The sequence below is a fragment of the Musca domestica genome, unplaced genomic scaffold (assembly GCF_030504385.1).
Source record: "Musca domestica strain aabys unplaced genomic scaffold, Musca_domestica.polishedcontigs.V.1.1 1, whole genome shotgun sequence".
Taxonomy (NCBI): Eukaryota; Metazoa; Arthropoda; class Insecta; order Diptera; family Muscidae; genus Musca; species Musca domestica.
This window is the reverse complement of record NW_026712114.1, coordinates 41,187,316-41,421,811: the sequence shown is the minus strand read 5'-3', so window position 1 is coordinate 41,421,811 and position 234,496 is coordinate 41,187,316. Positions and strand designations below refer to the sequence as shown.

General features: G+C 35.0%; 14 protein-coding genes across 35 annotated transcripts; 8 read left to right on the top strand and 6 right to left on the bottom strand.

The window, feature by feature from the left end:
• Window positions 1-805: 805 nt before the first annotated feature.
• Window positions 806-10,633, top strand: LOC101900071 (phosphatidylinositol 4,5-bisphosphate 3-kinase catalytic subunit delta isoform). The gene is made up of 9 exons (XM_005177963.4): window positions 806-1,103; window positions 4,234-4,443; window positions 4,512-5,165; window positions 5,234-6,351; window positions 6,417-7,004; window positions 7,073-7,379; window positions 7,447-7,617; window positions 8,194-8,313; window positions 8,384-10,633. Exons 2-9 carry the CDS (start codon window positions 4,300-4,302, stop codon window positions 8,510-8,512), a joined length of 3,231 nt encoding a protein of 1,076 aa, XP_005178020.1. The 5' UTR covers window positions 806-1,103; window positions 4,234-4,299; the 3' UTR covers window positions 8,513-10,633.
• An 8,814-nt stretch (window positions 10,634-19,447) lies between these two features.
• LOC101887327 (protein hairless) lies at window positions 19,448-30,887 on the bottom strand. Its single transcript, XM_011291954.3, is given in 6 exon segments — window positions 19,448-20,005; window positions 21,022-23,605; window positions 23,608-24,074; window positions 24,140-24,406; window positions 24,474-25,907; window positions 30,287-30,887. Coding segments are annotated over 5 exon segments (4,647 nt in total). The 5' UTR covers window positions 25,774-25,907; window positions 30,287-30,887; the 3' UTR covers window positions 19,448-19,976.
• Window positions 30,888-32,686: 1,799 nt separating this feature from the next.
• On the bottom strand, window positions 32,687-35,029 carry LOC101899905 (mitochondrial import inner membrane translocase subunit TIM44). Its single transcript, XM_005177962.4, has 3 exons — window positions 34,864-35,029; window positions 34,664-34,741; window positions 32,687-34,520 (listed from the first exon to the last, which is right to left on the bottom strand). The coding sequence occupies exons 1-3, from the start codon at window positions 34,864-34,866 to the stop codon at window positions 33,309-33,311; spliced, it is 1,293 nt and encodes a 430-aa protein (XP_005178019.1). The 5' UTR covers window positions 34,867-35,029; the 3' UTR covers window positions 32,687-33,308.
• Window positions 35,030-35,769: 740 nt separating this feature from the next.
• Window positions 35,770-39,569, top strand: LOC101901787 (protein nanos). 2 transcript variants are annotated; one of them, XM_059123041.1, is made up of 5 exons: window positions 35,770-36,012; window positions 36,093-36,255; window positions 36,356-36,839; window positions 37,000-37,484; window positions 38,432-39,569. In XM_059123041.1, the coding sequence occupies exons 2-5, from the start codon at window positions 36,226-36,228 to the stop codon at window positions 38,696-38,698; spliced, it is 1,266 nt and encodes a 421-aa protein (XP_058979024.1). In that variant the 5' UTR covers window positions 35,770-36,012; window positions 36,093-36,225; the 3' UTR covers window positions 38,699-39,569. The 2 variants fall into 2 exon arrangements, with proteins under 2 accessions (XP_058979024.1, XP_005178031.1); XM_005177974.4 differs by having other exon boundaries at window positions 35,770-36,255.
• A 997-nt stretch (window positions 39,570-40,566) lies between these two features.
• On the bottom strand, window positions 40,567-42,704 carry LOC101901617 (28S rRNA (cytosine-C(5))-methyltransferase). The gene is made up of 4 exons (XM_005177973.4): window positions 42,527-42,704; window positions 42,179-42,443; window positions 41,301-41,569; window positions 40,567-41,244 (listed from the first exon to the last, which is right to left on the bottom strand). Exons 1-4 carry the CDS (start codon window positions 42,650-42,652, stop codon window positions 40,585-40,587), a joined length of 1,320 nt encoding a protein of 439 aa, XP_005178030.1. The 5' UTR covers window positions 42,653-42,704; the 3' UTR covers window positions 40,567-40,584.
• On the bottom strand, window positions 41,597-42,259 carry LOC101899731 (uncharacterized). The gene has a single exon (XM_005177961.4). It carries the CDS (start codon window positions 42,117-42,119, stop codon window positions 41,715-41,717), a length of 405 nt encoding a protein of 134 aa, XP_005178018.1. The 5' UTR covers window positions 42,120-42,259; the 3' UTR covers window positions 41,597-41,714.
• A 465-nt stretch (window positions 42,705-43,169) lies between the features above and the next one.
• LOC101899572 (ecdysteroid-phosphate phosphatase) lies at window positions 43,170-52,018 on the bottom strand. Of its 5 annotated transcripts, XM_011291950.3 has the most exons (10): window positions 51,746-52,018; window positions 51,146-51,386; window positions 50,885-51,080; window positions 50,448-50,549; window positions 48,392-48,561; window positions 47,876-48,209; window positions 47,090-47,522; window positions 46,868-47,034; window positions 46,554-46,799; window positions 43,170-46,487 (listed from the first exon to the last, which is right to left on the bottom strand). In XM_011291950.3, the coding sequence occupies exons 1-10, from the start codon at window positions 51,850-51,852 to the stop codon at window positions 46,249-46,251; spliced, it is 2,235 nt and encodes a 744-aa protein (XP_011290252.1). In that variant the 5' UTR covers window positions 51,853-52,018; the 3' UTR covers window positions 43,170-46,248. The 5 variants fall into 5 exon arrangements, with proteins under 5 accessions (XP_011290252.1, XP_011290253.1, XP_011290254.1 ...); XM_011291951.3 differs by lacking the exon at window positions 50,448-50,549 and having other exon boundaries at window positions 51,746-52,017; XM_011291952.3 differs by lacking the exons at window positions 50,448-50,549; window positions 51,146-51,386; window positions 51,746-52,018 and having other exon boundaries at window positions 50,804-51,027.
• A 1,899-nt stretch (window positions 52,019-53,917) lies between these two features.
• LOC101899400 (alpha-2-macroglobulin receptor-associated protein) lies at window positions 53,918-56,122 on the top strand. The gene is made up of 4 exons (XM_005177959.4): window positions 53,918-54,290; window positions 54,353-54,782; window positions 54,924-55,285; window positions 55,354-56,122. Exons 1-4 carry the CDS (start codon window positions 54,072-54,074, stop codon window positions 55,480-55,482), a joined length of 1,140 nt encoding a protein of 379 aa, XP_005178016.1. The 5' UTR covers window positions 53,918-54,071; the 3' UTR covers window positions 55,483-56,122.
• A 547-nt stretch (window positions 56,123-56,669) lies between these two features.
• LOC101898987 (abl interactor 2) lies at window positions 56,670-60,430 on the top strand. Of its 7 annotated transcripts, none has more exons than XM_011291943.3 (7): window positions 56,670-56,827; window positions 57,119-57,500; window positions 57,596-58,236; window positions 58,301-58,388; window positions 58,486-58,500; window positions 59,390-59,580; window positions 59,646-60,430. In XM_011291943.3, exons 2-7 carry the CDS (start codon window positions 57,160-57,162, stop codon window positions 59,807-59,809), a joined length of 1,440 nt encoding a protein of 479 aa, XP_011290245.1. In that variant the 5' UTR covers window positions 56,670-56,827; window positions 57,119-57,159; the 3' UTR covers window positions 59,810-60,430. The 7 variants fall into 7 exon arrangements, with proteins under 7 accessions (XP_011290245.1, XP_011290251.1, XP_011290250.1 ...); XM_011291945.3 differs by having other exon boundaries at window positions 56,694-56,827; window positions 57,122-57,500; XM_059122986.1 differs by having other exon boundaries at window positions 56,697-56,827; window positions 57,093-57,500.
• A 2,416-nt stretch (window positions 60,431-62,846) lies between these two features.
• On the bottom strand, window positions 62,847-97,769 carry LOC101901453 (kinesin-like protein KIF19). 4 transcript variants are annotated; one of them, XM_005177972.4, is made up of 9 exons: window positions 97,628-97,769; window positions 70,950-71,155; window positions 70,615-70,761; window positions 67,012-67,257; window positions 65,936-66,950; window positions 65,713-65,861; window positions 63,541-63,721; window positions 63,321-63,480; window positions 62,847-63,255 (listed from the first exon to the last, which is right to left on the bottom strand). In XM_005177972.4, the coding sequence occupies exons 2-9, from the start codon at window positions 71,049-71,051 to the stop codon at window positions 63,039-63,041; spliced, it is 2,217 nt and encodes a 738-aa protein (XP_005178029.2). In that variant the 5' UTR covers window positions 71,052-71,155; window positions 97,628-97,769; the 3' UTR covers window positions 62,847-63,038. The 4 variants fall into 4 exon arrangements, with proteins under 4 accessions (XP_005178029.2, XP_058978941.1, XP_058978936.1 ...); XM_059122958.1 differs by lacking the exon at window positions 97,628-97,769 and adding an exon at window positions 97,418-97,615; XM_059122953.1 differs by lacking the exon at window positions 97,628-97,769 and adding an exon at window positions 82,550-82,772.
• Window positions 74,035-131,470, top strand: LOC101901295 (F-box/LRR-repeat protein 7). 4 transcript variants are annotated; one of them, XM_020034882.2, is made up of 3 exons: window positions 97,725-97,817; window positions 100,689-100,798; window positions 129,452-131,470. In XM_020034882.2, exon 3 carries the CDS (start codon window positions 129,461-129,463, stop codon window positions 131,207-131,209), a length of 1,749 nt encoding a protein of 582 aa, XP_019890441.1. In that variant the 5' UTR covers window positions 97,725-97,817; window positions 100,689-100,798; window positions 129,452-129,460; the 3' UTR covers window positions 131,210-131,470. The 4 variants fall into 4 exon arrangements, with proteins under 4 accessions (XP_058978962.1, XP_019890441.1, XP_019890440.1 ...); XM_059122979.1 differs by lacking the exons at window positions 97,725-97,817; window positions 100,689-100,798 and adding an exon at window positions 74,035-74,339; XM_020034881.2 differs by lacking the exon at window positions 100,689-100,798 and having other exon boundaries at window positions 97,734-97,817.
• Window positions 131,471-137,295: 5,825 nt separating this feature from the next.
• On the top strand, window positions 137,296-171,307 carry LOC101901130 (pyrokinin-1 receptor). 5 transcript variants are annotated; one of them, XM_020034880.2, is made up of 5 exons: window positions 137,296-137,453; window positions 141,190-142,306; window positions 170,395-170,765; window positions 170,926-171,072; window positions 171,193-171,307. In XM_020034880.2, the coding sequence occupies exons 2-5, from the start codon at window positions 141,244-141,246 to the stop codon at window positions 171,238-171,240; spliced, it is 1,629 nt and encodes a 542-aa protein (XP_019890439.1). In that variant the 5' UTR covers window positions 137,296-137,453; window positions 141,190-141,243; the 3' UTR covers window positions 171,241-171,307. The 5 variants fall into 5 exon arrangements, with proteins under 5 accessions (XP_019890439.1, XP_058978920.1, XP_058978915.1 ...); XM_059122937.1 differs by lacking the exon at window positions 137,296-137,453 and adding an exon at window positions 137,478-137,804; XM_059122932.1 differs by lacking the exon at window positions 137,296-137,453 and adding an exon at window positions 137,478-137,822.
• LOC131802598 (uncharacterized) lies at window positions 159,067-168,230 on the top strand. The gene is made up of 2 exons (XM_059122941.1): window positions 159,067-159,562; window positions 166,440-168,230. The coding sequence occupies exon 2, from the start codon at window positions 166,444-166,446 to the stop codon at window positions 167,341-167,343; it is 900 nt and encodes a 299-aa protein (XP_058978924.1). The 5' UTR covers window positions 159,067-159,562; window positions 166,440-166,443; the 3' UTR covers window positions 167,344-168,230.
• A 38,543-nt stretch (window positions 171,308-209,850) lies between the features above and the next one.
• On the top strand, window positions 209,851-233,923 carry LOC101898812 (neuropeptide CCHamide-1). The gene is made up of 4 exons (XM_005177955.4): window positions 209,851-210,143; window positions 232,689-232,724; window positions 232,791-232,885; window positions 232,996-233,923. The coding sequence occupies exons 1-4, from the start codon at window positions 210,080-210,082 to the stop codon at window positions 233,368-233,370; spliced, it is 570 nt and encodes a 189-aa protein (XP_005178012.1). The 5' UTR covers window positions 209,851-210,079; the 3' UTR covers window positions 233,371-233,923.
• Window positions 233,924-234,496: the final 573 nt, after the last annotated feature.

Here is a 234,496-nt window from a genome sequence, read left to right as displayed (position 1 = left end):
TGCATATTAGAACTATGCTTGCTACTAGCTCAAATACAAGTATAAGCCGATGGACATGCATAAACCGACTTAGAATGAAATTGTATCATTTTGCGTATTACAAACAAATGCACAAAGACATAATACCCTGTAACACAGAACCTGAAAGAATGTAAAATCAAGGTGTGAATACATAAGCAGCTTGAAGTCGTCGCATGACATATTAATTGACACATAATAACAAAGGAATTTCAGAGACACTCTCGTATTCTGCTATCATTTCCCCTTATAATTTGTCTTAAACATGTCATGTCATGATGAAAAACTGCTTATGTATCATAACCTTAACTATTTTTCCCAGAGGCTTAAATTGAGTATAGGCCCAGCTGACAGAAAATTCTGAAATTTTTAACAAAGATAGTTCTATATTTCTCTAAAGGTTTATTTCGCTACAAAAAGTGTAATTTCTGTCCATGTATACGTTGTAATACGCAACTGGATTTGAATATTTCCTCAACAACTCTCATATGATTAAAAAGAACACGCACATTCACAAATTAATTTGACTTGTTAAGCCAGGCATATAAAAAAAATAAAATCGATTGGTTGTACCATGGGTCCATCTATAATATGTTTATTTAAATTAATTTACTTTTTTAATTTTACCATAGTATATTCTTGAACAGAGCAATTAATAACATTCATACACCACCTGTTATGTTTGCATTTTTTATAACTAATCGCCCAGCGATCGTAGTAGTAAAAAAATCGATAAGTCATTTTGATAACAACAACATCGACTTTTCGGTTCTGGTCACAATTCAAGAATAATCGACTAGACTTAAGCATCCCTACACTGCATTAAAATAATATTGAACAAAAAATCTGTATATTTTACCATAAAAAAGAAATAAGAAATGAAAAAGTCAAAATGATTTCGTTAATCTTATCCATCAGTTAATGCTTTAAATAAAAAGTGTGAAAAGTGAAATAAAAAATCGCGTCGAGTATCCCTGAAGAAAAAGGAAAGGAATTTATTTCGTCTATCACTGTTTTGCTTCACAAACAAATACATAAAATATCGTTCGTACAGCAGCAAACAAATAAAAAAAGGAAAAAAGAAGGTACAGCCAAAAAGGATGAAAATACAAACATGTTTTTGCCATCGACTTGAATGTTTTTTCGTTTGTTTCTTTTTTTTTGTTATGGTCATCGTGTTTGTTTGTTGTAATGGTGTTTTGTATTTCCCCAGAATTATAGATGAGTGTTTTCAATTTTGGGTGCGACAACAAGACACAACGGCGTGAACAAGTGATACTTGCTAGATAGAGCTATCGCTGTGATGCCGCAGGGCAAAACATACTTTTCGACTTGCACGACTGTGATATTACAATTTTTGAGGTCTGTTGGAATTAAAAATATATAAAAGGACCTGCCATTATCTTTAATCAACTTGTTACAAAGTGCTAATATCACTGCTATGGGGAAAAATTATGATTAATTTTATCTGTAGTACAACTTAGAAAATAATAAACAAGTATTGTCAGACCCTCCAACAACTGGCTGAATATAAATTATTTTAAAGTTTCCCTATTTGTGATTTGTTCGGGTTTCGATTACACAACTTAATGAACAACCAACATTTGTACTCTCCATTTTTTTTTGAATTAAAGTGTATTGTTCGAAAATATGTTGAATCAGAAGGTAATATCCTGTAATCGATAATAAAGACTGAAACGTAAATAAAACCTAAAGACGTTCGAAAGAAAACATATCAAGTGTTCTTTAGCTGAGCTACTCGTAACAAATATACCTTAATATTGGGCACTATATCATAATCTGAATCGATTTCGGAGGTATTTTCGTGCTATATATGACGTCTCGTACCAAATATTATAGCTATAGAGTGCATATTATAACTTTGAGAAGGCTTTCATGTATCGTATATAAAGCTTTTGTCTGATCGGATTTTATACCAACTTGCCTAACTTAATTCTAGTCGGAACTACCGTAGGATCCATAATTCAATCTTATTGGACAAACTCAGTATTTGCTATTTGTTAAATTACGATAAATATTGACATAATTCATCGTACGAAAATACATTAAAGTAATTTGCTGAACCTACATAAAGACTAAATGGAGAACCAAAAATTCCAACAAATAGCCTGAAACATGTTCACGATGCTCCAATCTAGAAACAAAATGCAAAATTCCTTTGCCAGACTACCACAATGCAGTACTTACTACCGACAAAAATTTTGGCAGATAAATTTTATTGCCGTATAACATGCGTAATGTGGACATAAAACACAAAAAAGAGAGTACGCAACCCAAATACTAACTAATACGTTGTTCTGGTGGCTTTCAAAAACAAGGCTCAAGATTTTCCAACATTAAACCGATCTCATCAAACTTTCCATCAAAGGTATTTCTGGGCTGTATCTTAATATCATAGCGGATGAAAAAATATTTTGGGGTTAAAGGTTTATCTGAGACGATTTTCACCAAATTTGACCGACTTGCTAGATATCTTTACTTTATTCACAAAAATACATTGACAGACGGAGGGACAGATATGCATAAATCGATCTACTTTTACCACACTGTGGCGCCGGTCTCTATACCAAATGATGTATTACTAATGTGTGTTTATAGTTCCTATGCGTATAGTGCCAATTCATGACCATCTTCTATGGACAAAGTGCAGGTCGCTGTTATTGTCATTCGATTTTAGATTTAATTTGGAAATTTGATGAAAAATGAGGCAGCGTCAGCGATCATTTGGTAACTTGAGTATAATTTTGGTAACAGTTAACAGAATATGTTGGACTTACAAGCACTGGAAATATACCAGGCACCAAAGGGCATTTCAGATGTACATACATAGCTCGAGAAGTATGAACTTCACAAGAAATAAATTATATAGTTGTACTGATGAACCCAAAGGATACCTGTTGTAAAATTTTCAAATCGATCCGCGTGGTAACCTCTACCTTACTTAATCAAAAATGGTTTTTAGTTCTTGTGCATGTCACCGAATTCATTCTGGATGTAAGTTTGTCAGATATGGTTACATCGGTTCAGATTTAGACACAGCGCTATAATATACAGGGTGAGATGAAAAAATTGCAACCAACTTCAGACTGTTGTAATTTTTAAGCCACTCGTCCGACAGCTGTTAAAATTATTTCAGTGACAGATCATTATATAGTTTACAAGCGTACAAAAGCATTATAATAGGAATTTTCCAGAAAAAAGTTATTCGTGATGGAATTCAAGTGTGATAGTGTGATTTCTTTATATTTGGATGGAAAACCGCAAGTGGCTATTGTTAGAGAACTCGTTACCGTGATACTGGTAGCCAGCGTCAAGGAACATCAGCAGAGATGGTTTGAAAAGTAAAGAAGCGACTTGATCGAAGCCCGCGTAGCAATGGCCGAAAAATCGCTCGTGAGCTGAACATTTCGCAATATTCCATTCGGAAAATATTCAAAAATGAGCTCAGGTTAAAGCCATTGAAATTCCAAAAAGTTTCTAGAGCTTGCACCGCAAAAGAAAAAAATTAAATCAAAAGAGCTAAAGAGTTGCTTCCATAAATGATTAATTAAATTTAAGATGTAGAATCTCGATTCATGCTACCATAAAATGATTAATTAAATTTAAGATGTAGAATCTCGATTCATGCTAAAACGAAACGAAATTGTTTTCATCGCTAACCTGCATGAGTCTAAGTCTGAAAAAATAGTAACTTGTCGTTTATTCTATATGGGCAACCATTTTTATATTTTATATATGTTTAAATATATCTATAGTTTCAAGACTTTAAATGAACAATGCATTTTCGACCATAACAATTCGTAAAGGCTGTCAGTACTTCAATATTACACTCCATTCGAAAATAAGTGTCTCTGCATCTGTACGTCGAAAGAAAAATACCAATTATATCTATGTCCTTTAATTTTTGTGTAGTTTTATTTGAACATAAGCTGTTTTTGTAAAATAAAATGTTTACACTTTAGCGGTATCCATATGTGAACGTTTTTAAAGTTGGAAGGCTTGCGAGATGATCTGTTAAAAATTCAATTTATACAATTGAGATTCCTAAGTATATATAAAATTAATAGTAATGATATTTTCATGAAACTAATTGTTGTCATGTAGAAGCAAAAACATGTTAATAGAAAACTATCTCAAAACTAAATCATTTAAAATGTATCAATTTAATGATAACCTTATGATTTTTAATTTCAGTTAAAAAAAAAACAAAAGTCCACAATAATTGCCAACGCCTTGCCCATTGCGGATATTGACTGAAAAATGGCACCGTTGGCCGGTTCATCATTTTCAATTGACACTTGGAAAAATGATCCACCAGATGTTGAACTGAAATGTTTTCTCCCAAATGGCATTTTTCTATGTTTGAATGTACCTGCAACGACCACAATACGAGAAGTCAAGGCAGTAAGTGACATCTTTATAATATCATTAAAATACATTTCCTCATTTATTATTGTTCTTTTCTTTTTTAGGAAATGGTCAGACAAGCAAGGACATACCCCCTGAATAATCTTATCAAAGACGCGTGTGATTATGAAGTTAGTGGAATTTCAGCAATTGCATTGGTTGAACCGTTCACAGATGAGACCAAACGTTTATGTGAAGTACAGCCTTATTTTTGCCTTCTACGTTTGGGTGAACGTTCTGAAACTAGCACAATATCCAGTGATTATGAACTATCGAAATTAGTTAGTAATATGATTGGTAAATCATTCGAGGACTATAGTGCGCAACGTAGCCCCGAGGAGGATGATTTTCGGCGAAAAATGTCATTGCTGTGCGATGAAATCGAATTAGAACGTTCCAAATATAGTTGGTATGAGAAACTGTTATACGAACATCCATTGCGACTAGCCGATACACCAGAAATGCCAGAGATAATAAGGAAACGTTTTCGAAATTCTAACTTTTTAGTTGTGGTGAAATTGGAGAACGATGAAACATCATTCACAATTTCGGTAAACGATCAGCACACACCAAGAACTTTAATCGATTCGGCATTATTAAAAGTTCGAAAATCACAAATTAAAGTCAATGATCGGGCCACGGATTACATATTAAAAGTTCGTGGCCGAGACGAGTATTTATTTGGCGATTATCCTCTCATACAGTTTATTTATATACAGGTATTGTACTCCGAAATGATTTTTTTTTTTTGTGTTTTTTTAAGCTAGTGTTCCTTTTTGCTTTGCAGGAAAGCCTTTCCGGGTCCGATGTACCCAATGTAGTTTTAAAAGCCATCAACACCTTACAATCGTACATAAGTTATAAGCAAGAATTGAATGCAGTCCTTAAAAGACCACCCAAGCCCGAAAGCTTTCGTCATCCATCAAATGAAATGAAAAAACGCAACGTTAAATGCTCTTGGGATTTAAATCAACCATTTCGCCTGCGTCTACATCGCATTGATAATGTGAATTGTGATTTGGTGCGATGTTATAAAGTCGGTGTTCACATTGGCCTCTATCATGGCGAACATAAACTATGCGCTCAACATTCATTTGATATTGCCAGCAGTAACAATCGATCATTTATCTTTGAAAAGGACATTGTCTTCGATATACCCATACAGAACTTGCCACGCATGACCCGACTTTGTCTGGTCATCTATGAAGTTACGAGATCATCACGCTCCAAGAAATCATCAAACACCAACAATAGCAATACCCTGCTGAAAGATGCCAATGTTAACATTAATTCGCTGGCTTGGGTGAACACAACAGTTTTCGATTACAAGGAACAACTGAAAAATGGTTGTTTATCGCTATACACATGGACATATGCCGATGATATACAATCGGATGAAATATTCCATCCGTTGGGTACGATAGAACCAAATCCTCGTAAAGATGAATGTGCTGTTGTACAGCTAACATTCCATAATTATGAATACGATTGTATACAGTATCCCCTCGAGGATACGGTATTACAGTATGCCACACGTTTGGCGGCATGCAATGAACCATTGGGTCGCATTAAATCACAAGATTGTCCGGTGCCATCATCAACGGGTGCCGTCAGTAAAGTTCTATCCCAGTATTCTCGCACATTTAATAAAATCTACGAAATGCACGATCAAGATCGCAACGATATATGGGAGAAACGGTATATCATTAAAATTGAAGAACCCGAAGAGCTGTCGATACTTTTACATTGTGTCAACTGGAACAAACGTGATGAAGTAGCTGAAATGTGGTATTTATTGAAGGAATGGCCAACCATATCTGTGGAAAGATCATTGGAACTATTAGACTATGCTTATCCAGATCCGGCAGTTAGAAATTTCGCTATAAGATGTCTAAACAATTTGAGGTATGCGAACGCGTTTTAAATATTTAAACGTTTATTTTAAAATTAATTTTTGCTTTAATTGACAGAGACGAAGAACTGCTGCTGTATTTGTTGCAACTGGTTCAAGCCATGAAACACGAATCTTATTTAGACTGTGCCCTGACGACATTCATATTGGAACGGGCATTACGAAATCAACGAATAGGTCATTACTTCTTTTGGCATTTACGTTCCGAAATGCAAACGCCATCGATGCAGACCCGTTTCGGTTTATTATTGGAGGCATATCTAAAAGGTTGTAAGCCACATGTCCCGTTGTTACGCAAGCAATTACAAGTGTTGGAAAAGCTTAAACAAGGTTCGGTGTTGGCAAAGAAGGGTAGCAAGGAAAAAGTCCGTAACCTGCTACAAGAGTTTTTGCGCAATCAACGCAACAGCGGGATCTTCCAAGGCATACAAAATCCTTTGAATCCTAGTTTTCGTTGCAAAGGTGTTAAACCGGAGAAATGCAAAGTTATGGATTCGAAAATGCGTCCACTGTGGATTGTCTTTGAAAATGCCGATCAGAATTGTAATGATATTTATATTATATTCAAAAATGGTGATGATTTACGGCAGGATATGTTGACATTGCAAATGTTAAGAGTAATGGATCAGCTGTGGAAAAATGAAGGGTGAGTTATATTGTCAATTCGTGCTTTTGGAATTTCCTATAATGATGCCATCTGTTGTTTGATTTCAGCATGGACTTCCGCATGAACATTTACAATTGCATTAGTATGGAACGTCGTTTGGGTATGATCGAAGTGGTATTGAATGCCGAAACAATTGCCAATATCCAAAAGGAAAAGGGTATGTTCTCAGCGACATCACCATTCAAAAAGGGTTCCCTCTTCAGTTGGCTCAAGGAACACAATAAAACCGAAGAAGAAATGAATAAAGCCGTTACCGAATTTACACTAAGTTGTGCAGGTTATTGTGTGGCCACCTATGTTTTGGGTGTAGCAGATCGACATTCAGACAATATAATGGTTAAGAAAAATGGACAAGTGAGTTATTTTAAAATACGAACGAATATAGTTTTACGATGCAGACATTTTTATTTTTTATTTGCAGCTTTTCCATATAGACTTTGGTCACATTCTGGGCCATTTTAAAGAAAAATTCGGTGTTCGTCGTGAACGTGTTCCTTTTGTACTAACTCATGATTTTGTATATGTTATAAATAAGGGTCATGCTGATCGTATGGCCGAGGAGTTTAGATATTTTCAAGAAATGTGTGAAAAGGTAAGTAACATGCAACCAAAAAGAACTATGAGGGTTATCATTTAGGGTGTATGGTGTATTAAACATTTAATGTGTATTTTAACTGTGGCCAGCGAATGAAAACAAACGAAACGAATAATGTACTGCTCACACCAAGTCACAAATTTGTTTTCAATCGTTTTGTACTCCAAATAAAACAAAACCACTAACATTGCAATACCAGAAATACACAAACAATACGATTGTTTTAATGTACTACGACTGTGAGTTGCCGAGCTGTGTCGTTTGCGAACAGATCGGCGGGAAACGTTTCCAATGACTTTTGTACTGTTTCGTTTCCAATGCCATCCAGCCAAGTACATATTTCTTTCCTCTCATCCACGCAAATGGTACAAATTAAAAAACACGTCCCGTTATCTTAATATCGGTTTTGTTTCGTTTTGTACTTCGAGAAAATACAGAACGAAACGATTGCAAACGTTTGATAAAGTTTATTTTCGTACGCTGCTTGTGCCAAACTATATGCTTGCTTTGATTTGTTTCACCGCAGACCCTCATTTTTAAAACCTTTTCTTTTTTTGTTTTTCTACCAACCAGGCATTTTTGGTATTACGCAAACATGGCTGCCTTATACTCTCATTATTTAGTATGATGATATCAACAGGACTGCCAGAACTTTCATCAGAAAAGGATTTGAATTATCTAAAAGAGACTTTGGTAAGTGAAAAATGTGACGATATCAAGGAAAAAAATAAAGATTCGATTTTTCCGTTCTCTTGTTCCATAGGTTTTAGAATATAGTACAGAAAAAGCACTCGAACATTTCCGTTCGAAATTTAGCGAGGCTTTAGCCAATTCCTGGAAGACTTCACTCAATTGGGCTTCACACAATTTCTCTAAAAATAATAAACAATAAAAGCACGTTATTAAAATACTATGTAAATGTAACTACACAAACAGACACACACACACGTCCAATCCCCCTGCATGTTCATCTCGAAACAACAACAAAAACATCTCAAAAACATATTGTTTTGTTTATTTGTATCTATACACACAACAACACATATAGAAACATAAAAATTATTATCATTGTTTCGGTTAATGATCCTCCTACTCCTCTGCCTCCTCCTGTATATTTAAGATATATACATATTTCCTCCTTAACTATTTTTTGTGAAATAGTCCAAGGTGGATTTCGAAATAAGATAGAGGATAGACGATATTGAAACCATGGTACAATGATTGAAACTGTATTCAAATTTAATTAATATTGGTCGACAATAGGCAAAAACAGCTAGAACAACAATAAATTGCATAGAACGTCAATGTAGCCTTTGTTCGTTCTGTATCCTCAGAACAATAGATTAACTAATTATTGGAACAATTTTGGCAAAGTCTTTATTTTTGCTTTGTAATTGAACAGGAAAACCCCAAACACTAATGTTTACTTTCATTTTTTAAATTATCCTTTTTACTTGGCCCTCCGTTTCAAGTAGAATAGGGCGGTTAAATGAAAGTTAGAAACTTCTCATAAAGTAACTTTAAGTCGCTTAACGGACTAAATTTTACCGCATCTATTACTGCAGCAATCAAAAGTCCAATGATTTTTAAGTCAATTCCGTCAGATAATAACTTATTTTTTGTATATTTGCACATATTTAAAAAAGGAATATACATACAAATTAAACGGATGATAATAAAAATACTAGTATTTTGAGCCAATTTTTTTTTCAAATATTTAGTCGACTATTTTCCAACTTTTTTGTAGAATTTTATTGTGTTCAGAGAGTAAATCAAGTTTTGATTTCGCATGCCCATGGTTTTCAAAGTGTTGTTTCATAAATCAAGTCTATGGATGTCAAAAGTAAATGACTGCGAAAAAACACGCCTGTTTTTTTTTTTTCAAAATTTTGTTTGTTTGTATAAAAAATCAAAATTTTGAACATACCCAAAACATTGATGTTTTTCGTTTGCATTAATATTCTTTCGACACATCCTTAATTAAAAATGCAATAGAATCCCGTTATCCTCCTTTCTTAAAATACATTCAACGAATAGTATCGAACAAATCAACATATGCAATAATGCGGGAATTATGTGTTTGAATTTAATTTTTTTATTAAATAATTTTCGTTTAGATGTCTCCCTGCCTTCTATTCTTATTTCGAAAATCATCAATTTGTATCAATCAAGTGTTCAGGTTTTATTTTCTTACTTTATAATACTACTATAGAAAATAAACGTGATTTACATTTCATTTGTAAAATCTTTCATAGCGAAATTTTTTAAATAAGTGTAATTATTTTATGTTACTGCTATTATTTGCTATTTTGTAATATGAACTCTAATTAAAAAAGCATAAAAAGTTAAATTTAAATATATATTAAGAAAAGATACATAACAAAAGTGTTCAACACAAACTTTAGACTTAGAAGCGAAAAAACAGAAGGAACCCCAAGCAACGTCATTATGAATTAACTAAATAAAGGAATCATACATTAAACAAACAAAAAATTAATAAAACATGGAAATATTGCGTAATAACAATGAAATTATCTCTAGTTACATTTAAAATCTAAAACAAAGAAGAAGAAAAAACATAATCGCATTAAATCTTAAACTAAATAAATTGTTGTGTTGTAAACTACATACATATTTATATATTAGGAGGAACATTTTGAAATCGCTTGAATTGTATGTTTAATAAGATTGCACGCATAACAAAAATTAACAACTCGAACAAAATAATTATGAAAGCAAATATATAGATGCTTTTCCACCAAACTATCTCAAAATCCAATTTTCCACAAATCCATTCTCTTTCCCTCCCCTCCAAATCTCCTATTCAACCTCTTTAATATAAAACTTGCGATTTCTATACATAATTTTAGTTGTGAATTTTCCAAACACAAAGTCATTCAATTTCTAAATGTTCCTACCAAACGTCTACCCCCTCTACATAATCCCCCTAAATTATAAATGTTTATTTTTTATAAAATATTAAGTTTCTCATAAATATATTTAATTGTTCTTACATTTCATACTATTTTTTTAAGTGTAAGTTTATTTTTAATAGTTTTTTTTTGTGTTTAGTATAAATACTAAATACCTTCTTCAAAGTGTCCTATTATTTTAAATGGTTCTTGCTTTAAACAAAAATAATAAAAAAATATATAAAAAATACCAGAAAAAAAGTTATGTAATTTTAAAAAACAAACGTGTAAAATTATGTTCAGACTTGTTCTATAGGTTAAAGAGTTTTTATTAAACTGTATTTAAAAATAAACAAAAAAAGATGATAAACAATTTTTTTTTTAATTTCAAATTATTTCAAGAAATACAATAAAAATGATAAAAAGTAAATATTGCGTCCTTTTATTTATTAATAATACATCATTCATTCATTTTATTGCACAGATACTTTTCTTACCTTATTACATGGCACTGGTGCGATTAAACCGAAATGGGTTAATACGATTATAGTTAATACGCGAAGTATCGGAAGCGAAATTTAGGGAGTCAAGGATCAAATTATGTGTATATGTGCATTTAAGCTTGACTTATTCGTAAATATCGTTTAAAAATGTTGTTCTTTCCTTGCTTTTTCTATTTAGACAAAATTCATTCAGAGACATTTAGGAGCCCGCTCATGACCAATTCGAAGCCAACTGTAGCCAGTACCCATAATATTGAGGGGGTAGAGGGAAATTACATAGCAAAGACATTTTCTGCCTAGCGGCATTAACTAAAGTCTGCAATGTCAACGGGCCGAACACAGCAAAGCACACACTTTTAGCTGCCCTTATATGGAATGTTATGACGACATTTGTTCCCACGCTCTGACTTTCTTTTCTGTAATGAAACTAAATGGAAAAAAGAATACATACCCAAAGGCTGTGCACAAATTTTGCTTCTCCCAGGGTGATCTGCTAAGCGTTTGCAGGTCCATCCAATGTTCCAATAATGTGGGTAAATACGGCACGACTGCGAACATAAAACCCATCTGAACTTATGTATAGTGGGGTGCATGACCCAAGTAGAAGATGGGACTTAACCAAATTTATAAATATGAAGCGTACGATTCTTATCGCCCTGAACGCGATACAAATTATTCAATATAGAGCTTTCGGCAATACCTGATTTCTAAACTCGTAGAAGGCGTTCATTCATTGCGCTCCTAAATTAAATGTTTTTTGTTGTTTTTGGAAAACTGATTTTTTCTGGTTCTGGAAATTCACGATTATCAATGATTATCCAACATTTCAAACTCGACTGGGGGGGTAGTAGTCGATTCAATTTCGTGGGATAGCTTTGCAAAATAAAAATATAAATAAACCTGCCAGAATCTCCTCTCTTTTCAATATTCTTTTATTAAAAAAGATTTTACTCTTACGAAACGACCACCCTTTAATTAAAAAAAATACAAATCCCCATTTTAGAGCAAAATTTAAAAAACAAGAGTCTTATGTTGCCTGCGTTAAAGCAAATGTTAAAGCAATTACAGGGTGAGATGAAAAAACTGCAACCAACTTCACACTGTTGTCATTTCTAAGCCACTCGTCCGACAGCTGTTAAAATTATTCCAGTGACAGCTCATTATATTGTTTATAAGCGTACAAAAGCATTTTGGTAAGAATTTTCCAGAGAAAAAAGTTATTCATGAAGGAATTCAAGAGTGATAATGTGATTTCTTTATATTTGGCTGGAAAACCACAAGTGGCTATCGTTAGAGCACTCCAGCATTTAAATGTGAATAAATCTTTTGTGTCTCATACCATCACTCGTTACCATGATACTGGTAGCGTAGCCCGACGTCAAGGAAGTGGACGGAAGAAAACAGCAACATCAGCGGAAATGGTTCGAAAAGTAAAGAAGCTACTTGATCGAAACCCGCGTCGCAGTGGCCGAAAAAAGGCTCATGAGCTGAACATATCGCAATATTCCATTCGGCAAATATTGAAAAATGAGTTCGGGGTAAAGCCATTGAAATTCCAAAAAGTGCAAAAACTATACCGCAACTCAAAATAGCTAAAGAGTTGCTTCAATTGGCCGAAAGTGGTGAACTGTCGAATTTGGTTTTCTCCGATGATTTGTTTTCCAGCAGTTTGTAAACAAACAAAAGTGATCGTGTTTAATTGCCAAAGAGGTCAGCTAAAAATGTGCACCTTCGGTTAGCCACCAGAACTCAAGCGCCGGCCAGCCATGGTGATGGTGTGGGCCCACAAAACAGCCGATGGTCGCTCTCCACCCGTACTAATCAACCGGGGCATCAGAATAAATGCCGAATATTATCGCGAAAATATTCTGGAGGGTGTATTAAAGCCTTGGGCACGCAAATATTTTGCCCGCAGACATTGGACATTCCAACAGTATTCGGTACCATCGCACTCAGCACGCACCACCCAAGAATGATTACAAAATTAGGTTCCTCGCTTCATTTCCAGTGCACAATGGCCACCAAAATCTCCGGGTACCAATCCGTTGGACTATTGTGTCTAGAGTATTTTGGGAAGAAAGGTTGGCACAAAAAAATATCAAAGTGTCGATCACGCTTCGCCGGGAATGGGTCAAAATACCGCAGAGCAACATTCGGGTGGCGTGTGACGGTTTCATTGGTCGTGCCAAAGGTGACCAATTCGAACAAATCTAAACTTATTCTAAAATTTTATGCTTTTTCCGACATTTTTTGCTTTAATTCAATAACATTTTAAAAAATGTAAAAATTATGGCGTCTGACTTTGTTGCAGTTTTTTTTATCTCACCCTCTGTGTAGTATAATAGATTCCGGTCGAAAAATAAATGAAAACTACATCTTTGTATCAGATCACAGTTGTTTCCAAAAAAATCCTACAATGTCGCTCGAATTCGAATGCAAGAATTCGGCTCCATATTGTTTTACCCCAGAAACACGGACAATATTGCTCTGTGAGAAGTTTGGAATCACACATTTATTTTGAAACAAAAGAATCCCCACCATGAAATAAAACACATTGCTGTTATTTATTTTTGTCTTTAATATATATTTATATTTTTATATATCTTTTTAAAATACATAAACATACATATGCCTATAGTTTTCGACATTTATCCGAAATAATAATATAGATGGTTTTCATTTTAACTGTCTCGCTGTCTGTATATCTGTCTATGTGGCGATCTTCTTCTCTCTCTCTTTATAGTCATTATTATTACTATTATTACAACTATAAATAAAAATTTATATTTAAAAAAATTAGCTTTGTAGTAATTTTAATATAAAATAAATTTAATTTAAAACCTAGTTTTTATTGTTTTTTTTTAGTATTTTCAATTTTAATCGCCATAGAAAATTATTATATAATAATATATAGGGGGTAGTTAATTAACATAACATAGAGCTACGATAAATTTCAAATAAAAAACTATTTTACTTTAAAAATTAAAAAAAGTATAATATTAAATAGAACATCACCACATGAATATTAATAGTGTCCATGTGTGCTGTTATGTGTTTTAAAATATAAATATATGTTACAATTTTATTCTGTAAATAGTAATATAACTAATAATATTATATTACTCTTAGTTCAAATGTACATGGTTTGTATAAAAAAATGATTAAAAAATGGAATAGACATAATTTTTGTTTGTTTGTTTATTGAAAGAAAAACAAATATGCACTCATATTTAAATATTAAAAAATAGTACTATACAAATACCTAGTTTTTTTTCGATTTAGAAAATATTACACATTGTGCGTAATTTTTCTTTTATTTTTAAATGGAATCATTTAAATAATTATGTACGCAAGTATTAGTTACTACAAAATATATGTGTATATGTATCATCAGCATAGATGCAAAACAACAAGCCAAGACTCATTACTTCATCAAGTAGCATATTGTTGTTAATTTCAATTTTTTTTCTTTTTTCTGCAAACCAATCAGTACTTTCCGAAATAAGAGTTTGATTGTTTTGCATTTATCATGACGATTCAAATTTTCTTTTTTTTGGCAAACTAATTTTTTATTGATTGACATTCTTTAAATAGATAATTTAGCACATGGCACAATGAAATCAAGGTAGGGCAGAATTACCAACCGATTTTATTATACCCTACAACACTACGTGCTGAGAGTATTATAAGTTTGATTGGGTCAAAAATTATGTAACACCTCGAAATATTGGTTTCCCAAACAGGAAAGTATATATGGGGATTCCTATATCGCCGAGCTGAGTCGATCAAGCTATGTATGTCTGTCCATTTGTCCATGTTAATTTGTAATCAAGCTACAGGTCGCAATTATGGCCCGATCCTCACGAAACTGAAAATTGAGTTGGGGTTGGGGTCAGAATTGAACCGTATTGTTTTTGGAGATGATTGTAAAATATTTAGGGGTTGAAATGAACCAAAAACATAACATTTTCCTGATTTTGTAGTTGCTCTACAGGCCACAATTATAGACCAATCGACGCGGAAGTTAGCATGGAGCTAGAGCTAGGTAGAAGTCTTCCAATTTTTATGACCATCGGGTAATATTTAGTTAGCATTTGTGTTAAATTAAAGTCAAATTTTCCATCAAACCGCGAATATTTTTAATTAATGCCGGCGAAAACACAAATAGACGAACAGGCCAATTCTGACCGTTACGTAGCAAAATATATACAATGTGTATATACAAAGAAAGGGGATGTTAGCTAGAATGCTTATATCTCAACAATGGCTGGGCTGATTTTTACAAATTTTGTCAATTCAGAATGCCCTCTTGGCATAAAACAAAAAAAAAATCGCATAAAAAGGTGTCAATAATGATGTTAATATAGATTTTGGAGTATTTTGTGATCTTTTTTTTGTCATATATTTTTATCGCATGCGATTTTTTTTAATTTGACTTATAATATTGAAGTATACATTTTGTAATATTTTTTCACATTACAACACAGGTTGGGGTTATTATATACAGATTGCAATTATCGTCCGATCCTCACGAAAATTTTCACAAGGGTAGGGTTAGGCTCAGAAGTGCTAGGCTATTGTTTTCAAAGATGTCCCCAATATATTTAGGGGTTGATATGGACCAACAAGCCGTTATAAAGGTCACAAATAGAAACCAAAGGATACGAAATCTCCCATGAAGATAGAGTTTAGGACAGCAGGATGAATGAACCATTACTTTTGTGTGAAAAAATACCTACATTTCCATTCTACCGATACGCTGAAAATAACGCACAGACGATATCCAAAATACACAAAAAGGCGAACTTTTGGCTTTTATGCTGATTTCGTTGATGAATATAGCCAAATGTCGTAGACAAGCAAATCATATAGATGAGTCTAAATATAGAGATACAGAGGAGGGTTCAAAATATTCGCAAAATATTTAGGGGTTCAAATGAAACAAAACCAGAAACAATATTCTGATCACACAATTGAGGCCAATCGACGCGCCTGAGAAGAGAATTAAGGACAGGGAAGAGTTCTTGCATTTTGGATGACCATTGGATTATATTTAGCTGTAAAATGGACAACAAATAACAGCACGACAGAGTGAGGAAATATTGGACAAACGTCCCTGGTCAAAATGCAAAGGGTAATATCTGGGTGTGCTCCGGACATAATTTCAAAAGCGAAATCTACCAAAATGGATTTGGACATAAAGGGGCTTCTAACATATTGTAGTGTTTTAGGGTATCACATGGTCGGCCCCGCACGACTATAGTCTTTGCTTACTTGTTTCTTATAGACTTCGTCCGAAAGAAATTTATCTCTGAGAATTGATGACAGTGGTTTCAAGACTTCTTTATAGATATTCTTTGCCAATTTTTCTTTCGTAGTGTATTTTAATTAGCCGAGGAACCGGAAAAGGGCTGGCCGGAATCACTACAGTCACAATCATTGATAGTTTTCATCAAAAAGGAAAATTGCCTCCCCTCTGTACATATATCTCTCTTGTGTATCCAAATTTTTTCAATTATTTCGAAAATGTTAAATTTTCAAATATCCATATTTATATTCGTTGGTAGGCCAAAAACAGTCAGTCTGTTTATTTGAGACCGTGAAATTATTTTTGATAACTCGAGTAAAATGTATCTTATCATATATAACGATGTAATTAAGAAAATATATCCCAAAATTCGCAATTAGTTTCAATTTTTTTGTTTTGCACAAACATGGATGTACTTTAAGATATACTGTATACAATTTATTCTATTTTTGAATTGAATGAAACATGTGCTAAAGAACCTACATTCAAACCAATCAGTAAAAAATTTAGTCTTCTTTTTAATTTTTCATTTTTTAAAGAAATACTGTACAATAACTGTTGTTACATATATAAAGTTATATAAACGTTTTTAACGTTTCTATTTGTTTTTGTCTGTTTGTATAAATATATAGATTTATTTGTATGTATTTTTGCTTTTTATTAAATAATGTTTTTGTCTTTATAGGAATTTTCAGTTTATATTTTTCTGTATAATAAATTTTTAACACTGCATTTGTATTTGTTTTTGTCTTGAGTTTGTTTTGAAGGTGCCTATTTGTGTTAGTATCTTGTTTTGTAAAGTAGTTTTTTTTGTACATTTCAAAGTCCTTGATGTAGTTGTTGTTTAAATATTTATCATAAGATTTTTATTTGTGTTTGGTGAACTAATACAAAAGAATTATATCATATATAGAAATGTGTTAAGAGCGATTCTAGAGGAATGATGATGGGGATTTGTTTTAAAAAATTTAAATAGTTGAATTTATCAAAATTTTATAAAATAATTATTAATCGCAAATATATATACAATTTTGGAAAACGTCACACTAATTTCAGCTAACATACTACCCAAAATTGTATAAATATTTCAAATTGTAAAAAATTGAAAAAATAAAATAAAACATTTTTGTAAAACGAAAATTTTTCTGTTTTTTCCACTCTGCAAGAATGTTTTTGTTCTTTTAAGTTAAGTTTAAAATTTCATTTCATAGTTCATGTTATCGTTCATATAATAGTTCATGTTATTGCAAGAATATGAAATAATTAAGAATTATTTTTTTTTTAAATAAATTTATGATTTAATATACTGTTTATAATAACATTATAACATATTATCATAATAGAAAATATGTTTTCCTATTGCAAGAATATGTTATATCAGTGGAAATCTATAAGATGAAACACAAAAAAAATTGGTAGCTTCAAAAAATGCTTAAGCCTTATTTAGACCGGTCATGTTTTAATGGAACGCGTTTTTAAGATTCTTAATGGCATTTATTATACGTCATATAAATGAAATCCCTTTATAAAAGGCGTAAATTAGGTCACGGTTTAAATAAGGGTAGCTTTTTTATATTTCTATATCATTTTTTTTTTTTTGAATAAATTTATGGTTTAATATACTTTTTATATTAACATTGTAACATATTATCAAAATAGAAAAAATTTTTTCTTATTGCAAGAATTTGTTATATCAGTGGAAATCTATAAGATGAACACACAAAAAAATGGTAGTTTCAAAAGACCTTTAAGACTTATTTATACCGCCTATGTTTAAAAGGACGCGTTTTTAAGATTCTCAATGGTATTTACGTCATATAAATGAAATGGAATACGTCATATAAATTAAATCTCTTTGTAAAAGGCGTAAATTAGGTGACGGTTGCCTTTGTTTAAATAAAACGTTGTTTTATCATATGGACCTACAAACGTTTAAAACATAATATGTATTGTACATAATGCGAACATTCGGACCAATTACGGTTGTCGTTTCTATAGTCGTCGTCGACGTTATGTGCAAGTCGCCCTCGCCGTCGCTAAGCGACATCGACAATTTAAAATAAAAGTTGGCAACAATTAAACAACGTTGGCATTGCCCGACTCTTGATTGTGCCATTTACATTTAATTTTCTATCAATGGATTCCCAATCTGATTTAAAATTAACTGGAACATGACCTTTGGTAAGCCCTTTTGCCTGTTGTATCGACAATGATAATAGCAATCATTCGCCGCTATCGACAAAAACCGACAACCCTAATACCGTTATTGTCGCCTCGACTTCATTTTGCGACGACGACAACTGTAATAGGTCCGATTGTGTTCCAATCAAATACTGTGCAAAGTCCACGTCACTAATGACTTCTCAATCATCTGTTACAGAACCTGTCTTACAATAGAACATTTTTCCTTGATAAAAATTTTGAGATCTTAATGATTTCATAACAGAAAATAACTAACAGACTTCCTACTTTTTTTCGATAGGAAATTATAATGGGTTTTGTTACACATTTTCCATATAGAATATAATTTCTTCTATATTATTCAATTAGTTAAATTCAGGAAAATAAAAAGCAAAATTAGTAATAGTAATGCGCCTGCGCTTTCAGCAAATATTTTTTTCTCTTTAATTTTTGATTAAAAATGTTTTTTAGGGGGTTTTTCCTTTCCTTATTAATTTTGTTTTTGTACCTTAAGGAAAACAATTTTAGTGGTTTTGTATAAGTAACATTGTTTTTTCTTTCTCTTTTTTGTATTACTTGTATAAAATGCATTAATATATGTTTTTAGCTTTTCTTTTTTTGTTATTCTTGTTTTTGTCGGGTCAAAATAGTTTCTCGAGTTATTTTTGTTTCAATTACAGAAAGGCACAATTGATTTTATTTTATTACATAATAAAAACTGAATAATTTTGTTTGAAAACAAAAAAAATAGAAAAAATGCAGTGTATAGTAAAAACCTTTGTTTGCGTATAAAATTCAGTCTATTTGTTTTTTAAAAATATATTTAGGGTTTCTTTTCATTTTTTGAGATTCATTCTTTTTTGTGTTTGCAAAAATAATGTCAAGGAATCTTTTTTTACTAAAAATGGAAAGAAAAAAACAAATCCTCAACGCCAAAAATATAGTCTTTTTTATTATAATAACGTGTTCTCCAAAACAAAAAGCATTATTTGAATTATGTACTTTTTTGTAAACTCATTTACATAATACATAAATTAATTGTTTTTTTTTTTCTTTGTTATTTGATATATTTGTTAATATAAATTGTTATCATGATTTAATAATCAAAAATATAGATTTATTTTGTTTCTTTCAAGTAATCAATTTTAACATATACAAAAAATCATATATCTTAGTTATTTGCTTTCCATGTTGGGATAGTTTGATTATTTTTAGTCTGCAGCTTAATACATCATGATTCTTTTATGAAATTATGTATACAGTAATAGTATGTCCTTTATGAAATGTAAAATAAACTACTTAATCTCTCTTTCTCTTAACTCATTAGAGTGTGGATCTTTGAAATGAAATAAAATATGAATGTGTTGTAAAAACTTAAGCACTTACATACTCTTTCCTAATTCTTTTTATGCTGTTTGTTGTCAACGGGGAAAATTAGTCAGCTAGTCATTTTTAGTGCTTGGATAAATTTAAGGGTACATCTGTAAAGAGAAGAGCATACATTTAATTTAGATCAAGGTTTTTGTATATTAGTATTGTGTTAATACATATATTTAAATTGTAATTGCAAATTTGTAACATAAATTGAAGAGTTATTATAACCTACATCACATAACTTACATTTGTGTGTAGCACGCAAAAGAAGATAATATAGACACATTAACAAAAGTTAATTAAGAACTGTTCGCATTCGATTTGACATTTAAGATTCTCCACCCAAAATATTAAAATGTGTAAAAAAACAGTGTATCAATGTGTAACAGTGATAAAAAAAACTGCATTAAAGTCGAACGCCATAATTTTTTAATTTTTTTTTTTATTTTATTAAATGAATGCAAAAAATGTCGGAAATAGCATCAAATGTTAGAATGAATAAGTTTAGATTTGTTCGAATTGGTCACCTTTGCCACGAATTATGACCTTCAAACGGCCAATGGAACCGTCCCACACTGCCCGAATGTTGCTCTGCGGTATTTTAGCCCATTCACGGCGAAGCGCTTGCTTGAGGTGATCGACACTTTGGTATTTTTAAGTGTCAACCTTTCCTTTCCAAAATACTCCAGACACAATAGTCCAACGGATTGGTATCCGGAGATTTTGGTGGCCATTGTGCGCTGCAAATGAAGCGAGGAACCTCAATTTGTAACCAATCTAAGGTCTGCGGCCAAAATGTATGCCTGCCCAAGGTTTTAATACACCCTCTAGAATATTTTCGCGATAATATTCGGCATTTATTCTGATGCCACGGTCGAATAATACGAGCGGCGAGCGACCATCGACTGTTATGGCGGCCCACACCCCTATCAGCATGGCCGGCGCTTGAGTTCTAGTGGCAATCTGAAAGTTCACATTTTCAGCTGACCTCTTTGGCAAGTAAACACAATCATTTTTTACGGAATACACAAAAATGCAAATTTCAAAACCTAGTTCTATCTCATATCTAGAAATTCAATTTCAAGATTCTAGATTCAATCATATGTCATTCATTTTTGTTTACCTGTTAGTTGTGAAGAAGGTGCTAACGATGATGATGAGCTAGATGTGTAGTTGTTCTTTGATGCTTTGGAAAGATCTGTTGATGTATCAGTCATTGGTTGCGCTGGACCTAGCGTCGCAGCGGGTGGTGGTGCCGATGCTGCTGTTGCCATGCCTGTGGCAGGGACTAAACCTGCTGCATGCAAAGCGGCAGGATGTGACGGTGCCGCCAATCCATGAACCATTGGATTAAACATTGATCCTGGTGGTGGCGGTTGTAATACACTACCCGCGTGGTGTTGAGGAGTAGCCGCTGAGGTGCTACCGAAACCAGCGGCAGCAGCAGCGGCTGCCAATGCGGCTGCATTGCTTACACCATTATATTGGAAGCCATGATATGGTGGCGATAGACGTGAAGCTGCTGCCGCGGCCGCCGATAGCATGCCAGGATGCCGAGATGCTTGAAGTAATGAAGGATTCGCAGCTGCGGCTGCAGCAGCATTTTGATAGTGTTGCATCCACATTTGCGGATGGCGCATAGCAGCTAGTGTTGAAATATACGGATGATAATACGGAGATCCTACAACTGTTGGAATGTATGAAGCAGCAGCAGCCGCTGCGGCAGCAGCTGCTGCAATTGAAGTATTATTTGATGTAGGAGAAACGGCAGATGTTGAATGATGAGGACTACCTGTTCCTGGAGCATACATATATGAATACGGATGCATGGGAGATGCCTGCATACTTGATGCTGCACTTCCAGGTGAGGAACGATGCAGCAAATGTTGCTGTTGTTGATGGTGTGACACAGGGGTCCTGCGATCGTTGTCATCAGCGCGATTTTCCGAAGAAGGAGATGGACAACTACTATGATTATTACTCGTTGTTGCGGTTGGTGAAGCAAATTGTCGTCGTATTGATGCAGTCTTTTTTGGTACAGTACGAGGTGTAGTTTCACGTGGTGAAGCTGTCGTTGATCGCTGTGGAGATAAATCTCCTCTTGGAGTCGTTGGAATGTTATGATGATTTGCAATGCCACCACCTCCACCAACACCACTTGTGGTGGAAGATGTTGGTGTGGTGGCTCTAAAAGCAGAAGAATGATGACGTGGTGAACGGGAGCTGTTGGTAGTCGGCGTGGTGCTTGGTGAAGCATTGGCCGTTGAGGGTGAACTAAGAGAACTTCCTGCTGCTGCTAAAGTCGACGGTGGTGGAACATACTGAGGTGAAGTCATATAGGGCGAATAAAAACTTTGTGGAACATGATGTTGATAAAGTTGTTGATGTGCCTGATGGTGCGGTGATGAGCCAGAACCTTCATGTAGTCCTGAATACTTCATTTTATTATAGATGTCTGGCATAAGCCTTGGCGACCGTCTGCCATAATCATAACTATGTGTCGAACTGGCACTAGGACTTCTAGAATGAGTTTCACGCATAGGTGAACTGTACGGTGGAGACCTCTTTATTTTGGAGGAAGATGTAGAAGGTGATTTACCACCACACGTTGTTGTTTGATGTCCATCTGGAGATTTTGGCGACTGATGAGGCGGTAATGAAGAAACTGGAGACTGCTGATATGCTAATGAATATGCCAAAGAATTGCTAGTTATTGTTGCTGGTACATCATGTGACTTCTTGCAAGACGATGAAGACGGAGAAGGCGAAGATGACGAATTGGAATTTCCCCCCAGTAGGGAATGTATACTATATGAGCTATAAAGTTTAGTGGGGGCTACTGACGAGGTCGTTGTTACGGTGCTTGTTCCTATTGTCTTAGCGGTGCCTGTATTAGAATTATTAGTATTATAGCCAGCGGGAGATGGGGTTTTACTAGCGGCAGATGAAGCAAAATTTTGAACAGTACAAGACCCACTATTTGTACTACTACTGCCTTTAGCCCGACTTCTCTTTCCTCCTGCAGCTGTTGTGGAGTTGTCTTCCAACGAGACCTTTTCAAATTCTCTCAATATACGTTTTCTTGGGGATACATGTTGTTGATGATATTCGACTAGACGTGAAGCTGCTGTATTTGACGGTGGTGACACTTTGGAACACTGAAAATGTTTATGAACCCCATCGCCTCCACCACCAGTGCTGTAATTTGTATTTGATGATGACGACGACGTTGAAGAAGTAGTCGGCGGTGAGTTCTGATGTCGTGTAGAGTTTTTGAGAGAAAGAGGTGCATTTTCTGCTATACGAGATGCAGAAGCATCAATCAGCTTTTGTACGATAGAAATGAGCTTGGCTCTTGATTTATTACTTTCTGTCAGTTTAAGTCTTTTTTCCTCGTCTCCTGGTTTCTGACATTCTGGTTTGGGTGTTTCATTGTTTGTTTTTGTAGTTCCTTGAACTTTACTATCGACTGATTCTTCATTCGAGACACTACCATTTAAGGACGATAATTTCTTGGAAGATTCTATCAACACATCTGCCTCGCAGTCACTGGTATTCATTTTCTCCATATCCTTCTCCTCTTTGTTATCTGCCTCACAAGGGCTCATTCTTCCCTTGTGACAAGAAGAATCTTCTTTCTTCATGGGGGAAATAACTTTGGCCATTTCCACGTCATTACATTCGTCAGCTTCTTGGGGCATTTTTTCTACTGTTGCATTATCAGCCTTATCTCCAAATGTTTCCTTGGCGCCGTCTTTTGTCTTCTTGTCATTTGAATCGCAGCTGTCATTTTCCTGCTTTTCTTCTTTACTCTCTGATTCTTTTTTGGGCTTATCAATCCTTTCCTGCTGCTGCGGCTCAACTTTTGCCTCCAAATCATCAATAGTGGACTGTTGAGATTTATTATCGACATTCTCAGGGAGTCGGCGCGATCGTTCCTTGCTACATTCACTCTTTTCTTCAAACAATTGGGCACCATTCTCAAATATACCAGATTGTAGGGATTCCTACGCTTTCTCTGTGCCAGCAAAAGTGCCTTGGGTGTTAATTTTAGGTATGCGGGCTTGTGATAAAATAACGCCATTTCCTTTGAAATATTTTTGTGTGGCGCCGTCTGTTTCCAGCCATGATCTCTTTGCCAGGGTGAAGACTGTAGGGAACTATTGTCATCCGAAACTATAAAAAGAGAACAATTAAAAAATACATTATTATGGGTTGGAACACAATAATGGAATACATACAACTGAACGAGTTTGAACATTCATTCTTTGAATAAGATCCACCTCCCCCACTACTGACGCCACTGGCGCTACTGCCTATTACCGAAGCTGTAGAAGGATTTAACAAGGGTGAAGGTATTATTCCACCAGATGTTGCAGCAGTCGCTGTTGGTGTAACTGTCGAAGATGTTGCAGCTGATGGTGTCCTGAATATTTTTCTCGGAACCGAGACCCATCCACCCTTTTCACCATCCTTAGATCGCGCAAGCTCCAAAATGAATTTGCCATCTTTAAATTTACGAAAAATTATTGAAATCTAAATTATTAATTCTAAACATTTGACAAATTTACATACCTTTAAAAAATTGTAAACGTCCACCACCAAATCCAACAGCACCACCACCACTACCTGTAGCATTATGAAAATTATTATTTGTTGATGAAATTGATGAAGATATTGGATTCCTGCCAATATCTGAACGATTGTATTGATGCGCACTGTTGTTATTAAAATTTCTTTGATGACTATTACTGTGGGCATTTGCTGAAGAAGACAGATTTATAATTGCAGATGAGGATGCAGATTCATTGTTGTTGTGGTTACTCGAGAGATTAGACGATGAAGAATTCACAGTATAATCAATGACACCCATGTCCATGGAGGATATTGTTGACATTGTACTTGCTGTTGTATTAACACTTCCTTTGCTTGCTTTGAATGATGGTTTGGCGAATTGCGATGCTGTTGTGGCCGTAGATACGGGTGTTGCCGACGATGATGAAACTTGAGCGGATTTTGATGACGAATTGGAAGACCCCACCGATGAGCCATTGTTCAATTGTTGATTCTGTGAGGATTTGGAAGAAGATAAACTGCTGTTAAATGCAGATGCCGCTGAACTGTTCAAAGCAGCCAAAGTACTGGTCAAACGTTTATGATGATGGATATTGGAAGCATTTACAGCAGCCGCTGCCGTTGCTATGGCCACTAAGTGAGCAGCGTGTGCTGCAGCAGCAGCCGTTGTAGCATTTGCTACAGGCGTTGTTGATGATGATGTAGACGTGGGAGACGGTGTCGACAATGTTGTTGTGGTGGACTCTAGATTTTGCTGTTGATGCTGCTGCGGCAACTGAAAATTAGCCGCCGCAGTTAATAATGTAGCGGTAGCTGTTGCAACAGCAGCAGCTGCTGCAGCGTTAGTTCCATTTAATCCATTCTTCAGTAAAATTTTTGCTGCTTCAGCAATTATTAAATCACTGTTGCTACTATTTGTTGTTGCTGCAGTACTACTACTGTTCCTATTAGAGTTACAAGTGACATCGGAATCTTTATCGTTTGCGCGTGGACTTACGCTTTCTAAATCCTTAAAGGAATTACTACTGTCTGTGTTTGTAGTTGGTGGTGTTATATTTTTAGTCAGCTCATCTGTCATTGCTATTGCTGATGACGCGGTCGCAGCTGATGTGACACTTGACTGATGCTGCTGTAACCGCTGCAGCTGTTGTTGTTGTTCGGCAACATTTTGTAAAATTTTATTCTTTAGCGTCTTTGCTTTACGCTTTTCAACTACAATCGGATGTTGGAGCTTTTCCTTTTCCGTAACGTTGTCATTCGTTGCCGTTGCGCTTGCAGTTTCGTTTTGCAAAATTTTCATGACATCGTCGATACGGCAACAAAATACATGTGATAAAATCAAGACGACAACGGTGGCAACAATCCCAACAGCTAATAAAAAAATTTCTTTTGCGGTGGCTTTGCGAACTTTTTACAAATATACGGGAGCAATTCCTGTAAATAAAAAACGCAATGGCTATTAATGAGCACAGAAACAAAAATATTAAGTGCTAATATTATGTGCAATAATTTTTAATTTAACTTTCCATCCTATGGCTGTATCTTCATCGATGTGTGTTTGTATTTACATTGCAATTCGTTTATTTTTTTTTTTTTTTATATTTTTTCTCGTGCTCTTTGGCCACTTTTCATCTTCATTCCAACGGATTTACATTAAATTCATTAGTCAATCTTGTACTAGGATTGAAACAATTCGAACCACATTAAACTAAGTATTGTTTGTAATGCCAATAATGCTTTTGGAAATTATTATTCTTTAACGTTTTTAATTTTAAAATCGACATTTTATAGGTACCAGAAAAATATGTTTTAATCTTTATCTTTATTTTTGTCGTAGTTTTTCCCACTTGGTGTTCGTCGTTCGTTCACCACCACCACTCATCGCAACACAACTCTGTACAGAAGAGTTAACATTTTTAGCAACCGCCTTGAATGTTGTTGGCCTCAATGAATATGCTGCTGTCTGTAGAGAACAAATAAGAGAGCGTGAATATGTATTTGTCAATGGATGCAATGATGGGGCAATGAAGGCCTTCGGTTTTTTGTTCTCTCTCTTTCTCTCACCTTATATGCTACTCATAAGTCCTACACAAATGTTATTCATTTGAACTTTAACATTGTGTTGGGGTTCCTGTCAATGTTGCTAACCGTCCATATTGGACCGTTTTTGGATAATAATAATAAATACTGACAATAATATATCATTAATGTAGAGAAAATTATCGAAGTTTAAAAGTGAGAGTAATAAAAAAAGTGGGAAATTATAAAATGCTAATGCAAATTTTTTAATAATTACAGACAACGAAAGTGTATTTTTTAGATCCTGCATTTAATAAAGTTTGTCTCTTTATTAAATCAACTATAACAGCGTTACCTAAAATTCGACGTACAATGAAACAATTCCTTTTTTTGTGTTGGAAATAAAAACAAATATTAAAAAATGTGAATGTTTGTAATTGGAAAATGTTCCAAATATTTGAATTTAAAAAAAGAATCAATTTTTACAACGTTTTTATTTGTTGATTATAAGATATGAATCTGGCGTATTTGGGTAATACGGACGTACAAAACATTTTACCATGGTGGGGAAGTTGAATTTTTTTATACGCTACATCGAAATTTAGGTAACTCTGTAATAAGGGCTGTTTGCTGTCCTGGAAAAAGTTATATAAATAATATAAAATTTTAAAATCAATGTGCATTTTGAGTTCTATCTAGGTCTTCAAATTTAAAATGGCGTTTTTGAGTAACGAACATTTCGAAAATAGTATATTGTTACTTAAACGAATATATATCAACCTCATGCACAAAAATTCTTATGTCAAGAATTGCCAAAATCAACACTAAAGCCAGATATCCAGAGAGTTGTATAATCTATTGTATTTGGTGGAAACTAAGGGTATGAAACATCATACTTTTAGATGATAATTGGTTCTATTGAAGAAAATAAATTACCAAAAATGAAATTATTGTATCTCCGTATTGTAGCCATTTGTTTCGGTGTATGCAATAACGACTTTAAAAAAATACACAACACTTCAGAAGTAGATATCAGAAATTTGGTGTGTCATTTTATGCCCCTTAAATTGGATAAGTTATTTATGGACTAAATATAAAAGTTATAAAAAATGTACTATCATTTCAAATTTCCTTGTAGAAATAATAGTAATATAGCTCTTACATATTCTATATAAATCCCACACGATTTACGAAACGTAGTTTAGGATCGTATAATTTTTGCACTAAGAAAGCTTTACATTACCAATTGAATATAAAAAATCGGTGGGAACTCATTAAAATTTTGGTACTTTGGGAAAATTGCAATTCTTTTTACAAAATTCCATGTTGCATCTCATTCATTTATTTTTGAATGACTTAATTCACGACTTTCTCACCCGTTCACTTTCAAATATTTTAAATACAGTTAAACAGTAGCCCTATTTAGAAAAACTGTTAGGCCCAAATGCTTTGAAATAAATGGTTTTTGTGTTCTGTTTTGACTATGGTTTCTACTCTAAATGAGAAAAGAGCCCAATCTCCCTCTTCGATTGTCAACTCTATTCTCTATTCGGTGATGAGAAAAGAGTTGACAATCGAAGAGGGAGATTGGACTCTTTTCTCATTTACATTGGTCATTCGAGCCGGATCGAGAATTGAATCAACAGTCAAACCATACGCTTATCTTTCTCTTCCCATTTACATTGGTCCTTCTAGCCGGATGGAGAATTGAATCTACACCCAAGCGAAGCAGTTGTACTCCTTTCTCACTAAACATTGCTCCAGACGAGCCGAATAGAGAATAGAGTTGACAATCGACGAGGATGATTGGACTCTATTCTCATTATTAAAAACATTGATAAATTGACAATCGAAGAGGGAGATTGGTTTCTATTATCAAACATTGGTCCATCGAGCCGGTTTGAGAATTGAATCAAAAGCCAAACCATTCGGTTGTCTTTCTCTTCCCATTTACACCTACATACATTTCATGCAATGTTGGCATCACTCTTACTGTAATTTGACAGAGGACAATCTCTTAGTATGTTCTGCTACTTTCAAAAAAATATATATATATCGCAATTTAATATTGTAGCATGTTTTCGGAAATCAAAATGTTAGAAAAATTGAGGTCTTTGATACCTCTATACATATGCTTTTGCATAAAAAATATCTAATTTTTACGAGGCAAAACTAACATTAAAACAAAATTTGGAGAAAAAAAAACAATAGCATAGAAAACAACAACAATTGACAAGAGCGTCAGAAGACTAAAAAACACTACATCTAATAACAAAAACAAATGCTTAAAAAGTTTGCCAGTTTTTTTATTAGGTGTGAATGAACTGACGAAGACTATATGCTTCTATTGACTGCATTGCATTTATTGAGCTCGTCATCATCGTTGAATGGAAAAACAAAAAAGAAGAACACAGCAAAGTTTAATTCAATTTTGCTTTTGCAGATTCTCTATAAAGAATGTAAACACGTTGTAGTAATAGGGCATGCAGTTTGTCGACAAGAATTTTTCATAAGAAACTGTAATACAAGAACAAAAATATTATTTATGTCGATTTTTCAATTTCAAATCTGTGTCGGAATATAAGAGTGTTAGTGATGTCAAACAAATTTTAATTTACCAAACAACATTCTACGCCTTTTTACTTAACAAGGAACGTCATGGCGGCAAGACTTTGCTAAGTGAGCTAAGTCTGAGAATCAAAAATGGTTTCAACGAAGGTACGCCGCCTTAATATTCTGATTATAATAATATACTTGCATTTTATTTGGAGGAAGTCTAAACATACTGAATCAATTGCTTTGAGTTTTAAAGTAGTTAGTTTTGGGTATGTTCCCAGAGGAAGGTTTTAAGCCCCTACCTATATACCCATCACTGAAAAATCAAAAAGAGAGAGGTTTTTACTAAACTAGATTTACTCCCCTGTATATATATATTTATTTTGTACTGAAAATGTGGTAAAATACCTAGTAATTGTGAATCACAATTAAATATACAACCATGAAAAATGTACCATTAAATAAACGATCATCACTGCTGAATTGAAATCCAAATGCAGTGGCGGCTGGTGGCAAAACGCATACAAAATTTTTAGTGGCAGTGAATTAAAAACACACAGGCTCCTAAACACACACACTCGTTCAAAAATCCAGAGAAACACCAGAGGGATCGAAAGAAGAGGTGCACTTAACAGTACTGAATTGAATGTTAACACATAAAAACAACAACAATAACGAGCACACCAACAAAATAAAGTAGTGTAAAGCCATAATGTAGAAAGGAAAAACACAATACAATGGGAGCACGAATGAGCGACAAATGCAATAAGCACCCCTTCTTCCTTCCGCCTTAACGGCTGACAAACACACAGAGCCAGCCAGCCAGCCACCGACCAACAAACCAGACAACAACAACAACCACATCGCTGAGGAAAAAGTTGTTGGTGTACAATTTAAGTATGTTTGCTGCTGGTAATACACTGCTCTGGCTTTGTTGTTGTTGTTGATTTCCTGTCTAATTACTTTAAAGAGGGAAAATGTGAACACGGCACACAAATAGACGACGACAAACGGACAAACTGACATATGAGACAACGGACAGAGGGAAGATTATGGAACATTTAGTAACGGTTTTGATAATAAGCGTTTTTGGCTTTTATTCAAAACATAACATTTTTGTTTCAATCAGTTTATTAAAAACAAAAAAATAATGTTAAATCCATAGATTTCTGACTTCTTCGTCTCAGAAGAGAGCACTGTATGATTTATTAAATGATTTAAAAGAAGAGAGAACTCACTGATTTTGTTGACTGTTGGTGTTCTCCTCTTTGGAGTTTTCTTTACCAACCAACCACATACACCACAGCAGGACAGAAACGTCAACGTTTTCCTTTCTTTCAGTTTGTTCCACCAGTAAATTTCTGGTTGCACTTTGAACGGATTCGTCGGTTATAGGTCTAAATATTGTGAACAAATTTTAAAGGTGGATCCAATTTTTTTGTAAATATTTTTTTTTCATTTCTGATATAGACACACATGTATAGAAACATCTCTTTCCACATACACACCAACACATTTAAACACGTACACGAAATACATCAACAAAATAAAAGCATGAAGTCTCGTACGGGTTTTAACATAGAAGAAGAAGCAGCAGAGAACATATAATTTTTTTCTTTTCTTTCTAATCACAAAATTATCGCAACATGTTTTCGGTATTTATTTCTCGTAATTTTCATAAAATTCATAAATCCTTACATGCACACACTTTTTTTATGGATATGCGATGATTTTTTTTAATAAATTTATTAAAAAAATAGAATAAAAACCAAAAATGCGGAGCACAACTTATAAATTTGTTAGCAGACACACACGAACGACGACAACGAAGAAAAAATCTCACATAGTGTTGCCATATGTCAGTGAGTGACGGCTGCGCTGCATTCGGCGTGCAGCCAAGGGAATTTTCTCACGCGGTTACAACAACAACTCGTGAGAAATTTCCCATGAGCGTGGGAAAATGGAAATATAAAATTGTTGTTGGTTATGTTATTAGGGATATGGAGTTGAGGTCGAAAATTCAATTGTTGTTTTGTCGAGTTTCTTAGAAAATTGATGTTGGTTATTAATTTTTCCAGTAATTAAATGAAAGAAATATTTGATTTTTTGACTTTTTGAACATGTTGAAGTGGAAATAATTATTTTTTTATCAATTTTTACAGACATGAGAGTTTTAGATCCCTATTTCTAGATCAGCTGTTAAACGTCATCAATTAACATGGGATATCAATTCAATAAATGATAGAATAACAAGGTAACCCTTTCTGGCTGGTATCAATTTGATATCTCAAGAAAATTGTTTTAAATTTAATTCATCTTAGATACACATAAAGAATATTCAAACTTCAAATAGAAACAATGGACTTCGATTTGTGAAATCAATTTGATTCCCAACTTTGTTCTCATCATTTTATACAAACTTAAGTTTAAAGCGGTTTCATGCTAAGAGAGTAAGTCTTGAAATTGAACTAAAATAATTTCACTCAAATGATGCTGTTCTCAGGCCAAATATTAATAGAATTTAAATTGCTAATTTATCATCTACACACTTATATAGACCGATTATCGAGGTTTTTACTAATGTTTGAAGAAATCTTGAAGAAGTCCAAATTTTTTAGAATTCCGCAGCTTGAGGTTTTGACAGAGTGTAAAAATTTTCTTCAGAAATTTCTCGATTTCAAATCTCTAAGATTTCAGTTTTTCACGAAAAAAATTCAATTTAGGGCCGAAGACTTTGAATAATATCCACAATATGAGTTCGGAAAAAGTGCATAACAATCCGCTTGGTTTCTTCGAATTCTTATGGAATCTGTAGATTTGTTTGCCTTTATAGAGTGCTTAAATATAAATATAAACTTTTTCAAACTTCAATAACAAAAAGAAAATAATTGTTCAGTGTTTCAAAATGAAATGATTCGATTGGTGCATGGATTGGCAAAAATTTGAGCAATTTGCCTCAAATTTTATATGCCTATTGAATTCGCCTTGCTTACACGTACGACACGTACATGTACAAAGTAAGATTAAATTTTGTAGCTCCATTCATGGTGTCGTTCTTATTTGATATATGGGTATATCTCTTCTTCTCTGGTGTTATTGGGAGTTTTTTCAAGATTAATAGAATATGGGATTTCTAAGCAGGGGAATTTTTAATATTAATCAAAACCAGCTGGTAGAATTTCTATTTTACCCGTGCGGCCATAAGCCCTAAAACATTTATTTTTTCTAGATATTGTTTTTTGGTTAATTTTTAATATATTTAAATCTTTATCAAAAAATGTTAATATTGCAAAGTCCCAATATTTTCCTTGTGTGATAAGCAAAAGACCACTTGAGTAAAAGTTTCAAAAATAATTGCGTCTGTCTACTCGAAATTTAACTTTTTACAATATTTTGATAAAATGAGTATAAAGTGCCTTAATATCTCGAAAGAATCTCAATTTTTTAAGTCAAATTTTCAAACTGACATAATTTTTAAAATACTTGAGCGATTCTTTTCTGCATGCAGTTTCGAATGTTTGCCGCTAATAAAAATTAGTTTGACGACTTGGAAACATCACATTCGATTTCATCATAGGGTTGAATTGATTCATGCAAAAGGTTAATTGATATAATAAAATAATCTTAAGATTTTTAAATTTAGTTTGGTTTCATTTTATATTTGCATACAAAAAATAAATCAACATTTAAACACATCTCTATACATATTCATCCTTTCAAGCTACACAGTAGAAATTGCTTATTAAAAAAGAGACTAAATATATAGGTGCGTGTTTTATAATCATAAAAAAATGTTGAAATTTACTGCAGTTATAATATTTACAAAATTCGCATGTAAAATTTAACATTGTTAAAAAAATCTAAAATGTACTTATAGGTATTTTATCGAAAGGAAAAAAATATTGAGCAATGAGTAGCAGTTAGCACTCATCACAACTTATAACTGGAAGAAACATAAAAAACGTTGAGATAAAACTTACATACATATTAAAAATTGATTTCGCATTCAAAGCAAGTATTTGCAGAAGATAAGTTAAAATTGCAAGATTCCGCAAGAACATCGAAAATAATTTTTATATTTATGTATGTGCGCTTATTACGTGTCAAACAAAATTTATTTAACTAAGACATTTCTTTGCTTGTTAAATTCTGGGAAATGTCATGTTATCTACATGTACATATATATAGTAACTTAAAATCTATGTTTAGGATTTTTATGTTTGAAAACATAACAACAATGGTAATAGTTATGGACTATTTCTATACAAATTGTTCTTGACTATTTGCCGACAACTCCATAAGTCTCCATGCAGCTTTGGGATTCAATTCATTTGGATCCCGACAGAGTACCCAAACATAATTCACACGCATAACTTTCTCTGGGTCACCTTCAACGACTTTATTAGAACTACGCTCTCGCACACACATAATTTGCTGGGCTTGGAAGGTAACAATGAGTACTGGACCTTGATCCATAACTTTGCCCATAGCCAAGTCAATGTTTTCGATATCCAAAATTTTCGAATCCAAATACAAACCAGCTTTTATTGCCTGACTTATTGGTGTTGATATGATGTTAAAGGTACTTTCAAAGCACCAATCTTTTAGTATCTCCAAATCACCGCGTACCATGGCCTCCAAGATATTTGGTATAATATCAGTTTCACAATCTCTCAAAAATTGTTTCTGATCGAAATTTGGATCTATTTTACATAGCTCAGTCAACGTCTCTGAGAGTTCAGTTTTCGAGAATAGGCCACCCATTACATCGGAAACTTTGTCTGTTAAAAGTCTTGAAGCTCGTATAACCGGATTCTCAGATTCTTCATATTTCATTTTCCAATCAAGTACCTTGTTCACATACGCATTGTTGTTTTTGAAATTCTCCCATGATTGATAGAATTTCGAGTCCTTGTGCAATTCCATGCCCATTGCTTCCAAATTTGGTTCAACAACGCGATCATCATTTGCTAAATCAATTTCCTTACGTTTACGTAGACGAACAGGCGATCTGTACACACGGGAATTAATGCTCTGAGCATCCATTTCTTGTTTGATCATTTTCGTTGTGTCCGATATGGCCTGGAATGCTGTGGTTTGGCCAATTTTTTCGCCTTTTTCCGATATGGTTTCCTTAGCTGTTTTTGCCTTGTTTGAGAGCTCTTCACCAAGCTTAGATGCTTTTTGACCAATTTCGGTTTTAACAGCCTCATCGAGTACATCGGAAACCTTCTCCTTAATATTTCCCAATTGATCTTTAAGTATGCTTGATGTTTTTTGAGTCTCCGATTCAACAATATTGAACTTTTGTCTGGCGGATTGTAAAGCTTCCGACTGTTCCAACTTCTGAGCCTCTTCACGGAATTTCTTAATGCTTTCCTTCATTTCCTTGTTTTTATCCATTTCGTTCTTGATGTTATCAATAAACTGTGATAGAAATCCAGGTCTTCGGCCGGGCTGAGAATACCAGCGCTAATTGTTCACATGAATAAATTATCAATAAAAGTCCAAAATATATCAATAACATAGTTTAAAGTTTAAAAATTCTCTCAAGCCCCTAGGATGGTCCTTTCAATTGCCAATGGACTTAAGTAGAATTGCAAAACGCTATTTACCTGATTCTGCAGCACTTGCATACATCTATTGCCCACCAGAACAACATTGCCACTTCTCGATATAGCCAGGAATTTGTACTACAAAAAAACAAAAAAGCACATTACTCCATTCTCGCTTACACAAAATAATTTATCAAAAATCAAATGAATTGTTTTATTTTCACAAACTTTTAAAGTAATTTCATATTTTACATACATACCATTTTCAAAGTTAGTATTATTTTTCGATTTTATTATAACTTTTCTGTTAGTTTTCCTATTTTATTAAATTTTAACAATATGTATTTATGTAATTTATCGGTTTTATTTCGCTAGGAGAGGGTATTTGGTAAATCATGCCTGTTTAGCTGTCATTTTACTGTCATACAACTGCAAACATCTGATTAGAAAAGTGACACATATATATGATAGGACAGTTGAACTAAATGAAAGCGCAAATAGTTGACGACGAATAGAGTTGCCATGTACTTGCAACATTATTGTATGGGGTTTGATAATTTCGTAAAAATATGAACGAGAGCTTTTAATTTCCACACATCAGTACATACACAGTACGAGTATATTCATATGAAATGAATGCATCAATTGCGCATATGTGTTTAGGGGAAAAAACCTAACAAGTTTATTTTTTTTTCAAAGTTTAAAAAATTGCAGCAACTTGTACGAGTCAACGAAATAGTTAAAATTTGGAACACAGTCAGTTTGGTAATCCGTGAGGATGTTGAGATGTCTCCATTTACTACCCCTCCGACTTACAACTGCCGCTATTAAAAATATATGTGTTTACACATAAATAATTAGTCGATAATGTCCATTTAAAGGTAGAGTAAAAAGGGTGTTACGGAATTCAAGAGGACTTCGTTCGAACAGGTCATGGTAAAATATTACAGCTAGACCCATTTAAAACAATGAACTGCCTGCATAAGGTCGGCCAGTAAGCCCAACCAAGGCAACAAAGTTTACCTTCAAAAGATTTAAATTTATTATTTAAAATTCATAAAGAGTCAAATCACAATAGTACAACAATATTAAGAATTTGAAGTTTTGAATGAACAATTATACAAGTTTGAAAATTTTGTTGAAAACTTATAATTTAATTACTACTAAGATCTAACGTAGACAAATGTAACTACCTGTATTCTTTTACCACAGAATATGGTGAGAAGTATTCTTCTACCATAGAATATGGTGAGAATCGAACGGAATTGCGAACTCAGTTACGAATATGGTAAGGAGACGGAATGAAGATCATCACTGGACACAATATGCAGTTATAATTTCCCATTTGAATAAACATTTTAATCGAGATCTTTGCAAGTGAGACGAGCGCATGGTGGTAGATAAACTCGGTAGAGTAAAAGATTAGAAAAGCGCTAATTCCAGGGAAGATAATTAAATTTCTAAAAAATATTATATTTATTATAATTAGAAAAAAAAGTTGTAAAAACCTTGTTATCTTGTTGCAAACCAAAAAAAATTGTTGCAAAATAGAAGGAGTGGCTAACATAACGGAGATTTTGTTCTTGGAATTGTTGAAATTCGGAGAATTGCAGAATAACGACATGTACCGTAGTAGTCCTGAGTCGAAAAAGGTAAGCATGATAGTCATTTTTGTTGGTGGCTAAGCCAACCAGCAATTAACAGTTATGTGGAGATTTTGATTGATTTTGCGAAAATTAAATGTTTCTGCAGCATCAAACTGAAATGCTGACCAATAATATACTGGGATTGGACTGCCTACACATGAAATGTTTCCAAGAAATGTACTTGGATGCGTGCAACAAATTGTGCATATCTCCAACACCATCCATGGCATCCATGAATGATGGTACGACCTCTTCAGGCGTATCATCATTATCTCCAACACCCAGCATGTCAAGTTCCTCATCATCCTCACCGGAATGCGATGGAGGCCTTGTAACTCCCGATTTGGCTGCATCCCTTTATGCTTTGCAGCAGCAACAACTAATAGCAGCTTATCAAAAGCAACAACAATTGGCAGCAGCAGCTGCCATTGCTAACCATGCAAATGAGTCTTCAACAGGACAACAACTACCAATAGGCACAGTCATTGGTAACAATGAAAATACATCACAACAACAACAGCAGCAACAGAATGAAATTTGTAAATCCTTGCAAATGTTTGCTATGTTAAGCACCTATTCCAATGAAAAAGGTATGATTACAACAATAAATTCTATTTAATTTTGTTGTAACAGGTTTTGAGGTTATGTTCCATTTATGACTAAAATATTTTATAAGTAAAAACGACATTATCTTAACTGTTGAATGTTATTATAAGTTATATTAATTATGTTTTGTCATATTAACTTTAGATCCATCAGGTGGGATTGATGTACCTCAATTACCAAAATCGCAAGTCGACGATGTGATGATTGACTTTGCCTGCAACGGTTATGTTTGTGACGAACTAAATCGTTGTCACTTGGGTTTACATATGTCCAATCCAACAATAAGTACAACGACAGGAACTAATATTGCTGGAGGACCCATTAACACTCCTAGCCTCTTGACAGCTGCTGTTAATCAGCAGCAAAATGGTACCAGTGCAACATCTCCCAATGGTTCTACCACAAATCCCACTGTGGCATTAACACCACAACAATTGCAACAACATAACATCAATATGAGTTTCAATCATAATTTTTGGAAGATTCTACCGGCCCATATGCAGCAACATTCTCATGCGGCCGTTACAGCAGCGGCAGCCGCTGCTGCTGCCGCCGTTAATATTGATTACAATTGCAATCAAAATAAGAAGATGCAAAAACGTTATAATGGACCAAAAAATGAGAAATATGTGAGTGTGATTTGCCTTATTTTACAACTATATATATGGTATAGTATTTATATGTAGAATAGTATGTTTATAGTACGTTTAAAGTATTTTATTTCGGGAGCAAAGTAACATGTATAAGTAAAAATATTCTTGTTTTTATTTTCTGTCGAACTGGGTGGCACTTAATGGGCCTTAATTCCAGTTTTGTAAAAACCCCAATCTTTCTAAAAAATCTAGAAGAAGTCAATTCAAAAAACAAGTTAAAAATATTGGGATAACACAATATATAACAATTAAACGACCTACAACCTTTGCGAAATAAGGCGTTATATATTAACATATTTTCCAAATTCAGTAATATATAAGTCGGGATCAAGTTGAGTTTAGGGGCTATGCTCGGATCATTTTGAAATTTTTATCGCAGGCGGGTATTTCCAACCTAAGGAAAAGTAATTTTTTCGTGTGGGAAAACCCGGGCTTGAGATTTTCTCCTCTAGGGTATGTCCAATACCTGCTATGCGATCCATAGTTTTTCTAAACATTATAATTTTTGTAAATAGCCGGAATTCGACTTGAAAGTCAATATCTTCGGAACTACAAAGCTGTAAAGGTTAGATTCAACACCAATTTCTTCGGAACTACAAGAGATATTAATACCTATGGCACCATTTTAGAAAGGACATAATTGCCCTACTCAGGGTAAAAAGATCAACACGTGGTAAAAATTTCAGGTCAACTCGAGCATAACCCCTAAACTCAAGCCGTCGCCATTAATAGAATATTTATGGAAAATCAAATGACAAAGCTTTCCGAATTTCCAAAGTATAACAAAGGTTTTAAAGAAAACATAAAAACTAACATTAATGTTTCATTTACTCCATTAACAATTTACATTACATAAAAATTATCTTTTAAAAAAATGTACAACCATTAAAGTATATTTCCCTTTATTCTTTTCCATTTTCTAGTCATCAGCAAAACATTGTGTTTTCTGTGAAAATAACAATGAACCTGACGCTGTTGTGAAATCTCACGCCGTGCGTGACTCAATGGGTCGAGTTCTTTGCCCAAAATTAAGAACGTACATATGTCCAATTTGCAAAGCATCCGGTGATAAGGCACATACTGTAAAGTATTGTCCACAGAAACCAATTATAACAATGGAAGATGCCGTTAATGCGGAATCGTTTCGCCTATCGAAAGGAACTTATTACAAACAACAAATGAAAGTATAAAATTTGCAAAAAATCAATTTCGAATTGATTTTATTGTGTTATTTAAACAAGAAAATTATCAAAAAAATTGATAAATTCTCGTTAAAAGATCCAGCAATGCTGAAAAATAATGTTTTAAAAACGTTTTTATATGATGAATTAATAAAGCGCTTGATGCGTATTCGTTAGATCTAATCTTTATTAGGTAATAAGTTTTTATGCGTCGAAAAAATGAAATTACATACTCTACATGTATATTCGCATTTTTCAATTAATCATACCTAAATAATTCAAATTTTATTAACAAATTTCATATCTCAAAATCAAATGAATTTTACCTTAAAATAATCCATATATTACAATTCAAATGCAGCATCTCCCATTTGTAGATCAAAGGAGAATTCGATTTCATTACAATATATATTTCTTTAATTTATCTAGATTTCCAAATGTATACGTGTATTTAAAATAATATAATTCTATAGTTATAATCTTCTATGATGTTTTGTTCATTACGCAATGTTTATCGTAATCTTTTAAAGTATTTGACATTCATTATCATTCAAAATGGTTTGATTTAATAACATTTATCGTATTACAAATTTGTTCTTCATAGAGAAAAAGGAGCCATTTTTAATTTTCTTTTAATTTGTATTGAAATTTCGTTTTCATCATTGTCTTAATTTATTGGTTGTATTCGAAGAATATAAATTTTAATTTTTTTATGAATACCTTCACTCATATTAACATATTGAAAAATGTATGTTATATCGACGTGTTACCCTATTACGGTTAAAAAAAAATAATCGAAATCTACAATACTCTTAACTCATTTTATTACAATTTTGTTTAATGGTATAAATAAATCTATTTAAAAAACAGCTGAACAGAAGCATTTTTTGCGTTTTTAATTGACCTTTCCTACTTGCAATACATGGTCTTCATGTCCAAAATTGAAATTCTAACTTTAAGAACCTATAAGTATATAAAATTCATGAAATTTTTGGGTTGGTTGCTACTTATATCTCGAATATCTGTCCTAATTACAATATATACGATATTATTTCAGGAGAAATTGCATGTCAATGACACAATATTTTAGATTTTTCAAAAAATTGATTGAAATAGGTAAATATGTTTATCGATTTTTTTTATTTCCTTTTCATACCCTCCACCATAGTATGGAGGGTATATTAAGTTAGTCATTCCGTTTGTAACACCTCAAAATTCACATTTTAAACCCCACAAAAATATATATTCTTGATCAGAGTAAAATTCTATGTCGATTTAGAGATGTCCGTCCGTCCGTTTGTGGGAATCACTCTAGCTTCCGAACGTTGTGTTGGTATGCAGGAGTTTGGTATTGAAAATGGGCTTTATAGGGCCACGTTTAGGTATAGCCCCATATAACTGTTCCTCCTTATAATCGGTATTTGGACAACTTTAGCGACATAAGCTCAAGACCTGACTAGGCAAAGAGACAAAGTGTTTTTGTTAGTCACATTTATGTTATTGTACTTAAAACACATTGTCTCGTTGAAGTACAGGGAAATTGTATCAGGTAATAGGTAAAACGATTTTTCGTCGTAGTCACCGTATTAATTCATCAAATCATTGTTACGAATGACGTTTACTCTAGGTCTTCCAGCAATTCAGGGCCTTGAATTTCCAACAACCTTGTCTTTGTTTAGGAACCCTCTTCACATAACTTCATGTTAAATTTAGAGATCCGGTTTTCTTAGGAAACGTTTCAGAATTAGTACCAGGAAAGTTCTGTGCCAATGGTTTGGTTAACCAACTTGCAACAAGTATTGATTCCTGAGAATATACTTAACGAATTACAAAATTCTAAATTTCCGCCTTTCTTTAAAATAAAACACTTTACGTACTTCAACTTATAAAAAATTTTATTCATCATCTATTATCTTAATGGATTCAAATATAGCTATAAAAATGCCATCAGCCAAATCAGACGATGGACGTGTATATAAGCAATTCTTTCCAATCTTTTTATAATCCTGATTGCCGACGTTACGCCATTTATTGCGTAAAGATTTTTTGCAACTTAACAGCTTAAATGATGAATTCATCTCAAGACACCTTTGCACCACCTGTTCATTTTCTTCTTCATATAGAGAACATGTCGAATAGGCTATACGTTTAACATCGGGAAAAGCTGACATTGCATGCGACAACATTTTAATTTGTAAACCAGCTAATTTTCTCAGACGTTCCGGATTCTTCTCTTCCGAGTGCATGGACATACGATTTTGCATACCCGACCCAGAGCAAGAAGGATCGACGAGAATATATTCAACGCCAGGACATTGTTCCGCAGTTATAGTTAAGGCATCGGCATTTATGGGCTGTACAATTTTGCAACCAGCGCTTTTTGTCATGTTACACAATGTATTGTAACGTTCTGGATTCTGTTCCACAGAATATATGGTACCTTGATTATTCATAACATTGCTAACGTGTATTGTCTTCATACCAGGAGCTGCACACATATCTAAAACCGTTGAACCGGCTGGCGGACTCAATAGCTCCGCAACCAAGCAGGTGCCCTAAAATTGAAAATATTTTCAGTATTCTTTTCACATATTTTCTCATTCATACACACCTTATCTTGTAGCATAAAATATTTTTCTCTAGTGTAGTTATGATTGGCCCAGTAGTGTTTATTTTTCGGATGAAATATTAACAAATCATCAACGTGCATATCAACCATATACTCATCTTCCTGCAGTTCTTGAACCGCCTTTAAGAAATCATCATAATTTTCAAATGGTGTATATTCTTTTTTGCGCCATTCTTCGCTGGCCAAAAATTCATGAGCTTCATCAACACTGAGCAAGTTTCGATTGATGCGTACATAGCGTGGTTTTTTATCTACAGCAAAAATAAAATAAAAACATATTTTAGTTATTAATGAAATGGTCTGAAACTTTATTTACAAATTTCAATGAATACAATAATAATCGCTCATATGCATGTATATATGGATGTAAAAAAGAAATACTTTCTATAAAAATGTTTAATTAGATTTCTTGTTGTCCACCGAGGCTGCAGAGGTAGAAGTACTGCTGCTGCTGATAGGACCAGTCTTTTCACTGAAAGCTTTAAACACATACAAACACAGTATGAAATTTACTACCAGCACAGAAGCCAGTACCGAAAAACAGTTCGTTTGGAATGTATCAAAGTCAAAGGATTCCTGCAACCAAGAACGCACACCATAGAAAGTGATGAAGGGAAAAGTGAACATCAACACCGAAAACGCGAACAACCACAAGAAAGCATTTGCGCCGCCGTTATTATCGCTGTCTTCTGATAGCGTCGGATCCTGTTCGGCTAATGCTTTAGCTTCAAGCGACAGGTTATCGTGTTCTTCATTTTCATGCTGTTGTTTTTTGGGAACGTTTAACTTGTTTTTACCCATTTTTTTCTTCTCGATACTTTAAATAAGCAAGCGAAAATGTATTATAATGTAGTCCTTGCCTTTTTTGTCTTCTGAGTTATTTTTTATTTTGTCTACTCCCAAAGCCTCGGCCAGACGATCTTTGTATGCACGCACGGTTTGTACCGGTTTCGATTCACCGTTTAATTTCTTCAGTCCCAAGATGAGTTCCGTTACAAGAACTTTACATAAAATCGGACACAGCCGTGGATTATCCTGAAGTATTTGAGATTTTTCAATGGCTTCGTCGATAGCTCCTTTATTGTCAAAGTACTTAGTTAAAACTGCTTGCATACCACGTAAACGCTTAAGTAAGAAATACAGAGAAAAAACACAACAATTATGGTGCATTCGTTATCGTTGTTGTTTTCTAATGATATTAAACTTACGGCATGTTTCTCATTGTACATTAAAGTTTTCAAAGACTTTTTACTTTCCAAGGCGGTTTTTAGTACTGCAGCTACCCGTTTATATTGGGTTGGGACTTTTATCGAGTGTATCTTTTCAGTCGACATTTTAGTTTGTTTCTTTCGTGCACGTGACAATCGGAGAAATTAGAGGAACGACGTGAACAGACCACGAAGCGCAACATTTTTTCGGCGGCGGCGTAATGTATATTTTGCCGACGGCGAGAAATTTCAACGTCGAAGGCAAACATATTATTATTTTTTAACAAAATGTTGACAAAAATGGTAATCTAACGCCAAAAAAATTTATATATGAGCTTTTTAAGCATTTTTGTTAGATTCTTGCAAGCTTTGGAACAGAGCATTTGTAAACAATTCTGATGTAAACAAAAGAATACGCCGAAGCACATAAAATTTGATATGACATAAAAAATGTAAAGTAGAGGGGTCTCTTTCAGGCCTGCTGACTACCCAATTTAATGTCAACATGTATTATTGTGAATGAAACCACAAAATATAATAAATAGCCAAACAATGTAAACAATTCTAGACTTTAAATCTGATTTTTAAAATTTGCGTTAATACCTTGTTACTGTGCCATCAAATACGAAAAATGCAACAAATGACAAATTTTCACAATTATTTTTATTATACAATGGTTGTGTCTGATTACCCTAAAATTTTTAACAATTGCAAATTGTTACTGAAAGTCGTCTGTTAACACAACAGTTCTGCAAAAACAAGCGGTTCTAGTGATACATTTTTATTGTTCTTTTACTGCGAGTTTGCAAATTCTTGTTGGACAAATTTCTTCTTGCAATCACTTGTAACTTCTTCTCCTTCCGGTGTTTTTAATTTTGGCAATTATTTTAAAAAACGTCTGTATTTGAAAAGTCGCATGCATAACTGTTTTGCTTTCAGGCTCATTTTTATTTTTTTTTTGTGCTTAATTTAATTTTATGGCGTATAAATTGTTTCATTTAGACAACACAGCCGATTGCTTAAGGTGGGAATACATATAACGCTTTTTTGACTGGCCAGCCGATGACTTAGGCTGGCTTCTTAGAAAGATGTTACTGGACCATTCCTGCAGGAGCAGTAAACAATGCATAAAAAATGCATGTGTACGTACATGGTAGAACAATACAGGTAAACGCATCGACACAGCTGCTGGGACAATGAACTGTCGAACCAATTTTTAAAGACATTGAATTGAAAATGTTGAATGAAAAATTATTTAACCTCCGAATGACGTCGTATAAGAAAACATATAAAAATCTACTTATATTTGAAGAGACATTTACAATTTTTTGACATATCAATTTTCCCAAGCGTTGATGCACCTACTTGTATTCTTCTACCATGTGTAAGGCTACCATCAAGGTCCATTAAATAGGTCTTGTGCATCAAAATAAAAACTACAGTTGATTGAAAGAAACTCATGCTGGTGCAATAACAAGGTGTTCCTGCCAATTTTGAAAAGCGGATGAAATGACAAAAAATTTTTTTACATGTTGTTGGGTATTTGTTTTTTTTTGCTCTGTGATTTCAATCAAAATAATGCATTTTGGCATTAAATTTGGAAGTCAGTTGGCATGGAAGAGAACCGTATACTTGGGCTATTAACCTCTAATGTTGTTGTAGTAGTTCATACTGCTGTGTTCGATCTGACACATCTCAATCGGGTTCTGCCTCTTAGTCCAGTCTCAAAAAGGATGCAACCTGTACGTGTTAGGTCTACAACGAGACTGGAGTTGAGTGAGTAGGTTTGGCTGGACAGCGAAAAAGGTGCAGCGTGTCAGGTGGTCCTGTGCCACAAGCTGGGCAGATGTTCCGCACATCGCTGTCGATGTCCAATAGGAATTGAGACGGCTGCACCATCCGGATCTTAATTGAGCCAAAACTACTCAGGAGGCCAAATCGGCCAAAACTGTGATGGGAGGGGAATGGTCTCCTAATACAGTATTCATGGTCTCCTATTCTATACCTCATAAAACCTGTCGACCTCATAATGTCAAAGTGTTTGGTTACGTTTAATTCACAATTGACATTCATTTTGACAATGCGGGTAAAATCTGCTGGTCTTATAGGATGACCTGATGGATAGGCCATGGCTTCCATATTAAGGATATTTCTATGCTGCACTTGAAAATTATTTTAACATATTCAATAGAACCGACCATTAAAGACATCTTCCGTCTTAAATTACTTTTACGTACGGAAGGACTTTTAACCTAGGCCACTTAGAAACAGTAGATTTTTAGGAGAATATGTCAAGAAATTATCTATCAAAGTATTTGGGTAGATTGGAAAAATGGAGTTTACATTTTAAAACTTCTAGAAACGCAACCGTGACTCAACTTACTTTTGTCAATGGCAAAGAACCATTTTTACAACCTACCTTTTCGATATTCTTTAGAATGATTTTGGTGGTGTGCAGTTGCATTTGTGTGATATATTATTATTTATTAACTTTGAAATAAACACATAATCTTATATTGGTTTGTATTTTTATTCATATTGCAATTGTATTTCGAAATGTAGAAAATATTACCAATATTTTTTTCATATTTTTCAACATAGTTTTTTAATTCGTCATATTGAATTTATATTGCGCAATGCTAACAAGAAGTTTTTAACTTCGCTAATAAGAAATACTTTTTATGTGTCTAATAATGTTAATAATTGAATAGTAATGTTTAAATATTAAATATAATTAATAATGCATGATATTTATTCCATGTTGAGAGGTGAAAAAGATTTAGATTTTAGAACAATGTTTTTGTGTGTGTATATAATGTTAGTTTAAGTTTTAAACAAGGTATATAGCCACGATTGTCTTGTTATTTAACGTATTTTTCTGTTTCCAATATTAATTGAACAGTATATAATAAATCAAAATTAGTTTAATACAACAACATGGAATAAATAATAAACTAATTGCAGTTGAAACTTCAGAGAATGAACATTATATAAGCAAATATAATAGGTTTAGCAATGGTAATTATATTGTTGTTTGCCCATAGAGTAAAACTTCTATCTACAGTTTTTTGTTTAAACAGTTTGGATTTGATAGTCCATTTTTATTATAGTTATAATGTGCAAGAGGTACTACTTTCATCTCTTGAATTTTCAAACATTGCCTTTATAAATTAAAGCACAAAGTTATTCAAATCTCCGTTAAGATACAACATGTTTACAATAGCATGGCAGTTTAAAGGATTGTTTGTTTTATTAGTCAAATATTGTTTATTTTATAGAATAGAATAGAATGTCATCACTTTTAGTACTGAGTTAAAGAATTCTTATTTTAAAAACCTGAACATCAATTTACGGGAAATTTCAAATTCTACTACAAAAATTTCAATAGAATTTCTGAGGATTTTTTTTTTTCAAATTAATTTGAATTTGTTTGGACTTTTCAGATGAATATTTCATAACGATATACATAATTTTAATTTAAAATAAATAGATAACAAAAAGTACAACCTCACTGTTTTATTTTTTTAGAATGACTGCAAAATAACCAAGTCGTTTTGTGCGAAAATCACCGAGAGTGCATTTATAAACTGAAAGCAAATTGAAACAACTAAACCTTCCAAAAATGTTGTGAGCAAATAGCAAAGTATTTTTTGTTTTTCTTGGAGCGTATTAATTTCTACTTAGGATGAAAGCTTACTAATAAACTCCTCAAAACACTTGCACTATGTAGCAGTTAAAGCATTCCATTCGAATCGCGGATTTTTTGAATGTGTCACTGGCAAAGTGTCGGGTTCCACCAATTTCCATTGGCCATCGATTTCCTCAACATTGGCCAAACTGCAATAGGGTATTTTGTGTATAACTTGTCGTAGTTCATTTGTGTTTCTTGGCGCTTCTCCAATCAATTGCCTTGTACATGTATCTAGCGTAGTGGCATGGGCTACAATTAAAACATTGCCAACTAAACATTTTAGAAAAATATTGATTAGTTTTTCAACTTTGCTCTGAAACTTAAATACAAAATTACCCGTTGAATCTATAATTTTTCTTAAGACATCGTAATTACGTGTGTAAAATCCTTCCGTGGTCTCCTTAATTGATTCGTTAAGATTATTTATTGCAACAAATGGCTGATATTCTGTATCTATATTATATTTGGCTGCCTGTAACTCTTCTTTTGTGAGCCAATCTGGTACACCATCAGGATACCATGCCATCCACTCGAATAAACCAGGTTCAAGTTTTATTTTGTGCTTTCCAGTAAGTTTGAGTCCTGGTAGAGATTGGTTAATTTAGTCAAGTATTGTTTGTTAGTTTCACTAATTTTTTAGATAAGCATACCTTCTAAAGCGCTTGTGCAGGTCTGTACGCAACGATATGCCGGTGAACAATAAACATGGTCAATTTGCACTCTTGCGTCGTACAAAGCCTCTCCTATCAGACTGGCTTGATACAAACCAATATTTGTTAATGGTGAATCATTTAACCAACCATCTGGAATGTTGCTCCTTAATAAAAAAGAAAAGTTTTGTAAATCCCATTGCATTTTTTTTTGTACACTACCTTTTCGGAAGAGTTTTTGGCATATTGAGATCCTTACGCATATAATTATTGAATTCGTCAAAACAATACGGTATCCATGTACCAAATGTAAAATCCACCCGTTCGCCATGACGCATTATATAAACGCGTCGATTCTTCGATGATAATGACATGGAATTTTCAGCAGAATGTTGACTGAGCGTATCGTCTGCCTTGGGGGGAGCAGCTGGTATGGGTTCGACTTTAATGTCACCACTAGCATTTGGCGTTGACATACTATTGGGTGTGATTTCGATTAGGGGTGTAGCCTGCTGCTGATTGGAAGAATGATTATTCGTTATAGTTGGAATGTCCAAACAAGGTTTCAAAGTTTTACGTAAATATTTTTCAACACTTTGTTCTGAATCTTCATTAAATGATGAACCTTCAATTAGCTCCGATGCATGTATGCCAACTAAAAGAGAGATACTTTTTTATTTATTTCAAAAACTCTAGATTTCATTTAAATTATATGTAGTATGTAGTTATGTGTCCTAAGTTTAAATCGATTTGATTTTTCATATGATGATTTGATTTTTCATACCGATTGAACGGTTTTAAATGTTCTTTTTTGTGATATGTGGTGTCATTTTTGTATATAAGTCCCACTTCTATTTAGATTATTTTATTTGTGCAAATTTTAGCTTTATTTGTCCGAATTTAATTAAGAAGTTAATATAGAAATCTATTTTTTATGACAAATCAAATCGATTTAGTTATTGTCACACAACTACTCATATTTATATGTACAAAAATAATGCAACCTACCTTGGTTCAAATCACGATGTCGCAAATGGTCTTCGGTCTCCGTTGATAAACTACGACCATCTACCAAATCACATTCTTCATTCGATGTTAATGACGGAGTTATTGATTTTGACAGTTGAACAACTCGATGTAAAGTCCAAGCATCCGATTCGGCTGTGCGTTCTGTGTAGTTAACAGGTAAATGACCTTGTGCTCCAGTTAACCAGGATATGCCTTCAGCCCAACCGTCTGATGAATTGTCAACAGCGTCACTATTCAAATAAATATAATCACCTATACGCAATTCAAGTTCATCTATTTCATGCGGACTGTGTGGATAAACGACTTTGTGAACCTGTGAAACAAAAACAGCATACATTCATTACATCATAACGATATGGCATATAAAGGTTCTTCTTTTGCTGCTCATCCTCATCACACATAACACAAAAACTATATATAAATTAAAAATTAAAAACAGCAGCAACGATAATATGAATATTATAAATAAGTATATATGGCCCAATTGATATGTACTTGTTTTGTAGCCAATCTGGGATCACGTGAATATAAACGTAGTTCCCAGTTGGAGGCACATGATGCATCTAGTGATTCCACTAAAGTTTTCAGTGCATTGAATTGGCTCTGCGGAAATTGGTACGCTAAAGTCAGGTGCAATGATTTCACGTGAGGCTCCAACGAAATTGCTATTTGTTTCGAAGTTTATCGAGAGTAGGACGATATTTTTTGTGACGCATTATATGTAAAAGAAGAACAAAGAAAAAAGAACGAACAATAATAATAAAAAATATTGTTGGATTGTAAACAAATAAATGCACTTAATATTTTTTTATGAATATTTTTTTTGTCTAATTTGTATGCCATACAATAAATTATATATATATGAATGTAGAAACGCACATATACACTGGCGTTGTACAAAAGGACAGGCAAGGCAGGCAATCAAGCGAACCGTAAGAATACCAAATGTGCTACTAAAATGAAAGGCAAGGGTAACGAAAAACACAACCCAAAGTGTATACTAGATACAACTAAAACCAAGGAACAAAAATGTATGTCAAGCAATGCAGAAATTGTTGGATAGTATACACGAAACTATAAAAACAACTGCTACAACAACAACATCCAAATACGGATAGGTGTTTTCGTCTATGCTTATTGATATATAATAAGTAGTTGTACTATTTGTAACAACTTGTAGTGAATGTCTACCACATTTGAAGTGGTATTGTTTTTGGGTGATATTGATGACACACTCTATACGGAAACGCCATAGAAGATATAACACTTAATAAATAACTGGTTTAATTGAATATTGTATTGTCATCATTTCGTTTTTAAAATTGCCCTTATTATTTTTAATTATTTTTATTAATATTTTTACTCGTTATATGTTTCTTTCACCAAAAATGTCCTAATCAAACTTCCACAAACTACACAAATCGTATATTTTGATAAAAATCATTTGAGATATGTCAAGCATATAAATATAAAATGCTTTGATTGTCATTTAATGAGCTACCGGCTTTTACGTATACTAATTCATTAGGATTGTCAAAGTTTGATTAGTTATAGCTCGGATCGGAAAAGCCATGTGGCAGAAACAACTTCAGTTCGCTAATTATTTTTAAAGACTCGCTTAGACTAAAAAAATTAAAAAAGTAAGGGTTATTTGGTCAACTGCGTAACAAGCAGGAAACATGCAATCATGGACGTAAGTTTGCTAAAATAAAAATAAGGTCGGTATAAATTTGGTAGCTAATGCAATTTTTCGACCGCACAAAGATTACATTTCTTCAGTCAAAAAAACTACACACTCATGTCAAAAAACAAATTTTTTAATAGACGTTATTTCCTAATGTAATGATTGAACAATGAATAATTATATTACGGAATTGAGAAGCATTCACACTGGTAAGAACGCCGAGTAGAGAACAGACAACAATTTCGATCCCCTGTATTAGTGGGTGGACTGGCGAAAATGTTCAACGAACACAACGTTTCACATTTGCAATTGCCCTGCCAAGCCTCAGTTTAATAAAACAAATTGTCAGAGCGGATACTAAACAGACTACTCTGCCAGTTTCATCATTAAATTGATGTGTCAATCACTTTTTCACCTTCCTTATAGGAGAAGACTTTGAATACTTACGTAAACAAAGTGACTCAGTCCCCAGGCTCCATATAACACATATACAGAAAAGACTAATTTGACTACCACACAAAATTATTCTTAAGAATGTAATCGACTTATTTTAATAAATTAGGCTGTTTCGTTTCCATGGAACCCGTGTACCTGATCAGATTGTGATGAAAAAAATTAACCATATATAAAGAGGTCAAATTCATTAACAATACCGCAGAAAACAAAAACGGGAGTTAGTAAATTTAATTGCTAAGAATATATACATCGGAAGGAATTTAATTATGAATATAAATTTTGCAATGTCATTCAAAGGTTTAGACTAATATTCACTAAGAAATTCTAAAAAGCAAATTAAAGCAGTATGAACGCCTTTTGAAGAAAAGATTTTTAAAATGCTAAAAATAGTAATAATTAGAATTAGCTTACAGCGACTGCTACGCGGAATACAACGATTTCCCGAAGAAACCGCACCACACCAGGGAAAACAAGCAACTATTGCATCAAGTTGCTCATATGTATCGCTAATAACTACATTCGGTTTGCATTTAAATGATTCAAATCACATTATTGTCGGTGGTTAATCATGGCGATGTTTACATTGCAAAGAAGCCAATAAATTAGGATGTATTTGTTACAATTAACAATAAATATAAATGTGGCAATAGAGAAGTCCATTTGTTTAGCATTATTATGAGAGATCAAACATACATACAAAAACATGGAAAGAGAATATGGGAAGAAACAGAACGAAAAAAATATAAAGAAACCGTTAATTAACGCACCCGTTAAAAGTAGTAGTAAAACCATCATCCCACAAAGTTTTTAACAACATTTCAGGGGAAAAGGCATGGAAGGGAACATACTTGAGTTGGAGACTTCCTTAACATATTGTAAAGCCAAGCGCTTCAAGTAATTAGCATCATCTTCGGCCACAAAGAAACCCATGAAGTTTTGACTCATGTATAATTCCAGTTTTATGGGTCGGTCTAAAAGAGCCCCGGTCATGTCGACAACTTGCTTCAAAGCTTTTGACAATTGTAGCGAACATTCATCGGGAGCCTGGAAGAAGAAAACAACAAAACCCGTTTGAAACTATTTTTTTTCGCATATGAAAACAAACATACCTTAAAGAAAGATACCAATGTTATGTGTGGAACATAGTTGTGAGCACCATTCCACCCACATAATTGTCTTGATTTTGTCCAAAAATCTTCTAATTGTTGCAAAAACGGTCCGGTTGGACAAGCATAGAGTATATATTCACGTGGTGTACATTCGTCCAGAGTGGTATCATTGACATGTGCTAATAGCCAATCGGATGCTATTTGTACACCCCTGTTTCCTGTAGAAGCTAAGGCCTTTTCACTGTAAGATAATATTAGTAATATTTTTATTTTCTAAAATAGTTTTTTGAACCCATATTACTGTTTAATAACAGTTTTTCTTTAAATTATTGTTTCAATTAAATTTAAATTGTAATTTAAAAACTTTAGAACGCCCTCTTCTTTTGTGTTATCCATCGAAGGTGAATGACTCTTATGAAAAAGAAGAAGGTCATTAAAACACACCCGCCCCCACACAAAACAAAAAAAAAACTTTTACTAAAATCAATATCGAGATGGCAATCTAGAATCAAGTATTCAACTCTTAACCTTATTCAAATCAATCTATAATAGATCTTTGAGTGGTATTTCTTTCTTATTAATAAATGAAATGAAACTCACGCCCTGTGTTTTTGGAAGCCCATTTGCAATAAGGTCTGGATTGGAGTCAAATGCTGTTTCGATATCCGTGTGGGTGTCGGATTTTTGCGTGGCGGCAAGTTGGCCATATTTGTTGTTGTAATATTAGCTCAGAGACACGTTGTTTATAGAAAGATTTCAATACCAAGTCTTATATGATGTAAAATATTAACAATTTTTACGAGTTGTTGTGGCACAGCTTACAGTGAAAATTTGTAAAAACAAACTACACATACACGGCTAGAGTATCAGGCCGAAACATTTTTTGCCGGCGTAGATTTAATTGACAAAATGCTAACTGCGGAGGAACTTGAGCCTGCAGCTTTGAATTTTATGCATGTACCCGTTTCGGCATGTTCACATGCGTGCCAACCATGGTAGAAGAATATAGGTAGACACATTGGCGCAGCTGCTGGGACAATGACCTGTCAAACCAATTTTGGAATTGAAAAACGTCGTATAAGAAAACATATAAAAATCTACTTATATTTGAAAAAAAAAAATTAAAAATTTTTGACATGAATGTTCCCAAGCGTTGATGCATCTACCTGTATTTTTCAACCATGGTGCCAACTCCGAATCCTGCTATTATTTTTTGGTCTGTTCCAGAACTGCAAGAATGTAAAACTTTTTACAACGATAACCAATTTTCTCTTTATGATATCGACAAAAGTTGTAAAAATAGTAGATTCTTGCCATTTCTGGAACAGAGCATTTGTCTCGATCAAATTTGTTAAGTAAGAAGTACTTACTTTTTTGTTTGTTTTCCCTTGTAAATAGTAAAAATATAGGCTGCGGGACAAAGCTTAAACATTGCATTTTTTTCTCTGCAATGTAAATTTTATATTATATAAAAAATTAGAAAAATAAAAAATATGACAGAATTTATTATTTTCTGCCAAAAGGTCATTCCTAATTGGAGCGAATTGTCATGATCAGTGCAGGTTTTCCATAGTTACAAGTAAGTAACCATGCGATAAAATGTACATTTTCGCGTTTTTATAGGAATTTTTCTAGTTTCCTGCTAAGAATTTTCTATTTTTCGCAAATATTAGCAAAAGCCAAAATTGACAGGAATCGGTCACACTCAGAAAAAAATTGTAATTAGCTGGTAGCTTTATCTTATGCTTATTTCACATGACACGTGTTCGGTCTCTATTAGTTTTTGACCATTAACTATGAAATATCTACTTGATTCCCCACAAATTGTTCTTTGTTCCATTCAAATCACTCTCAGAAATACGATGAACAAGTGAGAGCATTTATTGAAAAAAAAAAAAAAATAAATGTTGACATTTCAAAATAGAAACATTTATAAATGAAATTAAAGTGTTTAATGGCGTACTTGCTTTCAATCGAAAGTAAATTTTGTCTTCTCTCTCATCCGAGGTACGCTTTTTGTCCACGAGTTGGAATTTCAACAGAAAACTGCAAACAAAAAGGCAATATTTTTTTGACAATTTATTTAAAAATAATATATGTCAATGTCAACATTTATACAAAAAGTTCAAAACATGAATGAAAATTTTTAAATGAAAGATAAAAAAATCTTTAGAGGAAAAACAATAATTTCTATTATTATTATTATTATTATTATTATTATTATTCTTATTACTATTGTTATTATTATTATTATTATTATTATTATTGCTAATTTCATGTACGAAAGTACATTCCTTTAAAAAACAACAAACAATAAATTTGAAAAAAAAGGAATGAATTATGTTACTATAAATTACGAATCGTGCCGTATGAACGGCACGTTTAGTTCGTGATTGAAAGTGCAATGTGAACTTAGAATTACCTTTTTATTGCATCATGGGAATAAACCATGGTAGAAGAATATAGTTAGATACATCAATGCTTTGGAACATTGATACGTCAAATTTTTTACAGTGTTTTGTCAAAAATAAGTAGACTTGTATATGTTTTCTCATACGACACAAATCGTAGGTTGTAATGAAATGTATTTTACAACAATTTTTACAAATTTCAATAACTTTTTATTCTAGATTTTCAATTCCAATATCGGTTTGACAGTTCATTGACCCAGCAGCTGTGTCGATGCGACTACCTGTATTCTTTTACCATGGTATAAACGATATTCGGCACTTGTTCCTTCGTTCGCTCAGTGAACAAACTGCAGTTGCGGCGTACACAGAAAGCTCATCGCATCACCGCCGTCGAAAGAGTCGATCCGCTTCGTTGTCTAAACACAAGTGCACCTCAGATTTAGCGGACATCACTTTAATAATTATAGCAAGCGAATAATACAATAGGGGTTAAATATCCCGAGTTAATTCTAAAAATGTTCCAAAAACGAATTTATTTGTGGTTAACCTTAAGTATTTTACTGATTTTCTGCTCTACATCATTTGCCGACAAAAAAGCTAAGAAATATTCTCGGGAAGCAAACGAGCCTCATTTTGATCAAGTGAAAGCAGAAAGTTATGATCCAGACTTTAGAACGTTGCAGAGACCATTTCGTATGGCTAAGTTGAACTTAGTGTGGTCTAAGGCACAAAATGTAAGTTTGAATATGATCACAACACACTTCAAAGTTTAGTTTGATATATTATTTTTGTATAGAGATTGACCGAACCCAAATTGAAATCTCTCTACATGGAACTAAAAATTCAAGACAAAGAGGAAATTGCCTGGAAGCAATTAAACTCACAGCATAAAGATAAAGATGGCATTAAAGCTGACGAGTTGCGTCGGAAATTAATAGGAATTATGAGTACATATGATTTGTTGGAACATTTCGATGAGACAGAAGATAAGGAGAAAACTAAACCTTATAAAAAATTCCACGATCCAGAAGAACGCCATATCAACAAATCCCTGTTCAAAGATAAGAAATTGAATAAATTGTGGGAAAAGGCTGAAGTTTCGGGTTTCACAGCAGAGGAGTTGAGCTCTTTGAAACAGGAATTTGAGCATCATCAAGACAAAGTAGATGTCTATTATAGTCTCTTGGAAAATCTGGGGAGCAATGTAGATGTTAATAAACATGAAAGTAAGTAGTGTAAAATTCGGATTGTAACAAAGTAGAGCCATATTCTTTTTACGGTTTATTACCCACGCCCTATAAGATTAAATTAATTTAGTCTTAGCAATTAAAGAAAATCATGTTTACAAATTTAATGCCTCCTTTTAGATGCAGTTAATGAAGACGAATTGGATATTTTCAATACAATTTCGAATGACCCAAATGACAATGAAATACAAACACCCGAAATGATACGCAGTAAATATGAAAGTAGTATTAACGAAGTAAGAGATCATCATCGAGGCATAAAAGATCATTACGAACGCTTGGAACGTCTTGTTTCATCTGGCCCACATAGTCAAGATTTCATTGAACCGAAGGTGCAAGGTTTATGGAGAGTAGCACAAACTAGCAATTTCAGCGAAAAGGAATTGGCATCAATCAAGACTGAGTTGCATCACTTTGAATCAAGACTTCTAAAGCTACGACATTTACATGCTGAACATGCTTTACTAAGAGAGAAATATAAGGTAAGTGTTTTCTATAAACATGGAATGTATATGGAAAATGTCTAATATTAACATGTTTATTATTTAAGGACGAAAAACATAAGGATAAATCAAATCGCTTCGAAGACATGGAGGAAACGCTTAAGAAACAAACACGTAAAGTTGAAAAAATTCAAGAAAGTATTGAAAAAAGAATATTCAAACACACTGAACTTTAACTCGCTCTCAAATAATTATAACAATAATGATAAGCCGCTAAAATGTTCCAAATGTAAGCCAAAATGAAACAAAATCAAATTTGATTAGTTTGTAAGATAACGTTATCAACATGAATTTATTATTTTTGATAGAGTTGTCTTTGTATTTTGTATATAAGATTTGTCTTAAAAAGAAAATAATGAGCATTGTAAGCTCAATACATTGTAATAAATTGTATAATTCGGATCATAGGGGGTCAAGATTAGCTTTTCGGTTTATTGCTTTAAAGAAAACAAGCAATCCAATAATTCTTGAATTGGTCATATACAGTTTCATTGTTATTAGGCAGTTGTATTGTCTTCAAGAGTATTTGGTCGAAAAATGAGCCGTTCTACATTTCATCCCAATTTAGTTGCAAATGCATGTGCTTGTTATTGGTTAAAGAGGGATCAATACAGAAAACCATCCAATGATAATTGATCTATAATGATTTCTTTGAGGTACATTCTCGATGTTGTCAGGTTATGTTCTCATTAATTTCGAATTGTGCGGCATAATATTATTGATAGATACACACAATTAATCCACATGTTGTAACCATAATGTTAAAAGAACATTAAATATTTAGCAAATAAAAGGAAAACGCCCTTTTTTTAGAAATATTCTTCTGTTTTTTTTACTTAGTATTTTTCGGAAAAGGTCTTTTTACAATTTAAGGAAAAATATCATGTTTGATGTAAACGCAACATAACTTAACTACTTGTTAGATACATGGCTGGAGTATTATCTCAATAAAACTCCTATAATATTGATATCCAATTGCCAAAGAACGCTTGATGAAGAATAGAGGTAGTCGTATCGACACAGCTGCTGGGACAATGAACTGTCAAACCAATTTTGAAATTAAAATTTTTGAATGAAAAATTAGTCAAATTTGTAAAAATTGCTGGTTATTATAGACCTCCGATTGACGTCCTGTAAGAAAACATATAAAAATCTACTTATATTTGAAATGTCATTTTAAAATTTTGGATATATCAAGTTCCCAAGCTTTGATGCATCTACTGTATTCTTCTACCAGATAGATTCAATGAGAAAAAGGGTGTTGTTTGAAATCCTTTATGAACATGGCATAATGTGTAATACAACAATATTGACGTCAGGTGGCGCCCGCTATTTCAACTTCTTTTTGACTAAATGAATGTCGATCTGTGAAGCTCTATTAAGTCAAATGCAGATCTATGTATCTCTAATAAATTCTAGTTCATTGTTGAAGATGGAAAATAAGGTTTCCTAAGATTTAGCACAAATAAATACATATTGCTTTAAATTTGTAGGAAAATCATATAAAATATAAAACAAAAAGTGAGTGTTTAATGGAGAAGTCATAAAGGAACAGCGAAAGTCGGTATAAATTATTTTTAAATCGAATTAAAATTGTACGTGTGGCCTATATATTTTCTGATTGTGACAGTGTGTGTATGTTTTTTCTCTGCACGCTTAGTCACCGCCCTGATCACTTATTTGATTGAATATTGTTTGTATATTTTGGAAGGAATTGTTTATAAACACCGTTGTGTGTGTGTGCAGAGAGATATAAATAAAAATTAAGAAATTGACATAATTGTAGATTTTTTTTGCTCTTTTCCACCGTAGCAGCGCCTCAACGTGTGAGTCTCTATCCAGCCAAGGGTGTAATGGTCATGGGTGAGAACATAATGGACGAATTAGCATCACTGATACGCACGGAAATTCCCGATGGACGTCAAAGTCTACGCGATAGTTACACTAATCTGGAACGGGTGGCGGACTACTGCGAGGATACATATTACAGAGCTGACAATAAGAAGGCTGCATTAGAGGCGACCAAAAACTATACAACCCAATCATTGGCCAGTGTTGCCTATCAGATAAATACCCTGGCGTATAGCTATATGCAGTTGCTGGAACTGCAAGCACAACAATTAAGCGAAATGGAATCGCAAATGAATCATATCGCACAAACGGTGCAAATACACAAGGAAAAGGTTGCCAGAAGGTAGGTTGTAATCGAAATAAGAACTAGCCACTGAGTCAAGTCTCTAAAAAATCCCTGCAAACTTTTAACAATTAACATGTATTTGATATTTGCAGAGAAATTGGGGTACTTACTGCTAATAAAGTTAGTACTCGTCAATTTAAAATCGTAGCCCCCATAAATCCTGAAAAGCCAATTAAGTACGTGCGCAAAGGTATTGACTACTCCATACTTGACGACATTGGTCATAGTGTAAATACCAATCAAACAAATCGGAATCAAAAACATCGTGGTTCTTCACATGGCTCCGTACAATCTTTGGCTCAACCCACTGTGGGCCCGCCTCCGACCACAAAACCACCAACTCCTCCACAAATGTCACGCGGAAATACCGGTACATTGGGTAAATCGTCGGTTAGCAATACGGGTACATTGGGAAAAAGTTCGCGGGAATATCGTACGCCGCCTGTTGTGAATCCGCCACAAGTACCATCTCACTATGCTCCCAACTATCCTATAGGACATCCCAAGCGTTTGTCTACAGCCTCGTCGAGTACCACAGCAACAGGTGTAAGCAGTACCGGTATTGGTGGCGGTGGTTCGGTAACCAACAATGAACGTGCTGCCGGTTACAGTGCTCTTCCCATGCCACCCAGTCAACAAATTGCTACCCATGTTAATTTACCATCAGCTGGTATGATGCAATCGTTGCCTCCACCTCCACCAACAACATACGATGATCGTAACAGTATGCCACGTAAGTGCAATAAATAATTTTATTGTAATAAGTAGCTGCCACAACTAATATTTTTGTTCTACAGCACCACCATCTCCCCTGACGGTTTCGCAACATGAGATAACTGAACAAAGTCATATTGGTATGCATACCTTGGGTCGCAATCATAATAGGTAAGTCTGATTCATGAAAATCTTTTACTAAATGTTTTGTTAAAATCTAAAAATTGTTTAACTCGTTTACGTCATTCAATGCTGCCATTAAAAACAGAAACGGCAACAACAGGTAATTTGTTAATATATTTCTAACTAACAGAATTTTTTATTTTTTTTTTTTAAATTATAATGATTAATTACTACAGAATTAATTTCGTTATATTATATCAATTTTATCAAATTGATTCATTGACAAAGTGAGATCGTTACCTTCTCTAACCCCTTGGGGTTATTGCTTACAAATTCATCGCCCGTGCAACATCAAATTGTCACCTAGTTAAAGGAACCACTGTCGTCTTTACGTAATATCGACTCTAGTGGAAGTCCTATGTTTGCAGATTGATTCGGCGGAGCAAGTCAAAGGACGTAACATTTCACGTTTATTAAAAAAAGCTGAAGTCTTTACGTACTTTTGCCATACCTTTAAAAATCGTTATTGTTTTGTGGTGGTACTGACTGATAAATTTAATATACCTAAATTTACCATGTGCAATATGACCTTTTAAAGTTATCCATAATTGTGTTGATGTGACTCCAGAATGTTGTCAGTTGCATGATCCAGGAACATTTTTTTTTAAGTAAAATCTTCCCATATGGGAAGTCGATGGTGTGCCTGTCTTTGGGGTGTAGTTATTTTGACAATTAAGTCATCATTCCAGGCCAAAATGCCTTTAAACGATCAAAATGGTAATGTTGACTTATATACAGACGAACCATTTTTAGCATGGCTAGCAATTGCTTAGTGAATCTGTCATTGGTTGGCTACACGAAACTACAGGTTTCATAGGCATATATTTTAATTTAAAAAAATGACTTCACCATTTATCAATGAACTTTTAATACATATTTTTTAACTTTTTTTACTTTTCACAATACAAGTAGTATACTAAAACTATTAGCATAACTAACCCGTGTGTAGTCAACGTTTTAGTTTAATAGAAAAATTCTAACCGTTTTAGGAACCATTTCAGCTTGAATTTTGCTAGGCCTGGTTCGCAGTCGCCACCATTGCCACCGCCACCACCACCTGAGGAGGAGCATCAAGACTTTGGTCGGCCACGTACATCAGCGGGTCAGGGCCAACTGGCTCCCATTGTGCCAGAAGATCAAAATCTACCCGGATGGGTTCCAAAGAATTACATTGAAAAAGGTAACTTTAATTGATTTTCAGTCACCGTCAGTATAACACAACTTCTATTTGGTTTCAATTTCTAGTGGTTGCAATCTATGATTATTATGCCGATAAAGATGATGAACTTAGCTTCCAGGAGAGTTCAGTATTATATGTTCTGAAGAAGAACGATGACGGCTGGTGGGAAGGGGTTATGGACGGTGTTACCGGTTTATTTCCAGGCAATTATGTAGAACCATGTGTTTAAAGAGGTACACACATATAAATGGCCAATTTAGTTTTTTATACAAAATATTAAGAGAAATTTACAAGATAACAGTAACACAAATCAACAGCCTTTCAAGAATTCCATATAATAATAAATTACCACAACATGCCCACACAAAAAACCACAAATAATTTAGATACATTTATTATTAATGGTAATAGTATTGTTAACATAATAACACAACAACATACATACAAGTAATCAAGTCTGCCTCGAAAACAGTTGAACAAATTGAAGTCGAATGCTAAACAACAAATATCAAATTCGTGTTTAGCGTACATAATAATATTTATAAACATGATGACAAACACTAGTTGTGTTTAATCAGGAAAAAATAAATAAAACAATTTTTTACAATAACAAATACATTTTCTACGTAAAGAGAAAAACATACTCGAAAATATTTAGAAAAATGTTTATTCATTTTTTTCTTGAATATATAAAAGTGCATACACCTACACATACAGTATGTTGTAAAAAATTGAAAACAAAGACGACGATGACAACAACCTAATTCCTACTCTCTCCCATAGCTAATTACACTATTAAGCCCATTATAATATACTAAATACAATAAATTATATTGTCATACAAAACGAACGAATCATCTTTAAAACATCTCTAAAATACCAATACATATATAAAACATAATAGAATTTCACAATAATTGCAAGTGACACGAGAAACTGTAGCTTCTTATTACACAAAACGACAATTGTTTACCCAGATCGTATTTAATTTACATTTCTTTTGGTTGCTGCATAAACATTTTATATGTTGGTTTTTTAAATTGTTGAAACCAAACCAAACAAATCATGCCAATATTGCATTTGTTTCTTTAATAATACGAGTATTCTTTGAGTGTATATGTTTTTGTCAATTAGCGCCATTATTGCTTTTACATTATTTAATTAACTGACATTTATTTTGAATATAACAAATAACTTTCCAAATCAGTAGGCTATTCAATTTTCTTTATACAAAACGTGTTGCTTTTCGCTTAAAAGTGTCTATTATTATTTTTTTTATTTTGGAAAATTACATTAACAAAACTAATTCAATTTTAAAATAATATTAATTTCTATATTATTTTTAATTTAGTTAAACGATATTTTCACTATTTTTTGCCTATTAATAAATATGCCGGAATCTAATATAGAAATCATGATTATAAGGTGAAGAATGAATAGTTAATAAAAATTATATTCTATTATGATGCTACACAATAAATGTTTTCCTTTATTCCTATTTTGGAAAGTTTTATGGTTCAGTATACATTGAAGTATAGATGGCGCCCTGAAAATATTTGTTGTGTTTGTTCAATTGCCCGTTAGCAGTTACATCAAACTTCTGTTAAGAGTTTGCCCCGGGCCTAAGCTTTGTAGGGTAATTAAACTAGCAATATTTAGTAAGTAAGAGGCGAACGGGACGTTTTATACAATTTGTAAGTCCTATTTTATATTCATTGAAATTCCGTAGAAAATAATGCTATAGATGAAAAGTGACTTAAAACAAAAATACTTTTACACGAATTGTTCCTATTCAAACGCGTTCGTTTTGGATTTGGTTTTTATATATTTTATTTATATTTTTCGTCCATTTCCGAAAAGCTTTGATGTTTCATAACCATTATTATTTAATTGTCTCTTTTTTACAGCTCGTTATAAATTGTGCTTGCAACAAGCAGTCGCAAAATTGCAAATTGTAAAAAACCATTAAAAAATGTCATGAAAACATTTGAAGAATATGGTCCTGTAAGATTCTTCAATGAAAGCTTATGTCTTAAAATTTTTCATATGTAAATTTAAATAGCGCCTCAATTCGAACATATTCGGTAAAAGTCTTTCTTCTTGCATACCATCATTTGTCTTGGGCATTCTATTAAATCTATCTCATGTAAGGATTTTTGGTCAGTTAGGTGTATGGTATAATCGTATACAAGGAAGTCCCCTTCCCTACAAATGGCCAAGTGTGTATGTTTTATGGATAAGAGATAAGGACAAGGTAGGTAATCATTATCACAAACAAGTGGGTTCTTTTCGAAAGCAGAGCATTGGCTCAATTCTCCTCGATTAACTCAGGGAGTTTTGATCCTCAGGGTGATATAAAAAAACTACAACAAAGTCAAACGGCATAATTTGTACAATATTTTTTAAATTTTATTGAATGAAAGCAAAAAATGTCGGAAATAGCATCACATTTTAGAATAAGTTTAGATTTGTTCAAATTAGTCACCTTTGACACGAATTATGGCCTTCAAACGGCCAATGAAACCATCACACGCTGCCCGAATGTTGCTCTGCGGTATTTTGGCCCATTCCCGGCGAAGCTCTTGCTTGAGGTGATCGACAATTTGGTATTTTTTAGTGCCAACCTTGCTTTCTAAAATACTTCAGACACAATAGTCGAACGGATTGGTTCCGGAGTTTTTGGTGGTCAGTGTGCGCTGGAAATGAAGTGATGAACCTAATTTTGTAACCATTCTTGTGTGGCACGTGCTGAGTGCGAGAGTGCTGAGTCCTGTTGGAGTTGTCAAGGTCTGCGGCCAAAATGTTTACGTGCCCAAGGCTTGAATACACCCTCTATTTTCACGATAATATTGGGCATTTATTCTGATGTCATGGTCGATTAATACGAGCGGAGAGCGACCATCGGCTGTTATGGCGGCCCACCCATCACCATGGCTGGCCGGTGCTTGAGTTCTGGTGGCCAACCGAAGGTGCACATTTTCAGCTGACCTCTTTGGCAAGTAAACACGATCATATTGTTTGTTTATAAACTGCTGGACAACGAATGTTTTCTAATTAAATTCGGCAATTCATCTCTTTCGGCCAAGCGAAGCAACTCTAGCTCCTTTGTTACACTTTTTACTTTACGTCAATTTTCAGCGGAAATATTAAAATCCCTTCTGTGTTTACCCATGAGCCATAAACAATTTTAGAATTCCAGCTATTTTCTAGACTCTATATACCATTTAGTAGTGTTCGCAGTTGAATTTGCATAAATTAGACATGAGTTTTTGAGTTCAATTCGTTTATTATCAATTAATGCTTACTTCAAGACAAAAATATACAAACTGTTAATAACAAGCTTTCTTTTTGATAGAGACATCTCGGAATTTCCCTGAGCTGCTGAGCATTTAATGAGGCCAGCCTTGGTATTTTCAAAACAAATTATCGCGTATGGATGCACACAACACTGCGAAAACCTATTTCTTTATTTTCATAATACGTTTAGATGTTCCCACGGTTGTGGCAAGTTTGGGTAGACGAGAATGCACCGCAGGACCCATATGACGATCAGGATTATCTTGTGATAGGTTATCCACAGATGAGGCTGCCAATTGTCCACCACCACCATCAATGGGTGGTAGGGGTGATGAAGGTGACCATTCTGAGCCCGAACTTGAACAGGGTGAATCCGAACTGTAATATATGATAATTTTTTTTGTAAATAAAATGTTTTGATATTTTTTCATTCAAAACTATACCCTGCTGTGTAAATGGGCGGCAATTTCCGTTCATAGGCAGCCGTTGCGGTTACAGTGCCGGCATGTATTTCCTGTTGATAGAGACCGTATAGTTCTCGCAACTCATCAGGCAATTCAACATTTCCCTCTTCAATTAGACGTCTTTGCGAACTAATGATATCTATTGGGTGAAGTTTTAATAACAATTCTTATAAGGATTAATAATATTCAGACTCTATACCTTCACAAAGTCTTCGTTGTCTTTCGGCTCGTAACAGCTGCAAATCTCTTCTTCTCAATTCGGCTTGCCTAGCCAATCGTTCGGCTTGCAATGACACCTTGTCTGCCTCCAGTTCATGAACTCGACATAGTAGAGCCAGTAATTCACGTTCCTCATCGCTGCTAATGCGTTCGGGTAATTCCTGCAGGAAATTGGAGGGAACAATTTTTTAGCAATACGAGAAAAACATTTTGTTGTAAAATAAAAAAATAAAATATTGAATAGTCACAACTCCCATAAAATGTGAATTAAATTTGGCACATTTCTATATTTAGATCTGGTGTGAGGACCACTTTATCTGGTGCCGCCCCATAAGTGGTTAAAATTGTGAATACCAATAATGCTTTTTAAAAACGAATAAATCTGTGAGTTTGGTTCCCGCTTTATGGTACCTCCCCACAAAGGATCAAAGTTTCGTTTCATTTTCATCATTTTTTTTCACAATTTTAGGAAAACCCTTTAGATTATGAAAGTGAACCTAAAAATAGAAGTAACGTTTATCAACGTTTTGACAATTTTCATCCAATGTAACCTAAGTTTCCCTCTCTTCCATTTTTTTTAAATATTCGGATTAAGATTTCTTGTATTTCGAACATTTCATATACATAGTACTGATAACAATATGGGGAAAAGTATCGAAAAGTTGTCGAAAATTTTAAACCTCATGCGAGTCATCAAAATAATCCTTTTTTCAAAAAAGTTTAAACTCTCTTTATACCAGATGGTGGTAATTAAAAATCTTGTAGACAATTATTTATCATAAAATTCTACCATAGGTCTCAAGATACATCAAAAGTTTAAATCATACCTAAAAATTATAAATATTAAAAACACATTTTAGTTTAGTTTTAGTGTATGCAAGATTCTCCAAAGTGCATCGTATGGTGTCAAAGACAAGAATATTCTTTAGAAAACAGCAATATCAGCAGAAATGGTTGGAAAGTAAAGAAGCGACTTGATCGAAACCCGCGTCGCAGAGGCCGAAAAATGGCTCCTCTCCCCGATGAGAAAGCATTCGTTGTCCAGGAGTTTGTAAACAAACAAAATGATCGTGTTTACTTGCCAAAGAGGTCAGCTGAAAATGTGCACTTTCCGTTGGCCACCAGAACTCAAGCGCCGGGCAGCCACGGTGATGGTGTGGGCCGCCATAACAGCCGATGGTCGCTCTCCTCTCGTATTAATCGACCGTGGTGTCAGAATAAATGCCGAATATTATATCGAAACTATTCTAGAGGGAGTATTGAAGCCTTGGGTATGCAAACATTTGGCCGCAGACCTTGGACATTTCAACAGGACGCAGCACCATCGCACTCAGCACGCGCCACTCAATAATGGTTACAAAATGATGTTCCTCGCTTCATTTCCAGCACACAATGGCCACCAAATTTCCGGATACCCATCTGTTGGACTATTGTGTTTAGAGTATTTAGGAAAGCAAGGTTGGCACTAAAAAATACCAAAGTGTCGATCACATTAAGCAAGCGCTTCGCCGGGAATGGGTCAAAATATCGCAGAACAACATTCGGGCAGAGTGTGACGGTTTTATTGGCCGTTTGAAGGCCATAATTCGTGCCAAAGGTGACCAATTCGAAGAAATCTAAACGTATTTTAAAATTTGATGCTATTTCCGATATTTTTTGCTTTCATTCAATAACATTAAAAAAATTTAAAAATTATGGTGTTTGACGTTGTTACTTTAACGGCTTTAACCCTTAAATGTGCTTTAAATGTTTATGAATTCCAGGAGTTAAGATACGATTTAGACCTTTAATGTATTCTGGGACCTATGTTGGACCTTTACGCCGAGTTATCTTGTATGTTGGCTTCCAACGATTCCTTTAATAAAAGATTTTAACCATTTTGGAAAAGGGACCAAAAAGACCTATTTTTGAATCGCTTGATGGTTAAAGTTTTCGACCTTGTAACGTTATCAGAAATATTGCTAAAGAATTTAAATTGTAAGGTTTTAAAGAACTATTAATGGTCACTTCTATTTCGGTTATTTACGCGATATCAACTTTCAAAACGCCGATGCACGTGTATTCTATTTTCTGCTTCTGTTCTATTTTTAGACCTACTTCAGAGTTTTTCCTGTAATTATTTTTTGTGTTATCAATGAAGTCCCATACTTACATCCTCCAATTGTACACCTTTTTGGCGACACAACTCCAATTCTTGTTCGGTTCTTTCACGTATTTCTTTATAACGACGTGTTTCTTTTTCGATGGCCGCCAATTCGCCCCAAGCATTTTTTAAGGCAATTGAGCCTTCCGATTCAATATCTAAGAAGGAAAAAAAAAAAATAGAAAAATAAATACATAAAATTTAACAAAAAAATCCCCCCATTGCATCTTACCATCATCGGTGGGTGTGTCATAAAGTTTACCCATACGACCCTGCCAATGTGATATTATCATATGCTGACGTTCGGCATCCAGTTCCAAACCCAATAGATGTGATTCGGCCTCGAGCAACTTACGTCGCAGTTTCATTTGCTGCTTAAATGTCAAAACAATTTGCTCCCGCAAATATCGTAATTCACTTTTACGTTTCTCATCGTCTTCGTCACTGGTCGCCGTCGTCGTCCCTGCCTGATCTTGGGCCTGTTGGTCACTGGATGCCTTTGCAGCCTCATTTGCTGCAGCTGCTCCACTTCTGGGACGATCTGATAACATTTTATTGCGCAACCGTGACACCTCCTCGCGCAGCTCGAAAACCAAATGCTGATAATGTTTAGTGGGGAAGTTTTGCAGTTCATCGACATACACGGAATTCTGTAGACGTGTCGTTATGCTATTGGCTCGATCGGCATAGACGAGGGTATTTTTCGTCTCATCGCGATGTTTACTTTCGGGTGCAATGTGAGCAATCATAACGGTTTTACAGCGGCCACTCAGGGCTTCTTTGAGTAGCCGGGTCAATTTGGAGTCGCGATAATTAACGTAGCGTGCCCCACCCGACAGGGCATTGATGCAATTACCCAAAGCCAGGAGGGAACGATTTATGTGGGCTCCCTCCTGCAAACGTTTGCCACGATTTTTGGTTTTCTTCGCTCTCTCTGAGCCGGCCAAGTCTGTGAGAAAGAGGCGTCCTTGCTTCACGCCCAACGAGGTTTTCGATTGTACAGTTATGCTGAGCAAAGCATGACTGCGTGAGGAGGTTTGATTGGCTGCTGTCGGTTCCATGGTACGTGCCTTATTGCCCTTCAAGAGAAGTGAGACAACCTCTTTGCGACTGGATGTGGTAATTTCCGACAAACCGGCCACTGTTATTCGTTGACCCCGATTATCCTCACGTAATTCCAGTGGTCCACCCGGATTCAGAAGATCCCGTATTAATTCATTGTATATTTCCAAATATGAAATGGAAACCTGGAGGAAAGGCAATGCCAAGTTTTGAAAATTGTTTCATTCCCCACTGAGGTTGACTTACTTTACACGAAGCAGGATCTTCGGACATTTCAATGTACTGAAATATTTCCTCGATAGCCCGGACCATGAGACCGCTATCACTTGTCTGGCCATCTGCCTCGGTAGGTGTTGCTCCCTTTTTTCTACATGGCCCCAACATTGTGTGTGTTTTACCCGAACCTGTGGCACCATATGCAAAGACCGCTGCATTATAACCTTTAATCACATCTTGGACCAAAGGTGCAGTGGTTGCTTTGTAAACCATTTCCTGAAAAATTAAAGAATTTTAAAATTTAAATATGAAAATATAGAAAATTTTAAGGTTGGCACAACAAATTGTATTATGTCTAGGATGGTTGATATTGAAATTGAGATTTATCGGTCCACGTTTTGGTTAGTCGGTGTTTTGATAGTCGGTGTTTTGATGATTTTTGCCACATTTTTCCACAGATTTGTCCAAAATTTTGTATTTGTAGTTCGTAATGGGTTTTAGCTCATGTGGCGGAATATAGTGTGTGTAGGTTCAGGATCTATGCAGGATCTATACCTGCATAATGTTACCTTCCGATATTCAGTATTTTGATGATTTTTGCCACATTTCGCCACGGTTTTGTCTAAAAATTGGTATTTGTAGTTCATAATGGTTCTAGCTCCGGTGGTAAAACATTGAATATTTAGGTCCACGATTTGGAATAGCGCACATACAACGGTACCCAACGATATTCGGTATTTTGATAATCCTAGTCACATTTACCCATGAATTGTTTGATACGTCCAAAACGTGCCTCATCTTAATAACGTATCCGTATTAGGACATTTGGAGTCGTTCTAGTAATGTCCATCCAGTCGATCCGATTTGATCCAAACTTGGTACATCGTAATATTATTATCAAACTTAGATGGAGTTCGGAGATGGGTAATATCTTTCCACTCCTTCTTGTACCTCCACCACAAAATGTTAACATTTTCAAAGAAAATAATTTACGGCATAGAAAGAGAAAGGATAATCGATTTCGCTCCAACTTTATTAATTTTAATATTAGCATCAGCGCTAGGTTATGTGCGAAAATGGACAATATCGGCCCACTCCATCAAGTAACTCCCCCAAAAATGATCAAAATTTTGAATAATTATAACTCTTATAAAGAGTGATGTAAGTGTCCGATTGTCTTCAAATTACACACATCACAATATTTTCCTTAACTCAAAGTCTGGTGTGAAGATAGAATATATTTTCGACCACTCAAGAAGGTTCAAAATTTTGAATATTCATGAAGCTCATATAACACGAAATTAACATCCGATTCCATTCAGACTTGGCGAGTCTCAATATCTCCATCAGAACAATATCTGTTATAAAGATGGAAGAGATTCGACCATTCCTTCTGGTACCTCCCCCACTAAAGGTCAAAGTTTTGAATAACCAAATTACACACATTACAATATTTTTTATTAAACAATGGTCTGGTGTGAAGATGGAATATATCGGTCCACTCCTTCTGGTACCTTCCCACTAAAGGGTCAAAATTTTGAAGCTCATAAAACGATGAATTAACATCCGATTCCATCTTAATACAAAACAATCAGAGAATGCGAAGTATCCAAGTATCCAACTCTCTTCATCCAGATATTTTTGCTAACGCCAGACTATGCTATCATCTATGTGTAGGTGATATATATCTGCCAACGCCTTCTGGTACCTCACACACAAAGGTTTACAATTTTCAATACTTTTATCTGTCATATCTTGCGAAATAAAAAATTCTGATATGAATATTTAATTTATCGGAATTTCGCATAAAAGTGGACATAAATATTCGATTTCATTCAAATTTTGCACACACCAATATTTATACCCAACAACACTATGTGTTGGGGTTATTATAAGTTTGATTGGGCCAGAATTTATGTAACACCTCGAAATATTGGTTTCCCATATAGGAAAGTGTATATGGATCTTCCTAGCTCGCCGAGCTGAGTCGATCTAGCTATGTATGTCCGTCCGTCTGTCTGTCTGTCTGTCCATGTTAATTTGTAATCACTCTACAGGTCGCAATTATGGCTCGATCCTAACGAAATTTTGCACGAAGGTGGGGTTAGGGTCAGAATAGAAGCCTATTATCTTTTGGAGATGATAGCCAAATGTTTAGGGTCGCAATTATAGACCAATCGGCGCGGAATTTCGCATGTAGCTAGAGTTTAGGGTGGGGAAGAAGCCTACCAATTTGGGTGGTCATCGGATAATATTTAGCGGGTAAAATAGACCATATCTTTTGTGTTGAAAAAATTCAAAAATTTTCATTAAACCGTGAATATTTTAAATCCCGGCGAAATCACAAAGCCATGACAAGGTTACTTCTGACCTTTACATTGATGTTAACATCCAACAAATCGGAAATATAACAAATTATGTGCGATATATATGTCTATCAAAGTAGATATGCTTGAAAGATCTCTTATATGTCAGAATGGCCTCTTGGCAGGAAAGAAAAAACGTCTAAAAAAATAGCATAAAAATATCTCTCTAAAGATGAAAATATTGATTTTTTTAAATTTTCTCATATTTTTCATTTTGATTTAAACATTTGGTATTATTTCTACAGCTAACAAAACTAAGTAGTTAGGATATCAAGATATCATATACAGATCGCATTTATGGCCCGATCCTTACGAAATTTTGCATGGGGATAAGATGAGGGTCAGAATAGAAGCCTACTCTTTTTGGAGATGATCGCCATATATTTAGGGGTTGAAATGGACCAAAAACTACAAAATTGTCAGCAGGTCGTAATTATCGCCCGATCCTCACCCACACTTGAATGGGGGTTACCGGACATTGCAAAAACCAAGCAGTTTTGGATGGCCATCCAAAAATATTCAATGTGTGAAATAGTTTGCCAACTTTTGTAGACAAAATACGAAAATGTCCATTCCAGTGACTCTTTGGAGAATTCACAAATACAGGAAAGACGCACTTCTGACTATTTCGTTAACACCGATTTCGTTGAAGAATATAGTCAAATGTCTGTATCTCATATAGATGCGTTTCATTTAAAAACCAATAATAAATGTTAATCTTTTACCACTTCTGAGAGATTATAGGTTTTTGGGAAATATTGGTTTCAGATCTAGGAAGACCATTTAAGTGCAACATCTACCAATAATTTGGAAATGAGCAAATTAGTTTAAGTTGCTATTATTCGAAAATTAGAGAACGAAACCTGATGGTTTTCTTTTATTATTTGTCACAATATCTTGTGGAATTCTTTCGAGTATCTTGCCTATATAAACTGTATCGTTTATTATAGTGTTGTAGGGTATTCAACGGTCGGCCCCGCTCGACTGTAGCCTTTGCTTACTTGTTTTTATCTGTATTAGATGAAGTAGGAAAATGGAATACTTCGGTCCGCCATATTTGATAGCTCGCGCATATTTCCACATTTTTCAAAAATTTGCACATATTTCATATAAATTATAAGAAGTAGACGATATAGTCCAATACTCTTTTAATTGTTTATGTCTACGTTAATAATCTACCACGCTTTCTCTTTAGTTATGAAAAAAATTGATTTTTGTCTCGCAGTGTAATGATACCACATTTTTTAAAACGCTGACAACACCTTACCTGTGTATCGGATTCCTTGAAAACATAGTCATAAGAATATTTGCGCGCCTTACCCCTACCACCGTCATCGAAGAGCAGGGAAGTTGGGGATATAACTTCAATACAACGCTCACCATTTTCGAATGAAGGACGAACACGGACAGCAACCTGCCGATTGAAAGATATGAAGACAAAAATAACATAACAAGGAATAAGAAAACAAACGAGAATAAAAGGAAAAAAAGAAACACCAAAAATGATTACCAAAAATAAAACAAATGAGCTCGTTATTGATTAAAATCGTAATGTTGTTTAAACAAAGTGGATCGAAAGGGGTACTCCCTCGCCATACTTACCAATAAACGTTCCTCTTGGGGCGGTGCTGTCGTCAGACCTCTACTTTGAGATGTTGATGAACCACTTCCACTGCCACTAGACCAAGTTCCGCTGTGTGCCATTGTCTCGTATCGAACTCCGAATGCCTAATAAAGGCGTTTCAAATCTATATCTGCTGTGATGAATTCTTCCTTGTAACGTTTGTTCGCTTCGAAATACACGTGCTCTGTAAATTACATAGTGTAGATAGTTAATGTGTGTGTGTAGTGTATGTTCTTTGAGGAAATTCCTCTATGCTATATTTTAACACCTTCCACCTCAAGGGCAATGGAGTTTGATAAGGTTTTAAGGCCACTTAATATCCAAGGGAAAAAAGAACTACATTTACAATTAATGGTCTGCTCATTAAGGGGCGTCGATTTGTCAGCCAGTCGATTAGTATTTACACTACGTTTGTACGCTTGTATTGTAATTGATTAGTTGCAGGTAAGCTTTTGTCACACTTTTTATGCTAGTTACTTCATTTTAGTTCGGTTTTGTAAAAAAAAAAAACTAAACAGACGCAGAATAGACAATGTTGTTGACATTGAGTAAATATGTACATATTTATGTTACGGAAATCATAAGGAATGAGGGCGTATGATTAACATAAAGCTTATACGTTAAGGTTATGGCTTGAATAGAGATTGTCGCAGTCGCATCTTTTGATCCCACACTGATAACACACTCAAACAGGTTGTGTAGGAAAATCCAATTGGGGATGATAGTACTCGCTTACAAGATCAAAATCCCGATAAGAACTTCAGCAAAAGGTCCAATTATTATTAGTATTCTAATGTATAAATTTTCACTTAATTTTTGAGTTTCGAAGGAATGCTCTAGAAATACTTTTTCAAAACCTTCAAAGCTGAAAATAATGATTGACCATTACTGGCATATCTTTAGCAAATGTGAAACATTCTATGAAACTTCCAATGTCTGGGAAATTCGCATATACCGTTTTTACTAAGGTTAGTTTTTATTACAATTTGACTTTACCTCCCTTTTTTTGTAAACGACTCTGATTCCCGGGTGGACCTATCAATTTGACGGTATATGAACTTAGTCATTCTATGATAACCTATGCAAATTTTAGTAGAGTTACCCATAAAAAATGTGGGAATATGGGATTTATGTGAAGAAGATTGAATGCGTATTATGGCTTCAGGACATTTAAAATCGCATGGATCTAAAATATGGATGGTATATTCTACTCTGAATCGGTATCCACTAAATTGGAAGGATGCATTTGTGTTTGAACCGAAATCAAAATCCATCCTATTTAAGCTGATATTGCCCTTTTGATGCACAGTAAACCTAAAATCGGATAAAGATGTATATGGGACCTATATCCAAATGTGAACCGCTCTCTATAAAGTTTAGCAGAGGTATTTCCGTTGAAGTGGAAAACATTTTGCGGCTGTGGGGTACAAAAATAAACAAGTTAGATAAATAATATAGATGGAACCTATAGCTATATCTAACCCATTTTCATCAAATTTGACTCACTTTCCTTTAGGGTGAATTCGGCTATATGTACCAAGATTTAATTTGGTTATATTAAGCAATTGGTGCACAACAATCTTCCAAAAGGATAAATATATGTGGAAGCTATATCCACAAGTGAACCAATCTCTATAAAATTTGGCGAATGTATTTCTGATCTGTATTTGATACATTTTTCCCGAATATTGCTGTGTATAGTTGTGGGGGACAATAATAACAAATTGTATGAACAAAATATATTTGGGAGCTACAGTAATATATGAACAGATTTTCACTAAATTTGGCATACTTGCTTCTAGACTCAATGTGGAAGCTTGTGTCAAATTTCACCCTATCTGGACGATTTGGTGCACAATAAAATAGAAGTTGGAGCTTTATTTAAATGTTGACCGATTATATCCTTATTATATTAGTATTCTAATGCTTCTAGAAGTGATCAAAAAATCTTATCTGATGTTTTTAATTTTGGGATGTATAGCAAAGTTTATATGAAGGGCACTACAAACAAGTTTTATCTGTTGAGGCTTTCATCTATTAATTGAGTTACCCACTTCACAGACCATAACCCAAAAAGAGTTGCATATTGATTGCCTTTCCCTTTGTAACTCCTCGAAAGAAGAATTTTAGGTCAAACAAATTATATATATATTCTTTGTCTTCATAATATTACATGTCAATTAAGCCATGACCGACCTGCTGACAGTCCATCGGTGGGAATCATTGTAGTTCCCGAACGAATTGAAGTAGGTCGATACAATTTTGTTGAGATGCATATTAGGTCCATAGAATTTTTTTGTGTTGAAAATGAGCCATATAGGTCCAAATTTTGTACCCCCAGATTGAAGGTGTTTTGTCGGTTTTAGTCATATTTAAAAAAAAAATTGCCACAAATTGGATTCTGTGTTCCCATATATAGGAAACATCCATGTAAAGAATTTTCAATATACAGGGTGTGATGAAAAAACTGCAACCACTTACCGGAATGCTGTCATTTCTAAGCCACTCGTCCGACTAGTGACAGCTCATTATATTGTTTACAAGCGTATAAAAGCATTTTGGTGAGAATTTTCCCGGAAAAAAGTTATTCGTGATCGAATTCAAGCGTGATAGTGTGATTTCTTTATATTTGGCTGGAAATCACAAGTGGCTATCGTTAGAGCACTCCAGCATTCAAATGTGAATAAATCTTTGGTGTCTCATACCATCGCTCGTTAACGTGGTACTGATAGCGTAGCCCGACGTCAGGAAAGTGGACGGAAGAAAATAGGAACATTAGCAGAAATCGTTCGAAAAGTAAAGAAGCTACTTGCACGAAAACCACATCGCAGTGGCCGAAAAATGGCTCGTGAGTTGAACATATCGCAATATTCCATTCGGCAAATATTAAAAAATGAGTTCGGGGTAAAGCCATTGAAATTCCAAAAAGCGCAAGAACTTACACCGCAACAGAAAAAAATAGACTCAAAAGAGCTAAAGAGTTGCTTCGCTTGGCCGAAAGTGGCGAACTGCCTCACAAGACATGCAGCGGCAACTATTGTTAACCCTGTAAAATTGTATTGATTTTAAATAGTTCTGGAAATTATTGTCAAACTAAGTTTTGAAAATATTATCAATTAGAAATTCTACCACAAATTTTTTTTGAAATTATTTTCTATGAACGAATCTGAACAGAGTCGAAGCCAAACAGACAGCTATAATAAGCCGCGAATTTTAATAGATCTGGCGAATAAAAATTGGATTATGTCGAACATTGGAACATGAACAATCGTAACTGGTGAATATAGAAGAACGACGCAAATAATTTCACTAAGAAGAAAATCGGGAAAAACAATTGTATGAATTAAATTTGATGTTAAGCGATTCCGGTAGGTAAAATCCTGCGTTGTAGCATTCCAGCAAAAATATATCTATGCCTGGCAATGAAATGGAATAGTTTGATAATTTTGACTTTTTGATTTAATTTTTTTTCTGGAATAACCTAAAATCCAAGACGGGCCAAAACGATAGCAAACTGCCAAAATTTCTTAAAAATTATCAATTTTCACCTTTCTCATTATACCCTACACCATAGTGGGGTTTTTATGTCTTTGTGCATTTGTTTGTAACAGGCTTAACCCATACTTCCTTTTGATGATCTGCATAGAATCACAATTTGAGTCCATTTTTGCATGTCCGTTCGTCTATCCATGTATTTGTTTAAACAAAGTACAGGTCGCATTTATTGCCCGATTCAGATAAAATTTTGCACAAATCATTTGCTAGATCCAAGGAGGACCCATATTGAGATGGGAGATAATCAGTCAAAATTTAGATATAGCTCCCATATATAACTTCGTCCGATTTGCGTTTTATTGTGTACCAAACGTGTAATATCAGCCCAAATAGCATGGAATTTTGCACATACAACCAAATTAGGCCTGCAAATAAGTATGCCAAATTTGATCGGTTCAGATATAGCTATAGCTCCCATATATATTGTTTACCCGAGTTCTTATTTTTGTCCTCCGCAGCCGTAATATGCACTCTGTAACAACGATATTCGTGGGAATATATCAAATACAGCTCAGAAATACCTTTGCTAAATTTTATCGAGATCGGTTTAGATTTGGATATAGCTCCCATATATACCTTTATCCGATTTCAAATTAAGTGTGCTCCAAAAGGGCAATAAAAGCAAAATTGACAAATACCCCTCCTCCCTTTACTGTACCCCCAGATGGAAGGGTTATTTTTCGGTTTTAGTCATATTTTTTAAACAGAATTTTCCACAAAGTGGCTGCTGTATTCCCCATGCATAGGAAACATACTTGTAAAAAATTGGCAATCCATATATTAAATTTTAGGCGTGGTCCTCACCCTCAATATTCGATATTTTGATGATTTGGCTCACATTACTCACCGGGATTGTAAAAAATTGGTGTTTGGAGTTCCTAATGAAAAATACCAACTCCACAGACAGAAAATTGCTTATACAGATCCATGTCTTCATATAACCCCCATATAACGGTACATAGTTACATCCGGTATTTGGATGACTTCCATTTTCATCGGAATTATTTCAAATTGTTGTTTGGCTTCCAATATAGGCACGGCCCTTGCTAGCAGAAAATTGTTTAAAGAGATCCACGTTTTCTTATGGCTCCATATAACTGTAACACCCCATATTGGAAATTTTTAAGATGCTAGTGCATTTTCAGCGGATTTTTTTTTTAAATTTTACAAGTTCCTTTCAAAAGTGGAGGGTAATAAAGGTTCGGCACTGCGAAACTTAGCTGTCTATTTTACTTATTCGCAACTGCCTTTCGACAAAACTTTTTTTAACAGCTCACACACTTTTCGTGTTCTGTTTCACTGTCGAATATCTTCTGTTTGGCTTATAATTTAACCATGGACGGCTTACAAACGCTTACAAATCATTGAACATTATTATCAAGATGCGTGCTCTGTTAAGAAAATTCATCGCAACCTCCTTCCATTTTGCGACGAATCCCATTTTTTGCTCAATGGTTACGAAAATAAGCAGAATTGTGGATTTTGGAGTAATGCATCAGGAAATGGTCACAGTTTGGTGCGGTAAATGGGCAGATGGTATCATTGGATAGCATTTCTTCCAAGATTCTGTGAATGGTGAAATGGCTACCATGAGATGATATCCAACTTTTTTTGATTTGTATGACATGTGGTTTCAAAATGATGGTTCCACATACCACACAGCACGCGTACCAATGAAGTTATTGAAGGGCGAGGTAGGTGAAGATTTTAATTCACTTTCGCGACTATTTTTGTGGAGCTATGTTAAACCGCATGTCTACAGGGTGAAATGAAAAAACTGCAACCAATTTCAGACTGCTGTCATTTCTAAGCCACTCGTCCAACAGCTGTTAAAATTATTCCAATGACAGCTCATTATATTATTTACAAGCGTACAAATGCATTTTGATGTGATTTTTCCAGAAAAAAGTTATTCGTAATGAAATTCAAGTGTGATTTCTTTATATTTGGCTGGAAAATCACAAATCACGTTAGAGAACTTCAGCATTTAAATGAGAATAAATCTTTTGTGTCTCGTACCATCGCTCGTTACCATGATACTGGTAGCGTAGCAGCAAGAAATGTTTCGAAAAGTAAAGAAGCGACTTGATCGGAACCCCCTTCGCAGTGCCCGAAAAATGGCTCGTGAGCGGAACATATCGCAATATTCCATTCGGCAAATATTGAAAAATCAGCTCAGGTTAAAGCTCTTAAAATTCCAAAGAGTGCAATATCTATTGTGTCTGAAGTATTTTGGAAAGAAAGGTTGGCACTAAAAAATACCAAAGTGTCGATCACCTCAAGCAAGCGCTTCGCCGGGAATGGGTCAAAATACCGCAGAGCAACATTCGTGCAGCGTGTGGAGGGTATTCAAAGTTCGGTCCTTCCGAACATACTGTTTTTTACTTGTTTATGTTACAAACAAATGAAAAGTACAAGACATGGAGCGCAACCATTTGTTGTGTTCCAGAACTGCAAGAATGTTAAAGTTGTTACTACGAAAAACGATTTTACCCATTCTGATATCGAAAAAATTGCAAAATTTTATTTATTTTAAATAGTTCTGGAAATTATTGTCAAACAAAACAATCCAAGTTTTGAAAATATGACCACGCCTACTTTTACGCCCACTTTTTCGATTAATCTAAAATTTATTTGCCAAAATAATGAAGATATCGGTTTGAGAATTATTACACGAGATAACTGTCAAAATTTCTTTAAAATGTTAAATTTTCTTTCTCATTCTTTTGACTCTGAGGAAGTATTATACCCTCCACCATACATAGTATGGAGGGTACATTAAGTTCGTCATTCCGTTTGTAACTCATCGAAATAATAATTTTAGACCCAACAAAGTGTATATATTCTTGATCTGTGTAAAGTTCTAAGACGATATAGTCCTGTCCGTCTGTCCGAATTAAGATAGAAAGCTAAAATTTTGCAAAGATCTGTCTTTTGTCTGATGGGCTACATATATCGGTCCACGATATCGTATATCTCCCATATAACGGCACCTTCCGATATTCGGTATTTTTAAGATTTTAACAGATTTTTTTTAAGGATTTTAATTTTTTGAAAATTTCTTAATTCGTTCCAAATGGTGGAACGCGTTTTTACTTGGTTTTAAATTTACATTACGAGAGTGTGTGTGTCTGTCTATATGTAAAACCATTGTAATTATTTGCATATTAAAATTTCCAAACAATTTTCTCGCCTTCAAATTACTGGTATTGTTTTTGTTTTCGAAAACCAATAACTATGATTTATTATTAATCAAAGAAAGAAATTGCTATGAAGTTGCATGCCCATCCATTGTGGGCCCACATTCACACCTAGATGGGTGGTCCCTCAAAGTATAGGTCACAAACTTCAATTAAAAAGTTTAACTTGTTCACTTAGATATCTGTTTTATTATTTAAATTATAGACTTCGACTGTCAATATTTACACTTTGATATTGTCGATGACATCGTTGAAGCGCCCAAGTAGACGAATTTCTTTTATTATGTTTATTATGGCGGGAATGTGCTTCAGTAATTGTTATTGAAATAATTTCATGACATGGAAGAGAACAAAGTTACCATCGGCTTTGATATTAAATTTTGTAAGTGACAATATGATTTGTGAGTATATTGAACTCCGTAACATTCTTTGAACTAAGACACAGTTTTCACAATGACTTCGAGTTTGAGAATTTCCACCACACCATTAGATGAGAAGCATAAATATTGTATACTCCCTTTGGATTGGATTAAAGGTGTGGATATATCCACACCAAATAATTTATTGTCATTTACATTGGCGTATGCCATGGACGACGGCCTACTTTTTTTCAGTACAACTATAAACGCAAAACTAAGCTAATCGATTTGGATGACAATTTAAAGTGAAATACAATTCCATTACTCATTCAACAGCAATTGACTTGTTTCGTTGTATTCCGTTGTATTCCGCCTCCCCTTCAGTTGTCATTTTGTTTCGCTGTAGGTTTGTATTAAAAAGTGTCACAAAGGATAATTTTGTGTTTTACGTTTAGTGACTTTTTAACGGGTGTCTGTTTTACCGTTTGACCGCATTGAGTAAATTGCCCAATGACACGAATGAATTAAAAAAGGCTTTGCGAGAATTGTTGTTTATTTATTTATTTATTGTGAACATTCACATTTATCGACACACACACACATAATACATAGTTGCATTAGAGAGTGTTCTAGTTTTGTTTGGGTTTGATGAAGGATTCGTATTGAAGAAAATACATTTGAATATACATTCCAATTTTTTATAAAATTGAATTTTGAAATTCTTTGCGATAAGAATAAGGAAGCCAAAAACTTTAAAAAACTTCCTCTACTTCGATTAGTGAGTGACTGCTTCATCAAAGTTTTTATACCCCCCATCATACTCATGTCAGACCAAAAAAAAAATTAAACAATTAAAAAGCTGTAAGTTCGAACGATTTTGACAATTTTCAAAAAAAAAAAAAAAAAAAATAATAATAATAATAATAATAATAATAATAATAATAATAATAATAATAATAATAATAATAATAATAATAATAATAATAATAATAATAATAATAATAATTATAAAATAATAATAATAATAATAATAATAATAATAATAATAATAATAATAATAATAATAATAATAATATAATAATAATAATAATAATAATAATAATAATAATAATAATAATAATAATAATAATAATAATAATATAATAATAATAATAATAATAATAATAATAATAATAATAATAATAATAATAATAATAATAATAATAATAATAATAATAATAATAATAATAATAATAATAATAATAATAATAATAATAATAATAATAATAATAATAATAATAATAATAATAATAATAATAATAATAATAATAATATAATAATAATAATAATAATAATAATAATAATAATAATAATAATAATAATAATAATAATAATAATAATAATAATATAATAATAATAATAATAATAATAATAATAATAATAATAATAATAGTAATAATAATAAATAAATAATAAAATCCTTTTAAAATTTTGTTAAAATCTTAAAAATACCGAATTTATATTAGGGTCTATACGACGACGTGGACCTCCAAAGGCAACTTCTGTCATAAACCATTACAATATGCAAATGCGAAACTTGAATGAAAAAATTCGGTGAATAATGTAGCTAAAATCATCGACATTCCGAATATAGGGAGGTACCGTTACATTGGGCCTATACGAAGACGTCGACCTGCACAGACAATTTTCTGTCTTATACTGTAGTATCCATTACGAACTTCAAATACCAAATTTGAAACAATTCCAGCGAATGTCGCTAAAATCATCAAGGTACCGGACAGACATCGCTAAATCGATATAGAATTTTATGCTGATCAAGAATATATATACTTTGTGGGGTCTAAAATGTATATTTTGAGGTGTTACAAACGGAATGACAAACTTAATATACCTCCATACTATGGTGGAGGGTACAAAAAATAAATGAAAAATTGGAATGATTAATAAATTTAATTTCGGTTTTTTGGGAACATTGATCTAAATATTTTTATACATAGTATGGAGGGTATATTGAGCTCGTCATTCCGTTTGTAACTCATTAAAATAATAATTTAACACCTAACAAAGTATGCATATTCTTTATCGTAAAAGAATCTAAAGATGTATTGGCCTTGTCCGTCCGTCTGTTGCAAACACGCTAGAGTCAAAGCGAATAAAGATAGAAAGCTAAAATTTTGCACAGATCAGTCTTTTGTCTGCAGGCAGATCAAGTTCGAAGGTGGGCAATATCTATCCACGATATCATGTAGCCCCCATATAACGGTACCCCTGATATTCGGTATTTTGATGATTGCAGCCAAATTACTGAAAATTTACATAAGAAGATCTTCTATGCCCTTTCCCCTCCTGGAAGAGAATTGTCTATATAGGTCCACGATATCGTACACACAACAGTATCACCCGTTACTAGGTATTTTGATGATTATAGGTACATTACTCTATTGTATTTAGAATTCGTAATGGGTGCTACATCCTGCGACAGAAAATTGTTTACGCAGGACTAGGTCTTCGTATAGGCCCCATATATCGGTACCTCAATATACAGGTTGAGATGGGAAATCTGTAACTGCTGTCTGCAAGACTGCTCTCATTTCTAAGTCGATCGTCTGACAGCTGTTAAAATTATTCCAGTGAGAGCTCATTGTATTGTTTATAAGAAGAAAAATTATTCGTGATGGAATTCAAGCGTGATAGTGTGATTTATTTATATTAGCTGGAAAACCACAAGTAGCTATCGTTAGAGCACTCCAGCATTTAAATGTAAATAAATCTTTTGTGTCTCGTACCATCACTCGTTACCGCGACGTCAAGGAAGTGAACGGAAGAACACACCAACATCAGCAGAAATGGTGCGAAAAGTAAAGAAGCGACTTGATGGAAACCCGCGTTGCAGTGGCCGAAAAATGGCTCGTGAGCTTAACATAACGCAATATTTCATTCGGCAAATATTGAAAAATGAGAATACTGAATACTATTAAAATTCCAAAAAGTGAAAAAACTTACACCGCAACACAAAGAAAACAGACTAAAAAGAGTTGCTTCGCTTGGCCGAAAGTGGTGAACTGGCGAATTTGATTTTTTCCGATGAGAAAACATTCGTTGTCCAGCAGTTTTAAACAAACAAAGCTTGCAAAAGATGCCAGCTGAAAATGTGCATCATCGGTTGGCCACCAGAACTCAAGCGCCGACCATGGTGATGGTGTGGGCCGCCATAACAGCCGATGGTCGCTCTCCGCTCGTATTAATCGACCATGGCATCAGAATAAATGCCGAATATTATCGCGAAAATACTCTGGGGGGTGTATTAAAGGCTTGGGCACGCAAACAGACCTTGGACATTCCAATAGGACGCAAGGTATTCCAACAGGACTCAGCACCATCGCCACCCAATAAGGGTTACAAAATGAGGTTCCTCGCTTCATTTCCAGTGCACAATGGCCTCCAAAATCTCCGGATACCAATCCGTTGGACTATTGGTCTGGAGTATTTTGGAAAGCAAGGTTGGCACTAAAAAATACCGAAGTGTCGATCACCTCAAGCAAGCGCTTCGCGGGGAATGGGCTAAAATACCGCAGAGCAACATTCGGGCAGCGTGTGATGGTTTCATTGGACGAACAACGAACAAATATAAACTTATGCTAAAATTTGATGCTATTTCCGATATTTTTTGCTTTAATTCAATAAAATTTAAAAAAAAATGTCAAAATTATGGCGTTTGCCCTTGTTTCATTTTTTTATCTCACCCTGAATATCTAAAGGAAAACTGACTGATACTTCCCAGCTTGTTTTTAATATGACTGAATGTTGGCTCTTTTCGAAGTTCCTAACATTATACCTTTAGGAAAGATTTATCCATACATAGAATGTATGGTAAGTATGACATACCTTGTGATTCCGTTTGTAACTCCACGAAATTTTCACGTTAGAACCACAAATATATATACTTCATTACAAGCCTGGCCGAAGTTAAAGTGGTTTTACTTGCTATATTTATTAAACAAACAAAATGTGTGATGGAAAATTCTATTCAGGATTTGTTTCATTTTCTGGCTAACACTTGAGGGAGAACGGAAATGTAAATAACTCTTGACCGTTTGTTATGATAAATATAATCGATATGCTGCTATAAATACACCAAAATATCAATAATTATTTTAGTTCAGAAGTAATGGCGGCGATGTATAAATAACATCTATCAAAAATCATTACTTGCATTCAGCCAATTGGATGGAAGTTGATGACCTTCATGTATTTAAAGAAATTTCCAGCACTCGCAAAATCGTCCATTTTGGTGGGCTAATGACATGAACTTTATTTCGATTATTTTACTATAAATCTAGTTTTGTGGCTGTGGCAACTTCGCTGCACAATTAACCAGTCGATAATGTCTTTAGCATGTCATTGTAAAATACCTTTGGGTGTGATCTCCTCCCCAAGAAAAAAAATGAAAGGTAATTGATTTACCTTCTACACGATTAATTCAATTCAATGGCTTCATTTAACAATTACGCATCAAATTCCAAAAATTCCAAATTCCACTAAAATATTTATTTGATTCACTTCGCACTCAGAACCGCCGCCACCGACGCTTGTCACCATGTGAGAGCAATTAAAAACTAAACTAAGTGTAGAAATAAACGTTATTGTTTTGGGTGCCTGCTGCTCGAAGGTGTCTGGGGGATTATCCTGTCACTATTTTTCTCGAAAACAATAAATGTACGTGGGACTGATTACAATCTTGTGGACATTTCTCCACATTTCTCTGTCGCTCGGCAATGCCAAACTCACACTTTAATCCTTTTGAATTTGAGTGGCCACTATTCCATCAGCCGACGAAATAAAGAGAGGCAGAAACAAACTTTCATTTCCAAGAAAATCGAAATAAAAATACAAAATCAAACAAAAAACAACATTTATAAACAAATAAAGTTTTATTTTTCAAGTAGTTGGTAGTGTTTATCAAAATTGCCATTTTTCGATATTCTTGGACATTTTACATGAGAAATTGGAAAAATTGGTCGAAAGACTCAATGGCGCATTAAAAGCCACACCTGCAACATTGACTTTTTAGGAATACTTTTCTATGAACCAATAAAGTTTTAAGAATATTTTTAAGGACAACGGTGGATTTTTTAAAATATTTTTTCAAGGATCAACTGGGCATTAATGGTGAATTTTTAAAGAGCTCTCATTCAAGGCGTTTTAAAGCTATACGCTGGACCTTTTTATACCCTCCACCATACTATGGAGGGTATATTAATTTTGTCATTCTGTTTGTAACTCCTCGAAATACTCACGTCAGACCCAACAAAGTATATATATTCGTAAAATTCTAAGACGATTTAGCCATGTCCGTCTGTCTGTCTGTGTGTCTGTCTGTTGTAATCACGCTATCTTTCGAACAAATTGAGATAGAAGGCTAAAATTTTGCACACATGTATATTTTGCCAGTAGGCAGGTTAAGTTCGTAAATGGGTCATGTAGGTCCAAGTTATCATATAGCCCCCATATAACGGTACCTCCCGATATTCGGTATTTTGATGATTTTAGCGACATTATTCACCGGAATTGTTTCAAATTTGGCATTTGAAGTTCGTAATGGATACTACAGCCTAAGACAGAAAATTATCTGTGCAGGTCCACGTCTTCGTATAGCCCCCATATAACGGTACCCCCGATATTCGGTATTTTCATGATTTTAGCGACATTATTTAACGGAACCGTTCCAAATTTGGTATTTGAAGTTCGTAATAGATACTGCAGCAGAAAACAGAAAGTGGTCCATGTAGGCCCACGTCTTCGTATAGCCCCCATATACCGTACCCCCCGATATTCGGTATTTTGATTATTTAAGCGACATTATTTACCGGGATTGTTCCAAATTTCGCATTTGAAGTTCGTAATGGATACTACAGCCCATGCCAGAAAATTGTCTGTGCAGGTCCACGTCTTCGTATAGCCCCCATATAACGGTAACGGTAAAGATCAACAGAGCTATAACATAGGATTTATTAACTATATTTCAATTGAAATGAGTTTTCAAATTCAAGGCCTTTTTAAATACGTACGTTACTTTATCAACGAAAATTCCAACTTAAAATTTTAGAATAATTCCTCCGGTTAATTTTAGTACTCAAAATACAAAATTTGTTTACATTTCTTGGACAAAATTTCTAAACCAAACTTCATACATCGCACTTACGTTTCAGCTGCACAATCTCGATAACACTTTATTTGTATTAAAGTTTATCCTTTTTCGCAAAAGGAAAATCGAATGATTACTTTTTGCACCATGTGGTCTTCAAAACCTTTAGTTATAGAGTGTGTTAGTAAAGACCTTGCGCTATGGTTACACATCCAATTTTTCTGGTAAAAATTATTTCAACGCCTTTTCATTATAAAAATTGCTCTCCACCATATATAAACCCAAGAAATCAACTGTGGCCTCCCAGAGCAAATTTCAGAATTCCAAGTCTATCCATTTACTCAACGGAAAACTTCTTATTTTTCGAACAATCATTCCCAAATCCACATCATTCTTTCAAAACTAAATAGCAACAGTGGCCTCCATATCACATTTCTGAATTCTGAATGGCTGGAAAACCACAAGTGGCTATCATTACAGCACTCCAGCATTTAAATGTGAATAAATCTTTTGTGTCTCGTAAAATCGCTCGTTACCGTGATACTGGTAGCGTTGCCCGACGTCAAGGAAGTGGAGGGAAGAAGACAGCAACATCAGCAGAAATGGTTCGAAATGTAAAGAAGCGACTTGATCGAAACCCGTTTGTGAGCTGAACCTATCGCAAAATTCCATTCGGCATATATTGAAAAATGAGCTCGGACTAAAGCCATTGAAATTCCAAAAAGTGCAAGAACAAACACAGCAACAGAAAGAAAATAAACTTAAAAGAGCTACGAAGTTGGCCGAAAGTGGTGAACTGCCGAATTTAGTTTTCTCCGGAGAGAAAACATTCGTTGTCCAGCAGGTTGTAAACAAACAAAAGGATCGTGTTTTCTTGCCAAAGAGGTCAGCAGAAAATGTGAACCTTCATCCATCAGAACTCAAGCGCCGGCCATGGTGATAATCAAAAAAAATGCCTAATATTATCGCGAAAATATTCTGGAGGGTGTATTAAAGCCTTGGGCACGCGCAATCATTTTGGCCGCAGACCTTGGACATTCCAACAGGACTCAGCACCATCGCACTCCGCACGCGCCACCCAACCGACCATCGGCTGTTATAGCCTACACCATCAAAATAAATACCTAATATTATCGCGAAAATATTCTGGAGGGTGTATTAAAGCCTTGGGCACGCGCAATCATTTTGCCCGCAGACCTTGGACATTCCAACAGAACTCAGCACCATCGCACTTCGCACGTGCCACCCAAGAATGGTTACAAAATGAGGTTCCTCGCTTCATTTCCAGTGCATGATGACCACCAAAATCTCAGGACACCAATTCGTTTTACTATTGTGTCTGGAGTATTTTGGAAAGCAAGGTTGGCACTAAAAAATACCAAAGTGTCAATCACCTCAAGCAAGCGCTTCGCCGGGAACGGGCCAAAATACCGCGGAGAAAGATTCGGGCAACGTGTGACGGTTTCATTGGCCGTTTGAAGACCACAATTCGTGCCAAAGGTGACCAGTTCGAACAAATCTAAACTTATTCTAAAATTTGATGCTACTTCCGACATTTTTAGTATTCATTCAATAAAATTTTTAAAAAAAAATTAAAAATTATGGCATTTGACTTTGTTGCAGTTTTTTTTATCTCACCCTGTATATATAGATATTGTGGATTTTAGATTGCTTAATTTTTTTTTCAAACATCGTGTTTTTTAATGTAATATTAGGACTACGGATTTTGAATGTGGTTTTAAAATATTTTAATTTGTAAATATTTTTAAATATATTTTTCCTAGATCGTAGTTAAATATCGTAGATTTCGTTGAAATATTTGTTTAAACAATTGTAGATTTCTACAATCTTGTAAGATCCTGGTTTTTTTTAAATTTCCAGGATTTTTTTGAAAACATTTTTTGGATTAAAAATAATAATCTTAAATTTAAAAAAAACACGATTGTAGAACAGTGTTGGCATGTTTGTTCGGGATACCATAGTATTTGTTGTTGTTGTTGCAAAATAGTCAGGCTTAATTCCATTATTGTTGTTTATATAAAAACAACGTGGAGAAGTGGAGAAAGATTGTAATTTTTACTATGGGGTAAGGCAGGTAATACCTAGCCACCAATCCTCAGTTCCCTTGTTTGTTGTCTGGGATATTATCCCCAGGAGTTATTTTAAAAATAATTTCTATGACAATTTTTTTACCCACAAAAACAATAATGGAATTAAGCCTGACTATTTTGCAACAACATAACACGATTATTTTAAATATTTTTTAAGTTTCGTTTTGTGGATTGTTTGAAATTATTTTTCAAGTATGGTTGTGGATTTTTTTGATTGTGAATTTTTTAAATATTTTTTTAATTTAAATATATTTTTGGGATACTTTTAAGTTTTGTGAAAAAAAAATATTTTGTGTTTGTTTTCTCTTTCGAGACGAGCTTAATGATCTGAAATTTGCAGTGAAAAGGAAAGCCAGATAGACACTATCACACACTCACCACTATGCGACGCGTTTCGCCGTTGGTTAAGCGGCTCATCAGGCATATTTGGTGTGGATGATGGCTTACAAGGGCCGTTCTCTGGAAAGTAGTATATATTTCGAACTTATTGCAAATTAGCATATGCGAATTATACACTAGAAACTCTCCAGGTTCGACTCAAGTTCTATTGGCAGATCTTTTTCACAGCAAAGTTTTGTTTTTGTAGTGATGGATTTTTTGTCCACAACAACTACATTGCTTCCAATGCATACACTTGTTTTAGTGCTGCTTTAGGAAGACGGGTTAATGGCTCTGAACGTAGAGACGGCAACTTCTAGTTGGCTGCACACCGAGGTCCGCGGTTCAAATCCCACAGCCAGGCTCGGCTGAATTTTTGAGTTTTGCCTTGTTAAGGCGAAGATCATATGTTTTATGATTTATGTGTTTGTTTTCTCTTTCGAGACGAGCTTAATGATCTGAAATTTGCAGTGAAAAGGAAAGCCAGATAGACACTATCACACACTCACCACTATGCGACGCGTTTCGCCGTTGGTTAAGCGGCTCATCAGGCATATTTGGTGTGGATGATGGCTTACAAGGGCCGTTCTCTGGAAAGTAGTATATATTTCGAACTTATTGCAAATTAGCATATGCGAATTATACACTAGAAACTCTCCAGGTTCGACTCAAGTTCTATTGGCAGATCTTTTTCACAGCAAAGTTTTGTTTTTGTAGTGATGGATTTTTTGTCCACAACAACTACATTGCTTCCAATGCATACACTTGTTTTAGTGCTGCTTTAGGAAGACGGGTTAATGGCTCTGAACGTAGAGACGGCAACTTCTAGTTGGCTGCACACCGAGGTCCGCGGTTCAAATCCCACAGCCAGGCTCGGCTGAATTTTTGAGTTTTGCCTTGTTAAGGCGAAGATCATATGTTTTATGATTTATGTGTTTGTTTTCTCTTTCGAGACGAGCTTAATGATCTGAAATTTGCAGTGAAAAGGAAAGCCAGATAGACACTATCACACACTCACCACTATGCGACGCGTTTCGCCGTTGGTTAAGCGGCTCATCAGGCATATTTGGTGTGGATGATGGCTTACAAGGGCCGTTCTCTGGAAAGTAGTATATATTTCGAACTTATTGCAAATTAGCATATGCGAATTATACACTAGAAACTCTCCAGGTTCGACTCAAGTTCTATTGGCAGATCTTTTTCACAGCAAAGTTTTGTTTTTGTAGTGATGGATTTTTTGTCCACAACAACTACATTGCTTCCAATGCATACACTTGTTTTAGTGCTGCTTTAGGAAGACGGGTTAATGGCTCTGAATGCAATAAGTTCGAAATATATACTACTTTCCAGAGAACGGCCCTTGTAAGCCATCATCCACACCAAATATGCCTGATGAGCCGCTTAACCAACGGCGAAACGCGTCGCATAGTGGTGAGTGTGTGATAGTGTCTATCTGGCTTTCCTTTTCACTGCAAATTTCAGATCATTAAGCTCGTCTCGAAAGAGAAAACAAACACATAAATCATAAAACATATGATCTTCGCCTTAACAAGGCAAAACTCAAAAATTCAGCCGAGCCTGGCTGTGGGATTTGAACCGCGGACCTCGGTGTGCAGCCAACTAGAAGTTGCCGTCTCTACGTTCAGAGCCATTAACCCGTCTTCCTAAAGCAGCACTAAAACAAGTGTATGCATTGGAAGCAATGTAGTTGTTGTGGACAAAAAATCCATCACTACAAAAACAAAACTTTGCTGTGAAAAAGATCTGCCAATAGAACTTGAGTCGAACCTGGAGAGTTTCTAGTGTATAATTCGCATATGCTAATTTGCAATAAGTTCGAAATATATACTACTTTCCAGAGAACGGCCCTTGTAAGCCATCATCCACACCAAATATGCCTGATGAGCCGCTTAACCAACGGCGAAACGCGTCGCATAGTGGTGAGTGTGTGATAGTGTCTATCTGGCTTTCCTTTTCACTGCAAATTTCAGATCATTAAGCTCGTCTCGAAAGAGAAAACAAACACATAAATCATAAAACATATGATCTTCGCCTTAACAAGGCAAAACTCAAAAAAATATTTTGATTAATATTTGTAGACGAAAATATGAATCTTCGTTCAGTTTCTTATATTTTTTCTAACTGACCCTTATGGAATATCCCACAAGATTTTGGTAGAAACCAGAAAAAATACATTCAACGGCAACCCCATTTTCAAACCATCGAAGGACAATTTTCTTTAATTATCCTTCATTTGTGACATTAGTTCATTGTTCTTTATTTTATTTATACGATTTTCTTAGTATTGTTGTCGTCTTCGTTGCCTCGTTGTTTTACTTAAAAACGTGGCTGATTAATTAATCGAGGCAAGGCAAAGGAAAAAAAACTGCCGCCTTTCTATTGACAAAACTATCCAATGGTCCTTGCCAAGTTTTTTGTTGTTGTTGTTTTTTTTTTTTGAATGAGCACAATAAATATTTACATAGTCCAAACTAGTCATCAGCGACATATTGTGAGAACGCTCTTGTTTATGGCTGTATGTATTGGGGTGTGAGCGTGTAGTTTTATAGTCGAAGTCACGTCAAAGCTTTCATCGAGAAGTCAATTTCTTGACCTTGATGTCCTTTGAATTTAAAATTTGTTTAAATCACGAGATATTTAATGATCTTGAGGTGTTCGTGTTTTCCTATTCGTATGATTAGGCTCAAGTTTAGATTGAGGCGTTAAGAAAAAAGTCATTTATAACGGACAGGGTTAAAAAAAGGAAATCTTGAGAAACAATGTTGGGACTTAAAAAATTGTGGTGCTTAAAAGTTTGTTTTTGCTTTATTTTTATTTATTCCAATTTGTATGTTTTCATGGCGTTCCTTCAAAAGGTCATATAATTGCCCTTCCCTTCTGGTCCCACGGTAACAATAAAGAAAATTATAAAAATTATATATGTCACAAAACAGCGTAAGGAGTATTTGATTTTTTAACTTCTTTTGCCGGCTACACTTCAAAAACGGGTAGCAATAAAGAAAATTATAAAAAAGTGAAAATGCGGAATGTGAGTGAGTTTTTCGTGATGGAATTCAAGCGTGATTCCTTTATATTTGGCTGGAAAACCACAAGTGGCTATCGTTAGAGCACTCCAGCATTTAAATGTGAATAAATCTTTTTTGTCTCGTACCATGATACTGGTAGCGTAGTCCGACGTCAATGAAGTGGACGGAAGAAAACAGCAACACCAGAAGAAATGGTTCGAAAAGTACAGAAACGACTTGATCGAAGCCCGCGTCGCAGTGGCCGAAAAATGGCTCGTGAGCTGAACATATAGCATTATTTCATTCGGAAAATATTGAAAAACGTGCTCGGGGTAAAGCCATTGAAATTCCAAAAAGTGTAAGAACTTACACCTCAACAGAATGAAAATAGACTCAAAAGAGCTTAAGAGTTGCTTAGCTTGGCTGAAAGTGGTGAACTACCGAATTTGGTATTTTCCGATGAGAACACATTCGTTGTCCAGCAGTTTGTAAACACGCAAAATGATCGTGTTTACTTGCCAAAGAGGTCAGCTGAAAATGTGCATCTTCGGTTGGTCACCAGAACTCAATCGCTAGCCATGGTGATGGTGGGCCGCCATAACAGCCGATGGTCGACCGTGGCATCAGAATAAATTCCGAATATTATCGCAAAAATATTCTGGAGGGTGTATTAAAACCTTGGTCACTCAAACATTTTGACCGCAGACCTTGGACATTCCAGCAGGACTCAGCACCATTGAACTCAGCACGCGCCACCCTGGAATGGTTACAAAATGAGGTTCTTGCTTCATTTCCATCGCACAATGGCCACCAAAATCTCCGGATACCAATCCGTTGGACTGATGTTTCTGGAGTATTTTGGAAAGCAAGGTTGGCACTAAAAAATACCCGAGTGTCGCCTCAAGCAAGCGCTTCGCCGGGAATGGACCAAAATACCACAGAGCAACATTCGGGCAGCGTGTGACGGTTTCATTGTCCGTTTGAAGGCCATAATTCGTGCCAAAGGTGACCAATTCGAAGAAATCTAAACTTATTCCAAAATTTGATGCTATTTCCGACATTTTTAGCTTTCATTTGATAAAATTAAAAAAAATGTAAAAATTATGGCGTTTCACTTTGTTGCAGTTTTTCCATCTCATCCTGTATATCTTTGTCCGATTTTCCTTCCATTGTGCACCCAACGTGTAGTAACAGTCCAAATAGTATGGTATTTTGCAAGTACGACCAAATTAGGCCTAAAAATAATAAGAATGCCAAATTTGATCGAAATCGGTTCAGATATAGATATAGCTCCCATATATATATCGTTCATCCGATTTGTAATTTTTGTCCTTCACAGCCGAAATGAATCAAATACACCTCAGAAATACCTTTGCTAAACTTTATCCAGATCGGTTCTGATTTGGATATAGTTCCCATTTATATCTTTTTATACCCTCCACCATACATAGTATGGAGGGTATATTAAGTTCGTCATTCCGTTTGTAATTCTTCGAAATAGTCATTTTAGACCCAACCATGAATATATATTCTTGATCAGCGTAAAATTCTAAGACGATTTAGCCCTGTCCGTCCGTCCGTCTGTTGTAATCACGCTACAGTCAAAACGAATAAAGGCAGGAAGCGAAAATTTTGCACAGATCTGTATTTTGTCTGCATCAAGTTCGAAGATGGGCTTTATCGGTCCACGATATCGTATAGCACCCATATAACGGTATCCCCCGATATTCGGTATTTTGATGATTTTAGCCACATTTTTCAATGGAATTGTCTGAAATTCTACACAAGGAGTTCTTTGTGAGTACTTTACCCCCTGAAATAGAATTGTCTATATAGGTCCACAACATCGTATATCTCCCATATATCTGCATCTTCCGATATTCGGTATTTTTAAGATTTTAACAAAATTTTAATGGATTTTAAATTTTTGAAAATTTCCTAATGGTCGTTCCAAATGGTGGAGGGTATTCAAAGTTCGGCCCGGCAGAACTTACTGCTTTGTTTTCTTGTTCCGATTTCATTTGTGCACCAAATGAGTAATACCAACCCGAATTTGGTAGATATCGATTCAGAGGAGGATATTCCTCTCATATATTAGTACCTTTGGACTTTAAATGATTTGTATGATTTAATGCTCACAAATTCCCCATAAATACTTTTATTTCTTATGTGAGACTCTACCAAAAATGCAAAGTGGGGTAGGGTATCCTAAAGTCGGCGCCGCCCGACTTTAAGACATTCTTTACTGGTTTTCCATGTATTATATATATATAGCAAAATGTGATGTTAGTTTGCAACCCTTCGTCCATATCAAATGACAAATTAATTTTTTTGTCGCCGAGTACAAATAAATATGAGTGAAAAAATCCATTAATCATATCAGAGTGAAAGTATTTCTTGTAAATTCTAATTGTGCGGAAATGTCTTTCATACGCCAGCCATTAGCGTTGGAGGGACAGAGCAATTTGTCACGCTGATTGTTTTTTTTTCGTTTTGCGATTACTGTGCAATAATTTATGAGGAAAAACTTTACAATTGTTTCTGCAATCAATTTTAGAATGCAGAACGTGATTGGTAATTGTGATATGGTTAACACTTAGGTCGTTCTGGAAATATAATATGATGATATGTCAGAATGAAGGCTAAGTTCATAACTTACACTTAGGTTTTTCCTCCATAGCCTGTGGATAATATTCAATATTTTTGCGAGTCTTTTTAGTTCAATGGAACACCATTATATGGATCTATGTGTTCAACCCATTACGAGTACTGTTTCCATATGTCAAATTCAAGCAACGTCAAGTTAAAGATTTCTTCAGCCCTTCAGCCATTGCTGATGTAAGGGTTTTTTTGTCAAAGAGTGAGCAAAAATTGATAAACCCAAATTGTTAAACTACCGTCAAACTCATTAGAATTGTGTTAGAAATCCGTAAAGATTTTGAATTCTTGAAAAGCATAAAATTCTACGTCGAAGACTAAAATTTTCTGCACATATAGACAGGTAAAGTTCGTAAATGGGCCATGTCGCTCTACGTTTTCTTATCGTCCCCATACACTCCGTATTTTAACTATTTAGATCACATTTTCTATTAGAATTTTTTAAAATTCGCCACTTAGAGTTTGTAACGGTTTCCACCTCCTCTTGCATAACGTTGCCAATACAGGTTCACGTTTTCTGCATGCTTCCGGAAAAAATAACAGTATGGTGCAGTTTATGAACTAATGGCTTCATTGGACAGTATTTCTTTAATGATACTGCGAATCGTGACGTAAATCCATAAATCCCACCAGTTTTATCCTAAAAGGTAAGAACATGACATGTGATTTCAATATGTTGGTACCACAAGAGTCTAGAAAATGTTGATGTCGGTCCATGTTGGTGTAAGGGGGTGAGATAAGGCTGGGTTTTTGGAAACTCGAACTATAAATGTACTAACAGGTATTAAACGTTAAATCCCTTTTTGGGCTAAAATATAGGATGTGGATTGCTGATGGGGTGTAAGATCGAGGTGCCAGTGGTACCAATTCGAACAAAAAGTTTACTAAAAGTTCTAAATAAATTGCGTACCATGCAGTATATTGCGTACCATTTAGTATTATGTGAAGGAATTTTGTGTTAAAATCTGAACATTTGGTATGAGAACTAAGTTTAGGAAGTAGGATTAATATGAGGAGGTGGTATTGAAAATTTATACTAAGCTCAAGAATTGTACTAAATGGTGCAATTTGGTGTGGGTGAACGGATGGAGCTGGGAATTTAAAATTTTGGTTTTGAGGTGGGTGGGTGGTGTTAAAATAAAGATGTGGTTTTGGAAATATGTACTACCAGTGTACGAATAGTAATACTATATTTTGTTTTGGGAAGTCTTGCAAATTCGGCAGTTATGTCCCTGTTATCGTTCTGAGTTCAAATATGGAGCTGATTCTGTATATACATAGGTATAGAGTTGGCAATCTGGGAAAAATTAGTTAGTAGGACAGTTTTTTATACCCTCCATCATTCTATGGATGATATATTTACTTTGTTATTCCGTTTGTAACTCCTCGAATAACTGATGAGAGACTCCACAAAGTATATATACATGGTAAGATGAAAAAAACTGCAATCAACTTCAGACTGCTGTCATTTCCAAGCCACACGTTCGACAGCTGTTAAAATTATTCCAGTGACAGCTCATTATATTGTTTACAAGCGTACAAAAGCATTTTGGTGCGAATTTTCCACAAAAAAGGTATTCGTGATGGAATGGAAGCGTGATAGTGTGATTTATTTATATTTGGATGGAAAACCACAAGTGGCTAGTAAATAAAAGTAAATAAATCTTTTTTGTCTCGTACCATCGCTCGTTACCGTGATACTGGTCGTGTAGCCCGACGTCACGGAAGTGAACGGAAGTAATCAGCAACATCAGCAGATATGGTTCGAAAAGTAAAGAAACCCGAGTTACAGTGGCCGAAAAATGGCTCGTGAGCAGAACATATCACAAAATTCCATTCGGCATATATTGAAAAATGAGCTCGGGGTAAAGCCATTGAAATTCCAAAAAGTGCAAGAACTTACACTGCAACGGAAAGAAAATATGCAGACTCAAAAGAGCTAAAGAGTTGCTTCGCTTGGACGAAAGTGGTGGACTGCCGAATTCGGTTTTCAGCGATGAGAAAACATTCGTTGTCCAGCAGTTTGTAAACAAACAAAATTATGGTGTTTACTTGCCAAAGAAGTCAGCTGAACATGTGCACCTTCGGTTGGCCACCAGAACTCAAGCGCCGACCATGGTGATGGTCGCCTTAACAGCCGATGGTCGCTCCCCGCACGTGTTAATCGACCGTGGCAGTTTTTTTATCTCACCCTGTATTTATTCGACTTCAAGTTAATTGTGCTCCAAATGGGTAATATAAGCCCGAATTGCAATGCCTCGGCAAATTCACAGCGGGATATTACTCTCATACTTTAAGACTTTGTTGTATCTTATAGAAGAAATATTCATATTCTCGTAACTTACTTACGTCTATATCAAATATTTTGATCCCATCGAATCCCAACTTTTTTTTTGTAAGAAGAACTTTTGAACCTTTTTGGGGGACCCATCCAAAATTCTTATTACCAAATAATGAGATTTGTAACCATATCATACTAACAAGGCCATGTTACCCAAAATAGGCAATAATTTTTAGTGACTAAAAGTTGACAAATGAGTGTTATTCTTAGCCTCAACATTTTTGTTTTGTGCGTTGCTGGTATTGAATTCTCGACCCTATATTTAGGATTATATATATACAGTAAACAGGATATATATGCAACTTGGATATATTCCACAGTCCGTCTGTCTGTGGAAATCGCTCTAGCTTCCAAACGGAATGAAATAGGTTGATATTTACTGACGCCTTGTTATAAACTAACAACCGTTGGGTTTGTAGACGGAGACGCACACTCTATGTTAACGTTACTCATTACTTGGAAATTATGAAATTATTCTCCTCTCAATACGAAAGGTAGTTTGTTCATATTACCTTTCAATAGGTTATTCGGCTCACACAATTTAGATAGATCTATTTATTAGCATACCCTTCAAAATTGACTCGAACTGTTTTAAATCGAATTTCTTCGAAAAAGATATGTAATAAAAACAAGTTAAAAAGCAGTAAGTTCGGCCGGGCCGAACTTTGAATACCCTCCACCATTTGGAACGAATTAAAAAATGTTCAAAAAAATAAAATCCATTAAAAGTTCTTTTAAAATCTTTAAAATGTCTAATATAGGAAGGTGCCAATATTGGGGAATATACGATATTGTGGACCTATAAAGACAATCTGCGTGTAAAGCACTCACAAGGAACTCCTTGTGTGGATTTTCAAAATACCGAATACCGCGGGGTATCGTTATATGGGAGCTATACGTTATCGTTAACCTATATAGAGAACTCTCTGTCCGTTGAAAAATATGACTAAAAATATCAAAATACCGAATATCGGGAGTACCGTTATATGAGGGCTATACGATATCGTGGACCTATATAGATAATTCTCTGCCGAGGTATAAAGTATCCACAAGGAACTCCTTGTGTGGATTTTCAAACAATTCCGATGAAAAATGTGGGTAAAATCATAAAAATACCGAATATCGGGGGGTACCGTTATATGGGGGATGTACGATATCGTGGACCTGTATAGGCAATTCTCTCTCAGGGGGTGAAGTACTCACAAGGAACTACTTGTGGGGATTTTAAGACAATTCCATTGAAAAGTGTGGCTAACATCAGCAAAATACCGAATATCGGGGGGTACAGTTATATGGGGGATATACGATATCGTGGACCTATATAGACAATTCTCTTTGAGGGGGTAAAATGTCCACAAGGGACTCCTTTTGTGGAATTTCAGACAATTCCATTGAAAAATGTGGCTAAAATCATCAAAATACCGAATATCGGGGGTACCGTTATATGGGGGCTATACGATATCGTGGACCGATATAGCCCATCTTCGAACTTGACTGCAGACAAAAGAGAGATCTGTGCAAAATTTTAGCTTCCTATCTTAATTCGTTTAGACTGTAGCGTGATTACAACAGACGGACGGACAGGGCTAAATCGTCTTAGAATTTTACGCTGATCAAGAATATATATACTTTGTTGGGTCTAAAATGATTATTTCGATGAGTTACAAACGGAATGACGAACTTAATATACCCTCCATACTTTTTTTGGTGGAGGGTATAATTAATTAAAATGCACAGTATAATATACACTTTTGTTTTGAAGTTTACCTGGAAACCCTTTCTTCTTATTTTAAAATATTGGCCTGTCCTTCTTATGTTTTTTCTACAAATCTATAGAAATTATGTGTGTGTGTGTGCAAATACATATATTTAAAAAAGAGTGATAATTTATCTTTCTAAAAATATACATTAAAAAGACATGCCGTTTGACACAGATACCATGTCCGATTGTGTTATGCACAATGAAAATAAACATATTCTCCTAAAACATATGTACATACATTCAATATATTTTGCAATGTTGTTGTTCCGGTGGGTAGGGGCATAGCAACATGTATTGTATGTCTGTATATTGTATGCCTGTGTTCATTGCATGTCCTACCACATAGCCTACACTTCCGTATCCTGTTAAAGTTGCTGTGCTCTTAAAGTATGGCCAGTCCATTTTCAGGCATGGCATGGCATGGTTGCTAGTTTTAAAGTATGCTAACAATTCGACATAAATATGTACATATGTATGTATGTATTTAGTACAATACATAGACGTCTAGTGCCATTTTGCAAATGTTCGCGTTTCAACCGCAAAGGCAAACCGCAAAAAAACGAATAGCCTAACACCAATAATAAATAGAAAAAAAAAAATGCGATGAAACTATTATCGCGTTTTATATACCGATGAAACTATTATCGCGTTTTATATACCCCAATACATGCATGCATATACATACACACAAACAAACAAACAAACAGATGTCCATAGTTTGTAACACAGTGTTTTGTTTATTTGTATGGAAAAGAGGTAACAGCACAAGAAACCATGGGACAACTAGAAAGTTGTGGTTCGAATTCGCTCACTCTGCTGGCTGGAACGGCAAGTGGGTCAATCAAATGCGGATTTGGCCAAATGTAAATACAAACAACACGCAAACCAAGCCAAACCAAAAGGAGACTTACCCACTAACTAACCAACCAACCAACCCCTTATGCAAACTCCATTTGTTTAGTGGCCAGTCAATAATTATTTCAATATTTTAAGCAAATATTTATTTTCCATTTTCTGCGCAATATTCGACTCAATTTTATTTAATGGGAAATTCATTGCTGGGATTTTCCTGTGGATTTGTCAGTTTTTTTTTGTTTTGTCGCTTCACAACTTGAACTCACATTTATTGACAATTTTATTTTTATTTGATTTTAAATTTTACAGATTTTTTATGACACCACAGTTAACTGAATTTTGTTTTCGATTAGCGTTTGTATCGTTTTATTATCCTTCGTGCCGCCGATTGCGTTCGTTCTCACAAACAAACGTTTCACGTTCAATTCAAAAACTCAACTAAACTCCAGACCAATGGTAAGTCCTCATAAATGTGGTCAACATTCAAATGTTGTGTTTTTTTATTTCATTCCTCCGTATGCGTTTCTCCCTCCTCCTCCCCCTCGCCTAAGCTCCAGCGAGCAACAATAATTGTTTTTGCATTCAACTGTTTTCAACCGTACAATTCGTTAGGTGGTATCCTGATCGAGTTGCTAGACTTGTTAAACAGCGGCCAGTCTGCCGGGCGGTACAGGTATGTCGTTTGAGAATTTTTGGTGTAAAGGGATGATAAAGATTTTTAAAGAATATTTTTTCAAGGGCCAACAGACCAATAAGCGAGGATTTTTAAATAATATTTTTTCAAGGATCCACAGACCAATAAACGTGGATTTTTAAATAATATTTTTTCAAGGACCAACAGACCAATAAGCGAGGATTTTTAAAGAATATTTTTTCAAGGATCCACAGACCAATAAACGTGGATTTTTAAATAATATTTTTTCAAGGACCAACAGACCAATAACCGACGATTTTTAAAGAATATTTTTCATAGACCAATAAGCGAGGATTTTTAAATAATATTTTTTCAAGGATCCACAGACCAATAAGCGCGGATTTTTAAAGAATATTTTTTCAAGGACCAACAGACCAATAAGCGTGGATTTTTAAATAATATTTTTTCAAGGACCAACAGACCAATAAGCGGGGATTTTTAAAGAACATTTTTTCAAGGACAAACAGACTAATAAGCGTGGATTCTCAAAGAATATTTTTCAAGGACCAACAGGCCAATAAGCGTGGATTTTTTAAAGAATATTTTTTCAAAGGACCAACAAGCCAATAAGCGTGGATTTTTAAAGAATATTTATTCAAGGACCAACAGACCAATAAGCGTGGATTTTTTAAGAACATTTTTTCAAGGACAAACAGACTAATAAGCGTGGATTCTCAAAGAATATTTTTCAAGGACCAACAGACCAATAAGCGTGGATTTTTTAAGAACATTTTTTCAAGGACAAACAGACTAATAAGCGTGGATTCTCAAAGAATATTTTTCAAGGACAAACAGACTAATAAGCGTGGATTCTCAAAGAATATTTTTCAAGGACCAACAGACCAATAAGCGTGGATTTTTAAATATTTTTTTCAAGGGCCAACAGACTAATAAGCGTGGATTCTCAAAGAATATTTTTCAAGGACCAACAGACCAATAAGCGTGGATTTTTAAATATTTTTTTCAAGGGCCAACAGACTAATAAACCTAAATTTTTAAATATTTTTTTCAAGGGCCAACAGACTAATAAACCTGAATTTTTAAATAATATTTTTTCAAGGACTAACAGACCAATAAGGATAACTGTTTCAAGGACCAACAGACTAATAAACCTGAATTTTTAAATAATATTTTTTCAAGGACCAACAGACCAATAAGCGAGGATTTTTAAATAATATTTTTTCAAGGATCCACTGACCAATAAGTGTGGATTTACAAATAATATTTTTTTCAAGGACCAACAAACCAGTAAGCGAGTATTTTTAAATAATATTTTTTCAAGGATCCACAGACCAATAAGCGAGGATTTTTAAAGAATATTTTTCAAGGACAGATAGAGCGATAAGCGAGGATTTTTAAAAATTATTTTTTCAAGGACCAATAAGCGAGGATTTTTAAATAATATTTTTTCAAGGACAGATAGACCAATAAACGAGGATTTTAAAAGAATATTTTTTCAAGGACCAACAAACCAATAAGCGTGGATTTTTAAAGAATATTTTTTCAAGGGCCAACAGACCACTAAACGTGGATTTTTAAATAATATATTTTCAAGGACCAACAGACCAATAAGCGTGGATTTTTAATGAATATATTTTCAAGGACAAACAGACCAATAAGCGTGGATTTTTAATGAACATTTTTTCAAGGACCAACAGACTAATAAGCGTGGATTTTTAATGAATATTTTTTCAAGGACCAACAGATCAAAAAACCTGGATTTTCGAAGAATATTTTTTCAAGGACCAACAGACCAATAAACGTGGATTTTTAGAGAATATTTTTTCAAGGACCAACAGAACAGTAAGCGTAGATTTTCAAAGAATATTTTTTCAAGGACCAACAGACCAATAAACTTGTGTTTTTAAAGAATATTTTTTCAAGGACTATTAAGGGTGTTTTTATATTTTTCTGTATTGGATTCCCTAAACAGGACCTACAAATACAAATGAGAACATTTTTTTCTTCATACAAGTGTATTGCTTTATTTTTCTCTCACTCATTGCCATTGGAAGTATGAAACATTCAGTTTGGTTAAATTGTATTGTAACAATAACGGTAAGTAGAATGGAAATTAGCTGTTTACCACTGATATCATACTACACGCCTTTTTGTCCCAATGGAGTTCACGCAGAGTTCTGTGTTTTTTTCTGTAAATATTTATTTGTAATAACAACAACATGCCAATAGAGCAGCTAAGAGGTGGACGACAACTCCTACCACTTCAGCTCAATATTTTGTTGTAATTATTGTGGGGAAATTTGAAGTTTTTCTAACAGCACAACTAAAACGAGAAATGCATATTGAGTGTGTTGGAATTTTGTAGCTTACGAAGTTTTAGGTGGGCATTTTCACCGGTTTACTAAAAAAGGTGGAAATGGAATTTACATTTAATTATAATCTACAGAACTATGTGGGAAAAGGATATTTTAAGGGTGTTATGTGGCGAGGCAGGTAAAATTGTTTTAATTGTATTATACAGCCACATCAAAAACAAAAATATTTCTAGATAATACAAAAATAATAATAATTCGATTTAATGAGATAAATTTTGAACTTGATTTCATCAAAAAATTAAAAAAATGTATATATATGCATAGGAATAAAACTGACATTATGAATTTTGCTTTCAGTATCGCTATGAGTGTCGCAAGGATCATTTAGTAATACATAACACCATTCGAATGTTGAGTTTTCAAAAAAAAAAAAAAAAAAACGTTTATCCTAAAATGATGCACCAAAGGTAAGCAAATCTATTCATAGAGTATTTTCGTAAACGTATAACCCCAATGCCAGCTTCGGCCTATATATCAACAGTGCCCTAAACGAAGACCCGTGTGGTCCATTGTCGACTCTTACACAAGGAATTATAACCTTAGTTATATGGTTAAATAATAATTCATCAATGGATTTTTTATTTAGATCTTTGTGATAGAAGTACAACAGTACTGCATTTTGAAAAATAACATCAAAATTATGTTTCGAGGTATAAAATAGGACAAAACATAGAAAATATATTATTTAAAAATTAATAATAATTTAATTATATTTATTTAACATTTTTCAATTTTCCGCCACTATAATTGTTCGAAAAGTATTAAGTGGTACTAAATTGGATATTGGGTGAAGCAATAGAGCTGGAATCCCAAAATGTGATATTGAGATCTCTGTTGTTATCTGGGACAAGTAAATTTGGTATTGGAAGAAGCGATTGAGCTGGAATCCTGAAATTTAATATTAAAGTCTCTGTTATTGAAATCTGGAGGTGGTTCTACAAATGTGTACTATTTTTTGTACAAAAAGTACTATGTGATGCTAAATTGGTTATTGAGTAAAGAGATAAAGTCTCTGATGGTGTCTGTGGTTAAGATATGGAGGTTGTTTTCGAAATGCGTCCTATATTTGTACGAAAAGTAATAAACGGTACTAAATTTGGTATTGGGTGAAGGTATAGGTCTCTGTTGGTGTCTGCAATTGAGTTATCGAGGTGGTTTTGGAAATGTGAGAGATACTAAGTGATACTAAATTTGATATTGGGTGAAGGACGGAGCTGAAATCGTACAATTTGATGTCGTTGGTGTCTGTGGTACTAAATTGGGTATTGGATATTTTTTGGTTCTTAAAGGCGGCATCAGAAAAAATACAAACTTAAATATTTTAGTATTATATTCTAGTCTAGTCTTTTTTATTATAAAAATTCTGAAAAATTGTTAATTACTTAAATTGCCAATTAATTAACAAAATTACGATTTGCATACCCTATACCACACTGTGGTCAAGGTATTATGTCTCCGTGCAATAGAGGAGGAATGGAGGTACACCCATAGTTCCTTTTGATGATCTGCATAGAATCACATTTTGTGTCGATTTATGCATGTCCGTCCGGCCGTCCATCCATGTATTTTTGTAAAAACAAGTAAAAAGGGTGTAAGTTCGGCCGTGCCGAACTTTGAATGCCCTCCACCATTTGGTACAAATTTAACAATTTTCAAAAAATAAAATGCGTTAAAACGTCTTTTAAAATCTTAAAAATACCGAATGTAGGCGTATATTAGGGTCTATACGACGACCTGTTCCTGCATAGGCAACTTTTGTCACAAGCTATTCCAATATTCAAATGCGAAACTTGAAAAAAATCTGTTTATAATGTAAATATCAAAATACCGAATATAGGGAGGTACCATAGGGGTTATAAAACGTGGATCTGCACAGACAATTTTCTTTAATGTCGCTAAAATCATCAAAATACCAAATATCGGGGGGTACCATTATATGGTGGCTATACAAAGACGTGGACCTGCGCAGACAATTTTCTGTCATAGGCTGTAGTATTCATTATGAAATTCAAATACCAAATGTGAAATAGTTCCCGTAAATAATGTTGCTAAAATCATCAAAATACCAAATATCGGGGGGTACCATATAAGACGTGGACCTACATGGCCCATTTTCAATACCAAAAGTCCTGCAGACATAATACACATTTGAGTAAAATTTTATCAACCTACTTCATTTCGTTCGGAAGCAAGAGTGATTTCCACAGACCGACAGACGGACGGACATTGATAAATCAACATTGAATTTTATGCTGATCAAGAATATACTTTGTGGGGTCTAAAATGTATATTTCGAGGTGTTACAAACAGAATGACAAACTTAATATACCCTCCATACTATGGTGGAGGGTATAAAAATACAGGTCGCATCTTTTCCCACATCGAGATGAAATTTTGCAAAAATATTTTGCATTGTCTAAAGACAAATCCTATTGAAATCGGTCAAAATTTAGATATAGCTCCCATAGATATCTTCGTCCGATTTGCCTTTTATTTTGCACCAAGTGTGTAATATTAGTCCAAATTGGATGGAATTTGGCACACATACGATCAAATTGATCATAGAAATAAGTGTGCCAATATAGCTCCCATATAGATCTTGACCCAATTTCACGTTTACTCTGCCTTAAATGTGTGATGTCAGGACAAATAGGGTGGATTTTGATTGTTATTTGTATTTCTCGTAAATTCGTTATGGCTAGGTCTACTAAATATGCAACGTAGTGTAGGGTATCATAAAGTCGGCCCACCCGACTTTTAGCCTTTCTTTATTTATTTTATTTGATGTATGTACTAATTTCCTCTTAATATGATGTATTGTCTCGCTAAATATTCCCTGAGATTTAATGAAATAATCCAACTTCTTTTAACGAAATTTTACAAAGCTAGTACAGATTTATTTTTGTATTAAGTTGAAACATATCTTCTGTATTTAGCTTTAAGTACAAACAAATGTTGCCCACTGCGTTATGATGACCTTAGGTGCACTAACCCTATATAGAACTCGTCAAAAATGCCACTCATGGGCATCCTCCGTATACATAAAAAATTAGTTCAACCATTTTTGTTAAATTCATTTTCCATATTCCCTTTAGGTCATTAGTCATTTAAACTCTAACAATCAAATGATGACATCTTTTGCGTATTTCTTTTTTAATTTCCTTTCGCCATTTTTCTAACAAGGGAATTTCTTATGAGTAATTATTGCCTTCCATGGAATACGACGAATGGAGAATGTTACAGAATGCAAAACGTTTTGTGCACGAACAAATTCTTCAATGTCCACACTTCAAAACCTATTACATGTTGTAATAAAGGATTTTATAAAATTTTACATGGGAAGCAGAAATACCACTTCCACCATTTCGCCATGTGTTCCCACCTTACTCTTCTTGTTGACTCCCATTAGTTAGGCTCTTCATATTTCAGTGTGTTCAATTTGCTCTTTTTATTCTTGTTAATAAAGAAGAAATAACTTAGGCATATTTTTTATGGAAATTAGTAATCAAGTTTTCACTTAAACATGATTGAGATTGATTGAGAAATTGAAATAAATTGTTTTCACTTTTTATGAAAATTTAATGAGCAAAAAAGGTAGACAGACCTCCGCGGTGATGAAAACCATTACTAAAGCGTTAGCTAAGTTTTATGTTGATTTGTGTGCTGTATGTATGTATGGATGCATGTTTGTACATAAGTGTATAAATAGATGTGATTTCGTGTTCAAACTAGACCGACAATAAAAGTCATGGGTTAGTGTAGGGGCCATCAACTAAGTAAATGGGTAATTGTGTAACCAGCGAAGGAGGAAGACCAATTTTAATTTGCCACAGTGTGGTGAAAACCGACTTAATTTAGAAAGTATAAATACCGACTATATACAGGGTGAGATGAAAAAACTGCAATCAACTTCAGACTGCTGTCATTCTAAGCCACTCGTCCGACAGCTGTTAAAAATTATTCCAGTGACAGCTCATTATATTGTTTACAAGCGTAAAAAATCATTTTGGTGAGAATTTTCAGAGAAAAAGTTATTCGTATTTGGCTGGAAAACCCCAAGTTGCTATCGTTAGAGCACCCCAGCATTTAAATGTGAATAGATCTTTTGTGTCTCGTACCATCGCTCGTTACCGTGATACTGGACGTCAATGAAGTGGACGGAAGAAAATAGCAACATCAGCAGGAATGGTTCGAAATGTAAAGAAGCGACTTGACCGAAACTCGCGTCGCAGTAGCCGCTTGGCTCGTGGGCTGAACGTATCGCAATATTCCATTCGGCAAATATTGAAAAATGAGCTCGGGGTAAAGCCATTGAAATTCCAAAAAGAGCAAGAATTTACACCGCAACAGAAGGAACATATAATCAAAAGAACTAAAGAGTTGCTTCGCTTGGTCGAAAGAGGTGAACTGCCGAATTTGGTTTTGTCCGATGAGAAAACATTCGTTGTCCAGCCACCAAAATCTCCGGATACCAATCCGTTGGACTATTGTGTCTGGAGTATTTTGGAAAGCAATGTTGGCACTAAAAAATACCAGTGTGCCGATCACCTCAGGCAAGCGCTTCGCCGGGAATGGGCCAAAATACCGCAGAGCAACATTCGGGCAGCGTGTGACGGTTTCATTGGCCATAATTCGTCCCAAAGGTGACCAATTGGAACAAATCTAAGCTTATTCTAAAATTTGATGCTATTTCGGACATTTTTTTTGCTTTCAGAATAAAAAGAATAAAAAACAAGTTAAAAAACAGTAAGATCGGCCGGGCCGAACTTTGAATACCCTCCACCATTTAAAACAAATTTGGAAGTTTTCAAAAAGTAAAATCCGTAAAAAAATTCTGTTAAAATCTTAAAAAAAACCGAATATAGCCGATACATTGCAGTCTATACGACGTGGACCTGCATAGGCATTGTTTGTCACAAGCCATTATCATATTCAAATTCGAAACTTGAAATAAACGGTGAATAATATAGCTAAAATCATCAATATATCAAATATAAGGAGGTACCGTTATATCGGAGCTATACGAAGACCTAGAAAGATAAGAAAGATAGACCTGCAAATACAATCTTCTGTCATAGGTGTAATTTGAAACTACTCCGGTGAATAATGACGATAAAATCATTAAAATACCAAATATTGGGCGGTACTGTTATATGGGGGCTATACGAAAACGTGGACCTGCACAGACAATTTTTGTCTTAGGCTGAAGTATCTATTTCGAACTTCAAATACCAAACTTGAAACAATTCCGGTGAATAATGTCGCTAGAATCATCAAAATACCGAATATTGGGAGGTACCGTTATATGGGGGTTATATGAAAATGTGGACATACATGACCCATTTACGAACATAACCTGCCTACTGGCAAAATAAACATGTATGCAAAATTTTAGCCTTCTATTTCAATTCGTTCGACAGATACCTCGATTACAACTGACAGACGGACATCGCTACATCGACTTAGAATTTTACGCTGATCAAGAATATATATACTTTTTTGGGTCTGACATGAGTACTTCGAGGAGTTACAAACGTAATGACAAAGTTAATATACCATACTCCATAGTATGGTGGAGGGTATAAAAATGTAAAAATTATGGCGTTTGACTTTGTTGCAGTTTTTTTTTATCTCACCCTGTATATGGGAGCTATATAAATTTGCACCGGTTATCCCAAATTTCAATAGGGTTCGTCCTTGGAACAATCAAATTTTTTGATGTTAACAAAACGCAGGCGAAGTTGCCAACACTTCCGCATTTGATATGCAGCTTTTGTTCCCATTTCAAAGCACTGTGCTGAAAGTAAACGTTAGCATTTTTTGTATCCTTTATCAGTTCCGACCGACTGCCTTGACTTGATGTGAAAAATTACTTCAAATCAAATGATGTTGACTTACCTGACACGCATGTAAAACTTTGTGGAATAACGTCAAGGTGGATTTTCAAATCGTTAGTCTTTCAACAATTTGAGGAGCCTTCAATCACCATCACGTTAGTTTTCACTTTAGTTGGTTGGAAAAATTGAAATGGGTCAAGTTTGCCATTTTTATTGCAATTGTTACGGGTTAATGTCAAGAGAAATTGTTTCACAAAAACGGATCTAAGAATTTTCATTCGATGTGTGTTCAAGTGTGAGTGTGTGTGTGTGAAATAAATCATTAATCATAAGAGAATTAATTTGTGATGAAGTGAGTGAGTGAGAGAGCCGTACAAATTTGAAAAAAACACCCACAACCAGAAGGAGATGAAAAAAGCGGGTGTGTGTGTGTATCTGCGCTGCATTGAAGTAAATCATCTTGATTATAATCCAAATTGCTTTTATGAATGTCTTTTTGGTATTCTTAAAGCTTAAACTGCTGCATCATCGCCCATCAGTGAAGAGAGATGTTCGTATAAGTGAATGAATGGATGAATGAAGAATCAACGTTGTAGCGTAAATGGAATTTGATTGGATTCATTTGCTATTAAAGTAGTTCCGAATGTTTTGTTTCCTAAGTGTGCAGCAGTTTAGTAATGGAAACGACAAAGAAACACCCCTGGGTAATTGTGTGTAAACAGATATGGGTCACTACTTAACAATTTATAAAATTGAAACATAAGGGGTTGAAATTAAAGCACTTGACATGTGTAAAGTAATACCCGAAACGTTACTTAATAAAATCTAACAAGTTAAAAAGCAGTAAGTTCGGCCGGGCCGAACTTTAAATACCCTCCACCATTTGGAACGAATTTAGAAATTTTCAAATATAAAATCGGTGCTGTGCGAAGATCTGGACCAGCATAGACAATATTCTGTCATAGGCTGTAGCATCCATTACGAACTTCAAATACGACATCTCAAACAATTTCGGTGGGTATTGTACCTAAACTCGTCAAAATACCGAATATAGGGAGGTACTGGTATATGGGGCCTATACGAAGACCTGCATAGACAATTTTCCGTCACAGACTGTAATTCCCATTACGAACTCTAAATAAGTAATTTGTAACAATTCCGGTGAATAATGACGCTAAAATCATCAAAATACCGAATATTAGGAGGTACCGTTATATGGGGGCTATACGAAGACGTGGACCTGAACAGACAATTTTCTGTCATAGGCTGTAGTACCCATTACGAACTTCAAATGCCAAATTTAAAACAATTCCAGTGAATAATGTCGCTAAAATCATTAAAATACCGCATATAGTGAGGAACCGTTATATGGGGGCTATACAAAGACGTGGACCTGCACAGACAATTTTCTGTCATAGGCTGTAGTATCCATTACGAACTTCAAATGCCAAATTTTAAGCAATTCTGGTTAATAATGTCGCTAAAATCATCAAAATACCAAATATAGTGAGGTACCGTTATATGGGGGCTATATAAATACGTGGACTGCACAGACAATTTTCTGTCTTAAGCTGTAGTATCCATTTCCAACTTCAAATACCAAATTCCGGTGAATAATGTCGCTAAAATCATTAAAATACCGAATATCGGGAGGTACCTTTATATGGAGGCTATATGAAAACATGGGCCTACATGGCCCATTTACGAACTTAACTTGCCTACTGGACAACAGACAGACGGACATCGCTAAATTGATTTGGAATTTTACGCTGATCAAGAATTTATATTTATTTTGTTGGGTCTGAAATGAGTATTTCGAGGAGTTACAAACGGAATGACAAAGTTAATATACTCTCCATAGTATGGTGGAGGGTATAAAAACTACCGATATATTATGATTTTCTAGTGATGTTTATTTATTTAGTATATATATGGAATTACCCATATCTACACTGCATATGATGTGCGTAAAATCTATGAACATTCGCCGCAATACAGGGTGGAAATTTAGTCATTCCTGAGATATTAATTGGCGGTTGATTCCATTGTTGTGACAATTCATTGTGTTTTTGGTCCGTGTAGTAAATCAAATCCATACATAAATGTACACTTTTCAAAACATTTCGTATGGAACGAAAACTGAGGGTTGCTACTGCATAAATCATATATTGCTACTGTCAGGTTTTCTGCGTATTGTTGGTTTTGTTTGAAAAATATTTATTATGTCGTGATAATATTCGAAGAAACTTTTCGTTCATTTTATAGGATTATATTAAGATATGCATATATATTTTTGAAACATAGATTTATATTAAAATATTTATATAAAGATATATCTAATATTTAACGCTATTTTTTCTGTTTGTTTAAAATTGAATTCTTAAAAATTTTGGTCACATTTTCATATAGTCAGATATTTCGTATTTTTAAGGTTTTTATCGTATTTTTATGGTTTTTATCGTTTTTCTATGAGACACATTTTAGATGCTAGATCTATTTAGGAAATTTTTCGGTCATTTGAAGTCGATTTAGCCACATCTGCCTGTCTGTGTGGAGTGATCGAAGGGTCCAAAATTGATAATATTTATTATACCCTACAACATTATGTTTTGGGGGTATTATAAGTTTAATTGGGCCAAAAATTTGTAACATCTCGAAATATTGGTTTCCCACATAGGAAAGTATATATGGATCTTCCTATCTGAGCTGAGTCGATCTAGCTAATGTTAATTTGTAATCAACCGAAAGGTCGCAATTATGGCCCGGTCCTCGCCTAATGGAAAATGGAGGTGGGGTTAGGGTCAGAATAGAACCCTATTGTTTTTGGAGATGATTGCAAAATATTTAGGGGTTGAAATGGACGAAAAACAGAAAATTTTCCTAACTTTGCAGTTGTTCTATAGGCCACAATTATGAACCACTCGATGCGGAAATTTACCAATTTGGGCGGCCATCGGACATTATTTAGCAAATAAAATAGACCTCGTCTTTAATGTAAGAAAATACGAAAATTTCCACTAAACCGCGAATATTTTTAATCCCAGTCAAATACCAAAAGCATTGAAAGGTCACTTCTGACCATTAAAGTGATGTTGATTGCCAAGCAATATAACAAAATAGGTACAATATATATGTAAAGGAAATATATCTTATTTATTCTGCTTATAAGTCAAGCAGATTTTCACAATTCCCATCAATTCGGAATGGTCTCTTGCCAGAAAAGGAAAAAAATTAAGAAAGTCGCGGAAAAACATACCAATAAAAAATGAATATTTTTTGTTTAATTTTTTCCTATTTATACCCTACACCACAAGGTGGTCAGGGTATTATGTCTTTGTGCATTTGTTTGTAACAGGAAAAAGGAAACGAGATAGACCCATAGTTCCTTTTTATGATCTGCATAGAATCACATTCTGAGTCGATTTATGCATGTCCGTCCGTCCGTCTGTCCATATATTTTTGTAAACGAAGTACAGTTCGCATTTATTGCCCTATCCAGATGAAATTTTGCACAAATCATTTGTTTGGCCCAAGGACGAACCCTATTGAAATTGGAGATAATCGGTAAAAATTTAGATATAGCTCCCATATATATCTTCGTCCGATTTGCCTTTTATTGTGCACCAAACGTGTAATATCAGTCCGAATAGTATGGAATTTTGCACGTACGATCAGATAGGACCTGAAAATAAGTATGCCGAATTTGATCGAAATCGGTTCAGATATAGCTATAGCTCCCATATATATTGTTCATCCGATTTGTTATTTTTGTCCTCCGCAGCCGTAATATGCACTCTGTAACAACAATATTTGGGGAAATAAATCAAATGCAGCTCAGAAATACATTTGCTAAATTTTATCGAGATCGGTTCAGATTTGGATATAGCTCCTATATATAACTTCGTCCGATTTACTTTTTATTGTGCACCAAACATCTAATATTTTCCCAAATTGGATGAAATTTGGCACTTACGACCGAATTGAGTCTAGAAGCTAGTATGTCAAATTTTGTGAAGATCGGTTCAGATATAGCTATAGCTCCCATATATACTGTTCATCCGATTTGTCATATTTGTTACCCACAGTCGTAATATGCACTCCGTAACAACGATATTCAAGGAAATATATCAAATACAGCTCAGAAATATCTTTACCAAAATTTATCGAGATCGGTTCCGATTTGGATATAGCTCCGATATATACTTTAATCCGATTTCAAATTAATTGTGTACCAAATGGGCAACACAAGTCCGAATTTAAAAGATACAAATGCTTCCGCATATTTTGTCCTTTGAACTTTAAATAATAATTATAATCATAGCGTGTATACAAACTTTTAATTGTTAACTTTTAATTGTTATGTGGAGCTCTACAAAATTAGCAAAGTGGTCGGCCCCGCCCGACTTTAAGACTTTCTTTACTGGTTCACATGAGCCGTTGTCCATCGTGGTACGTCGGGCTTGATCTACGGTACCTTGGCACTAATTTCGTATCACTTCGAGGTGATTCCCGGTCTTCTGAGGCCTTCTTCTTCTAAATTGCATTGAAGCTACCAAATCAATAGGTACTATACCCGTCACAATTGCTAGTAATGAGACTGTGCGCTATTCGTGTTCCATCACCATACTTCCATAAATTTCTGTTGTATTTATACTCTACACCCCAAGTTGGCCAGGCTATCATGTCTTTGTGCATTTGTTTGTTATATAGAGAAGGAAACGAGATAGACCCATTCATTTTGTTAATCTGCATAGAATCACATTCTGAGTCGATTTATGCATGTCCGTCCGTTTGTCTGTCCATGTATTTTTGTAAACAAAGTACAGGTCGCATTTTTTGCCCGAACCAGATTAAATTTTGCACAATTCAAACAAATGACCCAAGGACGAACCTTATTGTAATTGGAGATAATCGGTTAAAATTTAGATATAGCTCCCATATATATCTTCGCCCAATTTTCCTTTTGCTGTGCACAAACCGTGTAATATCAGCCCAAATAGTATGAAATTTTGCACATACGACCAAATTAAGCCTGGAAATAGGTATGCCAAATTTGATGAAAATCGGTTCAGGTACATCTATAGCTCCCAAAATATATAAAATACAGATCGGAAATATATGTGCTAAAGATTATCGTGATCGATTCAGATTTGGATATAGCTCGCATATTTACTTTTACTCGATTTCAAGTTTATTGTGCTCCAAATGGTTAATATAAACCTGAATTGAATGGAGTCGAACGAATTTAGCATGGAAGAAAATTATATGAAATTTGGTGAAAATCGGTTCAGATATAGCTTAGTTCCCACGAATATTGTTCATCCGTCGGGCGGGCCTGAATTTCTGTCTTTATGTTCTCAATGCGATTAACAACTCTTTGAAGAAAATTGTCGTCATGTGTTCAGGTTTTGATATGAACATACTTGAAAGTTCAAAAGAGAGGTTCGTCATTTCAGGTATTTGGTTTATGTGCAATTTTTCAAACATTTCCGTTATCTCGATATTGTGTTTTAAGCAGTACCATGTGGGATATTACCTCTTTTAAAATTTAAGCTGCATCCCATTTCATCCACTCACATTCAGTGATCATCACACCGAATGTTATAATTCCAGCTCTACTATAACACTCTGTCAAGTACCCCTTCTACAGTTACCTTTATATAAACATTCACAATTCCCGTCATATTCCTATACTTTACACCCTACACTATATCTTACAAATTATTTCCAAATGCAAATCCTTATATAAATCCCGTATATACCCTACAACACTATGTGTTGAAGGAATTATACGTTTAAGTGGACCAAAAAGTCTAAAACATCGAAATATGGTCCTAGAGCCATGATGTTACATATATCGATCTTACCATTGCGTGTTTGTTTATATTAATTTGTATTCGTGATATAAAAATGGCAATTATTTCCCGATACCCGCAAAAATATACTCTAAGTTACGATATTTGACGTTTCAGATAGCAGTAGCATTTTTGAAAAAAAAAATGTTGGCTATCTGAAGGAAAAAGAAATATAAGAAAGGTATTTTTTTCTTTCTTTATTTAATCTCATTTTTATTTTAATTGAAAATCCATAAGTTACTGAAGGTAACCATACTATTCTTGATTTTCTACCTATATTTGGTTACGAATGATAATTGAATAAAACACTATTTAAAAACGAAATTAATTTCAAATTCTGGATCAAGCTGTGAATTAGTAATATGGCATTGTTTTATACTATTTGAAATAAAAAAATATACAAAAAATATTTTTTTTGCTGAAATACCATATGCCGACTACTGGCAAATAGACATGCCGAGCATTGGTAAATGGTACCGACTACTGGCAAAAAACTACTATTTTAATGAAATTGCAAATTTTGCCAATTTTATTAAAACAAATTCAATTTTTGTCTATTATTTCGAAAAGTAAACAAAATTTGGAATCTGAACAACTTTATTTTTTTGCATTTGAAAGATTTCACTCAGAATGTTGAAAGATTGAAAAATCGAAAATCCTAAAGTGCCGACTACTGGTACTCTTACCCTAATTAATGGGATAATTTTTTAAGAAGTAGTTATTGATCCATCTGTATCTTGAGGGTTTCGTTTATTCTTCACCACAAATATACCTTAACACCAAATACACATTTGTAAAAATTGTGGATATCAAATTCAATACTAAACAGTTTTGCTCCAAATAATTATTTTGATTTACAAAAATAAGATATTTTTAAACTAGAACGCTGGAAACGAAAGTAAAACCCCCCAACCAGATACAGATTGAAACCTTTTCACATTCATACATCAGTGGGTATGTAAATTTGTTGCCCCATATATTTTTTGTGCGTCGAAACCATAATTAAAACGTATTCACATTACGCTATCAAAAGAAAGTTAAAATGTTGTAAAACCATTTCGACGATACAGGTCGTCCGCACTAAATAACCTGTCCATTTCATTAATAAGCCGTTGTTGAGTGAGTGTGTAGGTTGCACTCGTTGGCTGATGATGTGAAAAGTGGTCTACAACGTGGTGTGTACGTAGATATCTTTGTATGCAGAAAGACACTTTGTTATGTGCTACAAAGTTATCGGTGATCCCTCAACCGAAGTCAAAACATTAGAGGGGGTAATGTGGAGACGAGAAATGCATGGCCATTAGTTCTAACACTTTGCAGTGTTAGTTATTAAGGTACCATTGGAAATTGTAATTGTATCTCATGATCAGATATATGTATATGAATGTATGTATGTACATTTAATAACCTATTCGTTTGTATTGACTTTAATTGATGTAAGAAAATATATAGTTGACCCATTCTATTGTTATCTCATGTTGCGCATTTAATATTCCCAACCAGACAACAATGACAATGTACCACCAACGATAAAAGGTTTCTAAACAATGTAACCGAGTAGGTAGTAAGATAACCATCCAACTAACGTGGGTTTTGTAGATCTTTTGTGTTTGTTGCTGAGAGTATACTGAACTTCTCTCCTGCTACTCAATTTTTTGCGTACACAAATTTATCTCTGTGTTTTTTTATTTTTGTTTGTTTTGAAAATATCATCTCTCTTCAAATATTTGTATAAGAGAAGTTGGCTCAAGGCCGTTTCTTTAATTTGTTAGCTACAATTTGATATTCAGTGAATATTTTACACGTTACAGGGTTGCCAACACTTAATCTCTTGTGATGACTTTTGGAATCAATCGAATGAAGTTAAGGATTTAAATAAACTTTTCCGCTGGTCGTAAATTCCAGCAACAAAGGAACAAAATTGACAAAAAGTGATCGAAACTTTGAAATCACTTTTTTATTTTAATTTTTAATGAGAGGGTATGGATGTCAGATGATATGGTGGAAGTTACATATTTTGCCAAAATTTAATATGAAAGTTTAAGTCGGTGTTCCAACAGAGATGAAAAACAGGATGAGATGAAAAAACTACAACCAACTTCACACTGCTGTGATTTCCACGCCACTCGTCCGACAGCTGTTAAAGTTATTCCAGTGACAGCTCATTACATTGTTTACAAGCGTACAAAAGCATTTTGGTGAGAATTTTGAAGAAAAAAAGTTATTCGTGATGGAATTCTAGCGTGATAGTGTGATTTCTTTATATTTCGCTGGAAAACCACAAGTGGTTATCGTTATAACGTGAATAAATCTTTTGTGTCTCGTACCATTGCTCGCTACCGTGATACTGGTAGCGTAGGCTGACGTCAAGGCAATGGACGGAAGAATACAGCAACATCAGCAGAAATGGTTTGAAAAGTAAAGAAGCGACTTGATCGAACCACGCGTCTCAGTGGCCGAAAAATGGCTCGTGAGCTAAACATATCACATTATTCCATTCGGCAGATATAGAAAAATGAGCTCGGGGTAAAGTCATTAAAATTCCAAAAAGTGCAAGAACTTACACCGCATCAGAAAATAAATGGACTCAAAAGAGCTAAAGAGTTGCTTCGCTTGGCCGAAAGTAGTGAACTACCGAATTTTGTTTTTTCCGATGAGAAAACATTCGTTGTCCAGCAGTTTGTAAACAAGCAAAATTATCGTGTTTACTTGCCAAAGAGGTTAGCTGAAAATATGCACCTTCGGTTGGCCACCAGAACTCAAGCGCCGGCCAGGGTGATGGAGTGGGCCGCCATAACATCAGAATAAATGTCGAATTTTATCGCGAAAATATTCTGGAAGGTATATTGAAGCCTTGCGCTCAGCACCATCGCACTCAGCACAAGCCATCCAAGAATAGTTACAAAATGAGGTTCCTCGCTTCATTTCCAGCGCACAATGTCCACCATAATCCCCGGATACCAATCCGTTGGACCATTGTGTCTGAAGTATTTTGGAAAGCAATGTTGGCTCTAAAAAACACCAAAGTGCCGATCACCTCAAGCAAGCGCTTCGCCGGGAATAGGCCCTTTGTACGCTTGTAAACATTGTAATGAGCTGTCACTGAAATAATTTTAAGAGCTGTCGGACGAGTGGCTTGGAAATAACAGTAGTGTGTGTTGGTTGCAGTATTTTTTATCTCACCCTGTATGTGCTTATCAAAGTATCGTTAGGATGTGGTTGTCATTATTTTTGTCAGTAGTTCTTTATACGAAATTTGTTGCTCAATTTCTTAGTGGTTTTAATTTTCCATCCCTGATACAGTGTGGTAACCCTTAACTCTTGTAATAGAAGAGAACCACGCATTCTGTTTATATGAGAGTCGAGAGCGTGAAAATTACACCACGAAGTAAAAGAGAATACAGAAACTGAGAGATGTAAACAAAACAACAAAACACATGAATGGGAAAATGTTTGTGGGTCAAGACGACGTCTAGGAGGGTGAGGGGTGACAGGCTGGGACTGCCGCTGCTGCTGCCAGCCATGTGTAGTAGTCTGGTTGATTTTATGCTTTAATGGGTTTCGGGGAACATTTTCAAAACATAAGCGAATAAACATAGTTGTGCGTTCGTACGAAACGAACGTATGTTTCGTAGCGCTGCTTTATTCGATAAAATTTTCGTACGTGAATTCGTTGTTGCGTGGTGGTGGTTGTTTGTGGTGTATTCCCGATAGAATCCATGTACAATAGTAGTTAAAAACATTGAGTGTATCTTTCGGTCCGAGTGTGTATGTAACATAGAACGTACTTTGTAAACAGTAGCAGAAACAACAACAATTAATAAAATCTTATATATTCTACGTGAAGTAGTCGTACCTACACGGTTTATTCTATTCGACTTCTTTTGTTGCTTTTGTTACAAAGAATATTATTGCGCAGGTTGTTGTTTTGCCATAGAGACGACACTAGGAGAACCCATAACAACGTTCCTTTTCTTCTTGTGAGGAGGAAAAAACTAAACAATACATACCTACTACGTTTCCCATGAAGGAGAAGAAAAGAAGAAGAAAAAGTAATGAAAACTGTGAAAAATTCTCATAGAGTTCCATAAAGTTTTGATCTTATTGACAACCAGACGGAAGAAGATACAGTGAAATATATGTTTTTTAAAAAAATATATTTGGAATTCAAAACAGAAAATTGAATAAAATTTCAATAAAACAACTCAGTTTTCCAATTAACCTGCATAACTAAAAAAATCGAAAAAAGTGATAACAAAAATTGAAACGGGTTAGATTACATTATCGAAAAAGTGAAGAAGAGAACCAAACAAAATATGGCCAGCTGGCTGGCTAGTAAGGAAATAAAATAGGAACAAGAATTTGTATCTTCGGGCGTTAATTCTTTGTAAATGCCTACCAAAAACCTGTAAGAGTTTTAAGATCTAATAAACCAGAAGATATTACCGACGACAGCATCAACAAACCAACAACTCCAACCCAACCAACATCTCAGCCCAGCAGGGTAATAACCGAACCAAACAGCCCGACCAAATCATGGATATTAGAAAACCAAAAACAAATCGTCTGTTTAAAGATCCAATCAAGCAGGTAAGCATTACAGCCTAGAAAATAACCAAAATACAACAACAACAAACATATTCTGACTGTCAAACACATTAGGCTGAAAACTGAAATCATCATTACCAAGATTCCCAAATTTCGTTTGTTTGTTCATTGCGCAAAGTGTAAATGGTTGTTAGTACTAAACACACATACTTACATATTACATACATACGTGGAAGAGGAAACAAACATGTGTTCGGAAACATCATTCCAAGAATGTTAATATTTTTTTATTGAAGATGAAACAAAATGTTTGTTCTTCTTTCGGTTTTATTTTTGAAAAGCTCTATCGGAACCATTCGAATTTGCTTCAAAACAATTTGTAACTTATCATCTTAATCCGTTTGGTCATTGATGGAATACAAGATTTTGTTGCCGGAATTGTCTAACAACCAGACATACAATTCTCTCATTATGAGTGTCTGTGTGTGTGTGTGTGTGTAAATTATGATTTCTATGTTTGCATTGACAATGAATTCTCTTTTGATTGTAAGTCTCTCGGCTAGAGCAATTAACGCAAAACAAGGCCAACATGTACATAAAGTTTGTAATAGCTTTTAGCATATTTGGGCCAGTGATGCTAACACGAGCTAAAAAAAACAAAGGAAACATTTAAGTGTGATAACATGTCGACTTGTAAATTTAGGAAGTTGGGGATTCTGAAAACGAGAAAGTCGTCGTCAAGGTGTTCGATGGTGCTGAGTCCTGTTGGAATGTCCAAGGTCTGCGGCCAAAATGTGCCCAAGGTTTTAATACACCCTCCCGAATATTTTCGCGAAAATATTCGGCATTTATTCTGATGCCACGGTCGATTAATACGAGCGGAGCGGCCTATCGGCTGTTATGGCTGCTCATACCATCACCATGGCCGGCGCTTGAGTTCTGGTGGCCTTTTAAGTACTTAAAAGGCACAATTTGTTCAGTTTGAAAAACTTTTTTGATCAAAATTTAATACAACGCCCTAAATTTTCAGAATTTTCCTTTTTCGGAAAGAATAATAGGGAAAAGTTTACCTTTTACACCAAAAAGTCTTTAAAATCTTTAATTTTGAAGGTCCCAAGGAAGATATTAGTAGAACAATTTTACAATGGACCCAACTGCTTTTTTTTCTGTCCAAACCTATTTTAACGTCTCCATGTGTATATCCTAGAAATCAAAAGCGACCTCAGTATAAAATTGCAGAATTTGAACTCTATCTCTTCACCCAATACCAACATTTTAGTAATATTTAGTACACATATCTAAAACAATCTATATCTCTTCATCCTAGACACCAACAGTGTCCAAAATTGGCCCTTTTCCAGAAACACCCCTGTATCTCAATCCCTGATGGCAACAAAGACCTCAATATCAAATTTGAGGATTCAAGGCCTATTCCTTCACCCGATACCAAATTTAGTACCATTTACTACTTTTCGTACATTTATAGTACACAATTCTAAAACCACCTCCATATCTCAATTCCGAATACCAACAGAGACCAAAGTAAAAAATTTGAGGGCCCGTGCGATTTAGTAACTGTCGTTCTCCTTTTCAAACCGCCTCCAAATCCCAAACGCAAATACTACAGTAATGTAAATATCAAATTTCACAATTTTACCTGTATAAGGGATACAACAAAGACCAAATTTTGTCCAAATGGTTTTATTTTTCGTAATGCTATAATATACACTTCCCAAATCACCACCATATGTCAAAGCTACACATGAACATCAACCTTAATACAAAATTTCAAGTTCGCCCTAAACCAAACTATTCCAAATTGAGTACGATGTAGTACAGTTCGCACACTTTGTACACATTTCCAAAACCCCTTCATATATCAAACTTAATACTTCTACAAAATTTGAAGTTTTATCTCTATTACCATTTTAGAACCTTTCATAACCTTAAAAATAGAATTTTCACAAAATCTTCGGTACATTTATCCTGTACCTGTTCACTGACCCTTATTCCAACTTTCTAGCTCGACCCGTTTGTCCAAAATGAAGTATTCAATTTTTAGTATGCTTTAATACTTTTCGTACCCTTTCAGTTCGAATTTTCAAAAACTAAAGGAAGGAACCGATATATTCCATTTTTACACTAGACCCATAATTACATTTAAGGATCTTCATAGAATCACTTTCTGAGTCGATTTATGCATGTCAGTCCGTCTATCCGTACGTCTGTCTGTCCATGTATTCTTGTAAACAAAATGCAGTTCGCATTTATTATCCGATTAACATGCAATTTTGCAAACAATATTTGTTTGGCCCAAGGAAGAACCCTATTGAAATAGGTGATAATCGGATTTAAATATAGCTCCCATATATCTTCAACCGATTTCGGGTTAATTGTGCACCAAATGGCTAATATAAGTCCAAATGTCATGTATTTTGGTACATCCCATCGAATTTGGGGAATATCGGTTGAGATATAGCTATAGCACCCATATATATGTTTTATTTGATTTGGTTTAAGTCCTATATATGCGTAATATGCACTCCAGAACAAAGATATTTAGTACCGGACATCAGATACTGCTCGAAAATGCCGCTGTCAAATTTTATCGAGATCGGTTCAGATTAGGGTATACCTCTCATATATATCTTTATTCGATATCAGGTTTATTGTACACCAAATGGCTAATATCAGCCTAAATAAACCAGTACCTTAAATTTGGTGTAAATCGGTTTAGATATAGCTATAGCTCCCATATATATATTTTATTCGATTTTAGTTTAAAGTCCCTCACATTCTTTGTTTCTTTCGTATAAGATGTCAGATACAGCTCAGAAATAAGTTTATCAAACTTTGTCAAAATGTTTCATCTGATCTGGTGTTTAAGTTCCTCACATTCATAATATACATTCGGCAACAATGATATTTGGTACCAGTTATCAGATGTAGCCCAGAGATACCTCTGCCAAATTTTATCATGATTGGTTCAGATTTGGATATAGGTCTCATATATATATCTACAACCGAGTTCGGGTTAATTGCGCACCAAATGGCAAATTCCGAATTCAGTCTAGAAGCAAGTACATTGAATTCGGAGAAAATCGGTTCAGATATAGCTATATCTCCCATATATATGTTTCATCCGATATGGTGTTTAAGTCCCTCAAATTCGTAAAATGCATTCGACAGCAATGATATTTGATACCAGATATCTTATAAATCTCGGAAATACCTTTGCCAAATTTTATCGAGAACGGCTAAGATTTGGATATAACTCCCACATACATCCTTAATCCGATTTCAGGTTTATTGTGCAAGTAATGCCTACCCAAATGAAGTGAATTTCGATACGTACATTTTCATTTTGTGCAGCTTGGCTCCGATATGTATATTTTTTACATAATCCTATAGCCAACTATAACTGCTCAAAAGCCAAATGTTGATAGGTGGTATGATCTACTTGAAATAAATTATTTTGTTACGGGAGCTCAACTAAATATGCACAGTGGTGTGGGGTATCACATAGTCGGCCCCGCCCGGTTTTTGACTTTTCCTTACTGCTTTAAAGTATTCAGAGGTTCACACTATCTGTTACCTTTCAAACATGGAGACCACACTGGCATAAGCTTAACACCAGTCTTTATATTTTATAAATGCAATATACGTTTGAATTAAAGGTTGACAACACTTAAATTTTTGAAAATGTGTTATGATTTGGGGTATCACAATTTTGCGGTCTTATTGTGCGTACATTGATGTGTACGCATATTTTTTATAAGTATGTTTGTGTGTCAAGTTGTATGTACATACATACCTACATGAGCACCAAACAAATGTGTGCCTATGCCTCCCATATACAGAGAACTTACATGTAGGCATGTAATATCTATGGATGTAAGTTTGATTAGATGATGTCATGTGGTTCGCCATTTTTACAACTGCCAAACCATTTACTGTCGAACAATTTGCTCTTTTACTCTCTCAACCGAATTCAGTTCAATATTATTAATTTTATTTTTCCAAATTAACAGATCGCACAGTTGTTGTTAGGTGGCCAATTTGTCTCTGCCATTGAAATATTTTGAGATTCTCAATGGCGGAATATTTTACATACGAGTAGTTATGGTTATGATCATGGATATTTGTTGTCGTTTTTTTATTTTTACAATAACGACAACCTTGTGGTGCGTTTTGTAAAAGAAAAATATAAATTATAGCACCAAAGGAAAGATAAGAGATAACAAATAAGCTGTTGATAACGAATTTTTTTTTGTAACGCAAACATTTAAAATTAATTGCTAGGGTCATTGCCACGGTGACACCATGCCAATGTCAGGTGCTAAGAATTCGAATTGTTGTTTTTGGCCAATGTAAAATAAAATTGAAATATAAATGGTATTTAGAAGCTTAGCAACCGGAAAATATTCATCATACGAGTTTCTATCAGCTGTTAAATGTTTCACTTGAAGGGGTGGTTAGGGATATACTACACGTCTAAGATGGGCAAAGTAAGAAGGGTGAGTTTTTTTTGATCCATGCCAATGATCACCAAGCAGAGGGTGGAAGGGGATGATAGTATTACAGAGGTGGTACTTACACCTTCTCAATTAGATTAATGTTTATTGTAAAAGCGGAAACAGAAAATAGTATTGCCTCATAATTGTCCGATGTGGGTATTTCGCGACATCTGTTACGTTTCATAATGCACTCTCAGTTTTAAGAATCTCCAACATAAAATTGTGGATTTATTTTGAATATTTCTTTCAAATCAATGTTCATAATTAAAATAAAATTTGTTTGTGTTTTATGAAACACACAAGAAATAATTAAAATATTTCCTTTGACCGATTTTTTGCGACAGGTGTGCTAGATTTCCTAATTAAATGCATTTTTTCGTGTTCATATCATAATTACATTCGTCGGTTTGCTTTTTTGAATTTTTTGAAAAAATAAATAAAAATATTTCTTGTTTTGGTTTTGAAATATTGAACAAACGCCTACGATGAGCGACAGTTGTCGAATTTGTAAAATATAACAGCGGTAATAATAGTATTTTAATAATGTAATATATACATACATATGGAGGGCTCACTGCTATACCGAACCAAGTCATGAAAAATAAAAAATGCCGAAACTAGTGCCAATGTCCCCGCATATGGCAACTCTGTTTACTCTGTAAAGCACAATGTTAAAAAGTGTTTCGTTCCAAAGATAACGTTAAAAAACCTAAGTCCACGACTGTCATTTTCGTTTTTATTCAAAGCAAAAATGAACCAAGTCAGTGTGTTTCACTTTGAATCAGCGTATATATAGATATCAGCAATGATTCAATGTCGATTTAGTGATGTCCATCCATCTGTCTGTCCATCTGTGGAAATCACTCTTGCTTCCGAGGCGTTTGTAGTAGGTTGATAAAATTTACTCAGATGTGTGTTTGGTCTACAGGGCTTTTGGTATTGGAAATGATCGGTATTTTGATGATTTTAATGACATTATTCACCAATTTTTTTCATATTTCGTATTCGGTATTATGATGTTTTTGCGATATTATTTACCGGATTTTTTCAAGTTTCCTATTTGAATATTGTAATGGACTATGACAAAACTTGGCTGTGCAGGTCCACATTTTCGTATATACCCCCATATTACGATAACTCTCTATATTCGGTATTTTAATGATTTTTAAAAGTATTTTTTAATATCCAAATCCTTTCCAAATGGTAGAGGGTATTCAAAGCTCGGCCCGACCGAACTTACTGCTTTTTTATTTGATATTATTTTTCCTAATACACATTAAATATTAGTATGGGCACAATTACAAGAAAATCGTACATTATTCCATATTCATCTCATGTTTCTGGTTGAGAGAAATATTTAGATATAGCATAAATAATCATCGACTTGTTTCGCAAGTTATGACAGATAAAGGCATTGAAAATTGTGACCCCTTGTGGGTGATGCACCGGAAGGGGTTCGCAGATTTATTCCATCTTCACAACAAATATTGTGTTAGCGAAAATGTTTGTATGTGTGAAATCTAAAGGGAGTTGGATGATTATTTCGTTTTCTTTCAGTTTTGTTTTTCAAAATCTTGAACCCTGTGTGGGAAGGTACCAGAAGAAATGGTCCGATCTCTACCATCTTTATAACAGATCTTGTGTTGAAGGAAATTTTTAAATGTACCCAATCTGAATGAAATCGAATAATATCGCGTCTTATGAGCTTCATGGATATTCAAAATGTTGACCCTTTGTGGGGATGATACCAGAGGTAGTGGAGCGATATATTCCATATTCACAGCAGAGCGTGGGTTAATAAAAATATTCTGATCTGTGTAATTTGAACACAATCGGAAAATTTCATCACATTTTATAAGAGTTATAATTATTCAACATTTTTACCCTTTGTGGGGGAGGTACTTGTTGGAATGGACCACTGGAGCACTGACCGAATAAGGATAACTTTCGTATATGTGATGAACTTAACATGAAAATAAAATTCGATGAAGACGAAAATACAAATTTTATTTGGCAAAAGGAACTTCACATAAAAGCAGCACAGCTAGCTCGAGACTCACTGAATACAGAAGTGCCATCTGATGAGCACTATTTCTGTACTTTCGACATTCAAAAAGCATTGCCTTTTCCAAAGCTATCAACATCAGTTGCTTATTACAAGCGGAACATCAACTATATTTAGTAATAAAATGAACAATTTATTTATTTTTTTGACTTGGTTCGCTTTAGCTGTAAAACCTTCAAATTTTATTCAGAGTAATAACGAACCAAAGCAGGTTTTTTGTTTTTGAATATTTTTTTAGTAATATATTTAAATTATTTTTCTTTTAACTTTATATCATTAGTTAATTTTGAATATAGACTTTTACATTTTCTTTTGGTAGACTAAAATATTGCTTCCAGAAATTAATTGCAGTACATTTACTTTACCTCTAAATATCTTGGAATTATGTTTTTATGACTTAGTTCGGTATAGCTGTGAGCCCTTCATATATAAAAATATATATTTGGATGAAATTCGTGAGTGAGTGACTCACCCACGTTCATCACAGCATTGTGTGGTGTGGGGGTGAACCAGATCAATAGAAAATTAAGATAATTTAATAAAAAATGCAAGATTTGTGTGGTACCGAAGGTAATGGGTTTCCAAATTTTGATTTTAAAATTGATGGTACAGATCATATTTTGAGGATGTGGGTTCCAAATTCCACAAATATGGAAATGGCGCTATAACAACTTGCAAATTATTAGGGCGTTTATACACAGCTGCCAAGCTCATGGCCATTTATATCTTCACTAGCAAGTATTCGCTACTCGTCAGCGAGAAGACCACATTAATCCATCCGATTATACCTAGCACTTTTTATACCCCATACCCAGCGTGACCGTTGTGCCACTAAAGTATCAATTTTGCCACTTTTTTTGGGCCACTTTTTTATTTTGATCCTAAATGAGCCACTTTTTTGAATTTTTGTGCCACTTTTTTATACATTGTGCCACGTTTTTTAAACAACATATATTTTAATCTAAATGCTGTATTTAAAATAATGAAAAGCGTTGTACGCTGCCATTTCCAATCAGCGATAGCAAATTTTAGAGCGAGCGCTTTTATATTAGGTGTTTGTAAGTGGTTTTCGCATGCTCAAAGTAGTCAACATTGTTGTGTTTGTTTATTTCTGGAACAGCTGTTAAGAGACATTTTTATACCCTCCACGAGGGTATATATTCTTGATCAGCGTAAAATTCTAAGACGATTTAGCCCTGTCCGTCCCTCTGTCCGTCTGTTTTAATCTCGCTACAGTCAACACGAATTAAGACAGAAAGCTAAAATTTTGTAGAGATCCCTCTTTTGCCTGCAGGCAGGTCAAGTTCGAAGATGTGCTATATCGGTCCACGATATCATATAGCCCCATATAAAGTTACCCCCCGATATCCGGTATTTTGATGATTTTAGACACATTTTCCAATGGAATAGTCTGAAAATCCACACGAGGAGTTTTTTGTGAGCATTTTACTCCCTGAAAGAGAATTGTCTATATAGGTCCACATCTTCGTATAGCCCCCATATAACGGTACCCCCGATTTTCGGTATTTTGATGATTTTAGCAACATTTTTCACCGGAATAGTTTCAAATTTTGTGCCACTTTCTGTGCCACCATTTAAAATTATATGTGCCACTTTTTTCAAGAAATTATACTTTTTGTGACACTTTTTGAAAATTTCCAGCGGTCACACTGCCCACACCACATGGTGGTAAGGGTATTATGTCTTTGTGCATTTGTTTGTAACATGGAGAAGGAAGTGAGAAATTCCCATAGTCACTTTTGATGATCCTAATAGAATCACTTTCTCAGTCGATTTATGCATGTCAGTCCGTCTGTCCATGTATTCTTGTGAACAAAATTCAGGTCGCATTTATTATCCGATTTAGATGAAATTTTACAAACAATATTTGTTTGGTCCAAGAACGATATTGAAATTGGTGAGAATCGGTTCAAATATATATATATATCTTCAATCGATTTCGGGTTAATTGTGCACTAAATGACCAATATCAGTCCAAATGACCTGAATTTTGGCATATCCAACCGAATGCAGTCTAGAAGCAAGTGCTTCAAATTTGGAGGAAATCGGATATAGCTATAGCTTTCATATATATGTTTCATTCGATTTGGTGTTTAAGTCCCTCACATTCGTAATATGCACTCTATAAGAATGATATTTGGTACCAGATATCAGATACATATATAGCTCCCATACCTATCTTCAACCGATTTCGGGTTAATTGTGCACTGAATGGCCAATATAAGTCCAAATAATCCTAATTTTGGTATATCCGATCTCATTCAGTCAAGAAGCCAGTACATCAAATTTGATGAAAATCGGTTCAGATACAGCTTTAGCTCCCATATATACAGGGTGAGATAAAAAAAACTGCAACAAACTCAATCGCCACAACTTTAACATTTTTTTTTTAATTTTATTGAATGAAAACAAAAAATGTCGGAAATAGCATCAAATTTTAGAATAAGTTTAGATTTGTTCGAATTGGTCACCTTTAGCACGAGTTATGGCCTTCAAACCACCAATGAAACCGACACACGCTGCCCGAATATTGCTCTGCGGTATTTTGGCCCATTTTCGGCGAAGCGCTTGCTTAAGCTGATCGACACTTTTGTATATTTTAAGCCCCAACCTTGCTTTCCAAAATACTCCAGACACAAGAGTCCAACCAATTGGTATCCGGAGATTTTCGTGGCCATTATGCGCTGGAAATGAAGAGAGGAACCTCATTTTGTAAACATTCTTGGGTGGCGCGTGCTGAGTCCTGTTGGAATGTCCAAGGTTTGCGGCCAAAGGCCTCCCTCCACAATATTTTCGCGATAATATTCGGCATTTATTCTGGTGCCACGGTCGATTAATATGAGCGGAGATACCATCGGCTGCTATGACGGCAAAACGAATGTTTTCTCATCGGAGAAAACTAAATTCGGCAGTTCACCACTTTCGGCCAAGCAAAGTAAATCTTTAGCTCTTTTAGCCTATTTTCTTTCTGTTGCGTTGTAAGTTCTTGCACTTTTTGGAACTTCAATGGCTTAACCCCGAGCCTAACTTTCAATATTTGCGAATGGAATATTGCAATATGGTCAGGCCACGAGCCATTTTTCGGCAACTACGACGCGGGTTTCGATCAAGTCGCTTCTTTAATTTTCGAACCAATTCTGCTGCTGTTGCTGTTTTCTTCCGTTCACTTCCTTGACGTCGGGCTACGCTACCATTATCACGGTAACGAGCGATGGTACGAGACAAAAAAGATTTATTCACATTTAAATGCTGGAGTGCTCTAACGATAACCACTTGTGGCTTTCCAGCCAAATATAAAGAAATCACACTATCACGCTTGAATTCCATCACGAATAACTTTTTTTCTTCAAAATTTTCACCAAAATGCTTTTGTACGCTTGTAAACCATGTAATGAGCTGTCACTGGAATAACTTTAAGAGCTGTCGGAAGAGTGGCTTGGAAATGACAGCAGTCTGAAGTTGGTTGCAGTTTTTTCATCTCACCCTGTATATTTGATGTTTTAAGTCCCTCACATTCGTAATATGGCTAATAAAAAATGGCTAATATCAGTCCAAATGGAGTGAATTTCGGGACGCGAATTTGGTGGAATTCGGCTCCGATATATATTTATACCCTACAACACTATGTGTTGGCGGTGTTATAAGATTGATTGGGCCAGAATTTATGTAACACCTCGAAATATTGGTTTCCCATATAGGAAAGTATATGTGGATCTTCCTAGCACGCCGAGCTGAGTCGATCTAGCTATGTATGTCCGTCCGTCCGTCTGTCCATGTTAATTTGTAATCACTCTACAGGTCGCAATTATGGCTCGATCTTCACGAAATTGAAAATGGAGGTGGGGTTAAGGTCAGAATAGAAGCCTATTTCTTTTGGAGATGATCGCCAAATGGACCAAATACTGAAAAAATGTCGGATTTTGCAGTAGCTATACAGGTCGCAAATTTAGACCAATCGCGGAATTTCGCATGTAGCTAGAGTTTAGGGCGGGGAAGAAGCCTACCAATTTGGGTGGTCATCGGATAATATTTAGCGGGTAAAATAGACCATATCTTTTGTGTTGAAAAAATTCAAAATTTTTCATTAAACCGCGAATATTTTAAATCCCGGCGAAATCACAAAGCCATGACAAGGTTACTTCTGATCTTTACATTGATGTTAACATCCATCAAATCGCAAAATATGTGCGATATATATGTCTATCAAAGAAGATATGCTTGAAAGATCTCTTATATGTCGAGAACGGCTGAACTAATTTCGACAGTTCTCATTAATTCAGAATGGCCTCTTGGCAGGAAAGAAAAAACGTCTAAAAAATCGCATAAAAATATCTCTCTAAAGATGAAAATATTGATTTTGTAAAATTTTCTCATATTTTTTCAATTTTGTCATAATTTTGGCATATTTTCATTTTGAATTAAAAATTTGGTAATATTTCTACAGCTAACAAAACTAAGTAGTTAGGATATCAGGATATCATATACAGATCGCATTTATGGCCCGATCCTTACGAAATTTTGCATGGAGATAAGATGAGGGTCAGAATAGAGGCCTACTCTTTTTGGAGATGATCGCCATATATTTAGGGGTTGAAATGGACCAAAAAACTGCAAAATTGTCAGCAGGTCGTAATTATCGCCCGATCCTCACGCACATTTGAATGGGGGTTAACGGACATTACAAAAGTCAAGCAGTTTTGGATGGCCATCCAAAAATATTCAATGTGTGAAATAGTTTGCCAACTTTTGTAGACAAAATACGAAAATGTCCATTTCAGTGACTTTTTGGAGAATTCACAAATACAGGAAAGACGCACTTCTGACTATTTCGTTAACGCTGATTTCGTTGAAGAATATAGTCAAATGTCTGTATCTCATATAGATGCGTTTCAGTCAAAAACCAATAATAAATGTTAATCTTTTGCCACTTCTGAAAGATTATAGGTCTTTGGGAAATATTGGTTCCAGATCTAGGAAGACCATTTACGTGCAACATCTACCAATAAATTGGAAATGAGCAAATTAGTTTAAGATGCTATTATTCGAAAATTAGAGAAGGAAACCTGATGGTTTTCTTTTATTATTTGTCACAATATCTTGTGGAATTCTTTCGAGTATCTCGCCTATATAAACTGTATCGTTTATTATAGTGTTGTAGGGTATTCAACGGTCGGCCCCGCTCGACTGTAGCCTTTGCTTACTTGTTTTAATATAATCCCTCTCGAAGTGATATCATGCACTCTTTAGCAATGTTATTTGATAAAAAAGATAAAAAATGTCTCCATCAAATTCAGTGAAAACCAAATTGTAACCGTTCTAAAGCCAAAAGTAGATAGGTTGTATACTCTACTTCAAATATATTATTTTATTACGGGAGCTCTACTAAATACGCATAGTGGTGTAGAGTATCATATAGTCGGCCTCGCCCAACTTTTGACCTTTCCTTACTGGTTTATTTTGCCTTACAGAGTGAGAATCAACATTCTGCTTTATGGGGTTTTACTTATACTTATATATAATATAAATTAACTTATAACTTCAAGCATTTTCGGTAAATGAACATCTCAGATTAACTGATGTATTGTAGTCTAAAATATAGAAGAGATAATTAGAAGAATGGATGATCCAGCATTTCATGTTGATGGGTATGGAAATGAACTTATATTTCTATTTCTCTTAGTACATTTCCTTCAATAATATTTGAGTAGAAATATTGTCTTTGGCTCTCGAAATCTTAGCCAATAGCAGCGATAGTTTTGTAAACATCGAAGAAACTCTCCCATTACAGGAAAAACCATTATCAGAAAAATTCTTACTTTGAGATAAAAACTGTGGTGGTTGATAAATAATTACCATGGGTTGGGGTTATCATAAAATGGTGGAGGGAGGTAAAGTGCTTGTAAGACGGTAAACACAACCATTGAAGCATTAAAAAGAATAGCCGCCCTAGGCTTGGTTCGCCGCTACCATTTTGGTAAATTAGTTTGGTAGCCCAAACATAATACACATTTCCAATTACTAAGCAACCAAAGTCGAGAACGACAAACGCAAGTAGATTGTAAGAAACTTCCGAAACGAATCTAATCGAAATTTAATAGCATTTGGGACGGACGGACAGACGGTAACTGATTTAGTTTTCAACGCAATGCACTACTTTTTTTGGTAAGAATTTGAGTAAAACTTTTAGCTAATTTTTACGTTTTTCTTTTCTTTTTAGCTCAAAAACATGCACACCTTGCGAGATTTGGCCAAAAGTTTGGAGGCTAGTCAAGATGTCGGCGAGAAGTCAAGTATGTGCCTGAGATGGAATGATTTGCCCAACGAATTATTGATACACATCTTCCAGTATTTGCCACATGGCGATTTACAGCAGGTACGTCTGGTGTGCCGTCGCTGGCATGACCTGGCCCAGCTGCCGGAATTCAAGGAGAAAAACAAAATTGTGGTGAATAATGAAAATAAGTTTCTGCTGTTGGAAAGTTTAAATGTCGACTCGGATTTGGCCCAACGTTTAAGCTTTGATACCTTGGAGCTGCATGGTCTCGAGTTGGCTGATGATGTCCAATTGCTGTTGAAGTATTTGGGGAAAAAAGTTCGAAAACTACGTTTATACAAATCTCCGGTATTTGCCTCGCTAAACGACAACCTACCCGCCTTGGAAGAGCTGATTGTCACTCACATACCCACGGTGCAGAGTGACAACACATTTTCATTAAATCTCAGTAATTTCCCCAAATTTAAAGCCTTAGATATTGCCTGTAGCAATGTTACGACCTATGTCAAGACCCACATGATTTTAAATTTAACTCGAGAAGTGTCGGTAAAAATGGGAAAGCTCTGCATCGAAGTCAATCGAGATCATGAGGATTTGCTGATTTATACTCTGCAATGTCATGCCCAGACTTTGAGGCACTTGGAAATTATTCTACGTTCCACACCCATTATGATTGTGAAATGGAAACAGGTCTTTGCAGCCTTGGAGAATTTGGAGACTTTGAAAATAACCGGGGTCTCCTGTTATATGTGGCTCAAACATGTTTTCGAGTGTCTGCCCAAGGAGGCGCCATTGAGGCATTTGGATTTAAGTGGTGGCCTCCAGGTGGATGATCCTTTGCTGAAATTGATTGTCAATAAATGGCCTCAAAGTTTGGAGACCATGGAACTGATGTTTTGTAGCTGTCTCACTGATGAAGGTGTGAAAAGTTTGGGTAGCCTAAGAGGAAGCCTAAAAACTCTCAATATTTCCCATTGTTCCAAGATATCTAGTCAGGGTCTATTGCAGGGCTTGGTCCAAGAAACCAATCCCATATTGACCACCTTGGTTCTCAATGATATCACAGACACGGCAACGGATAACATGTGTCTGGTCATGCAACGTTTGCCGAATTTATGCTACCTCAGTTTGGAGAGTTGTCGGGATGCTGTCACCGATGTCACACTTGAGAATATATTCCGGCACCAAACAAAATTACAACATTTATTTTTGGATGATTGCATGCGGATCAGTGATGAAGGGTTATTGGGCTTTGGCTCCCATCCAGCACCAATACATCGGCTTAAAGGCCTACAAACGCTATCGCTAAGAGGATGTCGGAATCTCTCCAATCGTGCCTTGGCCAAGGGTTTGAAATTTCCCGAACTACGAAAATTGGTATTGGGCTATTGTCACAAAATCTCTTCCATGGGCATTGAAGAGCTGGTGGAAAATTGCCCTTCCCTAGAGGATTTGACCATATCCAGTTGCCTGATGATAGACGATGATGCCATGCTGCACATAGCTCAAGGCCTACCACGATTGCGGCGCTTGAATGTTAGTAATTGTATAAATTTGACCGGGAAGTCCATCGATTATGTTGTGGAATTGTGTCGGTCGTTGAAAGAACTTTCCATGTGTGGCATTGACTCTTTGGAAATTCAAGAGGTCCAGGATAAATTTCTTCAAATGAAACCACAAATTTGTGAAGTTAATTTATAATATGGAGGGAAAATGCGATTGTATCTGTAAGTTGTGTTGGGAAATGGTGTAAGTTATTTCGACACTTTATGAGGCAGATAAAAAATATATTTTTTGAAATATACAGGGTGCGATAAAAAAACTGCAAGTCAAACTCCAATTTTTTTTTAAATGTTATTGAATAGATGCAAAACATGTCGGAAATAGCATCAAATTTTAGAATAAGTTTAGATTTGTTCGAATTGGTCACCTTTGGCACGAATTGTGGCCTTGAAACCGTCACCGGCAAATAAAACCATCACACGCTGCCCGAATGTTGCTCTGCGGTATTTTGGCCCAATTCCGGCGAAGCGGTTGCTTGATGTGATCGACACTTTGGTATTTTTTAGTGCCAACCTTGCTTTCCAAAATACTACAGACACAATAGTCCAACGAATTGGTTTCCGGAGATTTTGGTGGTCATTGTGCGCTGGAAATGAAGCTAGGAACCAATTTTGTAAATATTTTTGGGTGGCGCGTGCTGAGTGTGATGGTGCTGAGTCTTGTTGGAATGTCCAAGGTCTGCGGCTTTAATACACCCTCCAGAATACTTTCGCGATAATACGAGCGGAGAGCGACCATCGGCTGTTATGGCGGCCCACACCATCACCATGGCCGGCGCTTGAGTTCTGGTGGCCAACGGAAGTTGCACATTTTCAGCTGACCTCTTTGGCAAGTAAACCCGATCATTTTGTTGGTGCACAAACTGCTGGACAACGAATGTTTTCTCATCGGAGAAAACCAAATTCGGCAGTTCACCACGTTCGGCTTTGTGGTGTAAGTTCTTGCACTTCTTGGAAATTTTTCAATATTTACTGAATGGAATATTGCGATATATTCAGCTCACGAGCCATTTTTCGCCACTGCGACGCGGGTTTCGATCAAGTCGCTTCTTTACTTTTGGAACCATTTCTGCTGATGTTGCTGTTTTCTTCCGTCCACTTCCTTGGCGTCGGGCTACGCTACCAGTATCACGGTAACGAGTGATGGTACGAGACACAAAAGAGTTATTCACATTTAAATGCTGGAGTGCTCTAACGATAGCCACTTGTGGTTTTCCAGTCAATGAATTCCATCACGAATAACTTTTTTTCTGGAAATTCGCACCACAATGCTTTTGTACGCTTGTAAACAATATAATGAGCTGTCACAGGAATAATTTTAACAGCTGTCGGACGAGTGGCTTAGAAATGACAGCAGTCTGAAGTTTGTTGGCAGTTTTTTCATTTCAACGTGTATACAGTTTCAAAGGGAGAGACATGGGAAATTGGCTCTGGGGAAATTATAGCGTCATCCTCCAAAATCAGCATTTATCTGTTACAATTTTTCGGGTACTGAAACCGTTTCCTAGAAAACTCGTAAGAATATTGTTTCCTGTAGTTTCTGGTATGGTTCTAACTTTTTGAACTTCAAGGGGTTCCTTCCTTTAAAAAAAATTATTAAAAATTGCTACACTACTTCGATTGTTTGTCTCAGAATGTAAAACAAATTGCCAGGTTTTTTTTCAGAAATCAATTTTATATTTGATATCTCATCTTAAGAGTGTCGATCCAATACTACTTATAATACCTGAAGAAAACATTTTAGACACTGACACAACAATCACAAGGGACCAAAAACAACTGTGTTTTATTTTAAAAATATTTTTTTAAATTTAGTTTCCCTTATAAGTGTATATTTTTTGTATAGAATACTGTAAATATGTTGACAACTTTTCCTTAATTCTTTATCCAAAATGGATAAACAATAATAAATGATTTAATAATTTAACTCTACTACTTTGTGATTCAATAACAGTTTGTTAGTTTTAAACATATAAAGCAATTAATATTGATTTAGTTTAAGTTTAATTAATATATAATTTTTTTCTGTTATAGTTGTGCAATATTTTGTTTTATTTCAGTTTCATTTAATTTTATAAAATAATAAAAATAATTATAGTTATTATAATAATAAGAATATTAATAATAATAATAATAATAATAATAATAATAATAATAATAATAATAATAATAATAATAATAATAATAATAATAATAATAATAATAATAATAATAATAATAATAACAACAATTACAATAATAATAATAATAATAAAAATAATAATAATAATAATAATAATAATAATAATAATAATAATAATAATAATAATAATAATAATAATAATAATAATAATAATAATAATAATAATAATAATAATTATAATTATAATTATAATAATAATAATGATAATAATATATTTACCTACTTATATAACTGTAATATAGGATAAATGTTAAAAGAGTAAAATTTTTAAAACATATTTTACAGGAATTTTAAACTACTTTCAATAAAACATAACTTGTTATGATAACAAAAATAATAATTAAAAAATGTGTCTTTTTATTTTTCCAACAAGAAAAAACAAAAAGAACGGCCCTTTTAAGTCATCATCGACACCAAATATGCCTGTTGAATCGCTGAATCGAAGGCGAAACGCGCACATATTGAGCCGCTCAATCAAAGGCGAGATGTGTGTATGTGATAGTGCCTCTCTGGCTTTCTTTTTCATTACAAGTTCGACATCATTGATCTTATTTCGAAAGAGTAACAAATAAAATCATAAGCATATGTGCTTCGCTGTAATAAGGCAAAACTAAATAATTAGGAAAACTTGACGTTGAGTTCTTTATTCTTAGCATTACCAGGCCAAAGCGCGACTCATCGGTAACGGTTGTAGACCCTAGGCCTATTTAGACCAAATCTGTTTCAGAACATTTGGTGTCGATCTAGCGATGTCCGTCCGTCTGTCTGTCTGGCTGATGCGCACGATAACTCTCGGAGGGGTATCCCATTTGATGCAAACTTGGTATATCGTAATATTATTGTCAAACTTCTCAAGGTTTGGTGGGAAAAAGGAATACATCGGTCCCCTACTTCTGGTACCTCCCCCACAAATGGTCAAAATTTTGAATATTCATGAAACACGAAATTAACATTCGATTCCATTCAGACTTGGCACATACCAATATTTCCAGCAACACGAGATCTTGAATAACCAACACGATCATAAAATCCGAAATAAGCATCCGGTTCTCTTCAAATTTCGCACATGATAATATTTTTATTATTGGTGTTAAGATGAGATATATCGGTCCACTCCTTCTGGTACCTCCCCCACAAAGGGTTAAAATTTTGACCATCCATGGAGCTCATAAAACGCGAAAATAACATCCAATTCCATTCAGACTTGGTACAAGTCCAATTCAAGGTCTGTTATGAAGATGGTACAGATCGCTCCAGTTTTTCTGGTACCTCGCCCACATAGGGTTCAAGATTTTGAAAAACAAAACGCTTAAAGAAAGCAAATTAAGCATCCAAATCCATCTCCTCAAATTTTTCAACAAACAAATATTTTTTCTAACACAAGATCCGTTGTGAAGATGATATACATCTGCCAACCACTTCTGGTACCACATCCACAAACAGTCACAATATCTTTCCAATACTTATATCTGTCATAACTTGCGAAACAAGTCGGCGATTCTTTACAACTTGTTATATCTAAATATTTCACTTAACCAGAAGTCTTGTATGAATATGTAATTTATCGGAATTTATGATTTAGCATAAAATTGCACATACCAAAATTTTTATCTGTGTTATATGAAGTATGAAATTGGAATGCTTGGGTCCGCTATATCTGTCACCTTACGCATGTTTCCATATTTTCCAAAAATTTTCACATATCTTATATAAAGTACAGGAAGCAATCGATATAGTCCAAATCTGTCTCGTTGTAATATTTTTATCAGTCTTAGGTCAGCAACAAATTGAACAATATTGGCCAACTGCTTCGGAACCCTCATTAAGAGTCAACAGTTTGTATAATCATAAGTCAAGGCTGGGGATACACGGTACCTCCCGATATTCGCCACACAGATTTGTCTAAAAATTGGTATTTGTAGTTCATAGGTAGAACATAAAATATTTAAGTCCACGTTTTCCTATAGTGCACATATAACGATACCTACCGATATTCGGTATTTTGATAATCCTAGGTGGATGACAATCTTTGAAGTAAAAAATTGCCCGTGGTATGGCCCCCGTACAACGGCCTCACCCACTTTATGTCGCATTTATTATCCGATTGAGATGAAATTTTGTAAACAATATTTGTTTGGCCCAAGGACAAACCCTATTGAAATTGGTGATAATCGGATAAGATTTAGATATAGATCCCATATATCTTCAACCGATTTCGGGTTAATAGCTAATATAAGTCCAAATGACCTGTATTTTGGTACATCCCACCGAATTAAGTCTAGAAGCAAGTACATTAAATTTGGTGAAAATTCGTTCAGATATAGCTATAGCTCCCATATATATGTTTCATCCGATTTGGGGTTTTAAGTTCCTCACATGCGTAATATGCACTCCAGAAAAATGATATTTGGTACCGGGTACTGCTAGAAAATACCTCTGTCAAATTTTACCGAGATCGGTTTAGATTAGGATTGAGCTCCAATATATATCTTATTCGGATATCAGGTTTATTGTGCACTAAATGGACTGAATTTTGGCAATTACGACTGAATTCATCCAGCACTTCAAATTTGGTGTAAATCGGTTCAGATATAGCTATAGCTCTCATATATATGTTTTATCCGATTTGGGATTTAGAGTCCCTCACAAGCGTAATATGCATTCCAAAAAATGATCTTTGGTACCAGATATCCGATACAGCCTTGAAATAAGTGTATCAAATTTTGTAAAGATTGATTCAGATTTAGATATAGCTTCCATATATATCCTCAAACGATTTCGGGTTAATTATGCACCAAATAGCCAATATCAGACCAAATGGACTGAATTTCGGCATATCCGACCGAATTCAGTCTAGAAGCAAATAAATCAAATTTGGAGAAAATCGGTTCAAATATAGCTATAGCTCCCATATATATGTTTCATCCTATTTGGTGTTTAAATCCCTTACATTCGTAATATGCATTCGACAACAATGATATTTGTTACCAGATATCTTATAAAGCTCGGACATACCTTTGCCAAATTTTATCGAGAACGGCTAAGATTTGGATATAGCTCCCATATATATCCTTAATCCGATTTCAGGTTTATTGTGAAAATTATGGCAAATATCATGAAATAAATTATTTTGTTACGGAAGATCTACTAAATATGCATAGTGGTGTAGGGTATTATATAGTCAGCCCCACCGGGCTTTTGACTTTTCCTTACTGGTTTTTTACTTGTTTTATGATTATACAGTCCAATAGCCAGCCTAAGTTGTGAAAAATTCTAATTGGATGTAAAAATATTTGGTTTGAAGGTCAAAAGCCCAAAAGGGTTTCCGGTTTTTAGGCTGGACTTATCCATATTCAAAGGAACTCCAATATTCAAGAGTCATTGTGTTCATTATTTGGTATAGCACCAAATTTAGGGGCAACGAATTCAAGTATACTTTTAATTCGAAACATGAAGAAAATAAAAAATATAACAAGTTAAAACGCAGTAAGTTCGGCCGGGCCGAACTTTGAATACCCTCCACCATTTGAAACGAATTAGGAAATAAAATCCTGAAAAAAATTTGGTAAAATTTAAAAAATACGGAATATTGCCGTTATATTGGTGCCGACGTGGACCCACACAGGCATTATTTGTCATGTGTCATTACCAAATTCAAATTCGGAACTTGAAATAAACGCGAATAATGTAGCTAATGTGGCTAATGTAGGTTCACGTTTTCATATAGCCTTATATAAATTGAGTTTTCTGTAATTATTTTTTGTTATAGTGTTATTTTGTGGATTTACACCACAGAATGCCCCAGATTATTTCTTTGTGGAGGGTAAAAAAGCTCACAGATTAGAAGTGTTGGCCTCTGGTGTTAACAACTGACACTAACCGATACATAGGCGAACATTTTCGACCATTTACAAACAAGCTCTTTATGTAATGTAATATTTCTGTAAAAAGCTTCCACCTAAGCTTTCTGTAAACCCCAACAGGTGAGCTTTCATACATTTTCCCACCAACAATACAAACTTGTATCCGATTGAAAACTATTTTCACCCTTTTGTTTTCATTTCAACGCCAACAACAACAGTGGAAGCATAACAAAATGCATTTTCAATGATTTTTGGGGAAAAAACAAATCCGTTAACGGAAAATGGGGACAAGTGAATAGAAACGACGTGACCGGTAGAGCGGGAAATTTGGAAGAAAAGTAAATATATCGAAAAAAAAACAGGCGCGTTCATGCAAACTCCCACATACACACACGCACTTATCGACACACATATCCGAAAAAAGCTAAAAGGAAAAACACAATGAAATTAGCAAAACAATTACGGTTTTTTTTTTGGAAAAACGAAACGAAAATTAAGTGAAAATCAACACAAAAAGTGTATTTTAAGCGGAAAATTCGTATCATTGGCCAGATAAAATTGAACTTCGGTCGAAGGAGGACCTTCTTACGGGTGTGGAAAAATAAACTGAACTGAAATTATTGATACGGATAAAATAACGGAATAAAAAAACAACAAGTGGAAATTTATATGTTTATCTAAGTGGAAAAGTAAATAAATAAAAAAATGTATGTGATCATAAGGCATGCTAAAAAATAAATGGTTTTTATAAAGTGGATATTTAAAAAAAAAAATAAATTAAAGAAAACAAAAAATAAAAAATAAAAATAATTATTATTTACAAAATAAAAGGAAAAAATCCAGTGTTTTATGAAAACAAAAACTTGTTCGCATATTTTGCGTGCTGTCGTTGCAGTTGACCCCTTTGCTTTGTTGACAAATCGCCATACTTGTGCCATCAACGACAACAACAATAAACCACAACAAATGATTTTGCGTGCAGTTAGCCAAGTTTAAACAATTACTTACATATTAAATTGCCTTTAAGACCTACCCCATGCCATTGTTGCCCATCTGGAGGGAAACGAGCAATTTATCGAGATTAACTGCAGTTGTGAGTGTATTTGTGTGTGTGCGCGCGCTTAAATAACAGGTGAAGAGAGTGCAAGATCGTTTACATGCCTAGTATTATTAAATTTAAAAATTTAATGCAACACCAAAAACTCATATCAGGTTTTTGTTGAGATTAAGAAAAATGCAAATAAAAAATAATCCGTAATTAAATTGAAAAGAATAATAAATAAAATATGACCTAGGGCTCCAATAAATCACACAGAGTGAAAAAAAATTCCACTTGAAATAAATTTTTAGTTTTGTTTCAAAAAATAAAACAAGAAAAATGATAAACAAATAACACCCGATTTAAAACTTATGAACGCGCGCCACAGGAAAATACAAAAAGGCTGAAGTTTGGGAAAAATTTAAAAAGTGGTATCAAAATCCTAGAGCCAAAAAATGGCGAAATGCAGTCATGTTCATTATCTAAAAACTTAACATTTGGTCAAATCGGTTGTTCCCCAAAGCCCTACGAATTGAGAATAACGTGATATGGTCAATGTGCTAATGCCTTTTAATACTGAATATTTTCCACCTGTTTGGAACCCAAATTAATACATTGTTCCCCATTTACTTGAAACATGTAACTTGGACCATCCAAAATCAATAGTTGGAGGATACTGTTATATAGGGGTCATTCTAAACCCCGTATCTATATTTAACAATTGCAGTCACTAGGGTAAAAGTTGGAAAAATAAAATAATTCATAACTTGGAATCGAGACTGAAACCTTCGAAATACTGAGTATCAGTAGGTACTGCATGGTAAATTGAATAAGAAACTAATAAAAAAGCAGCTAAGTTCGGCCATTCCACCATTTGCAAAGAACTTGAAAAATTTAAAAAATAAATCCGAAAACTGCCAATTAAATGAAAACCGTTATATGGGGACTATACGAAATTTTTGTCATAGGCTGTAGTACCCGTTACGATCTTCAAGTATGAAATTCGAAACGATTCCGGTAAATAATGCCGCTAAAATCATGAAAATAACGAATATCGGGAGGTACCGTTATATGGGAGCTATACGAAGACATGACCCTGTATACGGTTTTTTTCATAGGTTGTAGTACCCATTAAAAACTTCCAATACGAAATTTGACACTATTTCGGTGAATATGAAATTCCAATACGAAATTTCAAACGATTCCGGTATATAATGTTGCTGAAATCATCAAAATACCGAATATAGGGAGCTACCGTTATATGGGTACTATACGAAGAAGTGAACCTGCATACAAACATTGTTGTCATAGGCTGTAGTACCCATTACGTACTTTAAATATGAAGATTGAAAAATTCCGGTAAATAATGTCGCTAAAATCACTAAAATAACGAATATCGGGAGGTACAGTTATACGGGGCTATACGGAAACAGGAACCGATTTGGCCCATTTACGAACTTAACCTGCCTACTGGTAAACTATGCATGTATTTTAGACTTCTATCTCAATTCGTTCGAAAGATATCGTGATTACAACACACAGACGGACATCGCTAAATCGACTTAGAATTTTACGCTGATCCAGAATAAATATTTCGAGGAGTTACAAGCGGAATGAAAAAGTTAATATAATAATATACCCTGTATAGAATGGTGGAGGTCATAAAATGGTTAAGTTCATCCTGGCCTACTTTAAGTAGCCTCCACCATTCGAAAGGAACTTGAAAAACTGGTACTGGACAAATCCGTTGAAAGTAATACCTCTAAAATTATCAAAATACCGAATAACGGGCGGTACAGTTGTGTGGGAGACAAGCGAGTCCAAATTTTGAGATAATTCTGTGGAAAAAAAAATTGTGGCGAAAATGGAAAAAATACCGAATATTGGAAGGTATCATTGTATGAGTCCTGTTGGTCTGTGGCCAAAATGTTTGCGTGCCCATGGCTTTGATACACTCTTCAGAATATTTTCGCGATAATATTCGACATTTATTTTGATGCCACGGTCGATTAATACGAGCGAAGAGCGACCATAGGCTGTTAAGGCGGCCTAAACCATCACCATGACCAGGGCTTGAGTTCTGGTGGGCAACCGAAGGTGCACGTTTTCAGCTGACCTCTTCGATATGAAAACACGATCATCTTGTTTGTTTACAAACTTCTGGACAACGAATGTTGTCGGACGAGTGGCTTAGAAATTACAGCAATCTGAAATTGGTTGCAGTTTTTTCATCTCACCCTGTATAGGGTCGTTATCATTATATCATTATATTGGGTTATACGAAGCCGTGAACCTGTAAAGGCAACTTTCGCATTTCGAACTCATAATTCTAAAATGTAAATAATTCCGTTGAAAATTGTGGGTAAAATCATAAAAATAACAAATATCAGGATATATGGAGCTATATGATGATGTGAATCTGTACAGGTAATTTTCTGTCATTGAAATTGAAATTAACGAATAACGGGATGGACAGTTGTATGGAGGTTATACGAAAACCTGGACCTGTTTGAGAAATTTTCTGTCATATCAAGTGGTACCCATAACGAACTTCAAGCACGAAATCTGAGAAAATTCAGTAAAAAAATGTGGTTAAATCCTAAATCGACTGTCGAAATGTTTCAAACTTCGAAAACGTCATACTTTTGTGTAAAATGTATGAATAATAATAATCAACTTCTAGAATATTGTAATTTCCCACAAAATGCATCTCAAGTTGGTTGATAATAGTTTAGGTCGTATTCTTGAAACTTTGCTGATCTTGATAATGATGATGGATAAATTTGTCAAACGTTAGTCCGGATTTTTCTTTTATAAAAAAATGTCGGATTCAGAAAAAAAGGATTTTATAGATCAAGAATTGAACACCTGTGTTTTATTTCTGCAAAATAGCCAAGCTTGAGACAATTGTTCTTTTTTTTTAAAAAAAAAAACTGCATTTATTTTATCCAAAAAAACAAATATGAGTTTTTGGTGTTTTGGTCAAACGTCGCTCAAAATGGAATTCCCATAATTCTATTCAAATTTTCACACAGGAACATTCACATAAACAGCGTTATAAAATAAAAAAATCACTTCCTAAAAACAAAATGATGGACCCTTTATCAGAAACCACAAATGATGATAACGGCATAACTACAACTTCCGCAACAGTGCTCTATGGAATCATGAATACCACGGCAATGCTAACACCAAACCAAACCAGTGATCCAGATCTTTTCGACGACATCTTCTATCAACAACACACATCAATGGAATACGATTTGATAGCCGAATTTGGTCCGAAACGTGATCCGCTGCAGGTCGTCATACCTCTGACAATAATCTATGGCTTGATTTTTGTGACAGGTGTCATTGGTAACATTAGCACCTGTATTGTTATCAAAAAGAATCGCTCCATGCACACGGCAACCAATTATTATCTCTTCAGTTTGGCTATTTCGGATTTTTTGCTGCTCATCTCTGGAGTGCCACAGGAGATTTATTTAACTTGGTCAAAATATCCCTATGTTTTTGGGGAGTACTTTTGTGTGGGTCGTGGTATTTTGGCTGAGACATCAGCTAATGCTACGGTGTTGACAATCACAGCATTCACCGTGGAACGTTATGTGGCCATTTGCCATCCCTTCCTAAGTCAAGCCATTTCAAAGCTCAGCCGTGCCATTCGTATTATTGTACTCATCTGGATCCTCTCCATTCTAACTGCCATACCCCAAGCTCTACAATTCGGCATAATTTCCATTGGTGGCATTGAGAAGTGTGTTGTCGTCCGTATTATACTACAGCATTCGTTCCAATTGTCGACCTACATCTTCTTCTTTGCTCCGATGTCCATCATATTTGTACTCTATCTGCTGATTGGCCTACATTTGTATCGTTCTAATGTGATTGGTGGCGGAGCGTTGGGCAACAACGGCAGCATGGAAGGTGAGGGAAATTTCCGTAACAAGGACACGATGATGAAACGATTTCGTCGTGATCTGTCACATGATTTGAGCGATCCTTCGACAACACCACGGGGACGCGGCCGTTTCGGTATGAAAAGTGTCCAAAGTGATACGATTTTGTATCGTTACTCGGGTGGCGCCCAAGTTAGTGCTGTCCGTGGACGCATGAATCAATTCGGAACGAAGAGGGTGTTGAAAATGTTGGGTAAGTATTTGAAAATATTTTTACGTGTGTGTGTTTTTTTTTGTTGAAACATTATGATTTATTGATTTATGTATTTTTGTAATCAATGGATTTTTTTTTTTCGTTTTATGTTGTTCAAATTGCGGGTATGATGTTGACAAGACGTTTTGAATTCATATATGAGTATTTTTAAAAATAAATGTTTTTCTATATTTGATGTGTTTTTCCATTAATTATAATCGAAATTAGGAAATTTTGGCAATTTTTTTTGGCTTTTATGTTTTGTTTTTACAGATGGAATTTTTATACCCTCCATAGTAAGATGAATGTAATTAAAGTTAGGTTTTCCATTTAAAATACTATGAAATAGTTGTCTGGGGCTGAATCAGTCGACCAGTGCCACGCTAAAAAATCAATTTTGAAAAACGCGTATTTTTACACTCTCCATCATACAGATTATGGAGGGTATATTATGTTCGCCATTCCGTTTAATGGAAATAATAATTTTATAATAATATATAATAACAAAGTATATATATTTTTGATCAGCGAAAAATTCTAAAACGATTTAGCCCTGTCTGTTGTAATCACGCTAGAGTCAAAACGAATTAAGATAGGAAGCTGAAATTTTGTACAGATCAGTCTTTTGTTCAAGTACTTGACTTGACTAGTTCGAAAATGGGCTACATCGGACCACGGTACTCCATATAACGGTACTCCCCGATATTCGGTATTTGATGATTTTAGCCACATTCCTTCTTATTACTTTACCATCTGAAAGAGACGATTTTAGTTCCTTCTTATTACTTTACCATCTGAAGAGAATTGTCTATATAAAGGGTGTTTTTTTAAGCTCGATAGAACTTGAAATTGTTAAAAATGACACAAAAAATAAATTGTAATCATTTTTTTTATTCGAAAGATCAATACGTGGCATTAATATCTGAAAATGATTTCGAGCATATGGGCACCGCGGCTTTTCTTGACGAAGTGCATTCTGGACGTCCAATTTTTGGCCACTTTTTCGAGCACTGCTGGCCGTATGTCACATATAACACGAACAATGCTGGCATCCAAGGCGTCAATTGTTGCTGGTTTATCAGCATAAACCAGTGACTTCACGTAGCCCAACAGGAAATAATCGAGAGGTGTCAAATCGCATCACCTTGGAGGCCAATTGACAGGCCCACTTCTCGAAATCAACTTATCGCCAAATTTTGATTTCAATAAGTTGATGGTTGCGTTCGCCGTATGGCACGTAGCGCCATCCTGCTGAAACCACATATCCTCCGAAGCAATGTCATCCATATTTGTAAACAAAAAATCATTGACCGTAACGCAAGCTCCGGCCTCATTTTTGAAGAAATAAGGTCCGATGATGCCACCAGCGTGAAAACCGCACCATATGGTGCATTTTTCTGGATGTAATGGAGTCTGTAGGGTCTCTTGTGGATTGGTCTCACGCGGCAATTTTGCTTATTAACAAATCCGTTAAGCCAAAAATGCGCCTTATCGCTGATCACAATTTTGCGATAAAACAACGGGTCATTTGCCAACTGCTCTAGAGCCCAATCGGCGAAAGAACGACGAGCGTTGTTCAAGCCTGAGTCTATTCATGATTATTTGTCAGAGTATACTGAAACAAATAAAAAAAAGTTTCAACAAAATTTAATTTTTAATTTTTGTGTTACTTTTTACAATTTAAAGTTCTATCTAGCTTAAAAAAACACCCTTTAGGTCTACGATATCGTATAGTTCCCATAGAACCTGATTTTCGCTATTTGGATGATTATAGCGAATTTTTTTACCGGCATTGTTTCAAATTTCATATTTAAAGTTCGCAGTGCGTACTTCAACCTATGACAAAAAATTCTTCGTATAGCCTCATATAACGATACCTCCCGATATTCGCCATTTTTCCGGAATTGTTTAAAAGTTCGCATTTGTTGCTCGTAATGGGTACTAAAACCTTTGACCTCTTCATATAGCCCACATATAACGACACCACATATAAGGTCGACGATATCATATATTTCCCATATAACGGTACCTGTCAATATTCGGCATTTTGGTGATTTTAACCACATTTTCAATGGAATTGTCTGAAAATACACACAAGGAGTTTCTTTTGAGTACTTTACCCTCTGGAAGAGAACTATTTATATAGGTTAATTATATCGTATAGCCCCCATGCAACTGTACCCACCCACCGATATTCGCTATTTAGATGATTTTAGTGACATTTTTATTTTATTTATGACAAAAATTGTATTGTAGATGCAGGACCACGTCTTCGCATACTCCCCATATAACGGGTTTCCGTTAAGCGGTATTTTTCCACATAATTTTAAAACTCAAACATTTTCCGAATATTTCAATACATACTCTTCCACCATTTGGCACAGTCCCTACTTCGCCGTATCTTCGAAGTTTAGAAAACTTGTTTTTGAACACGATTCAGTTTCTTAGAAAAAAAAAACAGTAAGGAATGGTCAAAAGTCGGGCGGGCCGACTATATGATACAACACCACTTTGCTAATTTAGTATAGCTCCATGGGAGCTAAATGGGAGAGTTCAATCATACACGCTATGATTATAATTATAATTTAAAGTTTAAAAGACTTAATATGCCGAAGCATTTGCATCTTTTAAATTCGGACTTGCATTGCCCATTTGATATATATGGGAGCTATATCCGAATCTGAACCGATCTTGACAAAATTTGGCAAAGATATTTCTGAGCTGTATTTTATATATTTCCCTGAATATCGTTGTTACGGAGTGCATATTACGGCTGTGGGTAACAAATATAACAAATCGGATGAACAATATATATGGGAGCTATAACTATATCTGAACCGATCTTCACCAAATTTGACATACTAGCTACTAAACTACTAGATTCGGTCGTATTTGCCAAATTTCATCCCATTTGGGCAAATATTAGACGTTTGGTGTACATTAGAAGGTAAATCGGACGATGTTATGTATGGGAGATATATCCAAATTCGAACCGATCTCGATAAAATGTATCTAAAGTATTTCAGAGCTGTATTTGATATATTTCCCCAAATATTGTTGTTACAGAATGTATATTACGGCTGCGGAGGACTAAAATATCAAATAGGATGGACAATATATATTGGAGCTATATCTATATCTGAACCGATTTCGATCATATTTGGCATACTTATTTTCAGGTTTAATTTGGTTGTATGTGCAAAATTCCATACTATTCGGGCTGATATTACACGTTTGGTGCACAACAAAAGGCAAATCGGACGAAGATATATATGGAAGCTATATCTAAATTTTTACCGATTATCTCCAATTTCAATAGGGTTCGTCCTTGGGGTAAACAAATGATTTGTGCAAAATTTCATCTGGATCGGGTAATAAATGCGAACTGTACTTTGTTCACAAAAATACATGGACAGACGGACGGACATGCATAACTCGACTCAGAATGAGATTCTATACAGATCATCAAAAGGAACTATGGGTCTATCTCGTTTCCTTTTGTCTGTTACAAACAAATGTACAAAGACATAATTCCTTGACCACCTTGTGGTGTACACTACTATGCATACTTAGTAGAGCTCCCGCAACAAAGAAGTATATATTGGGAATTTATGTGAATGATATGACTTCAATTATATTATATTAAAATCAACTTATTGGAGCAACAGATATACCAACAGTTTTTGGGGTATACCAGAGGTATTTCTGGGCTGTACCTGATATCTGGTACCAAATATAATTTTTGTGGGGTGCATATTACGAATGTCAGGGTCTTAAACACCAAATCGAATCAAACATATATATGAAACCTATAGCTATATCAAACCGATTTTCACCAAATTTGATGTACTTCCTTCTGGACTGAATTCGGTCGGATTTGCCAAAATTCAGGTCATTTGGCCTGATATTGGCCATTTTGTGCGAAAAGAAGCCGAAATCTCGTTGAAGATATATATGGGAGCTATATTTAAATTTCAACCGATTCTCACCAATTTCAATAGGCTTCGTCCTCGGGCCAAACAAATATTTTTTGAAAAATCTAAATCGGATAATAAATGCGACCTGCATTTTGTTCATAAAAGTACAGCATAAACCGACTCAGAAAGGGATTCTTGAAGATCCTAAAAAGTAACTATGGGTCCATCTATCCACACGAAGAATGTTCAGCGTGTATCAATTATTTGCATTAGCGCTTTTATAGCCGTATCTCTTGATATTCAGGATTTCGTAGATTCTAGCTCTATTTTTGAACAGAATTTGTTGTAATATCTCAATTTTATTTCTCATTCAACTTATCTAAATTAATTAATATCAATCCATATGTTGACGTAGGTCTCATTTATTGAAACTTCCGCTGTTGTGAAGGTTCTGACCACTTCCTCCGGCCGACCTACAATGTTCCTCAATTGTTGGCAATTTTAAAGGTTCTGATCACATTTTCCAAAAGAAAGGTCTACAATTTGGTTTCAAGGATCTGTAACCTATGGGAAAATATATAAAATATATAGTTATTTCTACCATATCCATAATTTTTAAGTGCTTTGATAACAATTTATTTGAATATTATTTAAGCTGTATAAAAAAGTTCGGCTCTGTCCACTGTGATTCAGAACGCGATCTTTCTAGCGAGAATCAAATGTTTGTCATCACCGAAATTTAATGTAAGGAAGCGATAAAATAAATAAATAAATTTTCTACCACAAGGATTTTTATCTATTGTGATAACAAATTTGAAACACTTCCGTGGAAAAATGTAAAAAATCATCTAAATAACGAATATCGGATGATATGATTTTATGGAAATCGTGGACCAATGTTCTGATGGCCGTGATAGAACCCATTATTACCCTAATTTGAAACAACTAAGATAAAATGATAAAAATATAGAGTTTCTGGAAGTTCTGTTATAAAGACGCTACAGGAAAGCATGGACTTATATATGCAATGTTCTCCCACCGGAGCTAGAACCCATTACGAACTACAAACACCGTATTTTATACAAATTCATTAGAAAATGTGACTTAAATCGTTTCAATACCAAATATCCAAAGGTACCTTTGTTTGGGGGCTATAGTGAAACGTAAAACTATATAGACAATGTACTGCCACCGAAAGAAAACCGCGTTACACATTTTGAACACCTCTGGAACAAGATTTTAGTCAAATTGAACCTTTAGTGGGCCAAAATTTATAAACTTGACTTGATATTTTCTGTGAAAGTTTGCTGAGAGTGTTCTGACTCAGTCACATGTACTATTGTTACTGTTGCAGCTTTGGGTCTCTGCAAGATGTGTTCTTTTCTTGCAACCGAATTAGATAATCATATGGGTTTTGCTATTTGGGTTTTATTTCAATTAAAACTGATTAGTATTCCAAGGTAATATATTCTACTCTCTCATACCCTCCACCATAGCATGGAGGGTATATTAAGTTTGTCATTCCGTTTCCCTCGCCATCACCTCGAAATATATATTTTAGACCCCACAAAGTATATAAATTTTTGATCAGCATACAATTCTATTTCGATTAAGCGATGTCCGTCCGTTTGTCCGTCTGTGGAAATTACACAAGCTTCCGAACAAAATTAAGTAGGTTGATAAAATTTTACTCAAATGTGTATTATGTCTGCAGGACTTTTAGTATTGAAAATGGGTCATGTAGGTTTTGGTATAGTCCCTATATAATGGTAACTCCCTTTTTTCGGTATTTTGGTTTTAAGCTATATTATTCACCGGAAATGTTTCAAATTTGGTATTTGAAGTTCGTAATGTATAATACAGCCTAAGACGGAAAATTGTCTGTGCAGATCCAGGTCTTCGTATATCCTCCATATAACGGTACCTCCCGATATTCGGTACTTTAATGATTTAGCGACATTATTCACCTGAATTGTTTCAAATTTGGTATTTGAATTTCTTAACGGATACTACAGCCTATGGCAGAAAATTGTTCATATAGCCCCCATATAGCGGTATCTTCCGAATTTTTATACCCTCCACCATACTATGGAGGGTATATTAATTTTGTCATTCCATTTGTAACTCCTCGAAATACTCATGTCAGACCCAACAAAGTATATATATTCTTAATCAGCGTAAAATTCTAAGACGTTTTAGGCATGTCCGTCTGTCTGTCTGTGTGTCTGTCTGTCAGTCTGTCCGTCTGTCTGTCTGTTGTAATCACGCTATCTTTCGAACAAATTGAGATAGAAGGCTAAAATTTTGCACACATGTATATTTTGCCAGTAGGCAGGTTAAGTTAAGTAAATGGGCCATGTAGGTCCAAGTTATCATATAGCCCCCATATAACTGTACCTCCCGATATTCAGTATTTTGACGATTTTAGCGACATTATTCGCCGGAATTGTTTCAAATTTGGCATTTGAAGTTCGTAATGAATACTACAGCCTAAGACAGAAAATTGTCTGTGCAAGTCCACGTCTTCGTATAGCCCCCATATAACGGTACCTCCCTATTTTCGGTATTTTGATGATTTTAGCGTCATTATTCACCAGAATTGTTTCAAATTACGTATTTAGAGTTCGTTATGGGAACTACAGTCTGCGACAGAAAATTACCTATGCAGGCCAGGTCTTCGTATAGGTATCATATATCAGTACCTCCTTATATTCGGTATTTTGGCGATTTTAGGTACAATACTCACCGAAATTGTTTGAGATGTCGTATTTGAAGTTCGTAATTGAACCTACAGCCTATGACAGAAAATTATCTATGCAGGTCCAGCTCTTCGTATAGCTCCTATATAACGGTACCTCCCTATGTACGGTATTTTGATTTTGGCTACATTATTCATCGTTTATTTCAAGTTTCGAATTTGAATATGGTAATGGCTTGTGACAACCAATGCCTATGTATGTGCACGTCGTACAGGCCTAAACAGAATTTTTGAAGAATGTTATCTTTTTCGAAAATTTTTAATTTCGTTCTGAATGGTGGAGGGTATTCAAAGTTCAGCCCGGCCGAACTTACTGCTTTTATACTTGTTATCTTTGACGTCATCCTTCTAAAGCGATTCTTTGTAGAAGAATTTTGCTCCACGTAGTGGTAAACGGTTCAAAGTAGGGTATATTTAAAATGTTACCTCCGATTTAATAATCTCATTGCTTTATAAAGATATTTTATATGTTGCTCCGCATTATTAATATGTTCCAATATACCACTTGTGTATAAATACCAACATTTCATCATTTACTTCGAATTACCATATGGGTTGATTTGTGAACTTTATTATACCTCAACCTCAACTCTATTAATAACACTCAAAGTTATTCTCAGAATTCGGAGTACCTCTTATATTTACTTAAAATTTGGTTTTGTTTCACGTATGATTAAATTTACTTTCACTTCCCCATGAACTGCTCTAAGACTTAAATTTATTTTGTTATTTTGCATCAATTTCAAAGGAAAACCTCATGATATTTAATAAAAACCCAATTTTTCTTTGTTCTAAGAAAAAAAAGTGATTACAAATTGACCACACTAGTGTTTCAATACCCTGTGCCAGCCAGCCAGACACATAAAGTATGTGTAAACATTGTGAGTGTGTGTGTAATAGTATGTAACATTATCTAGAGTGTCCTCAGGTGTTATTAAATCAAGATGATAATAAATTATGTTTCAGCTTCAATAAATGATTTTCCTGGTATTAGACAATTATTATGTCATGAATTTTCTGAGAATGTTTTTGTTGGGGGGTTTGTGTTTTTTATGGGGCAACAACGGATTTTAACCTGTCAGTGACTACTTTCAAGTCATTTATTACATTTTAGTATGTGCTGATATACATGCAATTCTACACATGAAATATAAGTTGTGTGTGCTTAAAGAAATATGTGATCTTAAAGAAAATTGTGTAAATAATTTCTTTGAATTGTGTAGATAAGTGACTCTGAGGCGTTAATTCCATGCCCATGTCAGTTATCAATATTCCAGGAAAACATTTGCTAGGCAAAAAATGTCGGAAATAGCATCAAATTTTAGAATAGGTTAAGATTTATTCGAACTGGTCACGTTTGACACGAATTATGGCCTTCAAACGGCCAATGCAACCGTCACACGCTGTGGGAATGTTGCTCTGCGGTATTTTGCCCCATTCCCGGCGAAGCCCTTGCTTGAGCTGTTCGACACTTTGGTATTTTTGAGTGCCAACCTTGTTTTCCAAACTACTTCAGACATAGTCCAACGGATTGGTATCCGGAGATTTTGGTGGTCATTGTGCGCTGGAAATGAAGCGAGGAGCCTCATTTTGTAACCATTCTTGGGTGGTGCCTGCTGAGTGCGATGGTGGTGAGTCCTGTTGGAATGTTTGTCTGCGATCAAAATGTTTGCGTGCCCAAGGCTTTAATATATCTTCCAGAATATTTTCGCGATACTATTCGGCATTTATTCTGATGACACGGTCAATTAATACGAGCAGAGAGTAACCATCGGCTGTTATGGCGACCCACACCATCACCATGGCTGGTGCTTGAGTTCTGGTGGCCAACCGAATGTGCACATTTTCATCTGACCTCTTTGGCAAGTAAACACGATCATTTTGTTTGTTTACAACGAATGTATTCTCATTGGAAAAGACCAAATTCGAAGCGACTTGATCGGAACCCGCGTCGCATTGGCCGAAAAATGGCACGTGAGCTGAACATATAACAATATTCCATTCGGCAAATATTGAAAAATGAGCTCGGGATAAAGCTATTGAAATTTTAAAAAGTGCAAGAACTTACACCGCAAACAGAAAGAAAATAGACTAAAAAGAGCTAAAGAGTTGCTTCGCTTGTCCGAAAGTGGTGAACTGCCGAATTTGGTTTTCTCCGATGAGAAAACATTCGTTGTTCAGCAGTTTGTAAACAAAAAAACTGATCGTGTTTACTTGCCAAAGAGGTCAGCTGAAAATGTGCACCTTCGGTTGGACACCAGAACTCAAGCGCCAGCTATGGTGATGATGTGGGCCGCCATAACAGCCAATGGTCGCTCTCCGCTCGTATTTATCGACCATGGAATCAGAATAAATGCCGAATATTATGGCGAAAATATTCTGAAAGGGGTATTTAAGCCTTGGGCACGCAAACATTTTGGCGGCAGACCTTGGACATTCCAGCAGGACTCAGCACCATCGCACCCAAGAATGGTTACAAAATGAGGCTCCTCGCTTCATTTCCAGCGCACAATGACCATCAAAATCTCCGGATACCAATCCGTTGGACTATTGTGTCTGGAGTATTTTGGAAAGCAAGGATGCCACTCAAAAATACCAAAGTGTCGAACAGCTCAAGCAAGCGCTTCGCCGGGAATGGGCCAAAATACCGTAGAGCAACATTCGGGCAGCGTGTGGCATGTGTTATTGCTCGGATTTCCTGTTTATATCTATCCTATCCTTAAAAGTTTTATTTGAAAAATTGGTTGAAATTTATTTAATTTAGGGTGATCTTTGCAAATATCCCTAGAAATTTCCATTTTTTTTTGTGAGTCGAGGGTCCTTAAGAGATACTCTTTATAAAATCGGCTCAGATGATCCTTGAAAAATATTGTTTAAAAAGTCCATGATTACTTTTAAAGTGGTATATCCTTATGATTTTCCTAGTTGTTTATATTAAGTTTCTTAAAAAATATTCTTCAAGAAATTATCGTTTATTATAAAGTGGGTCTTAAACACTTTTCTTTATTTTTAGAGCGGGATTCGAAATATCCTTAGACATATTCAATTTTTTTTGGTTTTTTATGTGATGGTCTTTAAAAAGTATTTCAAAAAACCCTGAATTTATTGCCCAGGTGGTCCTTGAAAATTGTTGAAAAAAATGTAAAAAAATATATTCTTTAAAAAATCAACGTTTGCTGTTGAGGTGGTCCTTCAAAAATAATTTTTAAAAATCCACACTCAGGTTTAAAGGTTTAAAAAATCCCGATTAAATTTTAGCCTCACATCTGTGATAGCGGTGATCCTAAAAAATTGTTCTTTTAAAAATTCCATCCTCTGTGTAGAGGATATTTAGAAATTGTCACTTTAAAGGGAAAGAGAAGTGTACAAATGTAAAAATGGAAATAAAATTGTTATGAAGCTATTGATAAGAAGAAGAACCTTGAAATATTATGAGGAACTCGCCTTCTCTATAGAGTTACTCTTTCTAAAGAATTTCTATATTCTACACCATATTTTACAAAAGTTCGTGTGGAAGTTTTGAATACTATATGCTTGAGCGATTTTTACATGAGGAGTGGCTTAGACCAAATAAATATATATAATTTGATTTTGCTCCTCTATTTAGAATAGATCTCGCTTTATCTCAATGCACTATGTGGACAACGCCGTAAAAATATTTTATGAGTTATCATCTTTTTTGGGTTATGTTACTCTTTACATACAAGTGGCGCCCAATATGGCGTTTTAGTTAACCCTTAGATAATAACAAGTTACATGCTTATTGCAATATGTGCCAATAGGCTTCTAGGAATTACCACCATACATAGTACTAAATGGAGCCCAAAATCGCACATTAGTTAAACCTTTAATACGAATCTGCCCTATTATTGCAATATGTTTCAATACGAATTACCTAGTACCAAAAATAATGCTGATGTATTTCCTAAAACAAACATCCATTCTAATTCTGGTTATCTTCGAAATAATTTGAACAACAAATCTATTAGGGGCCACCAGCTGTAATAATAATACCAAGCGTAGCATGCGGTATGTACGTGTGCCTATCTCAGGTATGATCTGCCATTTGGAACTAGTACACGTGTTTTAGGTTTTGTTGATTTTCACGGCAGACATCGAGTCATTTGCCAACAATGTCTAATAGTTTGCGATAACATGGCCATGTTTATTTACAATCGCAACGGTAGATGATTTTTGGTATCCCATACAGGTGTTTAAGAAATATTGAATATTTGTTATGGTTTTACACAAATGGAATTACAAAGAAAATTTGGCAGGCAATAGTTCGCAATAATGTTTTGACATTTCTGAGAATTTTAGCTACGTGTTGTTCGTTCGGCATAGTATATATGTAAATATACTAATATACTAATAGTAAAAATAGACTGGACTTCATATACCTTGGAAAAATATTCTTCAAAATGCGCGCTAACTGGTCTGTTGGTCCTTGAAAAAATATTCTTTAAAGATCCACGCATATTGGTCTGTTAGTCCTTGAAAAAATATTCTTTAAAGATCCACGAATATTGGTCTGTTAGTCCTTGAAAAAATATTCTTTAAAGATCCACGCATATTGGTCTGTTAGTCCTTGAAAAAATATTCTTTAAAAATCCACGCATATTGGTCTGTTAGTCCTTGAAAAAATATTCTTTAAAATCCACGAAAATGGCTCTGTTGGTCCTTGAAAAAATATTATTTCAAAATCTATGCTTATTGGTCTGTTGGTCCTTGAAAAAATATTCTTTAAAAATCCAAGTTTATTGGTCTGTTGGTCCTTGAAAAAATATTCTTTAAAAATCCACGTTTATTGGTCTGTTGGTCCTTGAAAAAGTATTCTTTAAAAATCCACGTTTATTGGTGTGTTGGTCCTTGAAAAAATATTCTTTAAAAATCCACGTTTATTGGTCTGTTGGTCCTTGAAAAAAATATTCTTTAAAAATCCACGCTTATTAGTCAGTTGGTCCTTGAAAAAAATATTCTTTAAAAATCCACGCTTATGGGTCTGTTGGTCCTTGAAAAAGTATTCTTTAAAAATCCACGTTTATTGGTGTGTTGGTCCTTGAAAAAATATTCTTTAAAAATCCACACTTATTGGTTTGTTGGTCCTTGAAAAAATATTCATTAAAAATCCACACTTATTGGTTTGTTGGTCCTTGAAAAAATATTCACTAAAAATCCACACTTATTGGTTTGTTGGTCCTTGAAAAAATATTCATTAAAAATCCACGCTTATTGGTCTGTTGGTCCTTGAAAAAATATTCATTAAAAATCCACGCTTATTGGTCTGTTGGTCCTTGAAAAAATATTCATTAAAAATCCACGCTTATTGGTCTGTTGGTCCTTGAAAAAATATTCATTAAAAATCCACGCTTATGGGTCTGTTGGTCCTTGAAAAAATATTCTTTAAAAATTCAAGTTTATTGGTCTGTTGGTCCTTGAAAAAATATTCTTTAAAAATCCACGCTTATTGGTCTGTTGGTCCTTGAAAAAATATTCTTTAAAAATCCACGCTTATTAGTCTGTTGGTCCTTGAAAAAATATTCTTTAAAAATCCACGCTTATTGGTCTGTTGGTCCTTGAAAAAATATTCTTTAAAAATCCAAGCTTATTAGTCTGTTGGTCCTTGAAAAAATATTCTTTAAAAATCCACGCTTATTGGTCTGTTGGTCCTTGAAAAAAATATTCTTTAAAAATCCACGCCTATTGGTCTGTTGGTCCTTGAAAAAATATTCTTTAAAAATCCATGCTTATTGGTCTGTTGGTCCTTGAAAAAATATTCTGTAAAAATCCACGATTATTGGTCTGTTGGTCCTATTTTTTAAAAAATCCTGAGAAATTGAAGATTTTAGTCTTAGGGGTTCCAGAAATGTTTTTAAAATGTATATCTGTATTTTTGGCACCTATCGCATAATTATCTTCGTGACATCTCACGTGACAGACTTTGAACCCATCTGGTTCTCCAGATACTACATTTATATACAAATATAATAAACATATGTTTTTACAGTTTACGGTATTCATAAAAACGATAGAGTTATCAATGATTCACTCAGACATGCATACATACTTGCATATACGTATGTATGCATGTTTGTATATCCAAACATTTCGATATGATATTACCACTTAATAAATATTACAAGTCAATGATAAGTTCTATTTAACATATGTCATTATAGTCATGTTCAGCGACTCATTTAAATATATTCGAATGACAACAGTACAGAACCGAACCAAAAACGGGATAGGATAGGATGAGCTGGCGAGTGCAGACAGAAAGATACACAGACATACAGACAGCTCTTATCAATTTGTGACCTCGTCAATCTTCATCGTTTACGCCTGGTGCGATTAAACAAGCCTATGGCGGCGCCACCCCCACTTAATGCCTCTAGTCGATGCCATTTACACTTTATTAGCGAAACATTAGCAGCTCGAAATCGATTTGAATGACCAAAGTTTAATTAGAAAACAATCGTTTTTTTTTCGATGTGTGTGATGATGTGAAGAGCAGGCAAGTGCGAAAAAATAAAAACATCAATGATTATTGTATGCAATAAAATACGTTAAAAAGCTTCATATGGCCCAGAGCGAATGAACAGTGTTGTTGAAACAAAAAAAAAAAAGTTATGTATTTCATACAGCAGCGATTTAGAGGAAAAATTAAAAATAAAACAATTAAAAAAGATAAAAAAGCAAGTTCGGCCGGACCGAATTTTGAATACCCTCTGCTATTTGTAAGGATTTTGGAAATTTTCAAAAAATTTTATTAAAATCTTAAAAATACTTGATGTAGCCGTTATATTAGGGTCTATACGACGACGTGGATCTGCATAGGCAACTTTTGTCATAAGCCATCACTAATTCAAATGTGAAACTTAAAAAAAAAAAATTGGTGAATAATGTACCTAAAATCATCAATATAGGGAGGTACTATTATATGGGGGCTATACCAAAATGTGGACCTGCACAGACAATTTTCTGTTTTAGGCTGTAGTATCCACCACGAACTTCAAATAGCAAATTTGAAATATTTCCAGTATATAATTCGCTTTAATCGCCAAAATACCGAAAATAGGAAGATACAATTATATGGGGTTATACGAAGACGTGGACCTGCAAAGACAATTTTCTGTTTTAGGCTGTAGTATCTATTACGATCTTCAAATACAAAAATTTTAAACAATTCCGTTAAATAATGTCGCTAAAACAATCAAAATGCCGAATATGGGGAGGTACCTTCATATGGGGGCTATACGAAGACGTGGACCTGCACAGACAATTTTCTGTCATAGACTGTAGTATCCACCATGAACTTCAAATACCAAATTAGAAACATTTTCGGTGAATAATATCGATTAAATTACCAAAATACCGAAAATAGGGAGATACCATTATAGGGGGGCTATACCAAAACGTGGACCTACATGGCCCATTTTCAATGCCAAAAGTCCTGCAGACAATTGAGTAAAATTAAAATTGTCATATACATTACTTTTGCTTTCAAATAAATCTTCTTAAAGTAGATTAACCCTGAAAAAAGCCTCTAACATCAACATTGTATTAGTTTATAATAGAAATATATCGTTGAATTTTAATCAGATTTGGATTTAAAAAAATGCAAATACGAATTTCATACAATCGCAATCGAAACACTGTGCCATCTAGGCCATTATTATCAATGACCATTTATTCACTCCCATTTCATTTACATGCTTGAGTTTTATTTGGAAAACATGCTGATTCTTTTCACAACATTTCGATTAGTTTAACGAAATAAAAATTTGGTAAATTGCATTGGAATGTTCAAACAAACAATTCTTCGCGGGCCAAAAAAAATCATGTAAAAATAGTAAAAGTTTATTAATTAGTTTACTAAGCTAAAAAGAAAACAAGACAAATACACACATTATTTGCTTTTGCTGACCAAAAGGCATTTAGGGTTTTCTTGCGAGCTGAATTATCCGTTAAAGATAATGTAAACAAACAACTGAAATTAAAGGACTATTCCGTAAAAAAATTATAAACAAAGAATAAATAATAACTTGCTGATCCCGGCGCGCTTCGCTACTCTTTTCGCTTTTATATGCATTCAAAATTTTATAAATGAATATTTGTTGGTTAAAAAAAAAAAACAAGTAAAAAAGTATCGGTCCGGTTTGCCGACAGATGTATACCCTCAGCCCTCTTCACCCTCTATGGAGTGGGTTTTTAAAGAATGGTTCAATATTGTCAATTTCGTATCGGACCTACATAAATATGATATAAATATTATTATAGCAGATGGATATAGCAATTGTAAAGAATCACTGAGTTGTTTCGCAATTTATGACAGATAAAAATATTGAAAAATGTGTCTCTTTGTGGGTGAGGTACCAGAAGGTGTTGGCAGATATATAGGATCATCTTCAAAACAGATCTGGTGTTAGCAAAAATAATTTGTATGTGTGAAATTTGAAAAGCGTTGAATCCTTATTTCGCTTTTTTGGGGCGTTATATTTTTCAAAATTAGATTATTGCTTCCTTTCTGTGCAGAAAATATATATCTCAAATTTTCGACCATTTGTGGGGGAGGTACCATAAGATGTGGACCGATATACTTCATCTTAACACCAGAGCTTGGGTTAATATAAATATTGGGATGTGCGCCATTCGAAGACAATCGGACTCATACATCACATTTTATGAGAGTTGTAATTATTCAAAATATTTGTGGGGGAGGTACTTGAAGGAGTGAACCGATATTGTCCATTTTTACACCTAACGTAGAACTGATGCAAATATTAGGATTTGCAAAGTGAGAGCAAAATCGGATTATCCTTTCTCTTTTTGTGCAAAAAGTATATTTTTTGCAAATTTCGACCTTTTGTGGGGGAGGTACCAGAAGGAGTGGACCGATATATTCCATCTTAACATCAGATCTTGGGTTAATATAAATATTGGGATGTGTGAAATTTCAAGACAATCAGACTCTTACATCACATTTTATGAGAGTTGTGATTATTTAAAGTTTTGACCCTTTGTGGGGGAGGTACCGGAAGGAGTAGACCGGTATTCTCCATTTTCGCACCAGACCTAGCAATGATGCAAATATTAGGATTTGCAAAGTAGCAGAATAATCGAATTATTCTTTCTCTTTCTGTGCAAAAAAAAAAATAGTTTTTTTTTTTTGAAAATTTCGACCTTTTGTGCGGGAGGTACCAGAAGGAGTGGACCAATATATTCCATCTTAACACCAGACCTTGGGTTAATATAAATATTGGGATGTGTAAAATTTTAAGACAATCGGACACTTACATCACATTTTATGAGAGTTGTAATTATTCACCATTTTGTAATTATTACCATTTGTGGGGGAGGTACTTGATGGAGTGGGCCGATATTTTCCATTTTCACACCCGACCTCACGCTGACGCAAATATTAAGATTTGCAAAGTCGGAGCAAAATCGGACTATAATTTCTCTTTCTGTGCAAAAATTAAATTTTTTGAAAATTTCGAACTTTTGTGGGGGAGGTACCAGAAGGAGTGGACCGATATTGCCCACCTCCGAACTCGATCTAAGTTTGACAAAAATATTACGATGTACCAAGTTTGGACCAAATTGGATACTCCCTTCGAGAGTTATCGTGCGCACCAGGGTATGTAACTGGCGGCAATACCGACTGATACTTTTTAACTTGTTATTGTAATACTTTAATGACAACAAATAGCTCGGTCTACAAACGTGTGAACATGCCGGGAACAGCTGACCACGAGAAAAGTAAGAACACGACACATTTATCCGCATACACGAAGCGTTTGTCCTTTAATTTCATAGTAAATACCAAGCGTTCAGGAAACTGCAATCTTTTGAAGTTGAGTGGTATTTCTGTTACAATTAGAGAATTCGAGCAACTTACTTCCCCGTAATAATCGTATCTCAATTAAATTGTAGTGTAGTTTTTTACTGTTATCCTAATGCCATTGCAAAGGCGTTGTGGGACAAAGCTTCTTAGTAAAATCATATCCCAATCTGAACCAAATTCAATAAAATTTAACAAAATTTACTTTTTCACCAAATTTCGTCACACCTTCTGTTAACGCCAAAGTTACCACGCTGGTCACCCTATTCTCTAGTTTCAATTTTTCTTTCATTTGTCTAAATTTGCATCTCTCTCTTGGTACTAAATGCTAATGTACTAAATGCAAATGTTTTCCTTTTACACTGGTTGTTCCTTTTTTCTTTTTTGTAAATAAATTTACTTCTATTCTAACCAGCAAACACAACTGTCTTGGTAAGATTCGTTTCCAAATTCTCCACCGAATTTTGTTCAATAAAATTCCATTGTTTGGCAAACTCCTTTTCTAAAACATCTTGTTTTTTTTTCTTTCTTTGGTTTTTTTTCATACAACTCCGAGGAGAAATTATTCCTGCATTAAAGAATATTATTTCCTCGTTTCGGCAACAACTAACCCTCCCAGCTTTTCCAGAAAATCCGTTTAGGCGTGTTCATTTTGGTCCATCGTACCGGATAATTGGATAGCTGTTGCAAATTCCACAAATTAAATTTCTTCGCTTCATCAATTTCATCAAAAAAAGGTAAGTTTGTGCTTTCCATTTCTATAATATAACAATAGTGCATTCGTCTGTGGGGTGTTAAAGTGCGTTTTGCCGACGGCAATTTGTTTTTCATTTTTTCAAACACACAGTGTTTCATAAGTGCATTGTAAATTTCAGTAATTTTATTATTCAATAACACCACATTTCCGTAATTTTATTCATTTAAAAATTTGGTGGAATATTCAATTAACATATGTTCAAATTATTATTTTCATTATTTATCTGAAATTATTATATTCCTATTCATATTTATTTCAAAGTGCTAAAAAAAACAAAAAAACATCAATTTATAATTTTTGCTATTCGCGACAGTGTGCTCCAAATTATTCTTTTCCTTTCTTTATTTTCTACCGCGAGAATTGGTACTAATTTTTTTATACGTGTTTGTTAGTGTGTTATTTTCTTCTTTACGATCATTACATCTCCTTAACACAGTAGTTGTTGTTGTTAGAGATCTGCCTACATTCGTCTCTTTAGAACAATAACTACTCGTTCAACTATAACACACCTTCATACGTATATTTCTTCTATTTTTTCTTGTTGGGTTGTTCGTCTGTTCGGTCATCCAACGACCAGCGTTCATTACCGCATTGCTTGTTCTCACTCAACACACATTCATACCTACATTATTTTTCCTGTTGTTTGGTGGCCGCTGTTGGTTTGTTCGTACGTTCAGCCAACCACCGGAGTTCTCTTACGTGTGTTTTCACTCAATAGTAGTAAAGCTATTCTCTTTAAGTGTGCGTGCACCCTACCGTCGTTCCTTTCATATGGTCGCACTGTAACTTGTTTGCGACATTCATATATAAATATATTATTCGAATATATATAAAGGTAGGTGGTGCTGTACCTTCTTCTTGCCCATTTTTAGTTCACATTACGGTCGCTAGGGGGCGCGGTCCAAATAAGAAAATTCGGAGAAAAACTTGATTTTTTCGAGACTTACCCAAATATTTCTGGTTTTTCTTGGACATTTTCGTCTTCTGATTCTTTTCTTCGCTGGTGCTTATTGGTAGTACGTTTTTCCACCACTAGAGGGCGCTCTGCAAATTCTAAATCACCTAAAAAACTTTAATTCTTTCAATTATTTATTATTATTTCCTGGGTGATCTTTGATTTTTTTTTACTTTTGCTCACTGCGGATTTATTTCTGACTGTGCAAATATATAGTGTGTTCGTTCGCCGCCAGGGGGCGTTTTATATATACGAAAATACCTCAAAAATCATAATATTTTCAATATTATTCCAATTTATTCCCGTTTTTCGTGGAAATTCACCTACGGTTTTTAGTTCTTCCATTGTTTTATCCATTGTCCATTCATTTACCGCTAGGTGGCGCTGTACAAAGGAGAAAATACAAAGAAAAACGTATTTTTCAACCATTTTTTTTAGATATTCATGAACAAATTTGCTTGGGAAGTTCCCCTATTTCCTCCCGTTCTCGCTATTCTTCGCTTATTCTTTGCTAGTTTCTTGTTCTAAATCAATTTTCATTAATTTTTTACTGAGCGATAATGTCCTTGGAAGCCTTCATTCGTCAAGCTGATCGTCTGGTCACCTTCAATGCCGAGGTTGTTGGTGGTAATGTTCCCTTGACGTCTGCCCAATTCATAAAGATACATGTTTCGGAAGTTAAATCCTTATGGGCAGGCATCAAATCAGCGTATGACCAATTTATGTCCGATCGAGCTAGCGAAGAACAGAACGAGGAGGATGATGAACACGAAGAAGATGCAGATGCCGCTTCGGAGCTCGAGACGTTCCAGGCCAAATACAATAGTGCCTATGTCACTTATTGCGAGTGCTTGGCTCGCCTCACGCAGTTGTCTGAGGATCTCCAAAGGCAAACAGTTCCTAAAGAGCCTTCTGTCTCACCTCCGGACCCTTCGATCCAGAGTCCTAATTCTACAATCCATCATGATCATGGTTCAAATTATTCGTTCAACCTGCCCCCATGCGATACCGAAATTTTCAACGGGGATTATATGTCATGGCCGACTTTCCGAGATATGTTCACAGCCGTGTACATAAGAAATTCTAGGCTCAGTCCAGTCGAGCGATTGTTTCATTTGACCCAGAAGACTAAAGGCGAAGCTAGAGATATTGTCCAACGTGCACCTTTGACAAATCAAGGTTTTCAACTTGCTTGGAAAGGTTTGTGCGATCGTTTCGAAAATAAGCGAATTCTTGTTAATGGCCAATTAAAAGTTCTATTCAATCTTCCTGATATTAAGTCCGAGTCAGCGAGTGCAATTAAGTCATTGCAGCGCGACATAAATTCATGTATTGCTGCGTTATCTCTGTACGATATCGACGTTAGAAGTTGGGATCCGATATTTGTTTTCCTTTGTTCGGATCGTCTTCCTGACTCAACTCTGACGCTTTGGGAACAAGGTTTGGCTGACAAGACTGCTATTCCAAGGTGGGCTGACCTTGATTCTTTCCTTACGAATCGATATCGTACACTTGAATCCGTCTCCGAGATGCGCAATTTTCCGAAGTCTGATGATCGAAAAACTAAATCCAATGCACATTCAAAGAATTCGAAGTTCAGCTCATTCCAGACCAATGTTACGGCTCCAAAATGTCCTTTGTGCACAAATTCCGCTCATATTATTCGAAAATGTCCTAGATTCATTGATATGGATGTCAAACAACGCGTGGCTGAGATCAAGAAACAAGGCCTGTGCCTGAATTGTTTCTCAAAAACTCACCACGTAAAAAATTGTACGAGCAAAAATAATTGTTTTGAGTGTCAGAGGCGGCACAACACTATGCTTCATGAGCGTTCGTCAAGTAGTCATCCATCCAATCCACCTACGAGCTCTACCACTTTAAGTCCAAACTCCACTCCATTTTCTCCAAATTCTGTACAGTCCACTACTTCTGGGGGTGGAGCAATTCAGACGTGTTTCACTTCCAGCTCTCGGGGTGTTTTGTTGGGGACTGCGTTGGTGAATGTGATTCACTTAGGAGTAACGTATCACGCTCGTGTACTCCTAGATTCGGGTTCTCAAGGAACATTCATATCTGAACGTTTCTTCAATAAAGTCAAACTTCCATATCAGCGTACAAACGTTCAGATTTCTGGTCTCAATAATTCGACCGCTGCCTCCGTTCGAAAAGTATGTTCCGTTGTGCTGTCCTCTCGATTTGATGATTCCGTTGAGCTTTCCGTGCAAGCATTCGTGGTTCCACATTTGTCTGGAAATCTTCCTTCCCACACATTACCATCATCTTTGTTCTCTCGACTTCCTTCAATTCATCTGGCTGACCCGCACTTCTTCAAAAGTTCGAACATCGATATTCTTATAGGCGGTGACTTTCTTCCATTCATCATGCGTGCTGGAGTCATACAAGATATTTGTGACTCCTTGATGGGTCAAGAAACCATCTTTGGATGGATTTTAACTGGCCCTGTTCCAGTGTCTTCTTCATCAGACATGTTAATTTCCAATTTCTGTGAAATTTCCTTAGACAGAGAGATATGTCGGTTTTGGGAAGTGGAGAATCTTCCTAAGAAAAAATTTCCTTCAGACTCCGATAAATATTGCGAGGAGCTCTACGTTTCCACTACAAAAAGGAGTAAAGATGGTCGGTATGTCGTGTGTCTTCCTTTCAAACGAGGTTTCCCAGAGAAAATGGACCTTGGTCAATCCCGTTCACGAGCTGTAACACAATTCCTTCGCAATGAGAGCCGTCTTCTACGAAATTCAGATTTTAAAAAGGAGTATGATCAGGTACTCAATGAGTACGTTCATTTGAAACACATGGTCCCAGTTCCTGCTCCATGTTTAAATAGTGATTCACGCCATTATTATTTACCGCATCACGCGGTTATTAAGCCGGAGAGCTCAACCACCAAGGTTCGGGTTGTCTTTAATGCTTCCTCCGATACGTCCAATGGTCACAGTCTGAATGATGTGTTGCACGCTGGTCCGGTTTTGCAATCTGACTTGACCACTTTACTTCTCAAATGGCGTCTCTTCCGATATGTATTCAATGCGGACATCGAGAAAATGTACCGCCAGATTCTTGTTCATCCCGATCATACTCCGTTCCAACGTATAATATTCCGCAACCACCCAGGTGAGAACATTCATGATTTCGAGTTGCAAACTGTCACTTTCGGTGTCAATTGTGCTCCGTACTTGGCTATTCGCACTCTGCTCCAACTTGCTGACGATGTTCAAGATTTATATCCGAGTGCAAGCGAGATTATTCGTAATTACATGTACGTCGATGATGTGCTTTTCGGAGCCCATTCTATCTCGACTGCTATTCAAGCCAAAGCCGAACTAAAATCTGCACTAGACTCCGCTGGCTTTTGCCTTCGGAAGTGGACGACCAATTCGAGAGACATTCTTGCAGATCTTCCTAATGATTATTTATTTCATGAAGCCTTTTTAGACTTCGATGATCACAGCACAGCCAAAACCTTGGGGATTCGGTGGGATGCGAGTTCTGATGAATTTTTCTTTTCAACAACACCGTTTCCATCTTCATGTTCCTATACAAAAAGAGAGATCCTGTCTCAGATCTCCAAATTATTCGATCCTGCTGGATGGCTTTCACCATGCATTGTTGTGGCAAAAGTTATCATGCAGAAGATATGGTCCGATGGCACTGGTTGGGATGATGTTATAAATCCCTCCACATTGTCCGAATGGAAAATATTCCAGTCAAACTACTCTGTTCTTGATAGAGTTAGAATTCCGAGGTGGCTCGATTTTACTCCTACGGCTGACATTCAGTTCCATGGCTTTTGCGATGCATCCGAAAAGGCATACGCGGCCGCTTTATATGTGCGAATAGCTAGAGGTACGTCCGTATTCACTCACCTGGTGTATTCCAAAACAAGAGTTGCTCCAGTGAAAACACTGTCCATTCCAAGGTTGGAGCTTTGTGGGGCTGTTCTTCTAGCAGACATGATCGATACATTACTCCCTACCCTTAATATTTCGAAATATTCCTTGTTCTGCTGGACAGACTCCACCATCGTTCTGTCCTGGCTTTCCAAACCTCCTGGTCATTGGCAAACATTCGTTGCCAACAGAGTTTCGAATATTATTCAAGTAGTTGATCCGTCCAGATTTCACCATGTTCCTTCGGAAGCCAATCCAGCAGATTTAGCGAGCCGCGGTGTGTTGCCACAAGACATTGTCAATAATGATATTTGGTGGTACGGACCGTGGTGGCTTCGTGAAACTCCAGATCAATGGCCAGAGTTCATTCATTCAACAGAAACAGACGTGGAGCGAAAGTCTGTTCGTGTTCATTTTTCCTATTTCGATTCAACGGAGGATATATTGGGAAGCATTTCATCTTATCAGCGAGCACTTAGGGTATTTTCCTATGTGTATCGATTTATTCACCGTACCCATCCAAGGTACCGTTCTTCTTTTTCGCGCGCTTCGGAACCTCTCTGCAGTTCGGATATGATCGGAGGTCGTAATATTCTTGTTAAATGGTGTCAAAAGTCCTGTTATCCAGAGGAGTACCGGACATTGTACATGGGAAAGATAGTTTCGTCCTCTAGTTCGCTTCTAAGCTTAAATCCATATCTAGATGCTGATGGTCTAATTCGTTCTTGTGGCCGGTTAGATTCGTCACCTGGGATTTCTTTCGATGAAAGACGTCCGATCATACTCCCGTACAGTTGCAAGTTCTCCAGGCTCTATGTTCAATTTGTTCATCAGATTACCATTCATGGTGGCAATCAACTTGTTCTTCGAGTGATAAGATCACAATACTGGATACCCAAGGTAAAGAACATGATCAAGGCAGTCATAAAGGAGTGCAAAACGTGTGTTCTTTACAAAAAGCATTGTCAGAAGCAGATCATGGCTGCCCTCCCTCCTGAGCGAACTGTCCTTTCTCGTCCATTTTTCCGTACCGGTCTTGATTTTGCGGGACCGTTTGATGTGAAAAGTTATTGCGGGCGTGGTTGTCGTTTCACGAAAGGTTACGTGTGCGTGTTCGTGTGTTTTGCCACAAAGGCGATCCATTTGGAGCTTACATCCGACCTGTCGACGCCCACGTTCCTAGCAGCCTTCCATCGGTTCGTTTCTAGGAGAGGATGTCCTTCCCACTTATACTCTGACAATGGTACGACCTTTGTAGGGGCGTCCAAAGTTCTTGCTAGAGAATTCATTCAAGTTTCGCGTTCGGCTGTGATCTCTCAATATGCTCTTCATAATCTAAACTGGCATTTTATTCCACCTGGGGCACCTCATATGGGTGGCCTCTGGGAGGCCGGAGTCAAAAGCTTCAAAACCCACTTCCGTAAGTTCGCCGGCTCTTCCAAGTATACTTTCGAGGAGTTCTCCACGCTACTCTCGAGGATTGAGGCGTGTTTAAATTCGCGTCCTCTTTCTCCGATTTCAAGCGAGCCTTCCGATTTCGCAGCTCTGACTCCTGGCCATTTCCTGATTGGTTCTCCGATTCTCGTTCCTGTCGATCCACATATTGATGACAGTCCTCTCTCCCTGCTGAATAGATGGCAACGTCTTAAAGCTGTCCATCAAAGTTTCTGTTCTCGCTGGAAAACTGAATATCTTCGAGAACTCCAAAAGCGTACGAAGTGGCAAACTTCAGAAAAGGATATTGAGGAGAACACACTGGTCGCTATTCATGACGAAAATCTTCCGCCGACTTCGTGGCGGTTGGGTAGAGTCAATAAGACTTATCTTGGTTCCGATCGGCATGTTCGAGTCGCAGACGTCGTAACTCAGAAAGGCATCATAACTCGCCCGATAACCAAGCTCGTAGTTCTTCCTTCTGATAACTAAGTTCGAAATTTCCTCTATTTACCTTTCTCTTCCTTTCCTTCTATCTATATTTATGTTACGTCAAGAACCATGCCTAAATCGAACAGCTCCAGTCGCATCAGTCATTCCCGTGCCAACCAAGCTCCTCACAGAAAGGGACGTTTCCTCTGCCGTCTGTGCCAGCGTCCGCATCCATTACGATTGTGCAGGAAGTTTTTAGATATGACCATGGCGGATCGGCTGAATGCTGTACGGCGGCATAAATACTGTGTGAACTGCCTGGCTCACGGACACTCACATGGTACATGCTTTAGCGATCGCGGCTGCCATCACTGCCACAAATTCCACCACACATTGCTGCATGTGAACCCCAAGCTCCGTGACCAGCTTCTGCCAGGAAATTCGTCGTCTCGGTCCCAATCTCGCTCGGTGTCACCACAGCCATCTACATCAACGAGATCTACTTATCGCGCTGTTGAACGTACTAGGCCCGCCGTTTCGTCCCAAGGATCCCTAACATCATTGATCCACAAGAACACTATAATATTATTGCCCACAGTTCTGGTTCGGATCGACGCGAAAGTGATGGCCCGATGCTTGCTGGATTCGGGTTCGTTGGTGAGCCGCATAGCCCGGGGTTTCGCCGACAAGCACAAGTTAGCGCGGCTTACTTTGAGGGAGGAGACCATTTGCGCGCTTACACTCTACTCTAGGCATGATTCGTCCGTGAAGATTGAGGGCACTTTTCGTGTGGATAATCGGATCGCGATGAAGACTCCACTCGAATCACTTCCGGAAGACTACCACAAGCACTTCCCGCATTTGCTGTTCGCCGATCCGGACTTCCACAAATCTGCCGGCATCGATATTGTCATCGGAGTGGATCTTTATCCGAGGGTAATGTCAGAAGGGGTGTATTCACGCAGCGCCTTGCCCACTGCTCAGAGTACCATTTTCGGGTGGGCGATCTATGGCTCCTGTTCGAACTGAACGATTCATTGTATTTATTAATATTTTCTTCGAAATGAATTCCACCAATAAATGAAGTTTCTCACATGCACTATTGTTTTTCCTCCTTCCCAAAAAGCACAAACTTTCCTTTTCAGCATATTTAGTATCCAGTGGTTACAGACCTAGCGAATCTATGTGGCTGAGCTGTTCACACTGAAGGAAGACTGCATCCTGGTACCAGCCCGTTTACCATTATATATATCTAATCTTTCAATATATCAATTTTTTTTTGTAAACAAGAGAGAGTGCTAGTTTTTGGTCTAATTTCTTTAGTTGCAGTTACTGCAAGGGGGCCGGTAATGTTAACGCCAAAGTTACCACGCTGGTCACCCTATTCTCTAGTTTCAATTTTTCTTTCATTTGTCTAAATTTGCATCTCTCTCTTGGTACTAAATGCTAATGTACTAAATGCAAATGTTTTCCTTTTACACTGGTTGTTCCTTTTTTCTTTTTTGTAAATAAATTTACTTCTATTCTAACCAGCAAACACAACTGTCTTGGTAAGATTCGTTTCCAAATTCTCCACCGAATTTTGTTCAATAAAATTCCATTGTTTGGCAAACTCCTTTTCTAAAACATCTTGTTTTTTTTTCTTTCTTTGGTTTTTTTTCATACAACTCCGAGGAGAAATTATTCCTGCATTAAAGAATATTATTTCCTCGTTTCGGCAACAACTAACCCTCCCAGCTTTTCCAGAAAATCCGTTTAGGCGTGTTCACCTTCCATATTTCATTATTACCGTGCTTGGTGCATCAAATATGTAAAATCGCCCGCGAATATATATGGGAGCTATATCCAAATCTTAACCGATTTCTAATTAATTGGACACATTTATTATTGCAACCAAATTCCGCCACCCATTCTGAATTTCATTGGAATCGGACATACATATCGTGTTTGGTACATAACCTACATGAAATCGGTTGAAAATATATATGGGAGCTATATCCAAATCTGAATCGATTTCAATATAATTTGACAAATTTATTTTTGTAACGAATTCCGTTACACATTCCTAATTTGAAGACTGTCTCTATAACCGATCAATAGATATGTGCATACAAAACCTAGAGTAATAATTCCGAAAAAAATAATTCCGAAAAAATATGATTTAATTGAAGGTTGTACTCCACTGAAATGAAATACGTTAAATGTATCATTCGAGAGCTACGAGTACATAATGTCAACCACCGCATTAATAGTCTATAACAATTATTTTTTTTTTATTTTTGGACCGGACAAACAATATAACAATAACAGATATCTTTGATAGTTCAGCATGAAACAATGCCCATATTGATATTAGCACTGCTGCCCTTTTGTATAAATAATGGCGAAGGAATGACTGAATTTAAGCAAAGTTAAATTCATTATTGTTATTATTATTAATATTTTTATACCCTCCACCGTTCGTAACACTTCGAAATATACATTTTGGACCCCACTATGTATATATATTCTTGATCACGATAAAATCTACGTCGATTTAGCGATGTCCGTCCGTCTGTGGAAATCACTCTAGCCTCCGAACGAAATGAAGTAGGTTGATAAAAATTTACTCAAATGTATATTATGTCTGTAGAACTTTTGGTATTGAAAATGGGTCATGTAGGTCCACGTTTTGGTATAGCCCACATATAATGGTGCCTCCCTATTTTCGATATTTTGGCGATTTAAGCGACATTTTTCACCGGAATTGTTTCAAATTTGGTGTTTGAAGCTCGTAATGGATACAGGGTTGCCCATATTCGACGGACCCATTTGGCAACGCCATAACTTTTGACAGAGATGTCACATCGTTTAATGACATACCGCGTTTGAAGCGTCAGTCCAAGCAGATTTTTGCCATGAACCAATACACGCCACGCGAGCGCTCTGAAATAGTTGAAATTTACATTCAACAGAAGAAGTCAATTGTGAAAACTCAACGTGATTTTAAAACATTAAAAAATGTGAGAAGTGCGCCTTCTAAGAACACCATTAAGCATTTATACGAAAAATTTTCGACAGGTAAGGCTCTTTCTAATCCGAAGAGGCCATATAAAAGTCGACCAAGGCGATCGGCCGAGAATATCGCTGCCGTACGCGCCAGTGTTGAGAGGTCCCCAAGAACATCCCAAAAACGCCGTTCTCAGCAGTTGGGCATGGCTCGGTCCACTTTACAACGGATTATTCCCTGTACTACAGCCTATGACAGAAAATTGTCCGCACAGAAAATTGTCCAAATAGAAACCAAAGGCACGAAATCTCGCATGAAGTAATAGTTTAGGACAGCGAGTAGAATGGACCACTACTTTTGTGTGAAAAATACCAACATTTCCATTTCCTACCAAAACGCTGAAAATAACTTACAGGCGTAATTTAAAATATACAAATGGCAAATGTCTGACTTTTTTATGCCGATTACGTTGCCGAATATAGCCAAATATCGTAGACAAGCAAATCATATAGATGATTTTAAATTTGGAGATACAGAGGGGCCTCTTGCATTTGGTGATAAATATTTATGGGTTCAAATGAAAAATATTTATGGGTTCAAATTAACCAAAAACAGAAAAATTTTCGATTTTCAATCGACACGGAATTTAGCATGAGAAGAGAGTTAATGGCAGGACAGAAGTCTAGTATGTTGGATGACCATTTGATTATATTTATCTGTTACTAACAGCACGACGGAGTCCGTAAATATGGGGCAGTGCTCTATGACATAATTTCAAAAGCGAAATCTTCGAAAATGGATTTGGACATAAGGGGACTGCCTACATATTGTAGTATTGTAGGGTATCACATGGTCGGCTCCCACGTCTATAGCCTTTGCTTACTTGTTAATTAATCCCTTTTGTAATAAAATTTTAAACAATTCATCGCACAAAAAAGTGTTACCCTTTACTATCAATCATAATTAAAATACGATTTCGTGACAAGCCATGTGTGCGTGTGTGATACTTATTTAAGTCAAATAATAAATGTTATTTTTATTTCTATTTTATTTTTTCATGTATCCTTTCGACCACCGGATTGAACAACCAGTGGCAGTTGTAATTTGCTTCTTTTTATGTTGGGCACCATTCCATGCTCAACGGTTAATTGCTGTCTATGGTCCGGGTGTAATAGCTGATGGCGGTGGGTCCTCCGCACATGGTTCGGATATTAAGGGCGACATTAACGATGCTGATGTGGAATTACTAAATGGCATATCGACAATTGGGGATGCTGATGATGTGCGAGACAGTCTCAGGAGCAGCAGTAACACCAATAACAACAGCAACAACAACAAAGATCATCATGAGGTCATCTACACGGTGATGACTTATATTTCGGGGGTGCTCTACTATCTGTCGACGTGCATTAACCCCTTGCTGTACAATTTGATGAGCAATAAATTTCGCCAGGCATTTAAGGTAAATAGAAAAATCATTAATTCTGCTGGCCTATCAACGAATTATTTTCCAATTAGCATTTGTTTAAAGAAAACAACCAACTTTTTTTTGTAATAAAATATTTTGTTTGTACTGTTCGCCTTTTGGGAAAATTTCCATTCGCATTGTTTTTGTTTTACAGTCAATTCTATTTGGCAAGAAATCAACAACACAACGCAGATCTCAAAATTCTCATCGCAGCATCGGTCGTAAAACCACTTTGACTTCATCGTCTGGGCCGAGAGATTCCATCGAATCGGAACTGCAATCGAAGGTGTCATTAATGCAGGTATTTAGCAAACGCAACGACCTTTTGTTTATCATTTTCCGATTGATTTTATGGCAAAAATATATTGTTCTTGAATTTTGAAATTTTCTTCTTCTTCTTATGCTTTCTTTTTCTTTACAGACTGTAATGAATGATCGAAAAATGAATAATGACGGAATGATTCCATAATTAGGTTTAAGTCTATACAATATCTATACATAAATATTTAGAATAAATAAAATATAAGTTAAGCACATGTTGTTAGCAAAGAAGGAATCAATCATTCATTGGAGCTGTCGAAAGCATATTCAATTTTTCCGGACATATTAAAGAAGTAAAGTAAATGTTGTTAGTTGCCGTTCAACGCGGAAGGAAGATAGGTTTGGTGAAATTTCGCATATTTTATTGCAAAAAAATAAGTAAGTAAATCGTATAAAAATAATGGTAAAAGCATTTAGTTAGTCCGGGTTAAAATTTCAATACCATCCACCGTGAGCTAAAGAAAAAATTGATGAATAAAAGTAATTCAATATTCGAATGAGATCCATTTTGAATTGCAAATGTCAGTGAAATCGGTTGGAGAATGAAATTAAAGTCTTCACAAAACGTGAGCCTATATCAATGATTTCTTGCCGAAGTCGTTTTTATACCCTACTATACACACTATGTGTTGGGGGTATTATAAGTTTGATTGGGCCAAAAATTATGTAACACCTCGAAATATTGGTTTCCCACATAGGAAAGTATATATGGATCTTCCTAGGTCGCCGAGCTGAGTCGATCTAGCTATGTATGTCCGTCCGTCCGTCTGTCCGTCTGTCCATGTTAATTTGTAATCACTCTACAGGACGCAATTATGGCCCGATCTTCACGAAATTTAGAATGTAGGTGGGGCTTGGACCAGAATAGAACCCTATTGCTTTTGGAGATGATCGCCAAATGTTTAGGGGTTGAAATGGACCAAATACTGAAAAAATTTCGGATTTTGCAGCAGCTATACAGGTCGCAATTATAGACCAGTCGACACGAAATTTCGCGTGTAGAATATTTTAAATCCCGGCGAAATCACAAAGCCATCACAAGGTTACTTCTGACCTTTACATTGATGTTATTATCCAACAAATCGGATATATAGCAAAATATGTGCGATATATATGTCTATCAAAGAAGATATGCTTGAAAGATCTCATATATGTCGAGAACGGCTGAACTGATTTCGACAGTTCTCATTAATTCAGAATGACCTCTTGGCAGGAAAGAAAAAACGTCTAAAAAAATCGCATAAAAATATCTCTCTAAGATGAAAATATTGATTTTGTAAAATTTTCTCATATTTTTTCAATTTTGTCATATTTTAATTTTGAATTAAATATTTGGTAATATTTTTACAGCTAACAAAACTAAGTAGTTAGGATATCAGGATATCATATACAGATCGCATTTATGGCCCGATCCTTACGGAAATTAGCATGGGGACAAGATGAGGGTCAGAATAGAAGCCTACTCTTTTTTGGAGATAATCGCAATATATTTAGGGGTTGAAATGGACCAAAAAATGCAAAATTGTCAGCAGGTCGTAATTATCGCCCGATCATCACACACATTTAAATGGGGGTTACCGGACATTGCAAAAGCCAAGCAGTTTTGGATGGCCATCCAAAAATATTCAATGTGTGAAGGAGTTTGCCAACTTTTATAGACAAAATACGAAAAAGTCCATTCCAGTGACTTTTTGGAGAATTCACAAATACAGGAAAGACGCACTTCCGACTATTTCGTTAACGCTGATTTCGTTTCATGCGTTTCAGCCAAAAACCATTAATAAATGTTAATCTTTTGCCACTTCTGAGAGGTTATAGGTCTTTGGGAAATATAGGTTCCAGATCTAGGAAGACCGTTTACATGCAACATCTACCAATAAATTGGAAATGAGCAAATTAGTTTAAGTTGCTATTATTCGAAAATTGGAGAACGAAACCTGATGATTTTCTTTTATTATTTGTCACAATATCTTGTGGAATTCTGTCGAGTATTTCGCCTATATAAACTGTATGGTTTATTATAGTGTTGTAGGGTATTCAACGGTCGGCCCCGCTCGACTGTAGCCTTTGCTTACTTGTTATATATTGCAAATTAAAAATACCAAATTTGAAACAATTTTGTTGAAGTACTAAAATAGCAAATATTCAGAGGTACAGCTGTATGGAGGATACATAGATAATGTTCTAACACAGGAGGTGTACCTTACAATCAACTTGTAGTACCGAGTTTTAAAAAAATTTGCTAAATTTATTATAAATCAAAATTGATGATGTTTTGTATGGTACTTTTTATACCCTCCACCATAGTATGGAGGGAATATAAGTTAGTCATTCCGTTTGTAACACCTCGAAGAATGCATTTTAGACCCCACAAAGTATATGTAATATTGATCACCATAAAATTCTATGTCGATTTAGCGATGTCCGTCCGTCTGTCCGTCCGTCCGTGGAAATCACTTTAGTTTCCGGACGAATTGAAGTAGATTGATAAAATTTCGCTCAAGTGTATATTATGTTCGCAGGACTTTTGGTATTGTAAATGGGCCATGAATTGTTTCAAATTTGTTATTGAAGTTCGAAATGGATATTCCTGATATTCGGTATTTTGATGATTTTCGCTACATTATTCACTTATTTTTTGATTGTAATGGCTTATGACAAAAGTTACCTATGCAGGTCCATGTCGTCGTCTTATAGACCCCAAGAATCGTCTATGAAAAATGGAAATTGTTGTGTTTTTTCGGTAAACATTTTCGTTATAAATAAAGGAATTGGGTGAAGAATATTTTTATACCCTGCAATATGAGCAAATTATGTAACACCTCGAAATAATTGTTTCCGACATAGGAAACTATATATGGATCTTTCTATCTCACCGAGATTAGTCGATCTAGCTATGTATGTCCATCCGTCTGTCCATGTAAATTTGTAATCAAGCTACAGGTCGCAATTGTGGCCCAATCCTTACGAAATTGAAAATGGAGGTGGGGTTAGGGTCAGAATAGGACCCTATTGAAATGGACCTAAAACAGAAAATTTTCCTGATTTTGCAGTTGCTCTATAGGCCACAATTATGAACCAATCGACGCGGAAATTTGCATGGAGTTAGAGTTCTGGACTGGGCTGAAGCTTATTATTTTGGACGGCAATCGGGCAATATTTAGCGGATAAAATAAGCCATAACTTTTATATCAAAAAATACAAATATTTGCACTGAACCGCAAATATTGTTAATACCGGCCATATCACACTCAGTGATGATAGCCAAGATATCGGATGAGAAAACTGCAAACAACTTCAGGCTGCTGTTAAAATTATTCCAGTGACAGCTCATTATACTGTTTACAAGCGTACAAAAGCATTTTCGTGAGAATTTTCCAGAAAAAAGTTATTCGTGATGGAATTCAAGCGTGATTTCGTTATATTTGGCTGGAAAACCACAAGTGGCTATCGTTAGAGCACTCCAGCATTTAAATGTGAATAGATCTTTTGTGTCTCGTGATACTGGTAGCGTAGCCCGACGTCAAGGAAGTGGACGAAAGAAAACAGCAACATCAGCAGAAATGGTTCGAAAAGTAAAGATGTGACTTGATCGAAACCCGCGGCGCAGTGGCCGAAAAATGGCTGGTGAGCTGAACATATCGCAATATTCCAATCGGCAAATAAATAAATAACAGAAAGAAAATAGACCCAAAAGAGCTAAAGAGTTGCCCTGCTTGGCCGAAAGTGGTGAACTGCCGAATTTGGTTTTCTCCGATGAGAAAAAATTCGATGTCCAGCAGTTTGTAAACCAACAAAATGATCGTGTTAACTTGCCAAAGAGGTCAGCTGAAAATGTGCACCTTCGGTTGGCCACCAGAACTCAAGCGCCGGCCATGGTGATAGTGTGAGCCGCTATAACAGCCGATGGTCGCTCTCCGCTCGTATTAATCGACCGTGGCATTAGAATAAATGTCGAATATTATCGCGAAAATATTCTGGAGGGTGTAATTTAGCCTTGGGCACACAAACATTTTAGCTGCAGACCTTGGACATCCCAACAGGACTCAGCAACATCGCACTCAACACGCGCCAACCAAGAATGGTTACAAAATGAGGTTCCTCGCTTCATTTTCAGCGCACAATGGCCACCAAAATCTCTGGATACCATCCCATTGGACTATTGCATCTGGATTATTTTCGAAAGCAAGGTTTCATTGGCCGTTTGAAGGCCATAATTCGTGCCAAAGGTGACCAATTTGAACAAATCTTAACTTAATCTAAAATTCGATGCTATTTCCGACTTTTTTTGCTTTCATTCAATATAATTAAAAAAAAAAAATAAAAATTATGGTTTTATCTCACCCTGTAAGGGGCATTTTAACACATTGTACTGTTGTAGGGTATCACATGGTCGGCCCCACACGACCAAAGCTTGTGCTTACTTTTTGTTTTCGATTTCATCCTCAAAAAATTAAGCTTTGTAGGGAAATTTCGGAAAAACGCATATGAAGATGATGATGATCTTAAATTGTGCTTTGTGTAATATTTAAAAACTCCTGGTGTTTATGTATGATTTAGTCTGTAAATAATTAAAAGACACCTTTGTTGACACGCTTGAGGGTAATTTTTTCGACCAAAATGACTCGTGTTCTTAACAGTAATATATAAAATGTTAAGATCTCTCTATAGGGTAAGTGTACCATTTCGATTTTTCAATCTTTGAACATTGTAAGTGAAATCTTTCAATTGCAGAAAAATAAAGTTGTTCAGATTCCAAATTTTGTTTAGTTTTCGAAATAATAAACAAAAATTGAATTTGTTTTTATTAAATTGGCAACATTTGCAATTTTACTAAAATATTCGTTTTTTGCCAGTAGTCGGCACCATATTCTAATGCTCGACATGTCTATTTGAAAAATATTATTTTGTATATTTTTTAATTTCAAATAGTATAAAACAATGCTATATTACTAATTCACAGTTTAATCCAGAATTTGAAATTAATTACGTTTTAAATAGTGTTTTATTTAATTATCATTCTAAACCAAACATAGGTAGAAAATCAAGAATAGTATGGTTACTTTCGGTAACGTATGGATTTTCAATTAAAATAAAAAATTAGATAGGCAACATTTTTTTTTAAAGTTTATAAAAAAACACAAATAAAAGCAACTGCCGACTAAAAGTTTTTTAATTATTTGAGTAGTTTTTGGATTATTTTTTAATATTTTTCTCAAGTTTTGGTGAAATTGGTGAAAATGATATTTTTCTAGTAATCGGCACCCCCTGTCGACTACTGGCAAATCTCCTTTTTTTAATGTCGGCATTAAATAATATAACAGAAAAATGCTTGATTTGTATGTTTTTAAGTTATAAAAGTGATCTTCAGACTGTTATTTACTATTATTACATATTTCTGATTCCAAAAGTATTAAATTTAATTTACTTAAATCGATTATTAAGTTGACGCCACCACTATTTTTTTTCTTTACAAACAAGCATTATCGCACGTAATAGAAGACACTTACTGAAGAAAACCGTTATTCTCTCGTAATAAATGATCGGAGCTCATTGTTTTATTTTACAGAAAGAGAGCAAAGAACACTGTTGACTTTTTTTGCAATTATTTCATTATTTAGTCAATTCTATTCTTAAGTTTAAATTTTAAAACTGCCGACTACTGGGACATGTCGAACTTAGGCGCACTTACCCTATTTAGGTATACATATGCAGACGAGCTTAAGCCAAATGCATTTGGCCTTCCGGCAAAAAATATCTTTCCTTCAAATACACACCGACTTTGTAACTCATGCTATGATGCATCCATTAACAAGATCTAAATTTTTCTCCACAAAAGTTTTTCTGTCCTCAGTCACCTTTGGCTGCAATAAGTCTATTTGTATCTTCTCTTTTGAAGTGCACATTCCATATTCAATGACTATACAATATATTAAATACCATTCATATTTATGGCGAAAAATAATCACAACAGCGGATGCCGGTTTTGTCTATAAATTTTTAGTAAATATCCATATAAATGAGAATTTAATGCTTATTTATGTCTTGATTGCAAAAACAAAATATTTTTTGTTTTTTCGTTTCCAAAATGCGTGTGTGCAAAAAAAAAAACACCAGAATACAAAAAAGGAGAAACAAAAGACAAGGAATGAAACGAACCAACTGTTTCTGTTTCTATTTTGGCACTTCATTATTTGTAACCGATTCCAAGAAAAACCGAAAACAAATGACCTTATTTTCTTTTCCTCTAAGGTTTCACTGCGAACAGAACGGAAGAGAAGAAAAAAGATTTCTTCTCCCAAATGTGAACAGCTATGCGAACGTTGGGGCCACCGTAGTCGTTCATCATAATCACAATGTTGATGATATGCATTTTTAAAGCATTTCTGAATAATATTTAAAATAAGTTTTCGAGATGTAGGTGAATGTGTGAATGTAGGTGCACTCACACAGTGATAAAGTGGCATTACGAACAATGTAATAGGGTCCATTTGTTAAATTAAATTTTTTGTCTTAAATAAATCCTTTTGTTTTGTGCATGTCATAATACATCATAAGGTGTATCCAAGTAGGTGTGTATGTACATTAACATGTTACAGCTGTGTTTTATGGAAATAAAAAATAATCTACAGGAATAAGTAAAACAAACAAAAAAAGTGGAAACGGAAGATGTTATGAAGCAACTCGTTTCAATTCGACGTCATGGAATACTCTTGGATAATTTAAGTATTGTGTAATTGAAGGAGGAGTGAAGGAGTTGGTGTTAGGACTTTTTAGCACTCAAAATGCACAATTTGTTCAGTTTGACAAAATTCTTTAATCATACAGGGTAAGATAAAAAAACTGCAACAAAGTCAAACGCCATAATTTTTACATTTTATTTTTTTAAATTTTATTGAGCATCAAATTTTAGAACAAGTTTAGATTTGTTCGAATTGGTTATCTTTGGCACGAATTATGGCCTTCAAACGGCCAATGAGACCTCACACGCTGCCCGAATGTTGCTCTGCGGTATTTTGGCCCATTCCCGGCGAAGCGCTTGCTTGAGGTGATCGGCACTTTAATATTTTTTAGTGCCAATCTTGCTTTCCAAAATACTCTAGACACAATAGTCCAACGGATTGGTATCCAGAGATTTTTGTGGCCAATGTGCGCTGGAAATGAAGCGAGGAACCTCATTTTGTAACCATTCTCGGGTGGCGCGTGCTGGGTGCGATGGTGCTGAGTCCTGTCCAAGATCTGCGGCCAAAATGTTTGCGTGCCCAAGGCTTTAATACACCCTTCAGAACATTTTCGCGATAATATTCGGCATTTATTCTGATACCACGGGCGATTAATACGAGCGGAGAGCGACCATCGGCTGTTATGGCGGCCCGCGCCATGACCACGGCCGGCGCTTGAGTTCTGGTGGCCAACCGAAGGTGCACATTTTCAGCTGACCTCTTTGGCAAGTCATTTTGTTTGTTTACGAACTGCTAAACAACGAATGTTTTCTTATCCGAGAAAACCGAATTCGGCAGTTCACCACTTTCGGCCAAGCGAAGCAACTTTTTAGCTCTTTTGAGTCTATTTTCTTTCTGTTGCGGTGTAAGTTCTTGCACTTTTTGGAATTTCAATACCTTTACCCCGAACTCATTTTTCAATATTTGCCGAATGGAATTTTGTGATATGTTCAGCTCACGATCCATTTTTAGGGCACTGCGACGCGGGTTTCGATCAAGTCGCTTCTTTACTTTTCGAATCATTTGTACTGATTTTGCTATTTTATTCCGTCCATTTCCTTGACGTCGGGCAACGCTCCAGTATCACGGTAAAGAGCTTTAGTACGAGACACAAAAGATGTATTCATATTTAAATGCTGGAGTGCTCTAACGATAGCCACTTGTGGTTTTGCAAGCCAAATATAAAGCAATATAAAGAAAAAATGACAGCAGTCTGAAGTTGGTTGCAGGTTTTTCATCGTACTAAATTTTCAGATTTTCAAGGTTTTGTATGTCATACAGATTTTTTTTTGAAAAAAACATTTATTTATTGAAAAAAAAGAAAAAAAAATTTTTACCTTTTACACCGAAGAGTCTTCAAAATCTTTCATTTGTAAGTTTACCGAGGAGGATATTAGTAAAATCATTTCACAATAGACCATCATCCAATTTTTCTCTCCAAAACTATTTCAGAACCTAACTGAACATTTTGTGACAATTTGCAATATTCTTACGTTCATTGTACGTATTTCCAAAATCACCCCTTCGCTCAAGTGCAGTCACGAACAGATGTAGAATCCATAGCAAATGTCAGTATTTCAGCTCTATTCCTTCACCCAAAACATATATAGAGCATTTCCAAAACCACCTACATATCTCAATATTCTCATATTCCGACAGAGACCTCAATATCAAAGTTCGGGCTTCCAGCTGTATCCCTTTACTCAATACCTTATTTTGTACTATTTAGTACTTGTTGAATAATAATATTACACATTTCTAAAACCAAGTGCATATATCCATTTCCGATACCAACAGATACCTCAATATCAAAGGTTGAGGGTTTCAAACATGATAGAACTAAGAAGGTAAAGTCATGCAATCATATGTTTACATTTTTTTCAAATTTATACCTTTGACAACATCTCATTGTCAAAATCTATATTCATAAATCCATTATATACACACATATTCAGAGATGGGAACTGTTATTTATGCCTTAAAGTTTGACAAGGTAAATTACAGAAAATGCAGAACTGGGAATGCTAATTTGAAATGAGGTTACCTTTATTTAATTGTACCATGATTTCAACCCTATCGCTTCAACCAATATCAAATATAGTACAATTTAGTACATTTCATAAAAATATAAGACGCATTTCCAAGCCACCACCAAATCTCAAAGAAATATACCATAAGCACTCTGTATATCAAGTTTCAGAATTGTATCTCTATCTCTTAAGCCAATACCAAATTTAGTACCATTCTGTGCATTTCGTGCAATTATAGTAAACATTTTCGAAACCACCTCCATATGTGCAGGCTACACATGAACAGGGACCCTAATAGAAATAGCACGATCATTTAACCCAATGCTAAATTATACCAAATATAATACTATTTAGTACTTTTCGTGCACTAGGTGTACATATTTTTATACCCTACAACACTATGTGTTGGGGGTATTATAAGTTTGATTGGGCCAAAAATTATGTAACACCACGAAATATTGATTTCCCACATAGGAAAGTATATATGTATCTTCCTATCTCGCCGAGCTGAGTCGATCTAGCTATATATGTCCGTCCGTCTGTCCATGTTAATTTGTAATCACTCTACAGGTCGCAATTATGGCCCGATCTTCACGAAATTTAGAATGGAGGTGGGACTAGGGTCAGAATAGAACCCTATTTCTTTTGGACATGATCGCCAAATGTTTAGGGGTTGAAATGGACCAAATACTGAAAAAATGTCGGATTTGCAGTAGCTATACAGGTCGCAATTATAGACCAATTGACGGAATTTCGCATGTAGCTAGAGTTTAGGGCGGGGAAGAAGCCTACCAATTTGGGTGGTCATCGGATAATATTTAGCGGGTCAAATAGACCATATCTGTTTTGTTGAAAAAATTCAACATTTTTCATTAAACCGCGAATATTTTAAATCCCGGCGAAATCTCAAAGCCATGACAAGGTTACTTCTGATCTTTAAATTGATGTTAAGATCCAAAAAATCTAATATATAGCAAATATATGCGATATATATGTCTATCAAAGAAGATATGCTTGAAAGATCTCATATATGTCGAGAACGGCTGAACTGATTTCGACAGTTCTCATTAATTCAGAATAGCCTCTTGGCAGGAAAGGAAAAACGTCTAAAAAACGTATACAAATATCTCTCTAAAGATGAAAATATTGATTTTGTAACATTTTCTCATATGTTTTCCATTTTGTCATATTTTTGGCATATTTTCATTTTTAATTAAACATTTGGTAATATTTCTACAGCTAACAAAACTAAGTAGTTAGGATATCAGGATATCATATATAGATCGCATTTATGGCCCGATCCTTAAGAAATTTTGCATGAGGATCAGATGAGGGTCAGAATAGAAGTCGTAATTATCGCCCGATCCTCACGCATATTTAAATGGGGGTTACCGGACATTGGAAAAGCCAAGCAGTTTTGGATGGCCATCCAAAAATATTCAATGTGTGAAGGAGTTTGCCAACTTTTGTAGACAAAATACAAAATGTCCATTCCAGTGATTTTTGGAGAATTCACAAACACAGAATAGACGCACTTCTGACTATTTCGTTAACGCTGATTTCGTTGAAGAATATAGTCAAATGTCTGTATCTCATATAGATGCGTTTCAGTCAAAAACCAATAATAAATGTTAATCTTTTGCCACTTTTGAGATATTATAGGTCTTTGGGAAATATTGGTTCCAGATCTAGGAAGAATTGGAAATGAGCAAATTAGTTTAAGTTGCTATTATTCGAAAATTAGAGAACGAAACCTGATGGTTTTCTTTTATTATTTGTCACAATATCTTGTGGAGTTCTTTCGAGTATCTCGCCTATATAAACTGTATCGGTTATTATAGTGTTGTAGGGTATTCACTTCTTTATCACAAACCTACCACCAACAGGACCCCAATACAAAATTTCAAAATCCCACCTTCATCCATTTAGTACAGTTCGCACACTTAGTACACATTTCCAAAACCACCTTCATATATCAAACTCGCTTTCCAACCTTGATTCTCATATCAAATTTCAAACTTTAAATCTTTTCGTAAAGTTAAATTTCGAACTTCCAAAAATCTTTTGGTACATCTATCCTGCACTTTTTTAGTGACTTCCTTTCCAAATTTCCGAATTCTTGTTCATTCAGTTTGTCCAATACAAAGTATACAGTCGTTAGTAAACGTTAGTACTTTTCGTACCCTTTTAGTACAAATTCCTGCCCTGCCTTATCACACGCCTGCACACCAAGACTAACCCTCGTCCAAAATTTTAGGGGTTCCAAAGAATCTTAATCAGAAAATCTCAAAAAATTTGGAAAAATGTAGGAGGGAGAGTTGACTTGCCGCTTTGTTTAAGTTACTTTGCGATCTAAGCTTTCAAATCGGCAAAACACGTGTATTTTATTTTTAACTCAACTTTCATTATTTACTGGAATTTCCTGTAATTATTGAATTGACTAGTGAATGAAAGTATATAATCTACAAATATATGTCATTCTTTTTTATACAAGCTTTTCATTAAAGTGCACCTACGACACACTTGTTCTTTTACGCCTCCATCTGATGCACAATTTACAAATGACCACAGATATTATCGGCTTGCATGAACTTCATGCATTTAATTATTGGTGGATGACACACGGTGGTCACCTCCTATTTACTCGCTTCGACAAATTAACTTGTCAATAGCTATTTAACGGTTCTAACAGCGAGTTTGCAAACTTATATGATATCCTTTCATGTGAACTGTTCACATGTCCTGTTAATGTCTAATTGAAGTTTGTCCGGAGTTGATTTGACTTGTCCCGTTGTCTCTATGAATATGCAGTTCCTATGGCGAATGGAAAGATTGGCGCGGTTTCATTTATGGTGAAACGAAGAATAAAAAAGCTGGGGTAAAGTGGATGTTGTATAGGTAATTTTTCTATTTTACGTAAAAGGTTAGAGTCATGCAACTGAGGTGTGGGATGATGAAGTGTAAAATTGTGTTCGAGATAAGTATAAAGTGATGGAAAGTCTTTATGCGAATGGTTTGTAGGAGTATCGCCTTAATTTCATTGTAAACAAGATTAAAAAAAACCGGAAAAAAATCTTGAATATTTTTTTCATTTCGATTTACGATATTGAATTTAGTTAATTTTTTTTTAACAAAATCAAGATTTATTGTGATCCCTAGTACACAAAATTCCCATTTTTAGGTAAGCCATCGTTCAGGAGAATGTTAGATTTGTTCCAATTGTTCTACCTCTTACGATTTTAAACTATCAATTTTAAGTCACTTTCGATTGAAAATGAATTTCGAAACATCTTCATCGACACCTAATGGGTATAGGATAAAGAATACCCACTGAGTATTTCAAAGTGTTACAAATTGAATAGCAAAATTGAAAGAGATGAAAAAACTGCAACCAACCTGAGACTGCTGTCATTGCTGAGCCACTCGTCCGATAGCTGTTAAAATTGTTTCAGTGACAGCTCATTATATTGTTTACAAGGGTAAAAAAGCATTTTGGTGAGAATTATCCAAAAAAAAAAAAAAAAAGGTTTTCGTGATGGAATTCAAGCGTGATTTCTTTATATTTGGCTGGAAACCACAAGTGGCTATCGTTAGAGCACTCCAGTATTTAAATGTGAATATTTTTTTTTTGTGTCTCGTACCATCGCTCGTTACTGTAATACTGGTAGCCCGACGTCAAGGAAGTGGACGGAAGAAAACAGCAATATCAGCAGAAATGGTTCGAAAAGTAAAGAAGCGGCTTGATTGAAACCCACGTCGCAGTGGACGAAAAATGGCTCGTGAGCTGAACATATATTTCAATATTCCATTCAGCAAATATTGAAAAATGAGCTCGGGGTAAAGCCATTGAAATTTCAAGAAGTGCAAGAACTTACACCGCAACAGAAAGAAAATAGACCCAAAATAGCTAAGGAGTTTCTTCGCTTGACCGAAAGTGGTGAACTACCGAATTTGGTTTTCTCCCATGAGAAAACATTCGCTGTCCAGCAGTTTATAAACAGACAAAATTACCGTGTTTACTTAACAAAGAGGTCAGCTGAAAATTTGCACTTTCGGTTTGCCACCAGAACTCAAGCGCCGGCCATGGTGATGGTGTGGGCCGCCATAACAGCCGTAGTAACCGACCGTGGCATCATAATAAATGCCGAATATTATAGCGAAAATATTCTGGAGGTTGTATAAAAGCCTTTGGCACGCAAACATTTTGGCCGCAGACCTTGGACATTCCAACAGGACTCAGCACGCGCCACCCAAGAATCGTTACAAAATGAGGTTCCTCGCTTTATCTTCAACGCACAATGGCCACCAAAATTTCCGGATACCAATCCGTTGGATTCAAGCGCTTCGCCGGGAATGGGCCAAAATACCGCAGATCAACATTCGGGCAGAGTGTGACGGTTTCATTGGCCTTTTAAAGGCCATAATTCGTGTCAAGTGTGACCAATTCCAACAAATCTAAAGTTATTCTAAAATTCGATGCTATTTCCGACATTTTTTGCTTTCATTCAATACAATTTAAAAATTATGGCGTTTGACATTGTTGCAGTTTTTTATCCCACCCTGTATATCGTCGTGGCTATATTAATGAGAAAACTCAAATTGTCGAATTAAATTAGTCCTGTTGAAACTTTAAGCTGATAGCTGAGGGTTCAAATAAAAAAACAAGTAAAAAAACATTAAGTTCGGCCGGGCCAAACTTTTAATACCCTCCACCTTAGGGTAAAATAAACATTAGAAGAAATGTGGCAAAAACCATTAAAATGCCGATTATGGGGAGGTACCGTAATATGGGGGCTACACCAAAACGTGGACCTATAATTACAATGTTTCGCCACACGAACTAGGACCCATTATGGCCCACAAATACCAATTTTTAGACAAATCAGTGAAAAAATGTGGCAAAAACCATCAAAATACCGAATATCGGGAGGTACCTTTATATGGGGGCTATATCAAATAATGGACCCATGCATGCAATGTTTCGCTACCGAAGCTGGAACCAATTATGACCAACAAATACCAAATTTCAGACAAATCCGTGAAAAAAATGTGGCAAAAATCATCAAATTACCGAATATCGGGAGGTCCCGTTATTTGGGGGCTATACCAAAACGTGGACCTATAATTTCAATGTTTCGCCACACGAACTAGGACCCATTATGACCCACAAATACCAATTTTTAGGCAAATCAGTGAAAAAATGTGGCAAAAACCATCAAAATACCGAATATCGGGAGGTACCGTTATATGAGGGCTATACCAAATCATGGACCCATACATGCAATGTTTCGCCACCGGAGCTGGAACCCATTATGACCAACAAATACCGATTTTCAGACAAATCCGTGAAAAAATGTTGCAAAAATCATCAAATTACCGAATATCTGGAGGTACCGTTATATGGGGGCTATACCAAATTTTGGACCCATACATGCAATGTTTTGCCACACGCTCAGGGACCTGCTATGACCTACAAATACCAATTTTAAGACAAATCCGTGAAAAAACGTGGCATAAATCATCAAAATACCGAATATCGGGAGGTACCGTTATATGGGGACTATACCAGAACGTGGACCGATATATCTCATTTTCAATACCAACCATCCTAGACACAATGCAAATAGCTCTGCTAAATTTTGGAGCTCTACGTCAAATAATGTGGGCTGTATCGTGATTTCAACAGACAGACAGACGGACAGACAGACAGACAGACGGACATCGTTAAATCGACTTAGAATTTTATGCTGATTATGAATATATATACTTTATGGGGTCTAAGACGAATATTTAAGGATGTTACAAACGGAATGACAAAGTTAATATACCCTCCTTTCCAAGGTGGAGGGTATAATAATTTCAAATTGTATTATTAAATAATAGTCTAACCTACCTTACGCACAACTGCATATCTTCCTTCACATCGTTGTGTTTCTGGTTATTTCCAACCGCAAAATTCTACTTCTTTTTTCATTGCCAATGTATTCCTAAGCACGTATTTTAACCATTTTCGTCAACTTTGTTTTGTATTTCCAAGACACGAACCTTATTAAAAAGCTTTTTTATAAATGCTCACACACACACACAATTTATTTAACGAAGGAAATGAATACAAGCAGACGCATACATGCACATCTACAGCAAAGAAACATAAACAGCACGACGATAAAACTTTAATAAATCATTGATTTGAAACACTTCCTAATTGATTTTCAAGTGGATATATTTCAATAAAACACTCACATATCCATTACAAATACTTTTGATAATTTTTTAATAAACTATTTCTGTTGTTTTTCACAATTTCCGAGAAACGTACCGCAATAAACATCCGACCTTAAGGAACACGACGAAACAACTAAATGATAAACAGGAAATTTTCGTTCAGCCAACGAGAGAGAGAGAACAGTAATTGGACTGTCATATTTTACGAGGATCATCGACGTTGGAGACTAATAGCTTAACGGATGGCAAATGTAAAATTTGCAAAAAATTTTCTAACAAAAGGTGATGATGTGATTGATAGAAAAATTATATGAAATTATAATGTGTAGATGAAAATGATAACAGCAATTAATAATTAATTTGAATAAAATTAATAAACTATGAAAACTTTTAATATGAAATTACATAATATTTAATTTATTTGATTAATACTTTTACCAAAAAAATTCTAGAATAAAAGGGAGATTGAATGTGGTGAAAAGTTTTGAATACTAAAAATAGGTCTAACCATTTTTAAAACATTTGTCTGCTGGAGTTAAATTTTTCGTCGCAAATACAATATTTCGTATATGAAAACGTGGACCTAAATTTTTTTTTTCAAAATTGTATATTTGACAACACATCAGAGATGGGAACCAATTATCGCTGAAGTTACATTTGGCAAAGAAAATTACAGAAAAATGCAGAGGTGGATATACTTTTTTGAAATTTAAATTTTAAATTTCCAATTTAAATTTCAGAATGTCTTTCCACGTTTTATGTTAGAGACTGACGTCTTGGCTCGGCTTGAGAAAACCTAACGCGGAAATATACGTGCAGATTGTAAAGTAAAATTAGTTTTTATAGAAAATATTTTTCAAATATTTTTATTTGAAAATGAAGGAGTTATTGGACGCAACAATGGGGAAATTGATGACAATACAAGGAAAATATTGATTAAGTATGTTGACCACCTATTTTGCATTGAAAAGAAAACGGAGATTGACAATACTTTAAATGTTTCAAACTCCTTGGATAGACATGTGCAGTTTACCCACGAAACCTAAGAACAAGGAAATCTAGCATACTTGGATGCCCTTGCAATCAGACAAGGCAATGAACTGATTTTTGATTTGTATCAAAAACCGACAGCTACAGGACGGCTCATTAATCATTACAAAAAAAAAGACGAATAAAAATAAATACAGCCGTAAATTTTATAATTTATTTCAACGAAAAAGCGAAGAAGGCATACGTAAAGTTCTTCAAAACATTGACTTCCCAAAAAACACTATTGACGATCTAATAAAAGGCGCAAAAAATAATAATAAAATCAAAACGAAAAAATTATTCATTACATGCATCCCTGCACTTTAGGATTCTGCAACTCTAATATTTATAATAAGGGCAAGTATCAATTAACCTTTAAATCTAAGAATAACATCAACTGTTCATTTAGCTAAACAAAGTCGAATTAAAAAACAAGTAAGCAAAGGCTACAGTCGAGCGGGGCCGACCGTTGAATACCCTACAACACTATAATAAACCCTACAGTTTATTAGGCGAAATACTCGACAGAATTCCACAAGATATTGTGACGAATAATAAAAGAAAACCATCAGGTTTCGTTCCCTAATTTTCGAATAATAGCAACTTAAACTAATTTGCTCATTTCCAACTTATTGGTAGATGTTGCACGTAAATGGTCTTCCTAGATCAGGAACCAATATTTCCCAAAGACCTATAATCTCTCAGAAGTGGCAAAAGATTAACATTTATCATTGATTTTTAACTGAAACGCATCTATATGAGATACAGACATTTGACTATAATCTTCAACGAAATCGGTGTTAACGAAATAGTCAGAAGTGCGTCTTTCCTGTATTTGTGAATTCTCCAAAAAGTCACTGGAATGTACATTTTCGTATTTTGTCTACAAAAGTTGGCAAACTATTTCACACATTGAAAGTTTTTGGATGGCCATCCAAAACTGCTTGGATTTTGCAATGTCCGGTAACCCCCATTCAAATGTGCCTGAGGATCGGGCGATAATTACGACCTGCTGACAATTTTGCAGTTTTTTGGTCCATTTCAACCCCTAAATATATGGCGATCATATCCGAAAAGAGTAGGCTTCTATTCTGACCCTCATCTTATCCCCATGCAAAATTTCGTAAGGATCGGGCCATAAATGCGATCTGTATATGATATCCTGATATTCTAACTACTTAGTTTTGTTAGCTCTAGAAATATTACCAAATGTTTAATTCAAAATGAAAATATGCCAAAAATATGACAAAATTGAAAAAATATGAGAAAATTTTACAAAATCAATATTTTCATCTTTAGAGAGATATTTTTATGCGATTTTTTAGACGTTTTTTCTTTCCTGCCAAGAGGCCATTCTGAATTAATGAAAACTGTCGAAATCAGTTCAGCGGTTCTCGACATATAAGAGATCTTTCAAGCATATCTTCTTTGATAGACATATATATCGCACATATTTTGCTAAATATCCGATTTGTTGGATATTAACATCAATGTAAAGATCAGAAGTAACCTTGTAATGGCTTTGTGATTTCTCCGGGATTTAAAATATTCGCGGTTTAATGAAAAATGTTGAATTTTTTCAACACAAAATATATGGTCTATTTCACCCGCTAAATATTATCCGATGACCACCCAAATTGGTAGGTTTCTTCCCTGCCATAAACTCTAGCTACATGCAAAATTCCTATAATTCTATATTCTATAATTCTATAATTGCGACCTGTATATCTACTGCAAAATCCGAAATTTTTTCAGTATTTGGTCCATTTCAACCCCTAAACATTTGGCGATCATCTCCAAAAGAAATAGGCTTCTATTCTGACCCTAACCCCACCTTCGTGCAAAATTTCGTAAGGATCGGGCAATAATTGCGACCTGTAGCGTGATTACAAATTAACATGGACAGACGGACGGACGGACATACCATATGTATATATATATATATATATATATATATATATATATATATATATATATATATATATATATATATATATACATATATATATATATATATATATACATATATATATATATATATATATATATATATATATATATATATATATATATATATATATATATATATATATATGGAGAGTATAAAATTGTGCAGGGGACGAAACTAACATGCCAGAAGGTATATGTTGTTACCACTAAAAGCAAACGTTAAACTAAACTAAACTAAAGTCAGATAAAAAAAAAAAGGACAAACCGCTAGAATGTATATACCTCTCCAAACTAACAAACATGTCCAACATTGCGCATGTTAGGGACAAAGATACATGTTTGCAAAATGTCGGCTCTTTGTTGCAATTCTTTTAAAATATAACGTTTTTGCGGCAAATAGGCTGAACCGCTTATTTTTTTTCTTTTAGTATGTTTTTTTGGGTCTAATATTAATATTTTGTATATTTACAAACGGAAAAAATATCCATTATTTATTATTTTACTATTCTCAAAAATTTCTGAACAAAAACACACATTTGTGTCCCTTAACTCGATTTAAACACACTCAGCGACATCACACTGCCATACGTAGCAATTAAAGATGCTCTCTGTGATGATCTATGTTAAAGCTGTCACTGATGTCGTCTCTCAGTTAGTTCTTTCGTTGTGTTCGTACTGTGCGGTTGCTCGTCTTCTCGTGTTCTTGAAATAAAGTGATAAATGCAGTTATAAATTAATAAATTGCCGAAATAAATGAATAAATGTTAATTAAATGCAAGTAACAACAATAGGTTCATCGTATTTTAATGATAGTTTGCCAAAATAACATACATTTCGTGCCGTTATTGCAATTTAATGAATTTCGCATTGTCGTTAGTGAATGTGCGTGTGTGTGTGCGTACGAGTTTCGTTGATTCGTTAAAAAAATTGGCGCGTTATGTTTTGTGCTTTATCGTTTTTTGTTTATAAATTGTATCGTTTTCTGGGTTTCATGTAAAAAAGCTGTTTGTGAAATCAAATTGCCTGTGCTAAATATTAAAATGTGGTAAAAATATTTGCTTAATTCTTAAAAAAATATTCGGTTTGCGAGTGTGCTAATTGTATACAAAGCCTGTGGTTATTATGGCGTATGCATCGTTGTGAAAGTGTAACAAAGTGTATATATTGGTGAATTATTTGAAAAATGTATTAATTCAAAAACAAAAAGTATGCCGAATTCGTTCGTTTTATGAGCTAATACCAAATTCACTTGATGTCTAAATGGTAAGTCTACTCCTGTTTGTATAAAATAATAACTTAAAGATAAATAATAGTTTATCTACGTTATCGATTTCTTATCGATGAAAGTTGCTATCGACCCACTATATGGTTATGGTTTGTGTCATTGCTATTGCTTGGCAGTTAGAGTTGCCAGTCGTGACACGATTTTAGTGTCTCTTTTTCCACTAGGGGTAATCAGTATCAATGGACAATATAAAGACTTGTGATTTATTAGATAACGGCATATAACACTTTTCAGAAGGGACAAATAACAATTTAAAAAGCAGTAAGTTCGGCCGGGCCGAACTTTTTATACCCTCCACCATATGGAACGAATTTCGAAATTTTCAAAAAATAAAATCCTTAAAAAATTCTGTTAAAATTTAAAAAAACGAATATTGCCGTTATATTGGGGTCATGGTAGAAGAATATAGGTAGACGCGTCGACACAGCTGTTGGGACAATAAACTGTCAAACTAATCTTAGAATTGAAAATGTTGAATGAAAAATTATTCAAATTTGTGAAAAAAATTGAAAAACGGAAATTATATTAGCCTCCGAATGACGTAGTATAAGCAAACATATAAAAATCTACTTATATTTGAAAAAACCATTTACATTTTTTTGACATATCAATGCTCCCAAGCGTTGATGCATCTACCTGTATTCTTCTGCCATGATTGGGGTCTATACGACGTGGACCTACATAGGTATTGCTTGTCATAAGTCATATTATGACATATTCAAATTCGAAACTTGAAATAAACGGTAAATAATGTAGCTAAAATCAAAATATCGCATATGGGGATGTACGGTTATATCGGAGCTGTGCGAAGACCTGGACCAGCATAGACAATATTCTGTCATAGGCTGTAGCATCCATTACGAACTTCAAATACGACATCTCAAACAATTTCGGTGGGTATTGTACCTAAACTCGTCAAAATACCGAATATATTGGTATATGGGGCCTATACGAAGACCTGGACCTGCATAGATAATTTTCCGTCATAGACTGTAGTTCCCATTACGAACTCTAAATAAGTAATTTGAAACAACAATTTTCTGTCTCAGGCTGTAGTATCCATTTCGAACTTCAAATACCTAATTTGAAACAATTCCGGTGGTACCTTTACATGGGGGCTATATGAAAACGTGGACCTACATGGCCCATTTACGAACTTAACCTGCTTACTGGAAATAAACATGTGTGCAAAAGTTAGCCTTATATCTCAATTCGTTCGAAAGATAGCGTGATTACAACAGACAGACATCGCTAAATCGACTTAGAATTTTACGCTGATCAAGAATTTTTGTTGGGTCTGAAATGAGTTTTTCGAGGAGTTACAAACGGAATGACAAAGTTAATATACCCTCCATAGTATGGTGGAGGGTCTAAAAATTGTCGAATTTTTTACCTTACCCAAAAAATGGTAATGTTTCGGAAGTGTCGATTTTGTTATTTCGTTCGAAACATCACATTGAAAAGCGCTAAAAGTATTTTGAAAAAATTTAAATTCAAAATTTAGATATAGCTACCATATATATCTCCGGACGATTGGTCTTTTATTGTGAACCAAATGCGTAATAATAGCCCAAATTGGGCAGAATTTGAATGCCAAGTATGTCAAATTTGATGGAAATCGGTGAAGATACAGCTATAGCTCCCATATATATTGTTCATTCGATTTGTTATATTTGTTACCCACAGCCGTAATATGCACTCCGTAACAACGATATTCAGGGAAATATATGAAATACAGCTCAGAAATATCTTTGCCAAATTTTATCGAGATCGGTTCAGATTTGGATATAGATATAGCTTCCATATATATCTTATATATATATATATATATATATATATATATATATATATATATATATATATATATATATATATATGTATATATATTTTTTTTTCCGATTTTGTATTTAAGTCCATCACGCCCATAAAATGCACTCCACAACCACGACATTTGCTGCCAGCAATCAGATACAGCATGGTAATAACTTTGCCAAATTTTATAGAGATCGGTTTAGATTTGGATATAGCTTCATCCGATTTCACGTTTATTGTGTAATATCAACTCAAATATTATGAATTTTGATGGAAATCGGTTCAGACACAAATGTCTCCGTCAAATTTGGTAGGAATCGATTCAGAGGATATACCTACCATATATTAGTTTCTTTCAACTACAGATTATAACTGCCTTAAAGCCATAATACGCATTTAAAAATGATCGTAGTTGCTACGATTTAATTCCTATAAATTCCCCATAAAAACTTTTATTTCCTTTGGGTAGCTCAACTAAATATGCAAACTGGCGTAGGGTATCATAAATTCGGCCCCATCCGACTTTAGTCTTTTTTTACTCGTTTTTAATACGTTTACACTGCCAATGAAGGGTATAGTGATGCTGTTCTTCCGTTCCTAGCTCATTTAAAATCACATATAAAACGTGTTTTTATAGAAGTCTAAAAAAAAACTTGCATTACAAAATTATGGGTTATTTTATTCCATGCAACCAATCATGCATGCAATCAACCATGATAAAATTACGAGTGTAAGTCATTTCAAATAAGCATATCCATCTCTAAACTTTCCATAATTTACCATGTCAAATTTCACTACATAGATAAAAGTTTCCCATTTCTGATTTAGACAGATTTTAAATATTTGACAATAAGATGTTGTCAGATGTATGATTTCAAAAAAAAAAAAAAAAGAAAAAAAAATTACATATGACTGCATTACTTTACCTTCTTAATTCTACCATAAACTTAACCTACTAAGATATTATTTTTAGAAGAGCATGCCACCCGAAATAAGCCGTTTTTTGCCACGTAAAGCCGACAAACAAGAAGAAAAAAGGATTTTGTTTTTTTTTTTTTGTGAATTAATCTTTTTCGAATTTGTAACGAATTCGCACAAAATCTCTGAACAAGTTTCCGTTTCTAAAACCGAATTCACATTTTCGAGAATTTTGTAATGATGAAAATAAGAACAAAACTTTATCTCCAGAAGAATGTTCATAATTCTTTAGTAGCCTTAAAAAGTTTCCATAAAAACTCCAACATTAGAGTCCTCGGCATAAATTGTTTTGTGGGTTGCTTCAAGTCTTACATATATATATATATATATATATATATATATATATATATATATATATATATATATATATATATATATATATATATATATATATATATATATATATATATATATATATTTCAAGAACTCAGCGTTTTTTATTATTGAGTTTTGCCTTGTTAAGGCGAAGATCATATGTTTTATGATTTAAATGTTTGTTTTCTCTTTCGAGACGAGCTTAATGATCAGGAATTTGCAGTGAAAAGGAAAACCAGATAGACACTATCACACACTCACCACTATGCGACGCGTTTCGCCGTTGGTTAAGCGGCTCATCAGGCATATTTGGTGTGGATGATGGCTTACAAGGGCCGTTCTCTGGAAAGTAGTATATAGTATATATTATTGTTTTCTTCGTACCTCGAAGTACAACATTCGGTTTTACATTTGAACGGGTACACTCTGTCAAAAAATACGTACGAAAATACAGGCATTCCTTTGCATTCCTATTAAATGAATCGTTATCTTTTAAACTATTGAACAGATCGACATAGACGAATAAAATTCAGTTCCAAATCATATTTTATCGTCAAGTTTTATGGAAATGAAAATGGGATCAGTCTGATCTTCGATATTTCCAGACATAGACTAAATTTTCAACAAAAATTAGTTGTAATTTTATATTTGTAATATTAAGAGCCCACTATTTCGTCAGCAAAAAGTCCCAAGTATTTTGGCCCATTCCCGGGGAAGCGCTTGCCAACCTTTCTTTCCAAAATACTCCAGACACAATAGTCCAACGGATTGGTATACGGAGATTTTGTAACCATTCTTGGGTGGCGCGTGCTGAGTGCAATGGTGCTGAGTCCTGTTTGAATGTACAAGGTCTGCGGCCAAAATGTTTGCGTGTCCAAGGCTTTAATACACTCTCCGGAATAATTTCGCAATAATATTCAGCATTTATTCTAAAGCCACGGTCGATTAATACGAGCGAAGAGCGACCATTGGCTGTTATGGCGGCCCACATCATCACCATAGCCGTCGCTTGAGTACTGGTGGCCAACCGAAGGTACGCATTTCCAGCTAACCTCTTTGGCAAGTAAACACGATAATTTTGTTTGTTTACAAACTGCTGGACAACGAATGTTTTCTCATCGGAAAAAATCAAATTCGTTCATCACTTTCGGCCAAGCTAAGCAACTCTTTAGCTTTTTTGAGTCTATTTTCTTTCTACTGCCGTGTAAGTTCTTGCACTTTTTGGAATTTCAATGGCTTTACCATGAGCTCATTTCCGAATGGAATATTGCGATATGTTTCGGTTTCGATCAAGTCGCTTCTTTACTTTTCGAACCATTTCTGCCTAAGTTGCTGTTTTCTTCCGTCCACTTCCTTGACGTCAGGCTATGCTACCAGTATCACGGTAACGAGCGATGGCACGAGACACAAAAGATTTATTCACATTTAAATGCTGGAATGCTTTAAAGAAATCACACTATCACGCTTGAATTTCATCACGAATAACTTTTTTTTGGAAAGTTCTCACCAAAATGCTTTTGTACGCTTGTTGCAGTGGTCTCGTAGTTTCGGCAAAAAACCAAGATAACCTTCTTGCATGACTATGCAACAGTAGTTCAGGAACAAAATGGAGCATACATAAACAATGTGATGGTCCAACTTCGTCAAATACCATGCTCTATTTTTGATTTTTTTTTTTTGAGTTCGCTGGTTTTTCGAGTACAGTGGTTCCAGATCTATGTCGACCATTTGAAAGGTGGATCTTACAATCGCAACGTCTATTTGAAATTTAAAATAATCACATTACTTGAAAATTCTTTTAATCAAAAATGTATATTCCGAATGGAATTTTTTCATTCTCCTAAAAATGTCTTAGAGTTGCTGAAAGTTGTTGTCAGAACCTTACAAAAACTTTTAAATTTATTGGTCAATTTTCTTAGGTGGAATTTTGAATTAATGAGAAAGTATCAAATTGACCAACACCAAACATTTTCGGATGGAAGAGTTTATATCCTCTTCGAATCGTAATATAACCCACTTCAATAGCAATCATCGTAGACAATTATTTTGTCAATTTTATATTGTCGATCGTTATTTCAATAGCTGAATCATAAATAGACATTTATGCAAATCTATAATGCAAGTGTTTTATGGGATTCCAGTCAAATATTATGAAATGTAATAAACTAATTTAATGTGAGTTCATCGGTTTTGGCTATGACCAATCTATAGTCATAAGTCTAAATGAAAAGGATTACAAGAAGGTATGGGACACCACTATAGTAGAAAGTAGAAGTAGAAATAGAAATAATGTATAAGGCTTGGGCCAATAAGGATGCACTCTTTATTCTAAAAGAGATTCATTATACGTATAATTTTTTGGGAGAAAACTTAATGTGTGAATATTAACCCATTCTGACACTCGTTTGCATTCTATGAAATATTTATTAATTTACTTTGTTTAAATGTTGTCCGTTTTCGAGGTAATTATGGTAATTCTTTTGCGTTTTATGAGTGTTACGATTATTTAAAACTCTACAATGTTGTGATGGTGTTTTTATACCCTCCACCATACTATGGAGGGTATATTAACTTTGTCATTCCGTGTGTAACTCCTCAAATACTCATGTCAGAGCCAACAAAGTATATATATTCTTGATCAGCGTAAAATTCTAAGTCTATTTAGCCATGTCCGTCTGTCTGTCTGACTGTTGTAATCACGCTATCTTTCGAACGAATTGAGATAGAAAGCTAAAATTTTGCACACGTGTTTATTTTTCCAGTAGGCAGGCTAAGTTCGTAAATGGTCCACGTCTTCATATAGCCCCCATATAACGGTGCCTCCCGATATTCGGTATTTGAATGATTTTAGCGGCATTATTCACCGGAATTGTGTGACAGAAAATTGTCTGTGCAGGTCCACGTCTTCGTATAGCCCCCATAACACGGTACCTTCCAAAATTCGGTATTTTAATGGTTTTTGGGGTCATCATTCACCGGAATTTTTTTCAAATTACGTATTTAGAGTTCGTAATGGGAACTACGGTCTGTGACAAAAAATTGTCTACGCAGGTCCAGGTTTTCGTATAGGCCCCATATATCATTACCTCCCTATATTCGGTATTTTGACGAGTTTAGGTACAATACCCACCGAAATTATTTGAGATGTCGTATTTGACGTTCGTAATGGATGCTATAGCCTGTGACAGAAAATTGTCTAGGTCTTCGCACAGCTCCGATATAACGGTACCTCCCTATATAAAATATTTTGATGATTTTAGCTACGGTGTGGTAATGGCTTATGACAAACAATGCCTATGTAGGACCACTTCGTATAGACCCCAATATAACGGCTATATTCGGTATTTTTAAAAATTTAACATTACTTTTTTAAAAATTTTAGTTTTTGAAAATTTCCAAATTCGTTCCAAATGGTGGAGGGTATTCAAAGTTTTTATTGCTTTTTAACTTGTTTGCACTCGATCTTATATTGATATAAATATTGGAAAGTGCGTTGCATAAATAATATTTGGAACTATTTTCACAAAAATGCTATGTCCAAGACTGATAAAGTTTCGACCAAATCGGGTGCCAAAATCGAACCAAATAAGAGTTATCGTGCGAACGATCCAAACAAACACACAAATTTATATACATGTTTGACTTAAAATATCTTGAAACGGAATTATTCCAAAGAGTAGTGTTATTCTAGAAATAAATATTTGAATGCACTTAAACTATGAAATGTTTTCATGAAATGTGCGAGTTTCCATATTTTAATCAGTATTAAACATGGGTAGATGGTGGGATTCTTCGGTCCACACTTTCTGGTACCTTCCCACAAACGGAAAAATATTTTTATAATCATATAGTGCCTTATGCTATAATAAACATTTGATGTAGTAAAATTGCTTTAAACTTATATAAGTAAGACGGATGCTACACCCACCAATCAATATGGTGATAAAGCATAACACTCATAAAATGTGAATAATTACTGACCTCTTTCATAATAAGGTCAAAATTAAAAAAAACAAGTAAGCAAAGGCTATAGTCGTGCGTGGCCGACTATGTTATACCCTACAACACTACAATATGTTAGAAGCCCCCTTATGTCCAAATCCATATTGGAAGATTTCGCTTTTGAAATTAGGATTTTGACTAGGGACATTTGCCCAATATTTATGCACTCCGTCGGGCTGTTAGTTGTTGTGGTCCATTTTGCAGCTAAATATAATCCAATGGTCATCCAAAATGCTAGAATTCTTCACAGGCGTGTCGATTGGCTTCAATTGTGTGATCGGAAAAACATTTCTGTTTTTGGTTAATTTGAATATTTTGCAATTATATCCAAAAGCAAAAAGCCCCTCTGTGTATTCAAATTTAGACTCATCTATATGATTTGCTTGTCTACGATATTTGGCTATATTCTTTAATGAAATCAGCATAAAAAAGCCAGAAGTTCGCCTTTTGTGTATTTCGGATATCGCCTGTAAGTAATCATGTTATTTTTTCACACAAAATTAGTGATCCATTGTGCCCGCTGTCCTAAACTCTAACTTAATGCGAGATTTCGAGAGAAAATCTAGAACATTTTTAGTTGTTGGTCCATTTCAACCCGCTAATATCTTGCGCACATCTTTGAAAACAATAGGCCTAGCCCTTCTGTATCCAACCCTACCCTTGTGAAAATTTTCGTGAGGATCGGACGATATTTGCAATACTTATATAATATCCCCAACCTGTGTTGTAAGGTGAAAAAATAATACAAAATGTATACCTCAATATTATAAGTCAAATTGAAAAAATTGCATGCGATAAAAATATGAAAAAACAAGTAAGAAAAGGCTACAGTCGAGCGGGGCCGACCGTTGAATACCCTACAACACTATAATAAGTGATACAGTTTATATAGGCGAGATACTCTAAAGAATTCCACAAGATTTTGTGACAAATAATAAAAGAAAACCATCAGGTTTCGTTCTCTAATTTTCGAATAATGGCAACTTTACCTAATTTGCTCATTTCCAATTTATTGGTAGATGTTGCACGTAAATGGTCTTCCTAGATATGGAACCAATATTTCCCAAAGACCTATAATCTCTCAGAAGTGGCAAAAGATTAACATTTATTATTGGTTTTTGACTGAAATGCATCTATATGAGATACAGACATTTGACTATATTCTTCAACGAAATCAGCGTTAACGAAATAGTCAGAAGTGCGTCTTTCCTGTATTTGTGAACTCTCCAAAAAGTCACTGGAATGGACATTTTCGTATTTTGTCTACAAAAGTTGTGCGTGAGGGTCGGGCGATAATTACGACCTGCTGACAATTTTGCAGTTTTTTGGTCCCCTAAATATATGGCGATCATCTCCAAAAAGAGTATGCTTCTATTCTGATCCTCATCTTATCCCCATGCAAAATTTCGTAAGGATCGGGCCATAAATGCGATCTGTATATGATATCCTGATATCCTAACTACTTAGTTTTGTTAGCTGAGAAATATTACCAAATGTTTAATTCAAAATGAAAATATGCCAAAAATATGACAAAATTGAAAAAATATGAGAAAATTTTACAAAATCAATATTTTTATCTTTAGAGAGATATTTTTATGCGATTTTTTTAGACGTTTTTTCTTTCCTGCCAAGAGGCCATTCTGAATTAATGAGAACTGTCGAAATCAGTTCAGCCGTTCTCGACATATAAGAGATCTTTCAAGCATATCTTTTTTGATAGACATATATATCGCACATATTTTGCTATATATCCGATTTTTTGGATGTTAACATCAATGTAAAGACCAGAAGTAACCTTGTCATGGCTTTGTGATTTCGCCGGGATTTAACATATTCGCGGTTTAATGAAAAATTTTGAATTTTTTCAACACAAAAGATATGGCCTATTTGACCCGCTAAATATTATCCGATGACCACCCAAATTGGTAGGCTTCTTCCCCGCCCTAAACTCTAGCTACATGCGAAATTCCGCCTCGATTGGTCTATTATTGCGACCTGTATAGCCACTGCAAAATCCGACATTTTCTCAGTATTTGGTCCATTTCAACCCCTAAACATTTGGCGATCATCTCCAAAAGAAATAGGCTTCTATTCTGACCCAAACCCCACCTTCGTGCAAAATTTCGTAAGGATCGGGCCATAATTGCGACCTGTAGCGTGATTACAAATTAACATGGACAGACGGACGGACGGACATACATAGCTAGATCGGCTCAGCTCAGTGAGCTAGGAAGATCCATATATACTTTCCTATATGGGAAACCAATATTTCGAGGTGTTACATAATTTCTGGCCCAATCAAACTTATAATACCCCCAACACATAGTGTTGTAGGGTATAATAACAAAATCAAAATCACGATAAAAATATGAAAAATAACATACTACAAAACCTATATAACAACATTATTGACATCTTATTATGCGATTTTTTTTAAATTTTATACTTTTATGCCAAGAGAATTGACCTGTTCGTCTATTTGTGATTTCACCGTCATTAAAAATTTTAGCGGTTTAATGGAAAATTTGACTTTTATTTATCACAAATGCTATGGTCTATTTCAACCACTAAATATTACCCGTTGACCATCAAAATTGGAAGGCTTCTGCCCAGCCCAAAGCTCTAGCCCCATGCTAACTTTCGCTTCGATTGGTCAATAATTGTGACCTGTAGAGCAACTGCAAAATGGAAATTTTTCAGATTTTGGTCCATTTCAACCCCTAAACATTATGCGATCATCTCCAAAAGAAATAGGGTTCTATTCTGACCTTTGCCCCACCTACATTTTAAATTTCGTGAAGATCGGGCCATAATTGCGACCTGTAGAGTGATTACAAATTAACATGGACAGACGGACGGACGGACATACATATCGACTCAGCTCGGCGAGATAGGAAGATCCATATATACTTTCCTATGTGGGAAAACAATATTTCGTGGTGTTACATAGTTTTTGGCCCAATCAAACTTATAATACCCCCAACACATAGTGTTGTAGGGTTTAAAAATTAAAAAATGGGATGTAATGTTCAATTGTAAGCCGTTTGTATACAGCTGTTCAAATTATTCATTCAAAATGACAAAATGCTGTTGGGGGAAACCTTCTTTTAATATTACCACTATATATCCGGTTTTTTTTTTTCAAGTCACAAACCAAATTTCCAATTAGATTTAATGGTAGTTTGACATTTCTGGTTACAAAGTTACAAAATTTCCATTCACTTCATTTTAGGTCATTTTATGTCCTAAGACCAGACAGAAGGGGGACAAATTGTGTTTTTTTATCAATATGTATACGTGCCGTCGCGATGACTGATACCAGATTCTTTGGGATTTTCCATTATTTTTATGATGTGTTTTGCAATTGCGTTTTCGTTCTCTCTCCCTGATTTTTTTTTGTTTTATTGCGACAAAACACCTGTTGTCTAACCAAACGACCAACAAACTATCAACCAATATTCCAAGTCCAATAAAGCAGTACGTGAATGCGTATACGTTACATTTTTAACGTGAATCATACGTCACCGGAGGAATGGCAATTGTAAAACATGAAAATAAATATACGCGGATAATCTTTATGATAGTTTCTGATGCGTCGATTTGTTGTTGTTGTTTTTGTTGCTTTGGGGGTGTTTTACATTTCGTCGTCACACGTCCGCGATTATACGTCACAGCGAACCCTAATTTTCGTCACGTTTTGTGACATATTTATGGTTGATAGAAAAAAAAAAGCTAAAATGAAAATTATTTTCTAAAAATATATATGTATGGTTAGGTCAAATAACACTTAGCGATTAGGAGGAATATTCTAGTATTTTGGAAAACACATTTTACTTTGCTTTTCGGTATGATGCAATTTAAGCCTCTAGACATGATATATCTGTGATTAAATTAAAATTTAAGACGCATCTTGAAAAATTCAATGAACACACCATCGAATTTGCTTTCAATTTCGTTAGCTTTGAAGTTATCATCCAATTCGTTTCAGAAACAAAATGGACTTTAGGGACTGCATCAGCGACACGCCCAAGAAGATATAGATATCGCGTAGGGCTGACCATGGGATACATTACAACACTATAATTTATTATGATTTTGGAAGCCAACATTTTAATTTTTTTTTTTTTGGGGGAGGTGCCAAATCGTGTGGACCGACAAATCCCACACTTACATTAAATTTATGGTTGTTAGATATATTGAGATAAACGAAGTTTAACGAAACTCGCTGACTTGTTTAGCATGTTATTAAAAAATAATAAAAATAAATAAAAAAATAATAAAACAAATAATAAAATAAAAAAAATAAATAATAATAATATAAATAAAATAAAAAAATAAATAATAAAACAAGTAAGCAAAGGCCACAGTCGAGCGGGGCCGACCGTTGAACACCCTACAACACTATAATAAACGATACAGTTTATATAGGAGAGATACTCGAAAGAATTCCACAAGATATTATGACAAATAATAAAAGAAAACCATCAGGTTTCGTTCTCTAATTTTCGAATAATAGCAACTTAAACTAATTTAAATGGTCTTCCTAGATCTGGAACCAATATTTCCCAAAGACCTATAATCTCTCAGAAGTGGCAAAAGATTAACATTTATTATAGGTTTTTGACTGAAACGCATCTATATGATATACAGCCATTTGACTATATTCTTCAACGAAATCAGCCTTAATGAAATAGTCAGAAGTGCGTATTTCCTTTATTTGTGAATTCTCCAAAAAGTCACTGGAATGGACATTTTCGTATTTTGTCTACAAAAGTTGGCAAACTATTTCAAACATTGAATATTTTTGGATGGCCATCCAAAACTGCTTGGCTTTTGCAATGTCCGGTAACCCCCATTCAAATGTGCGTGAGGATCGGGGGATAATTACGACCTGCTGACAATTTTGCAGTTTTTTGGTCCATTTCAACCCCTAAATATATGGCGATCATCTCCAAAAAGAGTAGGCTTCTATTCTGACCCTCATCTTATCCCCATGCAAAATTTCGTAAGGATCGGACCATAAATGCGATCTGTATATGATATCCTGATATCCTAACTACTTAGTTTTGTTAGCTGTAGAAATATTACCAAAAATATGACAAAATTGAAAAAATATGAGAAAATGTTACAAAACCAATATTTTCATCTTTAGAGAGATATTTTAATGCGATTTTTTTAGACGTTTTTTCTTTCCTGCCAAGAGGCTATTTTGAATTAATGAGAACTGTCGAAATCAGTTTAGCCGTATATAATAAGAGATCTTTCAAGCATATCTTCTTTGATAGACATACATATATATCGCACATATTTTGTTATATATCCGATTTGATGGATGTTAACATCAATGTAAAGATCATGGCTTTGTGATTTAAAAGCTAGATCGACTCAGCTCGGCGAGCTAGGAAGATCCATATATACTTTCCTATATGGGAAACCAATATTTCGAGGTGTTACATAAATTCTGGCCCAATCAAACTTATAATACCCCCATAATAATATAAAAATAATAAAAAGTCGATCCTTCGTGGGGGAGATATCAGAAGGAATAAGCCGATAAATATAATAGACGAACTATTAGTTCATAAGAATTTTATGAGATTTATAATTATTAAAAATCTTGACGCCCAGAAAGTGAAAGTGAAAAGAAAATCGCTGACTTGTTTCGATAGGTAGGTATTCAAAATGTTTACGATTTGTGGGGGAGATACAAGATACAAGATCCTATCAGATGTTTATTTCACATTTTATAAGCATTATGGTTATTCAAAAGTTTGACCATTTGCGAGGGAGGTACCAACAGCAATGGTCTGATATACAATAAAGCTAGTGTTTATATAAATATTGGAATGTGCGAAATTTGTAGACAACGGACACTTGTTATTATTTCATTAGAGATATGCTTGAGTATTGAACGGTCAAGTGAATTTTATCTTAATAAATACTATCAGATGTTCTTTAACTTAAATCAAATGGAAAATTTCGCATTGATTGACCTGTAGACCGACATCAAAATCGAGAAAATACTTTTGTTTTTGGTACATATTTTATGATCAAAACAGTACACTGTTATTCTGAATTCTAACTCCAAGCGAAAATTTCATGAGGATCGGACTACTGGGTGAGATAAAATACTGCAACATAATCAAATTCCATAATTTTTAATTTTTTTTACATTTTATTGAATTAAAGCAAAAAATGTCAGAAATAGCATCAAATTTAGAATAAGTTTGGATTTGTTCGAATTGGTAACCACGAATTATGGTCTTCAAACGGCCAATGAAATCATCACAAGCTGCCCGAATGTTGCTCTGCTGTATTTTGGCCCATTCCCGACGAAGCGCTTGCTTGAGGTGATCGACACTATGGTATTTTTGAGTGCCAACCTTGTTTTCCAAAATACTTCACAATAGTCCAAAGGATTGGTATCCGGAGATTTTGGTTGCCATTGTGCACTGGAAATGAAGCGACGAACCTCATTTTGTAACCATTCTTGGGTGGCGCGTGCTGAGTGCGATGGTGCTGAGTCGTGTTGGAATGTCCAAGGTCTTCGTCCAAAATGTTTGCATGCCCAAGGATTTAATACACCCTCCAGAATATTTTCGCGATAATATTCGGCATTTTATCTGATGCCACGGTCGATTAATACGAGCGAAGAGCGACCATCGGCTGTTATGGCAGCTCACACAATCACCATGGCTGGCCGACGCTTGAGTTCTGATGGTCAAACGAAGGCGCACATTTTCAGCTGACCTCTTTGGAAAGTAAACACGATCATTTTGTTTGTTAAACTAATAGATAAAGAATGTTTTCTCATCGGAGAAACCCGAATTCGGCAGTTCACCACTTTCGGCCAAGCGAAAAAACTCTTTAGCTCTTTTAAGTCTAATTTCTTTCTCTTGCAGTGCTTTACCCATTCATTTTTCAATATTTGCCGATTGCGATATGTTTAGCTCAAGAGCCATTCTTTTGTGATTTCCTTGGAATTAAAAATATTCGCGTTTTAATGGAAGTTAATAAAAAATGTAAAGTCAATCGGTCTATAATTGTGACCAAGAAATTTGAATCAAGATTTTTTACTCTTTTTGGTCCATTTCAATCCCTTAAAATTTAGTGATCATCTCCAAAAGCAATAGACTTTAATTTGACCACAACCCCACCTCCATGCAGGATCCGATAATAATTGTGGCTTTTAGAGTGATTACAAATTAACATGGTCGGACATACACAGCTAGATCGAGTGACCTTGGCGGGATAGTAAGGTCCATATGTGTTGCATTATTTTTGGCCCAATCAAATTTATAATACCCCCAGTATATAGTATTGTAGGGCAAACAAATGCGAACATATTTCCTAAGTTTTACCTTGGTCTGGCTATATTTCGATCCAACTGAGACATAAATGTTTGAGAAACTCATAAGGCGACATTTGTTAGTCATATTTTGATTATCATTGGATAAAATGAAAAATTCCACAAAAATCTATTTAATCGCTTATAACGTCACTGTCGACATAGACATACGGCCAAAGTTCAAAGTTTTTGCAATGAAAAAATGTTCCGTCGTTATCATTTCACAACTTCACACAATTCCTGCGTCTAATATCATATTTCGAGAATTAAATATTCTATTTGCAACCAATAAATGGTAATGTATACTCTCTCCCTCTGGTATATAGTTGTCCATAAATCACGCCTATTGTGGTGTACCAGTCCTCGACTCTTCCGTAGTTCTATGAAACAGATTATCTGTGTAAATCCCCCCAGAATTAAGAACATCAAAGGCGGTGCAATTTTATACTGCGTATGAGAGCCAAAAAAAAAAAAAAAAAAAAAAAAAAATCCCCCAAATGCAGCGGAACAAAAATGAAATGTTGTTCTAAAAATATTGGCGCGGCAATGGTATGAACAACCTATCCTGCAATTGTATTTAACACCTACACTTCCACACACACACACACACATCCTTACATCTGTGTGGGCAAAGCTCATTTCTTGTGTTTTTCATTTCAATGTGCGTTCAATGGGAAAGCTTCTTCACACCATCACATGCGCACAATTCAAATTTTTCTTTCATTGTGTTGCGTTTTTATGTGTGTTTGTGTTTTGGTAAAAAACAACCTGTTGATGGCCATTTCGTGGTATTTGTTGGTGTCCTCCTTCTCCTTCGTCTTTATCGCGTTGGTGTTAATTCTTGACAATTTGTTGTACAAATGTTGTTCATTATCGCGGCTACATGCCAAAATGCATTTTGCAGTTCGACGTGAAGAGATATGGACTTTGTTTTGTGTGGTTGTATGTATCAGCTATGTGGGATTTGTTTTTGTTGTTGTTGTTTTTATTATCTTCAGTGTCAAACATTAGCCAATGAATGTTTGACGTTACATCTGCGTCGTACGCTAATAGCCGAAGAGGCCATGTTAAATGTTGACGATGTTGTTGTTATCAGATTTATCACATCGTGGAACAGTGTTACGGCATAAGATACATCTATTGTATTTTGTTAAAATACAATACGAAATATATTAACATGTACTAAAGTTGGGAGTTTAGAATTAGGGATTTAGGTCATGATGATTTCTTTCTATGTTAATTTGTAATCACGCTACAGGTCGCAATTATGTCCCGAATTGAAATTTTGCATGGAGGTGGGGTTAGCGTCAGAATAGAACCCTAATGATTTTGGAGATGATCGCATAATGGTTAGTGGTTGAAATGAACCAAAAACTGAACAATTTCCTGATTTTGAAGTTTATCTACAGGTCGCATCTATAGACCAATCAACGTGGAAATTAGCATGGGGCTAGAGTTTAGGGCTGGGCAGAAACTTTCCAATTCGGATAGTCATTGTGTAATATTTAGTGGGTTAAATAGACCATAACATTTGTGTTAAACTAGCTGAACCCGGCGCGCTTCGCTACCTCTTTTGATTTTATATGCATTCAAAATTTTATTTACAAATATATATTGGTTGAAAAAAACAAATTTAAAAATTAAAAAAAAAAATTGTTGCACTACTTTAATGCGTAAATAACCAAAACTATTAGAAAAGCAGTAACTGACATACATACACAAAGGGTTTGTCCTTCGGATTTATTTATTTCATAGCAAATACCAAGCGTGCAGTAAACTGCAATCTTCTAAAGTTGAGTGACATTCTTATTAAAATCATATCCCAATCTGATCCGATTTAAATATAATTTAAAAAAATACTTTTACACCATATTCTGAGCGTATTTGAATATAATTTTTCAAATTTATTTTTGTACCAAATTTAGCCACTCATGCCGAATTTCATTGGAGTCGGAAATACGTATCGTGTTTTGTGCATCAAATATGTGAAACCGGCGGAAAATATATATGGGAGCTATATCCAAATCTGAACCGATTTTAATATAATTTGATTAATTTATTTTCTAATCAAAATCCCGTTACATATTCAAAATTTCTTTGGAATCGAACATACATATCGTGTATGGTGCATAAAATACATGAAATCGGTCGAAAATATATATGAGAGCTACATCCAAATCTGAACCGATTTTAATATAATTTGACAAATGTATATTTGTTTTAATTTCCGCTACACATTCCAAATTTCATTTAAATTAGAGATACATAGCGTGTTTGGTGCATCAAATACATGAAATCGGTCGAAAATATATATGGGAGCTATATCCAAATCTGAATCGATTTCAATTTAATTTGACAAATTCATTTTGGCTCCTAATTCCGTTACTTATTTTAAATATCATTACAATTGGAAATACATATCGTGTTTGGTCCACCAAATACATGAAATCCGCCGAAAATGTATATGGGAGCTATATCCAAATCTGAACCGATTTCAATATAATTTGACAAATTTATTTTCGGATTAAATCCCGTCACACATTCCAAATTTTATTGGAATCGAACATTCATATTGCGTTTGAGGCATCAAATGAACAAAATCGGTCGAAAATATATATGGGAGCTATATCCAAATCTGAACCGATTAAAATATAATTTGGCAAACTTATTTTTGTTCCAAATTCCGTTACGTATTCCAAATTTGGAGACCGTATCCTCAACCAATTAATAGATATGTGCATATAAAATCTAAATTTTTGGGAGGTACCTCCGATTCTGATGCTATATCTCCAGTTCCAAGTGGAAATTCAAAAATTTATGTAGCCTATGTTACTTTCAGGCGATGTTGCAGTATTTATGGAAATTTTCAGGAAAATCTATTCAGCGGTTTTCGAGTCCATAAATTACAAACAAACAAACATACAAACATTTTCCTCTTTTATAGATATAGATAAAAGTCTAATTTCCATTAAACAGCGAATATTTTTAAACCCGGCGCAATCACAAATAGACGTATATGCCGATAGTAAATAAATCGGATATACAGCGAAATATATACAATGTGTATATACGAAGTAAAGGGATTTTAGCTAGAATGCTTATATCTCAAGAATGGTTGGACCGATTTTGACAAATTTTGTCAATTCAAAATGCCCTCTTGGTATAAACGAATTTAATCTATAAAAATCGCATCAAACGATGTCAATATAGATTTTGTAGTATTTTGTGATATTTCTTATTTTAATACCCTCCACCATAGTAGGGTATTAAATTTGTCATTCCGTTTGTAACACTTCGAAATATACATTTTAGAACCCACAAAGTATATATATTCTTGATCAGCATAAAATTATATGTCGATTTAGCAATATCAGTCCGTCTGTCTGTGGAAATCGCTCTAGCTTCCCAACGAAATGAAGTAAGATGATCACAATTTACTCAACTGTATATTATGTTTGCAGGTATAGAAAATATTGGTATTGAAAATGGTTCATGTAGGTCCACGTCTTCGTATAGCCCACACATAATAATACCTCCCTATTTTCGGTATTTTGATGATTTTAGAGATATTATTTATCGGAACTGTTTCAAATTTGGTACTTGAAGTTCGTAATGAATACTACAGCCTAAGACAGAAAATGGGCCATGTAGGTTCCCCTCTTCGTATTACCCCCCTATATAACGGTTCCTCCCGATATTGGATATTTTGATGATTTTAGAGACATTATTTACCGGAACTATTTCAAATTTGGTATTTGAAGTTCGTATTGAATACTAGAGCATGTGACAGAAAATTGTCTGTGCAGGTCCAAGTCTTCGTATAGCCGCCATATAACGGTACCCCCGATATTCGGTATTTTAATGATTTTAGCGACATTATGTTCCGTGCCAGAAAATTGTCTGTGCAGGTCCACGTTTTATAACGCCCATGGTACCTCTCTATATTCGGTATTTTGATGATTTTAGCTACATTATAAACAGATTTTTTTCAAGTTTCGCATTTGAATATTGTAATAGATTATGACAAAAGTTGCCTATGCAGGTCCACGTCGTGTTGGTGTAATTATATACATATGGCCTATGTAAGATCCTCACGAAAATTTTCATAAGGGTAGGGTTAGGCTCAGAAGGGCTAGGTCTATGGTTTTACAAGATGTCCGCAATATATTTAGGAGTTGAAATGGACCAACAACAAAACATGTTCCTGATCTTGCTGCCGTTATAGAGGTCACAAATAGAAAGCAAAGCATACGAAAATTCGCATGAAGTTAGAGTTTAAGACAGCGAGTAGAAAGGAACACTACTTTTGTGTGAAAGACAAGCAAATCATATAGATGAGTCTAAATTTGGAGCATTTGGAGATGATGGCAAAATATTTAGGGGTTCAAATGAATCCAAAACAGAAAAATTTTCCTGATCACATAATTGAAACCAATCGACACGGAATTTTGCATGAGAAGAGAATTAAGGACAGAGAAGAAGTCTAGCATAAAATGGACCACAACAACTAACAGCACTTTGTGCGTAAATATTGGGCAAAGGTCCCTGTTCAAACAGCTAAGGGTAATATCTGGGGGCTATGACATAATTTCAAAAGCGAAATCTTTCAAAATTAATTTGGACATAAAGGGGGTCTCTACCATATTGTAGTATTGTGGGGTATCACATGGTCGCCCCCGCATTGCTACAGCTGTTATTTACTTCTTATAATTGTATTTTTAAGAGAAAAATGTAAAGTAAAAATATGCAACGTTCCGTAACACTGTCCAATGGTCGTTTTTCGTTATCTGTTCTTGCAACAAATTCCTTTCTATGTATTATTAGCCACACGAACATATCCATTATCAGCATACAATCCTTTAGACAGATGTGTGTGCGTCTGAGTATATTGTATAGGAATGTTTCGGTATGTGTGTGTGTGTATCTCCGTTTCAAAGGTAGCATGTGATTTTTTTCTATTGCTGGTCTTCAGCCTGTATGTCTGCCGTTGTTATGTTGCTGCTCCCCATGGCATGACTGTTGGTATAAAAACCCCATGTAAACTCAGTTACGGTCGACAGTTTAAATTGTACCACAAACTCTAACGGAAATAAGTCCGCCCCGCAGAACACGCAACAAATTCAAACGAAGATATCAACAAGTTTTCAAAAAAAAAAAAAAAAAAAAATATTTCGCAAAAAACGAATACTTTTTAACCAAAAAAAAAGACGTGTAGCCGTGTAACATATTACAAAAAGCAGAGACATTTTGTATTAAATAATTGGTTAAAAGGAATCACAAGAAAAAGCACAATGACATTTAAAATTATCTACTGTGTCCTTTTGTTTTTTCTCCTAACACATACATCGGTTAAAGGTAATTGAAAAGTGTTTTGTTTTATAACGTTCGAGTTTCAAATCCCTTGTTGCACCAAATTAAGATCCAGTTGTTCAATGGAATTAACATATTAAACCGTTTCATTATTTTTAAATACGGAAGGTGTTGTGGAACCTTTGATAACATCACAGTGCAGCTGAACTTTATAAAAATTGTATATTTAGAAATATTGACTATTGGCTTTTAAAAAAATATAAATTTTATAAATTACCCTTAGCTTTTTGATCGGGGGCATTTGCCTAATATTTACGCATTCCCTCGTATTGAAAGGCATTCAAAACAATTTCACACGAAAGTTGTGATCCATTTTACAGCTAAATATAATCCAACGGACGTTTAAAATACTAGACGAAAACAATTGGCTTCAATTCTGATCCTAACCCTACCCCCATGCCAAATTTCGTTAGGATCAGACGATAATTGTGACCTGTGTATAATACCCTCAACACATAGAGTAGCAGGGTACAGAAAAACTTTAGAAAATGTACAATTCAAAATTGTAAGTCAAATTGAAACAAGTAAGCAAAGGCTATAGTCGTGCGGGGCCGACCATGTGATACCCTACAACACTACAATATGTTAAAAGCCCCCTTATATCCAGATCGATTTTGGAAGATTTCGCTTTTGAAATTATGTCACGAGACATTGACCCAATATTTAAGCACTCCGTCATACTGTTAGTTGTTTTGGTCCATTTTCCATCCAAAATGTTAGAATCCTTCCTTGTCCTTAATTCTCTTCTCAGGCGTGTCGATTGGCTTCAATTGTGTGATCAGGATTTTTTTTCTGTTTTTGGTTCATTTGAATCCTTAAATATTTTGCGATCATCTCCAAAAGCAAGAGACCCCTGTGTATCTCTAAATTTAGACTCACTTATATGATTTGCTTGTCTACGATGCTTGGCTATATTCGTCAACGAAATCAGCATAAAAAGCCATAAGTTCGCCTTTTGTGTATTTCGGATATCATCTGTAAGCAATGTTGGTATTTTTTCACACAAAAGTAGTGGTCCATTCTACCCGCTGTCCTAAACTCTAACTTCATGTAAGATTTCGTGTCCTTTGGTATCTATTTGTGACCTTTATAACGGAACATGTTTAGTTGTTGGTCCATTTCAACCCCAAAGTATATGGCGGACATATTTAAAGAGAAAAGGCCTAGCCCTTCCATGCCTAACCCTACACTTCAATATTATGAGTCAAAGTGAAAAAAATCGCATGCGATAAAAAATATGAAAAAATAAAAAAATGTCACAAAATACAAGAAAATCTATTGGCATCTTTTTATGCGATATTTTTAGATTTTATACTTTTATGCCAAGAGGAGATTCTGAATTGATGCAATTTGTCAAAATCGGTCCAGCCATTCTTTAGATATAATCATTCTAGCTAACGTCCCCCTCCTTTGTATATATATATTGTATATATTTCCCTATATACATCCGATATATTTGCTATCGGCATCTACGTAACGGTCAGAATTGACCTGTTCGTCTATTTGTGATTTCGCCGGGATTAAAAATATTCGCGGTTTAATGGAAAATTTGACTTTTATTTATCATTATCATTTTATTATTACCCGATGACCATCAAAATTGGAAGGCTTTTGCATAGCCCAAAGCTCTAGCCCCACCTCCATTCTAAATCGGGCCACAATTGCGACCTGTAGAGTGATTACAAATTAACATGGACAGACGGACGGACATACATAGCTAGATCAACTCAGCTCGGCGAGATATATACTTTCCTATCTGGGAAATCAATATTTCGAGGTGTTACGTAATTTTTGGCCCAATCAAACTTATAATACCCCCAACACAAAGTGTTGTAGGGTATAAAAATAGCATGCGATAAAAAATGTGACAACAATTGAAAATTTTTAGTAAAAAATATTTACTTTTATGGTTGCACGATTTTAATAGATTTAACCCTTCTTGGGCAAAAGGTCATTGCAAATTGGTGAAAATTATCAAAATCCGTCCAGCGGTTTTTGACTTATAGGCGGAATAACTAACATCAATTTCATTTACATAAATATTGTTCCTATTTCGCTACGTATCCGGTATCTTGGCTATCAGCATAACTGTAATGGTCAGTAGTGACCTTTAAAAATATTTGTGAAATTGTCCGGTGAATATTGTCCGATGACCGTCCAAATTGGTAGGTTTCTGCCTAGCTCTAAACTCTAGCTCAATCCGAAATTCCGCTTGGTTTACTGAAAATTCAGGAATTTTTTCTGTTTATGGTCCATTTCAATCCTTAAATATTTTTCGATCATCTCCCAAAACAATAGGCTTCTATTCTGACCTTAACCCAACCTCCATTTTAAATTTCGTGAAGATCGGGCTATAATTCCGACCTGTACTTTGATTACAAATTAACATGGAAAGACGGACGGACGGACATACTTAGCTAGATCGACTCAGCTCGGCGAGATAAGAAGGTCCATATATAGTTTCCTATGTCGGAAACCAATATTTTGAGGTTTCACATAATTTTTGGCCCAATCTATTTCTCAGTTAAGTATTTCTAAATTAGATTTCTGCAATGTTTTTTTTTATTCAGGCTATGTATCTAAATTTCAAAATTAGTTGCTAGAATGTTAATGAAAATCCAGTCTTAATTTTAAAATTCCACTTAAAATTCAATCTTTGAGACAACATTTTTTTTTTCGAAATTAGATGGACAGGTTTATTTTAAACAGCGATCCCTTTAATGAGGAAAATGTGGATGTTTCGTTCCTTCATTGCTAGTTATTTCCGGTGTGCTCTCAATTGCTGTCAATATATTCTAAAATATCTAAAAATGTTAAATGTGGAGTAAAAGGGACAAAGTAATTTCCTAATGAGGGATTTTTTTTTACATATTTTCCCGCTTTTGGGACTGTAAGAGATTGGGGGTGTTCTATTATAAACCGTTATCTAATTTCAGAAAAATATTTGGATCTGAAGAATATGGTGAAAATTGGAAACTTATTTGAATAACAAGCGAAAAAAATATTCTTGTTTCCCTTCCACACCTCACCTTAATTTGATATGCCAAGTTCCATATTCACAATAGTTCTGATATTGCCAGAAATATGGAGAATTGAACATTGAGAGTTAGAAGAACGCCTGGCAACAGGAGAAAATAAATCGATTTTCTGGTAATATCTAAAATTTTACATTGCCATATATTTTCCCAGATAAGAGAGGTATTTGGAAAATTTTAACATTTAAAACAGGAACTGATTGGAAATATGTACCAAACATTTCCTTAAAATGTTGAGTTTTTCCTTTCACCGAAAAGGCCAAGTTGAAGGTCTTATTAATTCCAATAAAACGACCCCACATACTGAATTTTCTAGTAGGACTTGAATCGAACTTGGTTGGTTTCTGGTGTGTAATTTGCATATGCTTAATCACATGATGTTCGCAATAAATTCTACTTAACAAATAACGGCACTTGTAGGCCATTATCCACACCAATTATGCCTGAGAAGCCGCTTAACCAACGGCGAAACGCGGCTTTCGATTTTTCTGCCAACTTCAGATCATTAAAATCGTCTCGAAAGAGAAAGAAAATAAAAACAAGCAAAAAAAGCTGTAAGTTCGGCGGGTCCGATCTTTGATTACCCTCCACCATTTGGAATGAATTTGACAATTTAAAAAAAAATAAAATCCGTCAAAAATGCTGTTAAAATCTTAAAAATACCGAATGTAGCCGTTATATTAAGGTCTATACGACGACGTGGACCTGCATGGTCAACTTTTGTCACAAGCCATTAGAATATTCAAATGCAAAACTTGAAAAAAGGTGTAGCTAAAATCATCAAAATACCGAATATTTGGAGGTACTGATTTTTTATTTGGGCTATACTAAGGCGTAAACTTGCACAGACAATTCTCTGTCATAGGCTGTAATATCCATTACGAACTTCAAATACCAAATTTGAAACAATTCCTGTGAATAACGTCGCCAAAATCATCAAAATGCCGAATATCGGGATGTACCGTTATATGGGGGCCATGCGAAGACGTGAACCTGCACAGGCAATTTTTTGCCTTGGGCTGTAGTATTCATTACGAACTTCAAAATCCAAATTTGAAACAATTCCGGTGAATAATGTTGCTAAAATCATCAAAATACCGAATATAGGGGAGTACTGTTATATAGGGCCTATACGAAAACGTGCGAGACAATTTTCTGCATAGGCTGTAGTATCCATTACGAACTTCAAATACCAAATAGAAAATTATGACAATAATTTTTTTCGTTTAATCACAGTGCGACGGTTTAAGTTCAACTGAGGACGGACCTTCAATAGATCCCTTCCTATCAATTGAAATGAATTTTAAATCATGCTGACTTTAAATAAAGGCCCTGATAAACCTATTGGCTTAAAAAAATGTGTCCAATTTGCATTCTTTTGCATAAAAAATGAATTTCCTATTACAATCACATATGAAAATATATTCAATTATCCGATAACAAATTGAAATGGCAGACTTTGAAGAGCCATAACACTGAGCACCGCGACATGTAAACATTTCAAAACATTCAGATAATGGTAAATTTCCCCTAAAATACGATATTGCCATTGCGTTGTCGTCACTTCATCTTTGGCCCCGACTAATTTTAGCTTATCTGGTCAGAACAGATGGAACAACAAGCGAAAACAATTGTTTTACGCTAACCAAAAAAACCGTTAATTCAATTCCCCAAAAGGGATTTTTTTCGGGACATCTTGCAATTTTCTCACGACAGGCGAGGTAAACAATGCAAATACTGACATACACGCACACATACACTCATACGTCATATCGACGGCATGGCAATATCTTGCGTTCTTTTCTCCAGTTGTTGGCGATTTTCAGTTGGGGATTAATTTACGATGGCAATTTAATGATAGGTGGTAGGTTAGTTAGTTCATGGAAATTCCATCCTTCCACAATGTGAGTCAGAATGCATTCCAGGAGATAGGCAGGAACCCAACCACTTCAATGGAACCAATAATTATTGTGGAACATTTTATTACCCAATTGCAATGGTTGTTGTCGTTGGATCGTCGTTGGAGGATGGGTGATGGATGTTTGCTTATCATCGTAACTTAGTTTGATTAGTTTTTATTTATTACATTAAACCGTTATCTATCATTGATTTTGTTGCTGTACAAAATAAACAAAGAGGACCTGTTAACAACGACCATAATAACAATGTTAACGACTATGTTGACTTGTTGAAGTTTGATCCTGGTAATAAAAATGCGTGTATTCTAATCAAATTGTTGAATATTTTTAACAAGTAACCAGCCAACTACCATCATCAACAACACTAATGATTAGATAATGAAACTATTTATTGTTTATCGCTTGTCTGAACATCATATTGTTGATGGTAATAGATTGTTAATTTGCTATTAATCGGAATTCATCAAAGGTCAAATTTGATATGATTTATTATGCAAATTATTTGTGTAATATCAAATATGTAGCCGTGAATGAAGGGAAGGATCCTAGCGCGTAGGTGTATTATTTTGTAAATGCTTACTGTTTTCAGAAGACTACTTAAGTACAGCGGAAAAATGACAGGCTGTTACTATGTTAAAGAGTATACCTGCAATAAATTGAATAGGTGTTATTCGACGATAGAAATATGTGACCAGGAAGCAAAAGAATGCACCCTAACCGTTTTCTTTTCAAAATTATGACTTATTTTACGCAATAAATGTAGTCCGGAAAATGTAGCACTTGTGCATCAATAATTAAATTTTAATTATAAGAAATCTTGGCATATAGCTTCAAATTCATAATTTTGGGAAAGGAATGGCAGAAAATTACCTGATTGGAAAGTCTCAGCCATTTATTCAACGACTTTTGTCCATCTAACGGTTCACATTTACCAAACGAGTTCTATTTCCAGGTTTTCTTCTTCGTTATTGGACTGCAATATAACAATACGTATACTGCCTAATAGCCTCAAATTATACCCTCAGGGACATCTATTATTTGATGCGATCAAAATCTGTCTCATCGAAATAACAATTTTAGACCCTAGGTCTCCTTGGACCAAATACGTTTCAGGACATTTTGAGTCGATCTACATGTGTCCTTCCATTCGCCTGTCTGGCCGTCTAGTGTGCACGAAACTCTCGAAGGGAGTATCCGATTTGGTCCAAAATTGGTACGTCGTAATATTATTATCAAACTTAGATCGAGTTTGGAGATGGAAAACATAGACCCACTCCTTCTGGTCCCCCCTGCAAAAGGGTCAATATTAATTAAGCTCATAAAAAGAGAAAGGGTCATTCGATTTTGTGCAAAGTTCTTTGTTTTGTAAGTTCCATTTTTTGCCTGTGCTACGTCAGGTGCGAACAATATCGACCCACTCTATCAAGTACTTCTCCAAAAAAGGGTCAAAATTTTGAATAATTATAAATCGTATATCGTATGTGAAATAAATGTAACTTTGTCTTCAAATTTCACACATCTCTATATATCTGCATAGTTATACAAAATATGGTGAGAAGATGGGATATATCTGTCCACTCCTTCGGGTACCTTCCCTACGGCGGGCCAACATTATGAATAGCCATGTTACTCATAAAACACGAAAAGAACATTCGATTCTTTTCAAACTCGTCACATCCTAATATTTCTATTAACACAAGATCTGCTGAGAAGACGGTAGATATCGGTCCACCCTTTCTAGTACCTCTCTTACAAAGAAAATAACAGAGACTCTCACAAAATGCGAAATAAGCCTCAGATTCAGTAGATCTACTATACAGGGTGAGATAAAAAAACTGCAACAAAATCAAACACCATAATTTTTACATTTTTTTTTGTTTTAATTTTATTGAATGAAAGCAAGAAATGTCGAAAATAGCAACAAATTTTAGAATAAGTCTAGATTTGTTCGAATTGGTCACTTTTGGCATGAATTATGGCCTTTAAACGGCCAATGAAACCGTCACACTCTACCCGAATGTTGCTCTGCGGTATTTTGGCCCATTACCGACGAAGAGCTTGCATCCGGAGATTTTGGTGGCAATTGTGAGCTGGAAATGAACCACATTTTGTTATCATTCTTGGCTGGCGCTTGCAGAGTGCGATGGTGCTGAGTCCTGTTGGAATGTCCAACGTCTGTGGCCCAAGGCTTTAATACACCCTCCAGAACAATTTCGCGATAATATTCGGCATTTATTCTGATGCCACGGACGATTAAAACGAGCGGAGAGCGACCATCGGCTGTTATGGCGGTCGACACCATCACGATGGCCGGCGCTTGAGTTGGTGGTGGTGGCCAACCGAAGGTGCACTTTTGCAGCTGACCTCTTTGGCAAGTAAACACGATCATTTTGTTTGCTTACAAATTGCTGGACAACGAATGTTTTCTCATCGGAGAAAACCAAATTCGGCTGTTCACCACTTTCGGCCAAGCGAACTAACTCTTTAGCTCTTTTGAGTCTATTTTTTTCTTTCTGTTGCGGTGTAAGTTCTTGCACATTTTGGAATTTTAATGGCTTTACCCCGAGCTCATTTTTCAAGTAGTCTGAAGATGGATGCAGTTTTTTCATCTCACCCTGTATATTCAAGGATGAATTCAGTCGGATGTGCCAAAACTCAGGTCATTTGGACTGATATTAGCCATTTGGTGCACAATTAACCCAATATCGTTTGAAGATATATGGGGGCTATATCTAAATCTGATCCGATTGTCACCATTTTCATAGGACCCGTCCTTGGGCCTAACTAATATCGTCTGCAAAATTTTATCTCAATCGGATAATAAATACGACCTGCATTTTGTTCACAAGAATACATCGATGGACGGACTGAAATGCATAAATCGACTCAGAAAGTGATTCTATGAATATCCTCAGAAGTAACTATGGATCTATCTCGCTTCCTTCTTCCTGTTACAAACAAATGCTGGAACATACTGGAAGGATTTTAAATCTTCACAAAAGAAAAGAATTATCATATTCTAGTATTTTTTATTTTAATTTTATAGAAAAATTTTAGACCACTGAGACCCAAATTTCAATTTTTCCGTTTATGGTAAAAGTATTAAAAACAGAGTTAAAAAAATGCATCAAAAAGTAATTTGTTTTTCATATTTTTACTTCAATACCCCTTTGCGACAAAACATGTAATAACCATCTGCATTTTTTGGCCTATAAATCAAGCACATATTAATGAATGGGTTACTTCACCATATACACATAAAGCTGTCACATCGCAACGATTGCCTTAATGTATTAACATGTGTAAGTGGGCATATCCTTCCACACACATTTTTAATGTTCCCCTTTACTTAAGTTTTAACAAGGGCGACCAGAGTTACAACCGGCATTTTAATGAGTTTTATACGACGATGGCGGATATGCAATCGTCATTCATCTGACCATAACGGGATAATTTCAAATATACTAATCGACGACAGGACAGAACACTTCAACCAGCATCGTCGACCACGACACGGAAAGCCGAAATGATTTAATCCATAAACATTTTAACACATCCCTTTGCGGAATTACACAAAGAAGCGCACTTACGTATCTAATAAATACCTCATCATCGTCATCATCATCAACAGCAGAAGCAGAAGCAGCATCTAGACAACCAAATGATAACAGATAAGGATAGACACGTTAATGTCTCATCTTAACAGACTTCAACTCTTAACAGACACATTATCAGAGTGGCAATAAATTGCCTGTTGAATGTTTGCTTGTGCCATCCCCAAATCATCTCCCTTTAATTCTTGGTGAGGTTACGCAAATTGTTTCTTTATTGTGGACGGCCATCTCTCTCCCTGTTTTTGCCAAAGGCTTTAAGTAAATAATATCCCAAAAACGAAATTTTAAGCAAATATTTATGATCTGAAATATGACTTTCTTTATGGAATGTCACTGAACTTTATTTGTGTGCAAGGAAGCTTCGTTTTTGCCCATCATCTTTGCCAGCATCATTGTTATCCTTTCCTTTTGCCTACTTTTTGTCTTTGTTCTGAATGGTGTTGCTATGTCCTCTCAACACATATGATTAACGCATGTGAATATTCACCTGAGACTTTTGTGCAGTGTTTTCTTTTTTGATACAGAAATTTTGTCGTTATTCTTAGCAAAAGAGTTTGAATGGATTACAGTACGTTTATCAGGACTGTTGTAAGAAGGGATAAAAGGATATTATGGAAAGATGTAAAAATGAAATTTTGAACGAGATTAGCAAGCGTGTTATAAAAAGGTACCATAAGTACTAAAATGTACTGGAAATTGAATACTTTGTATGGGAGAAACGGAAAGAACTACAATTCTAAAATTTGCAATTAGAGCCGATTAAATAAATTGCAACAATTGGAGAAAGCTAATGCCGAACTTACTGAACGGAATGAGAAATATGAGAAACTTTGCAGTCAACTCAAAAAAGATGTAGAATTTTTGAAACTACAATTAAACAAAAAACCTGACTCCTATCAAACGGATGAAGATGAACTTCAAGAAGAAGTAGGTCGCTTTGAAAAGCAAACTCAGAACTTCGTTGAAGATGAAAACAAGAATGCCAAGCCAGACAATGAATGGCAAAAAATAACACACAAGAAAAGAAAACAAGAAAGCCCACAAAGTGGCAAAAATAAGAAAAAACAAGCAACTGGGAATAACTACTGGTTAAGTAAAACCCCAAAAAATACTAATCAATTTGCTGTCCTTGATAGTGAAAATGAACCATTACCATCTTCAAACCCCCCTGAAAAGGTTTTTAAACCACCGCCAATATTCGTTGACAAAGTTTCAAATATTCAACCTCTGATTGCACTATTGTCAGAGACTGTCCCAAATGAGTACGAGATCAAAACTCTTCGTAAGCAGCAGGTCAAGATCCAACCAAAAACACATGAAACATACAAAAGAATTGTCAGCGAATTAGAACAGAAGAATACTGAGTTTTACACCTACAAACCAAAGTGTGAAAGAGGTTTTAAAGTAATTATGCGAAACATGCATCCCTCAATAGACACTCAATGCCTCAAAAATGAACTTTCTCGCCTTGGCCATGAAGTAACTAATATATGGAACATAAAAAGCCGTTACAAAAAAGAGCCTCTTCCTCTATTTGAACTGGTATTGGTAAGTAAGCCAAACAATAAGGATATATACTCAATAACAAAACTAATGTCAAATATAATTAAATTTGAACCACCACGTCCTAAGAAAATTATTCCACAATGTACTAATTGTCAACAACATGGTCATACAAAGGCATACTGTCGAAAAAAACCGATATGTGTAAAATGTGCAGGACCCCATGAAAGTAGGTCTTGTCCTAAAAAACACTGGGCAAATGAAGTTAAGTGTGCTCTCTGTAATGGCAACCACCCTGCAAATTACAAAGGTTGCTCTGTTTACAAACAAATTTATACTCACCATTACCCTTCTCTAAGGAAAACAATAAATGAGCAATTAGAGCCGCAGCATCCTTCCACTTCAGCTGAGCGAAGGGAGAACGTCCAGTATTCAAGTGTAGCTAGAAACGCTATACAAAACAATCAAATACCTAGCGGAACACAACCACAAAATCAACAGACAACAACTAATAAACTTCCAGAAATACATGAAATGCTGAGTGGTTTAAATATACTAATGAAACAAATGTCAAACCTTCTTACGAGTATCTCTGAAAAACTTTCCCACATCTAAAGAATGGAAATTTTAAAAGTTATATTCTGGAATGCAAATGGATTATCACAACATACTTTAGAAGTTTCAAATTTCTTACAAACTAATAATATAGATATATTTCTTATATCTGAGACACATTTTACTGATAAAAACCATTTATCCATTCCAAAATATAACTTCTATCACGTCATGCATCCATCTGGGAAGGCGCGTGGTGGTTCAGGCATATTAATAAAAAACACAATAAAACATCACCAAGGAAGACATTACTGCACACCTGAAATACAAGCGACAAGTATTATTGTCCAAACTATACATGGGCCTCTTACAGTCTCATCACTTTATAGTCCTCCAAGGCACAACGTAAAAAAAGATGTATACGTTAGTTACTTCAAAACTCTGGGAAACAAGTTTATAGCTTGCGGAGATTATAACGCAAAACACGTCCATTGGGGATCACGCCTCACAACACCAAAAGGAAGACAACTCTTTTGGGCTATAAAAGACCTAAATTTAAGAACTATTTCTCCCAATTCGCCTACTTACTGGCCCACTGATCTAAATAAATCTCCAGACCTCATAGATTTTTGTGTCTCCAAGGGCATTCCAGAAAACTCAGAAACATGTGTAACTAGCTATGACTTGTCATCTGATCACTCTCCAGTGTCTCTAGTGCTACATTCACAACATGTAAACCAAAACCAAATGTGTAAACTGCACAATAAAAAAACAAACTGGCACCTATTTCGTTATCAAATCAGCAATACTATAAATCAAAAGCTTTCCCTAAAAACCGACGAAGAAATTACAGTAGCTGTTGAACATCTAATTCAAGTCATCCAAATGTCATCATGGAACTCCACGCCTAAGTGCAGCTTTGACAAACCCTCAAATTTTAATATTTCATTAGAAAGGAAGCTGTCAGAAAAAAGAAAGGCTAGAAAAAGGTGGCAACAAACTAAATCGCCAGAAGACAAAAAAATACTCAATAAAGCCACATCTGATCTTCAAAAAATGTTAAAAAGTATAAACGAAAGGAACACTGAAAGAGATATTCGAAATTTGGGTACAACCATGAGTACAGACTATTCCCTGTGGAAGTTAACCAGAAATATCAAAAACCAGCCTAAAACAAGCTATCCAATTAGGAAATTTGATAACAGCTGGACAAAAAGTAACTTGGAAAAAGCAACAGTGTTTGCAAAACACTTATTTGACGTCTTCACGCCTAATAACTCTGAAGAAACACCTGATTATATTAAAAATTACCTAAATCAGCCACACCAACTCGACTTACCCATAAAAAAGTTCTCGAAAAATGAAGTTTCGGAAGCGATAAAGTCCTTAAAACTTGGTAAAGCACCTGGATATGACCTAATTACTCCAAAAGTTCTTAAAGAACTTCCACAAGATGGTATTAACCTTATCACGTACATTTTCAACGCTTGTTTAACACGCAATTTTATTCCCCCTCAATGGAAAGTAGCCCAAATTACTATGATCCAAAAACCTGGAAAACCGGCAGACCAAGTTAAATCTTATCGGCCAATCAGTTTATTGCCTATTCTCTCCAAGGTTTTAGAATCACTGTTTCTTAAAAGATTAACACCTATTATTGAGGCAAACAAACTTATTCCACCACACCAATTTGGTTTCAGAAAAAGTCATGGAACTATTGAGCAGATTCATAGGCTAGTCGAAACAATAAATGCTGCATACGAATCAAAGCAATATTGCACTTCGGCCTTTTTAGACATATCACAAGCATTTGATAAAGTATGGCATGACGGTTTACTGTACAAAGCAAAACAACTTCTTCCCATCAATTTCTACTTGTTTATAAAATCTTACATACAAAACAGATTCTTCTATGTACACGAGATTGACGAAAACAGCAACCTTGAGTGTATAAGAGCTGGTGTTCCTCAAGGTAGTGTTATGGGTCCAATATTATACCTTCTGTTTACATCAGATCTTCCGCAATCTGACACTGCTGTTATTGGAACTTTCGCGGATGACACTGCTGTTCTTGCAGTGCACAAAAATCCTGACATGGCCAGCAGTTTGCTCCAAAAATATCTGATCATACTTTGTAAATGGTTTAAGCGTTGGCGTATAAAAACAAATGAAACAAAGTCCAACCATGTAACATTCACCCTCAACCAGGGAATATGTCCACCGGTACAAATGAATCAAATAACACTACCTCAGGAGAAAGAAGTTAAATACCTCGGTCTATATCTAGACAATAAACTTAAATGGCACACACATATAAAAACAAAGCGAAAAGCCCTTGACTTGCAAATTCATAAAATGCATTTTCTAATTGGCTCAAACTCAAAACTGTGTCTCGAAAACAAACTACTAATATACAAATGTATCATAAAGCCCATTTGGACATACGGTATCCAGTTATGGGGAACTGCTTCCAATACAACAATCAAAGTACTGCAACAGTTTCAATCAAAAACATTGCGTAAAATTACCGGAGCGCCATACTTCGTAACGAATAAAAGATTACACGAGGAACTGAACATGAAAACCGTGCAAGAAGAAATAGTACACCAACTTCAAAACTACAAACTGAGAATAGAATCACATCCCAACCCCTTAGCTGCAAACTTAATGGCAAGCTCTGAAACTTTCACAAGATTGAGAAGAAGGGCCCCTCAAGATTTAATTTAATGACTCTAGCCAATTATACCTAAAATTTGTAAGAACTATTATACTATATATGAATCATAGAACTCCAGTAATATTTTAAGGGCAAACCACTGGGTGAACCCTGATGAATTAAAAAATTTTTGATAATTTTCATAATTAATGTAAATATCAAATTAAGATAGAAGGCATTAATAAATATATTAATAAAAAAAAAAAAAAATTAGAGCCACGGAAAGAGTGGAGCATATATGTCCCAAAGGGTTTTTGGAAATTCGAACTATAAGATCACGAAAAGTTCTAAAATGGCACTATACTTCTAAAATAATACCAGTATTATGTGAACGGATGGAGATTGAAATTTAAAACTTTGAACCCTCCATCTTACAAAGGAGGATATAAATTTGTCATTTCGTTTGTAACATCTCTAAATAATCATGATACAGTCCATATTATTTGACGTAGAGCATTAAAATTTGACACTGTTATTCGTATTGAGTCTGGGATGGTTGTTATTTAAAATGTGATATATCGGTCCACGTGTTAGGAAAGCCCCCATACAACGCTAGATCCCAATATTTGGTATTTTCATGGCTCTAAAAGTTCGTCCTGACCAAACTTAGTGTTTTAATTGTTCTAATATTATGTTCTTCCTACCTTGTATACCCTCCACCATGGTATGGAAGGTAAATTAGTTTGTCATTGTAACACCTCGAAATATATATAAAGGACACCACAAAAAATATATATTCTTCATCAGCATGAAATTCTATGCCGATTTAGTGATGTCCGTCCGTCTATCCGTCTGTGGTAATCACTCTATCTTCCGAACAAAATGATGTAGGTTGGTCAAATTTTGCTCAAATGTGTATTATATCTGCAGGACTTTTGGTGTTTAAAAAGGGTCAGGTAGGTCCACGTTTTGGTATAGCTCCCATATAATGGTACCTCACTCTTTTTGGTATTTTGGTGATTTAAGCGACACTATTCACCGGAAATGTTTCAAATTCGGCATTTGAAGTTCGTAATGGATAGAGCAGCCTAAGACAGAAAATTGGTTTTGCAGGTCCACGTCTTCGTATAGCCGCCATATAACAGTACCTCCTGATATTCGGTATTTTGGCGATTTTAGAGACATTTTTCACCGGAATTGTTCCAAATTTGGTATTTGAAGTTCGTAATGGATAGTAAAACCTTATAAAGAAAATTGTCTGTGCAGGTCCACGTCTACGTATAGCCACCATATAACGGTACCGCCCGTTATTCGGTATTTGATGATTTTAGCGACATTATTCGCCATAAATGTTAAAAATGTGGTGTTTGAATTTCGTAATGAATACTACAGCCTATGACAGAAATTTGTCTGTGCAGGTCCACGTCTTCATATAGCCCCAATATAACGGCATCTCTCTATATTCGGTATTTTGATGATTTTAGCTACATTATTCACCGATTTTTTATACCCTACACCACAAGGTGGTCATATATACCCTACACCACAAGGTGGTCAGGGTATTATGTCTTTGTGCATTTGTTTGTAACAGGCAAAAGGAAACGAGATAGACCCATAGTTCCTTTTGATGATCTGCATAGAATCACATTCTGAGTCGATTTATGCATGTCCGTCCGTCCGTCTGTCCATGTATTTTTGTAAACAAAGTACAGGTCGCATTTATTGCCCTATCCAGATGAAATTGCACAAATCATTTGTTTGGCCCAAGGACGAACCCTATTGAAATTGGAGATAATCGGTCAAAATTTAGATATAGCTCCCATATATATCTTCTTCCGATTTGCCTTTTATTGTGCACCAAACGTGTAATATCAGTCCGAATAGTATGGAATTTTGCACGTACGATCAGATTGGACCTGAAAATAAGTATACCAAATTTGATTGAAATCGGTTCATATATAGCTATAGCTCCCATATATATTGTTCATCCGATTTGTTATTTTTGTCCTCCGCAGCCATAACATGCACTATGTAACAACAATATTTGGGGAAATATATCAAATATAGCTCAGAAATACATTTGCAAATTTTATCGAGATCGGTTCAGATTTGGATATAGCTCCCATATATAACTTCGTCCGATTTACCTTTGATTGTGCACGAAATGTCTAATATTTGCCCAAATGCAACGAAATTTGGCACTTACGACCGAATTGAGTCTAGAAGCTAGTATATCAACTTTGGTGAAGGTCGGTTCAGATATAGCTATAGCTCCCATATATACTGTTCATCCGATTTGTTACCCACACCCGTAATATGCACTCCGTAACAACGATATTCGGGAAAATATATGAAAAACAGCTCCGAAATATATTTGCCAAATTTTATCGAGATCGGTTCCGATTTGGATATAGCTCCCACATATATTTTTATCCGATTTCAAATTAATTGTACACCAAATGGGCAATACAAGTCCGAATTTAAAAGATACAAATCCTTCGGCATAATTAGTCCTTTGAATTTTAAACTATAATTATAATCATAGGTTGTATGATTGAATTCTCCCATAAAAACTTTTAATTGTTATGCGGAGCTCTACTAAATTAGCAAAGTGGTGTAGGGTATCATAAAGTCGGCCCCGCCCGGGGCCCCCGCAGATCCACGTCGTCGTGTAGACACCAATATAACGGCTACGTTCGATATTTTTAAGATTTTAAAAAATTTTTAACCGATTTTATTTTGTTGCCCGAACTTACAGCTTTTTACTTGTTTATTATTCATATTATTCTTTTAGCTGGGAAATGTCTTGGTGTCTTGTCTTTTTCTGCTTAACAGTGCATTTTCGAGGATATCACAGTCATGTATATTTTATTTATTGCCAAAGTATGACCATCCTTTAAAATGGAATGTTCATAATAATTTGCATGAAATGACCCGTGTGATGCATAATACCTATTCTTTCCCATCTCTTCGAGGTGTATGCCCAATAACAATGACTGTTGCTGTGGCAGTAGAAAGTAACATTTTGTCACAGTTTTCCTTTTTTAAAGCAGGGACTTACAAAGGACATCGCCGCATATGTATTCCTTGTGATTATGTTTGTTTAGGTTGCCACCACCGCCCCTTGATTCTTCCATTCCATTCGCCTTTAGTCAAAAGGTCGAATATTAAAAAACAGAGAAAATCTTCCAGCATGCTACTACATTTATTAAGATTTGTTGCCGGCTCCATGGCACTGCATTAACATTCATTTTGTAGTCGTTGTCGTTGTTTCATCGTCATGGCTTAAAAAATATTAACACTGTCTGAGGTTAGTTATGTGAATATTTTCATTTCTGTTATTTTTCAATTTCTATGATTAGTGTCGTAGTGGAGGAAGTAAAGGTTAACACTATTTTAAGCATAAAAAGTCGGCAATGATGAATATTTTTGTTTAGCTGCATATTTTCATGTTATTCACAATTATTACTTTTTGCATTACAAAAGTTAGTAATGATAAGTCCGATTAACAATAAATCAAAAACATATTTTGTTTATTGAAACAAATTGTAAAACAACAAAGTTATTTTTTTTCAATAAAGAATATTAGTTGAATCATAAAACTAAGCCATGAAGTTGTAAAGATGCAAAGTTTGCCATACATGTGGGATATTAAACAGTTAACATTGTGGCCTATTAACAAGGCTGTTAACGTCACACTCTGGACTAACGTGTCTCAAACGCTCCACAGGTGGTTGTTGTTATTTTTAATACAACTTGTGTTGTTTATTGTCTAAAAAGTTTTCATAAATGATTATTTATGAGTTGGAAGTTGTGCTTGAAAAGTTGGAGAAAAAAAAAACATAAATGCTCGATGGGAGTCTGAGAATTTGTTGCTTTTTTATTGTGGTCTCGAATCAAAGGAGTTGATTGGTATAAAAAATAAATAAAGTTAACATTTTAAATAAATATTTTCAAACAACGAACTAAATTTCATAAGTAAAAAAATTGAACTCATTTATACGTATATACCTATTTAGGGTTTAATTATACCAAATACCCTATCTGGGCAAGTCCGTTTGTCTATTATATGGTTTTAGCAAAATAAGCATATGGAATTCTAATACTTCTGCCAAAATGGACATCTGCCTGCAAGAATATTAAGTTCAAAGATGAGATGAGTCGATCAATGATTAGATATTACTTCCAAGTAATGGTACCTTGATATGCGCCTCATTAAAACATTCTATTTAAATTCTTATAACTTTTGCAGAACTAAAGGGCATATGCTTCTATAAACATAAATCTCAAACATAAATCAAATTTATTTTTGTTTGAAATTTATTTTTATTTTACCGAATGTATGAAACAAATGTTTGTGAAATTGGGGGCTTGATTTTTTCTAAGCATTTTTAATCTAATCCAAAGAATTCCAAAAATAAAGAAAAAAGGTGTGTCGATACTTGACCTGAATATGTTACAGATTAGGAATTGTTAGTGAAGATCAAAAGCCTCAGTTGGCTTAAATTGTCAATTACATATATTACTAAAATAAAAGCCCAACGTAAACATGGTCTTATCCATAAATTATGGATACTCATACTCTCAGACTTATTGCTACAAAGGATATATATTGTTTTATACGGCCAAAATATAGCTTATCGAATTAATGGTTTTCATTGCAGGTCTATTTGGACGAAATCCACTTATCATATTTAGCTTTAATCTAGCAGTCTCCGACTGTATAATCATCTGTCTCCCTGATTTGCAGGATAACTCAAAGGGTTATCCAATTTCGTCCAAATTTGGTACATCGTAACATTATTATCAAACAAATCGAGTTCGGAGACGAGTAATATTAGTCCACTCCTTTGGACCTTCGATTTTGTTCAAACTTTGTAAAATATGAAAATATATTTGTATCAATTCTAGGGTAATATTTAGTGCGTGAAATATACCATAACATTATATAAATCGTTATACAAAAGTAAAATTTTCCATTAAACCGCAAATATTTTTAATCAGAAAGGTCATTTCTGACTATTACGTAGATGCCGAGAGTAAATATATCGTATATATAGCGAAATATATACAATATGTATATACAAAGGATGTTAGCTAGAATGCTTATATCACAAGAATGGCTGGACAGATTTTGACAAATTTTGTCAATTCAGAATGCCGATTTTTATACCCTACACCACAAGGTGGTCAGGGTATTATGTCTTTGTGCATTTGTTTGTAACAGGCAGAAGGAAACGAGATAGACCCATAGTTCCTTTTGATGATCTGCATAGAATCACATTCTGAGTAGATTTATGCATGTCCGTCCGTCCGTCTGTCCATGTATTTTTGTAAACAAAGTACAGATCGCATTTATTGCCCGATCCAGATGAAATTTTGCAAAGATCTTTTGTTTGGCCCAAGGACGAACCCTATTGAAATTGGAGATAATCGGTCAAAATTAAATATAGCTCTTATATATATCTTCGTCCGATTTGCTTTTTATTGTGCACCAAATGTGTAATATCAGCCCGAATTGTATGGAATTTTGCATATACACCCAAATTAGGCCTGAAAATATTTATGCCAAATTTGGTGAAGATCGGTTCAGATATAGCTATAGCTCCCATATATATTGTTCATCCGATTTGTTATTTTTGTCCACCGCCGCCGTAATATGCACTATGCAACAACAATATTTGGGGAAATATATCAAATGCAGCTCAGAAATACATTTGCTAAATTTTTTCGAGATCGGTTCAGATTTGGATATAGCTCCCATATATAACTTCGTCCGATTTACCTTTTATTGTGCACCAAACGTCTAATACTTGTCCAAATGGGATGGAACTTGGCACTTAAGACCGAATTGATTCTAGAAGCTAGTATGTCAAATTTGGTGAAGATCGGTTCAGATATAGCTATAGCTCCCATATATATTGTTCATCCGATTTGTTATTTTAGTCCTCCGCAGCCGTAATATGCACTACGTAACAACGATATTCAGGGAAATATATCAAATACAGCTCAGAAATACATTTGCTAAATTTTATTTTTATTGTGCACCAAACGTCTAATATTTGCCCAAATTGGATGAAATTTGGCACTTACTACCGAATTGAGTCTAGAAGCTAGTATGTCACATTTAGTGAAGATCGGTACAGATATAGCTATAGCTCCCATATATACTCTTCATCTGATTTGTTAGATTTGTTACCCTCAGCCCTAATATGCACTCTGTAACAACGATATTCAGGGAAATATATCAAATACAGCTCAGAAATACCTTTGCCAAATTTTATCGAGATCGGTTCCGATTAGGATATAGCTCCCATATATATCTTTATCCGATTTCAAATTAATTGTGCACCAAGTGAGCAATACAAGTCCGAATTTAAAAGATACAAATGCTTCGGCATATTTAGTCCTTTGAACTTTAAATTATAATTATAGCGTGTATGATTGAATTCTCCCATAAAAACTTTTAATTGTTATGCGCAGCTCTACTAAATTAGCAAAGTGGTGTAGGGTATCATAAAGTCGGCCCCGCCCGACTTTAAGACTTTCTATTCTGGTTTATAAAATGGACTAATTTTAAGTAACTGTCAGTTATCCAAAGTTATTTTCCTCCTCCCCTACACCATTCTATGAATTCGCCAGAGGCGGGTATTTAAATTCCAGCGATACATCACATCCTTTGACTGGTGAAGAAACTATGGTTAATTCATTTTTCTACCCCACAACACCATGTGTTGCGGGTATTATAAGTTTGATTGGCCCAAAAATTATGTAACGCCTCGAAGTATTGGTTTCCCACATAGGAAAGTATATATGGATCTTCCTATCTGAGTCGATCTAGCTATGTATGTCCGCCCGTCTGTTCATGATAATTTGTAATCACTCTACAGGTCGCAATTATGCCCCGATCCTAACGAAATTTCGCATTTAGGTTGGGTGATTGCTTTGGGAGATGATCGCATAATAATTAGGGGTTGAAACTGAAAAATGTCCTGATCTTGCAGTTGTTCTAAAGGTCGCAATAGACCAATCGACGTGGAAGTTAGCATGGGGCTAGAGCTTAGGGCTGGACAGAAGCCTTCCAATTTGGATGGTCATTGGATAATATTTAGTGCGTGAAATATACCATAACATTATATAAAACGTTATATAAAAGTAAAATTTTCCATTAAACCGCGAATATTTTTAATCAGAAAGGTCATTTCTGACCGTTACGTAGATGCCGATAGTAAATATATCGGTTATATATAGCGAAATATATACAATGTGTATATACAAAGGATGTTAGCTGGAATGCTTATATCTCAAGAATGGCTGGACAGATTTTGACAAATTTTGTCAATTCAGAATGCCAATTTATTTAATTTGACTTATAATATTGAAGTGTATATTTTGTAATACTTTTTTACCTTACAACACAGGTTGGGGTTATTATATACAGATTGTAATTATCGTCCGATCCTCACGAACATTTCCATACGGGTAGGGTTAGGCTCAGAAGGGCTAGGCCTATTGTTTTTCAAAATGTGCGCCATATATTTAGGAGTTGAAATGGACCAAGAACAAAAATGTTCCTGATTTTGCAGCCGTTATAAAGGTCACAAATAGAAACCAAAGGATACGAAATCTCGCATGGAGTTAGAGTTTAGGACAGTAGAATGGGCCACTACTTTTGTTTAAAAAGAATACGAACATTTCCATTCTACCGAAGCGCTAAAAATAACTTACAGGCGAAATCTTAAAAAAACAAATGGCGAACTTCTGACTTTTTATGCTGATTTCATTGCCAAATATAGCCAAATATCGTAGACATGCAAATCTTATAGATGAGTATAACTTTGTAGATACAAATGGGCCTCTTTAATTTGGAAATGATCGCAAAATATTTAGAGGTTCAAATGAACCAAAAACAGAAACATTTTCCTGATCACACAATTGAAACCAGTCGACACGGAATTTTACATGAGAAGAGAGTTAAGGATAGGGAAGAAGTCTAGCATTTTGGATGACCATTGGATTATATTTAGCTTTAACTAACAGCACGACGGAGTGCGTAAATATTGGACAAATATGCCTGGTTAAAATGCTAAGGGTAATATCCGTGACATAATTTCAAAAGTGAAATACTCCAAAATGGATTTAGACATATGGAGACGACCATATCGCAGTGTTGTAGGGTATTACATGGTCAGCCCCACACGACTATAGCCTTTGCTTACTTGTTTTAATTTATTTGTATACCCTCCACCATAGTATGGAGGGTATATTATGTTTGTCATTCCGTTTGTAACACCTTAAAATATACATTTTAGAACCCACAAAGTATATATATTCTTGATCAGATCTATGTCTATGTCGTCTTTGGAAATCCATCTAGCTTTTGAACGAAATGAGGTAGGTTGATGAAATATTACTCAAATGTATATTATGTCTGTAGGACTCTTGGTATTGAAAATTGGCCATGTAGGTCCACGTTTTCGTATAGGCCCCATATAACGGTACTTCCCGATTTTCAGTACATTGATGATTTTAGCAACATTATTCACCGGAATTGTTACAAATTTGGTATTTGAAGTTCGTAATGATGCTACAGCCTATGACAGAATATTGTCTGTGCAGGTCCACGTCTTCTTATAGCCCACATATAACGGTACCTCCCCATATTCGGTATTTTGATGATTTTAGCAACATTATTTACCGGAATTGTTAAATATTTGGTATTTGAAGTTCGTAATGGATACTGCAGCCGAAGACAGAAAATTGTCTGTGCAGGACCACGTTTTCGTATAGGCCCCATATAACGGTACTTCCCGATTTTCGGTACTTTGATGATTTTAGCGACATTATTCACCGGAATTGTTTAAAAATTGGTATTTGATGTTCGTAATGGATACTACAGCCTATGACAGAAAATTGTCTGTGCAGGTCCAAGTCATCGTATAGCCCCCATATAACGGTACCTCCCATGCTATTTCCACTTAACACCTGTCCTATATAAAAATTAAAGAATTTTACCTGGCGCCATCTAGATTAAACTTTGCAAATTCATTATTGTATGTATATTGAAAAAGCTAATTTTTGAACTTTTTAGTCAAATAAACGTTATTTTTGTGAAAAACATTACAAAGTACTTTTCCGTTATGAATTTGGTGCAACAAGGTTTTTATTTCTAAATGTTCTTGTTTGTGAAAAGTCTTTCTTGTTACAAAAATATTTAATTGAATTGTTGTTATTAAAAAAAAAAATAGGATCATGTTTGGAATACGGACACTCTTGTTGGGGTGGTAAGTATTTTTATGAAAAATATTAAAAATATGTATCAAAACTTATATTACATTGTTTTCAATTAGCCCATGGTAAGCGTTCCGGAAATAACAAATTACAGCATATGGACAAAAAACTGGTTAATGAAGTGGACTTTGCTGATTTGAATGCTATAAAGGAGGTAAGGGAGCAAAACCAAATGTTTAAATAACATTATTCTTCTATGATATATTCGAATTTTTCTCACAAATACTAAATAATCATTCATTTCTTTATAACATTTCCTTTCAGCCCTACGATAGCACTGAGGATAATGTGAAAGGCTCCTATGACACAAGTGCTGCAAAAAATAGCGATACATCCAAGACATCAAACGATTTCAACAATGAAACCAACAATGAGAAAATTCTTAAATTGGAAAATCTACTCCTCAAAAGATTAAGTGAAAATGGAAAACACCAAAGGAATGATAAACAATCTGCGAATATGAACGAGCAGCTGACCTCCCGCAATGGAAATAACCCAGATGTTAATTTGAACTACAGATGGCGTCGCTTACCCCTCTACAATTTCAGGCATTTTCAAATTACAAACGACAATTGGCTTAACGATTTGGAAAGGGAGCAGAATCCACATGCCAACGGCAATGATGATGATTATATATAAAAAAAATAATTTATATAATCACAAGGCGAATATAAATTAAAAAACAATGTGAAAAAAGACTCATCAAGATATTTCCCCTAAAAATACAAGCAAACAAAACTAGTAAACAAAATATTTTATCGCATAATGTTTCTTTTTTTTGTAAAAATCAACAATCTACAAGTTTTTATGTAAATGTCAGCAATCGATAAAAAAATAACCAAACAAAAAAAAAAATTATATTTGCATGTTATAAAGTAATTACTAAACAATTATTAAATGTTTAAATGAAGGCCGATAGCATCTATACACGTAAATTATTAATAAAAAATTATAAAAACACTGTATTTTATGTTAAAGCAAACGCTGAATTGCAGGCAAGCAGCAGCCCATGTATTTCCCATTTTTATTGATTTTGAATAAAACGATTTATTTTTTTCAATTAACACTTATTATGATTATTATAAATAAATTTGAAATGAATTGTCACAGCTATTGATGTCCATGGCTGGAGACATTAATAATTGTGACATGGCAATCCATCAGAAAGAAGGCAAAAATAGTTAGTTTTTCATTTATAACAAGGACAAGGATTACAAAAAAAAAAGAAATATTAATTATATGTCTATAGAGAGTAGTACAAATGAAAGGACTTTCAATGAGAGCTTGACGAAGATCATTACGATATCTTTCTTTTGATTTTTATAGGATTGGCTAACCAACTTCCATGATAAAATAAATTGAAGGTAAACTTATTTTAAATAATAAACAAGTAAGCAAAGGCTATAGTCGTGCGGGGCCGACCATGTGACACCCTACAACACTACATAATGGTAGAAGTCCCCTTATGTCCAAATCCATTTTGGAAGATTTCGCTTTTGAAATTGTGTTATAGACCTTTTGGACTAGGGACATTTGCCTAATACTTACGCAAACCGTCGTCCTGTTAGTTACAGTTAAATATAATCCGATGATCATCCAAAATGCTACACTTCTTCCCTGTCCTTTACTCTCTTCTCATTCAAAATTGGTTTCAATTGTGTGATAAGGAAAAATTTTCTGTTTTTGGTACATTTGAACCCCTAAATATTTTTCGATCATCTCTAAAAGCAAGAGGCCCCTCTGTACCTCTGAATTTAGACCCATC

What these genes read in the sequence shown, in the direction of transcription:
- LOC101900071 (XM_005177963.4), top strand. Translation starts at nt 4,300, where the DNA reads ATGGCACCGTTGGCCGGTTCATCATTTTCAATTGACACTTGGAAAAAT. An exon ending in TGGTTAAGAAAAATGGACAA is followed by an intron (nt 7,380 to 7,446) that starts GTGAGTTATTTT and finishes TTTTATTTGCAG; the next exon opens with CTTTTCCATATAGACTTTGG. An exon ending in ATTATCTAAAAGAGACTTTG is followed by an intron (nt 8,314 to 8,383) that starts GTAAGTGAAAAA and finishes CTTGTTCCATAG; the next exon opens with GTTTTAGAATATAGTACAGA.
- LOC101899905 (XM_005177962.4), bottom strand. An exon ending in TGCAAGTGCTGCAGAATCAG is followed by an intron (nt 34,521 to 34,663) that starts GTAAATAGCGTT and finishes GTGAACAATTAG; the next exon opens with CGCTGGTATTCTCAGCCCGG.
- LOC101901787 (XM_059123041.1), top strand. Translation starts at nt 36,226, where the DNA reads ATGTACCGTAGTAGTCCTGAGTCGAAAAAG. An exon ending in GTAGTCCTGAGTCGAAAAAG is followed by an intron (nt 36,256 to 36,355) that starts GTAAGCATGATA and finishes ATGTTTCTGCAG; the next exon opens with CATCAAACTGAAATGCTGAC. An exon ending in CACCTATTCCAATGAAAAAG is followed by an intron (nt 36,840 to 36,999) that starts GTATGATTACAA and finishes TATTAACTTTAG; the next exon opens with ATCCATCAGGTGGGATTGAT.
- LOC101899731 (XM_005177961.4), bottom strand. Translation starts at nt 42,119, where the DNA reads ATGGGTAAAAACAAGTTAAACGTTCCCAAAAAACAACAGCATGAAAAT.
- LOC101901617 (XM_005177973.4), bottom strand. Translation starts at nt 42,652, where the DNA reads ATGTCGACTGAAAAGATACACTCGATAAAAGTCCCAACCCAATATAAA. An exon ending in TAACTCAGAAGACAAAAAAG is followed by an intron (nt 41,570 to 42,178) that starts GCAAGGACTACA and finishes TTTTTGCTGTAG; the next exon opens with ATAAAAAACCACGCTATGTA. An exon ending in ATTTTATGCTACAAGATAAG is followed by an intron (nt 41,245 to 41,300) that starts GTGTGTATGAAT and finishes TTTCAATTTTAG; the next exon opens with GGCACCTGCTTGGTTGCGGA.
- LOC101899572 (XM_011291950.3), bottom strand. Translation starts at nt 51,852, where the DNA reads ATGGCCAACTTGCCGCCACGCAAAAATCCGACACCCACACGGATATCG. An exon ending in CATTGGTATCTTTCTTTAAG is followed by an intron (nt 51,081 to 51,145) that starts GTATGTTTGTTT and finishes TTCTTCTTCCAG; the next exon opens with GCTCCCGATGAATGTTCGCT. An exon ending in ACATCGTGATTTGAACCAAG is followed by an intron (nt 47,523 to 47,875) that starts GTAGGTTGCATT and finishes TCTCTCTTTTAG; the next exon opens with TTGGCATACATGCATCGGAG.
- LOC101899400 (XM_005177959.4), top strand. Translation starts at nt 54,072, where the DNA reads ATGTTCCAAAAACGAATTTATTTGTGGTTAACCTTAAGTATTTTACTG. An exon ending in AGATGTTAATAAACATGAAA is followed by an intron (nt 54,783 to 54,923) that starts GTAAGTAGTGTA and finishes GCCTCCTTTTAG; the next exon opens with ATGCAGTTAATGAAGACGAA. An exon ending in TACTAAGAGAGAAATATAAG is followed by an intron (nt 55,286 to 55,353) that starts GTAAGTGTTTTC and finishes TTATTATTTAAG; the next exon opens with GACGAAAAACATAAGGATAA.
- LOC101898987 (XM_011291943.3), top strand. Translation starts at nt 57,160, where the DNA reads ATGGTCATGGGTGAGAACATAATGGACGAATTAGCATCACTGATACGC. An exon ending in AAGGAAAAGGTTGCCAGAAG is followed by an intron (nt 57,501 to 57,595) that starts GTAGGTTGTAAT and finishes TGATATTTGCAG; the next exon opens with AGAAATTGGGGTACTTACTG. An exon ending in AAAGAATTACATTGAAAAAG is followed by an intron (nt 59,581 to 59,645) that starts GTAACTTTAATT and finishes TTCAATTTCTAG; the next exon opens with TGGTTGCAATCTATGATTAT.
- LOC101901453 (XM_005177972.4), bottom strand. Translation starts at nt 71,051, where the DNA reads ATGGCACACAGCGGAACTTGGTCTAGTGGCAGTGGAAGTGGTTCATCA. An exon ending in AAGATCCTGCTTCGTGTAAA is followed by an intron (nt 66,951 to 67,011) that starts GTAAGTCAACCT and finishes CCTTTCCTCCAG; the next exon opens with GTTTCCATTTCATATTTGGA. An exon ending in ACAACGAAGACTTTGTGAAG is followed by an intron (nt 63,481 to 63,540) that starts GTATAGAGTCTG and finishes TTCACCCAATAG; the next exon opens with ATATCATTAGTTCGCAAAGA.
- LOC101901295 (XM_005177971.4), top strand. Translation starts at nt 116,620, where the DNA reads ATGGATATTAGAAAACCAAAAACAAATCGTCTGTTTAAAGATCCAATC. An exon ending in TTAAAGATCCAATCAAGCAG is followed by an intron (nt 116,674 to 129,451) that starts GTAAGCATTACA and finishes TTTTCTTTTTAG; the next exon opens with CTCAAAAACATGCACACCTT.
- LOC101901130 (XM_059122919.1), top strand. Translation starts at nt 138,152, where the DNA reads ATGCCATTGTTGCCCATCTGGAGGGAAACGAGCAATTTATCGAGATTA. An exon ending in AATTTCGCCAGGCATTTAAG is followed by an intron (nt 170,766 to 170,925) that starts GTAAATAGAAAA and finishes TTTGTTTTACAG; the next exon opens with TCAATTCTATTTGGCAAGAA. An exon ending in CGAAGGTGTCATTAATGCAG is followed by an intron (nt 171,073 to 171,192) that starts GTATTTAGCAAA and finishes TTTTCTTTACAG; the next exon opens with ACTGTAATGAATGATCGAAA.
- LOC131802598 (XM_059122941.1), top strand. Translation starts at nt 166,444, where the DNA reads ATGCCTAAATCGAACAGCTCCAGTCGCATCAGTCATTCCCGTGCCAAC.
- LOC101898812 (XM_005177955.4), top strand. Translation starts at nt 210,080, where the DNA reads ATGACATTTAAAATTATCTACTGTGTCCTTTTGTTTTTTCTCCTAACA. An exon ending in AACACATACATCGGTTAAAG is followed by an intron (nt 210,144 to 232,688) that starts GTAATTGAAAAG and finishes AAAAAAAAATAG; the next exon opens with GATCATGTTTGGAATACGGA. An exon ending in CGGACACTCTTGTTGGGGTG is followed by an intron (nt 232,725 to 232,790) that starts GTAAGTATTTTT and finishes GTTTTCAATTAG; the next exon opens with CCCATGGTAAGCGTTCCGGA.